Below are 288,358 nucleotides of genomic sequence, written 5' to 3' on the forward strand. Positions count from 1 at the left end.
CAATAACTTTACCTCTTCTATTTGTAGATGAAGATCCCCATAATGGACTCCAACCATTAAGATCTCCTAAAATCAAGTTGTTGTTTGCTGATACATTAACATTTTGTTTTTCAAAATTGAATTTGTAATTGTTTCAGATGGCGGTAGGTAAATATTTTGAATAAGTAGATTGAGACTTAAATTAATTTCGAGAGATCCCATTTGATAACTACCAGAATCGTTGGCGGATATATATCTATGTGGAATATTATTTTTTACAAAGAATGCTATACCCTGTTTATTTGAAAAGTATGTATTGTGAAAATATGAGATGTAGTGTTTTAAATGTTTTTCCTTTTTATTTGCTAATGTATGAGTTTCCTGCAATACCCAGCAGTTTGAAAAGTGCCAATTGGAAACCTTGCACTAGCTATATTACTACTTCTACAACTAACTAGTTCGATGTGGCTGCTAAAGTGGTAGTTAAATGGTTATCATTTCCACTACATTTCACCAGCATATTCAGTAATAAACAATAGTTAGATATGTGTCTTTAGTTTTTGAAAATAAATTCAAGAAAAATAAAATCTTCTAAAATATACCACTTCGATGGCCACATGTAATGCTGAATGTGGCCGTGTGTGTTTTCATTCTCAGTGATGATGTAGAAAATGCAAAAATAGAGAGTAGACTCATATGTTATTCTTAATAACAATTAGAGAGCAGTACAAATGAGAGCTCAGTGGTTTAGTGGTTAGAGCATTTGACTAGAAAACCAGAGGTTATGTGTTCAACCCCGCTCTCAGAAAAAATTATTTTTTCTTTTTTTCTCAAATGCTGGAGTATTTTCACTATTGAATTTAATAGTGAAGTGTTATGCAGAGTGTGCCAATCGGCCACTTGCAATGACATCCCCGTGTTAAATTCACCAGTCAATAACGTTGCGAGTGGGTTGAAAATTCACTAGTAGTAGTTCTTAGTGGCCAACGAATTCGACGTAGCGGAACTAGTGCAATGAACTGCAGGGTATTATTATGTCAAAGTTATATTTTTTATTTAATAGTTGTAAGTTGGAATAATTGTGATTATAACCATTAATATTCCACTGTAGTATTTTCATATAGAAGAAAAAAAATATTTTGTTTAATACAGGTGACTATAGGTATATTTTTTATTTTAAATTTATATATCCATTGGTAATTCATTGTTTTTTGCATTGAATGGAACTGCTTGCAGTTCTGTGTGCAAGTTATTAATATTAACATTTGAGCTTTGTTGAGAAGAGTTTAAATTAACATGAGAAGAGTCGAGTGTTAAGGTTACGGGACAGTCAGTTTTGTTTGTGCATTCTATTTTATTTTTGTTTTCTTTTTGGTTGTCTTTTGTTGTTTGTTCAATTATTGATTTAGTAGTTGTTGTTTGTGGGATATTTGTTTCAGTTGATATTTGTACATTATTTGTTGTTGGTAAATGTTCAATTGGAATGTTTTTTGTAAAGTGATAAGCAGAATAATTTGTGTTTATATATTTGGTTGATTCTGCTATCGATGTTCGGTGTATTGTTGAATGTTTTATGATTTCTTGTTTTTTTAAATAAGTAGGGCATTGTTTGTTTGTTGATTTGTGTTGATAGTTACAGTTAATACATTTAATTAATTGGCACGGTGTTACTTCGGTGTGGAGTGGCGTGGAACATGTACTACACATTGGGACTCCTTTGCATCTATTTTTTGTGTGTCTTACACGGTGACGTGATTTACATTGCATTGGTTTCGGGATGTAATGTTCAATTTTAACGATTTGGAATCCTATTTTAATTTCGGTCTGTAGGGTATATGCATCGAATGACAATATGTGTAAGGGGGAGTTTTCTGTAGTTCCATTGATATTTCTTTTTATTTTTTGTACTTCTATAACGTACTGATTGGAAAGGCCGCTAGTAATCTCAGCTTCTGATAAGTTTTTTTAATTCAGGGCAAAATACCACACCTTTTACTGTATTAAGCTTTTCATGATATGAACAAGATATATCGCAAATGTTGAAAAGTTTTTTTACTTTTATTAGTAATTCTGCTTGCCTTTTAGTGTTTGTTAAAATTAATAGATTTCCATAGAGAGCAAATTTTGTTATCATCCTTTGACTTTCGGATATCATTCCATTTAAAGCTTTACTTAGTAGGAATATTTTGATTGTATTTAAAGGCTTTTCTGCATTTGTAGATTTCATTATAACGAATTTTGGGGTGTCTTTATTATTTATAGGAGAAAATGTTAATTTTGGAAAATGACTTGCATTGATATTTTTCCCTTTGTTTACTTTTTTTCTCGGAGGTGAGGCATCAAAAACGGTGCCTCCACCCGGAGGTGGGACATTATTCATACTTGCAACTATTATTTTTTATTAGATTTGTTTAATTTTATTCAAATTAATTCACAAGTGTTATCAAAATTATAGATAGAGATTCTAAGAAAGTTAACGGTATCGATATTTTTTGTTTTCGATCGCGTTGATGTTCTGATAAACAACTGATTACACCGATAGCTGTCAAGAGACTGAACAAATGACATATTTGTCAGCAAACGATAGAAATTTGTTATAAAGTAAATATATGTTGTCTAAACGATATGCTAAATTTGTGAACATACGTTTGTTGGAATTGTTAACAAATGCCTATCATATGGGATTAAGCATACGTATGTTGACAACATTTTGTGTCTACACGATATGTTGGTACTGGTAGCAAATTTTTCAACATAAATATGTTGATTCAACATATCGAGCGCTTAGCGCCAAATTATCGTAAGCGTCAAAACACAAATTTTACAGGAGAAGGTTTTTTCGATTATTTTGAAATTTATACATAGAATTAAAAATTTTATGATGCGATATATTATAATTTCGTTCAAGCTATTTGTCTATTTTTCAAAAATATTTATAACTTTTGACAATTAAAAATTCATGAAATACTTTATTGAAAAATATGACAAAAAATATTTTTTATTGAATTTTTGCATAGATACAAATTGTTCGAATTGAAATAAAATATTTATTTATGAATAGTTTTTAATGAAATTTCACAGTTATGTAAAATTTTCTATTTAAAATCGAAAAATTTTAAAATTTGTTATTAGCAATCCCGCAATTCCCAAAAAAGTATTGAAAAATCCCAAAAATGGTTTTAGTTTTTTGGCTATAATATCCATACCAAGGTCGGAGTTATCGGAATCCTTTACAAAATAATTAAAAGCATATTGGGCCATCTAAAAACGATTATTATATTTTAATATCGAATATGCGATTTGAGAATTTTAGGCCTAAATATGTGTTTTTTGAATGGACCTACAAAAATTTTAATTTTTTTTTTTTCATTCAAAATATTTTATGAAAACTTAGCTTTCAGAAAGTATAAATTCCTTATACATCCTCTTAGAAATTTTTTGCGATAACTTAAAAAGAAAAAAAGTTATTTTTTCCCAAAAAATTAGCGAAAAATCGGCTTTTCAAACTATTTTAAATTCAAATGCATATAACTTTGGACATAGTCATTATTTTTAAACAGTTCTTTTATTATTTGACACATACGTATGTTGTTAGTCCAATGAAGGAAAACTGGAGAAAATCGGAAAATATTTAGATACGCTGTTATCAAAAAACTGGAGTAGGTTGGGTAAAAATGTTGAAAATTTAATTTTCAAATGCGAATATCTCCTAAGCTATAAGAGACAATTGATAGCTACGACTAGGTATTTTGTAACACTCGATGAAAAGATTTTATGTGTGTAATTGTTTTCAAATCGGATCAAAAACGAAGAAATAGGATCATTTTAAAAATGTAATATACCCGAGGTGTCCTACTTTGAGGACCCTTGGTCGCGGCCCTGGGGTCCACGTTCAGAAGTTAAACTCCAGAACACTTCTTCTTTGCGCATGTGAAATTTCATTCAAACCAATCTAACCATTTAGAAGTTACAGATTTATTTCCCTCTTTTTTTCTATACCACTATGTCGCTTACGATAAAATTCGTTCACTGTGAAATGTAAACTTTGACTTACGATAAAATCTTATTTTGAAGTTATTAACAATTTTGATATTCTGAGAACGCTAAAACATCAGTCGGTCCATAAAATTTTAATTTTTGCAATAAAAAAATTTTTTAAATGTCGCTTACGATAATTTGGCGCTAAGGGCTCGATATCGTGTAGACTTAGCTTAATATAAATTTACTAGAATCAAATACAGATTTTTTCTCTAAAATTTAGTTTTTATCTTCAAAAATGTATTATTACTAAAAAACAACGAAAAAACAGAATTAAGCAACACTAACAACGAAAAAGCGGAAATAGCTGAGAAGCATTGCCAGTACATTATTTATTATGCCTTTATCAAACGTTTATGAATATAATATTTTATTAAAGCTGTTTGTTAACAAATTTGAGCTTTAAATCTACAATAAGTTTTTATTATGAACTAGCTGACCCTACAGACGTTGTCCTGTCCAAATTAGAATGAATGTTTGTTTTCGATTTGAGAATTTGTATTTTTGAATAACACGGTGCTACGATGGAAAAAAACTTGGAAAACTACCTAGCGTGGGCTATAGGGCTTGCTGAGTACATTAGAAATTGTGTCAAAAAATTTCAGAAATACCCTCAAATTCAGAAGTTATTCTGAAAAAACCGTTTTCAGTGATATTCTTCAACTTATCGATCTATAACTCAGTCAGTCTTCGTACAACTTTAAATTTTTAAACAGGGTTGGAAAGAGAACTGATTACGCTTTAAAATGACGAACAGTGGTATGAGAATAAAAAAAGATATATTCGCATTTGAAAATTTAATTTTCAACATTTTTACCCACCCTACTCCAGTTTTTTGGTGACCGCGGTTCCAAATATTCTCCGATTTTATCCATTTTTATAGGATTAACAATAGATGTATATATCAAATAAAGAAAGATGTGTTTAAAAATCATGACTGAGTCCAAAGTTACATGCATTTGAATTTAAAAAAATTAAAAAGACGATTTTTCGCAATTTTTTGGGAAAAAAGTACTTTTATTCTTTTTAAGTTATCTAAAAAATTTCTAAGAGAATGTATAATGAATTTGTACTTTTTGCAAAGCTAACTTTACGTCAAATATTTGAAATGAAAAAAATGTATACTTTTTGATACCTAGGGGACCAGGTCCATTCAAAAAATGCCTATTTCAATGCAAAAATTCTCAAATCGCATACTCGATATAAAAATATAGTAACCTACTTTAGATGGCCAAATATGTTCTCTATAATTTTGTAAAGGGTTCCGACAACCCCGCCCCTGGTATGGGTATTATAGCCAAAAAACGAAAAAATACCATTTTTCAAAATACAAATTTCAAAATTTGTTTTTATTTTTCCATTTTGAATAAAAAAGTCTATATAAGTGTTAAATTTCGAATTTGTCCTAAAATACAAAGAGTCCTTAGGAAATCTTGGGATTTTGGTTCTCTCACAATAATTAATAATTACAGGAGAGTGGTCAGAAGATAGATCATAGGATATTTCTGTGGATATTGCATTTCGAATAATATTTCTACATATGGCGAAGTCTATTAGATCAGGAATTTTTCTAGGATCAGTTGGCCAATAAGTTGGGTGTCCAGGAGACACAAAATCTAAGCAATTTTTGCGATCAACTAGAGCTTTATACAGCTGTCTACCTCTGGAATTTACCAATCGTGAACCCCAATATGTGTTTGGCATTGTAGTCTCCACATGCCAGAAACCGATCTCCTAGTGTCATAAAGAATTCTTCAAATTTCACTGGTAACAACAGTTACTGAATATAGCAAGTAACAGGTACATTTAAGTCGTTCTTTCACATTTTTCAACATACTTTTAAATGTCGTTCGTTTACATTTTTCAACATTCACTGGTAACGTTTTTGAAAAATCTCTGGAACAACTGTAGTAAGACCCCTTTCACACTAGGCAATTTATTTGCGCTAGTCTCTTGTGTTTGTAGATGTCAGAGGTAATGTCGGGTTAAGGAGAAGAAAATGTTACATGCTTTTGTTGTTAGGCAAGAGACTTGCGCAACTAAATTGCCTAGTGTGAAAGGGGTCTAACTGGTACTATTAATATCACTCTTTCAACTGCTGGTAACAACAGTTACTGCATATTTTTAGGCTCATAATATTATTTACATATAAATGTATGAAATTCCACGCCATAGTTATATGAGTGTCTCTCCAACACAGTGTATAAAATAAAATTTTAAGTAACATATCAGTTAGTTCTCTTAAAATTTGTTTGGCATTTTTTTTAAAGTAGTGTTTTTATGTATTTATGATTATTCATTACTAAAAAATTATTATATTGTTACGAAATTGTACTTGAATTCAAATATAACGATTTTAAGGGCTGATTTAAAAGTAGCATAATGCTTTCAAATAACAGTGCTGTAATGGCAGACTGTAACATATCTGTGGGCATTGTTAAATAAAAGCTTTCAGTTGATTTGATCGTAAGTTGGCAACGCTGTATTCGAATGTTCAGTTAAAGAACATTGTAGAAAGTACACCACAGATGGCGTATGATCCAGAATATTCGAACTTTGACAGTTAAAGAACTTTCTAGATGGTAATGCAGTGTTATAAATAGTGGCAGAGGTTGCAGTCGTGAGTGAGTTTATCAGAGACGCTTTTCGAATAAACATCATCTGAGTGCCTTAAAGTGTGTTGTGTTTTTCAAGTAAATTCTTGTACATTATAAATTGTGTCTGTAATTCTGAGAATTTATAAACGTGTATAAAAAACATTGAGTGGCTATTTAATTCTGTTGTTGTTGTACATTTTAAAGAAATAAAGAGTTGTTACAATTTTCAAACTACAAAACGGCTTTTATTTGCAATCAAAAGTATCCGGATTATTTAAAGGAAATAAACCAGCGTTTTGAAAAGGTTAAAACGTAACAATTGGTGTCAGAAGTGGGATTGCAAATTAATAAGCATGAAGTTTGAGGAACTAAAAGTTGAACAACTCAAGAAAGAATTGAGTAAGTTGGAGCTACCAACAGCAGGTAACAAAGCAGAATTGCAGAAGAGGCTCATAGATGAATTCAAGCGGCGTCTACACGTTCAGCAACAAGCAGCATGGATTTAAGCACAATGTTTGCGGCTATGATGGAAAAGATGGAAGGAATGCAAATGAAACTTCAAGAAACTTCTAAAGTAAACAACGAGAAACTTCTTGCGGAAGTTAAAGAAGAAAATAAAATAATGGAAATGAAATTTCAAGAAACTTCTAGAGTCAACAACGAGAAACTTCTTGCCGACAATGAGAAACTTCGTGCTGAGGTTAATGCAGAAGTCAAAGAAACTATCAAACACTTAGCTGAAATGGAAGCGAAACTTCAAGAATCCTCTAGAGCTACAGATGAGAAAATTCAGGAAATGTCTGAAGCTTTTAACAGCAGAGTGGATGGTATTGACAAGAAGGTGTCAGATTTAGAAAATGGTGTTGATCAAAAACTGCATGACCTAGAAACAAAGGTTAATAATCTTCAATGCCAAGATGGACCGGTGCGAGTTATTTCAGAAGCATCTAGCAGAATAAAGGCCCCTAGTTTTGATGGCAGCACACCATTTAATGTTTTCAAGTTCCAGTTCGATACAGTTGCCATTAAAAACATGTGGAACAATGAAGAAAAAGCTATAGAATTGATATTGGCCTTAAAAGGGAATGCCGCAGTAGTTCTTGAAAGCGTGCCAGCAAGCAACAGAAATTGTTATGATGACATAATGGAGGCACTACAACGTAAGTACGGTGGCGAGCATAAGAAATAATTATACCGAATGGAATTGCGTGGTAGAGTGCAGAATGCCAATGAGACGCTACAAGATTTTGCGATGGAAATCGAGCGTTTGATACAGCTTATTTATCCTGGGGAGAACCATCCGATTTTGGAGCATTTGTGAATGGTATTCGCGGTCCAGAGATAAAATATGCGGTATGTGCCACACCAAAGTCATCATTCTTTGAAACCGTCTCATTCGCGCTGGTACAAGAAACAGCAAAGATAATTTCAAAACCCCAGGTGTGTAATGTGCGGAAAATCGAGGTTGTCGCTGAAAATGATAGAAGTATGGTCAACGAATTAAAGGAATTAATAGAGGCAGTTTTAGAGGCATTAAGTAAAAGACAAACTAAAGCCAAAGTTAAATGTTATAACTGTGGAAAAATGGGTCACATTCAGCGAAACTGCAGAGCACCAATAAAGCGAATCAGATATGTTTCGGCATCAAGAAATAACCAGCTGGCGAATCATCAAGTATTACAGGAGCCACCTTTAAAGCGAGCTTGCACTGAGGGACAGGATCTGACACCCACACCTGATGGCCCTACCATCTCCATATCAGTACTGCAGCAGGAAAATAACAATCTTACTGCTAGTGGGTACATCAACGGTCGGAAGCACATCCTTACTATGGACACGGGAGCGTCGCAGTCTATCATCAGAACAGATTTAGTAAAGAAATCGATGGAACCAATTTGCAATGTAAGTCTACGCACCGCTACTGGAGAGCCTGCCACTGTCCATGGTAAAGTTAATGTGAAACTAACTATTGGTGGTATTAGCGTAAATCATGTCTTTGTTGTTGCCGATATTGTGGACGAAGTAATCATTGGTGCAGACTTCATGATTAATCACAGCATTACTTTGGATATGGGACAAAAAGTCATGAATTGGCGAAATGTTAAAATACCCCTTGACGTCGGATATGAGAGCAAGTCTCAAGTAAGAAAGTTAGTTTTCGTTGAGCACAAAAGGTTGCCATCGCAGTCAGAGGATTTGGTGTGGGCCCGTGAGGAAGAGGAGGATTGTATAGACAATGGTTTGTTGGTGTTGGAACCAGCGGATGTGAGAAGTGGCCATGTAACAATGGAGTCCCTCGTTGAACAGTGCAACGACAGAATGGTTCCTGTTGGAGTGATAGATCTGTCCCGCAGAGAAAAGATCATCAGGCCGGGTTCCAAGATGGGTGAAGGTGCTTCAGCAGAAAAAGAAATGCATGAACTCGTTCGGAGACGAATTAAAATGACAAATGACCAAATGAAAACCAGATATAGCTCACAACGTAATAAGGGTTTGTCATCCAAATTAAGGAATCACTGCAAAGGACCATATAGGGTAGTTAAGAAATTGGACGACATGGTTTATAGAATACAGAAATGTGGAAGACCGATATCGGGAATTAAAGTTGAACATCTGAAACGTCTAGCCGCCTATGGGAGAAGTGAATCTATGCATATTCGGGACGAACAGGCTTAAGCGGGGGGCAGTGTTACGAAATTGTACTTGAATTCAAATATAACGATTTTAAGGGCTGATTTAAAAGTAGCATAATGCTTTCAAATAACAGTGCTGTAATGGCAGACTGTAACATATCTGTGGGCATTGTTAAATAAAAGCTTTCAGTTGATTTGATCGTAAGTTGGCAACGCTGTTTTCGAATGTTCAGTTAAAGAACATTGTAGAAAGTACACCACAGATGGCGTATGATCCAGAATATTCGAACTTTGACAGTTAAAGAACTTTCTAGATGGTAATGCAGTGTTATAAATAGTGGCAGAGGTTGCAGTCGTGAGTGAGTTTATCAGAGACGCTTTTCGAATAAACATCATCTGAGTGCCTTAAAGTGTGTTGTGTTTTTCAAGTAAATTCGTGTACATTATAAATTGTGTCTGTAATTCTGAGAATTTATAAACGTGTATAAAAAACATTGAGTGGCTATTTAATTCTGTTGTTGTTGTACATTTTAAAGAAATAAAGAGTTGTTACAATTTTCAAACTACAAAACGGCTTTTATTTGCAATCAAAAGTATCCGGATTATTTAAAGGAAATAAACCAGCGTTTTGAAAAGGTTAAAACGTAACAAAGGTTAAAAAGTCACAAATTTTTTGAAAAAATTTATACATTTATAAAATTTTGCGAAAAACAAAAATTAGACTTTAAATTTAATGTGTGTGAAGATAAATATGCCCAGTTAAATATGTTTCGACGTAACAGCATACGTTATTACATATTAAACTACAAAATTAAATATGTTATGACGTAACGACATATTTAACTATTGCACACATATTTAAATATGTGAAATAATTTTTCGCAACATTTGGCAAAAATAATATTATTATATCTGTGGTCACAAGCAATAACCGCCTAATTCAAAAAACATGTTTTTGAGAAAAAGCTATTTATATTTATAAAAGCGTTTCTGAAAAAAATAAAAGAGTGCATTAGAAAAAGTATAATGCAGAATCAAAGATTCTTGCCCCCACAATGCTAAAAGGAAAAATTATAACAAAAGCTTTATTTATTAGAGAAATATTTAATAAAAACAAATATCATCGCTTAATGCAACTCAGAAATACTAAATTGAAAATGCTAATGTCTGATTAGGCGTTTGTTGAAAATAAGTATTTTGTTTGTTTCTTGGCATATGTTGAGTTAAGCTGTTACATATACATTACATATTTAAAAATTGACATGTCAAGTAATTAAGCCAATTTGCAATAATCGCTTATCTTTAGTTTGGCTCTTATATCAGCACTCTTATTTATGAAAATTTATTTCGTGAAAAATAACAATAACAACTAAAGTCATTATAAGCTATTTAAACAAAATAAAATATAATTGAATGTTTTCTTAAGTATATTTTGGCGCTTATTGTAAGTGCAATAGTCTTCCTTAGAACTTAAGCCAATATGTTTCTAATTAATAACTTTTTAAATAAGAAAGTTAGGAAGGTAGGGATTTCACGTGTACATAGAGTTCTATGAACAGAATAATGTAGCATATATAACTCAAATCTTTTTTAAGTCGACTTAGGTGGTTATTGCTTATGACCACAGATATATAAAATAATGATAGAATTATTTGAAATTTCAAGATTTTAATGAAAATAATGTAATATTGAGGAAATTTCTTAATTTAATTACAAGTGAAATATTTTTTGGGTATTTGGACAAATGGTTCTTTGTCACTCATATGGTCCACATGGAAAACGAAGGCAATGGACCATTCTATCAGACCCTATCATCCATTAGTCTGAATTGTATTTGTGAGATTTTTAAAAAATATTTGAAAATTTTACTTTGAGAAATTCATCGATTCTCTGAGGGATTTTGAGCATATTTGGACAAATGCTTCTTTGTCACTCATATAAACCATATGGAAAAAGAGGCCAATGGACCACCCTATCAGACCCTATAATCCATTAGTCTGAATTGTATTTGTGAGATTTTGAAAAAATATTTGAAAATTTCACTTTATGAAATTCATCGATTCTCTGAGGGATTTTGAGCATATTTGGACATATGCTTCTTTGTCATTCATATAGACCATATGGAAAATGAAGCCAATGGACCTGAGGACTCTGAGGGATTTTGAGCATATTTTTACATATGCTTCTTTGTCATTCATATAGACCATATGGTAAATGAAGCCAATGGACCACCCTACCAGACCCTATAATCCATTAGTCTGAATTATATTTGTGAGATTTTCAAAAAATATTTGAAAATTTCACTTTATGAAATTCATCGATTCTCTGAGGGATTTTGAGCATATTTGGACAAATGCTTCTTTGTCACTCATATAGACCATATGGAAAATGAAGCCAATGGACCACCCTATCAGACCCTATAATCCATTAGTCTGAATTGTATTTGTGGGATTTTTTAAAAATATTTGAAAATTTCTCTTTATGAAATTCATCGATTCTCTGAGGGATTTTGAGCATATTTGGACAAATGCTTCTTTGTCACTCATATAGACCATATGGAAAATGAAGCCAATTGACCACCCTATCAGACCCTATAATCCATTAGTCTGAATTGTATTTGTGAGATTTTTTAAAAATATTTGAAACTTTATGAAATTCTCTGAGAGATTTTGAGCATATTTGGACAAATGCTTCTTTGTCACTTATATAGACCATGAGGACAATGAAGCCAATGGACCACCCTATCAGACCCCATGATCCATTAGTCTGAATTGTTTGATTTTTAAAAAATATTTGAAAATTTCACTTTATGAAATTCATCGATTCTCGATTTGTGTCTGGTTCCTTTGTGTCATTTGGTGAGTCGAAATAATTTACATTTTCGTTGACACAATAATTTTCATTTTTTGTCAACAGAAGAATAGTTACATTTTTAAACCAAGTCCAGAAATCGTCAATATAGCAAATATTTATGGCTTTTATCATAATTTTTTTGTAAAAATTTGATTGATCAATGTTTTCTGTGCACAACAAATTTGTACAACTACAAAGTTTGGTTTCAACTTTTCATTATTTTGTAGAATTGTGTCACATTTATTAAGATAATTGGAAACTGAATCCATATTGTTGAAAGTTTTTATCAAAGAATTTATTAACGCCCAACTCCAATCAACGCATACCCGTTTTGACAAGGGCATTTTATTTTGTTAATAACACAAAATACTTTTACATCCATTAAAAACTTCTTTATGTCTTCTTCATAGTGCCTAGCTAATAAAGCCTCAGCTATTGGAATGACAACACCTTTTTTGTCTAGCTCTGCAACATGCATTATCATACTATAAAGGAAGACCCTCTTGGAATTCTTATCAAATTTTTTTACTATTCCACCTGTCGCATCCATAAACAGAGTTTGCCTAGTTTTATGCATTAACATACCATTGTATTTCCTTGGCAACCGCAACTGTTCTTCAGAAAACAAATAAATTTCCTGTGGCATTGAAACCCTTTGAATAAAATGACTCCAATGTTTGTCTATCTGAATCAACAATATGTCGTAAACAATATCCTTATTTCTATTTGCTTTCTGCAATATTTCGCTTCTGATTTTTCGAACGCTATCTTTCGATGGCAATGACTGCATATTTCCCTTTCCGCACAAGTGCCTTGACTGTGAAATAAGCTGGTCGTTCCGATAATTTGATGGAAGCTGATGTCTCATTTTATTTTTTGCTATGACTCTATTCACTGCTCGAATTTGTTGCACTTTTGTTTGCGTTGGGTGGGAAATGTTTGACAAATTTGTATAAACTTTGACAGTAAATGGACATATATCCAGATCAACACAAAATTTGTAGCGTAGCAATTTATGTTTATTGGACAAATATTATTTATTCCTTTAAAATTTTCACGGATTAAATCTTCAGCATATTTTGTAAATTCGGGTTTATTTTTAATTTGACCATCTGCCATAAAATATTCATTCAAAAAGCCTATTTGCTGGTCTTTAAATCTGAATGTTCCTTCATCATACGGATACCCCTTTACATTAATGTCCGGTTTTTCATAATTTTGTAGTGTAAAATTTTGGTTCGGGAAAGGTTCGACAGATATTTTCTTTCTAATTACAGCGTACTCTTCAACTTTTATATCGCTTTCATTTGAGTCATTAATACCCGACAAATTTATTATTGTTGATGAAAATGGCGCCTGAAATTCCATACTACAACTATTTGTATGCAAACATTATGTTGCTATTGTATCTACAACCGACTCAACCGAATCTAATTCAGAATTTAGTACCTGAGATATGATTTCTTCAAGGGTTTCATCACTGAGGCTATTTTCTACTAAAAATAAAAGTTTTGTGAAAAAGAAGAACATACAAATATGACATGAAAGTTACCTATGTTAAAATTTTCTTGAGAAATATTTATATGTGGTTTTTTAATTGATGGATGACTATTTGTCACAGATATTTGTTTGTCCAAAAGTTGGTTTTCCGTACATACTTCAGAACCTAATATTGACATTTATGAATTACATATACAAAAATCAAAATTCGACATAAATATTGTTGACTTTAAGTGTAACATCTCACGTGAGACAGACGTGTTTTGAATCCGCTCCGTTCTGATTTGTGAATAATTACATTTAGTTTACTCAAAAAAAAAAACAAATTTACTTGCGCATGGACGCCTTTAATTAAAAAGAATAAGTTTTTATTTGTGTATAAAACATAAAAAATGTATAAAACAATAACCATAAAACATTTAAAATAAAAAGATCAAAAATTGCAACAAAGAAATTAACAAGTGTTTTTGTTTGTGTTACTATTGTTCTGTTATATATTATAACAGTTTGAATTAAAAGAGCATATGAGTTCTCAAGATGAGACAAGGCTCAGTTTGAATGGTAGAAATGCCTATATATTTCTCAGCGGGGAGAGTATGAAAACAAATATAAGTGACATAAATTATAACAAAAACTATTTAACCGCTAAACCTAGTGAGAGAGCTCGCTCTTGTTCCCCCACTCTACCATCAAATGATACTAACAATATACAACTAACATCACCAATCAATATTTGTGTAGAAAATAGCATAAAAGAAAACACAAATAAAATCACAGCTCAAGCAACAACAATGCCCATACCTAAAACAACAACAACTAACAAGCATACACAAGCTTTAAATAAACCACAAGAAATAAATTCTAGTGAGAGCTCTACAGTGTTTAACCCTCTGGGAAGCGTGAGTAGCAACAATGGTACATCAAAGGGTGCTATACCAAAAATTGTAGGCGAAAAGGTTAAATCAAAATCACCAGGTATGCTTAGATATTTAAGTATAAATAAAAGAAATTTAAGCCCTCAAAAGGTGGAAAGTTCATTAAAGAAACAAAAGACCAACGACAATCCCTTGTTAAAAAATCGTTATGCGCTCTTAAGTGAAGATGGAAATAACGATCAGGTCTGTAATGATGGTTCTAGCCAAAAATCATTTAAACCACCTCCAATATTCCTTCGCGAACCCAGTTCGAATGAATTAGTGAGAACACTCATTGAACTTATTGGTAAAAATAATTTCCATATTGTTCCCATACGAAGAGGTGTGCAAGAAACAAAAATCGATATATACACTGAGGACGATTACAGATAAGTCTCTCAATACCTTAGAGTAACTTCGGGTATTGTGGACTATGCGTCTAATGTGGACCAGTGTCTTTTTTCAGAAACTATTGAAGGTATGATAAAACTGATTTGTCGTACATTTTACAATTTGTTTGAAACGACAATTGCACATCTGCTTTCATGAGTAATTGATATATTGGCTTTTTATTCTTGTATTGAAATTAATGCGCGTGCTCAACATTTTTTTCGGCTCAAGTAAGAAACAAAATTTGGTGCAGTTACTTGGCAGAATTTAATGTTTGGTTGTTTTATATAGTTAAAGTGGACACGTAGTTTTGCATATATTTGGTAAGAATTTAAGCACATTTAGATTATTAGGTAAAAATAATTGTTTACCACTGTAGCCCAAGTTCGTGTAATGTGGTCCACTTAAATTACTTGATTATGTACTACTGGTCCACATTACCCGACAATAACTATGTACTTTGTATGCCATCTATCTAAGCCAAGAACGCGACTTTTTAGTTTGTATTAATAATAATATATTAAAATTAAATTTTTTAATCATTCATGATCAGCTGATTCATGAATTTTATGTATCAAATACTAGTCCACATTACCCTCATATAGTGGTCCATATTACCCTCCAATTTTTTTAATGCTGGTTTTTGGGTTCCTTTCAATATTTTCACATAAATTTTTTATCCTTTGACGTAAAAAATTTTCAACTGCAAAAACAATTAGAGAATACATTAGCTAATTTATTGCTTCACAACTTTTTTAATATCCATATATATTGTGGCCAAAATTTAGAAAAAACAAAACGGTAGTCCACATTACCCGAAGTTACTCTAATAATAACAAGAAAAATTGTTACAACTATCAGCTGAAAAGCAGTAAAGGCTTGATAGTGGTAATTAAGGGTAGAGCCAAACGAAATCAAGGAGGCCTTGGATGAATTAGGCTATAGTATACGAATTGTGGTCAATATCTTCAATAGAGATAAAATTCCCCACCCCCTATTTAGAGTTGAGTTGGAGCCTGATGACAGAAAATTAAAAGGTATTGAAGTAAATCCAATATACTCCCTACGGTATTTGTTAAATCGCAGGTAACAGAAGAACCTATCAAACGTAATAATCCTGTACAATGCGGAAATTGTCAGGAATTTGGACACACGAAGAACTACTGCACTTTACGAACTGTATGTGTTGCATGCGGAGACCTGCATTCTTCAACTGAATGTGATATTATAAAGAAAGGTCTCATTAGAAAATGCGGAAACTGTGGCGGCGATCATTCTGCTAACTATCGCGGGTGCCCAGTTTACAAAGTATTGTTGAAAAGATTAAGAGATAGAAAAAAGGGGTTAAGAAGCGAAATAGTTGAACCAGTAAATCTGAACTGCAGTTCCTATCCGCCAGTTTCTGGAGTTCCTACTCCAAATAAAAATAATAAAGAGGTTCCAGTTCAGTCTGGAACCGTCTCATATGCAAGTATTTTAAAATCTGATATTAAAGAACCTAGTTTCCCCCAAAATTCGGGAGGGTTAGAAAATTTATTAAATACTCTTGCAAGTAACATAACCTCACTTAACCAAAACATGTCTAATTTCATGACATCCATGCAAAATACCATACAAGAGCTTTTGAGAGCCCAGAACCAAATGATACAAATACTCTTAACAAGAAAATGAGTTTTTAAAAATTTGTTTCTGGAACGCAAATGGCTTGAACCAGCACAAAGCTGAGGTGTCACACTTTATCAACGAAAACAATATAGATGTATTGTTAATCTCGGAGACTCATTTAACAAATAAATATAATTTTCATATTCCAGGTTTTATATTTCAGCCCACGAATCATCCTGATGGTAAGGCACACGTTGGTACTGGTATTTTAATTAGAAATAGGATAAAACATTATACCCTAGAAAAATTTTCCAAAAACTATTTGCAAGCAACATCCATTTGCTTAGAATGTGGAGTTGGAGATTTGACTCTAAGCTCAATATATTGCCCCCCACGATTTTCTGTGATTAAGGAACATTTTGAAGAATTTTTTAATGCACTAGGAGATCGTTTCCTGGCTTGTGGTGACTACAACGCTAAGCATACATATTGGGGTTCCAGATTAATGAATCCCAAAGGCAGACAGCTGTACAGGACTCTAGTTGATCGAAAAAATTGCTTAGATTTTATATCACCGGGTCAGCCCACTTATTGGCCTTCTGATCCTAGAAAAATACCTGATCTAATAGATTTTGCCATATCAAGGAATATAAACAGAAACTCTATTACTGCAGAAATATCATATGAACTATCTTCTGATCATTCTCCCGTTATACTACACTATTACGGCCAATATCAATCGTCTCATACGGAAGCTTCATTATTCAAGACTGATTGGTTGAAATATAGAAAATACATTAGCAGCCACATCCACACTGAATGTAACATACAGTGTGAGGAAGATATCAATGATTGTATCAGAGACTTCAAGTCTCTAATCTTTTCGGCCTTGGATCACTCTAAGTGCCAAATTCCTCCTAATCCTAAAATGTGTATTTCTAATGCAGAAATTAATAGACTCCTCCTCGAAAAGAGGAGATGTAGAAGAGATTGGCAACACAACAGATCCCCTGCTGTTAAGCAGAGGCTGTCCATTGCAAGCAAGAAATTAAAAAGAGCCCTTCAGTCTGAAGAGGATCGCAGAAATCGAAACTATATTGAAAGTTAAACAGTACTAAGCACACAAACTTCTCCCTTTGGAAGGCAGCTAAGAATATTAAGCCACCGGTAGAGGGTCAAAGTGCGATAAGAAAATCTGATGGTTCCTGGGCACGTAGTGCAAAGGATAAAGCCGTAGTTTTCGCTGAACACTTAAGTAATGTGTTCCAACCAAACCCCCCATCAAATAATTTTGTATTGGGGGATTTACCTGTTCGGATAGGAACAGACTCCGAACTAATCATTTTTAGTATAGAAGATGTTCAGAGGATCATAAAGGACAATCTTAAACTAAGAAAGTCTCCAGGTTATGATTTAATTACACCTTCCATGATTGGAAACCTACCTGATGTGGCAATTATTGTGCTCACAGTATTATTCAATGCGATCTTGTCTCTAGGAGTATTTCCGAATGATTGGAAAATCTCCTAAATTATAATGATACCCAAGCCAGGAAAGGATTTGACATTGGCATCATCCTACAGACCTATTAGCTTATTGCCTTGCTTGTCTAAACTATTTGAGAGAATAATCCAAGGGAAAATTTTAACATTCTTAAATAGTCAAAACATTATCCCAGATCATCAATTCGGATTCCGTAAACATCACGGAACAATTGAGCAAGTTAACCGCCTAACTGGAGAGATACGAAAATCTTTCGAACTAAAAAAGTACTGTTCGGCAATATTTCTAGATGTTGACAAGGTTTGGCATAAAGGTCTAATACACAAGATTAAATGCCTACTGCCTTCTAGTACTCACAAAATACTAGAGTCTTACCTATCGGATCGCTTGTTTAGGATAAAATGCGGCGATTATGTGACAAGCGACTATGCGATCAATGCTGGTGTACCTCAGGGAAGTGTTCTAGGACCAACCCTGTACTTATTATACACCTCAGACTTGCCCGAGTCCGAAGAATTAACCATTTCCACCTTTGCAGATGACACTGCAATTCTTAGTTCTCATGTGGACTTAAATGTAGCATCTAGAAACATTGACAATTATCTCAGGCACGTGGAGACGTGGTTAAAAAATTGGAGAATACAAGTGAACGAAATTAAAAGCAAGCACGTAACGTTTTCACTTAGGAGAGGAAGTTGTCCACCAGTGACACTAAAATTTTCAAATATGATTCTCAATTGAGAGAACAATAATTGTTTAGTTTTAAGATTTAATTACATATTATAAGGCCTAGAAATTAAAGGCAGGAATAATATTATAATAAAAGTTTAAAAAAAATCGTAAACTTGCTGTGTGTAAAAGCAGACTTATACATTTTATAAAAAAATGAGATTTGTTATTTTCAACTCAAAATTTAGACGTCTCCATTTTCAGAATATATGAATGCACCAAAAATACTCTATCACAAAACACTAGTTTTCAGGAGATAAATAAAATTGCTAACTTCACTTATTTTATATTCAAAAATCTTTTCTCATATCGATGCCTTATTATAAAAAGGCTCTAACTCGTGTTTTTTTAGTCGCGATCGGACCATTTATCGAAATAAACGAAAATCTGGACTTCCAAAAAAAAAGAGTTAGGGAAAGAGTTTTATATTAAGCCAACGATATATAAGACATGGGCATGTTTGCATATTTGATTATATTTTAATAAAATGTTCATAAAATTTTATTAATTTATTTTAAAAAAATAAATATTAAAAAGAATTAATATACATAGTAAGTAAGATGACGATTTAAAATTTAATAAAGTCTTTATGGATTGACTGGTCTTAGAAAATTACATTCAATGTTCGTTAAATTACATTCCACAGTGGTTTAGAAACGTTTTTTACATTCGTTCAGCTTACTAGTGCTAATAGGGGACAGTCTAGAGTTTTCAGAAATACCACATACTTATAAAAAAAAATTTTATTTTCTCCACAGAAGATCCCCAAACCTTGCCAACTATGGATGAGTGTAACTTTTTATAGAAACGAGATAACAGTTAATAAGTTTCTTTTATTTTATATAGAATTTTATCGCCAATATTAGTGATATTTAAAAATAATTTTGGACCCTCGGTAGACCTGCCATATCTAAAAAACCAGAAAAAGATCGAGCAAAATTAAAATAAAATTAACCTAAATATCTCTTCAACTTATAGAGATAACCTACACATGTAAACGTATTTTTTGTAATCTTCTCGAGGACTATATATTAAATTTCAGCTCATTCGGATCATAAATGATTTTTTGCGATTTTTTTTATAAATTTTGAGACCCGAGGTGACCAACTTTGCGGGGCCACGCACTGGCCCCCAATAGCGATAGAAAGCTGAAAAAACGTAAATCAACTCAAAACCACCTCAGCTCCAATCAATTTCGTAACAATATCTCCAATAATTTCCGAGATACCGAATTATTAAAAAAAAAAAAACGTTTCTAAGCCAATGTGCCTTCACTTTTTTATAATTAAAATAGAAACTGGACCAGAATATATGAGTTTTGGTTCAATCATTTACTTTATATGATAAGAAAAAACGCCACTGTGATATCCAATATGTCGAATTTTAATTTCCCTAAACAACACGAATCAATACATACCTTTTGGTAGGATTCATATTATCGCTCTCCAACATGATTATCGCTCTCCATAAATGGAAAAATCAGTTACAAAATAAAATTTGTTTTGCAATAATGAAAAGCTTAAAAAGTAAGTATAACACCTATCCAACCTTTTGAAATACAAAAATCAGTTACAAAACAATAAGTTTGAGTTTACATTGCATTTGCACACAAACGAATTTGAAGATCGCAATAGAACAAGTATGATTAACAAATTAAACATTTCAAACCACTGTTTCTGTTAAACCATATCATTCTGAAGCTGAGACGTTTGGATACTATCAGCGAAATTTAATTAGACGCATCTGGTATCACAGAGAATCGATGAATTTCATAAAGTGAAATTTTCAAATATTTTTTAAAAATCTCGCAAATGCAATTCAGACTAATGGATCATGGGGTCTGATAGGGTGGTCCATTGGCTTCATTGTCCTCATGGTCTATATAAGTGACAAAGAAGCATTTGTCCAAATATGCTCAAAATCTCTCAGAGAATCGATGAATTTCATAAAGTGAAATTTTCAAATATTTTTCAAAATCTCACAAATACAATTCAGACTAATGGATTATAGGGTCTGGTAGGGTGGTCCATTGGCTTCATTTTCCATATGGTCTATATGAATGACAAAGAAGCATATGTCCAAATATGCTCAAAATCCCTCAGAGAATCGATGAATTTCATAAAGTGAAATTTTCAAATATTTTTTCAAAATCTCACAAATACAATTCAGACTAATGGATTATAGGGTCTGATAGGGTGGTCCATTGGCTTCATTTTCCATATGGTCTATATGAGTGACAAAGAAGCATTTGTCCAAATATGCCCAAAATCCCTCAGAGAATCGATGAATTTCATAAAGTGAAATTTTCAAATATTTTTTAAAAATCTCACAAATACAATTCAGACTAGTGAGTTATAGGGTCTGATATGGTGGTCCATTGGCTTCATTTTCCATATGGTCTATATGAGTGACAAAGAAGCATTTGTCCAAATATGCTCAAAATCCCTCAGAGAATCGATGAATTTCTCAAAGTAAAATTTTCAAATATTTTTAAAAATCTCACAAATACAATTCAGACTAATGGATTATAGGGTCTGATAGGGTGGTCCATTGGCTTCATTTTCCATATGGTCTATATGAGTGACAAAGAAGCATTTATCCAAATATGCCCAAAATCCCTCAGAGAATCGCTGAATTTCTCAAATTTAAATTTTCAAATATTTTTTAAAAATCTCATAAATACAATTCAGACTAATGGGTGATAGGTTCTGATAGAATGGTCCATTGCCTTCTTTTTCATGTGGACCATATGAATGACAAAGAAGCATTTGTCCAAATACCCAAAAAATCTTTCACTTGTAATTAAATTAAGAAATTTCCTCAATATTACATTATTTTCATTAAAATCTTGAAATTTAAAATAATTCTTTCATTATTTTATCCTCTACGATGGGTAGTCATCTTGACGCGATGTAGAGGCTTAAATGCGATGATCTGTGTTGGTCATGCTGGAGGGGACAGTTTAACTTGAGTTGGCTGTCTCCGGTAGGGTCTCCCATTCCAGAAGGGCACGCGGTGAGCATGATACTAAGAACTACCCTCCCCCTCTGTCTGATAGCGTCTGTTCTCCTTTGGGGCGGCTATCAGATGTTCCAACAAGCCATGTTCCCCTCACTGAGAGGGGTGGCTTTGTTGGTTATTGTCCGGCTGGTCCGAAAGGACTCTTAAATTGTCCGTCCGAAATCCATCAGCGTCTGTTTCCCATATTGGGCGGCTGATGGTCTGCGTCTGTTATCCCCAATGGGGCGGCAGCTAATCAACACCTGGCAGCAGGTATAAAATGCAACCTTTACCTGTCCGTAAGGACGCCATGGACAAAAAGGAATCATGCCCCATGTACCCGGTCGGGGGCTTCATAATCTCCGGGGACCCTACTCCCACAGCGATGGTAACGGGCTGTGGCGGGTCGAATGCTACTGTGACCCAGGCTAGTCAGGTGATAACACCGGGCCAGACTAGTCTACATGCTACTGGTGTCGCAGGAGGTCAATCTGGTATACCCAGATTGGCTGAATGTAAAAAACAAAAAGCAATTGGTGGTAGTGTCATAAGCGGCGAGGTACCTCTGGACTTCTCTCTAAGTACCTCCAAAGCTGCTAAAGCCCTAACCGTCAAGGCGGTTAAAACCCTTGCCTCGGGTGCCTCTGGGGGGGAAGCGACTAAGTCGCTCCTCTCAGTCGTTTCCCAAATGCCAACTGTGCGATCAGGGTCTGTGATGGAATCCTCCTGCCCTGAAGCCGCACCACCCCCTGCCAACTCCGGCTCTGATAGCAGTCTAAGGCATAAAAATCCTGCCAGAAGGGCTGCTACCACCAGGCGTTCCGCCATTCGCTTCATTGAGGCTCTTGGCTCTAAAAAAGCCGAGGAACTCACAAAGGAGCAACAGGCTTCTCTCTTGGGCGAAAGCTCACATTGCTGGTCTCAAGACCGCCCCTCCTTCTGCTGAGTCATCAGCGGTGCCTAAACGGCAACGTTCAGAGGAGGACGCGACAATTAAGAGCCAGCAACCGGGTCCGAAAAGGCCTAAAGCGGCACAACGATCTCTAGCTAAGTCCTTTAGCGAGATTGTCAAAGACAACCTCGTTAGGGCGGTTATAGATCGAAGTGTCAATGACGAATCCATATCTCAATCAAATTGGGATATGGTGAAGCAAAAACTGGTAGGGGTGTTTTGGAAAGTTCTCAAAGAGAACCCAGGCACTCCTCCTCAATGCGATGACGCTGGTTGGTACCAGGGTCACGTTAAACTCATGTCTTGTGTGGATGAACGCTCAGCGTTGCTACTCAAGACTGCCGTCGCATCGTTGGGCGAAGTATGGCCGGGATCTAGGCTTGAGGTGGTATCGGTGAGTGAGATACCCCGAAAGCCTAGGTCCATAGCTAAAATACCAGCTGAGCCATCTAGCCCGGAGGAGATCTTGGAGATCCTCCAGTGCTGTAACCCACAGCTTCCAACTAACGACTGGAAAGTTGTCAAGGTTACTGATGCTGAGGGATCTTCCAGAAAGGCGATCGTCGTCCTGAATAAGGACTCCTTGGGGCCGCTAAGGAAGACACAAGGGAAGGTGTACTATGGATTTGGTACGATCATCCTGCGTGTCTACCGTAGCGACAACAAGGACGATACCTCCTCAGAGGATGTAAAACCCATGCCCTCGGAAGAGGACATGGAATGCAATGACGCCGCTGGTCCAATCGACATTGAAGATACCAACTCTGTCTCCGAACTGGTTGGTACCTTCTTTGAACGGATGGACGAGGCGGTGGACGAGGACACCCTCCTGAATTATGACCAGGAGGACGCCGACGTCACCGTTGTACAAATTGAGCATGGTGAAGGTGACGCAAATAAACCTTCACCACTCTAAGGCAGCATCTGCTGCACTGCTCCTCCGAATTGCTAAGAACGGGGAGGAGCTAGTCATGGTCCAGGAACCTTGGATCCACCAGGATCGTATCTGTGGACTATGTCTGAAGGGCTATAAGCTCTACTACGCTAAAAGCGCAGGTAAAATTAGATCCTGTATACTGGCTAAAAGCTCTTTGAATACCTTCATTCTGTCTGATTACAGCAATGAAGATACAGTAGCAGTCTCATGGGAAACCAATGAAGGCAGTTTGTTGTGGCTGATTTCCAGCTATATGGCGCACGATCATGGGGAGCATCCGCCAAATGATGCTGTCCGCAGTGCTGTTAAAATGGCGAATAGGTCTAAGATACCTTTAGTTATCTGTGCTGACGCTAACTCGCACCACATCATATGGGGTAGCAGTGACACCAATACAAGAGGTGAGAGTCTTTTCAACTTCATTCTTAATAGTAGTTTGGAAGTAGTAAATAGAGGTTCAGAACCTACCTTCATTATCGCTAACAGAAGTGAGGTTCTAGACTTAACACTTGTAAGTGCTGAACATCACAGCATGATTACTAATTGGGCCGTCTCTAGCGACTGCTCCTTCTCCGATCACCAATATATTGACTTTAATATTAGTGTAACTATTAGGAGTGTTAACAACATTCTAAATAGGAGGAAGACCAATTGGGAGTTGCAACGTGACGCTCTGTCTCGGTCTTTGCCAAACCCACCCTCTATTGACAATAGGGAAGATATTGAGGTAGCAGTGGAGACACTCACAGAAGCGTTTCAATCGGCTACTAACTTGGCCTGTAGGCCGACCATCCGCAGAGGTAAGAACAAGCCTCCATGGTGGAATCCTGAAATAGCACACGCCAGAATGACGTGTCGTAAATTGTTCAACGAGGCTAAGAGGTCGGGTAACTGGCCGGCATACAAGTCTTCATTGAATCACTTCAAGAACTTTACGAGGAATGCGAAAAGGAAAGCCTGGAGGGACTTCTGTAGCGGCGTGGAAGGATCCTCTGAGACTAACCGATTACGTAAAATCTTATCAACCTCCCCGGTTGTACCAAGCTATATTCAGAAACCCTGCGGTAGATGGACTCTGAATTGTAAGGAAACACTTGAGGTCCTTCTGGACACTCATTTCCCGGGCTGCCTCCCAGTTGATGTTGAAACTGTGAATGGGGCTGCTGATTCTGTTGCTCCGTGTGAAAACTCTGTTCCGGTGAACAGAGAAAGAATTCAATGGGCAATTAAGAGCTTCGACCCATTTAAATCCCCTGGGCCGGATGGCATTATTCCTGCTGATCTTCAGAAGAACGAAGAAATAGTTGTACCATGGCTCATTAACATATACACAGCGTGTATCAAATGGACCTATATTCCCACGTGGTGGACGAGGTGTAGAGTAGTCTTCATTCCTAAAGGAGGCAAGGCGACTCATACTAAACCAAAGGACTACAGGCCAATTAGTCTCGCATCCTTTTTGCTGAAAACCCTAGAAAGGGTGATTGATGTATACCTGAGAATGACCATTCCGACTGAACTCATCTCTAAATCCCAACATGCCTATACTAAGGGCAGATCTGTGGAAACAGCTCTACACTCGCTAGTTGGCTCCATTGAAGAGTCGCTATCACATAAGGAGTATTCACTTGTTGCCTTCCTTGATATTGAAGGAGCTTTTAATAATGTCAGACCCGACGCCATCCTATCTGCGATGGAGGAACTTGGGATTGATATTTGTATACGCCGGTTAGTCGGAAAGATACTCGGCTATAGAGTCATATGTGCTACCCTTTGTGGTACAAGTGTTTCAAAAGTGGCCAATCGTGGAACCCCACAGGGTGGTGTATTATCTCCACTTCTGTGGAACCTGGCTATGAATACCCTGTTGGTCAGGATGGACAACAGAAGGATTAAAACAGTCGCGTACGCTGACGATGTAGCAGTTTTTATATCTGGTAAATTTCTGGATACAATATCTAGTTGTATGGAATCAGCATTAAGTACACTGAGTGAGTGGAGTATATCGAGTGGACTTAGTGTGAACCCCCAAAAAACGGAACTGGTTCTCTTCACTAGGAGGTATAAGATCGATGACTTTAGACCACCTAGACTGAATGGAATCAGTCTTGAAATTAGGGATAATGCAAAATATCTTGGCATCATTCTAGGTAAGAGATTGTCCTGGAATATGAATATTCAGAACAGGATTAACAAGGCCTACGTGGCCATCTACTCCTGCAAAAAGGCAATTGGTACTAACTGGGGCATTATGCCGAAAGGTATCAATTGGATCTTCAAAGCAGTCGTCAAACCCATCTTGTTCTATGGAGTATTGGTGTGGTGGCAGGCATTGGATAATGCTACTCACCGGAAAGCCGTTGAACGAGTTCTAAGGACTATTGCGATACTGATTACAGGCGCTATAAGGTCTACTTCCTCTAAGGCACTTTTTACTATTCTAAACTGGCTACCAGTGGATTTGATGGTGATACAAATGGCTCTCAACTCTGCTGTGAGTTGAGGTTCGTGGTCTGGTAAGGATCTTGGACACTCTAGGATACTGAATTACTATGGGTTTATACATAGTAATGTCGATTACTGCATCGCAAAACCTTTTTTCGATAGGCATTTCCATATTATGATCCCGAATAGGGATTTATGGCAGCGCGGACTCTTCTCTCCTGCTGATGTCATACGGATATATGCGGATGGCTCTAATAGGGGTAATAGGGTCGGTGGAGGTTTCTATATTGAAAACTTTGGGATAAAATCCTACTTTAGGCTACCTAACTTCTGTACTGCTCTTCAGGCGGAAATTATTGCCATTAAACGCGCATCCAACTGGCTGAGGTATTATCGAATATCTGGTGATATATGTATATTTACTGACAGCAAGGCTGCCGTTAACGGAATAGCGGGTGTCTTTACGACATCTAGGTTAACCGAGGAATGCCGGGTATCTCTAAATGAGATAGCAAGACATTCTAGGATAACGCTTATATGGGTCCCTGGACACGATGGAAATCAGGGTAATTGTATAGCAGATGATCTGGCCAAAAGGGGTGCGATGTTGAGTGAGGAGGCGATCGACCCCTTTTCTGGTATTTCCCTTGTTAAATGCAAGATGGCTGTTCAGCAGAAACTGTATGAGACTGCACAAAACAGGTGGACTAATGAACCTTCCTGTGCTACAGCGAGGTCGACTTGGCCCGTATATGATGCCAACAGGACGAATCTACTTGTAGAATACCGTCGTGAGCAAATAAGGCTAATTGTCTCCTTTATTACAGGGCCTACGGTACAATGATTACTGTAGAAGCTGTCATAATGAAGAAGAGGAGGAGACTGTATATCACCTTTTCTGCCAATGCCCGGCTCTTACAAACCTGAGGGAACGCATCCTTGGATTTCCATTCCTATCATGCTTGGACGAGCTATCGAGGATGAATCTTAGACGAATCTACTCCTTCATCCGGGAATCTGGCTGGTTTAATTTGGAGGCAACGGAGGTATTATAAATACCCTGTTGTCTACACCTTGGGTATCACAATGGGATCAGATTTAAATGGACCCAAGTGAGCTGCTTGAGGAGCAGCAGCCCATGGAACCTAACCTAACCTTCATTATTTTATAATATTGTTTTTTAATTTTTGCCAAATGTTGCTAAAAATTATTTCACATATTTAAATAGTTAAATATGTCGTTACGTCATAACATATTTAACTTTGTAGTTAAATATGTAATAACATAAGCTGTTACGTCGAAACATATTTAACTCGGCATATTTATCTTCACACATATTTAAATTTATACATTTATAAAATTTTGCGAAAAAACAAAAATTAGACTTTAAATTTAATTTATACTTATGTAAATACATATCGTTAGCTTAGTACGCAAATGTAACAAGTCCACTTTTGATTGAAATTAATATTTTGATGCAGAAAGATAGTAAAACATAAATTACATATTTTGCAATAAAAAAAATTTCGTTATTTTGTTTCTAACTGATGATTTTTCAGTGATACGCAAAAGTGCTAAGTCCACAAAAAAATAATAATAATAAGAAAACTTTTTCAATACTATTTGCTATAATACTTTGAAGATTAACATTTTTCGATGTAATCACTATAGTGTGTTTACACAATTCACTGTAAAATAAAAAAATTAAATTTTGAAGAAATAATAATAAAAAACTAATTTATTTAAATTTTAATTTTGATGAAATAATAATAAAAAGCTAATTCATTTAAATTAATTTAAAACACAAGAGATTATACATTATATATTTGGTAATCGGTATTATAATATAATCTGTTAACAGATAATATAGAAATTATGGACTGTGCTTATAATAATTTTACTCATAACGACGATTATGAAAATACATCTGATGACGGTGTAGTACGCCTTGGATCTTATGGGTTCCATTCTGATTCCGAGTTACCTTCTATCACCACGAAACGAAAAAATAGGACTCGGTTTAAAGACATTTCATGGTTTGAAATTAATAACAAATGGAATTATAAGAAGTTAAAAGATCCGCGGTCCATAAAGCAAAGGTGTAAATGTAAAAAGGGCATCGTTTTGTAATGTAAGTGTATTACAGATGACGACAGAAAAAAAAATATTCCAACGAATAATTTATTTTTTATGTTTAATATTACAAAAATATAAGATTTAGAGTTATTTTTCTTTACATCAATGAAATAAGACTGATTTTTGTTATGTATTTAAATAATATAAAATAATAAAACTAATTTGTAAAATAATAAAACGAGAAATTAAAATTTATTATAAGAAAATGTGCTAAGTCCAGCCAAAAAATACAAAATCATAAAAATCAAAAGAGCTAAGTCCATAAAAATGGCTTCAGTTTCTAAAGTCATTTCAATTATTTTATTTTTTTCAACTGATACTTAAAGCCGAAAGGAGAGAACTGCGTTTACAGATCTAAAGAATATTGAAAGCAAAAAAAGATTGAACGTTTTTTGTCTCTCCTGTAAAATTCAAAAAATGGGACTTGGCACGTTTGCGTACTAAGCTAACGATATAATAAATTTATTATTTGAATTTTTTAATAGCACATTAACCCTTAATAGCCTGATTTTTTTTTTTGAGCTGAAAAAAATTAATGTTATAAAACTAGCGTTTCTGAACAACTTTTATTCTACGACTTTGTTCATAGGTGTTTTTTACCTGAGCTAGGTAAGAAAAACCTGGTTTGTTCTTTGCGGAACCTCTAGGAGATAACAAATTTTAAAGGTGTATTTTCTATCTGAGAAATTTTTTTTAACAAAAATAAACATATTTTATTCAGGTAATTCAAAAAAAGTTACAAAAAAAATAAAGAATTAATAACATTAAGATATCAGCAATGGCATTTAGTTTTGGTAAAACTCATCAAAACGTCGAAAAACACAAATGTTTACCACATTTTTGGTATCGAACTTTTGTTCAGATTGTACATTTCGGATTTTTGCATCGCGGTTACCCTTTCTTGACATATTCTGGTAAATGATCAACGTTATCAAGGCGAATGTCACGCGGCGGCATCGGAGCAGATATTGGGCGATGACGTTTCGCAACAATTTCCACTTCGAGACCTTTCGTCGTGACTTTATGCGGATATGACTACCTCCGAATCTAAAAGGTCAACACCTCCCATTTATTTGTTATATTCCTGAACTATGTTTGGACATGGAATGCATTCCATTATCTTTTTCTTTTTATTATATCGCTCAATGGTTGGTACATTCTCAGGCGTTTGACTATCGTCCAAAATATATGGCTTCATTCCATTCCAGCTTCATTCCAATTTCAAACGAATAGCAATATACAGTCGCCGAAATAATAATAATATAATAAATAATAGGGTCACCAAATTTTTCTCATTTTTTTTCTAGGTGTTACAGAGTTTTATCACAGTTTTTGTGTCAGTGTATTTATATGTCAAATTTTTACAAATCCTATTAAAATTTTTCATTTGTTTTTTTTTTTGCTACAATAAAGAAACAAAAAATTTACCGTTTTCAAAGCAAAATTAGAGCGAAATAAATATAAGTTCACAGTTTTCTTTGTTGGAGTACGGATAAAATTTAATTTTTTTGCGAGTGTTTGATGTTTTTGAAGCTTTAACACAAATTTTAATAGATTCCAAGTGTAAAAAACTTAATATTTTTATGTTTTAACGTTTTTTTGGAAATGGGTCGTGCAAAGTCTTTATTTGCGGAAAAACGTGGACAAATATTGGCTTTTAAAGAAGAAAAGCTTTCAAATCGCAAAATTGCAAAAAAAAATTGGAAGATCTCTTAATGTTGTAAACTATTTTTTAAAATTAAAGGACATTTTTGGCACATTTGCGACTTTTATTAAAAAATTTGTACTTTTATAAAATTTTTTGTAAAACAAAAATTGGATTTTAAATTAAATTTTTACTAATATAAATACATATAATAAATTTATTATTTGAATTTTTTAATAGCTCTTAAATATGCTTTAATTAGCAAATTTATTCATTAATTTATCGCTTTCCATTCACTACGGCATAAATTGTGAACTTAGGTATTTCTTTCCATAAAACAATAATGCGCTTAACGGGTTAAAAAAAATGAACTTTTTTTTCTAAAATGCTTTAATAACTCATCAAAAATATAATATTTTAAAACTACGGCTTCTATGAATTAATCGCCACTTTAGGTACCATTGAACCCACAGTGAGACTTAAGTTGCGGAGAAGCATTATCGGTGATCCAACCTTCAATGTTAATACATCTGTAGGAATTCCGGCAGGTTCCAATGAATTCAAAAATTCAGTAGGACAGTGTCAATCGATTTGTATTTCATTGTTTCGCCAGGCAGTTTCAATCGAATTTGCTCATTGAGCTTGTTGACGGGAGCAACTGAAAGAAGAGCTGAAAAAGTTTGTTCATTGCGCCAATCAGTACGTCCTTGTGATTACTGTTACTTGTGATTTTGTAAATTTTCAGTCCAAAAAAATTCCAAAACTCTTGTTACTTACTAATTTGATTTAACTTATGAATGAAAACAATTTTTTTTGTTAAGAATTAGTGTGCTGAATTACCAATTATTGATAAATTCACTGAAATTTATTGTTGGGGATAAGCTAGTTCCTATGCGTATTTCACTGGTTACTTAGGCCAGATCATCAGGAAACCTTTTCCCAAAATGCTTTAGAAAAACTAAAGATATTATACAAATAAAACTATAGAGTGAATGAGAATTACATACACTCAAGCTTTATTTGTAAAAATATCAAAGCTTAAACAAAACACCAACAATAAACAGTGTTGGTGTTTATTGTTGGTGTTTTTACAAATTCACACTCAATAAAACATAGAAAGTATATAAAATAGCGCCAGTTACTTCCTAGCTGAGAATTACAAATACATACAAACAAACAATAAATATTACATCAACAAATAAGTACATATATATATTTGGTGCTACAAAATGCCGGCTATAAATGACGTCTATTTATGTCCAAAATGCAACAAAAATGTTAAAGATAACCAAAATAGTCTTGGATGTTGTATATGTGGAAAATTTTATCAAAACAACAAAAGGACAACATTTATTTTTATACAACCACAAAATGTTTAAATATACTTGTTTAAGTTGTAATAATGTTAATAAAACATCAACAAATACCCAAATTTCACAAACTGCTAATTTAAATAAGTCTACTATTGACACGAATGACATATGTATGTGATGAATTGCGTAAATGTTTCGTAGAACTATCATCTTCGTTGGAGAAGCAACAAGATTCTTATAAAATGGAGCTTGAAAAACAACTTCAGAATGGGATACAAGTGTTTCAAAACAAAGTTGATGATATACTAAATGCTGTGCGTTCAGAATACTCAGATAAAATTAGTCAGCTAGACGAAGAAGTGAAAAGCTGTGTTCATATTGTAAATGGAGTACACAAATCATTAAATGATAAAATTTGTGACCTTGAAAAACAAAACGATATACCTCAAAGAAGATTAAACAGAGCTAATATCGTAATACATGGTTTTAGCAAAGGGAATAAAAGACCTTCGATTTCCCATTGCCCGGATTGCAGCAATTTGTAATGTTGAAATCTGGCCAATTGATATTCAACACTGCTGTTATATGATGGGTGGCAATTTAGTTTTGGTAAAATTTAACTCTGTGTATACTAGAGACTGCATTATTTCTAACTTCTCTAAATCTAATCCAATATTACTTAAAGATGTTATTGGTGGTTGAGTTGCAAATCCCATTAAACTATTTGATCATTTAAATGAATCTTAATATTAAAAATTATAAATTAATATACATATCCCGGAATATGTGGGAGGAAAATAAAATTAAAAAATTTAAGCTTATGAATGTGCTGACTTGAAGGATGGTGCTACTGTTAATGGTGTAACTTTATCTAGTTCGTGACTTATTGCAACTACTAATTTATTTAATTTATTATATTTTAAATTTATGAATTAAGTAGTCATATTTAATATTTATTATTTGATTTATTAAATAGTATTTAATTTATTAAATATTATTTAATTGATTAAATATTATTTAATTGATTAAATATTATTTATATCGTAAAAATATTTTTTTTAGTTATGACCTTATTCATATTCAATTTTTGATTTGTCAATGTGTTGTAAGCAAATTTCGTATTGAAATTTTCTTTTACAAACTATTGAAAGAATAGAAAATTTATTATGAATATGTTTAATTTTCTGGATATTCAGATCAAATTAATTCAGTCTTTATAATTTATTTAATCTATTTATATCTTTAATATTTTATTAATTTTAATATGAATGTTAATTTAAATTTAGGTTCAGTTGTCCATGACAACTCTTATTTGCGTTCAAATTTAGGAAATTTAGTTAATGGATTAAACTTTGGTCATTTTAACTGCCAAAGTTTTAAAATAATAGCTTCTTGAACAAAGTTGGATCAACTCAGGGGTAATTAAAGGACTCCATTGTGATCATGGTAAGCTCATTTACAATTCAAATGCGTTGAGGCCCAAAGCGGCACTTTTTGTCAGGAATAATCTAATATATTTACCTATTTCAGAATTCCTACTTGGGAATTCTGAAATAGGGCAACTATCCCATCGATAGCGGGTGAGCACGAAGTAATTATTGCCTCTGCCTACCTGCCAGGTGATGAGGTAGAGGTTTCTAAACTGGTAGAATATTGCCAAAACAGAAACCTTGGATGGATTATCTGCTGTGATGCCAACGCTCATCATACGGTTTGGGGAAGTAGTGACATCAACAAACGGGGTGAGTTTTTACTTGAATTCATTTGCAAGAACAATATATTTATAGCAAATAAGGGTGATGAACCAACCTTTAGGAATATTATTAGGCAGGAGGTTTTATATCTCACATTATTTAACAATAACCTATCAAATGCTGTAGAAAAACACTTTGATGTTTTTTTATTTAATTAGAATATAAAATTCACTGTTTATTTAATGAACTTATCTTTTACAAAGTTTAAACCGGAAGAAGGAAGTTTAAAAGAATGCAAGATTACATGAGGTGAAATATCAAGCTAAAGAAATAAATCAAAAACATATGTTCTATAGTATAACAATTTTGAATGTCAATATATGTAAATATTTCAATACCCCTTATCATTCTAAATTGTCTAAAATCTTCAATTTTGCTCTGATGTCTTTTACTCTATTCGATGGAAGCAGTTTTGTCAGCAAATCCCCCTGCATCTCGGTTGTGGGACAATATTGGCATTTGATAACATTTTTTGCAACATAATCTTTGACAAAGTGGTATTTTATGTCGATGTGCTTGGTCCTGTTGTTTAATTTAAATTGTTCGACAATTTTGATGCAACTCTGGTTGTCTTTATTTATGACAATAGGTTCGTTGATCTGCTCTCCAAAATCTGCCAACAGCTATTTTAACCATAATGCTTCCTTTGATGATTCAGCAAGTGCAATAAATTCCACACATGTTTGTTTGCGACAAGCCCATGATACAACACCGCCGTAAATTTAAGTACCCACTATTAGATTTTCTGTTGAATTTGTCTTCACCCCAATTAGCATCAGAATAACCTAGTAGAGTTTGATCGGTGTCTAATAACATATAAAGTTTCATATTAATGGTGCCTTTTAAGTATCTTGCTACCCGTTTTAGCTCTGTCCAGTCTTCTTCATTGGTGTTGCTAGTTTTTTGACTAAGGATGTTAACAGCTGCACAAATATCTGGCCTGGAGTTTAATGAAATATACAATAAGCATCCTATTAGTTTCTGATAGCTCTTATTATTATTTAAAACGTTAAGTTCTATACCAGATTTGCCATAAGAGATTTCTATGGGCATTGACGATGGTTTCGAATCTTGAAGTCCATTATCTTTCAATACCTTTTCAATATATTTCGATTGAGAAATTGAATAAAATCCGTCTTTTGACCGGTATATTTGTAGACCAAGATAAAGTTTAATTGGTCCTAAATCACAAATCTTAAATACATTTTGAAAAATATATTTTACTTTATTAATCTTCATTTCCTCAACACGAATGTCAATTCTACCCCTTCTGAATGTATATACAGACATGGATCCAAATTACTTTGATGAAAATTTTACCTTATCAAAACATTGTGAATTGTTTGGTTCCATGATCTAGCGGACTGTTTAAGTCCATATAAGGATTTTTTAAGTAGACATACCTTATTTCCACCACAGTCCACTGTAAATCCCTTTGGTTGCTCCATACAAATTTCTTCATACAGGTCACTGTTAAGAAAAGCAGTTTTGCAATCTATATGATGTATTTAGAGATTTCGTTTGCCGCCAATTGCGAAAAGTGTTCTTAATGTTGTGTGCGAAACGACTGGAGCGAAAATTTCGTCATAATCTATGCCATACTGTTGCGAAAACCCTCTTGCTACTAGCCTTGCTTTATACTGCATACCTTTATCGCCCAGCTTTTTCTTGAAAATCCATCTACATCCAATAATGTTACGGTCTTTTGGTTTAGGTTCAAGTTCCCAGGTGTTATTAACTTTCATAGAATCAATTTCGTCTTTCATAGCTGCGATCCAATTTTCACGTTCATCACATGTTACTGCTTCTTCACACGTTATAGGGACGTCGCACTTAATATTGTTTAAAAATCGTTCTGGAACTTTACCTTTTGTTGAGCGTTGTGACCTTCTTAAGTCTGAATCAATCTGTTGATTATCTTCAATGTCATTGCTGGATTCAAATGAACTTGATGTTTCATTAGAATTTAGAGTGTCGTGGAACTTATCATCGCTGTTATTAATTTCCTTTAAAGGGCTCTATCTGTTAGTGATTATTTCAATTTTATTATGCCAATCTGGATTATTTTTATAATTCACAAGACCATCTACTTTACCGGTAAACTTTACATCTCTTGATACTTGCACTTTAAAATCCTCATCCATCATACGATATGCTTTAGAATTTTGATCATATCCAACGAAAATCAGTTTTGTAGATTTTTCACATAATTTATGTGTTTTTACTTTAGGAATATGAACAAAACCTGTTTCACCAAAAATTCTTAAATGCTTTAAATCCGGAATTTTACTATAAACTCTTTCATATGGTGTAAACCCTGTTGTTCTAGTCACAATTCTATTTTGCAGGTAATTAGCGGTAGACACAGCTTCACCCCATAGTTCTTTTGGTAACTTAGCTTCAACGAGCATGCATCTAACCATTTCAAAAAGTGAACGATTTTTGCGTTCTGCGACGCCGTTTTGTTTGGGACTGTAACCAGCAGTGTACTGTATTTGAATGCCTTCGTGTTCTAAAAACACTATTATTTCTTTATTTACGTATTCTTTACCACGATCTGACCGGATTGTTTTTAGGTTTCTTTCCAAAATTGTTTATTATTAATGCAATATAATTTTTTAATTTCTCAGCCACTTCCGATTTGTTTTTAATTAGGTAAATATTGCAAAACCTACTGTAGTCATCTATAAACGTTAGTATATATCGGTTACCACTGGGTGTACACGTTTCAATGGGTCCACATAAATCTGTGTGAATTAATTCGAATGTACCTTTTGAACTTACCCCAGTTTTGTTGGGAAATGGTGTTCGAGAAGATTTTGCAGCTGGGCAAACTTCACAACAGTCAATATTACCACATGGCTTTACGTTAAACCCTGTCGCCATTTGCTTTGAGTTCATAATTCTTATGGCGTATGTATGTCTATGGTCCAAAACTTTATGCCAATAGTGAATACAGTTATTTGTACACACATTCAGGATATTCAACCGCTCTCAATTTTACGCACATATAAACCTGATTCAGTATTAGCAAGGAAAACCATTTCGCCGTCTTTACGTACGACGCATTTACCTTTATCAAAATCAACTTGGTATCCTTTTTCAGGTAGCCGTTTTACAGATATTATATTTGAGCTTACTGTAGGTGCATATAAAACATTTTCGAAAGTTATGCGGTTGTATTCATTGCCATTAGTTTTAAGTTTGACTTGTATTGTTCCTTCTCCACTAGATACCACTGTGTCATCATTTGCAAGATATATTGGTTTTCTTATATTTGTGTCAAGGTTTGTAAATTACTTTTTATTATTGCAAATGTGGCATGACGCTCCGGAATCAATTATCCATTTTCCAAAACCATCTGCTGCTACGAAACAAGAATCGCCTTCTACAGCTACTAAACAAAAATTACCATCAGCGGCTGTGTTGACATGCTGTTGTTGTTTCTTTTTCCACTCAATATAGCGTGTACAATTTTTCTTTAAATGTCCCTTTTTGTGACAAAAATAACACTCAACGCTGGTTCTATCTATGTTTTTAATAACTATTGCCTTTTGTGTATCAACTTTACACCTCGCGTAATCTTCTATTAATTTTGATTCTACATATGGAATTGTTAATTCTTCATCTGTACGAGACACAAACGCTGTAATCAAATTATTATAACTGGTTGGTAAACTGCTCAAAAGCATTGCGATGTTCCATTTTTCATCAAAAAGCATTTTCGCCTAGATTGTGTAGTTTTAAGAATAGATCTCGCATTAAACCAATGCACAGTGGTTCCGCCCATAGGCCAAAAATAAATAAAACGATCACAAAATATTTAGACAAAATGCAAAAAAATTTTCTCTTAAATATCCAATCTTTTTAATGGTAAACCGGTTTTTACTGGAAATCTAACGGGACTTTTTAAAAATAAAATTGAAAGCATGAGCAAATATTCATTTGCAAAGCGCAGCTGAACGCTGGAAGAATAATTCAAAGCAAAAGTGCACTTCAAAACGGTCTTGCAATTGCTGTAGTCTACAAAATTAAACTATTTTCAATGGATTTTGAAGTTAAATGTATTTATCTTTAGAAAATAATAAAAACTAACTTGTGTTGTAATTCTTGTGAAATTAATGTTTTAGTTAACCTATATGTTTGTTACTTTTTGTAAAACTTCATTATGTTTACCTAAAGTTTTAGTTGTGTTCCCCCAAGATTCCCCCATAGGTTTCTTTTTCATTGTATTAATCTGATTCTGAAGATAATAAAAGTGATGAAGTTAGTTGCGGAAATTTGCGGATGGGCGTGTAATCTGTAATATACTAACCCGCCCCACAGAGGGATGGCTTCATACATTTATTTGCAATAATTATAAGGAGTGGTTGTAGAGCGCTGAAATTTGGCACAGATAATTATATGGACCAAACTAAGAAACAACTAAAATTTTATCAAAATCTACCACGCCCATACAATCCAAATAGATTTGTTCGCATAAAATTTTTCCTATTCAAGTAAAAGTCTAGAAATTTTCTGAAACAAAAGAAGAACGTATGCTAAGTTTTATTAAAATTGTAATAAAGTGGTTTTTATTTATACAAAAGTTGTTAAAAAGTAAAATTTTAAAGTGCCATCTGACAACAATATAAAAGTTTATTTCATACATTGTTTGTTTGCTAAATACAAGTAAACATCCTATAAGCCGTACTCTGTGGCCGAAATCATACTGGCTGCTTATAATATTGGGGTTGCTATTTTATACCAATTATTGTTGGCGTTGAGAATACAAATTTAATTTGTTCTCCAAGATTTGCTGTTCTTGTTCTTCCAATTTGGAGTAATTTGGAGAACTCTTGTTTATATATTGGTGCTGCGGCTGCCTGAACTACATTTGTTTATTTACATCAGAGCTGGGACTTATGAATTTATTGCTATTTTAATCATGTCTAAAGTTCCATTTAAATGCCCTATTTGTGATAAAAATATAACGAAGACAAACAGAAGTATTGATTGCTCTTATTGTGAAAAATATTTTCACATATCCTGTAGCAATGTATCAGTAGAGCAACATGTTTTTCTTACGAAGAATAGAAATTTAAAATATGTTTGTGAACACTGCTCAAGACTACCAAAATACTGCAACATTCAAGAAGAACTAAGAAATGGATTTTCGGAAGAAAAGTTGGAACAAAAATTCCTTGAAGATAAACGTAAACTTGAGGAGCAACTCGAATGCAATCTTAAGTTACTGGAGGAGAAATCTAAGTCTGCTAACAAAAATATCTTGAATTGTGATAGTAGTGAGCAAATTAAATCGGATATAAAAAATTGTTTTGACGTCATTAAGGTTGTCGATAATGCAGCAAACGATAGAATATTATATTTAGAAAATCAAAACAACATTCTACAGAGGCGCTTAAACCGGTCAAATATTATTATTTCGGGACTGCCAAAGAAAATTAAAGATTTAAGAAAACCTATTTTAAAAATTTGTACATTATACAATGTTCTATTATCGTATTTTGCTGGTGGGAAAAAAGTCCTTGTGAAGTTCAACTCTGTCCAAACTCGTGATGCGATAATGATAAATTATCATAGGAATCGAAACCTTAAGCTGAATGATGTGATTGGTGGAACCTTACAATCAAATGTGTACCTTAATGATCACTTTACTGAAGTTGCTAAGAAGCTGATTACTGTTTGCCGAAAGTTAAAAGAGAAAAGTAAAATTATGAAATATACATTTTTGAATTATGTCGTTCCCAAAGTTATAATTAAAAACACGGAAAATGCGGAAGAAACTCTCACATATGATCAATGTTTAAATTTACTTGAGGGAGACGAATTGAATGACTGCTCATTATCTTCTGCAAATAATCTTTAATCTGGAGATAGCACAAGTATATACCTATTTATTTACATACATTATATTCATCATGAAATTTTTATCTTGTCGAAGCTTTGTAAAATGATTTTTTTCTCTCTTTTTTATGAAAATATTGCTTTATAAAACTTTGATAATATATGAATTTCATTTTGAATAAATGATTCAATCCATATATTTCATTGTTTTATATAATAGTAGAATGTTATGTTCTCTCTATTGAACTTTGTATATCAGCTTTTATTTGCAATTTATATATATTTTTCTTATTTATTAATTTATATTAATATCTCAGAAGTTACATTTTTTTTTAACGTCAGATTATTATATTATTAATTTGCATATAATTATCAGCTTTTTTCTTATATATATTTATTATGGATTCCTTTGTTAATTTGGGTCCAGTATGTAGCAACAACTCTGTGCTTCGTACTAATCTTTTAAACTTTGTGGGACATTTAAAGATCGGTCATTATAATATTCAAAGTTTTAGTACATCCTCATCTTCATTTAAATTAAATGAGATAAGAAACATTCTTAGTGGTAATGTTCTTGACATTGTGGGTCTGAGCGAAACATGGCTTAAGCCGGAAACTTTGACTGAAACTGTCAATATTTCTGGTTATGATATGTGTAGAAGTGATAGACCTAGACCTGTAAGGGCTGGGGGAGTAGCTTTGCTTATATCTAAGAATATTAAATATAAGGTGGTTTTTAAATCTGATAGGTATGGTGTATTTGAATCAATATTTATTGAAATAATCTTATGTGGAATAAAGATTCTAATAGGTGTGGTTTATTTACCTAAGGGTGATTTTAATATTATGGATGAAATTGTTGATGATATAATTGTTAGGTATACTAATGTTTGTATTATGGGAGATTTTAATATAAATATGTTTTGTTCTAGAAATTCTAATATAGTTAGACAGATATGTCATGGTATGGGTTTGATTTGTCATCATAATTCGGCTCCTACTCATTATGATGTTAATAATAATTCTACTTCTCTTATCGATTACTTTCTGTTGAGCCCCTCTCTTGTTGTTGGTACATCTGGTCAAATGCAATGTCCAGGTATTTCTCATCACTCTTTTATTTATATTTCTCATGATATTCCTACTCAATCATTCACAAAATATGTCTCATATCCCGATTATAATGCACTAAATATGGAAGCATTGGAACATACTGTGGATTCGTTAGATTTTTGTGGTATGTACTCGACTGCGGACGTATCAATTATCAGTTTTTATGTCGAATGTTGATATTTTGCACTCCTTGGTACCAATTGTGCGGCGTAAGATTTGTTTTAAAACTGATAATTGGTTTAAGTCGCCTAATATATTATATCATATCTCGTTACGGGATATAGCCTATAAATATTATCTCCGAAATAGGAATCATAGAAATTGGACAATATATTGTGAATATAGAAATCGAGCTAAGAGAGTAATTAAAGTAGCTAAGGAGCGTGCCTATTCAACTATGTTTCAGAACTTTGGTCCGAAGAAAATGTGGAATTTCTTAAGGAATAATGGTTGTTTAGAGACTCGAGATGATCTCATTACTGTAAATCCTAGTGAAGTTAATGAATATTTTGTTTCATGTCAAAATGAAGATGTACCTTTCTCACTTGACTCTCCAAATGATAACACTGTAGGAGCTTTCTCATTCCATTGTGTGGATCTTGAGGATCTGTATATAGCTTTTGGAAAAATTAAGTCGAATGCATCAGGTCATGATAGGTTGTCGTTGAAATTCTTAAAAATTATTTTTCCATTTCTTTCTTCCCATATACTTCATTTAGTTAACACAATCATTACTACATCAGTATTTCCCGTAGAATGGAAAATGGCTAGAGTAGTTCCTATAAGGAAAGATGGTGATTCTGTTTCTTTTAATAATTTGCGTCCGATATCTGTCCTTCCGATTCTGTCTAAAGTTGTTGAACATATTTTTATGAAACAAATGTTGCTTCATCTTGATGGTAACTCATTGTTACATTCAGCCCAATCTGGGTTTCGATGTGGCTATAGTTCCAGTGCACTTATTGTTGGTTTAACGGATTCAATACGAAATTTTGTAGATAAAGGCAAGAATGTTGTTCTTATCTCTCTTGATTTATCGAAAGCATTTGAGAGGGTTATACATTCAAGACTTGTGGTAAAATTATTGCGGCATTTTGATTTTTCGTTTTTGGCTTGTAAGCTTATATATTCTTATTTATGTGGTAGAAGCCAGTATGTCTCGATTGGAGACTCCAACTCCCCAATACTTCGTGTAGTAAGTGGTGTACCCCAAAGCTCTGTTATTGGGCCATTACTATTTATGTTGTACTTGAATGACCTTCTGAATATAGGAAATGGTCTGCCTTGTAGGCCTTTTGTCTATGCAGATGACGTTCAGTTTCTTTACTATGCAGACTCACAGTTTCCTGATGTCTTAAAGGAAGGAGTTAATTACATTATTAGTAGAGTTTTAACTTGGTCTTCTGAAAATGGATTTAAACTTAATTCAAGAAAGACTAAATTAATGGGATTTGGTTTCCGAACTGATGATATGGATATTACACTTGATGGCACATGTATTGAATTTCTAAATAGGATGAAATGTCTCGGTGTCTTGATTGATGATCACTTAAATTTAAAGCTCATATTAACAGCATTTCTTCCAGAATATCATTTTTATTGAGAAGGTTATATTCACTTGATATATATCTTCCATTTTCTATTAGAATGCGTGTCGCTAATGCTTTATTGATGCCACATATTTTGTATTGTATAGAAGTATTTTCTGGTACTACGGGTCGTGAATTTGCTACATTTAAAATAATTTTCAATAGAATCGTGAGATTTGTTTTTCATTTGGGAATACGTCACCATGTAACTCCCTTTGTGGACAGATTCCTTCGATGTTCATTTCATAATTATGTAGCTATAAGGTTATTAATATTTTTTTACAAGATTTTTGTAAACGGTTTCCCTGATTATATAGTAGACAACTTTCATTTGATAAACTCTGATAGGAACCCTCAATTTTTATATCCACTTTTTCATTCCGCAATATTTGAAAGATCATTCCAGATAAGATTATCAAGAATATGGAATACACTACCTAGGGATCTAAGATCTTTCTCATCTTCGCCTTATGCCCTTCGAAGAAAACTAATGAATTATGTAATTACACATGATTTATAATTTTTTCTCCTTCTCTTTAACTATTCATCAAAATTTAAAAGATAAGCACTTTCATGCATTATAATTTTTTTGTTTTATTATTATATAATGATTTAAAAAAAGGGTCTGATAACTATATTTTTTATTTTTTTTATTAAATTATATATACATTTATATTTATTTAAATGTTTGCATAAAAGAAAAAAAAAATTTAATAATTTTGTAATTACTTGTTTTTAACTATTTTTATTTATACTATTTTTGTTAAAAGTTAATATATTTAATTATTTTATTTAGTATCTTTTATTAGCCATTAATGGCCCCTAAGGCTTGGTTATATAAATTGAAGAAAAATAAATAAAATATTTATTATACAAAAAAAAAAAAAAATCGGCCATGCTTACCGCATGCAATACATTTTTGAGCAAAAATTATAAGGGGTGGTCGTAGAGCATTGAAATTTGGCACCGAGAATTATATGGACTAAATTAAAAAAAAAAGTGAAATTTTATCAAAAAAAGTCCACGCCCACTGCCCATACAATCCAAATTGATTTTTTCGCATAAAATTGTTTATATCCAAGCAAAAGTCTAGAAATTTGGTACATACATTTATTGAAACCAAAAAGGAACGCATGTCGAGTTTCAATAAAATCGGTCACGACCACCGCCCACGAAACCCATATATAGATAAGAATTTTTTGGATATTTCGTTTATTATTCGACAAAAAATGTTAAGATTTCATCCTGTTCCGAAAACTATTCTTTTTTTTAATCCTTTCACCTTTCATTTTATTAACAAAGAGCTTGTGGGAAAGTGTGTAGCCCCACTTTTTTTTCATGGAAAATCAAAAATACAATAACAATTAGAGTCTTATAGATTTGACGGTTTATGGTTTCCCCATAATTTTTTTTATTAATGCTGAAATGTTATATTTTCCAAATATGTTAAAGGTAAATGGTATTATTAGGAAAATTATACCACTGAATTGCGTGAAAATATAAGTAAATTTTTGCTTAACACCCTTGCATGGACTTTAGTTCAATTTTCTAAAAATAAAATAAATTTTTTTTAAAACTATAAGTATACATTTCATCTATAAACATTTCTCTATATTGTTGTTGAAATTAAGTGTTTGAAAAATTGACTTTTTGACACCAAAATCCCTCTGTGCACCGTCTTATTTTTGCATCGGTACATAAAAATCTGATCCACGGAGCTGAGGTAAGCAAGCATGTAGTAGTGTCAATAGGTGAATTATCGGAGGAAGCAGCTGAAGCGAAAAATAAGCATATAAAACAGTTTAGATTGCAACATACCCGAAAAATTTCGTGCAGAACTTTTAAATAGCCTGTTTTAAGTTCAGATCCCTTTATTTCTGGAGGACAAATTTACCAACAAAGAAAACAAGTAGTTTAAGTCAAGGAGTTTTAAATTTGATTAATATTTGATATATGTATATTAATGTCTTATTTTACCTTACTACCTTATATTACTTAGTAATACCTCATATTGCATTATATAACTTTTTAATTTATTTTTTTTTTTCAGTGTATAATTCAACTGAATTAAAATGGAATAAAAATTTACTAAAATTGTTTAAAACAAACGAATTTTCATATTGAAATATTTTATTTCAAAAATTCATAAAACAAATCTAAAAGCCAATTAACCCTGTGGTTACAGTTGTTAATATTTTTTCTTAAAAATTTGCAAACTTTAAGTTCTTCGGGTATGCTATGAGGTGAAAAATTTTGAAGATCCTAGCTTTTTTAGTTTTGGAGATATTGATTATTGACCTCTTGTTCATATAAGGGAAACCACTGTGCAATGTGAGTCTTGACATCGTCGTTTTCATCCAGCTTCATATTGCAAATTTGCCTCATCACGCTTACTTTGTTGCTTAAAGTTTTCCGTTGATATTGGTGCTCTGGCGATGTTATCACTTTTTATCCAATTATCTGCGTTATCTTCTGGATTTTCTTTATTTAAAACATCCCAGGCGCCTTCCTTTATCAGAAACATCTCTACTTTAAACTTCCAGTTGAAGTAATTTTCGCCATTTAATTTAGCCACTGATGTTTTTATTTCTGTCGTCATTCTCCGCAAATTTTATTTATTTAATTAGAATATAAAATTCACTGTTTATTTAATGAACTTATCTTTTACAAAGTTTAAACCGGAAGAAAGAAGTTTAAAAAGAATGCAAGATTACATGAGGTGAAATGTCAAGCTAAAGAAATAAATCAAAAACATATGTTCTATAGCAGGGAAGCGCAAAAAGAGAAATTGCAGTTTGTGTGCATGTATAGGTTAAAAATAAAAAATCCGCAACAACATCAAGCAACAGAATGAAATATTTGTATTTTTACGCTCAATTGTTTGCAACTAAATGAGTTATTTGTATTTTTACGCTCTTGCTGTGTGTTTTATTTACTTTCGGGTTGTGTACGTGTAAATTCACGAAAATGTTCGTAATCTCAACAATATGAACGCCTACCAATGTTCTATAGTATAACAATTTTGAATGTCAAATATGTGCATATGTAAATATATGTAAATATTTCAATAAATGCCATAACGAACTGGCACGTCTCTGATGATGTTTATATGTCCGATCATCAATATATCATATTTGATATCGAACGTTCTTTGACGTACGAAGCGAAATTTCGTAATCCCAAGAATACGAACTGGGAACTTTTTCGCTTTCACTTAGGTAATAATGAAAATCTCAATAGTAACATAATATTTGACACAAATTGTATTGATATTGAGGCCAATGAATTAAGTTCTAACATTCGTAATGCCTTCGAATCAAGTTATCAACTAAAGTCGAGGAGTCTTGAGAGACTAAGAGTAGAGGCAAGACGATTATTCAACAGGGCCAAACAAACAGGTGACTGGATAACCTACAAAACGGCTCTTACCGAATACAATAGGGAAATCAGGAGATCAAAGAGATCAACGTGGCGAAGCTACTGCGAGAACATTGATTATCTCCCGGAAATTATTCGGCTACAAAAGACCTTATCTATGGATTATACCAATGGTCTCTGTATGCTGAAACGTCCAGATGGTACGTACACTAAGTCACCGGAGGAGACCTGCAAACTTCTCAATATCCAAAAGTAATCGCCGGTTGGTAGGTAGAATCTTTGGTATAGAACGGGTAAAGTGGGCGTTATCTAAATTTAGCCCATTTAAATCCCCAGGAACAGATGGAATTTATCCATGCTTTCTACAAAAAGGAGGTGACATTATTGTACCTCAATTATCGAGAATCTTCAAATCAAGTCTACTGGCTTGTCATGTGCCAACGACTTGGCGTGAGGTAATTGTGGTCTTCATACCTAAGGCTGGGGGCAATTCTGAACAATTGCCTAAGTCGTATAGACCAATTCGTCTCAGCTTGAAAACGATGGAGAAACTACTCGATAGTTATATAAGGGAAACATATCTGTTGAGGAATCCAATACACCGATTCCAGTTTGCTTATCAACCTGATAAATCTACGGTGACTGCCATTCACCATGTGACGACGCTAATAGAGAAGGCCATAAGTGCCAATTACATATCGCTTTGTGCGTTTATTGACATTCAGGGGGCCTTCGACAACACGTCATACAGTGCTATTGATCTAGCACTGCATAGAAAAGGGGTTCCTTATAGTATGAGATGGATTTTGGAAATGCTGTCATCCAGGGTTATTAAGTTGGACTTAGGAGGATCATCGAGGACCATTAGGGCAACCAGGGGATGTCCACAAGGTGGCGTACTATCGCCTCTATTGTGGACTCTTGTCATCGATGAACTTCTGGAAAAACTTAACAACTTAGGTTTCCGCACATATGGTTACGCCGACGACTTAGTAATCTCTGTTACTGGGTGGGATGACGTAACCATATCGTAAAGGATGCAGACTGCTCTGAATATAACCACCAAGTGGTGCTTAGAAAGGGGGCTGGCCATTAACCCAGCCAAGACAGTTCTTGTACCATTTACGAAACGGAGAATTATAAGACTCATAGAGCCTACATTGAATGGCTCATCTATAGGGTTTTCTAAGGAAGTTAAATATCTTGGGGTTACACTCGATAGGACTCTCACTTGGAATTCTCATTTTTCCAACACTATCAAAAAGGACACTAGGGTAATATATGCCTGCCAGCGTATTTTTGGTGGAACGTGGGGGTTAAAACCGAAGATGATTTACTGGTCTTTTATTACGTTAATTAGGCCAATAATTACTTATGCTGCATTGGCATGGTGGAAAAATGTAGAACAGGTGACTGCAAGAGCTTTACTTGATAAGGTATATCGCCTCATCTGTGTCTCTATTACCGGGTCCATGAGGACCTGTCCCACTCATACTCTGGGTGCAATCCTACACATCCCACCCTTACATTTATTGGTAATGGAGGAGGCCTATAGGAGTGCATCCAGATTACCGGGAATATCCCATGTAATGCCGGGAGATCTGGTTGGGCATATGAGCATTCTAAGCATCTTTGAAAATTATCCTAGTATTGCAATATACATATGTCACCAACTCTGGTGTTAAATAGGAAGTTTAGGGTCCTTATACCTGAAAGGGACGAGTGGTTAAACCAAACATGGTGGCAAAATAATGCCGATCAATTATGGTTTACTGATGGTTCCAAACAGGCTAATGGTGACACTGGGGCTGGTATCTATGGTCCGAATTTTCAAAGGGGTATCCCAATGGGAACATTCCCATCAATATTTCAGGCGGAGATTTACGCCATCCTTTTATGCTCCAACGAGTGCTTAAGAAGGAGACTAAGGGATAATATAATATTTGTTATGTCTGATAGCCAGGCTGCTCTTAGAGCATTATCATCATATGAAGTGAGGTCTGGTGTGGTCATGGACTGCTTGACATCCTTGAATGAACTCGGCGCACACAATGAACTTATACTGTGCTGGGTACCTGGCCATGAAGGTCACGCTTGCAATGAACGTGCTGATTGTCTTGCCAACAGAGGCGCTTGACGCTCGTTTATTGGTTCTGAACCATTCTTTGGCATCCGAAGTGGATACACTATGGAACGTATTCGTTCTTGGGTTGAATCGGAATTTGCCCGTTTTTGGGGTAATCTACCAGGTCTAAGATAATCCAAACGATTCATCACCCTATCCAGACGTAGATCCCAGTCGTTGCTTTCGCTCGGAAAGGGTGACTTGAGGATACTTACTGGATTATTCACCGGACACTGTGGTTTAAGGTATCACCAATTTATGTTAGGTAACGTTGAGAATGAAACCTCTGAACATGTTCTATGTGACTGCCCAATGCTGGCTATATGCAGAACAAAATGGCTCGGAAGGGCCTTAATGGTCCCGGGGGACGTAATTGATCTCTCACCTAATAGAATACTTGGCTTTATACGTAGCCTAAATCTATTAGGATGAAATAAATCTAGGTTGCACAAAAGATCCTTTGGGTCGCAGTGCGTAGAGCCTCACTAATAATAATAATTAGGTCTAACAGATTCTATTAGAAAGATTGTTGATAGGAATGATTTGGCTGTATTAGTATCGCTTGATTTGTCTAAGGCGTTTGATCGTATAGTCATTCAATGTTAATACGGAGACTTTGTGATTTTTTTAAATTCTCTTTTGCTGCTTGTAGGTTGATATTTTCCTACCTTTCAAACAGAAGTCAGTTTGTTCAGTGTGGTGAGCGTCGTTCTATAAACTCCTTGGTCACAAGTGGTGTACCGCAAGGTTCTGTGATTGGTCCGTTATTATTTTTATTGTATATGAATGATCTTATGCTTGTTGTTGAGGGATTTTCTTGTCAGTTGTTTGTTTTTGCTGATGATATTCAGTTATTACTTCCTGGGGAATATCAGTTTACGGATGTCCTAGAATGTGTTGTTAATACGGTATTATCTTACATTTCTGACTGGATGTCGAATTGTGGACTTTGTGTTAATCCTGATAAAACCAAGGCGATGATTTTTAAGTCACAGATGTGAATCTGTCTATTATGATTGACAATGTAGGTATTGAGTTTGTGGAGTGTATAAAATGTCTTGGTGTGTATATTGATTGTCATCTTAGTTTTGAAAATCATGTTGATTGGTTATGTAACAGAATAAATTATAAACTTCGGAGGTTATATTCTTTGAATCTTTACTTACCTTTATATGTTAGAAAGAATGTTGCTCATGCATTATTGATATCTAACATGTTGTATTGTGCTGAAGTTTTTACTGGGTTTTGTGGTGTTTTGATGCGTAGGTATATTCAATAGAATTATACGATTTGTTTATAATCTTAGAATTAGATCACATGTTTCTGATTATGTAATTAAGTTTTTGGGGTGTAAATTTCGTAGATTTATAGAGATTAGGCTACTTTTGCAGTTTTATAAGATTATTGTAGCGGATACCCCTGAGTACTTGGTAAGACTTTTTGAATTTTCGAAATCTTTAAGGAATCCAAAAAGAATTTATCCTCGAATTAACAGTTCAATTTATGCGAGATCATTTCAGATTCGAACTACAAGGATTTGGAACATTCTACCCAAATCCTTAAGAAGATTTAATTTATCAGATAATAACTATAGAAACAAGCTTGTAGAATATTTTTACGTTAAGGATCATGAAATTGAAGATAACTGAATTTATAAATATTCCTATTTTGAACGTAATTTATATCATATCATATCTTATTTAATTTATTATTTTTTTTAATTTTCATGTTTATTTTAATATCTAGTTTAGTGTTTAATATCCAAATTATTTTAAGCGATTGCAAATTTATGTAGTAGCATTTGTTAGTGAGTAGTTTGTAAGCCATATTTGGCCCAATGGGCTTGGTTAATAAATTGTATAGTTATTAAAAAAAAAAAACAGTGGCCCATAATCATAGTCAAAAATAAAGTACATTTTAAGAGAATTAAACTCGACTTTACTTAAGAATGTACTTTAGGTCTATCATAGACAAGTTAAAGTATACTTCTGACGCTGAAGTCGACTCTAAATATAAAACTAGCTGATGTTGTTTTTAACTCGTTTAACAACAGCATCAGCTGTTCTTCGCCGAGTAAAAAAGTTCGTCACAAGGTAAAAAATGTTTAAGTTACAAGATATTGGTATAGATTTTGCAATTATTGAACATTTATCAATAAAATTAGTACCAAAATATCGTAATTATTATTAATTAATCTTATCTTTTCCACAACAAACAACTTTCTTTCTTTAGATGTCCCGGTTACTTTTATTGTTTTTTTTTTAATTTTGTATGTCCGCTGTTCAGCATTGGCACTTGTCTGTTTTTTGTTGTATATTGTATGAAAACATTTTCTACATTTGCGGTGGCACCCAGTTAAAGTCGGTTCAATTGAAAACATACTTTAATTTTGACTATGGTTGCAAATTAATAAAAAGCAGGTTTTTATTTTAAAGTTGTTTTTAAAATGAACCGACTTTAGTGTTTGACTATGATTATGGGCCAGTAAGTCTATCTTTTCTTACATTCCCTACTGAATAAACCGTTATTTTTTATGAATTCACTGTTATTATACCCTTCACCTTCGTGACCCTATAAAGTATATATATTCTGGATCCTTATAGATAGCGGAGTCGATTAAGCCATGTCCGTCTGTCTGTTGAAATCTATTTTCTGAAGACCCCAGATATCTTCGGGATCCAAATCTTCAATAATTCTGTCAGACATGCTTTCGAGAAGTTTGCTATTTAAAATCAGCAAAATCGGTCCATAAATAACGGAGATATGAGCAAAAAACCGGGAGAACCTCGATTTTTGATCTATATCTGGATTACTAAGTCATTAATATAGACAATATGGATATCTAATGATAGATATTTCAAAGTCCATTGCAACGATGTAGATAAGGCTATAGTAAGTTGGACCTACAATGGGTCAAAATCAGGAAAAATATTTTTTAACCCTAATTTTTTTTTCATCAAAAATTTTTTTTTTCATTTTGAAAAACAATTAAAAAAAATTAAATTTTATTTACCTAAAAATATTTAAAAAAATTTATTTTAAAGTATAATTTGCTGAAGGGTATATAAGATTCGGCACAGCCGATTATAGCTCTCTTACTTGTTTTTTATTAAAAGTGGATTGCGACGAGTTATTCAAAATATTTTTGTTATATAGATTTTTCATGGAAATTTCATGAAAACTGTTTATCATCGATTAAAAATATTATAGAAATTTTATAGTACAATGCTACACCTTATTAACTGCGGCTACTTGTACAAATCTTTCGATTCGGAGTACAACATTGTGAATTAAAATTTTAAAATCAGGACTTGAAATCCTTGTATGGGAAAATAAATTTTCTATATAATTTTTTTTTCGTGGATATCGTGTCATCATCGAAATCGGTCCAGACGTTCTTGAGTTATAAGCGTAGTAACTAACATAACTTTCTTTTATATATGTATATAGGCAGTGATGTTAACTTTTTAATTTCGATTACCGTCCTAAAAAAATTACCGTTTTTTAAGTAAAATTACCGTATCCAACGTTTTGTCAAAAATAATAATATTTTCTTATTGAAACAGGTTTATTTTTATAATTCAATATATCGAGGGCCTTTATTCAAAACTCTCTATCTTAAAAACACAACTTTTCAGGAAAGCCAAAAAACTGTTTTATTTTCGCGTATTACTTGAGTTATTAAAATTCGGTTTGCAACAATTATTATTTTAAAACAACTACTGAATCTCGCATATAATTGGTTTTTAAAATTTTGCATTATTGGGGACTTTATGATATTTAGAGGGGGTTTCTTCTCAAAATATTCAATGTGTATGTATAAAAATGATAAGATAGAGGATTTTGCATTTTAATAGAATTAAATTATTTTGATTTCATTTATGCCATCTGTCAGTTTTTAACGTGATTTAATTAAGATAACGGCTAATAATACAACATAAGATAAAAAACACTTTAAAAGTAGACACTTTTTTAAGCAAACTCCAACTTTAACCATTAATTTTTATGCCATGGAAATTATATTTTCCAAAAACAAAAAGGTAAAATATTTTCATGCTAATTAATTTTTTTAAATGATTGAAAAAGAAAATATGAATTGCAAGAAGAAATTATTCCAAAAAATATTTGAAAATTAGTTATTTGAAAAGATAGAGGCTTTTGCATTCGGAAAAAATTAATTGTATAACATAGTGAAATAAAACAGCAAAAAACAATATGTTTGTAAGAAATTCACACCATAGCTATGCACAGATGAGGGCTGTTTTACTAAACATTTTACCATCAAAAAGTAATTTTCGTGAATATCAAAGATAGAGGCGGTAGTTGGTTACAATCATCCTCAAAATTTTATGATTACTAGGATCGCTTTTTACCACTTTTATTGAAAAAATTGTTAACGAATTTTCTACAATAAACCAATTTTTTTTTTCTCTGAAAAATTATATAAATAATTTACTTCCCTTCTTAATACTTCCCTTATTTAAAAATTATCTTTTGAAGTATGTCCGCAGTTTTTATTATAATATATTTCTTTTGTTTTCAAAAAAAAAATTGATGAAAAACTTTATTGCGTTTGGTACGTAAACTTTTTTAACGACCGCGAAAAAATAATACCGTGGTTTTTCATAATTTTTTAATGCTCTATTCGACTATGCTATGCCAATTTGCATATTTGCAAAAAATGTCAAAAGTTATATCCCTATTGTGCATATCTAGAGTAAATAATAACCTTTAAAACCATGTATGTTTCATCAATATTGGTGAACAATAACATACTTAAAAGTGTACCACAAAAAAACGTGTGGCCTATTTATATATAAGATTTTAATGAGAAATATGTATATCATATGTAGACACATTACACAGAAAAAAGAAATTCATAATTGGAATGAATTTTGTAATAAATATTATTAATCGAACTTGACTTTTTTTCCCAAACTTATTTCATTCAAAATAAGAACATGTTCATAAATATTATAAAATTTTACATGACGTAAATTTTTGCTTTTTTACTTAATTTTTTTAATAAATTGCATTATAATTGTATTATATAATGAATTAGTGCAAGAATATTTGCATAATAGCCATATATTGGCCAATTATGCAAATAGGAGAATATCTGAAACTTAAAAATTATCATTAAACATAATAAAACATTCATAAATATAAAAGCATTTCATCCTCTTAAATCAATTTAATCATTTTCGAGCTTTTTATATCATTTTGTAGCTGAAAATCATAAAAAAACTAAAAATTTTCCATGAAAAATTTCAAACATTTTTGAACAACATAAAAATAAAAATGAAATTGAAATTATATTTTTCAAGCCTTCTAGATTTTATTTCAAAACATAAAATATTAAAAAAATCATACTATTTAAGAAATTATTTATAAATGTTATGAATTGAAATCAATGAATTCGAATCATAATATTTATGTTGAAACTTTTTTCTGTGTATGGAAATATAGCTTTTGGATATAATTCTTAAAAATTTAAACTTTTTAAAATTACCGTAGAAATTACCTGTCTACCGTACGGAGGACTTTATTACCGTACAATACGGCAATTACCGTACGGTTAACTTCACTGTATATAGGTTTGATTTATATTTCTTATACATAAATAAAAGTAAGCAAAAGCCGCTGATTCATCAAATGTACAATAAATTCAAGTTTGCTAGTCTAAATTGTCGCGCAAACACATATCAGAGTTGTGCAAACGAATTTCGATACAATTTTTGACAGTTCATTTGTCAGAGTATAAAAATGCACAGATTGCACAGTTTGCGAGGCATTTAAGCGTTTACATGAGGACCCTTACTAAATAAATTATCACAAAAAACCGGGAGAACCTCGATTTTTGATCTATATCTGGATTACTAAGTCATTAATATAGACAATATGGATATCTAATGATAGATATTTCAAAGTCCATTGCAACGATGTAGATAAGGCTATAGTAAGTTGGACCTACAATGGGTCAAAATCAGGAAAAATATTTTTTAACCCTAATTTTTTTTTCATCAAAAATTTTTTTTTTTCATTTTGAAAAACAATTAAAAAAAATTAAATTTTATTTACCTAAAAATATTTAAAAAAATTTATTTTAAAGTATAATTTGCTGAAGGGTATATAAGATTCGGCACAGCCGATTATAGCTCTCTTACTTGTTTTTTATTAAAAGTGGATTGCGGCGAGTTATTCAAAATATTTTTGTTATATAGATTTTTCATGGAAATTTCATGAAAACTGTTTATCATCGATTAAAAATATTATAGAAATTTTATAGTACAATGCTACACCTTATTAACTGCGGCTACTTGTACAAATCTTTCGATTCGGAGTACAACATTGTGAATTAAAATTTTAAAATCAGACCTTGAAATCCTTGTATGGGAAAATAAATTTTCTATATAATTTTTTTTTCGTGGATATCGTGTCATCATCGAAATCGGTCCAGACGTTCTTGAGTTATAAGCGTAGTAACTAACATAACTTTCTTTTATATATGTATATAGGCAGTGATGTTAACTTTTTAATTCCGATTACCGTCCTAAAAAAATTACCGTTTTTTAAGTAAAATTACCGTATCCAAAGTTTTGTCAAAAATAATAATATTTTCTTATTGAAACAGGTTTATTTTTATAATTCAATATATCGAGGGCCTTTATTCAAAACTCTCTATCTTAAAAACACAACTTTTCAGGAAAGCCAAAAAACTGTTTTATTTTCGCGTATTACTTGAGTTATTAAAATTCGGTTTGCAACAATTATTATTTTAAAACAACTACTGAATCTCGCATATAATTGGTTTTTAAAATTTTGCATTATTGGGGACTTTATGATATTTAGAGGGGGTTTCTTATCAAAATATTCAATGTGTATGTATAAAAATGATAAGATAGAGGATTTTGCATTTTAATAGAATTAAATTATTTTGATTTCATTTATGCCATCTGTCAGTTTTTAACGTGATTTAATTAAGATAACGGCTAATAATACAACATAAGATAAAAAACACTTTAAAAGTAGACACTTTTTTAAGCAAACTCCAACTTTAACCATTAATTTTTATGCCATGGAAATTATATTTTCCAAAAACAAAAAGGTAAAATATTTTCATGCTAATTAATTTTTTTAAATGATTGAAAAAGAAAATATGAATTGCAAGAAGAAATTATTCCAAAAAATATTTGAAAATTAGTTATTTGAAAAGATAGAGGCTTTTGCATTCGGAAAAAATTAATTGTATAACATAGTGAAATAAAACAGCAAAAAACAATATGTTTGTAAGAAATTCACACCATAGCTATGCACAGATGAGGGCTGTTTTACTAAACATTTTACCATCAAAAAGTAATTTTCGTGAATATCAAAGATAGAGGCGGTAGTTGGTTACAATCATCCTCAAAATTTTATGATTACTAGGATCGCTTTTTACCACTTTTATTGAAAAAATTGTTAACGAATTTTGTACAATAAACCAATTTTTTTTTTCTCTGAAAAATTATATAAATAATTTACTTCCCTTCTTAATACTTCCCTTATTTAAAAATTATCTTTTGAAGTATGTCCGCAGTTTTTATTATAATATATTTTTTTTGTTTTCAAAAAAAATTTAATGAAAAACTTTATTGCGTTTGGTACGTAAACTTTTTTAACGACCGCGAAAAAATAATACCGTGGTTTTTCATAATTTTTTAATGCTCTATTCGACTATGCTATGCCAATTTGCATATTTGCAAAAAATGTCAAAAGTTATATCCCTATTGTGCATATCTAGAGTAAATAATAACCTTTAAAACCATGTATGTTTCATCAATATTGGTGAACAATAACATACTTAAAAGTGTACCACAAAAAAACGTGTGGCCTATTTATATATAAGATTTTAATAAGAAATATGTATATCATATGTAGACACATTACACAGAAAAAAGAAATTCATAATTGGAATGAATTTTGTAATAAATATTATTAATCGAACTTGACTTTTTTTCCCAAACTTATTTCATTCAAAATAAGAACATGTTCATAAATATTATAAAATTTTACATGACGTAAATTTTTGCTTTTTTACTTAATTTTTTTAATAAATTGCATTATAATTGTATTATAGGTATAATGAATTAGTGCAAGAATATTTGCATAATAGCCATATATTGGCCAATTATGCAAATAGGAGAATATCTGAAACTTAAAAATTATCATTAAACATAATAAAACATTCAAAAAAATATAAAAGCATTTCATCCTCTTAAATCAATTTAATCATTTTCGAGCTTTTTATATCATTTTGTAGCTGAAAATCATAAAAAAACTAAAAATTTTCCATGAAAAATTTCAAACATTTTTGAACAACATAAAAATAAAAATGAAATTGAAATTATATTTTTCAAGCCTTCTAGATTTTATTTCAAAACATAAAATATTAAAAAAATCATACTATTTAAGAAATTATTTATAAATGTTATGAATTGAAATCAATGAATTCGAATCATAATATTTATGTTGAAACTTTTTTCTGTGTATGGAAATATAGCTTTTGGATATAATTCTTAAAAATTTAAACTTTTTAAAATTACCGTAGAAATTACCTGTCTACCGTACGGAGGACTTTATTACCGTACAATACGGCAATTACCGTACGGTTAACTTCACTGTATATAGGTTTGATTTATATTTCTTATACATAAATAAAAGTAAGCAAAAGCCGCTGATTCATCAAATGTACAATAAATTCAAGTTTGCTAGTCTAAATTGTCGCGCAAACACATATCAGAGTTGTGCAAACGAATTTCGATACAATTTTTGACAGTTCATTTGTCAGAGTATAAAAATGCACAGATTGCACAGTTTGCGAGGCATTTAAGCGTTTACATGAGGACCCTTACTAAATAAATTATCACTTTGAAACTACTCGGTAATGGTACTTATTGTAATTATGTACATCATTTGTTGGTACAAATGTGTACATATGTACAGTGACCGACAAAAGTCTACATACGACCATTATTTTCGTAACTCGCGGACTTCTAAACCATAATAAGTAAAAGTAATGATGCTGTTTTATTTCAAATGCATTTTTAGTAATATAACAAAAAAATATCGCTAAATTTATAATTAATTTAACATTTATTCACAAAAAATTAATAAAATATGTTGACAAAAGTCTATATACGATCTGTACACTAAATAAACATTTTTCAGAGAATACAAATTTTTATCAAATTCAATATTTCGTTGGGCCACCACGTGCATCTACAAGCGTTCTGCGGACGTTATATTTTTCCATTCTTCAGGAAGGTTCTCCTTTAACATTGGTGCACAAGTAATAAGATGTTTTCGGATCTTCCGTTGTAGAATTTCCCACACGTGCTCAATAACATTTAAGTCCGGGCTTTGAGGTGGTGTGTACAACTGTCATGGGGCATGGTAGAGTAGCCAATCTTTGACAATTTGAGACCAATGTTTCGGATCGTTGTCTTGCTTAAATATCCAAATTTAACCAAGAGTTAAAATATCAACGAATGCTCTCAAATTTTGTTAAAAAAAGAATTTGTACTGATAACGATCCATATTATCCTCAATAATCACTAACTTTCCCACTCCAGAAGTAGCGACAGTACCCCAAACCATCACACTGCCAACACCATGCTTAACTGTAGCGAGTAAGTTTTTCGGATCCATTGCTGTATTCGTTTTGCGCCATACTTTATCTCTCCCATCACTTCCAAATATGTTATACTTCAACTCATCAGTGAACAAAACTCGCTTCCAGAAATCCATGTCCTTTTCAAAGTGCTTTTGGGCGAATTCCAAACGAAGTTTGCGATCCGTTCGCTAATTTACGAGGAGTTCTGGATGAAGAAGTTATTGTTCGTGGATGAACAATAACTTCTGATCTTGTTGCGAGTTCTTTGAGTATGTAGACTTTTGTCAATGTTTTTTTATTGTTTTTATGAATAATTTTGCAAGTTTACATTGCAACAACAATTTTTTGGTGCATAGCAATAAAAATAGATTTCAAACAAAACTGCATTGTTATTTTTTTATTTACCGGGTTTTTTTCTCTAATAAAGTGGCAAAAATTGTGGTCGTACGTAGACTTATGTCGACCAATGTATGTATGTGTATTGTTTCTTGTTATCAAAGTGGTGAAAAAATTGCAGAAGTTATGTGGAGAAATGTTAAATTTTTGTCTATTAATATAAATATTATGCATATACCGGATATATTTAAGTTAATATTAATATTATTTATAAAGTTGAGTAAACTTACTAATACAAAAGGAAACTAATTAATAAGTACGTTTGACACTGCACTGTTTAGTCTGCCGTCCTTTCTTTCCAACAGCAGTACGTACTCAAAACATTGTTCAGCATTACACAAATTCTATGATTCTTATGTTTTATTTCTGTTAATATAGAGATTCTTATCACTATACACTAATTAATGATCTTAATAAAAACAAATTTTTAGAATGTGTCTTTTTAGTTTACGAAAGTCCTTTATCAAAAATATGCGTCAAATCACAAAAAAAAAATATATCAACCAGTGTTGCCGTTCATAACATTTGTTAAATTTTTAACCCTTTAAGTAACATGTGTAATAATTTGCATAATGTGTTTCAAGGCGTATTTAACAAGGTGACAGCCAAGGTGCATTTAATAAGGTTCCATCAGCAGGACAGCTGATTATAGAAATAGCACGCATAAATGTCAAACTCCATATATAAAAAATATTCGCCCGTACGCATTTATGTCAATCTCCATATATTAAAAATAAGTGAATTATACTAAATGAAATACATTTATTTTTTATATATGGAGTTTGACATAAATGAGTACGGGCGAATATTTTTTATATATGTAGTTTGACATTTATGCGTACTATTTCTATAATCAGCAGTGCTGCTGATGGCACCTTATTAAATGCACCTTGCCCAAAATAAAAGAGATTCAAGTTGATTTTTTTGATATAGAAAAAATTTAACAGTTCTAACATTTCTACGACGACGATCTTGATTTATGTATACCTATTCAAAGTAAAATCACCCCTATCGGCAATAACATATCGACCCCTTTGCGCGAAATTATCGTATGTTACAAAAACCAAATTTTACAGGAGAGCGTCATTATTATTGAATTTCTTTGTTTTGGCTGGTATCATCAATACCAAATTTTAAATCCGATACAATAACCGATTTATTAAATTAAATTTCACATACGGTAAAAATAACTTAGTAATATTTCCATAAATATAGCGAATATCGATATAATATTTTACTATGTAACATACGATAATTTCGCGCAAAGGGGTCGATATGAAATTTTGTTCCCATGAAATATCCATTTCCTTCGAAGGGAAAATTGCTATCGTGATATTCCCATGAACTTTTCTTCACAATTGTAAACATAAAGCTGTTTATTGTTTACAAAATTCCATCTAAAAAATTCACAACATGGGGAATTTTTTCACGTGAACAAAATTGATGAACGAAAAAAGGAACATATTTCATGTGAAATGTTGATTGGCAATAGGAGTGAATATTTGCGTTCTAGTAGTTTTTTATTTTATTAAAATGAAGAGACGAATTCATAGGCACTGCTACACGTTCAATATAAATTGTGATATTTGGATCGCGATCCATTGTAATGGATCACGCAGAATTAGGTTCTTCTGCGATTTGGTTCGCAATCCATCAACACTGCATGCTGATGGAACGTGTAGCAGTGCCTATTAGGTAACCGTAGGTATCAAAGTGCATTTAATAAGGTTTCATCGGGAGCACAGCTGATTATAGAAATAGCACGCGATTATGTCAAACTACACATATAAAAAATATTCGCCGGTACGCATTTATGTCAAAATCCATATAAACAATAATTTGTGAATTCGCCTTATTTATTTCAATTCGCCACAGCTGTCACCTTGTTAAATACGCCTTGGTAGGTATTCTTTCAAACTTTGTTTATGTTTACATTTGTTATTAATATTTGCTTGAAATTTCTTCTACATTTGAACAAAAATAAAATGCCTATTGTTTTAGCCAAGGCGAATTTATATACAAGGTGGTGTCGGTGGCGAATTCAGGAAAACACGAGCGAATTAATTAATTTTTTATATATGGAGTATGACATTCAAAACCACTCTCTCATTGTTTCAAATGTCAAACTCCATATATAAAAAATGCATGAATTCGCTCGTATTTGCCTGAATTCGCCACCGACACCACCTCGTATATGAATTCACCTTGGTTTTAGCATTGTATTCAAGGCAAGGCGTATTTAACAAGGTGACAGCAGTGGCGAATTGAAATAAATACAGGCGAATTCACTTATTTTTTATATATAGAGTTTGACATACGGACGCACGGGCGAATATTATTTATATATGTAGTTTGACATTTGTGCGTGCTATTTCTATAATCAGCTGTGCTGCCGATGGCACCTTATTAAATGCACCTTGATTCAAGGCGTATTTAACAAGGTGACAGCAGTGGCGAATTGAAATAAATAAAGGCGAATTCACTTATTTTTTATATATAGAGTTTGACATACGGGCGTACGGGTGAATATTTTTATATATGTAGATTGACATTTGTGCGTGCTATTTCTATAATCAGCTGTGCTGCCGATGGCACCTTATTAAATGCACCTTGATTTTATTGTTGCCGCCACGCACTCACCCTATTAATTCGCCCTGTACGACACTATATTTTGTGTTTTTTTCTCGTAATTTCTTGGAATTCTATGAATTTTGCGCTTATCATTTTAATTTGTATTATTTTATATTACAAGCAACCCTGGCAACACCAATATAAACCAACCAAGACCACGGTTGGAAAATTCAGTATTGTTTATTTTACAGTACTTTCTTATGCTGGGTATATACGATACTAATTTTCGTACTAATCGTAGTATGAGTTGAAGTACGATTTTGTGATAGACGTTACTACAAATCGTACTATTTCCTTTGAAAAAAATGACAAGTAATAAAAATATCACAAAAATCAAAAATTTTTGATTTTCATACTTCGTTAGTACGACAATATGATACACGTTACTAATTTCATACTTATACGATTTATCGTACGACTTATAGTAACGTGTATACCTAGCATTACATGGAAAAACACATCAGTAACAGAGACCTGCGCCGAGCAATTTCATCGGCGGCAGAGCCTTACGCAAAAATCAGGCGGCGGCTGAAAATCGGCCGCCAGCTGGTTGAAAATACCCAGTAGTCCGTTTCTATATTTCTCGAATCGAAAAACTTTCCGCATGAAACGATTGAGTTGCAACAAAAACAGTGTAAAATTAAACAAAATATGTTTTTTGTTTCATTTTCCAATCGTGTGATTGGTTCCTGAGAAAAATGGGTTCCTCCAAAAAGGCCAAAAAAATCGTTGCTGATTTATTACGGGAAACGTGGGAAGTGGCTCGGTACAAGCCATATATATTATGAAAGTAGACAGTTTTTGGAACATAATGAGACAATCGTGCTAAAAATCGTGTGAGTGATTCCATAGAAAAATGGGTTCCTCCAAAATGGCCATAAAAATCGTTGCTGATTTATTACGGGACACATGGGAAGTGGCTCAGTACAAGCCGTATATAACATGAAAGTAGACAGTTTTTGGAACAAAATGAGCCAATCGTGCTAAAAATCGTGTGATTGGTTCCAGAGAAAAATGACTTCCGCCAAAATGGTCAAAAAAAATAGTTGCTGATTTATTACGGCAAATATGGAAAGTGGCTCGGTACAAGCCGTATATATTATGTAAGTAGACAGTTTTTGGAACAAAATGAGCCAATCGTGTGATTGGTTCCTGAGAAAAATGGGTTCCTCCAAAATGGCCAAAAAAATCGTTGCTGGTTTATTACGGGATACATGGGAAGTGGCTCGCAACAAGCCATATATATTATGAAAGTAGACAGTTTTTGGAACATAATGAGACAATCGTGCTAATAATCGTGTGAGTGGTTCCATAGAGAAATGGGTTCCTCCAAAATGGCCAAAAAAATCGTTGCTGATTTATTACGGGAAACGTGGGTAGTGGCTCGGTACAAGCTATATATATTATGAAAGAAGACAGTTTTTGGAACAAAATGAGCCAATCGTGATAAAAATCGTGTGATTGGTTCCTGAGAAAAATGGGTTCCTCCAAAATGGCCAAAAAAATCGTTGCTGATTTATTACGGGAAACGTGGGATGTGGCTCGGTACAAACCATATATATTGTGAAAGTAGGCAGTTTTTGGAACATAATGAGACAATCGTGCTAAAAATCGTGTGAGTGGTTCCATAGAAAAAAGGGTTCCTCCAAAATGGCCAAAGAAAATCGTTGCTGATTTATTACGGGAAACGTGGGAAGTGGATCGGTACAAGCCATATATATTATGAAAGAAGCCAGTTTTTGGAACAAAATGAGCCAATCGTGTGATTGGTTCCTGAGAAAAATGGGTTCCTCCAAAATGGCAAAAAAAATCGATGCTGATTTATAACGGGACATGTGGGAAGTGGCTCGGTACAAGCCATATATATTTAGTGCTTTTGATTTTACCTAGCGTTTACACATGCAAGTAACAATTGCAAAAACTCAACACATTCATACTTTTGCACTAACACAATTGTGTAAATTTTACACATGCATAGTGATTGTGTTAGTGCAAATGTATAAATGTGTTAAATTACTTGCATGTGTAAACGTCAGGTTAGACAACTTTGTCTTGACAATAATTGCAATTTAATGTTATGATGAATATCTGTCAAGTATAGACAGTAGCTAACATAACATCGACGCTCCACACGATAAAAATTTATGTTGACTCGTCAACACAAATTTATAATAATTACTATATACTACGTTTATACGCAAGACTTCTTCGCAAATAAATATATTGCATTTAGAAAAATTTGTGGACCTTTACCTCCAATTTCTCAATATCTGGTTATGGTTTTTCGTAACGATAAACCTCCAATTAATATTTTTTTTGTATAAGAACTGTCAGTTTATCGTCACGATAAAAAATAACCAGAGATTGATGACAGAACTGTCAGTATATCGTCACGATAAAAAATAACCAGATATTGAGAAAGTGGGGGTTAGACTTTTTCTGTTTTTTAAAAAGTCGACTTTTCGACTTTTGGCAATTAATGAAAAGTCGACTTTTCGTACTTTTGATTTTTTTTGGCCATTTTGGAGGAACCCAATTTTCTATGAAACCACTCACACGATTTTTAGCACGATTACCACATTATGTTGCAAAAACTGTGTACTTTGATAATATATACGGCTTGTACCGAGCCACTTCCCACGTTTCCCTTAATAAATCAGCAACGATTTTTTTTGGCCATTTTGGAGGAACCCATTTTTCTATGGAACCACTCACACGATTTTTAGCACGATTGTCTCATTATGTTCCAAAAACTGCCTACTTTCACAATATATATGGTTTGTACCGAGCCACATCCCACGTTTCCCGTAATAAATCAGCAACGATTTTCTTTGGCCATTTTGGAAGAACCCATTTTTCTATGGAACCACTCACACGATTTTTAGCACGATTGTCTCATTATGTTCCAAAAACTGCCTACTTTCACAATATATATGGTTTGTACCGAGCCACTTCCTACGTTTCCCGTAATAAATCAGCAACGATTTTTTTGGGCCATTTTGGAGGAAGTCATTTTTCACTGGAACCAATCACACGATTTTTAGCACGATTGGCTCATTGTCTCATTATGTTCCAAAAACTGTCTTCTTTCATAATATATATGGCTTGTACCGAGCCACTTCCCATGTGTCCCGTAATAAATCAGCAACGATTTTTTTTGGCCATTTTGAAGGAAGTCATTTTTCTCTGGAACCATTCACACGATTTTTAGCACGATTGTCTCATTATGTTCCAAAAACTGTCTTCTTTCATAATATATATGGCTTGTACCGAGCCACTTCCCATGTGTCCCGTAATAAATCAGCAACGATTTTTTTTGGCCATTTTGGAGGAAGTCATTTTTCTATGGAACCACTCACACGATTTTTAGCACGATTGTCTCATTATGTTCCAAAAACTGTCTACTTTCATAATATATATGGATTGTATCGAGCCACTTCCCATATTTCCCGTGGTAGATCAGCAACGATTTTTTTTGCCATTTTTGATTAACCTTCTTATACCTAAATTCCAACTAGTAATTTTTGTTAAAATTAAATTATAGTTTTCTAGTATTTCTTAGGTTTTATGTTTTTTGCTTTTATTTCCATTTGCATTAATATTACTATATAATTGGGTATTTTTACTTCCCGATTTTCTTAATTCCCATAAATTGGGTATTTCGACTTCCCGGTTTTTTAAATTCCCAAAATCGACGCTATCTCGTCGACGCTATCTTGGCTCATGTAGCATTTTTGTGTGTATATGATATCAGTTGTTTTAGCTGTCACTTAACGTTGCGGACAAAATTCAGTTTTCAACAGATTCATCCGCAACAGAACGGCAACGTTACAGAAAACTAACGACATACACAAATTTACCTATGCTAAAAACAAAACAGCTGATTCGGAACGGAACGTACAAACTAATTAGGCCTTAACTGTAACGTCTGAACCTGTTAAAAACGGAATTTCTTTACGTTTCTACGTGACATTTACTAACGGTGTTGTCAACTTGTTGATTTTAAAAGTCTTGTATAAAAAATACTTGTGCTCAGAACGCTTAACAATATTTTCAATGTTCTAAAAATGTTTTAAATATTTCAATAATATAAATACATAAATAAAAAACAAAATGTAAGAAAAGATAAACTCACTGTTTATTGTTGATGTTTTGTTTAAGCTTTGATATTTTTACAAATAAAGCTTGAGTGTCTGTAATTCTCATTCACTCTATAGTTTGATTTGTATAATATCTTTAGTTTTTCTAAAGCCTTTTGGGAAAAGGTTTCCTGATGATCTGGCCTAAAAAACCAGTGAAATGCGCATAGTCCACTTTTACAATGCAGAAATTGAAAGGCAGACATACGAAGTTTGATGGCGAGGGTTTGAAGAGGTACAGTGTGTATTACACAGGTTTAGGTTAGTTCAAAAGAGAATGAGAAAAATGTGTGCCTTTCAATTTCTGCATTGTAAAAGGGAACAAAGCAACTAGCATATCCCACAACAATAAATGTCAGTGAATTTATCAATAATTGGGAAATTTAGCACAATTTTTACTAAAAAAAACTTTTTATTGTTATGGTAATATTTACTTATTATACAAATTAGTTCATACAAGCATTTATAAAATGTATACTAATAATAGTCGAAAGTAATAAGTTTGAAAATATTAAATTAATATTTTGTATACATAAATTAAATTAACAAATTAGGGCCATTATTACAACTTGCCTTTATGTGAAACTTTAAGCAAGTAAGTAAGTAAGTAAAGCGTTTTATTGAGTCTTTTTTTTCTTTACATATAAGAGTGAGATACAAAATCGACATTTTGATGTATAAAATCTTAAAACTATATATTTGTCTTGTTTTAATACACATTAAAAGATGAAAAGAACTTGCTAAATAAAAATCATATGTTGTTAACATTGAACTGTTAAAATGATACGCAAACAATGCTTGCTCCCGGCATTTACTATAACTAACAGAGAAGACTGTTAAACAAAATAAATACATAAAACTAAATAACACTTAAAACTAAATAAAACAAAACCGTAAATCACATTGGTCAATAGTGAAAACCGATATCACAGATAAATTAAATGACTAACAATAATTACATGTAACATACATTGTATGTGAATATAAATTAAATAACAGAAATGGAATTCCCAGAATTCAAAAATCACGTTAATAAAACAGTTACATTGATGAACAATAAGTACATACATAATTCGAGAGTACCATTTAAGTACAAAAAAAATAATAAATTGTCATATAAATAAATAATAAGTAAATAAAATGGATGAAAAAGTGGTGAATTCATCCTCTATGGGCACCAGGAATTGCCTTGCAATAAAAATCCGGCAGCTTGAATGGATCCATGTCAGCATCCAAAGACTCCATAACAATACCAATAGGCGATAGGTATCCAAATCTCGACCAGTCCGTGTATCTCTCCTCCTCATAAATGTCGTTCATAAGGGAGTTATCATGGTGACCAAGATTTCCAACAAATTTCCTTTGGAGGTCGAAGGCATACGCACACAAAGGTTTGACACCAGACTGGGTATATATATATGAGTTGGAGTATCGTTTGGTATGGCTTTGAAAATTTCTTCCAATACATTTTCGTAGAACTTTTCTTTCATGTATTTCCAATTCTTTTGCAACTATCGGTGAAATAGAAAACCAGATTGGAAATGCATAAATGAGAGCTGATCTGATAGCAACCTTGTACAGAAGAAGTTTCGTGTTCTGGTGAAGGTGTGAACTATTAAATAAACTGGAAAACATGCCAGTAATACGTTTAGCTTTGGTAAGTAAAATTCTTCCGTGATTATTAAATTTCATTAACTTATCAAAGTTTACTCCAAGGTACTTAATACTGGATTTAAATGGAATTTCAACGCCACGAATTTAGCGCATTTACCTGATGCATTTCTTATACAAATAGCCTGAGATTTTGCAGCGTTTATCTTAATGCCCCACTTTCTATAATAATTATCGATTGTGTTCAGGTGAAGAGTAGCATTACACAATGCCTGTGCTGGTGATTCATGGTGAGCGTAGATTAGACAGTCATCCGCATATAAAATGGCTTTAGTGAGGAAAATCATATAGAAATAGGTTAAATAAGTAAAGTGCCAGTACACTTCCTTGGGGCACACCGCTGTTTACTAAATCAAAACTAGACATAGACTCGTTGATCTGCACGTTGAACCTACGGTCCGTGAAATAGCTCTCAAACATCTTTACAAGAAAAGGATCAACCTCAAGCTCAATTAGCTTATATAAAATTCCCTTTTGCCAGGCCGAATCAAAGGCCCTTTCAATGTCTAGAGAAATGGCAACGGTACAAATCTTTTGCCTCAGATTATGAATGACGTCATTGTGCAGTTTTAAAAGAGCATGTTGTGTGGAGTGGTATTTTTTAAATTCAAATTGGAACAGTGACACTGGGTTAACCAAGAAATCATTTTCAAGTTTATTTTTAATAATGTGCTCAAATACCTTTCCGATATTTGATAGTAACGATATGGGGCGAAAATCTGCAAGATTGTTACTGCTCTCCTTCTTCTTTATTGGAATAATTTTAGCAGATTTCCATGCTGCAGGAAAGTAATAGTTGTTGAGGCAATTGTTAAATAATATGGTCAGAAATTTCCACGATATGTCCGGGAGCTTTTTCAGAATAAAATTTGAGACCCCGTCTATACCATACGATTTTTTATTGTTTACTTTTTTAACAATTTGCTTAACGTCATCAAGATTAGTAAAATGATAATTATCAGGATTTTCCAAGGAATTTGAAGTTGTGTCAAAAGAATATATGTGTTGTGGCATAACTTCCATTAAAGTGGATATACGGGAATTAATATTGTCTAACGGCCGCTCAGGTGTGTTTTCGCTGTAGACTCTACTGTAGTAACTACGGAAATGTTCTGCAATGATATCATCATCGGAGATGGAAATGTTGTTGACAACAATTTCATTACAGAATGACGACTTCTTATAGCCTATTGCCTGGTAAATTTGCTTAAAGGCAGTTGGGCCTGGCCTTATTTTTTGCAGTTTGCTATTAAATATATTGCATTGTTCTATGTTTACAAGCTCCTTTATAATTGTTTTTAAAAGTTGAATTTGCGTTGAAATCGTTTTATACTCTTGAGACATTCTATTTCCTGTGCGATGGAAAATTTTTTTTAGATCACTTTGCCACCTGTGCTTTATTTTAAAAAACTTCTTAATATTTTCGGAAATTGGAGCTTTGTTATGGCTAATCTCAATCTTTTCAGAGTTGCGGTCATGTATAGATGTAAGAACAGAGTTGAACGTCGATATCAAGGGATCTATTTCATTATTCTGAAGATTTCTATATTCAGAAGGCACATTCAGAAGGCAGACTCCAAATCGTGGCGAAAACGATTCCAGTTTGTATTCTTATAGGATGTAAAAAAACGTGGATTACGTAAAAGTAAGTCGCTGCGTCTGAAAATTAATTTAAGTTTGATTGGAAAATGGTCTGAGAATGAGGGTAATGTTGAAACTCTTAAATTTTGGGAACTGGAGTCCAAGAGGTGCGGGCTTACCAGGAAATGATCCAGAAAGGAAGATCCGTTTGGGTATGAGGGTTTGTCTGCGCAAATACGAACCACCTCGAGTGAATGGTCTAAAAGCCAATTATATAAGATTTTACCGTTTGCATTGTCCAATAGATCTCCCCACGAGGGATTTTTAGCATTCAGGTCTCCTCCAAGCACGAAACCGTCAAACTCACTAGCCACTTGTAGAATTTTTGATAGGCCATTACTTAAGGCAGTGACAGGAAAGTTTCCAGGAATATAAACTGAGCCAATTAAATATTTTTTGAGTATATTATTCGTATTGAATTTTATTTGAATAAAATTACAATTGAAACCTGTATCTTTAATATTAATACGACTATAAGATATATTGTCCTTTAAAACAATTGCTACTCCAATGTGTGAGTGGTCATATACAAAATTATAGCCTTTAAGGTATATTTTTTTGTTTCGATTTAGGCGACATTCTTGTATGAAGCCGATGTCAATTTTGTTGTAATACAGGGTGTTGTAGAGATCAATTTGACGACTTGTATCCACAAGTGATCTTACATTAAAAGTCAAAAAGTTAAGAAATCTATGGCCCATAAATACTTTTAACTTTAGAGAGTAGGCTTAAAAAAACATTTTTTGGCTCATACTTTGACATATTTTTGTGCTCTGTAAGAAATTTATTTATCTCCTGCTCAAGCGTTAATTCCTCTGGTTCCAAAAAGAGATTAGCAAGTTTTAGAATTCATCTACAATGGGTGATTTTTGTTTGTATGACGTTTCAGCTTGAGATGATTGCGTCCTCAACAGACTTGCAAATGTCTTACCAGGCGAAACTAGAGATGTGTTGATGACTCTATTAACGTTAGTTTTTGCAGTATTCCTGACTTCCTTTGCTTTTATAATACGCTCTTTCTTGCCAGACAGATATTTTTTATATGCTGGACATCCCTTCCAGTTTGCCGGGTGGCCGGAATTGCCACAATTTACGCACCAAGGATCTGAATCCGTAGAATCATTGCGAGGACAAGAGCCTGGTAAGTGAGAATCATTGCACTTAACGCATTTAAAATCTGAATTGCAGTTCCTAGAAATATGTCCCCAGTGTTGACATCTGTGGCATTGGATATCATGATCCTTTCTTTTAGGCTTTTCCCACACAATGGATTGATTCAAATATTTAATGTTGGATATGTCTCCCAATTTTTTTCCTGGAATCAAAGTTATGAGAAATAAACCAGTTTCCATGTTGTTTTTTTTTTAAAATGATGTTGAAAATTTTGATACCTTAGATACTGTACTAGGGACCTGAATGTCTAAAGTTGCTTTAATTTCTTCAACCTCTGTTTTGTAATACATACCGCGAAGAACTAGGGATAATTGTTTATATTCCTTTGGCGTAAATGAGTATGAACTTATTTTCTTCTCTCTTAGAAGTGACATCATTTCCGCATGAACCGAAGCATCAGACAAGTACAACTTACTTTTGTGTTTGTTTACATTCTTTATTTTAAAAATAATTTTAGGTGACTTGGCCTCCAGTTGGTCACAAAGGTGCTTTACGTTTACATTGTAAAGAAATATTGGCGGGCAAAAAGATTTACCAGTCGGCTTTAAATTAGAAGTCCCATCATTCGCCGCATTCTTAATGTTCTTATTATAACCAACAGAATCATCACAGTTATTCTGTATCTCCAAGTTAGCAAGACATGAAAATTTATGTTGATGATTTGGATCAAAGCTTGCAGAAACATTTCCGTTTAAACGTGAGACGTCTACAGTAGCGGATGAAGTACCAGCACCGTCCAATCGTGGTATTTTATCATTGTCGCCGGGGGACTGTATACAACAGTGACCGGCGTCGTCAACATCAGTGTCCATCCTAGAGTTTACACTCTATTCTCCACAAAATCACAATAGCCAGTATACTCAACTGTTTGTACACAGTTTTCCAGATTACTCTCCAAAAAAATAAGCAAAAGCTCGCAAAAAATAAAATAAATGCAAATTGAAATAATATTTCAGCCTCCGTACAATTTGAGTGCCAAACGTACAATCAAACTTTAAGCAATAGAAAAAGTTTAATAATTTTTTTTTTAAAATCGCAGAAAAAAATTATAAAACCGCTTGAACAGTATTTAAAACAATTGTGTTGATAACACTTTCAAACAGCTGTTTAAATTTGTTTATGTCAAAAACATATGACACGTTTTTAATGTTCTATAACACTGCAGCCACACGATCAAGTTTTTCTTGATAGTCTTTTACATATACTGTTTGTCAAAATTTATAAAAATTGAAAGCGGTGACGTAGGCAGCACGCAACTTGAAAACAATTTTAGTACAAATTGGACATAAAAATGTAATCAGCTGTTTTCTTGAATGAAAAATTGAACACCAACTTGAATGTGAAATTGAATGCAAGTTCGTTTCAATTCTTAAAAGTGTGAGTGTATTAGTAAAAAAGTGTGAGTGTATTAAAACTTGAAAGGCAAAACTTGATCGTGTAACCCCCAAGTAATTTCACTAAAGTGTTACGTTAAGTCAACATTAAGGCTGGGTTAGCCGACCGTTGATGTAATGTAACCGTAATGTTGACTTAACGTAACACTTTAGTGCAATTATAGAACATTAAAAATATTAACATAATTTAAAATCATGAGAAAAATCTAAAACTTATTTAAATTATTTCGAAAACCTAACATTTATAAAAATTTTAACGTAATTTAAAATATGATAAAAACCTAAATTTATTAAAATATTTCTAAAAACTTAAAATTTATTAAAAATATTTACCTAAATTTAAAACAGCAATGAATTTAAAAACATAAATATCCCACAACTATATGCAACCAAATTCTTACAATGTACAGAGGGGCCAAACATTACTAATTTTGCGGATTAATTGAAAAACAAATTTCAAGTATCGTGAAAACTGAAAGTGCAAGCTTAAAGAGCACAAAATTCTACATCAGCAGGCAAAAAATTAATGTGATATATTAAAAGGTATTTTTATAGTCACGTGTTGAAATTACATATTGTGAGAAAAAAACCTAAAAAATTTTTAAAAAAAAATAAAAAATTTCGCAAATAAATACTATTTGTGATAGGTAATTTAAAAAAATTAGCAAATCTAATTATGCAACCATCAAGTTCAGGTATTTATTGATATGTTTTGGTTAAATTTAAATTTGAATTATTTGTGGAAATGGCTTTGATATTAGTTTTTATATTGGAAGTGCAAAAAAAATTGATTTTGTCAGTTCAAATTGACATAAAGTTATTAGCTGGGCTCAGCTGGGCAGAGAATTTAATATAATTTAAAAGCCTGGATAGTTAGGCGTTGTTTCAGAAAAAATTAGGTTGCGCATCGCTGCGCCTCATAAGTTATATGTAAATTAGTAAAGCTTCACCCTTTAAGTCTACCAACAAAAAGCACTTTGCGATTCTGATAAACGTTTTATTGCTGTCGTTGTTGTTATTGTCATTGTATTATAATGAAATAAACAATAATAAACTTTTACCAATTACTTTTCTTTATTTCAGTTTAGTTTTCGATCCGTTGATTTTCTAATCGTGAATGAATAGCACGCGGAATTTTAACAATTTAACTATCATGCACTCACGCTTGTATATGCTTGTTTAAAAGTTTTTTTTTTGTGATTAATTCGAAGTTTTTTCTTGTGGTTAATACGAAGTCATCCGATAGCAGGCAATTTAGATTAATAATAAAATCATGTTAGTGAGCGCGATCGCGAGAATTTTAAAGTTTTATATCGGGAGCCAGTTATCACTCACGTTCAGATCTGTAGTTTTTATATTGTCTCATTTCAAATATATTGCGAATATTTTGGCCGAACGTAGTTTCCAACAGGGACCTCTGGTAAATAGCAGACGAAACACCAATCCGCATAGAAATTGCAAGGAGGAAATGGAGCTAGGTTGGCCATATTTTGAGAAGACCTCATGATGATATATCAAAGATGGCAATTGACTGGAACCTTTAAGGCAGCAGAAGAAAAGGAAGACCCGCTAACACTTGGAGAAGGCAATTAGAATCCGAAAATAGCATATCAGGAAAAACTTGGTCTGAGATTAAACTAATGGCACAGGACAGATCCCGATGGAAGAATTTCGTTACGGACCTTTGTTCCAACTTGGAACCATAGGGATAAATATATATATATATCAAATATTGTGTTGTATAAATTTCAAAGCAGTGCATTTAAACTTTGGAAGTCTTTTAGTTGCAGGAGTTGGGAAAGATCTCTATTATTCAACCTCCCATTACTACTTAATATAATGATATCATCTTAAAACAATATGGTAGTTTTTTTTTATCAATAACATGCATAAATTTAGTGTGTCTCACTGATGTAGTTCTATAGATATAGGATAATTAATAATTCATTTGTATGGGGGGAACCCGATTACAGCCTCGTATACCCTTCCGATTTTGGCGGAACGTGTAGTTTGTTTTTAGAGTTATTCGCAGCAAATTTAGTGTGCATAACTATTGTAGTTCTATAGATATAGCACAGTTAATAATTATTTTATATGGTGGGTAATTGACTTCCCCCTCCTATATCCCTAAAATTTTGTTAAAATATGCGGATTGGTCTAAGGGCTACCCACGTAACATTTTGTGAGCGTCGCTATTATTGTTGTTGAGATATTAATAAATCCGTAAAAAAGGGGCATTTGACCCCACTGTGCGCTGTGCAAAAACGATTATTGAAAATTAAAGTAACTATTGTTGAATTTGATTTTTTTATAAAAACTTACTAATTTCTTTGAATATATTTTATGAAAGCTTGTCTTTGGCTAAAATTGCACTGAACACTTCTAATAGATCAGAAGTTATAAAGATATAAGAAAAGATACACTAACTTGGGGTTTTCTCCCACTGTGCATCGGTGTAAAAGTTGAGATAAATGTGCAAAACATGAACAATGGGCATATAATAGAAAATTTATATTTTGAAGATTATTTATATATGTATTTATATTTAACTTATTTAATGAAGAAATGTTTGCTAAAACGGAAAAAATTCAAAAAGCCATTGCGGCACCGGGTAACTTTATATTTTTTAGAACATGTTTTTGCAATCCCAAGAACAATTCGGGGGCCGGTCGAAATTCGCAAATTATTTTTTTTGCTCACTTCAATGTAAATTTAAGAGATTTTTTTATTCCACCATACTGGTATCCATGTACTAAATATGAAAATGATATTTAAGTTTTTAATGAAAATAAATTTTATATTTTTATTATTGACCAATGATCACTTACTTTATGATTTTTGGAATATATTTCCTAAATGATACATTATATATATGCTATCATTTTCCATTTGTAAAAGTAAAACCACATTTAATAAAATGAGATTTATTAAATGTGGTTTTACTTTTACAAATGGAAAATGATAGCATATATATAATGTATCATTTAGGAAATATATTCCAAAAATCATAAAGTAAGTGATCATTGGTCAATAATAAAAATATAAAATTTTTTATTCTAAATTTATTAATTAATAATTTTATTAAATTTATTTTTTGATAAGAATTATTTTTAATTAAGATATAATAAATATAAGAATTTCCTATTTATTTCTGTTAACAATAATAACATTTAAATTTCCTCTGTAATATGTAAACACAAAATCCAAAAATTCATACGATTCAACCTTACCTTCATAAAGTGTATACAACAACACATTCTAACCAACCAGACAAACTAGCCAGTCGGACTATTCAGTCGTGCTAGCAGTTTTTGTTACGCTGCGTAGTACGAAAAACAAAACTCAAAACTGACAATGCGTAAGCAGCACACACAGAAATGTTCTTGCTGCTGAAGTCGTGTAAACAGTTCGGTAAAGTTGAAAACTGAAACATGGCTGCAGGAAAAAAACATAATCGATTACTGCTTGCTGTTGTAATGTGTGTGCACAGTCAACTGTTTTCAGTAAGCAAATTGTTGAAATTGAAGACTTAAACTTTTTTCAGTTCAGTCGTTACATGAGACTATTTATTTTGGTGCTGAATATTAAACCCAGCTTTTTATTTAAAGAAATAAAATTTTTATAAAAAAAATTAATTGAATGAATACACCGTGATTTTAAGTCTTGACGATTTTTTTTAATTTTTGTGACGAATTTGACGATTTTTTTTTCATAATTTTGACAATTTTTCCCAAAAAAAACTAACAGCACTGATAGCACTGAAAAACTTAACCTGTATTTAAATACCACTTAATTTTAAGTAGAAATTAACTAAGACCCCTTTTCATACTAGGCAATTTAGTTGCGCAAGTCTCTTGCCCAACAACAAAACAGCATGCAAAATTTTCTTCTCCTCAACCCGACATTACCTCTGGTATCAACAAACACAAGAGACTTGCACAACTAAATTGCCTAGTGTGAAAGGGGTAGAAATAAGAATTTAAATAGGAAGTCAAAAACTGGCCATTGTTATAGTATCTAAAAAGTAAGACCGTATCAACGTTTCCATCCCTGTATCACATAATAAAGCTCAATGGGAATTTATTGACGGTGAAGACAGAACTACACGTACACGTTTTCGTTAAAGATAATGGAACTATCAAAGTTGCCTGTTGTTGTTATTGCTTTTGGGTTTGTTGTATTTTACGCCACAACAAAGACAAGTCAATTGACAGGTCAAACATCTAAACAAGAGAATAAAGTAAACAGCTATTCTTCTGAGGTCATCTTCTATAAATGCGCCTTGAAAAAGCACAAATAACCATCTACAAAGTAACTGTGTTATTTATTATCATTACTTCAACTTAGTAAGTATATACATATTTAAGGTTTATATTTTAAAGGTTTTACATTTCGGTAGGAAATTTTACGAAATATTTATATTTTTTATGTAATTTCCTAATAAATTGTAGAAACGGTGATTTTCTCACTTTTTTTATTTTATTATTAGTGAGTTATTTATCCAAGATTGTTGCATGTGTCGCTTTTGACTTTTACACAGTTTAAATACACAGTATGACATACATATATTTATATCGATATACTTACAAATGATTCTATAATGTCACACAACATACTATACATGTGTGTAGATCGTTATATGTACATATGTATGTGTATAAAGCTTTTATAAAAATAAACAGTGGTTCTTAATAGGGTCCTATAAATGAATAGTTCGCATATTCGACTTTTTGCGGAAATGTCGAAAACGACATTTTACGTAAACATAAATTTAAATCTAATTATTAAAATAAAATTGATAATATTTAATAATTATAGCCTGGATACTTCAATGTTTATTTATAAAAATTGCAAAAGACGCATCAATAAAGCATTTAACAAGACGTCGACCTTTCGACGTTTTTGAAAAGTTCTGACTTAGACTTTGGAAGTTTATGAAACGTCGACTTTTCGAACTTTCGACTTTTTAACAAATCTTGTAAAAAATACATGGACGCATATTCATAAATCATAACTAAAGTTTGAACTAGTACAACAGAAACAAAAAATTGGTCAAAGATAGTTGTAGATCTTACACTGCAGCCACACGATCCAGTTTTTCTTGATAGTATTTTACATATACTGTTTGTCAAAATTTATAAAAATTGAAAGCTGTGACGTAGGCAGCACGCAACTTGAAAACAATTTTAGTACAAATTGGGCAAAAAAATGTAATCAGCTGTTTTCTTGAATGAAAAATTTAATACAACTTAAATGAGAAATTGAATGCAAGTTCGTTTCAATTGTTAAAAGTGTGAGTGTATTAGTAAAAAAGTGTGAGTATATTAAAACTTGAAAGGCAAAACTTGATCGTGAACCCCCAAGTCAAGGCGTATTTAACAAGGTGACAGCAGTGGCGAATTGAAATAAATACAGGCGAATTCACTTATTTTTTTTATATATAGAGTTTGACATACCGGCGTACGGGCGGATATTTTTTATATATGTAGTTTGACATTTGTGCGTGCTATTTCTATAATCAGCTGTGCTGTCGATGGCACCTTATTAAATGCACCTTGCCCCAAGTTATTCACAATTCATAACATGTAGAGAAAACAAAATCACAAAGTATACAGAGGCGTCAAATTTGACAGTTAAAAAACACTAAAATCAGCTTTTTTTGAAATTGTTTCGATAGAAAGAGAAAAAAAATTTGCGTTTTAATACAGATAGTGCGTTAAAACAAACAACTATATAAATAAGCACAAAACCAAACTAGTTGAAATTGTTTCGAGCGAAAGAGACAAATATATCTTTTTACCGTGTCGCCTCTGTATACTTTGTGACAAAATGTAGATAATATTTTGATCGATATATACTGTAATTAATTAAAAGGCTTATAAAGCTATTAAAAAACTATTTTTGTACATACAAAATTTATAGTTATAGTTTGTATGTAAATCAATTAAAATAAGGGCATGTACAATTACATTTTTCAATAGAATGTTGTTGACAAAAAAAAACACATCTCTAGATTACTTTCTTTTTGCATGATGTATTAAAATGAAATCAATTAGCTGTTTTTTTTTAATGTATTAGTTAGTTGGCATTAAATTACAACTTTACCCATGATTAGGTTCTAACTAATTTATACCCGTGAAAATAACAAATTTTTTGAACAAACTTTTTTGTTTTCACTCATTTTGAAGAGAGTAAATAAAAAATACTCTGAGAATAATTTTCAGCATAGAAAATTGATTGTTTTCTGCAAGGCGAATGTTTTTGTAAAAAGATAAGTGAACTGTCAAATTTGCCTGTGGTTGTTTTTGTTTTTGCTTTTGGGTTTGTTGTATTTTCCGCCACAACAAACACAAGTGAATTGACAGTTCACTTGTCTAAACTGAATAAAAAAAATAATCAGCTGTTCTTCTGTCGTCACCTTCTATAGATTCGCCTTGGTTTTCTGCTTCACAGAACGAATTTTCAGTGCTGCCAAGTTTAAATACAAACATTATTACTGAATTAATATGAAAGTATCAATTAACAGTGAATGCCTGTTCTTCTTCATTTTTTATTTTCTAACAAACCAAGGTGCATTTAATAAGGTGCCATCGGCAGCACAGCTGATTATAGAAATAGCACGCACAAATGTCGAACTACATATATAAAAAATATTCGCCCGTACGTCAAACTCTATATATAAAAAATAAGTGAATTCGCCTGTATTTATTTCAATTCGCCACTGCTGTCACCTTGTTAAATACGCCTTGTAACAAACTTTACAGCAGCGAAATGCAAACTCACACCACTACAGTTTTTAGATATTGTAGTTGTATGAGTTGAGAATTATTCTCTAGCAAAAACAAATAGCTGAAATAATGAAATAAACAAACATAAAAGCGTAACACAATCTGCTTCTATCAATGCTCATGCGAGACTGACTGTTTTTATACAATGTGTGTGCTTGCGTACATGTGAAAATAAAAACAAGAGAGCTCATTTGAGAGCTCACTGCAGCTCGCTGCTTTACAGTCACTTTAACTAAATTTTTAATTTATTTAAAAATTTATTTAAAAATTTATTTAAAATTATAAAAAATGAAATAAATTACATTTTTAATTTATATATTAAAAAAATTTTATGTTAAAAGACACTCATGTTATGTATGCTTCAAAAGCATACATAAAAAAATCACTTAAACCACTTTTTAGCCTGTTGTTTAAAAATGGGGCCGTATGCCAAAATTTGGAAAACGGGGCGTGTTAGGAGAAGGTCTTGGCTACATTCCCCCATACCAGGTTTTTTCCTGTATGGATAGGTGTTCGAACAAATTTTTCAAAAAACAGTTTTTTTTGAAAAATCACTCAAACTATTTGGGGACATATAGGGCAAAAATGGTTGTTTGTGCCAAAATTTGGAAAACGGGGCGTGATAGAGGAAGGTCTTGGCTACATTCCCCATACCAGGTTTTTTCCTGTACGGATAGGCGTTCGAACAAATTTTTCAAAAAACAATTTTTTGAAAAATCACTCAAACTATTTAGGGACATATAGGGCAAAAATGGTTATTTGTGCCAAAATTTGGAAAACGGGGTGTGATAGGGGATGGTCTTTTCTACATTCCCCGTTACTTGGTTTTTTCCTGTACGGATAGCTGTTCGAACAACTTTTTCTAAAAACAGTTGGGTATGGTTACGTATTATGCTCGTTTTATTCCAGATATGGCAACATTGACATTCCCATTACGAAAATTATTGGAAAAAGGAGGCAAATTTGTGTGGTCTAGAAAATGTGAAGAAGCCTTTAAAAAGCTGAAGGAAGAAATTTTAAACGACCGTTTTAGTACCTTACAACGCAAGCCTACCATTAACATTGACCTGTGATGCAAGTCCAACAGGGGTAGCGGCAGTGCTTTCCCATGTCATCGATAATGCAGAACGTCCTATTGCCTTTATTTCGAGAGCTTTGACAAAAGCTAAACAATATTATAGTCAGCTCTACAGGGAAGCACTTGCAATTATATTTGCTGTAGAAAAATTATTTATGTATTTGTACGGAAGAGAATTTACTCTTGTTACCGACAATCGTCCCCTGTCGAGAATTTTACACCAGAACGCCAAAACACCAGCCATGACGCACAGTGGTTCAGAAACGTATTTTTTGGCAATAATTCGGTATCTCGGGAACCATTAGAGATATTATTACGAAATTGCACATGATTGGAGCTGAGGTGTTTTCGAGTTGATTTGCAGTTGTTCAGCTTCCTAGGGGTAATGGGGGCCAGTACGTGGTCACCTCGGGTCTTAAATTTTTAAAAAAATCGGCAAAAACCCATTTATGATCCGAATGATCTGAAATTTAAAATATAGTCCTTGAGAAGATCTACTAAAAATACGCTTACACGTGTAGGTTATCTCTATCAGTTGAAGAGATATTTAGGTTTATTGATTTATTTTTTTAATTTTGCTCGATCTTTTTTTATTTTTTTAGTTATGGCGGGCCAATGGAGGGTCGAAATTTTTTTTACAAAATCAGTTATATTGGCGATAAAATTCTAAATAAAATACAAACAATTTGCTAAGAGTCATGTTGTCCCTATAAAAGCTTACACTCATCCAAATTTGGAACATGTAAAAAGTCCGTATTTTTTACGTTTTTTATCAAAAAAATGCCTATATTTTTTCTTTTGTAGAAAAAAATTTTCTTCGGAACTATATACAATTTCTATACGATCCGGAAAGAGAACTTAATGGAAAAGCATGTAAACTAAAATTTGGCTCACATAAGCGGACATAACACTCCCTAGATCTATCCAAACTTGGCCAATTAAAAAAAAAAATTTGGTTTGAGTAAAAATTTTTGAAAAGGCAAAGCATCGATCCTCGAAATAGCCTATTTGTATAGCCCTATATGTTTCTTAAATTCTTGCAAAGTTTTTTTACTATCACACGGTAAATAACGTCACAGTAGGCAGTTTTCTAAAAAAAAACTGAGTTTTTCCCCGTTTCAGGAATTTCGATATTTGAAAATAAAAAATGTCAAAAATTATATTGCCATTGATTTAAGGACATTTGAGTCTATATCAGTTCTAAATTTTGTTATGATATCTTTAACCGTTAAAATTTTACATTAATTCAAATTTTATATTTTTCTTCATGGAAAATCACCATATTATAATTTTTTTGTAGTTTTTACATTTTCTAACTTTGGATACATGTAACTTTTTATAGGGACGACATAACTGTCTCCAAGTTGTTCTTATTATATTTAGAATTTTATCGCCAATATAGCTGACGTTGTTAAAAAAAATTTCGACCCTCCGTTGGCCCGCCATATTTAAAAAACCAAAACAAGATCGAGCAAAATTAAAAAAAATAAATCAATAAACCTAAATATCTCTTCAACTAATATAGATAATCTACAAATCTAAGCGTATTTTTAGTAGACCTTCTCAAGTACTATTTATATTTGAAATTGCAGATTATTCGGACCATAAATGGGTTTTTGCCGATTTTTTTAAAAATTTGAGACCCGAGGTGACCAAATTTGAGGGACCACGTACTGGCCCCCATTACCCGTAGGAAGCTGAACAACTACGAATCAACTCGAAAACACCTCAGCTCCAATCATGTGAAATTTCGTAATATCTCCAATAGTTCCCGAGATACCAAATTATTTTTTTTTAAAAAAGCTGTTATTGCATGCTCAATAACATGCTTGTGAAGCAAATTTTTCCTAACTTTTTTTTTGTTTTTTGTACCGGAATTGCTTAGGGGCAAAAACGGGCAGCTGATTTTTAATAAATCGTTAGCAGAGACTTCAGGCTTTAGTTCGATATAAGTCTCGGGCTAGAGGTCGTTGGAGATCAATAGGTACAATCCATAGAATTTGGAGAAAATAAATTTTTTTGGACAATTTATAGCAGTAAATTTTTTTTTTTTTAATTTTAAAATTTTTTTTATTTGCATATATATCATTTACAACATCCAATTCTATAAAAAAAAATCATTATAGTGTCATTACAAGAATATTTTAACAGCATGAAGCGATACAAGGTAGCATATATAATACGGTCATTTCAAACGCATTCACTTAGGTCACCTTTGATGTCTCTGGACAAAAAAGTAATAAAGATATAAGCCTAATATTTTTGGTGCATGATAATTGGATTGTTTGTTACAAACTGTGAAAAAATCAGGTAGATCAGAAGACATGAAAAAATTAATTAATGCCGCCCTTGAACCAGTGTGTGACGTCAGCAAGATTACTTCGGTACGCATCTTTCCTACAAGGATTTAATTACAAAATTATACATAAACAAGTAAGAGTGCTATATTCGGCTGTGCCGAATCTTATATACCCTTCACCAAATTATACATCAAAATTTTAAATATTTTTAGGTAAACAAAATTTAATTTTTTTTTAGTAATTTTTTTCATTTTTTGGAAAAAAAATTTTCGATTGTTATTTTAAATTTTTTTTTTTTAAATTTAAAAATTTTTTTTTTTAAATTTTAAAAATTTTTTTTTGGTTTTTTAAATTTTTTTTTTTTGAAAAAAAAAATCGGGTTACAAATTTGTTTCCCGATTTTGACCCATTGTAGGTCCAACTTACTATGGTCTTATATACGTCGTTGCAAATGTCTATGAAATATCTATCATTAGATATCCATATTGTCTATATTAATGATTTAGTAATCCAGATATGGGTCAAAAATCGAGGTTGTCCTGGTTTTTTCCTTATATCTCAGCCATTTGTGGACCGATTTTCTCGATTTTAAATATCAAAATTCTCGAAAGCATGTCTGACAGAATTATTGAAGATTTGGATCCCGAAGATATCTGGGGTCTTCAGAAAACTGATTTCAACAGACAGACAGACGGACATGGCTTAATCGACTCCGCTATCTATAAGGATCCAGAATATATATACTTTATAGAGTCGGAAATGAAAAATGTAGAAATTACAAACGGAATGACAAACTTATATATACCCTTCTCACGAAGGTGAAGGGTATAAAAAGCTGAAAATATAGCACATGTCTATTGTTTGTCTAGGGCTCCATTAAGAAATACCTAAAAATTTAATCATTTTCTCGATTCAGAAACACAAATTATTCAAGACCAAACCATAAATGAAATTTCAACGTTTTCAATTACAGCCATAACGATTGTCAAAGAAACTGAACGTGATCAAGAATATTTCAATTTGAAAAAATCATTATTAAATGGACACAATTGTGACCCTGAGTACTCAATACAAAGTGGAATTTTGTTCAAAGGAAATCGTGTAATGATTCCTTCAAGCTTGAGAGAACAAATTCTTAGAGAATTACACCATACACATGTTGGTATTGAGAGGATGAAACAGCTAGCCAGAAAATATTGTTATTGGAAAAATATTGATACTGACATAGAACGCCTTGTAAGATTTTGCCAAAATTGTGCCATGGTAAGGAAAAATTCACCAAAGGTTGAAACACACCAATGGAATGAGCCGACCCAGAATTTTCAAAGAGTACACATTGATTATGCGGGACCTTTCCAAAATCAACACTTTTTCGTTTTGGTCGATGCAAAATCCAAATGGCCGGAAATCCGCGTAATAAAGGAAGCTCCAACGTCTGAAAAAATGATATATTTGCTACAAAACATTTTCGCAACACATGGCCTTCCCGAAATTATCGTGTCGGACAATGCCACAATATTTCAAAGCGCTATGTTCAGATCGTTCTTTACAGATCACGGCATTATTCAAAAATTTATTGCACCGGGGCATCCCGCCACAAATGGTCTTGCTGAAAGACACTTCCAGACTCTGAAAAGAAAATTAAAATCAATGGAAGATGAAAATATCCCACTGCACATAAAAATTCAAGAAATTGTTTCGATATATAGAGCCACGCCAATGGGAAACGGGAAAAGTCCGGCCCAACTTTATCTGGGTCGTGATCTACGTATTAAATTGGATGCTATTCGCCCAATGCAACACGCTAAAAACAATGCAAATAATTTTACAGTACGCGAAATTAGTGTGGGAGAAAGGGTCCAAGTACGTTGGTTTGAGAAAAACGTTCCCACTTGGATTTTTGGTACCGTCCTAAAAAAACTCGGAAACCTTCATTATCAAATTCGACTAAATAACGATTATATTTTGAAACGACATATTAATCAATTATATAAGTCAACGGTACAAATCCAAAATCAACCAGCTGTACTTCAAAATTCTTCGGAAAAAAAGAAACCTCAAATAGAAGAAATCATTATTCATCGAAGCCACACACAGCGCTTACCACAAGTCGCTGCGGAACCACAACAGCCACGGACGCCTAGGCCTAGACGATTACCAGCTCTTTTTGGAGACCATGTCATCTATTAGTGTGGGAGATTGTGATATCCTTAATTAATGTTATCTGTATGTTAACATAGATTACAAATAAATGGCATCATTCTTTTCTATGTTTTAATATTTAAATGTTGTCATACCATCTTATAAATATATTCCGCCATATCTCATTACTTTACATTTTTATCTGTTGTATATGTAACAAGCGTAATATCTGTTCTTTTTAAATGTTTGATTAATACTTTTTTGAATAAAATGTAATTTCCAACTATTTCAAAACGCGCTTATCAATTATTAAGAATACAAAGTTCTGTAACGTTCTGTACCGTTTTGTAGGTTGTTATTTTGTAGTTAGTTTTTCCGTAAGAACGTATCAGCCGTTTTTGAAATAAGAACAAAAAAACTAACTTGGTGATTTTTCAATAAACTGTTTTTAGAAAAAGTTGTTCAAACACCTATCCGTACAGGAAAAAACCAAGTAAGGGGGAATGTAGAAAAGACCATCCCCTATCACACCCCGTTTTCGAAATTTTGGCACAAATAACCATTTTTTCCCTATATGTCCCTAAATAGTTTGAGTGATTTTTCAAAAAATTGTTTTGTGATTTTTCAAAAAATTGTTTTTTGAAAAATCACTCAAACTATTTAGGGACATATAGGGCAAAAATGGTTATTTGTGCCAAAATTTCGAAAACGGGGTGTGACAGGGGATGGTCTTTTCTACATTCCCCGTTACTTGGTTTTTTCCTGTACGGATAGGTGTTCGAACAACTTTTTCTAAAAACAGTTTATTGAAAAATCACTCAAAATCACCAAGTTAGTTTTTTTGTTCTTATTTCAAAAACGGCTGATACGTTCTTACGGAAAAACTAACTACAAAATAACAACCTACAAAACGGTACAGAACGTTACAGAACTGTTGTATTCTTAATAATTGATAAACGCGTTTTGAAATAGTTGGAAATTACATTTTATTCAAAAAAGTATTAATCAAACATTTAAAAAGAACAGATATTACGCTTGTTACATATACAACAGATAAAAATGTAAAGTAATGAGATATGGCGGAATATATTTATAAGATGGTATGACAACATTTAAATATTAAAACATAGAAAAGAATGATGCCATTTATTTGTAATCTATGTTAACATACAGATAACATTAATTAAGGATATCACAATCTCCCACACTAATAGATGACATGGTCTCCAAAACGAGCTGGTAATCGTCTAGGCCTAGGCGTCCGTGGCTGTTGTGGTTCCGCAGCGACTTGTGGTAAGCGCTGTGTGTGGCTTCGATGAATAATGATTTCTTCTATTTGAGGTTTCTTTTTTTCCGAAGAATTTTGAAGTACAGCTGGTTGATTTTGGATTTGTACCGTTGACTTATATAATTGATTAATATGTCGTTTCAAAATATAATCGTTATTTAGTCGAATTTGATAATGAAGGTTTCCGAGTTTTTTTAGGACGGTACCAAAAATCCAAGTGGGAACGTTTTTCTCAAACCAACGTACTTGGACCCTTTCTCCCACACTAATTTCGCGTACTGTAAAATTATTTGCATTGTTTTTAGCGTGTTGCATTGGGCGAATAGCATCCAATTTAATACGTAGATCACGACCCAGATAAAGTTGGGCCGGACTTTTCCCGTTTCCCATTGGCGTGGCTCTATATATCGAAACAATTTCTTGAATTTTTATGTGCAGTGGCATATTTTCATCTTCCATTGATTTCAATTTTCTTTTCAGAGTCTGGACGTGTCTTTCAGCAAGACCATTTGTGGCGGGATGCCCCGGTGCAATAAATTTTTGAATAATGCCGTGATCTGTACAGAACGATCTGAACATAGCGCTTTGAAATATTGTGGCATTGTCCGACACGATAATTTCGGGAAGGCCATGTGTTGCGAAAATGTTTTGTAGCAAATATATCGTTTTTTCAGACGTTGGAGCTTCCTTTATTATGCGGATTTCCGGCCATTTGGATTTTGCATCGACCAAAACGAAAAAGTGGTGATTTTGGAAAGGTCCCGCATAATCAATGTGTACTCTTTGAAAATTCTGGGTCGGCTCATCCCATTGGTGTGTTTCAACCTTTGGTGAATTTTTCCTTACCATGGCACAATTTTGGCAAAATCTTACAAGGCGTTCTATGTCAGTATCAATATTTTTCCAATAACAATATTTTCTGGCTAGCTGTTTCATCCTCTCAATACCAACATGTGTATGGTGTAATTCTCTAAGAATTTGTTCTCTCAAGCTTGAAGGAATCATTACACGATTTCCTTTGAACAAAATTCCACTTTGTATTGAGTACTCAGGGTCACAATTGTGTCCATTTAATAATGATTTTTTCAAATTGAAATATTCTTGATCACGTTCAGTTTCTTTGGCAATCGTTATGGCTGTAATTGAAAACGTTGAAATTTCATTTATGGTTTGGTCTTGAATAATTTGTGTTTCTGAATCGAGAAAATGATTAAATTTTTAGGTATTTCTTAATGGAGCCCTAGACAAACAATAGACATGTGCTATATTTTCAGCTTTTTATACCCTTCACCTTCGTGAGATGGGTATATATAAGTTTGTCATTCCGTTTGTAATTTCTACATTTTTCATTTCCGACTCTATAAAGTATATATATTCTGGATCCTTATAGATAGCGGAGTCGATTAAGCCATGTCCGTCTGTCTGTTTGTTGAAATCAGTTTTCTGTAGACCCCAGATATCTTCGGGATCCAAATCTTCAATAATTCTGTCAGACATGCTTTCGAGAATTTTGCTATTTAAAATCGAGAAAATCGGTCCACAAATGGCTGAGATATAAGGAAAAAACCAGGACAACCTCGATTTTTGACCCATATCTGGATTACTAAATCATTAATATAGACAATATGGATATCTAATGATAGATATTTCAAAGACATTTGCAGCGACGTATATAAGACCATAGTAAGTTGGACCTACAATGGGTCAAAATCGGGAAAAAAATTTTTAACCCGAATTTTTTAAAAAAAAAAAATTAAAAAAACCAAAAAAAAATTTTTTAAAATTTAAAAAAAAAATTTTTAAATTTAAAAAAAAAAATTTAAAATAACAATCGAAAAAATTTTTTCCAAAAAATGAAAAAAACTACTAAAAAAAAATTAAATTTTGTTTACCTAAAAATATTTATAATTTTGAAGTATAATTTGGTGAATTTTATAATTTGAAGTATAATCTGGATTACTAAATCATTAATATAGACAATATGGATATCTAATGATAGATATTTCAAAGACATTTGCAGCGACGTATATGAGACCATAGTAAGTTGACCTACAATGGGTCAAAATCGGGAAAAAAATTTGTAACCCGAATTTTTTTTAAAAAAAAAAAAATTTAAAAAACCAAAAAAAATTTTTTAAAATTTAAAAAAAAAATTTTTAAATTAAAAAAAAAAATTTAAAATAACAATCGAAAAATTTTTTTCCATATATAAGTTTGTCATTCCGTTTGTAATTTCTACATTTTTCATTTCCGACTCTATAAAGTATATATATTCTGGATCCTTATAGATAGCGGAGTCGATTAAGCCATGTCCGTCTGTCTGTTTGTTGAAATCAGTTTTCTGTAGACCCCAGATATCTTCGGGATCCAAATCTTCAATAATTCTGTCAGACATGCTTTCGAGAATTTTGCTATTTAAAATCGAGAAAATCGGTCCACAAATGGCTGAGATATAAGGAAAAAACCAGGACAACCTCGATTTTTGACCCATATCTGGATTACTAAATCATTAATATAGACAATATGGATATCTAATGATAGATATTTCAAAGACATTTGCAGCGACGTATATGAGACCATAGTAAGTTGGACCTACAATGGGTCAAAATCGGGAAAAAAATTTGTAACCCGAATTTTTTTTAAAAAAAAAAAAATTTAAAAAACCAAAAAAAATTTTTTAAAATTTAAAAAAAAAAATTTTAAATTTAAAAAAAAAAATTTTAAATAACAATCGAAAAAATTTTTTCCAAAAAATGAAAAAAAACTACTAAAAAAAAATTAAATTTTGTTTACCTAAAAATATTTATAATTTTGAAGTATAATTTGGTGAAGGGTATAATTTTGTAATCAAATCCTTGTAGGAAAGATGCGTACTGAAGTAATCTTGCACACACTGGTTCAAGGGCGGCATTAATTAATTGTTTTCATGTCTTCTGATCTACCTGATTTTTTCACAGTTTGTAACAAACAATCCAATTATCATGCACCAAAAATATTAGGCTTATATCTTTATTACTTTTTTGTCCAGAGACATTCAATGGTGACCTAAGTGAATGCGTTTGAAATGACCGTATTATATATGCTACCTTGTATCGCTTCATGCTGTTAAAATATTCTTGTAATGACACTATAATGATTTTTTTTATAGAATTGGATGTTGTAAATGATATATATGCAAATAAAAAAAATTTTAAAAATTTAAAAAAAAAAATTTACTACTATAAATTGTCCAAAAAAATTTATTTTCTCCAAATTCTATGGATTGTACCTATTGATCTCCAACGACCTCTAGCCCGAGACTTATATCGAACTAAAGCCTGAAGTCTCAGCTAACGATTTATTAAAAATTCAGCTGCCCGTTTTTGCCCCTAAGCAATTCCGGTACAAAAAACAAAAAAAAAGTTAGGAAAAATTTGCTTCACAAGCATGTTATTGCGCATGCAATAACAGCTTTTTAAAAAAAAAATAATTCGGTATCTCGGGAACTATTGGAGATATTACGAAATTTCACATGATTGGAGCTGAGGTGTTTTCGAGTTGATTCGTAGTTGTTCAGCTTCCTACGGGTAATGGGGGCCTGTACGTGGCCCCTCAAATTTGGTCACCTCGGGTCTCAAATTATTAAAAAAATCTGCAAAAACCCATTTATGGTCCGAATGATCTGAAATTTAAAATATAAATAGTACTTGAGAAGGTCTACTAAAAATACGCTTAGATTTGTAGATTATCTATATTAGTTGAAGAGATATTTAGGTTTATTGATTTATTTTTTTTAATTTTGCTCGATCTTGTTTTGGTTTTTTAAATATGGCGGGCCAACGGAGGGTCGAAATTTTTTTTAACAACGTCAGCTATATTGGCGATAAAATTCTAAATATAATAAGAACAACTTGGAGACAGTTATGTCGTCCCTATAAAAAGTTACATGCATCCAAAGTTAGAAAATGTAAAAACTAAAAAAAATTATAATATGGTGATTTTCCATGAAGAAAAATATAAAATTTGAATTAATGTAAAATTTTAACGGTTAAAGATATCATAACAAAATTTGGAACTGATATAGACTCAAATGTCCTTAAATCAATGGCAATATAATTTTTGACATTTTTATACCCTTCACCATGAGTGGCAAGGGTATATATAAGTTTGTCATTCCGTTTGTAATTTCCACATTTTTCATTTGCGACCCCATAAAGTATATATATTCTGGATCGTTATAGATAGCGGAATCGATATAGCCATGTCCGTCTGTCCATCTGTCCGTCTGTGTGTTGAAATCAACTTTCCGAAGCCCCCAAATAACATACATACATGATTCATATATCAATATCTCCGGAATTCTTCCGGCTCGGTTGCTATTTAAAATCGAGAAAATCGGTCCACAAATGGCTGAGATATAAGGAAAAAACCAGGACAACCTCGATTTTTTACCTATTTTTGACCTATATCTGGATTACTAAGTCATTAATATAGACAATATGGATATCTAATGATAGATATTTCAAAGACCTTTGCATCGACGTATATACGACTATAGTAAGTTGGACCTGGGCTGAGATATAACCAAAAAAACCAAAACACAATGTAATTTGTTATTGTTTTCCATGACGTCATGCAAATATATGTATAATAACAAACAAATCTTTATTTGTATGTATGTATGTATGTGTTTTTTTTGTCAATCTTCAGCAATGCGAATTTATATACCAGGTGGTGTCGATTCTACAACAAGTACAACATTTACAAAAACCACTTGCAATTTGTTTTTGTTTATGTGGTTTAAGCTGTCAAAGTTTGCCTGTTGTTTTTGTTACTTTTACGTATGTTGTAGCATTCGCCGCAACAATCACAGGATAATTGACAGCACAAACATCCAAACAACATTAATCAGCTGTGCTATCAACACCACCTAGTATATAAATTCGCCTTGAGAGAGAGCTTTTTATAATGTGTTCTCAAAAGAGCAACTCTCTCACGCGTACACAGAACCAGTGTTGCTATATGTTTTTTGAAGAAAACTTTTTATTTCTAAGTACATACTAAAATTACAAGACCCAATTCGTACATATATGTAATCAAACTGAGATAATTTATGTGAATTTAGTGCTGGAGACACTTTCAATATATTCAAATCAATCTCCCCATTTAGTGAATGAATTTGGGGACTATCATTTAGAAATCATCGGTTCAACTTATTGATATCAATTTTCCAAAAAAACTTTTTTTTTAAAAATAAAACTTTTTGCGTCTCAAAAACCTTGCTAAAAAGGGAAAACTTGACATATGGTAACACTGCACAGAACACATATTGTACAAAAACAACAACCACGTTGTTTGAGCACGTTGCGTTTGCGCTTATTTCATTTTTGTTGTTGTTTGTTGCTATTGTCAACAAATAATTGAGCAACGCAACCACTCCCAGCAAGGAGAATCTATAGAAGGTGACGACAGAACTACAACATGTACAAAAACAACAGGTACTTTGTTTTTTGTTAAAAGATAGTCGAACTGTCAAAGTTGCCTGTTGTTGTTTTTGCTTTTGGGTTTGTTGTATTTTTCGCCACAGCAATCACAAGTGAATTGACAGTTCACTTGTCTAAACAATTCGCCTTGACTCCCATATTGTTATTCTATTTTTTTAGCCGTTTTTAAACATGAAAGTAATTAACAAACATTTCAGAAAAAGCTTTTTGTTCGATTGTTGTGTTTAATTCTTTTAATACCCTTCATCATATGTATATGTAAGTTTGTCATTCCGTTTGCAATTTCTATAAAATTTTATGAAATTTCAACAGATTATGTAAACGATTCTATATTGGATTTGCTGTTACGGTTCCATATGTGTTCTCCTATTTTAAGATTTAATTTTAATCTTATATACAGGGATGGAAAATTATATTTTTGTTCCGTATTAAAATAGTATTAGAAAATTACTTTCTTCATCACCAGAGTACTTAACATTTTAATATTACTGTAGCTTTATGTTGTAAACAGTCATCTGTTATCACAAAATTGTCTCTAGAAAGTGCTGTTGAATACGAGATTTTCTATAGAAAATGCTATTATAATAGACAAGATTTTTAAAGAAAATGCTGTTTTTCATACGACTTTCTATAGAAAAAATACTCTTATATACAACATGTCCAAAAAATATAGTTGTAGACAAGATTTTCTATAGAAAATTATTTTATTTTCTATAGAAAAATGTTACACTCAAGATTTTCAACAGAAAATATAGTTATACTTAAGATTTTCTACAGCAAATATTGTTATACACAAGATTGTTTATAGAAAATATTGTTCTACGCAAGATTTTCTATAGAAAATATTGTTCTACACAAGATTTTCTATAGAAAATATTGTTCTACACAAGATTTTCTATAGAAAATATTGTTCTATACCAGATTTTCTATAGAAAATATCGTCATACACAAGATTTTCTATAGAAAATATTGTTATACTCAAAATTTTCTACAGAAAATGTTGTCCTACACAATATTTTCTATAGAAAAAATCGTCATACACAAGATTTTCTATAGAAAATATTGTTATACTCAAGATTTTCTATAGCAAATATTGTTATACTCAAGATTTTCTACAGAAAATATTGTTCTACACAAGATTTTCTATAGAAAATATTGTTCTACACAAGATTTTCTATAGAAAATATTGTTCTATACCAGATTTTCTATAGAAAATATCGTCATACACAAGATTTTCTATAGAAAATATTGTTATACTCAAGATTTTCTACAGAAAATGTTGTCCTACACAAGATTTTCTATAGAAAAAATCGTCATACACAAGATTTTCTATAGAAAATATTGTTATACTCAAGATTTTCTATAGCAAATATTGTTATACTCAAGATTTTCTATAGAAAATATTGTTCTACACAAGACTTTCTATAGAAAATATCGTCATACACAAGATCTTCTATAGAAAATATTGTTATACTCAAGATTTTCTACAGAAAATATTTTCTATAGAAAATATTGTTCTACACAAGATTTTCTATAGAAAATGTTGTTCTACACAAGATTTTCTATAGCAAATATTGTATTAGACAAGATTTTCTATAGAAAATATTGTTCTACATAAGATATTCTATAGAAAATATTGTTCTACACAAGATTTTCTATAGAAAATATTGTTCTACACAAGATTTTCTATAGAAAATATTGTTCTACACAAGATTTTCTATAGAAAATATTGTTCTACACAAGATTTTCTATAGAAAATATTGTTCTACACAAGATTTTCTATAGAAAATATTGTTCTACACAAGATTTTCTATAGAAAATATTGTTCTACACAAGATTTTCTATAGAAAATATTGTTCTACACAAGATTTTCTATAGAAAATATTGTTCTACACAAGATTTTCTATAGAAAATATTGTTCTACACAAGATTTTCTATAGAAAATATTGTTCTACACAAGATTTTCTATAGAAAATATTGTTCTACACACGATTTTCTATAGAAAATATTGTTCTACACAAGATTTTCTATAGAAAATATTGTTCTACACAAGATTTTCTATAGAAAATATTGTTCTACACAAGATTTTCTATAGAAAATATTGTTCTACACAAGATTTTCTATAGAAAATATTGTTCTACACAAGATTTTCTATAGAAAATATTGTTCTACACAAGATTTTCTATAGAAAATATTGTTCTACACAAGATTTTCTATAGAAAATATTGTTCTACACACGATTTTCTATAGAAAATATTGTTCTACACAAGATTTTCTATAGAAAATATTGTTCTACACAAGATTTTCTATAGAAAATATTGTTCTACACAAGATTTTCTATAGAAAATATTGTTCTACACAAGATTTTCTATAGAAAATATTGTTCTACACAAGATTTTCTATAGAAAATATTGTTCTACACAAGATTTTCTATAGAAAATATTGTTATACTCAAGATTTTCTACAGAAAATGTTGTTCTACACAACATTTTCTATAGAAAATGTTGTTCTACACAACATTTTCTATAGAAAATATTGTATTAGACAAGATTTTCTATAGAAAATATTGTATTAGACAAGATTTTCTATAGAAAATATTGTATTAGACAAGATTTTCTATAGAAAATATTGTTCTACACAAGATTTTCTATAGAAAATATTGTTCTATACCCGATTTTCTATAGAAAATATCGTCATACACAAGATTTTCTATAGAAAATATTGTTATACTCAAGATTTTCTACAGAAAGTGTTGTCCTACACAAGATTTTCTATAGAAAAAATCGTCATACACAAGATTTGCTATAGAAAAAATCGTCATACACAAGATTTTCTATAGAAAATATTGTTATACTCAAGATTTTCTATAGCAAATATTGTTATACTCAAGATTTTCTATAGAAAATATTGTTCTACACAAGATTTTCTATAGAATATATTGTTCTACACAAGATTTTCTATAGAAAATATCGTCATACACAAGATCTTCTATAGAAAATATTGTTATACTCAAGATTTTCTACAGAAAATATTTTCTATAGAAAATATTGTTCTACACAAGATTTTCTATAGAAAATGTTGTTCTACACAAGATTTTCTATAGAAAATATTGTATTAGACAAGATTTTCTATAGAAAATATTGTTCTACATAAGATATTCTATAGAAAATATTGTTCTACACAAGATTTTCTATAGAAAATATTGTTCTACACAAGATTTTCTATAGAAAATATTGTTCTACACAAGATTTTCTATAGAAAATATTGTTCTACACAAGATTGTCTATAGAAAATATTGTTCTACACAAGAATTTCTATAGAAAATATTGTTCTACACAAGATTTTCTATAGAAAATATTGTTCTACACAAGTTTTTCTATAGAAAATATTGTTCTACACAAGATTTTCTATAGAAAATATTGTTCTACACAAGATTTTCTATAGAAAATATTGTTCTACACAAGATTTTCTATAGAAAATATTGTTCTACACAAGATTTTCTATAGAAAATATTGTTCTACACAAGATTTTCTATAGAAAATATCGTCATACACAAGATCTTCTATAGAAAATATCGTCATACACAAGATCTTCTATAGAAAATATTGTTATACTCAAGATTTTCTACAGAAAATGTTGTTCTACACAAGATTTTCTATAGAAAATGTTGTTCTACACAAGATTTTCTATAGAAAATGTTGTTCTACACAAGATTTTCTATAGAAAATGTTGTTCTACACAAGATTTTCTATAGAAAATGTTGTTCTACACAAGATTTTCTATAGAAAATGTTGTTCTACACAAGATTTTCTATAGAAAATGTTGTTCTACACAAGATTTTCTATAGAAAATGTTGTTCTACACAAGATTTTCTATAGAAAATGTTGTTCTACACAAGATTTTCTATAGAAAATGTTGTTCTACACAAGATTTTCTATAGAAAATGTTGTTCTACACAAGATTTTCTATAGAAAATGTTGTTCTACACAAGATTTTCTATAGAAAATGTTGTTCTACACAAGATTTTCTATAGAAAATGTTGTTCTACACAAGATTTTCTATAGAAAATGTTGTTCTACACAAGATTTTCTATAGAAAATGTTGTTCTACACAAGATTTTCTATAGAAAATGTTGTTCTACACAAGATTTTCTATAGAAAATGTTGTTCTACACAAGATTTTCTATAGAAAATGTTGTTCTACACAAGATTTTCTATAGAAAATGTTCTACACAAGATTTTCTATAGAAAATGTTGTTCTACACAAGATTTTCTATAGAAAATGTTGTTCTACACAAGATTTTCTATAGAAAATGTTGTTCTACACAAGATTTTCTATAGAAAATGTTGTTCTACACAAGATTTTCTATAGAAAATGTTGTTCTACACAAGATTTTCTATAGAAAATGTTGTTCTACACAAGATTTTCTATAGAAAATGTTGTTCTACACAAGATTTTCTATAGAAAATGTTGTTCTACACAAGATTTTCTATAGAAAATATTGTATTAGACAAGATTTTCTATAGAAAATATTGTATTAGACAAGATTTTCTATAGAAAATATTGTATTAGACAAGATTTTCTATAGAAAATATTGTATTAGACAAGATTTTCTATAGAAAATATTGTTCTACATAAGATATTCTATAGAAAATATTGTTCTACACAAGATTTTCTATAGAAAATGTTGTTCTACAAAGATTTTCTATAGAAAATGTTGTTCTACACAAGATTTTCTATAGAAAATGTTGTTCTGCACAAGATTTTCTATAGAAAATGTTGTTCTGCACAAGATTTTCTATAGAAAATGTTGTTCTGCACAAGATTTTCTATAGAAAATGTTGTTCTGCACAAGATTTTCTATAGAAAATGTTGTTCTGCACAAGATTTTCTATAGAAAATGTTGTTCTGCACAAGATTTTCTATAGAAAATGTTGTTCCACACAAGATTTTCTATAGAAAATGTTGTTCCACACAAGATTTTCTATAGAAAATGTTGTTCCACACAAGATTTTCTATAGAAAATGTTGTTCCACACAAGATTTTCTATAGAAAATGTTGTTCCACACAAGATATTCTATAGAAAATGTTGTTCTACACAAGATTTTCTATAGAAAATGTTGTTCTACACAAGATTTTCTACAGAAAATGTTGTTCTACACAAGATTTTCTATAGAAAATGTTGTTCTACACAAGATTTTCTATAGAAAATGTTGTTCTACACAAGATTTTCTACAGAAAATGTTGTTCTACACAAGATTTTCTACAGAAAATGTTGTTATAGACAAGATTTTCTACAGAAAATGTTGTTATAGACAAGATTTTCTACAGAAAATGTTGTTATAGACAAGATTTTCTACAGAAAATGTTGTTATAGACAAGATTTTCTACAGAAAATGTTGTTATAGACAAGATTTTCTACAGAAAATGTTGTTATAGACAAGATTTTCTACAGAAAATGTTGTTATAGACAAGATTTTCTACAGAAAATGTTGTTATAGACAAGATTTTCTACAGAAAATGTTGTTATAGACAAGATTTTCTACAGAAAATGTTGTTCTACACAAGATTTTGACCTATATCTGTATTATGGATATCTAATGATAGATATTTCAAAGACCTTTGCAACGACGTATATAAGACCATAGTAAGTTGGACCTACAATGGGTCAAAAATCGAAAACCTATTTTTTAACCCAAATTTTTTTTTTTTCACTAAATTTAAAAAAAAAATAAAAAATAATTTAGAGAAAAAATTCCAAAAAATTGGAAAAATAAAATTGATTTTGTGTTTACCTAAAAATATTTAAAATTTTTATTTTAGAGTATAATTTGGTGAAGGGTATTTAAGATTCGGCACAGCCGAATTAGCTCTCTTACTTGTTTTTTTTAATTTTTCTGAAATTGGGCTCATGCCAAAAACTATAGAAAAATCGATGGCACAATATCGATTGCTAAATCGAAAGAATTAAAAGCAATAAATTAAATACTAAAAACCCTGCCACTTTATTTCGTTTTTTAGCTTACGGATTTGCCCAATTCCAAACCTTTAGAGATTTGTAAACAATTTTGAAAATCTGTCCAAGATTCCTCTAAATTTGTTCGTATCAATATTTCAGCTCTAACCAGGTCCAATGATATTCGGTTTCTTTCTTTAGTATAGAGATTGTTTAAAATAGGAAAAACTCACAAAAAGCGTTGCTTACTGGTATTTAAATTATGAAACATACAACTTTTCTAAAATTCTCGAATTCATTTTTTTCACATTTGGTAAAAAAAATAGAACCATATCATTTGACAAATCTCTTGGTATTTGTTTATAAGCTTCACGAATCTCTATCAGATATTTGCTTTTTGTAAATCTTCGCAAGAAATAGGGCATTTTATAAATTTAAAAATGCTACTTTTTAAAAAATAGGAGTCATCACCAAAGTCGTAACGATTTTCTTAATAGCTAACTGCTGTTTTTAAAACGTCTTCTAATTGCTGTTAACTTTGGTGCCAAAAAATGTGTTATGTATTCCACATTTGATGCTATTCGTAAGTACGGCCATCATATCGTGGAATTCTAAAACTGTACAAGAGTCATTCTTAAGAGTTTTAAAGTCCTGCATTATGTTTTGCATAAAATATAAAAATGCTTCTGATAATCCTTCATGTTTACATTCTTCTTCTTTACATTCTTATTCCCATAAAACTTTTTGGCATTTATTTTGTTCCTTTCTCCAAAAAATACATACACGTTTTTGCATATGTTAATACTGTGTACTAATTAGTAGTAAGTAAATTTTCATTTATGGATATTATTGTCCAAAATTTCTATTTAGCTGGACAAATTAAATTTTAGCTTGAAACTGGACAGGCATTAAAAAAGCTGGACAATCCAGCCAAGTCCAGCCCGGCTGGCAACCCTAAGTGGTGTAGTGAGTACAATAGCAGACTAGCAAACGGATAATTCTTGGTTCGACTCTGCGACTTATTTTTTGTACCCTATATAATGCGTTTGTGCAGATGTGTGTAACGCCCAAAAATATTGGTCTAACACCCACCTTAAGGTATACCGATCGACTTAGAATCACTTTCTGAGTCGATTAAACGATGTCCCACAGTGCTTTGTTCAATGGACAAAAATCAAAAACAAGATCATGTCTTTGATGTTAATGAAATTTATATTTTTCAATAGACAACTAAATAACTCATTCGTGTAAAAAAGACTTTTTTATAAATATCTCTTTTTGTCGTCACTAGAGGTCGCTAAAGTTAGTACATTTTCAACATAAATTTTATGGAGAAAAATATATTTTTTTTATGGTTAACTAAAATCATTGTTAAAAGTTCGTTTTAAAAGATATAAACTCGCGATTGGCTGCAAATGAAAGAATATGAATGTGGAATTATGGAAAATTACTGTTTTTGTCAAAAAAGGTTTAACAGTTTAATCTGCGCAATTTTTAATAATTAACATTTTTTTTATTGTAAGCCTGAAATTCTAAAACTTTGTTGGAATATTAGTAAAATACGTGTTAATTTATTTTGATTATGTTTTACTATAGAATAGCCATAAGTATTATCTATAAGAAAATGTAATCATTAGTTGTCCTTTCGTATGAAAACTATTAAAATTTTGTTTTTGTTTAAATGTATAAATTACCATTTCGTAAATTTTCAATTTGATGGTTTGGGGAAATAGCTCCAGATTTTTGGTTTTTTATAAAATAATACCGTTTTTTCTTTTAAATAACTAAGAAATATTGCGTTATTTAACAAAAGTAGTTTAATGGCATAAAGTGTATTTATAGGCCTTTATTTGGTTCTTGATGTTGTATGTTTTTTTGGTGAAATCGAAAAAAAATTCCAAAGTTTGATTTAATTTTGAAAAAAACATGTTAATCAGTAATTTTTTTAAAGAAGGATATATGGCAGTTATGTAAATCCTTGCTAGAATTGAAATGTTAATAGCTAAATTAATCTGATATTATAAGAGAACAATAATTTCTGAAAATTAATAATTTTATTCAGGTTCATAGGTTTTTTAACGAAAAGGATGTTGGCAGCCACCCGAATCCTTGCTGCGATTGTAATAAAAATTTTCACAAACAACAATAACTTTATTAAAATGATTATAACCAAATTGGTTCCAAAATAAGAAACGATTTTTACGAATTTTTTAAAAAAAAATTAGATGTAATACAGGATATTGAAATCTTGATGTCTTGGAATTATGAATATCCTTCCGATAAAATTTGCATTACTTTGCATCTAATATTATAAGAGAACAATAATTTCTGAAAATTAATAATTTTATACAGGTTTATAGGTTTTTTAAGGAAAAGGATGTATGGCAGCCACCCGAAGCCGTGCTGCGATTGTAATAAAAATTTTCACAAACAACAATAACTTTATTGAAATGCCTATAACCCAATTTTAAAATGTTAGGAGTATAACTGTGAATTTTATTCAAAATTATATGTTCAGGATATATGGGAGGTACCCGTGTCCTTTCACGGATTTTTTCAAGAATTATATTTTTTCTTAATCTTACCAAAAGATAATATTCCACTAATTTTTATTCGTCTGCAATAACTATTTTTGTCCATTGCCTATATGAAAACAAAGCACTGTGTGTCCGCCCGTCCGTCTGGCTGGCTGTTCATGTAAACCTTGTGCGCAGAGTACAGGTCGCAATTTTGAATAATTTTTTCGGCCCAAGGACGAAGCCTATTGAAACTGGCTGAAATCGGTCCATTATTTCACCTAGCCCCCATACAAATGTCCTCTCGAAATTGGACTTTATCGGTCATAAATGTTTAATTTATATATGTATCTACACAAATTTTGCTACAAATAAGTTTTATATATACAAAATTCATGTCACCAAATTTTGTTACGATCGGTCCATAATTAGTCATAGCTCCCATATAGACCCGCTTCCGAAAATCACTTTAACGTGTTTAAATCACTTAAAAATTTTGGTATATACACAACATTCAACATAAATAACTTGCATATAGACATAAATCACACAACCTAATTTTATGATGATCGGTCCATAATTGGTCATAGCTCCCATATAGGGCCCACTTCCGAAAATCACTCACGAATATAAATTATTGATATTTTAAAAGAAAAATATTTTTACTCATTTACTTGGTGTAGGGTATTATATGGTCGGGCTTGACCGATGTTTTCCGAAGATAACACCACGGTTTTATTGGCTGATTGTTGTTCATGGTTATTACATGACTTCTCGCATTACAAGGGTCTGGGATGTCATTGATCGCAGTTTTCGTACTAGTGAGCAATGACTCCAACTCTTTTTCATGGTTTTCGGATAAAAAACTGAGATTTACTACGGAGTAAAGTGGGGGAGGGGATATATTTTTAGTACCCAGATCCGAAACATCCAACCGAACACTGTCGATATGTAGCTCTACTTGTCGCCTTCGTAGAAATTCCATTCCCAAGATAACTGGCTCGGCTAAGTTGGGTAGGGCCGATGCTAACAAATGAGTAGTTTTTACGTTAAAACTTACGCTTAACGGGTATATGTTTACTTTCTCGATACAAGTTCCGTCAGCTAACTGTACCGATCTGTGCTGCATTCGGGGACGAATATGACTTTGTTTCCAGCTGGGGTATGCTTAGTCTATCCAGGTTCTTCAAAGGTCTGCTTCCTTTGAAATCTTTACCACAGAGCTGTCTTGGATGCAATCCGAGGAGATAAATTCTCCAATTCTCGTCGGCTAACTACAACTTATGGGCTATGACTAACTAATGAGTACAATTCGACGAGATAAATGCTTTGGCTCTCGGTCGGCTAACGACTAATTATTCGTAATCACGGCGTATGGATGCAATCCGAGGAGATAAGTTCTTCAGCTCTCGACGGCTAACTACTAGTTATTGGCTATGAATAGCTAATGACTACAATCCGACGAGATAAATGCTTCGGCTCTCGGTCGGCTAACTACTAATTATTCGTAAATAAGGCTTTTGGATGCAATCCCAGGAGATAAATTCTTCAGCTCTCGACGGCTAACTACTAGTTATTGGCTATGAATAGCTAATGACTACAATCCGGCGAGATAAATGCTTCGGCTCTCGGTCGGCTAACTACTAATTATTCGTAAATACGGCTTATGGATGCAATCCGAGGAGATAAATTCTTCAGCTCTAGACGTCTAACTACTGGTTATTGGCTATGAATAGATAATGACTAGAATCCGACGAGATAAATGCTTCGGCTCTCGGTCAGCTAACTACTAATTATTCGTAAATACGGCTTATGGATGCAATCCGAGGAGATAAATTCTTCAGCTCTCGACGGCTAACCTACTAGTTATTGGCTATGAATAGCTAATGACTACAATCCGACGAGATAAATGCTTCAGATTTTAACTACAGTATTAATACGAAATCAGAACTTAGGCCTTGTCTAATTATGCTTTGTTACCCGGGCGCAAAGTATAAGTAGATCGGGACTTCGATTCTAGCTCTCCTGTTCATGTTTTTCTTTGATGTCTTATATCAGAATTCACATAAACAGTTTGGGAATTATTGACAACCAATTAGAATTCAGATTAACTGTTTGAGAATTATTGACAACAATATGCTAATATATACTGTATTAGTATTAATTATGTTATGTTGATGTATTGACTGTTGTAACTGCACGTTACACCATCTGCTATTTTTATATTCTTAGTCTCTTATTGTATGACTAAAAACCTATAATATTGTTACAATACAATAATTTACTGTTAATGCTAATAGATTGAAGGATATGAAATCTACAAAAGGTAACAGTCTTAACGAATGATGAATTTTCCGTTTTATATGGTGAATTGTTCGAAAACCAAGAATATGTTAAGAATTTTTATATACATATTTCTTTACAAATTTAAAATATTGCGGAAATATTGTGGAGGTGTGCCTAAAACTGAGTGCATAAGAGATCAAGATCAAAAGGATATGACTAGTTAATGTTAGAATTCTGCTAAAATTTAATGCTAAAATAATATTTACACAATCATGTGGTCTTTAAAATAATGAAATCATATTCACATATCCATTTATTTTGGTAAGTAAACCAATTCCAACACAGAGGAAGACAACAGTAAATAATATCAAATTTGACACTGTTCCTATGTCATAGAATCATATCTTTAGCTTACGTGATTACTTACAAAAGCATAGGCGCTTAATTTATTTTTGTAAATAATATATGGTTTATTGGATTGGTTTCCTCTTATTATATTTGCATCAATAAATTATCTTTTGGAGGTTGCTCTAATCATAAATGTCCACATGTGTTCGTTTAGGTACCATCAAATATATCATGTCACCTTCCATGAATCAGGTAACAGTTTATGCTTTTGAATTTTAATATTATTAAATTTTTTTGCATTAATAGTAGTGCAACATTGTTACAGTTTTTAGCAATTTTTTATAATTATTTTTTTAAAAATTTTAAAAATAAGTAAATTTTCTAGAGGGAGCTGCACAGTGGTGTATTAAAAAAAGAGGGAAATAAATCTGTAAATCTGTTCCCGATTTTCGCTATTTTTCTTTTATTGGACTAAAAACAAATGTATATCTCAAATAAAAAAGAATTGTTTAAAACTCATTACTGAGTCCAAAGTTATATGCATTTGAATTTGAAAAATAAAAAAAGGCAATTTTGTCGCAAGTTTTCTGGGATAAAATTACTTTTTATCTTTTCAATTTATCTAAAAAATTTCTTAGGGCACTGCTACACGTTCAATATATATTGACCGCGATCCAGTATCGCGATATTTATTGAAAGTGTAGCATGCAGTGTAACTTCACATCAAATGAAAAAAAAATTCAAAATACGCCTATTTTTTATGTAAAATTAAAATTTATGGCAAAAATTCTCAAATCGCATAGTCGGTATAAAATATAGTAATCCATTGTATTTGGCCCAATATGTTCTTAATTATTTTGTAAAAGGGTTTCGATGTCCCCACCCCTATTATGGATAATATAGACAAAAAACCTAAAAAATGGGATTTTTAGGTTTTTTGAAAAATATGACAAAAAATGCTTTATAATTAGTTTTTGCAAAGATAAAAAATTTTCAAATTGAAATTTAATTTTTAGTTATTTAGTTATTTTTTAAATAAATTTTACAATTATATATATTTTTCTACTGAAAATGGAAAAATAAAAACAGATTTTGAAATTTGTAATCAGGAATCCCACAATTCGCAAAAAAGTCTTGAAAAATCCCAAAAATAGGATTTTTTAGTGTTTTGTCTATATCATCCATAATCGAAACCCAGATTGAAACCCTTTTACAAAATAATTAAGAACATATTGGGCCATCTACAATGGATTACTATATTTTAATACCGACTATGCGATTTGAGAATTTTTGCCATAAATATGAATTTTACATAAAAAATAGGCGTATTTTGAATGAACCTGGTTCCCTCGGTATAGAAAATGTTCAATTTTTTTTTCATTTATGGTATTTGATGTTAAGTAAGCTTTACAAAAAGTATAAAGTTTTTATACATCTTCTAAAAGTACTGTTTTCCCAAAAAACTTGCGAAAAATTACCTTATTTTTATTTTTCAAATTAAAATTCAATAACTTTGGAGTGAGTAATGATTTTTAAATTTAGTCCAATAAAAGAAAAATCGCGAAAATCGGGAAATATTTGGACACGCTGTTGTCAATAAACTGGAGTAGGTTGGGTAAAAATGTTGAAAATTGAATTTTCAAATGCGAATATCTCCTAAGCTATAAGAGTTAATTGATAGCTAAGACATGTATTTTTCTTTTAAATCAGACAGCTAACGAAGAAATACTATTGTATTAAATATTTAACATACCGAGATGTCCTACTTTGGGAACAACTGCCCGGCCCTTGGTGGGCCCATGAGGTCCCAATTCAAAACTTTAACTCGACAACACTTCCTCTTTCGCATGTTAAATTTCATTAAAATGGATGTTACAGATTTATTTCCCTCTTTTTTGTTCTACACCACTGTGCAGCGCCCTCTAGTGTGTGTTTTAGGTAAAAATAAATATCAAAATTGGATTCCCCGACCCCAAAAATAGTAAGATACCTCAACTTTCCGGGATAATAAAAATAAATAGGCATCAAAAATCACTAACTTCAAATGAGTGTAAAAAATAATCTAGCGCTGAACTAAAAAAAAGCCTTGAGGATTTTGTTATGGAAAACGTAAGCTTTCATTTGCTTTTGTTTTTATCCCATTCCGATTCAAAAAGTTCGATTTTGTGTCAAAGTGTAATTGGCTATGATCTATAAGAATATAAAAACAGCAGATGGGAATAATTGGATTCAGTTATAAGAAAAATAATACCAGTTGAAAATCACATAGCAATACGTTGCACTTTTTATGCTCGCTACTGTATATATAAAAATACAAGGCCTGACACACTCACTCACTCACTGGCTAATCAACGCCCAGCCCAAACCACTAAGATCCATTTAGAAAGGAAATTTTGGAAATTTGAACACTAAGGGGAATTAAACGGGAAAAATCAGGGTAAAACTTGTACCTCTGTTAATCTTTATATCTCCGAAAATGATAAACATAGAGAAAAAATTTTTAATTCATCGGACCCGGAACCATCATGAGTAGAAATCGTTTTTGTACTTTTTTAAAATTCGAATTTTCAAGGTGGAAAATGGTACTTTTTTGGTACTTTTTTATTAAAATTTAGTTTTTTAAAAAAAGGACCAAGAAATATTATTTTGTAATTGCACTTTTTACTAATAATTAATATGAAAATTATTTCCACACGGGGGAAAAAAGGACCCAAAAATAGGGTAAAACCGGACATTTGATATTTATTCAAATTAAAAATTGAAAAAAGATAAAATATCATTCCAACAACACAAAAAAGATCCCACAAGGTGCTATTCGTAACTCAAGTACTAAGGGGTAAAAAGGATTAAACTTTTTTGAAAATCATTTCTGCTATTCTATTTTAAGCATCATTATTTTAATTTTTTTAATAAAATTGTTTTGCCTCTACTGAGACCCGAACACACGTTGTTCGGCTACAGTTCAGTAGTCAAAACCCTTTCCGCCATATTCATAAACAGTTTTTAAATTTATCAAAGGTTTATAAAACCAAATTTCCATACAAAATTTAAATATGTATATATATTAGAGTTAATTTAAAAAAATTGATTTGCGGGTATCATAATTTTTCTAAAGGTTTTTGCGGAAATAAAAATAATGGCGTCCTTTTTTTTGGAAAATTTTCACTCCTTGTGGTGGTTCAACGCACCTAAAGACGCGCATTTTGAGCACATTTTTCTGTAGAGCAAAAACGGTTGAATATATTGCAAATCTGATTTCACCAGTCGATTCTGAATCAAAAATTAATACAAATAATGTTTTTTGAATCCTTAAAAATAGTTCCAAAAACCCACAACAGAGGGCGCAAATCTCATAAAAAAAATAAAAAAGGCCTTTTAGTTTTTTTAAACATGCTCGATGAAAAGCCATTTTAAGCTTAGCAAAACGGCACCAATATTTCCTTTCTATCACTAACCATTAAAAAGTTATGTGGCTTCAAAGTTATTTATTTAACAAGAAAATAATAATTTGTAAAAAAAATTTAGACATTTTTTTATTAGCTTGCCTTAACAAAACAGTTTTAAAGCTACATAACTTTTTAACGGATTGTGATAGAAAGGAAATATTGGTACCATTTTGATAAGCTTAAAATGGCCTTTCATCGTGTATATTTAAAAAATCTAAAATACTTTTTTTTATTTTGTTTATGAAATTTGCGCCCCCTGTTGTGGGTTTTTGGAAATATTTTTAAGGATTCAAAAGACATCAATTGTATTAGTTTTTGATGCACAATCGACTGGTGAAATAGAATTTGCAATATATTCAACCGTTTTTGCTCTACAGAAAAATGTGCTCAAAATGCGCGTCTTTAGGTGCGTTGAACCACCACAAGGAGTGACAATTTTCCAAAAAAAGGACGCCATTATTTTTATTTGAGCAAAAACCTTCATAAAAATGATGATACCCGAAAATCAAATGAAGTGACCTGCTCAGAAACGAAATCTAATATATATATATATATATATTTTCATGTTTAAAATACTAATTTTATTTTCAAACATAATGTTTTTTCCCAATTCCACATTAGTGAAATTCAAAAGTTTTGAAAATAGCAATCTAACTATAGTTAATAAAAAATGTACAACCGTTATGTGCGAAAAATATAGTAAGGGCAAAATTAATAAATATAAGGCTTATGTCATCTTTTGTATTTTTTAAGGAGAAAAAATCGTTTCAGATTTTTCGATAATAATTTTGAATAATCGAGTGATTGTAGATGCCCACAGATTAAGTCAGCGAGTATGACCTAATCTGTGCTATTTATATTAAGCAATTTTACATATGGGGCATTTCATGTCAAGTGAACGAACTTTTGAAATCGATGTCTTCCTATCGGGATGAAATTTGCACCAAGGTTAGTTCTATTGGATAGTAACTCAGACACTATCAACAAGATCGGTCAAGAATTCTCTGAGTTAGAGGGAAACATTTGGACCAAGCAGGTGTTTTTTCTTATCCATGTATCTTATTACTTATTGTTCTTAGCAAAATGTTTCCGAAATAGCTCTTTCTTCAATCATTCAAAAAAAAACATTTTAAAAAAAACAAGTAAGAGAGCTATATTCGGCTGTGCCGAATCTTAAATACCCTACACCAAATTATACTTTAAAATAACAATTTTAAATATTTTTAGGTAAACAAAAATTAAATTTTATTTTTCCAATTTTTTGGAATTTTTTTTTTCGAAATTGTTTTTTATTTTTTTTTTTAAACTTAGTGAAAAAACCAATTCGGCTTAAAAAATATTTTTTCGATTTTGACCCATTGTAGGTCCAACTTACTATGGTCTTATATACGTCGTTGCAAAGGAATTTGAAATATCTATCGTTAGATATCCATATTGTCTATATTAATGACATAGTAATACAGATATAGGTCAAAAATATATCTCAGCCATTTGTGGACCGATTTCTTCGGAAAGTCGATTTCAACCCACAGACGGACATGGCTATATCGACTCCGCTATCTATAACGATCCAGAATATACTATATACTTTGTGGGGTCGCAAATGAAAAATGTAGAAAATACAAACGGAATGACAAACTTATATGTACCCTTGCCACTCATGATGAAGGGTATAATAATTTTCTTTAGAAAATCTTGTCTATAACTATATTTCCTGTGGAATAGGACATGTTGTGTATAACAATATTTTCTATAGAAAATCTTGTGTATAACTATATTTTCTGTTGAAAATCTTGAGTGTAACATTTTTCTCTAGGAAATAAAATAATTTTCTATAGAAAATCTTGTCTATAACTATATTTTCTGTAGAATACGACATCTTGTGTATAACAATATTTTCTGTAGAAAATCTCGTGTATAACAATATTTTCTGTAGAAAATCTTGTGTATAACAATATTTTCTGTAGAAAATCTTGTGTATAACAATATTTTCTGTAGAAAATCTTGTGTATAACAATATTTTCTGTAGAAAATCTTGTGTATAACAATATTTTCTGTAGAAAATCTTGTGTATAACAATATTTTCTGTAGAAAATCTTGTGTATAACAATATTTTCTGTAGAAAATCTTGTGTATAACAATATTTTCTGTAGAAAATCTTGTGTATAACAATATTTTCTGTAGAAAATCTTGTGTATAACAATATTTTCTATAGAAAATCTTGTGTATAACAATATTTTCTGTAGAAAATCTTGTGTATAACAATATTTTCTGTAGAAAATCTTGTGTATAATAATATTTTCTGTAGAAAATCTTGTGTATAATAATATTCTCTATAGAAAATCTTGTGTATAATAATATTCTCTATAGAAAATCTTGTGTATAACAATATTTTCTGTAGAAAATCTTGTGTATAACAATATTTTCTGTAGAAAATCTTGTGTATAACAATATTTTCTATAGAAAATCTTGTGTATAACAATATTTTCTGTAGAAAATCTTGTGTATAACAATATTTTCTGTAGAAAATCTTGTGTATAACAATATTTTCTGTAGAAAATCTTGTGTATAACAATATTTTCTGTAGAAAATCTTGAGTATAACAATATTTTCTGTAGAAAATCTTGAGTATAACAATATTTTCTGTAGAAAATCTTGAGTATAACAATATTTTCTGTAGAAAATCTTGAGTATAACAATATTTTCTGTAGAAAATCTTGAGTATAACAATATTTTCTGTAGAAAACCTTGAGTATAACAATATTTTCTGTAGAAAATCTTGAGTATAACAATATTTTCTGTAGAAAATCTTGAGTATAACAATATTTTCTATAGAAAATCTTGAGTATTAAAATATTTTCTGTAGGAAATCTTGTGTATAACAATATTTTCTATAGAAAATCTTGTGTATAACAATATTTTCTGTAGGAAATCTTGTGTATAACAATATTTTCTGTAGGAAATCTTGTGTATAACAACATTTTCTGTAGGAAATCTTGTGTATAACAATATTTTCTGTAGGAAATCTTGTGTATAACAATATTTTCTATAGAAAATCTTGTGTATAACAATATTTTGTATAGAAAATCTTGTGTATAACAATATTTTGTATAGAAAATCTTGTGTATAACAATATATTCTATAGAAAATCTTGTGTATAACAATATTTTGTATAGAAAATCTTGTGTATAACAATATTTTGTATAGAAAATCTTGTGTATAACAATATTTTCTATAGAAAATCTTGTGTATAACAATATTTTGTATAGAAAATCTTGTGTATAACAATATTTTCTATAGAAAATCTTGTGTATAACAATATTTTGTATAGAAAATCTTGTGTATAACAATATTTTCTATAGAAAATCTTGTGTATAACAATATTTTGTATAGAAAATCTTGTGTATAACAATATTTTCTATAGAAAATCTTGTGTATAACAATATTTTCTATAGAAAATCTTGTGTATAACAATATTTTCTATAGAAAATCTTGTGTATAACAATATTTTCTATAGAAAATCTTGTGTATAACAATATTTTCTATAGAAAATCTTGTGTATAACAATATTTTCTATAGAAAATCTTGTGTATAACAATATTTTCTATAGAAAATCTTGTGTATAACAATATTTTCTATAGAAAATCTTGTGTATAACAATATTTTCTATAGAAAATCTTGTGTATAACAATATTTTCTATAGAAAATCTTGTGTATAACAATATTTTCTATAGAAAATCTTGTGTATAACAATATTTTCTATAGAAAATCTTGTGTATAACAATATTTTCTATAGAAAATCTTGTGTATAACAATATTTTCTATAGAAAATCTTGTGTATAACAATATTTTCTATAGAAAATCTTGTGTATAACAATATTTTCTATAGAAAATCTTGTGTATAACAATATTTTCTATAGAAAATCTTGTGTATAACAATATTTTCTATAGAAAATCTTGTGTATAACAATATTTTCTATAGAAAATCTTGTGTATAACAATATTTTCTATAGAAAATCTTGTGTATAACAATATTTTCTATAGAAAAGCTTGTGTATAACAATATTTTCTATAGAAAATCTTGTGTATAACAATATTTTCTATAGAAAATCTTGTGTATAACAATATTTTCTATAGAAAATCTTGTGTATAACAATATTTTCTATAGAAAATCTTGTGTATAACAATATTTTCTATAGACAATCTTGTGTATAACAATATTTTCTATAGAAAATCTTGTGTATAACAATATTTTCTATAGACAATCTTGTGTATAACAATATTTTCTATAGAAAATCTTGTGTATAACAATATTTTCTATAGACAATCTTGTGTATAACAATATTTTCTATAGAAAATCTTGTGTATAACAATATTTTCTATAGACAATCTTGTGTATAACAATATTTTCTATAGAAAATCTTGTGTATAACAATATTTTCTATAGAAAATCTTGTGTATAACAATATTTTCTATAGAAAATCTTGTGTATAACAATATTTTCTATAGAAAATCTTGTGTATAACAATATTTTCTATAGAAAATCTTGTGTATAACAATATTTTCTATAGAAAATCTTGTGTATAACAATATTTTCTATAGAAAATCTTGTGTATAACAATATTTTCTATAGAAAATCTTGTGTATAACAATATTTTCTATAGAAAATCTTGTGTATAACAATATTTTCTATAGAAAATCTTGTGTATAACAATATTTTCTATAGAAAATCTTGTGTATAACAATATTTTCTATAGAAAATCTTGTGTATAACAATATTTTCTATAGAAAATCTTGTGTATAACAATATTTTCTATAGAAAATCTTGTGTATAACAATATTTTCTATAGAAAATCTTGTGTATAACAATATTTTCTATAGAAAATCTTGTGTATAACAATATTTTCTATAGAAAATCTTGTGTATAACAATATTTTCTATAGAAAATCTTGTGTATAACAATATTTTCTATAGAAAATCTTGTGTATAACAATATTTTCTATAGAAAATCTTGTGTATAACAATATTTTCTATAGAAAATCTTGTGTATAACAATATTTTCTATAGAAAATCTTGTGTATAACAATATTTTCTATAGAAAATCTTGTGTATAACAATATTTTCTATTGAAAATCTTGTGTATAACAATATTTTCTATAGAAAATCTTGTGTATAACAATATTTTCTATAGAAAATCTTGTGTATAACAATATTTTCTATAGAAAATCTTGTGTATAACAATATTTTCTATAGAAAATCTTGTGTATAACAATATTTTCTATAGAAAATCTTGTGTATAACAATATTTTCTATAGAAAATCTTGTGTATAACAATATTTTCTATAGAAAATCTTGTGTATAACAATATTTTCTATAGAAAATCTTGTGTATAACAATATTTTCTATAGAAAATCTTGTGTATAACAATATTTTCTATAGAAAATCTTGTGTATAACAATATTTTCTATAGAAAATCTTGTGTATAACAATATTTTCTATAGAAAATCTTGTGTATAACAATATTTTCTATAGAAAATCTTGTGTATAACAATATTTTCTATAGAAAATCTTGTGTATAACAATATTTTCTATAGAAAATCTTGTGTATAACAATATTTTCTATAGAAAATCTTGTGTATAACAATATTTTCTATAGAAAATCTTGTGTATAACAATATTTTCTATAGAAAATCTTGTGTATAACAATATTTTCTATAGAAAATCTTGTGTATAACAATATTTTCTATAGAAAATCTTGTGTATAACAATATTTTCTATAGAAAATCTTGTGTATAACAATATTTTCTATAGAAAATCTTGTGTATAACAATATTTTCTATAGAAAATCTTGTGTATAACAATATTTTCTATAGAAAATCTTGTGTATAACAATATTTTCTATAGAAAATCTTGTGTATAACAATATTTTCTATAGAAAATCTTGTGTATAACAATATTTTCTATAGAAAATCTTGTGTATAACAATATTTTCTATAGAAAATCTTGTGTATAACAATATTTTCTATAGAAAATCTTGTGTATAACAATATTTTCTATAGAAAATCTTGTGTATAACAATATTTTCTATAGAAAATCTTGTGTATAACAATATTTTCTATAGAAAATCTTGTGTATAACAATATTTTCTATAGAAAATCTTGTGTATAACAATATTTTCTATAGAAAATCTTGTGTATAACAATATTTTCTATAGAAAATCTTGTGTATAACAATATTTTCTATAGAAAATCTTGTGTATAACAATATTTTCTATAGAAAATCTTGTGTATAACAATATTTTCTATAGAAAATCTTGTGTATAACAATATTTTCTATAGAAAATCTTGTGTATAACAATATTTTCTATAGAAAATCTTGTGTATAACAATATTTTCTATAGAAAATCTTGTGTATAACAATATTTTCTATAGAAAATCTTGTGTATAACAATATTTTCTATAGAAAATCTTGTGTATAACAATATTTTCTATAGAAAATCTTGTGTATAACAATATTTTCTATAGCAAATCTTGTGTATAACAATATTTTCTATAGCAAATCTTGTGTATAACAATATTTTCTATAGCAAATCTTGTGTATAACAATATTTTCTATAGAAAATCTTGTGTATAACACTATTTTCTATAGAAAATCTTGTGTATAACAATATTTTCTATAGAAAATCTTGTGTATAACAATATTTTCTATAGAAAATCTTGTGTATAACAATATTTTGTTATTGTTTTGTTAAATATTGTTATACACAAGATTTTCTATAGAAAATCTTGTGTATAACAATATTTTCTATAGAAAATCTTGTGTATAACAATATTTTCTATAGAAAATCTTGTGTATAACAATATTTTCTATAGAAAATCTTGTGTATAACAATATTTTCTATAGAAAATCTTGTGTATAACAATATTTTCTATAGAAAATCTTGTGTATAACAATATTTTCTATAGAAAATCTTGTGTATAACAATATTTTCTATAGAAAATCTTGTGTATAACAATATTTTCTATAGAAAATCTTGTGTATAACAATATTTTCTATAGAAAATCTTGTGTATAACAATATTTTCTATAGAAAATCTTGTGTATAACAATATTTTCTATAGAAAATCTTGTGTATAACAATATTTTCTATAGAAAATCTTGTGTATAACAATATTTTCTATAGAAAATCTTGTGTATAACAATATTTTCTATAGAAAATCTTGTGTATAACAATATTTTCTATAGAAAATCTTGTGTATAACAATATTTTCTATAGAAAATCTTGTGTATAACAATATTTTCTATAGAAAATCTTGTGTATAACAATATTTTCTATAGAAAATCTTGTGTATAACAATATTTTCTATAGAAAATCTTGTGTATAACAATATTTTCTATAGAAAATCTTGTGTATAACAATATTTTCTATAGAAAATCTTGTGTATAACAATATTTTCTATAGAAAATCTTGTGTATAACAATATTTTCTATAGAAAATCTTGTGTATAACAATATTTTCTATAGAAAATCTTGTGTATAACAATATTTTCTATAGAAAATCTTGTGTATAACAATATTTTCTATAGAAAATCTTGTGTATAACAATATTTTCTATAGAAAATCTTGTGTATAACAATATTTTCTATAGAAAATCTTGTGTATAACAATATTTTCTATAGAAAATCTTGTGTATAACAATATTTTCTATAGAAAATCTTGTGTATAACAATATTTTCTATAGAAAATCTTGTGTATAACAATATTTTCTATAGAAAATCTTGTGTATAACAATATTTTCTATAGAAAATCTTGTGTATAACAATATTTTCTATAGAAAATCTTGTGTATAACAATATTTTCTATAGAAAATCTTGTGTATAACAATATTTTCTATAGCAAATCTTGTGTATAACAATATTTTCTATAGCAAATCTTGTGTATAACAATATTTTCTATAGCAAATCTTGTGTATAACAATATTTTCTATAGAAAATCTTGTGTATAACACTATTTTCTATAGAAAATCTTGTGTATAACAATATTTTCTATAGAAAATCTTGTGTATAACAATATTTTCTATAGAAAATCTTGTGTATAACAATATTTTCTATAGAAAATCTTGTGTATAACAATATTTTCTATAGAAAATCTTGTGTATAACAATATTTTCTATAGCAAATCTTGTGTATAACAATATTTTCTATAGAAAATCTTGTGTATAACACTATTTTCTATAGAAAATCTTGTGTATAACAATATTTTCTATAGAAAATCTTGTGTATAACAATATTTTCTATAGAAAATCTTGTGTATAACAATATATTCTATAGAAAATCTTGTGTATAACAATATTTTCTATAGAAAATCTTGTGTATAACAATATTTTCTATAGAAAATCTTGTGTATAACAATATTTTCTATAGAAAATCTTGTGTATAACAATATTTTCTATAGAAAATCTTGTGTATAACAATATTTTCTATAGAAAATCTTGTGTATAACAATATTTTCTATAGAAAATCTTGTGTATAACAATATTTTCTATAGAAAATCTTGTGTATAACAATATTTTCTATAGAAAATCTTGTGTATAACAATATTTTCTATAGAAAATCTTGTGTATAACAATATTTTCTATAGAAAATCTTGTGTATAACAATATTTTCTATAGAAAATCTTGTGTATAACAATATTTTCTATAGAAAATCTTGTGTATAACAATATTTTCTATAGAAAATCTTGTGTATAACAATATTTTCTATAGAAAATAGATTTTCTATAGAAAATATTGTTATACACAAGATTTTCTATAGAAAATATTGTTATACACAAGATTTTCTATAGAAAATATTGTTATACACAAGATTTTCTATAGAAAATATTGTTATACACAAGATTTTCTATAGAAAATATTGTTATACACAAGATTTTCTATAGAAAATATTGTTATACACAAGATTTTCTATAGAAAATATTGTTATACACAAGATTTTCTATAGAAAATATTGTTATACACAAGATTTTCTATAGAAAATATTGTTATACACAAGATTTTCTATAGAAAATATTGTTATACACAAGATTTTCTATAGAAAATATTGTTATACACAAGATTTTCTATAGAAAATATTGTTATACACAAGATTTTCTATAGAAAATATTGTTATACACAAGATTTTCTACAGAAAATATTGTTATACACAAGATTTTCTACAGAAAATATTGTTATACACAAGATTTTCTACAGAAAATATTGTTATACTCAAGATTTTCTACAGAAAATATTGTTATACTCAAGATTTTCTACAGAAAATATTGTTATACACAAGATTTTCTATAGAAAATATTGTTATACACAAGATTTTCTATTGAAAATATTGTTATACACAAGATTTTCTATAGAAAATATTTTTTTTTTTTTTTTTTTTTTTTTTTTTTTTTTTGTATAACCAACACTCAGGGGATACCCCTATATATGCAGTGCATTGTGTTGATGTTAGGAAATAAAGTTGTGAGAAGGAGGAAAGAGGGAGTAGTGTTTGTTGACGTTTGACTTGAATTGATAAATATTATATTCCGCCGGAAATACGTTGGCAGGCAGTAGATTCCACATACGTATGGTACGACCAAAAAAAGAGTTTTCCCTATAATGTGTCGTGCGATCGGTACTCAAATTAATAGCAAATGGGTGCGATCTGTGTGATAGTCGTGTGTTCCGAATGAAAGTGCGCGTATTGGGTATAAGATTACTTATGTCTACTGAACAACACCCGTGATAATATCTGTAAAATAAGGATAAGCTATACACAAGATTTTCTATAGAAAATATTGTTATACACAAGATTTCCTGCAGAAAATATTGTTATACACAAGATTTTCTATAGAAAATATTGTTATACACAAGATTTCCTTCAGAAAATATTGTTATACACAAGATTTCCTACAGAAAATATTGTTATACACAAGATTTCCTACAGAAAATATTGTTTTCTATAGAAAATCTTGTGTATAACAATATTTTCTATAGAAAATCTTGTGTATAACAATATTTTCTATAGAAAATCTTGTGTATAACAATATTTTCTATAGAAAATCTTGTGTATAACAATATTTATGTGTATAACAATATTTTCTATAGAAAATCTTGTGTATAACAATATTTTCTATAGAAAATCTTGTGTATAACAATATTTTCTATAGAAAATCTTGTGTATAACAATATTTTCTATAGAAAATCTTGTGTATAACAATATTTTCTATAGAAAATCTTGTGTATAACAATATTTTCTATAGAAAATCTTGTGTATAACAATATTTTCTATAGAAAATCTTGTGTATAACAATATTTTCTATAGAAAATCTTGTGTATAACAATATTTATGTGTATAACAATATTTCCTGTAGAAAATCTTGTGTATAACAATATTTTCTGTAGAAAATCTTGTGTATAACAATATTTTCTATAGAAAATCTTGTGTATAACAATATTTTCTATAGAAAATCTTGTGTATAACAATAGATTCTATAGAAAATCTTGTGTATAACAATATTTTCTATAGAAAATCTTGTGTATAACAATATTTTCTATAGAAAATCTTGTGTATAACAATATTTTCTATAGAAAATCTTGTGTATAACAATATTTTCTATAGAAAATCTTGTGTATAACAATATTTGCTATAGAAAATCTTGTGTATAACAATATTTTCTGTAGAAAATCTTGTGTATAACAATATTTTCTGTAGAAAATCTTGTGCATAACAATATTTTCTGTAGAAAATCTTGTGTATAACAATATTTTCTGTAGAAAATCTTGTGTATAACAATATTTTATAGAAAATCTTGTGTATAACAATATTTTCTGTAGGAAATCTTGTGTAATATTTTTTATAGAAAATCTTGTGTAATATTTTTTATAGAAAATCTTGTGTAATATTTTCTATAGAAAATCTTGTGTAATATTTTCTATAGAAAATCTTGTGTAATATTTTCTATAGAAAATCTTGTGTAATATTTTCTATAGAAAATCTTGTGTAATATTTTCTATAGAAAATCTTGTGTAATATTTTCTATAGAAAATCTTGTGTAATATTTTCTATAGAAAATCTTGTGTAATATTTTCTATAGAAAATCTTGTGTAATATTTTCTATAGAAAATCTTGTGTAATATTTTCTATAGAAAATCTTGTGTAATATTTTCAACAGAAAATCTTGTGTATAACAATATTTTCTATAGAAAATCTTGTGTATAACAATATTTTCTATAGAAAATCTTGTGTATAACAATATTTTCTATAGAAAACCTTGTGTATAACAATATTTTCTGTAGAAAATCTTGTGTATAACAATATTTTCTGTAGAAAATCTTGTGTATAACAATATTTTCTGTAGAAAATCTTGTGTATAACAATATTTTCTGTAGAAAATCTTGTGCATAACAATATTTTCTGTAGAAAATCTTGTGTATAACAATATTTTCTGTAGAAAATCTTGTGTATAACAATATTTTCTGTAGAAAATCTTGTGTATAACAATATTTTCTGTAGAAAATCTTGTGTATAACAATATTTTCTGTAGAAAATCTTGTGTATAACAATATTTTCTGTAGAAAATCTTGTGTATAACAATATTTTCTGTAGAAAATCTTGTGTATAATAATATTTTCTGTAGAAAATCTTGTGTATAACAATATTTTCTGTAGAAAATCTTGTGTATAACAATATTTTCTGTAGAAAATCATGTGTATAACAATATTTTTTGTAGAAAATCTTGTGTATAACAATACTTTCTGTAGAAAATCTTGTGTATAACAATATTTTCTGTAGAAAATCTTGTGTATAACAATATTTTCTGTAGAAAATCTTGTGTATAACAATATTTTCTATAGAAAATCTTGTGTATAATAATATTTTCTATAGAAAACAATATTTTCTATAGAAAATCTTGTGTATAACAATATTTGCTATAGGAAATCTTGTGTATAACAATATTTTCTATAGAAAATCTTGTGTATAACAATATTTTCTATAGAAAATCTTGTGTATAACAATATTTTCTATAGAAAATCTTGTGTATAACAATATTTTCTGTAGAAAATCTTGTGTATAACAATATTTTCTATAGAAAATCTTGTGTATAACAATATTTTCTGTAGAAAATCTTGTGTATAACAATATTTTCTGTAGAAAATCTTGTGTATAACAATATTTTCTGTAGAAAATCTTGTGCATAACAATATTTTCTGTAGAAAATCTTGTGTATAACAATATTTTCTGTAGAAAATCTTGTGTATAACAATATTTTCTGTAGAAAATCTTGTGTATAACAATATTTTCTGTAGAAAATCTTGTGTATAACAATATTTTCTGTAGAAAATCTTGTGTATAACAATATTTTCTGTAGAAAATCTTGTGTATAACAATATTTTCTGTAGAAAATCTTGTGTATAACAATATTTTCTGTAGAAAATCTTGTGTATAACAATATTTTCTGTAGAAAATCTTGTGTATAACAATATTTTCTGTAGAAAATCTTGTGTATAACAATATTTTTTGTAGAAAATCTTGTGTATAACAATATTTTCTGTAGAAAATCTTGTGTATAACAATATTTTCTGTAGAAAATCTTGTGTATAACAATATTTTCTGTAGAAAATCTTGTGTATAACAATATTTTCTATAGAAAATCTTGTGTATAATAATATTTTCTATAGAAAATCTTGTGTATAACAATATTTTCTATAGAAAATCTTGTGTATAACAATATTTGCTATAGGAAATCTTGTGTATAACAATATTTTCTATAGAAAATCTTGTGTATAATAATATTTTCTATAGAAAATCTTGTGTATAATAATATTTTCTATAGAAAATCTTGTGTATAACAATATTTTGTATAGAAAATATTGTGTATAACAATATTCTCTTTAGAAAATCTTGTGTATAACAATATTCTCTATAGAAAATCTTGTGTATAACAATATTCTCTATAGAAAATCTTGTGTATAACAATATTCTCTATAGAAAATCTTGTGTATAACAATATTCTCTATAGAAAATCTTGTGTATAACAATATTCTCTATAGAAAATCTTGTGTATAACAATATTTTCTGTAGAAAATCTTGTGTATAACAATATTTTCTGTAGAAAATCTTGTGTATAACAATATTTTCTGTAGGAAATCTTGTGTATAACAATATTTTCTGTAGAAAATCATGTGTATAACAATATTTGCTGTAGAAAATCTTGTGTATAACAATATTTTCTGTAGAAAATCTTGAGTATAACAATATTTTCTGTAGAAAATCTTGTGTATAACAATATTTTCTGTAGAAAATCTTGTGTATAACAATATTTTCTGTAGAAAACCTTGTGTATAACAATATTTTCTGTAGAAAATCTTGTGTATAACAATAGTTTCTGTAGAAAATCTTGTGTATAACAATATTTTCTGTAGAAAATCTTGTGTATAACAATTTTTTCTGTAGAAAATCTTAAGTAGGTATAACTATATTTTCTGTTGAAAATCTTGAGTGTAACATTTTTCTATAGGAAATAAAATATTTTTCTGTAGAAAATCTTGTCTATAACTATATTTTTTGGTCATGTTGTGTATAACAGTATTTTCTATAGAAAATCGTATGAAAAACAGCTTTTTCTTTAAAAATCTTTTCTATTATAACAGCATTTTCTATAGAAAATCTCGTATTCAACAGCACTTTGTACAGACAATTTTGTGATAACAGACGACTGTTTACAACATAAAGCTACTGTAATATGAAAATATTAAAATTTTAAGTACTCTGGTGATGAAGAAAGTATTTTTTTAATACGGAACAAAAATATAATTTTCCATCCACGTATAAAAGATTTAAAGCAGGGCACACTCAGAAAGGTGACTGCATCACTACAACAATACAAAAACAACAGGTACTTTGTTTTTGTTAAAAAGTAGGTGAACTGTCAAAGTTGCCTGTTGTTGTTTTTGCTTTTGGGTTTGTTGTATTTTTCGCCACAACAACCACAAGTGAATTGACAATTCAAACTGAATAAAAAAAATAGTCAGCTGTTTCATCGCAGTCACCTTTCTAGGTGTGCCCTGATTTAAAGAAAAGAAAATCTTAAAATAGGAGAACACATATGGAACCGTAACAGCAAATCCAATTTCGAATTGAAATAAATACAGGCGAATTCACAATTTTTTTTTATATGGAGTTTGACATAAATGCGTACTGGCGAATATTTTTTATATGTGTAGTTTGACATTATCGCGTGCTATTTCTATAATCAGCTGTGCTCCCGATGACACCTTATTAAATGCACCTTGAGCAAATCCAAAATAGAATCGTTTACATAATCTGTTTAAATTTCATACAATTTTATAGAAATTGCAAACGGAATGACAAACTTACATATATGTATGTATATAGCCTTGCCACTTATGGTTAAAGGTATTAAAAGAATTAAACACAACAATCGAACAAAAAGCTTTTTCTAAAATGTTTATTTACTTTCATGGTTAAAAACGGCTAAACAAAATAGAATAACAATATGGGAGTCAAGGCGAATTGTTTAGACAAGTGAACTGTCAATTCACTTGTGGTTGTTGTGGCGAAAAATACAACAAACCCAAAAGCAAAAACAACAAGAGGCAACTTTGACAGTTCAATTATCTTTTAACCAAAACAAAGTACCTGTTGTTTTTGTACATGTTTTATGTCTCGCGTCACCTTATTTAGATTCGCCTTGATGGGAGTGGTTGCGTTGCTCAATTATTTGTTGACATAGCAACAAACCAGGGCACTCTTCTAAGTGTGCCCTGCAACAAGGCGTATTAACAAGGTGAGTGCATAAAATCAGCTGTTTCTTAATTCGCTGGCAACACTGGTTCTGTGTACGCGTGAGAGAGTTGCTCTTTTGAGAACACATTATAAAATGCTCTCTCTATTTTCTTAGTGAACAGTGTTACCACAACGTCAAAATATTTGTAACCAAGTTTGTTTAAAAAAATAACCAAAATGCTAAAAAAAATAACCAAATTTATTGGAAACGTCATGTTTTTAACTTTTGTATATCACGTAAATAAAAAACTCAAATTTCTATTGCTGCAGTTAGATTTAAATTACCTAAAGAATTAATTTATAATAAAAATGTTTTTTAGGATGTAAAATTTCGGGGTATTATCCAAATATTTCATTACATTTTTAATTAATTTTTAATTTTAATTAAAAACAATGTTCACTTGAATGTGAAGTGTTAAATTTTTATTTTTTTATCGTTTTCGGAATATATCATTTTAGTGAGAATAAAGCTAAAAGAGTCAAATTTCAACATTCTTGAAATATCAGACAAATATTCCAAAACATACACCAGAATTATTATACTCAAAAGAAACATATGTTTACATAGACCAGTTTAATGCTAAAAAAAAATTTCATATTCTAAGCTGCATTACCCAAAATTTATAAGAAAAATGCCAAAAAAATAGGGTATGTATTGTGAATATAAAAACCGCGATATTTCGAAAACGCGAGCTGACTGGAAAAAACATGTTTAACATTGTACTGAGGGTTCATCAACTAATACAAAACGTAGTTGAAATTTCCGCCACCAAAATTTCTTTTCCCCTGTGTAATTAAACCATTATTGTGAACTCATTTACATCCCTAAATCACAAAAATCGTAAATATCTTTTAAAATAATTATTCGTTCTCACCTACAACAAGGATTAACACAAACCAATGAAAACACTTTTTTTTGGAGTTCACCTTATATTGGTGTATATACATATGTATACGATATCGTTATAATATAAAAATAACCAAAATGAAAAATAAATACACATCTACACATCAGGAAAAAAAATAACCAATTTTGGTTATAAATAACCAAAACGGCAACACTGTTAGTGAATAAGATTCAAGGCGAATTTATATACCAGGTGGTGTTGATAGCACAACTGATTAATGTTGTTTGGATGTTTGAGCTGTCAATTATACTGGTGTGTTGCTGGACAGCTTAAACCACATAAACAAAAACAAATTGCAAGTGATTTTTGTAAATGTTGTACTTGTTGTAGAATCGACACCACCTGGTATATAAATTCGCCTTTAGATTTACAAAAAACAAACATACATATAAAGCTTTGTTTGTTATTATACATACATATATTTGCATGACGTCATTGAAAACAATGACAAATTACATTATTTTTTGGTTTTTTGCTTATATCTCAGCACATTGTAGGTCCATACGAAACATAAAATTTTTGACTTTTTTTGCAAAATCGAACTTTTTTTTTCCAAAATTTTTCTTTGCACAAAAGAAAGCTTAGGTTCATTATAGTGGGAGTGGGATATCTCTCAAAATAAATATTTTGTAACTCAAGAAATACAATTTTTGAAATTTTTATGTAAAATCGAAATTATTTTCCAAAATGGGCCCTTTTTTGCTCAAAACAATGCTTAGGTCCATTCCTTTAAGATAACTTTGGTCCCTTAGTGGGATGCGAGTGGGATATCTATCAAAATAAATATTTTGTAACGCAAAACATACAATTTTTTAATTTTTTCCAATATGGGCCCTTTTTTAATTTTTTTTGCTCAAAGGAAAGCTTAGGTCTTTTCCTTTAAGACCTATTTGGTCTTGATTTCGGAAAAAAAATATTAAATTTTTTTTATTTTTTTTTTAAATATTTTTTTTCGAAAGATTAAAGAAAGAGCTATCTACACTATTTGGGACACATTTTGCTAAGAACAATAGGTAACACACGAAAAAAAATATGACAAATCAATTGTCATATTAATAGGGGGGTCAAACGGCATGTATTGCTTGTGTATTGGGACATGTATTCGATACATATGGAATTCCATGTGTATGTCAAAATTCACGTTATACATGTGATTCATAATTTCCACGTTCAAACGTACATATGTAATTGCATGTGACATAACCTCTATTAGTTTATATGTTTGTTGTTTTTAACAATATATTTATTTAAAACATTTTTAAATCACAATATATATATATTTAATGCAATGAAATTTATTTTGTTATGATTTTTCTTTACTCTTTTTTGTTTTGTTTTTTTTTTATTTTGCACTCACACAGTGTTGTATTTCAAAATACAACTCTGTTATACACACGAAAATAGAACATGCTCTAATTGCCAAAAACGTCACGAGTAATACACATGTATTTTACATACACAAAGTTTCATATGGATCACACGGCATGTATATGTTTACATATGGAAAAATGTCCCAATACATGGCACAAAACACAAGCAATACATGCCGTCTGACCCCCCTTTAAGTACCATTTCGTCTATACAATTATTTTTTTAATTATAAAGGCACCAACAAGCGATTTTGTAGATACAACAAATATGTTTGTTACTTAAAATTGTTAATTCTCAACAAAATGTTTTAACAACGTGTTTGTGAAATTAAACAATAAATTTGATAATAGTCAACAGTAAAATTTTAACAATAGATTGTTAACATTGAATAATTATATTGTTACTTGTTAATTATATACATATATCTGCAATAGAATTTTCTTATATTAATTGAAAATGCAATTTGATGGTTATAATTGTTTTTTATATTATTATAAACAAATTTACAATCTATTATAATAACATATACATATAAATTTAAAATATAAAGTTAAAGCATGCATATATCCATTTTCTCACCTTTAGAACCATTACTATGATCAATATCCCCATCCACATATACAGATTGTTCCTTTAGTATTGTTCTCCAATGAGTTCCTTCCATACTTGATGCATTTGATGATGAAAAAAGAGTCCACTGAAATCCTGTTGAAAAAAAGTTTTGTATATGAAATCGATGTAAATTTTTTGCCTATTACTATATTATAGTTACAGATTCAACTTACCATATAGAATACTCCTATTTCTTTATCATTCTTTGAACTTTGTGCATTAACTATTAAATATAGATCAAGAGTGTTAACTAAAGTATTTACAACTACTCTTTAATGAGTCTCTTTAACCTTCGCTTTACCAAAGTTTTTTTATGTACATGGTTTACCAATACCCACCCGGGTGACACTACACTTCTATAAATATATGCGACGAACGAAATTTTAAAAAATTTAAAAAAACTTATAAAAAGTTTAAAATGTTTCTATTAAAGTCTATATAACTCTAAAATTTGTTCAGTGAGTATAAATTTCATTTAAATCGAAAGAAAATTAAAAAAATATTAAACCAATAAAAACGATGTGGTCACCCGGGTGGGTATTGGTAAAGCGAAGGTTAACGAAAACAGTGAGCGAAGGTTAAGTGAAAACCACAGAAATGCATACGTTACAGTTAATGCAGATGAAAAAAATGTAAACAAAATAAACAGAAGAATTGTTTTTAACCGCCAAGCCTGTTAACCGTGCTCGTTCTTGTTCCCCCGCATTGTCAACAACTAATGATTGTCAAACGAAATCAGAAAATACAAATATTTATGCTAACTAACACCGACTACAAATAAAATTAACCCATTAAGCGGCGCTATACCCAAGATTAGTCCACCATTAAATAAAGATAATAAATCCCAAATACAGGTTGGAATGGACCGGTATGTTACAGTATTAAAACGGGCACGAAGTCCCAAGTCTTCGAAAGCGGTACCCTTGGCTAAATTATATAAGGATAATGAACCTGCTAGATTAAACAATGAAAATCGTTTTTCTATTCTGAAACAGATGAAAATTAACTCTACAAAATCACCCCCTATTTACTTGAGAGAAAATAATTCAAATTCACTGGTTCAGAGCCTGATCTTATTAATAGGAGAGAACTCTTTTTACGTTGTCCCAATCAAGAAAGGCACGATTCATGAAACTAAAATACAGGTCAATAGTGAAAACGATTATAGAAAGGTTGTAACAGATTTTGAAACTCAAAAGAAAAGTTTTTACATTTATCAGCTGTGAGGAAGCAAGGGTCTACAAGTTGTAATAAAGGGTATTAACTAGGGTTTGGGGTTTCCCGGATAATTTTATTTTCCGGGAAACGGGAATGAAAAATTTCATTTGGCATTTTATTAAAAACAAAAAAAAACAATACATTACAATTCGGTAGTAAGTATTAACATAAAACAAACAAATTGGTTAGAATATTTGGAGATAATTTTATTTAATATTATTTCATACAAATAATGTTATGTACATATATGTTCTTCATAGAACTATTTTTTTAAAAAATGAGTTTTCAAAATAACTGAGGCATTCAATCTGACATCTGACATCCGATTTCTTATTTTAGTGGCAAAGTTTCCAGCCACCGAGGAAACTCTTTCGCTTTCCACAGATGTTGGCTTTATCGCAGGAAAAGCATTATAAAGGCAATCTAAATTTTTTACATATTCTAATTTGTTTTTAAAATTTTGCTCCATTTGTATTTCGGAAACATGATCATTTACTCTTACAAGTGTGTGTAAGATCAAACAGTATCAAATAAAATAAAACTAAAATATTTGTTTTGAATCATCGGTAAAATAATTTTTTTAGAAAAAACTACGTTCCCTACGACCCCAAACCCTAGTATTGACTGTAATGTTGAACCACTCGAAATAAAGCAAAGCTTAGAAGATAAAGGTTTTAAGACAAAAAATGTGAAACATATGCAAATGTAATAAGAAACAACCAAACTCCGACGCAAGTCCGTCAACCACAAAACCAAAATATGAACCCAGAGGTAAGAGAGCAAATGCCAATTTTCAATTTTACCCGACTAGAATCTACAATAGAAACTCTTGTGCAATCGGTAAATAACTTTACACACTCAATCAGTAACATGATCAGCGTTGCCGCTTTGGTCCAATTGGACCAAAATTGGTAGTTTCAAGTTAACAAATTGACTTTTGGTAGTTTGGTTGGTTTGTTCCGATATTTGTCGTATTTTGGTAGGCTACGATATTGCTGAATACTAGGGTATTCGAATTATTCGATTTTTCTCTTGTTCGAATAAAACGAATAATTCGAATAAGAGATTTTAACTTGTTCGAATAATTCGATCACACGTTTAAAATTAATCGAATTATTCGAATAATTTAAAGAATGAAGTTTTGATGTCGGTTTTTTAATATTTTATTGTTAAAGAAAAACAAAAAATAACGTTAATGTTAACAACTCAAGTATTGATAATGTTAAAAACATTCAAAAACAAAGGCTATCATTAAATTTTCAACAGAAATATTCTGATCAGATTAACTCCCGAACAATCTACAAAACAATAGCTCCGTTTTGGAGCTATGCTTTAAAAATTTTTAGCTAGTTGGACATGATCCTGAATTCAAATCTATATATATAAAAGAGTAACGTGACTGACTGACTGATTCATTCATCATCGTACAGCCCAAACCGCTAAAGCTAGAAACTTGAAATTCGGGTAATGGGTTCCTTTTACAATATGTAGATCCACTAAGAAGGGATTTTTGGAAATTCGGTCGTTAAGGGGGACAAATGGGGCAAAAACGGGTAAAACCTGTACCTCTATATCTCCAAAACAAATAAACTTAGAAATAATATTTTAAATGCGTCCGCCTGTAATCAAAAAAAGAGCCGACAGGTGTTTGGTACTTTTTTGAAATTCAAAATTCAAGTGGCCATATGGGGTAAAAATAGTCCCCGTAGAACCCTCTGTTAACATGTATATCTCCTACATAATCTACAGAATCCTACAGAAATCTTTTTGGTACTTTTTTGAAATTCGAATTCCTAAGGCCTCAAAATTGTTTTCTTTTTTGGTACTTTTTTATCAAAATGTATTTTCTCACTAACAATTCCATGAACTATTATTTTCAAATAGTACGTATTACTAGGTACTTTTTTGAAAATTATTTCTTCACGGATGACAAAAAGGGGACAAAAAACGGGATAAAAACGGAGATTTGATATTATTTATTCAATTTAAAAATAAAAAAAAGATAAAATATTCTTCCAACCACACAAAAAAGAATCCACAACATGCTATTCGGAAGTCAAATACAAATGGGTAAAAAGGGCCAAATTTCAGTACACTTATATTGGTACTTTTTTGAAATTCATTTCTACTATTCTATTCAAGTAGTTTTATTTTTTTTTTCAATAAAATTCTTTTGCCTTCACTGAGATTCGAACCGATGTAGTTCGGCTACAGTTCAGTAGTCTAAACCCTTAGCCTACACCAGAATGTTTATTTTCATGTTTAGAATACTAATTTTATTTTAAAATATATAGTTTTTCACCCTATTCACCATTAGTTGAATTCTAATGGTGTTGAAAATTCCAATAGTACAGACACAAACCTTAACCTTTTTTGTAAAAATTATTATTTTAACCTTATTCAATAAATTTAAAATTTATTCAACATACAGTTATATGAAATGTATATGGGAATTTATGAGGGAAAATATTAATAACAGTGTTGTAAATATAGTTGGTTTAATGCTATTTGAAATGTTATAGTTTTATTTGATAAAAAACTACAAAACAAATTATTTTGTTGAAATGTGAAACAAAACAAAAAATATTCATAAAAATATATTCATTAAAGCATTTCTCAAAAAAAAATCACGTGTTTATTCCTATTCGCTAAAATAAGAATTTTGTTCTCGCAAAATTTAATAACAATTTCAGTAAATTAAGGTCCTCATTTTATAAAACAAAACGTTTGGAAGCGTAAGCAATTTGTATGAAGAATACTGGGAAAAAAGTTTAAAAATTATTTCCATAGAATTTTATTTTAACGTTTGTCGTTTCGTTTTATAAAATTAGACCCTAAAAAAATTAAAATGTAAAGCACTATGTGTATCTATGAGTAAATCATTATTTATACTCTATTTATCAAGTTTATAAAATCAACTTATATCTCACTCAAATGTAGTATTAGAAACTTTTTATAAATTTAAAAAACAAAATTTACGCAATATGTGTCTCTATGATTAAAACCTTATTCATATTCAATTTATCAAAAGATTATAAAACAAATTTAGGGCCTCATTTTATAAAACGCAACGACAAACGTTAAAATAAAATTCTATGGAAATAAGTTTTAAACTTTTTTCCCAGTATTCTTCATACAAATTGCTTACGCTTCCAAACGTTAAACAAATTGTGTATGAAAAAATTCAAGTTTAAAACCTTATTACCAGTATTCTTCATACAAATTGCACGCTTTATAAAAAAAAACATTTTTTTAGATAATAACAAATAAATTTTCGCTTAAATAAAATCGTTTACACAAACATTTATTTAAATATTTTTATTTCGATGAATAGACAACACTATTTACATATAACCGTCAACTCATTTGAAAAAAAATAGTTGTGTAATAATAAGTGCTCAAATTTTATAAATTCAATTAAAAGAAAAAATTCTACGTTACTTAGAAATGTAAGTTTTTTAATTTCATATTCCATATATATATATTAATCTTCATTAATTATTACGTTTTTATCGTGTAAATAAAATGTATATGTACATACCACAATTCACACCACAATTTTTAAAATTTTAAAAAATGATATGCTATTAGGTCATATTGTCATAATGTCCTTATTGTCATAATGTCCTAATATATTATGATAGTTTAAACAATTTTTGTTGTGTTTCAAACAATAATGTTCTAAACTAATAAGACTTTTTGAACTATGTTCATTGTTTTGTCATAAAATAACACTTTTTTTGAAGCACAACAACAATTTGTTTAAACTATCATAATATATTAGGACAATCAGACCGTTTGAATACCCCAAATATGTTGAAAGTGTGTTTAAAAAAATATTTTTACTGAAATTTGATTTCAACTATTGGGTATATGACTTAAAAATGTGGGATTTGCTATAGGTGGCGTATCTTTTGAACCCCTTTTTTAATTTTTAATAACTTTTATATCACTCTAAAGGGTATATATCTGTCATTCATCCTCGCTTAGTTATTGAACATTAAGTGTAAACAACAAAGTTTTTTTTGTCGAATTTTGTGCCAACAAAGCGTCATATGTGGAAAGTTTTGCTTTACTTCTTTCATTTGAAAAACGTGCCGCAGAAGTACACATAGATCACCAAAGCTTATGGTGAACGTGTTCCATCGGTTTCAACGTGCAAGAGATGGTGCATGTTCAGAAGTGATGATTTTGAAACGGAAGGCCCAGGACAACCAAACAATTTGAAGACCAAGATTTGGAGGCATTAATCCGTGAATGTTGTTGTCAAACTCAACATGAGCTTGCAATATCATAGGGATATACTCAAGAAGCAAAACGTTTGCAAGCAGCAGGATTTGTCAAAAAAAAAGGCAAATTGGGTACCATACGAATCGAAGACGAGATACCTTGAAAAGCGATTTAGCATTTCCGAAATGACGTTTGAACTAACAGTTATTTAATAGTATTTTTGATTTTCATAAACATAGAAAATTCTAAAAGTTAGAATGTGAGTTTCTATGAGACTTAAAAACCGCCCATCTTTTCCCGTTTTCCTAGAATTCGGATTCAGCCTCCCAAGTATATTAAATTTTGATTTTGGTCAAAATTAAAAAATTATTATCAAAACTCGCTCTGTTAAATATTATGACCACAGATTATCATAGTGGGACAGTTTATCTATAAATTCCAACAAGTTCATTCCACCTATCTTCTCCCATTTCCAAGAAATTTAGATTCATCCTCCAAAAACATTTTAATTTTCGAAAAATTTAATTTTCCCATCTTCTCCCGTTATACAGGATTTTAGATTCATCCTCCAAAAAATTTAAATTTTCGAAACATTTAAATTTCTCTATCAGAACTCGCACTGTTAAAAATTTAAATTTCGAAATTTAAATTTTCGAAAAATTTAAATTTCTCTAGCAGAACTCGCACTGTTAAAGGTTATGACCACGGACCATGATAGACCAACACCCTACCTAAATATTCCAGCAAGATTCATCCGCCCATCTTCTCCCATTTCCAAGAAATTTAGATCATCCTCCCAAGAAATTTAAATTTCCGAAAAATTTTAATTTCTCTATCAAAACTCGCACTGTTAAGGGTTATGACCATGGGTTATGATAGAAAAACACCTTGGCTATAAATTCCAGCAAGTTCCATCTGCCCATCTTCTCCCGTTTTCCATGAATTTAGATTCGTCCATCCATAATAATTAAATTTTAAAAATTCCGCAAAAGTATAAAACTATATTTGACATTTATGATTTGACTTAGTTTTTGGAAAAAACGGGAGATTAGTTCCCGTTTCAATCATTAGTGGTACATTAGGTTCAACCGTGTGGTTATTATTCCATTTTGAATACACTTTCCTTGATTTACAATGTTTAACGGTATCATGTAAACTTTTAAACATAACTCTGTTAACTCAACTGGTTTGTGTCTAGGGTTATAAATTTCGAAATTTAACTTCACACACATTATTAAATTAGTATATCTTTATCTATCTACTATTAATATTTGCAATTATTATTATGAATTTTCAATTACGCAAGCAGTTTTGAGATGCTTTAATACTTCAAAATATCATGAACTACAAACAATTGTAAGGTGTATTTACTTTACGCAATAATTAAAATTTCTATAATAAACATTTTAAAATAATTTACGTAGTTGTTTTGTTATTTCCACATTTTTTCGCTAACGAAGTAGCGGGTTGCATGCTAGTACAATATAAACGTATTAAGAACTTTTTTATGTCGTTCATTAATTCGGGTTTTAAATTGAGTAACTAATTCTTTAGTAAATTAATTATTCACTATTTCTAAATTATTTATAACAAATTGTATTATACATGAAGCTCTATCAACGTTGCCGAATTTTTGCTTAATAAAGTGGTCTTGGGGAATTACACAATAAAGGGAATCTGTCCAAAGTTTGATATCATTGTCAGTGAACGTGGCTAATTTGAAGTCAGGCAGTGCATGATTGACGCATTTACAAATACGCAAAAAGTTTATTTCCATGTTAGACAAATATATTCAAAATCATGTATAAAACGAACTTCATGCTTTTCTTGCAACATTTGCAATATTTGTGTTTATCATTCGATTTATTAAAAATTTTGCAAAACTTGCGTACGCTGTTAATAACATCACATATATACATCATGGCCTTCATCTATTTCAATGTAATCATTATAAATATCATCCTCAATATCACTTTCGACGACCGTTTCAAAATCACATTCTCCATCACATTCATCTCCACTTTAATCTAAGTTAAAATTTTGATTATTAATTGCGATTATTCTAATATTTCGTGCGCGAAATAACAAATATTTTATTCCGTATCTTTTATTTTCATTGGTTCAAGTCCTAAGTTAACATTTTTTAAAGATTTGTGTTTAGAATTGTAACTTCTTGCAGTAATATTTATATATTTATAGAAGGAGATATCGGAACACTCATCTACAGTGATCATAAGTCTCTTTGTCTTTAGTTATTTGTCGAATTTCAGAAACAGTACAATTTTTGTGAGTCATTATTAATTATTTAAATTTGAAATTATGAAAAATTTTAAGCAATTTAATAAATTTAAATATATATGAACATTTATTCGTTTTAATCGATTATTCTACATAAAATTGTTCGAATTATTCGTTATTCGAAAATGGCCATTTCTAAATTGTTCGAATAATTATTCGTAAGAAATTATTCGATTAATCGAACGATCATCAGTCGAATGAATACCCTACTGAATACATAAGTATTTTTAAGAACAAAATAATTAAAATAATAACGAAAAACTACTTATGTTATGCCAAAATAATAAAACTACATATTTGCAAAATATAAATATGTATTTATTTAGTAGTGTTGAGTTCAAAAAATGCCAAAGGGCTCTCAAAACTTTTATTTTCTAATAATATGTGTTAAACTCTGCTTCAATATTTCAGTTTCATCTGACACTTTAAATATCCAAATATGGAAATTAGGACGCGTACTTTTTTTCTATATGAAACTTATTTGTGTAGAATTTTTTCGGGATACCAACACTTTTAGGTGTTTTATGCTCGTTTAAGTGATTTTCGGAAGGGGGCCTTATATGGGAATTATGGTCAATTATGAATTGAATTTTTAGGTGTAATTTATTTGTAAAAATGTTATTTAATATCTATATAAATCAAGCATTTATGACGGATAATGTCTTATTTCTGGAGGACATTTATATGGGGGCTATGTGAAATACATGGACAACCAGCCAGACAGACGTACGGAAGGACATCGTTAAATCGACTCAAAAATTAAATCTCGAAAACTGAACGATTTTAACATATTTATGATTGTAGTGTAATTAAATAACTTTCTTCCTCTGGGTAATTTTATAGCAGCAATAATATAATTTTAAGTTAACTATTAATTTTGAAACGAATCCATATAGCATTTCTCAAATATTTTAAATTTGGTAGGATTTGGTAGGTTTTGGTAGTTTTTAATTAGAAATTTGGTAGGAAAAATATTTTATGAGTGGCAACGCTGAACATGATGCAAGAAATGCTTAAGATGCAATCAATGTTATAGCAGGCTGTGCTTAACCAGTGTTGCCAATTCATGGTGAACAAAAAGGGCTAAATATTTAGAAAAAAAGGCTAAAAAAGGGCTAACATTTTTAATTAAAAAAATACATTCATTTGACACAAAAAACAACTTAGAATGTTGCATTTGGCTATGCCGAATAGACAAACAAAAATGTATGAATATAACACACGTTCAAATGCAGAAAATAAGAATATTTATTCCTGTATGTTGATCCTTAACTTTAAAATAGCGTAATATGTGGCCACACGTATATCATATGCCGATGTTTTTGAAGCCTCGTATTTATCACCTGGCCTGCAAAATTATTTTTATATGAAAGACAAATTATGTATAAAGTAATCCTTTGTGATAACTTCGATGGAGAATATTTTGATAAGTGAATATATGGCAAATATGCCTCTCATGTAATGCAGAAAAAATAACAAAAATGTGTTTTCAATTACGAAAATTATCTATTCAATAATTTTTGTATTTAAAATTCAATTGTCAAAATTATCAAATTCAAAATTCCACAGAAAATATCAGAAAATTTTGTTTTTGAGCACATGAATACTTGATTCAATTATGAAATAATTGAAACCAGTTCAATATGTGATACATATTTGAATTGAAACGGTTAAAAAAATAGTTTTTTCTGTGTATCGATAATGAACTGAATTTTTCTTTCTAAATTGGTTGGAATTTAGTCTTTGAAAACGGTATACTAAATGGCATGTGTTATAAAATATTTGTTAAAGTACTATATTTACGTCAATATATCGTCCAGATAAAGTTACAAGTATTCTCTTTAACCCTATATATGATTTTATAAACGCCCGGACCAGCGCGTAAAACATTAACTTATTTATTAACAATTTTTATTCAAATAACGTCCATTTTCTCGATATTAGTTATGGCATGATTTTAATGTATGGAAGGTCCAACAATTTGTATGTGCTTAAATTGTTTACTGGTTCAACATTTTTAGTTAATTTTTGTCATAATATCCCTACCAATTTTTTTGAACTGATTTTACTAATTTTCAACAGTAAAAATTTCAGATCATTAGAGTAAATATATAATTTTCATTATAGTAAATATATATGACTAAATGAAAATAAAAAAGGCTAAAAAAATGGCTAAAGGCTAAATTCATTTTTTTGTGGCTAAACAAGATTGAAAAGGGCTTAATTTAGCCCAAAAAGGGCTAAATTGGCAACACTGTGCTTAACAGACCATGAACTGCCTAATAGTATGTTTTTGGAACGCTAACGGCATTCGCCAACATAAAAATGAACTCGAGTATTTTCTTAAAAGTCATGAAGTTGATATAATGTTAGTTTCGGAAACCCATTTGACGTCTAGAAGTTTATTTAAGATAAATGGATATGTTTTTTATAGTACAAATGATCCAAGAGATAGAGCATGTGGAGGCTCTGGAATTTTAATTAAAACCCGTATCAAACACCATTCAATGTGTGATATTTGTGAAGATTATTTTCAAGCTACGACAATGATTGCTACAGAAACCTATTAATTTCGTCGATATATTCACCTCCAAGGTTTTCGATTACTGAAAACAAATATGAATATTTTTACGTATCACTAGGACCCCGATTCCTGGCAGCTGGCGATTATAATGCTAAGCATACTTACTAGGGATCAAGACTTGTAACCCCGAAAGGTCGCGCTTTGCTTAATACAATTTCTAAATTGAATTTGAATGTGCTGTCGAGCGGAGAACCAACATACTGGCCTACTGACCCAAGCAAAATACCCGATGTCATTGATTTTGCAGTTACAAACAATTTACCAATGGAACTAATGCAGGTTAAATCTTCATTAGAATTATCCTCGGATCACTCACCCACCTTCGTTACTCTATTGAACCCCCTAGAAATAGTATCCCCGACTGGTCACTCTGCAATATCAAGCACGAAAATAAATTGGTTGAAATATAGAAAATATATTAGCACACACAGTACAGAAAATATATCGCTAAGAACACCAGAAGATATCGATATCTCACTCAAAAATTTTGAACAAAACTTAAAACTTGCTGTTGAACCCTGTTCAACCTTTCTATATATTAATTATTTTTGTTTTCTAAATGGTTATCTTTATAATTATCTCTTATAATCTTAAGTCACTCAAGGAGAGTAATAATTTGTATTTTTGTAGTTCTACTTGGATAATGAAACAATGCCTTATGGAAATAATAATTTCATTATTTTTTTGTTAACGTAGTCAGTTATATTTGAACCGCCAAAGAAAAGGCTAATAAAACTTTTTTATTCCACAAAAGAACATCATCAGCCTTTTTTATAAATCAAAGCTCAAGGAGCTACACTATTCTTTAGTGAAGGAGTGTATATGACTCAACATTTTGGTCCTTCGAAAAGTCCTAGAAAGGCTAGGACTGGATTAAATTAGTGACATTTCGGTCCACTAATAGCCTACAAATTGAAAGTGGTTTTCCCTAAACAACTTCAACATATTAAAACAACCAACAAATTGCTCTGGCGTGCAGCAGTTATACAAAATTTTCAATAAAGAAATTGAGAACGAAGACAAGGAGTCTCACTACATAGAAGTACATCAGCCCTAGATGAAAATTTGCAGCAAAAATTCAACAAAGAATAAAAGGTATGTACTATGTTAATTAGCTTTTTTGTGCAACTTTCTCTTAAAGCAAACAAAATCATTAATATCAACTACAAAAATTAAAAATAAAAAAAACCCATATAAGACATTCACCATAACCAACAACTAATAAAAGAAACAACAAGAGTTTCTACATGGTAACTAAACAAATCATAAGAACATAAGTCAAACGAAACAAAACTCCAAAATTGTTCAACAAATTGCAAAAAAAATATAACGGAATATTCAACGAACAACAATATATTCTAACTGCCCATCAATATTTGCTCTCAAAACAAGTTTTGTTCCAATTCCATAAGTTCCCACAACTCAACATCAAATGACTTCGAACAAAAAGCAAATAGAAAACTTCATTTCTAGTAAGTGACCGCGGTGTACACATCGAAGAAGAAAAAGTACAACAAAAAAAAAAAATCAAATAAATAATTATAAAAGGAGAAAAAACAAAGTGGTAATTTAACAAAGTGAAATAAAACATTATAAAATAAAAAAAACTAAAGAAAATACTAAAAAACCAACTTCTTGTGTGGAAAAAGAAGGAAACTAATTTAGTGAACAAAAGAAGAAAAAAAACCCTCACCCCTTGTGTGTAAAGACAAAAAAAAAAACAACAACAACAATAGTAGTCAACGTTTTGTGCAGTTTCTGTGTGCTGTTTATGAAAAAAAAAACAACAATAGCTGTCAAAGTTTAGTACATTATAGCAAAAAGAAACAGAAGGTGTTCGAATAACAAGTGACGGCACAAGTATTATACATACCATACCAAAAGCAAGGGTTTCCAGTACAAAAATAATAATTTCAACGGGGAAAATTGTTCAACAATTGGTGAGTGGCAAATAAATTATTGGTTCATTTTGTTATTTTTATATTTAAAAGGGGTGAATATCTAAAGACAAATTAAAGGAGTTTTAATAATTTATTGGAACATAAATTCTTCATAAAATTTATTGAGTTTTTTTTTATTGATTTTCATCTTGAAATTTAATTTGGGAAATACGAAGAAAGAAAATTACAAAAATATTTAATTCATTAAAAATAATAAAATAAACTTACAAAATTACTACTAAACGGAAATGCATATTCGATATACATCAGTTATCCAAATTTTGTAAAAATTTTAAGAAAATTCCTTCAAATGAATACACAAATTCTCTTCTTAAAGTCAATCAAGATGAATTGAATAGAAGGTGGAATAATGTAGTTCAGTCTTATGAAAACTACGTTATAGGAGATGATAAACTTCAAGAAGAAGATAGTAAAGATGATATTCATATACGATTTGAAGAAGTTTGCAGCTTATATCATACAATAACGGCAACTATAATAGATTGTATTGCAAATACGTCTGAACCTACCGGGACTGTAAATCGACGATCTGCTTTAAGACTACCTCCAGTAGAAATCCAAAACTTTGAAGGGGGTTACTCCAAGTGGCCAGTCTTCAGAGACATGTTTCATGCTGTCGTTGGAAAAGAATCTTCAGTGGATCCAGCAGAAAAATTGTATTATTTACGTAGCAAACTTGAAGGAGAAGCTTTTAAAGTTATTAAAGATTTCGAGTTGGTTGGTGACAATTTTGAATTGGCATGGGAGGCGTTAAAAAATAGATTTGAAAACAAAAGATTGTTAGTAAATGATCAAATGAAAAAAATATATGGAGTTCAAGCATCTCAAACGGAAACACTTAAGTTGATAAGAACAATTCAAAATGAAGTTAATGACTGTTTATCAATTTTAAAAATTTATGAAGTGGATGTATCAGACGACAATCCATTTTTAATGCATCTTTTGACATTGAAACTTCCAGAAGAAACCCTAAGAGCTTGGGAAATTACCATAAATAATCATCGAGAGCTACCATCATGGAATCAATTAAGTGATTTTCTTTCTTCAAGAATTTAAATTTTAGAAACAATGACAGACTTGAAAAAATCTTCTGGTAAAGATAATAATGTCTACAAATCTCAGTCTTTCCATTCCCAAACTGAATACAAGAAAAAAAATTATTGTAAAAAATGTAAACAAAGCCATCCCTTAAAATGGTGCAAATATTTCAAATCATTATCCCCAAATGATAGAATTAAATATGTCTTTGAAAATAAATTTTGTTTAAATTGTTTATCAAATACACATTAGACCAAAACAATGAAAACCAAAATTTAAATAACGAAGTTAATAATCCATCAACTTCAAGACATCAAGAGGATGTTCAAGCTCTTTTTATACAGCACCGCTCTTATACACATTCAACACGAGGGAAAATTATTTACCATCAGAGGTCTCCTTGACGCTGGATCAGAAAAAACTTTTATTACATCCCGTATTCAACAAATTCTATCATTGCCGTTAGAAGCACACAATTTTCAAATAGCAGGTTTTGCGGGAACTATAGTTGGAAGCTCAAAAGGAAAATGTAGCATTACGTTGAAATCGAGATTATCAGATTTTACAATAACAATGAAAGCGATAGTGGTTCCAAAATTATCTAAACTTTTACCATCACAAAGTTTTAAAATTCGAAATTTTAATGAGCTACAAGGCTTAAATCTTGCAGATCCCCAATTCTTTAAACCGTCAACAATAGACATGATCATTGGAAGTGACTATTTACCCTTTATCAGGTATAAAGTAAAATTTAGTTAAAAATTTTGAGGCCAGAGAGTATCATTTTGGGTGGTACATCTCAGGTCCTGTGTCCGTAAACCAAATAAATACATTTAAAACAACCGTATCAACATCGGAAAACTTTATTCTACATGAACAAATAAAAAAGTTTTGGGATATTGAAGAAGTTGAAAGAGATATTTCAATATCAGAAGCTGATAAATACTGCGAGGACTTTTACAAAAAGTCAACGACGCGACAATCAGATGGTCGTTATGTAGTACGTCTTCCATTCAATGAAGAATTTCCGAATGATATTTTTTTGGGTCATTCAAGGAACATCGCTCTAGCCCAATACCACAGATTGGAAAAATCTCTCGACAAAATTCTAAATTTAAAAGAACAGTATCAACTAGTTCTTCAAGAATATATTGAACTAAATCATATGGAACCTATAGTTCACAACGAATCGCGCAATGAAAAACAATTTTCTCTTTATTTACCGCACCATTTTGTTTATAGACCAGAGAGCAAAACAACAAAAATGCGTGTGGTATTTAATGCATCAAAAAAGACTAAAAGTGGATTCTCCTTGAATGACGTACTTCATCAGGGTCCTACTCTACAAACCGATTTAATGCAAATTGTACTACGTTGGCGAAATTACAAATATGTATTCACAGGGGACATTCAAAAAATGTACCGCCAGATATTGGTGCATGAAGAAGATCGTAAATACCAACGAATTTTATATTGCAGCAAAGATGATAAACTTGTTAAGCCGTATCAATTAAAAACTGTTACGTTTGGAATGAACTGTGCTCCATTTTTAGCAATTCGGACTATATTGCAACTAAGCGAAGATTGCAAAAATATATTTCCTAAAGCGTCAACTATTTTGAAAGAAGAAGTCTACGTCGACGATATTCTGTCAGGAGGACATACGATAGAAGAAGCAAAACTAAAACAAAACCAAATAAAAGAGGCATTAAATTCAGCTGGTTTCCCCTTGAAAAATTAACTGCAAATCATAGTATTCTACTTGAAAACTTGCCCCGGGAGGATCTTCTGGATGAAGATTTTTTAAAAGTTGATAACTCTAGCAATATTAAAACCTTGGGGATTTCCTGGAATGCGCTATCGGACTCATTTTACTATAACGTAGAGCAGATGGAAATATTACCATCTTATACTAAACGACAGATTTTATCTGTTATAGCTAAATTATTTGATCCACTAGGATGGATAAGTCCAATTATTGGACTTAATGCAACAGCTGTGGCAATGTAAATCTGATAAATCTGATCAAATCTGTCAGAAAAATGGAATTTATTCATTAAAAACTTACCTCAGATATCGAACTTGAGGATTCCGAGGTGGATAGAATTTGCACCGAAGTACCATATTCAAGTACATGGATTTTGTGATTCATCAGATATGGCCTATTGCTGTACTATTTACATGAGAACTATGTCTCCAACGGGAGAAATCTTCTGGAATTTGCTAGCAGCAAAAACCAAAGTAGCACCTATCAAAAAGATAACTATTCCTAAGCTTGAATTATGTGGAGCTTTATTACTTGCAAGATTGGTTAAAAACTTTAGAACAAACGCTAAGTTCTCCCATGAACTATTTTTGTGGACAGATTCTATTGTCCTCGGCTGGATTCAAAAATCGCCTAATATTTTAAAAACATTTGTTGCAAATAGAATTGCGAAAATCATCAATATTATCAACAATAATCATTGGAAACATGTGAAAAGTGAAAACAACCCCGCTGACATTGGCACTCGTGGATGCTCCCCGCAAAACCTCATTGAAAGCAATTTATGGTGGCATGGGCCCTCTTGGCTTACTCAACCAGTAGAGACCTGGCCAGAGCCGCGCATATTTGATCCAATTGATTTGGAAACAAAAGGGACAACAAACTTTCACCTCAAAACTACATTAGAAGATAAAGGGTCACTAGAAGAGTCTAAAACAGTCGATATTTTAAATGATTTCTCGTCATTTGCCCGAGCACTAAGAGTAATTAGTTATATATTTCGATTTTTTAAACGAGTTGGCAAACGTTCATTTGTACATGAATCATTTATTACATCTGATGAAATACGATATACAAAAACACGTTTAATTTTAATTTCTCAGCAGATCTACTTTCCGAAAGAAATTGAATGTCTACAACATAAAGTTCCTCTGAGCCGTAAAAGCAGACTTTTGACATTAACCCCCTTTCCTCGACAAGGATAATGTACTTCGTGTAGGAGGTAGGCTGAATTACTCCGGTTTGAGATACGAGGAACGTCATCCTACAATAATACATGAAAAATCTCGATTAGCAATTCTTCTTGTGAATTATACTCATGAAATTCTACTTCATGGCGAGCACCATATTATGCTTCGATCTCTAAGGCAATGCTTCGATCTCTAAAAGCGATTAAGAAGTCTCATCAGAAAATGTATTCGAGCTTGCAAACCTGGTATTATGCTTCGATCTCTAAGGCAATACTTCGATCTCTAAAAGCGATTAAGAAGTCTCATCAGAAAATGTATTCGAGCTTGCAAACCTTGTACTATATATAAACACAAATTCCAGAACCAAATAATGTCTGCGCTTCCTCCAGAACGAGTAACATTCTCTCTTCCGTTCACTTATACCGGTGTCGATTTCGCTGGATCATTTTCGTTAAAGTCCTCAAACTTACGAAATGCAAAGGTAGTAAAAGGCTATGTGGCAGTATTTGTATGCTTCTCCACAAAGGCAGTACACCTAGAAGTATGTACTAATCTGTCTGCCTAAGACTATGTTTTCAGACAATGGTCGAAATTTTCTGGGTGCAAGTTTAAAACTTCTTGAAAATCATAACGCCTTCCTCAAATCTTGCGAAAAATCCCTAAATGAAAAGTATAGCACTCATGGCTTCGCATGGTCATTTATTCCTCCATATGCGCGCCACATGGGCGGGCTTTGGGAAGCGGCAGTGAAAAGCATGAAATCTCACTTTTAAAAGGTCACCAATAACCTGAACTTTACTTTTGAAGAATTTAACAGACTCATCATTCGAATAGAAACCGTTCTGAATTCAAGGCCTTTGTCGCCTCTAGCGGAAAATCCTAATGAACTCCTACCGTTGAATCCTGGTCATTTGCTGAGAGGAGCTGCCTTAATCGCTCCCCCAGAGAACTTAGAAGAACCTAAACTTCAACAATTAAGTTTTATAAAACGCTGGGAACGCTTAAAGGCCACACAACAAATATTTGCACGACGTTGGAAGAACGAATACATAACAGAACTCCAGCGCAGATACAAATGGAAAAGGGAAAGAAATAAAATAAAAGAAAACGATTTTGTTATTATTAAAGACGATTTACTACCACCTACCGAATGGCGTCTGGGGCGCGTGATTAAAGTCATACATGGAAAAGATGGTCAAGCTCGAGTTGCTGAAATTAAAACACAAAATGGCATTATTACGCGATCGATTGTTAAATTAAGCATTTTGCCACCATCAGTTATCGCTCCAAAATCTTGTTAAAACTCCTCATTATAATCCATCAGATATATTACTATCATAAAAGAGAAATTTGTTGCCTAACAAAAATGCTAATTACATAGTATATAAATATTTATTCTTTTCTTTTTAGCCGCAGAATGCTAAACAAACCTCGCTGTCATCTATGTTTACGCAACCACCCACTAAAATACTGCCGTTCGTTCCAAAGTTTGAGCCTCGAAAACAGACTAGCCTTTGTGAAGAAAATGGGCTACTGCCTTAATTGTTTGGCTACCACGCACAGACGGTTTTGGTGTGAGTCTCCAACACGCTGCAATATATGTGGTGCCAAACATAATACCATGATTCATCAACACTTTAGTGATGCAAACTCGTCATCATACAGTTTAGATACTGAAATGGAAGCCCCATTGGCTGTAGAGTTGGCTTTATCGCCCAACATTGGGTCAAACATCCCTCCTCCATGACATTTTTATTGGACCAGCATTCCGAGAAATCGATTTTGTTACGAGATATGGCTGACAAATTTCTGTATTTCCGATCATCAAATAGCCAAGAGGGCACTTTTGATTTTATTCCTCTACATACCGAGGCAGATGAGATGAAACCCATAAACATCCAGTTATTAATAAGAGAAACAGTAAAGGTAGCTTTACCAGAGGCAGTTCGCGACCCGCTGGTAAAAGAACATTTTAAGAAATATATGCCTTTAGCTCATCCGGAATTCTCTATATGTCGCAAAATTGATGGGATTCTGGGTAATAATATGCTTAAATTCATATTAAAAAGGAAGACCATTAAACCACACCCTGAATTACCACGAGCTCAGGATAGTGTATTCGGATGGGTGATATCTGGAAAGTGGAATGGCTGCCTATGCAAATTTCTATATATTAATTATTTTTGTTTTTGTTTTCTAAATGATTATCTTTATAATTATCTCTTATAATCTTAAGTAACTCAAGGAGAGTAATAATTTGTATTTTTGTAGTTCTACTTGGATAATGAAACAATGCCTTATGGAAATAATAATTTCATTTTTTTTGTTAACATAGTCAGTTATATTTGAACCGCCAAAGAAAAGGCTAATAAAACTTTTCTATTCCACAAAAGAACATCATCAGCCTTTTTTATAAATCAAAGCTCAAGGAGCTACACTATTCTTTAGTGAAGGACTGTATATGACTCAACACTTGCTGTTGAACACGCCACTCAAATAACCCAACAAACAAGATACAATAGACTCTATTCTGCAGACATTGAACAGTTATTAGCTGAAAAAAGAAGAGTTCGTCGAGAGTGGCAACTCTACAGATCCCCTCAACTTTAAACGGAGCTTAGAAAATGTCGCAAACGCCTCAGTATGCTTCTTCACAAACGCAAAACTGACTCAATTAATAAATATCTGGAGAACTTAGATACCACCCAGTACCCAAATTACTCTCTATGGCGAGCTACAAAAAAAATAAAAAGACCTGTTATGAGCAGACCTCCTCTACGTAATTCTAGTGGAGGCTGGGCGAGAAACGATACTGAAAAAGGAAACCTGTTTGTTAGTCATCTAAAAAATGTTTTTTCCCCAAACGAGTCAAACGACATAATAGAGCTACCACCTACTTTACCCCATATTACTGCAGCTGAACCACTTCGTTTTGAGATTTCAGAGATTGACAAGGCTATTGTTGATTTAAACTCCAAAAAATCACCTGGTATTTATTTTTAATGCTATATTACGCCTTGAATATTATCCACCAGAATGGAAGGTTTCTTTAGTTACAATGATACCTAAGCCGGGAAAAGATCACAGTAAAGTAGAATCATATAGAGCCATTAGCCTATTGTCAAATATATCAAAGCTATTCGAAAAACTGTTAATGCACAAGTTAAAGCCGATAGTGAATCATTTTGATTATATGCCAACTCATCAATTCGGATTTCGAGAAAAACATAACACCATAGAACAAACTCACAGGTTGGTAGAAATCATATCCAAGACATTTGAAAAAAAAAATATTGTTCTGCACTCTTCATCGACGTTTCGCAAGCCTTCGACAAAGTATGGCATGAAGGTATATCGATAAAAATAAAACAATATTTACCAGTGAACACACACAAGCTTCTAGAAAGTTATTTAAGTCATCGAAAGTTCGTTCTTAAAGAGGGAGACTTCATAAGTTCACCACAGCCTATTGAAGCAGGAGTACCCCAAGGAAGTATACTGGCTCCCTTCCTATATTTGCTATATACTTCTGATATGCCTACAAACAGTCGAACCCACAGATCAACTTTTACTGATGACACAGCCATACTAGCCATTCATGAAAACCCCTAAGAAGCATCTGTACTAAAACAATGGAGAATAAAAGTAAACGAGCAAAAATGTATACATCTCACTTTCACATTGCGTAGAGAATCGTGCCCTCCAATCCTAATAAAATAATCGTATAATACCTCAACAAACATAAGTTAAATATCTAGGTCTGCATCTAGACCGATGTCTTACCTGGAAAAGGCATATAGATACGAAATTGACTCAAATGAAGTTAAAATTACTACAAATTTATTGGCTAATTGGTAAAAACTCGAGATTGAGTTTAGATTGCAAACTTTAGCTGTACATCTCAATAATAAAACCCATATGTGGCTATGGAATTCAATTATAGGGCACGGCCTCAGCTTCTAATATTGAACAAATTCAAAGATTCCAAAATAAAATAATAATGATAACAGCAGCGCCTTGGTATGTGAGAAATATTAACATTCATAAGGACCTAGTGAAAAATGAAATAAAAAAACAAGCGGAGTCATATTTGAAAATGTTAGAAGTTCACCCTAACCCACTTGCACGAACATTAATGAGAAGTAATTGATACATCCGACTAAGAAGAAGGAATCCAACAGACCTGCGCTGATGATAGGTGGGACGTAAATAAAAATTAATATTTAGATTTAAGATTTGAACAAATTATTAATAGTTCACATTATTTTGTGAAGATACAATAAATAAAATATATAAAAAAAAATTTATAAAAGAAAACATATTTTTTATGAATGAAAAAAATTTGAATATTTTTCTTAAATTTTTATTTTGTTGACACATTTATTTTTCAATATAATATTCCTATTGAATTTTAACAACTGAAATTGTTAATACATATCTAAAAGAAATTGATGATATGAGTATTAAAAAAATATATTTAATTAAAAAAATTATTGAAAATTAAAATCATATTTAAAAAAAAAATTTTCAATTACTTAATAACTGTTACCATTTTTTTCTGTGTAATAAGATACATGGATAAGAAAAAACATCTGCATGACTGTTTTTGCTATCCACCTAACCTTGGTGCAAATTTCATCCCGATCGGAAGATATCGATTTCAAAAGTTGGTTCACTTGACATGAAATGCCCCATATATGTGTTTGACATTTTAGGGAAATTAGAATTGAGAACATACGTTCTAATAATTGTACCTTGTTTTGCCATTACCCAGCATAGGGTTTTTTTTTGAGATAGTAGACCTTCTAGTCATATTTCCTGGCTGGGGATTTAAAATTTGCAAAAATATTCTCTGTTGATCAGAAATGTTTGGTGTTGAAAATGGACAAAATCGGTTGATTATGTCTTGGTGATATAAAAACTATAAAGCCAAAAAAATAATAAATTAAAATGTTTTCGATGCAATATACGTATATTTTTTTATAATATTTATATTATTTTTTTTACAGATTTGATGATTCACTGAACTGAAAAAAACTCTTAAGTCTTTAAAATAATGTCGGAGTATTTGGAAATCGCGATAAACAAATCTATGAACAAAAGCTGCCATAATAATTTGAAATATTTTCCAAATCATGATAATATCAAAAAGAAACTTGAGGGAAATCATCAACAAATTTTAGAAATATTTAGAAGTATGATTGAATCGAGCATTAATTTAGCATTAAAAGATAAATCAATTTGTTTTGATGATAGTTTTCTTTATCGTTTTTTATATGCAAAAAAATTTGATTGTAATGCAGCTATGGATTTGATTATTAATTATTTAGTCAATAAGAGAAATACCATGATTTGGCAAAATATAAATATATTTGATGAAAAAATACAACATGCTTTGGTGGATGGGAATCCAGGAATACTAAATGAAAGAGATAGACGAGGCAGACAAGTGATTACTTTTACTGCTGCTAATTGGAATACCAGCAAATATTCTCTAGAAGATATTTATCGAGCACTATTATTAACCCTCGACACATTGTTGGAAGATATACAAAATCAAGCCTTAGGATTTGTAATAATTGTTGACTGGACTAATTTTACGTATAAACAATCAAAGTATTTAACCCCGAAAATAATGAAACATATTATTGAAGGATTGCAGGTATTTATATTTATACATATCGCATACAACCGAAGTGCAAAATCATGGAACTACAGTTTTTTTTTTAACTTTAAACTAGAAGAAAACATTAATAAACTACAGACAAATCTGTCTCTCTCTTGATCGAATAAGTTTTTGTATGTTTATTTCGATAGCTGTCGAATCGTAATAATGTGTACAAAACCAATTTTCCTATTTGGGGTTTGAATACCATTCTGTAATAAAAACTTTGAGGTTTATCTTGGATGAGTATGAGTTAATTCGAATGCATCTTCCTGAACGGAGTTGAGCAAAAATCATTCTTGTTTTTCGATGAAGATTTTCTTCTTTATTTGCAATGGGCGTCGGACTTTTTTTGCCATAGACTTCTACATTCAGTTCCAGACTTCTATCGTCCATGTGGTGAAATGTGTTGCTGTTGATTTCGTAGTTGGAGACATTTTTGAAGAGTTAATAAAAAGCACACTTTTTTTCGATTTGTTCATTCGCGCTCCTCTTTGGGTCTAATATCGTAGTGTCAGCGAGTTATATAGCGACCCCATCATCCTCATTGTTGGAAAGATATTTGATGAACCAAACGGTGCATGAACATTACACGGATTACTAACACGAACGCCAACAAAACTCTCAACATAGAGTAATTACATTTTATGATGATTTACTAATATTTTGTTTCTGTGATAAGACTAATAATTATATATACCACCTTACTATTGTAGGGTACCTATGTTTCTATTACTGGGTTCATGAGAACCTGCCCTACTTATGCTTTAGGTGCTATCCTTGCATTTACATCCCAAGCGTAACTAGACTACCGGGTATAATACTGGCGAAGCTTACTGATCTGCGTACATGCGGATTCTAGGAATCTTTTGGAACGACCTTGTATTGCAGTATCTGACTACATGTTGGCCCCTGGGGATGTATTTGATCTTTCATAAAACAGGATAATTGCCTTGAATTTTATATGTTTACCTTTAGGGTTTCCCAAAAAAACGGAAGGGTGTTTGAGGCCTCACTAATAATAATTCATTTTTATATTTACAAGTATTGTACCATGGTCATCGATTTGGATAAAATTTGGTGATTAGGTGGACGACAACACAATGGCATGTGTTTTTGAAAAAAGATATAAATGATATAAAAACTCTAAATCCGCGACTTAGTTGGAATGCGGAATATAACACTGATATTAAACAGAGTTTGGCATATTCAAAGAAATATCTGGCACCCTTAATTCGGTTATTTGTTGGACGCTGAAGTTACCAGACGATTTAGGTGCAAAAATGTCAAAATGTAAGAAACCCTATTCTATCTATATATATAAAAATGGATGTTTGTATGTGTGTATGTATGCATGTTCCGAATGAACTCAAAAACGGCTCCACCGATTTTGATGAAATTTTCAGGGAATCTTCAGAATAGCCTGGCGGGTAACACTGTATAGTCAAAATTTTGATTTTCGGTCTGTGGGCGGAGGCGCGTGGCATTATCAAATTTTTACATTATACCGCTAATACCATCTATTTATATAAAAAACTTCTGGACCGATTTTGATGAAATTTTCAGGGAATCTTCAGAATAACCCAGCGGGTAACACTGTAAATTCAGATTTTTGATATTCGTTCTGTGGGCGGAGAGGTGTGTAAAAATCTAATTTTTACATTATACCGTTAATGCCATCTATATATATAAAAAACTTCTGGACCGATTTTGATGAAATTTTCAGGGAATCTTCAGAATAGCCCAGCGAGTAACACTGCATACTAAGATTTTTGATATTCGGTCTATGGGCGGAGGGGCATGTAAAAATCCAATTTTTACATTACACTTCTGATGCACTATCTATATCAGTGTTGCCAATTCATGGTGAACAAAAAGGGCTAAATACTTAGAAAAAAAGGCTAAAAAAGGGCTAAAATTTTTAATTTAAAAAATACATACATTTGACACAAAAAACAACTTAGAATGTTACATTTGGCTATGCCGAATAGACAAACAAAAATGTATGAATATAACACACGTTCAAATGCAAGAAAATAATAATATTTATTCCTGTATATTGATCCTTAACTTTAAAATAAGTTAATATGGAGCCACACGTATATCATATGCCGATATTTTTAAAGCCTCGTATTTATCACCTGGCCTGCAAAATGCTCCTATGCTAATTTATTAATATGACATTATGTATAAAGTAATCCTTTGTGATAACTTCGATGGAGAATATTTTGATAAGTGAATATATGGCAAATATGCCTCTCATGTAATGCAGAAAAAAAATATTCTAAAAATTATACACGTCGCCGGACAGAATTGATTTTCATTTTCAAAAACATAAATTTTGCCATTAGTTAGTAAACATATCAAAACTAAGGTAGCCAAAATATGTAAACATAAATATTTAATTTAAATTTGGAAAAAGTTAATTTTCTATATTTGATCAGATAAAAATGATCATACCTAAATTATTATCGATAATGAACTGAATTTTTCTTTTTAAATTGGTTGGATTGTAGTCTTTGAAAACGGTATACTACATGTCATGTGTTATAAAATATTTGTTAAAGTACTATATTTACGTCAATACATCGCCCCAGATAAAGTTAAAAGTATTCTCTTTAACCCTATATATGATTTTATAAACGCCCGGACTCGCGCGTAAAACATTAACATATTTATTAACAATTTTTATTTAAATAACGTACATTTTCTCTATATTAGTTATGACATGTTTTTAATGTATGGAAGGTCCAACCATTTGTATGTGCTTAAATTGTTTACTGGTTCAACATTTTTAGTTAATTTTTGACATAATATCCCTGCCAATTTTTTTGAACTGATTTTACTAATTTTCAACAGCAAAAATTTCAGATCATTAGAGTAAATATATAATTTTCATTAGAGTAAATATATATGGCTAAATGAAAATAAAAAAGGCTAGAAAAAAGGCTAAAGGCTAAATTAATTTTTTTGTGGCTAAACAAGATTGAAAAGGGCTAAATTTAGCCCAAAAAGGGCTAAATTGGCAACACTGATCTATATATATAAAAATGGATGTTTGTATGTGTGCGGACCGGGTTCAGCTAGTTATTTATAAATGTTATGAATTGAAATCAATGAAAACAAATCATAATATCTATGTTGAAACTTGTTTCTGTGTGGTTCAACGTCACTTTCATCACTAGATGATATAATCAAATTGTCATCATATGGTAAAATATCATTTTCATCACTATTGTTTCTTTTCTTGCCAAATAATTTGTCATTAAACTTTGCGATTTTGAATTTTTAAGTTGCTTATGCAACTCTTGATAACCGGAAAACAGATCAGTCAGTTCGCAATGAATCTTTAATGCTATTTCCGTATCTGGATCCATATTAAGAATATGATTTTGTAAAAAACAAACTATAACTATTATATCAGTGATGTATACTTGGTTTATTTTAAAAACGATAAAAAGCTTTAAAAAACATCTTAAATTTCAAAATCTTTTAAAATTCTAAAAAAAAATTAATTTTAAAAATCGCATAAATTTGAATCCGCATACAAAAAATCCGCATAAAAAGAGACCTGAGTGTACTATATTTTAATATCGAATATGCGATTTGAGAATTTTTGCACTAAAGTTGAATTTTACATAAAAAATATGCGTTTTTTGAATGGACCTTGTCTCCTCGATATTAATAATTTTAATTTTTTTTTCATTTAAAACATTCGATGCAAAGCTTTTAGAAATTTTTTAGATAACTTAAAAAGAATAATAGTACTTTTATACCAAAAAAATAGCGAAAAATAGCCTTGTTAAATTTTTTTAAATTCAAATGCATGTAACTTTGTACCAAGTCATGATTTTTAAACAATTCTTTCTATATTTGATATATAAATTTATTATTAGTCCAATAAAAGCAAAATGGAGAAAATCGGACCCGCTGTTATCAAAAAACTGGAGTAGGGTGGGCAAAAATTATGAAAATTTAATTTTCAAATGCGAATATCTCCTAAGTTATTAGAGATAATTGATAGCTACGACGAGGTTTTTTGTAGTGCTCGACGAGGAGATTCTACATATGTGATCGTTTTGAAATTGGAACACAGCCGAAGAAATAGGATCGTTTTAAAAATTTAACATACTCGAGGTGTCCTACTTTTAAATTCGAAACTTAAACTCGACAACACTTCTTATGTGTGCATGTCAAATTTCATTCAAATCGGACTAATGGTTTAGAGGTTACAGATTTATTTCCCTCTTTTTTTTCTCATACCACTGTGCAGCGTTTGAATGTCAAGAGAAGACTCAAAGAGTCTAAGCTAGTTCATAGCCGTTACACTTGCCACATAGTTTTCAATTGGTAGTAAGTTTATTATTATTATTATATCCAAAGCCGCCTGAGGTGTGCTACCGATGGCTCCAGTTATAATAATTGAAGCACATCTTTGAGTTTTATTGAGTAGCTTCCTATATTTAATCGTTGCCACCCACCTAGAGTATCCAAAACCGAAAACCAGTCAACCGGTTTTTTCATCTTTGTAACCTCGGCCGGTTTTGGTTTTCTTTAACTTTTCGGTTTTTTGAGAAAGACGGTTAACCGGTTTTAATGAAATATATTTTCTAAAGCTCATTTAAACATATTTTTTAAAAACTTTGATACCATTTTTAAAAATATTGTTTTATTTTATAGAAAATTATATCATTTGATAATATTTCGTAAAAATATAAAATAATTGCATAAAGAATATTTATTAAAAAATATAAAATAATTGCATAAGATAGAGCCTTAAGAATCAAAAATATTAAATTTCCGACAATTTAGTACACAATTCCTAAAATATTACTTATAAAAAAAAAGTCAAAAAATATGTCTTGAGTTAAAAAATATTTATTTTGATAGATATCCCATTCGCATCCCACTAAGGGACCACATAGGTCTTAAAGGAAAAGACCTAAGATTTCTTTTGAGAAAAAACTAAAAATTTAAAAAACGGATCCATTTTGAAAAAAAAGTCAACAAAGTTTTTGATTTTACAAAAAAAAGTCAAAAATTGCATGTTTTGAGTTACAAAACATTTTTTTTGATAGATATCGAACACGCATCCCACTAAGCGACTAAATAGGTAGTCAAGAAAAATATCTAAGCTTTATGTTAAAAAAAAGGTGCCCATTTTGAAAAAAAAAAGTAAATAGTTTTTGATTTCGGAGAAAAATTATTAAAATTTGTTTGTTTTTTTTAATATTTTTCTTCGAAAGATTGAAGAAAAAACTATCTAAACTATTTGGGACACATTTTGCTAAGAACCGATTTTGGACCGATCTTGTTGAAAAATTGTGTCTGAATTACTATCCAATTGAAGTAACCTTGGTGCAAGTTCCATCCCGAACGGAAGTCATCGATTTCAAAAGTTGGTTCACTTGACATGAAATGCCCAATATATATATTGTATAACTTTTTAACCGCTTTTAAAATTTTTATAATATTGATCATAGTAATGACAATGTTTTGACATACATATTTTCCTAAAACTCATTTTCAGTTTAACACAGCACATTGAACCAAAATATTTTCCTTGAACGGACTATATTTCAATATCATTTATATTCCATTGGATGGTTTAAAACACAGATTATTACAGATATGAATCAGCTGTTTTTACAAATATGGCAACCAAAAAATAAGTGTCAAAATGGTGTGATTTCAAGAGAGGGGCAAATGTATATTCAAAATACGTTACTATTAATATATGTATGTACTAGCTATTAACCCGCTACTTCGTTAGCGAAGCTAATCAACCAAAGTATAACGCAAGTGAGAATATTCATGTTTAATTTGTTAAAGCACGGATATGAGAATTAGCTTGTTATTACAAAAAATACTATAAGTACAAATGAGGAGTCGCAGGACATTTTCGAATTTTTTTAAAATTATTTTTTGGTATTTTTATAATATTTGGGTTGAAATCTTCTAGAAAAAATCAATTTTCCAAAATTTTTAAATTTTCAAAACAGTACCTTTTGTTCTGCAGCTCCTCAAATGTTTCTAGAACAATCAATTTTGAAAATTTGGAATTACAGCCATTCTTGTTTCACTTCCATTAGTGGACATATTTTAAAAAAATTTTTGTAGTGCTCGACGAGGAGATTCTACATATGTGATCGTTTTGAAATTGGAACACAGCCGAAGAAATAGGATCGTTTTAAAAATTTAACATACTCGAGGTGTCCTACTTTTAAATTCGAAACTTAAACTCGACAACACTTCTTCTGTGTGCATGTCAAATTTCATTCAAATCGGACTAATGGTTTAGAGGTTACAGATTTATTTCCCTCTTTTTTTTCTCATACCACTGTGCAGCGTTTGAATGTCAAGAGAAGACTCAAAGAGTCTAAGCTAGTTCATAGCCGTTACACTTGCCACATAGTTTTCAATTGGTAGTAAGTTTATTATTATTATTATATCCAAAGCCGCCTGAGGTGTGCTACCGATGGCTCCAGTTATAATAATTGAAGCACATCTTTGAGTTTTATTGAGTATCTTCCTATATTTAATCGTTGCCACCCACCTAGAGTATCCAAAACCGAAAACCAGTCAACCGGTTTTTTCATCTTTGTAACCTCGGCCGGTTTTGGTTTTCTTTAACTTTTCGGTTTTTTGAGAAAGACGGTTAACCGGTTTTAATGAAATATATTTTCTAACCCTAGGTCTCCACATAGCAATATTTATTGCTGCAATTGTCAAATTTGATTGCGTCAATGAAATTTGCGAGTGTAGACGGCAAATTGCCATATGTAGCAATCCATTGCGCAATGATTGCTCTGCTGATTGTCTGAGCAATTATTGCTAAGCAATAAGCTGTCAGTTCAGTTGTCATTAATGTAAAATTTCTTCTTTCTATGATTCGATGCGATTAATTCATCCATATTTAATTTAGTGAAAAAATCATTTAACGTAAAATAAACCACAGTTTTTCATAGAACTTCTCGCTTTGAAAATTTTGTATTTGTGACGAACGTTTTCTCCACCTTAAGCAATCAGCAATCACTCTGCTGTTGCTCTGCCGACGTTATTGCTTGAGCTTAGCAATAAAAATTGCTACGTGGAGACCTAGGGTAAAGCTCATTTAAACATATTTTTTAAAAACTTTGATACCATTTTTAAAAATATTGTTTTATTTTATAGAAAATTATAGCATTTGATAATATTTCGTAAAAATATAAAATAATTGCATAAAGAATATTTATTAAAAAATATAAAATAATTGCATAAGATAGAGCCTTAAGAATCAAAAATATTAAATTTCCGACAATTTAGTACACAATTCCTAAAATATTACTTATAAAAAAAAAGTCAAAAAATATGTCTTGAGTTAAAAAATATTTATTTTGATAGATATCCCATTCGCATCCCACTAAGGGACCACATAGGTCTTAAAGGAAAAGACCTAAGCTTTCTTTTGAGAAAAAACTAAAAATTTAAAAAACGGATCCATTTTGAAAAAAAGTCAACAAAGTTTTTGATTTTGCAAAAAAAGTCAAAAATTGCATGTTTTGAGTTACAAAACATTTTTTTTGATAGATATCGAACACGCATCCCACCAAGCGACTAAATAGATCGTCAAGAAAAATATCTAAGCTTTATGTTAAGAAAAAAAGGGGCCCATTTTGAAAAAAAAAAGTAAATAGTTTTTGATTTCGGAGAAAAATTATTAAAATTTGTTTGTTTTTTTTAATATTTTTCTTCGAAAGATTGAAGAAAAAACTATCTAAACTATTTGGGACACATTTTGCTAAGAACCGATTTTGGACCGATCTTGTTGAAAAATTGTGTCTGAATTACTATCCAATTGAACTAACCTTGGTGCAAGTTTCATCCCGAAAGGAAGTCATCGATTTCAAAAGTTGGTTCACTTGACATGAAATGCCCAATATATATATCAAGGCGAATTCATATAAGGTGACCTCATTAGCCCAGCTGATCATCAGCTGTTTTGCCCAAACTGTCAAAATTGTTGGCTTGTTGTTTACTTTCTAGTGCGCGCCAAAAAATTTAAAAAGTGAGAAAAAGCATAAAGTTTAAAAAGTGATATTAATAATAATAAAATCAATTTTAAAATATGCGTGTGTGCACTTATTGTAAATTTAAATATCCAAAGGGAAGTGGAACTTTGTTCCGCGTACCTAAAGATGAACTAAGTCGGAAGAAGTGGAGTGAAATTTGCCGAGTAAATCTCTCGCCACACTCCCGTATTTGTTCCAAACACTTTTTGGCTTCCAGTATGGTGAAGGTTGGAGGCGGAATTAACCTCTTACCAAATGCGGAACCTTATATGGGAGAAATTCAAGAGTAAGTTAGACACCCACTTTAAAGTATACATATATGTTCATGATAACTTTGCTGCTTTGTTGTTGGGCCACTGCTGAAGTTGAAGGTCTATCAACAACGTGAACAGCACTTTTACTTCATTCAATACCCGATGATTCTATACATTTGTCACTAGAAACTCCAAAATCTCGTCCACCACTCTGACCACTGACATATTTTTGACTTTGTTCTTTCATATTTCCGAGTAACATTTGGCGAAATGCTAAGAAATCATAGATTTTAAATTCGGTGTTTTTAATGTTTCCAATTTGTTTCCGCTGTTTAATATTAAATTTCTTTTGTTCACCACGCGTTTGAACTCTTCATCGATAATATTACCATTCTCCACAAGAAATAAAACAATAAATTAAAATAAATATAAATCTTTCACTGGTTTGTTGTTAAATTCCAGTTTATTATTAAATTCGCCTTGCTTTATACACAGCTGTTTTTTTTGACAGATTGGGCAAGAAAGCAAAAACAAAATGTATGTTGTTTTTGTATTGTTGTACTTGTTGTAGGGATGAGGTCACCTTATATGAATTCGCCTTGATATATATTGTATAACTTTTTAACCGCTTTTAAAATTTTTATAATATTGATCATAGTAATGACAATGTTTTGACATACATATTTTCCTAAAACTCATTTTCAGTTTAACACAGCACATTGAACCAAAATATTTTCCTTGAACGGACTATATTTCAATATCATTTATATTCCATTGGATGGTTAAAAACACAGATTATTACAGATATGAATCAGCTGTTTTTACAAATATGGCAACCAAAAAATAAGTGTCAAAATGGTGTGATTTCAAGAGAGGGGCAAATGTATATTCAAAATACGTTACTATTAATATATGTATGTACTAGCTATTAACCCGCTACTTCGTTAGCGAAGCTAATCAACCAAAGTATAACGCAAGTGAGAATATTCATGTTTAATTTGTTAAAGCACGGATATGAGAATTAGTCTGCTTTTACACAGGGCAAGTTTACTTGAAGCAAGTCTCGTCGATTCCCTTTTAAACTTGCTCGTCTGTTTACACACAGCAAGTCTGTGAGCAATTGTGTATGTCAAAACCTAATAGACGCCATATTGAAAATGAGAAAACAAAAGAGAATTGAAGAGACTTGCCAGTACAAGCAAGTGTGTACCCCTCTTCTTTCTTCTTGCTTCTCTCTCCTATAAACTCCAGACTTGCGCAAGAAAACTTGCCCTGTGTAAAAGCAGACTTAGCTTGTTATTACAAAAAATACTATAAGTACAAATGAGGAGTCGCAGAACATTTTCGAATTTTTTTAAAATTATTTTTTGGTATTTTTATAATATTTGGGTTGAAATCTTCTAGAAAAAATCAATTTTCCAAAATTTTTAAATTTTCAAAACAGTACCTTTTGTTCTGCAGCTCCTCAAATGTTTCTAGAACAATCAATTTTGAAAATTTGGAATTACAGCCATTCTTGTTTCACTTCCATTAGTGGACATATTTTAAAAAATTTAGGTTTTCATGGGTTTAGGAAATGTAAGTCCTTTTTCTAATTCATTCCTACACTTAGGGAAAAATGCAACTTAAAAACAAGAACGCGTCATATTAATTCAATAATGTACATTATAATAGAAAATCCATATAAAACCATATCGAAATACGATAAATCAATAATTTTCAACTTAAAATTAATAAAAAATTTCAACATTACTAGACTTTCGTTAATGTTTTATATTGATTTAATGTGATTTTTATTGATTATAATTTGTTTTTTCTCTGGGTGTATGTACACTGATTTGAAGAATTTAAAAGTTCTATCAAAGAAAAAGTATTAATAAGTAGTTTCTTGTAAATTCCAACTTCTTTCAGATATATTTAATGTTTTCAGGCTGGTTAATTAAGAAAAAAAAAACGTAGATCCCTAATCATCCTCTGGAATATAGATGTGCACTTTAATTCTGATAAGTTTATTAATATAATATGATTTAGAGTGACGTAACTCACGCAGTTGAGAAAGCGGGGCTGTGTTAAATTATGTAGTACTGTGTATCAATAAATTAAAGCCTATTCTTATTTTTACTATTTATATATTTAATATTGACTTTAGTTTTAGTGGTTAGGATGACAAAGTACAGCCAAAAGAAAGAAAATGTACCCAATGAGAAAGTATATTACTTTGTTTTGCCGCCATTTTGGTAAACATTATTATTGACAGTTCATATTTGGCAGTCGTGAAGTAGAAATTAAACTTTTATGTGTTAATCCAGTAAAAATTGAGCTTCTATCAAAGCACTTAAAAAATAGCATTTTTAATGAACTTCGATAAAGGCGCTTCTTAGGAGAATTATCAAATTTAAGCGAGAAAAGAAAAAATATAATGAACCTGATTCCAAGTGGTAAGCAATTAAAAATTGCGGTATGTTGAATTCCACTTGTATTTATTTTATTCGGTTTTAATCATAGTTTTGTCGTTTGTCTCTATTTCTTCGATCCTTGACTACCCATATACTATGCACAAACTCTATGTTGTTAGTTAGGTTCAATAATTATAATGAAAATTAACATGATGTCCCATTCTTCTAATTCAAATCCACTTTTTATTTGTTTGTGTTTAATGATTTAGAATAAAAAGGACCTACAAAATAATACTAATACTTTAATATTTATTTGTTTAGCTAATCTGGTTCACATAGCTTTTCCAGAAGCACTCTCATTAACTATAAGCAGCTTTATCCATTTTACAGATCCTCAATACACTTAGGATAAATATTTCTAAATTCATTAATTTAAAAAGTTTACAAAAATTACCAATTACAAACTGTTTAGCCGACTTTTTCCCTTTAGGGTTACTGTATTGTTTCTATTTTCAACACCAATAGAATTCGACTAATATAACTCACCATTGGTGAACAAACAATTTTTTAAATATCAAAAAGAAACGAAGTGATGTAGTCAAAGGATTTAGATTCCTGCTTTGTAATCGAACAACATGGGTTCGAAACTCTATGGCAGCGCAACAATTTTTATTAAAAAAAAAATAAAAGTACACAACATAAAATAGGGGAAAAATACTTTTGAAAAAAGCACCAAATTATGTGTATTGAAGTTTTTCCCCTTTTTACACGTTTGTAATCGAATTTCAAATAGTGTGCTAGTTTTTGAAGGATTTTAGGATTGTCAGTTTTATTTTATAATTTTGTTAATGTTAGATAATAAATGTCCTGTTTTACCTATTTTTTGGGCCCCTTTTTGTCTCCCGTGGTGACATAATTTTGAAAAAAATACCTATTAATTATCAGTAATACGTACTATTTGAAAATAATAGTTCATGGAATTTTTATTGAGAAAATACATTTTGATAAAAAAAGTACCAAAAAAAAAATAAAATTTTTAGGTAAATTGTGGGAAATGTAAATATATAAATATATAGAGATGCTCTGTTTTTCATCCAATATATGTTTGGTTTTTTTTTTGGCGCTTTAGTCCTCATGATCTAGTCAATCGCAAACCGCCGATATCACAGCTTATATGTTACTGGTTGCGGTATGCCTTCGAGTTTGTTCATGTGCATTTTGAAGTCGGCACTAGAACAAATCGTTTTAACCGCAAATGTTACAGATTTTAATGAACACAAGTTTTAAATTATTAACACTTACAATTTGACGCATTTCTTGCAGGGAAACTTTTTTTCCTTTTCAAACAACAAACTTCCGGACAACTTCATTAGCCCGATGTTACCGAATTACGTCCTACATTCAGCATATTTCAAGTGATCTGGATTTAAGTGACAATGAGGGAACAAGATTTTTTCCTTCTATAGGAAGTTGGTTGTATTATTATAATTACATTGTCTTTGAGTTTTTTCACAATATTTTTCTAAATTTGATTGATAATTTTATTTACACAAATTATTTTAATATTTAAATTTCAATGTCTATTTTTGTTTTTTACATTCCTAAAGATGGTCTCTCACACTCATTACTTGTATAAAAAATTCTATGTTTTTTCTCGCTCTATAGATCACGACCATAATAAAATTGTTTTAAACGTTAAAATAACCATACGGTTCGATATTACTTATTTGACACCTATCATTGGTTGCATATCTGTATAATCTGTGGTTAAAAACATATAAAATTTCAGTGTGAGACAATGATGGGATCTCGAGATAAGGTAAAAGGATAATAAATTTAAACTATATCTTTTAATCAAGTACATTTTAAAATACATTAAAATGCATTGAAAAATTGAAAACTCATATGTTTCAAAAACGAAGGGCAGTTTTGTGTAAGGTTACAATAAAAAAATTTGAGAAATGTTTAAGCTCGATCGGTTAAAAATGAGTGTGCCGGATGAGCGTTAAAGTTCGTGAAAACGAAATTGGTGGAAAATTACACAGAAAAAAATAAAAATCATATTTGTCTACAAAATACGCAGATCTGAATCCAAAATTATTCAATTTCCAGCCTATAAAGATTTTTGTCTTATTGACTACAAAATATTTAACTTTTTTTTTGTCATTTTAAAGTCGATAAAAAAATGAATCAAGTCAACAAAAAAATGAATCGGACAATTTTTTAATCTCCAACAAATTTTTTTGTGAAACTGATAAATATTTCTGTTGAATTTTTGACTTATTAGTTGATAAAATAATTTGTTGGTTTGTTATATAATTAAAAAAAATGATATTAAAAATTTTATTAAACCAACATTTATTTTGTCGGATTTTACGTTAATTTTAATAAAAAATTTCATTGATTTTACAAATTTGTTTTATCAAAAATGTTTTTTTCCACCCAAAATATTAAAAAAACACAAAATTTTGATACAAAAAAATTTATTTTTTAAAAATTATTTAAAGCTAATAAAAATATTTTACAATTTTAATTTTAGGAACATAAAGATTAATTTTTTAATATATTTGAATTGTACTTAAAATAACATATTATTTGAGAAATAATTTTTAAGTTTTTAATAATTTGAAATAGTTTTACATTATTCTTTTAAATTTAAAATTTCATTAATTAGAGTGTAGACTTTTGAATATTTCTTTTCTGAATTAATTTCATAAAAAAATTGTTGCATAAAATTATAAAATAAATCAGATTCTATAGGCAACTATAAGTTAAAAACGAAAAAAGTTTTAAATAGAATATCTACAGCAGTGATTATTTGTACCATTGAATATTTTATTTCATCAAAATAAACATACATTTCTTTAATATTAGCTATTTCACCAAGAATTAACAACCTTGGTTGAATGTTACATTTTTGAAGTTTTAGGAGTTTTAATTTCATATCCATTTCTTCTTTGGTTTCTGCAACTATGGTAAACGAATCTTGGGAATCTATTACGGTAAATTTTTACTGATTTTGGCCCCGGCATTGTCAGTAACTACTTTCTGCTGTGATGGAAACAAATAGGAAATATAAAATTGAAAAAATCTTGGATTCTGAAATAAATAAATATGTAATTAAAAGTTGAATGAATTAATAAGTAATAAAATAATAACTTACCATCATCGCACTATTTTAAGTTGTTCAGCATTTTTGAAATCGAAACGTTGGCTACTTTAGTCCGAAGCATATGTAACAATTTATTTTCTGTAAAAACCCACTTGGTTTTCATATCTTTAGCTTCTGGATACTTAGGACCAAAATCTATGTCAATCTGTAAATATTAAGTTCAGTTAAAAATAATCTAATTTATCGTGTAAATATTTATAAAAAGAGTTAGCTTTGATATATTCAGGCCACAATTTTAAGATCTCGGATGTAGACTTTGATTCCCTGATTTGCTGAAATCTATATTTATAATATTTTCTCCAATATAAATCCATTTCATCATTACTGTAGCTTCCACTTCGAAGAATTTGGATTGCAAAACTAGAATCTTTTTCTGGAACTTAAAAATAAACATATAACAGTATTTTACACACATCGAATTTTTGGAAAAATTAATCTTACCTATTTCCTCTCGTAAGTCAGTGTCAGATTCATCTTTGGACTTGAAATTTTTTTTTTCATACTTTTATTTATTAAGGGTCCTCATGTAAACGCTTTTATACTCTCGCAAATGAACTGTCATAAAATGTATGGAAATTCGTTTGCACAACTCGGATAAGTTTGCGCGACAATTTAGACTCGCAAACTTGAATTTATTGTGCATTTGATGAATCAGCTGCTTTTGTTTACTTTTATTAATAAGAAATAAAAATCAAATAAAATATAAAAATTTTGAGCATGTGAAAATTGTGTAACTTTAGAACAGAATGATTGTATTAAATGACATTGTATATGAAAGCATTAACCAACAGCTAGAACATAAATAAAATCTTACAAACTATGTATATCACCGTTTGTTCCAAAGATTTAACTTTCATTCAACATTTTTAAAATTAAAATTTATACAATTTGAAAATTATTTTTTTAAGGCTTTTGTTGAATTTATTTTTATTTGACATTTGTATCAAATAGAGAGAAATTTAATGTATAAACTTGCACAAAATTGAAAAGGTTGGTTCATGAAACACGTCGCGCAAATTTGCACAATTGAACAAATGGGAAACTTAAGCGTTTAAATGAGTACCCTTATTGTATCTTCACAAAATAATGTGAACTAATAATGAGACACCTAGGTCCTTATGAATGTTAATATTTCTCACATACCAAGGCGCTGCTGTTATCATTCGTAATATTTTATTATGGAATCTTTGAATTTTTCAATATTAGAAGCTGAGGCCGTGCCCCATAATTGAATTCCATAGCACCATATGGGTTTTATTATTGAGCTGTACAGCAAAATTTTGCAATCTAAACTCAATCTCGAGTTTTTACTAATTAGCCAGTAAATTTGTAGTAATTTTAACTTCATTTGAGTCAATTTCGTATCTATATGCTTTTTCCAGGTAAGACGTCGGTCTAGATGCAGACCTAGATATTTAACTTCAGTTTGTTGAGGTATTATATGATTATTTATTAGGATTGGAGGGCACGATTCTCTACGCAATGTGAATGTAAGATGTATATATTTTTGCTCGTTTACTTTTAATCTCCATTGTTTTAACCACCTTTCTATGTCGAGTCTTGTAAAAGTGCAGATGCTTCTTGGGGGTTTTCATGAATGGCTAGTATAGCTGTTTTATTTTTATCGACAATCATTCATGCCACACTTTATCAAAGGCTTGCGAAACGTCGATGAAGAGTGCAGAACAATATTTTTTTTCTTCACATGTCTTGGATATGATTTCTACCAACCTGTGAGTTTGTTCTATGGTGTTATGTTTTTTTCGAAATCCGAATTGATGAGTTGGAATATAATCAAAATGATTCACTATCGGCTTTAACTTGTGCATTAACAGTTTTTCGATATATTTGACAATAGGCTAATGGGTCTATATGATTCTACTTTACTGTGAACTTTTCCCGGCTTAGGTATCATTGTAACTAAAGAAACCTTCCATTCTGGTGGATAATATTCAAGGCGTAATATAGCATTACAAATAAATTGGATTATTCTGGTGGTAACTCTATTATGTCGTTTGACTCGTTTGGGGAAAATACATTCTTTAGATGACTAACAAACAGGTTTCCTTTTTCAGTATCGTTTCTCGCCCAGCCTCCACTAGAATTACGTAGAGGAGGTCTGCTCATAACAGGTATTTTTAATTTTTTTGTAACTCGCCATAGAGAGTAATTTGAGTACTGGGTGGCATCTAAGTTCTCCAGATATTTATTAATTGAGTTAGCTTTATGTTTGTGAAGAAGCATACTGTGGCGTTTGCGACCTTTTCTAAGCTCCGTTTTAAGTTGAGGGGATCTGTAGAGTTGCCACTCTCGACGAACTCTTCTTTTTTCAGCTAATAACTGGTCAATGTCTGCAGAATAGAGTCTATTGTAACTTATTTGTTGGGTTATTTGAGTGGCGTGTTTAACAGCAAGTTTTAAGTTTTGTTCAAAATGTTTGAGTGAGATATCGATATCTTCTGGTGTTCTTAACGATATATTTTCTGTACTGTGTGTGCTAATATATTTTCTATATTTCAACCAATTTATTTTCGTGCTTGATATTGCAGAGTGACCAGTCGGAGATATTATTTCTCGGGGGTTCAATAGAGTAACGAAGGTGGGTGAGTGATCCGAGGATAATTCTAATGAAGATTTAACCTGCATTAGTTCCATTGGTAAATTTGTTGTAACTGCAAAATCAATGACATCGGGTATTTTGCTTGGGTCAGTAGGCCAGTATGTTGGCCTGTATTAAATGTATTAAACAAAGCGCGACCTTTCGGGGTTACAAGTCTTGATCCCCAGTGAGTATGCTTGGCATTATAATCGCCAGCTGCCAGGAATCGGGGTCCTAGCGATTCGTAAAAATGTTCATATTTGTTTTCAGTAATCGAAAACCTTGGAGGTGAATATATCGACGAAATTAATAGGTTTCTGTAGCAATCATCCAAACAGATTGTCGTTGCTTGAAGATAATCTTCACAAATATCACACATTGAATGGTGTTTGATACGGGTTTTAATTAAAATTCCAGAGCCTCCACATGCTCCATCTCTTGGATCATTTGTGCCATAAAAAACATATCCATTTATCTTAAATAAACTTCTAGACGTCAAATGGGTTTCCGAAACTAACATGATATCAACTTCATGACTTTTAAGAAAATACTCGAGCTCGTTTTTATGTTGGCGAATGATGTTAGCGTTCTAAAAACATATTTTTAGGCAGTTCATGGTCTGTTAAGCACAGCGTGCAATAACATTGATTGCATCTTAATAGGGTTTTTACACTTACGTACATTTTGGCGAAACGTATGGAAGATGTTGAAAACTTGAAAGATTTGTTCACACTTGCAACATCTAACATCTACCATCAGTAAAATTGCAAAAATATTAAAAATCATATTGTTTTTATGAAAACAAAATGAATTGAGACTGGTTTTCTTTTTTATACTATCAAATTAAATAAGAAAATAATTTCACAGGCAAATTTCAAACAAATAAAATGTCCCCTCATTATTATATTATATTTGTTTACATTTTTTCTTAATATAAATGCCATTTTATTAGTGGTGACACTAAAATAATCGAAAGATGTTAGGTGGAACGAAATGAGATAGGAACATTTTTTAAAGATGTAGAAAGATGTTGGCACTCAGCGCTGTGCAATTCTTATGGGAAGATGTTAACATCTTTGCAAATTGATGGTAGATGTTAGATGTGCGCTAGTGTAAAAACCCTATAAGCATTTCTAGCATCATGTTACTCATTGAGTTTGTAAAGTTATTTACCGATTGCACAAGAGTTTCTATTGTAGATTCTAGTCTGGTAAAATTGAAAATTGCTGTTTGCTCTTACCTCTGGGTTCATATTTTGGTTTTGTGGGACGGACTTGAATCTGAGTTTGGTTGTTTCTTAGTACATTTGCATATGTTTCTTTGTTGTCGTATGTCTGTTGCAACGGGGGGTAGTTAAAATTTATGTTATTTAATGGCTGAGCGGGGAAAATTTTCGATTTATGGCTTTGTGATTTTTTAACAATTGAGTAGACAGGACAACCCCTGTAGTTCGCTGTGTGGTTACCTCCGCAATTGCTGCATTTTTTCATTTTAGGATCATCCTTGGATTTGTTACATTGGGATGTGTTATGCAACTCTCCACAAATAACACATACGGGTGGCAATTTTCAATATGCCGTTGTATGTCCATATTCTTTTCAATTCATACATCGTTTATGTGGATCTTCTACCGTAATTTTACGATGCAATAAATACTTCAGGTTATATATGGGATGTGTTTCCTTTTTTTTTTAGATTTATGACACAGGGTTCAAGTTCAACACGGAAGAGTGGTTGGGGTTTTTTTTCGCGATTTCTAATGTTTATCACATTTTTTGTCTTAAAACCTTTATCTTCTAAGCTTTGCTTTATTTCGAGTGGTTCAACATTACAGTCAATACCCTTTATTACAACTTGTAGATCTCTCCTATTAATGAGATCAGGCTCTGAACCAGTGATTTTGAATTATTTTCTCTCAAGTAAATAGGAGGTTTTTTTGTAGAGTTAATTTTATTTACTGGTTCATTTGTTTCACATTCCAGAATAGAAAAACGATTTTCATTGTTTAGTCTAGCAGGTTCACTATCCTTATATAATTTAGCCACGGGTACCGCTTTCGAAGACTTGGGACTTCGTGCCCGTTTTAATACTGTAACATACCGGACCATTCCAACCTGTATTTGGGATTTATTATCTTTATTTAATGGTTGACTAATCTTGGGCATAGCGCCGCTTAATGGGTTAATTTTAATTGTAGTCGGTGTGGTGGAGTTCGTTTCTGAAGCTGATATTGCTAGCATACTTTCAGGTGTAAATAAAGTATTTGTATTTTTTGGTAACTCTAGATTAACAGCTGTTGGGTTTTCTTTTGTTTGACAATCATTAGTTGTTGACAATGCCGGGGAACAAGAACGAGCACGGTTAACAGGCTTGGCGGTTATATATATGGGGCATTTCACGTCAAGTGAACCAACTTTTGAAATCGATGTCTTCCGATCGCGATGAAATTTGCACCAATGTTAGTTCTATTGGATAGTAATTTTTCAACAAGATCGGTCAAGAACTCTCTGAGTTATAGGAGGTCAAAATTTGACATTTTGGCCAAACAGGTGTTTTTTTTATCCATATAACTTATTACCTATTGTTCTTAGCAAAATGTGTCCCAAATAGTTTAGATAGCTATTTATGCAATCTTTCGAAAAAATATTTTTGATTTTTTTTTTTTAAATCAAACTTTTTTTTTCAAAATGGGCCCTTTTTATTTTTTTTTTTTATTTTTTTTAAGAAAGCTTAGGTCTTTTCCTAAGCGACCTATATGGTCGCTTAGTGGGATGCGAGTGGGATATCTATCAAAAAAAATATTTTGTAACTCAAGATTTAATTTTTGAATTTTTTTGCAAAATCAAAAACTTTGTTGACTTTTTTTAAAAAAATGGACCCATTTTTTAATTTTTTTTTTTTTGCTCAGAAGAAAGCTTATATGTTTTCCTTTAACACCCTTTTTGTCGCTTAGTGGGATGCGAGTGGGATATCTATAAAAAAAATGTTTTGTAATTCAAGACATACTATTTTTTACTTTTTTTTAAAAAATCAAAAACCTTTTTGACTTTTTTTTTTCCAAAATGGACTCTTTTTTTATTAATTTTTTTTCTCAAAAGAAAGCTTAGGTCTTTTCCTTTAAAACCTTTTTGGTCGCTTAGTGGGATGCGAGTGGGATATCTATCAAAATAAATGTTTTGTAACTCAAGACAAAGGTTTTTAAATTTGCACTATTTTAATTTTTTTCATATTTGTGTGTAAACCTTAAAAATTAAACTTACGCAGAGAAACTAGACACATTAGCCTTTCCGATGGTATGTAACATACCCAACTAAAATTTCATAGCCTCGATACTGTAATACCCATAATATGTTAACCTCAGGAATAAAAATCACTTTTTTTCTATGGAAATGTTGAATAATTTAATTTTGTTATTTATTTGTAATAATAATTGTATGTCTTGAGTTACAAAACATTTTTTTATAGATATCCCACTCGCATCCCACTAAGCGACAAAAAGGGTGTTAAAGGAAAAAACATAAGCTTTCTTCTGAGCAAAAAAAAAAATTAAAAAATGGGTCCATTTTTTTAAAAAAAGTCAACAAAGTTTTTGATTTTGCAAAAAAATTCAAAAATTTTAAATCTTGAGTTACAAAATATTTTTTTGATAGATATCTCATTCGCATCCCAGACCTAAGCTTTCTTAAAAAAAATAAAAAGGGCCCATTTTGAAAAAAAAAGTCAAAAATATTTTATTAAATTTTTTTATTTTTTTTTTCGAAAGATTGCATAAATAGCTATCTAAACTATTTGGGACACATTTTGCTAAGAACAATAGGTAATAAGTTATATGGATAAAAAAAACACCTGTTTGGCCAAAATGTCAAATTTTGACCTCCTATAACTCAGAGAGTTCTTGACCGATCTTGTTGAAAAATGGTGTCCGAATTACTATCCAATAGAACTAACATTGGTGCAAATTTCATCGCGATCGGAAGACATCGATTTCAAAAGTTGGTTCACTTGACGTGAAATGCCCCATATATATTTTTCATCTGCATTAACTGTTACGTATGCATTTCTGCCGTTTGCACTTAACCTTCGCTCACTGTTTTCGTTAAAGAGACTCATTAAAGAGTGATTGTAAATACTTTAGTTAACACTCTTGATCTAATAGTTAATGCAAAAAGTTCAAAGAAAAAAATTATAGAATTTTCACTTGTTTGTCTTTTAGCTTTTATTTTTTTTTATTTAATAATATTATTAAAATAAAAGCGTCCTTTCTCGTAATTAATAGACGGGTGTAATTTATATTTATTTTCCGAAAGAATCATTAAAATAACAAAATTAACTCGGAGTAAAAATAAAACACGTCCAATTTCAATCACAGTGTGATGAGCACAACTTGAAAATGGCTTTTGATAGTCGTCTTAAATTAAATATCTTGTTGTAAAGTTTACCTCTTTTGCCAGTATTATAATATTCCTGAAATTGTATAATTAGTATTCAGAGTTTTTTCAGCCAAAAATTAAATCTTACCAATTCTTCTGAAGGGAAAATTTCACAGATTTCTTTTTCCAAATCAGCACATTGTGAAATTGATAGCTAATAGCCCTTTGCTTCTATATATTTGGAAATTGTGTCAATTAGCAAATTGCGATGACCCTCATGAAGAATTTTGTTCTTTTCATAAAATTTGTTTTCCGTTTTCACTATCTTCGAGGATAGTATTAACGGAAACGATTTGTTGCTTCTTGGAACAAGTTTGTTTTTTAAAACTAGAACATTCTTCAATTTGCGGCTTTTTCCATTTTTCAAATTCAAACGTTAAAAGTCGATATTTCGAAGGTGGTTACGGTTATATTGACTGCTAACTTTTTTGCAACATAAAGCCATATCTTTATTTCTAATTTGTATTATATAAAACTACAATGTAAATGCTGAAATCATTTCTGAATGTTCCAATATAAGATTTATTGTCGTATTTAACGCCAAAGAAAAATGCTTCGGAAAATATAGTTATGTCATTACATTGTAAAATGTTTGATATTTGCTCCTTTATAGCATCATCTTTATATATTTTATTAAACACATTTTGTTCGACCTCTTCCCTGGTTAACATTAAATTTGCAAATTTTATTTGGTGTTTTATACAAAAGGATTTGGTTATATTTCTTCTGGAAGTTATTATATGAGAATATATTTTAAATTCTTCATGTTTAGCTTCGAACTTAAAATTCAAGAAATTTTGTAGCGGTCCTGACTTTTGCATTAGTATTTGTTTTTATTTTAGAAATAAGTGAATCTGATACTTCATAACATAAAAAATCTTCAATTAAATCAAAGAATGTTAATAGAAACTCCCACACTTCATCATTGTAAGGTATGTATTCTAAGAATAAAATTGGAAAATAATAGTAAAATGACATCAGCTTCATTTTCAGTTACGACATTTTGTGAATCTTTTTTCTCCAAAATCTGCAAAAATATTTGGTTGAAAATGACTGAGAAGCCAGAGTACAGTTTAGTCCTAGGTTATCAACTAACATAAGACCCATTATAAAATGAATCTTTTTCGGTCCACTTTCAGTATTTCAATTTATTTCAATACCAGTGATTTCAAGGTCCTTCATTGACACAATTTTTTTATCTTTTTTCTTTATTGAATCTTTCTTATTAGAAATTTACAAATAAGTATTCAAATCTTAACCTAAACTAAAACTAAAGTTGTTATTGCCGCTGCAATATCCAACATGAGTGCTCGTTAAATGATTATCTGGCCAGATCCAGTGTTTCCAATCGCCTCAGTCGTCTATGACCCTCAAATAACAGCAACTCCCTGGCGAGGGGGTTTGGATGATCCATTAGTTTTGAAATTTTAGACTGGAGAGTTTGATCTCCTCGCGTAGTATGGGGACATTGAGATCCCTATGGATATTACTATTGCGAATGTACCATGGGGCACCTGTTATTGTCCTTAACAGAAAGCTGACTGCTTTCTTTGCAATTTTTCAACGTTAAATGAGGAGGCTGTTCCCCATAGCTGAATGCCGTATAGCCATATCGGTTTTATAATTGTTTTGTACAAAAGCATTGTGTATTCCAAGTCTAGAGCAGACCGTGGGCCAATTAACCAGTACAGTTGGACTGACTTTAATTTTATTTGCGTAACATGTTAAACGGCGATCAAGATGGATACCGAGATATCGCACATGGCTCTGTTCAGGGATTTTGATATTATTTTACTGTATGGAAGGGCAACTTTCTCGTCTTAAAGTAAATGTAACGTGAATACATTTTGTTGCATTGACCTTAATTTTCCATTTGTCCAGCCATTTTTCCAAATCGCCGATGTGAGACTGGAGTTGATCAGAAGCTATTACGGGGTTTTCATGTGTACTTAAAAAAGCTGTATCATCCGCAAATGTAGATGTGTGAGTCAGTGCGCTCGTGGGCATATCTGCAGTATATAAAATATATAGGCCCTAGAATACTTCCCTGTGGTACACCAGCGGATATTTTTCGACGTGTTGAAATCACATCCTTTGATCTGATTTGGAAAGATCTTTCTTGTATGTAATTTTTAAGCAGTTTATGTACGTTCGCAGGTAGTAATCTAGTAATTTTGTGTATTAGTTAGGGTATTCAATCGATTAATCGTTAATCGGTTAACCGATTAATTTTGGACGGTTAGCTGTTCGAATAATTTGAAATTGCCGATTTTCAAATAACAAATAAACCGATTAATTTGTGTCGATTAACCGATTAACCGAAATTCTTTTTTTTTTTGCACTTTAATAAATTTTTTTGTATTTATTTTTCCGTTTCAATTCAAATACAAATTTCAAATTAAAATTAGATATTTTTGAACATCCAATAAACATGATTAGTGAGTATGTATAATAATTGACATATTTAATTTACATCTATTTGAAACTTTGTATTTCCATGTATAGACGAAACTTTTTTTGAAATGAGTGTTTTATCATAACTAAACGAAACTATTAAATTAATCAAAATCTAAAACAATCCAAAAAGGAATTTTCTTTATTATGCTTTTGATTTCTCCAACATATACAATCAGCGAGAGAGTTCTTTTTCAAGAAAAGTTTTATTAAATCTAAAGAAAAAATCGTTTAAATTATATTCTTTTTATAAAAGACTAGCTGACCCGGTGCGCTTCGCCACCCCAATTAGAAGAAAGAAATAGTACTATCAAGTCTCACTTTGTGAATCTAATTGTAAATGTCTAATTTCATATTTCTGGGTCCATTATTATAGAAAATGCAAAATGTGTTCCTAATTTTAAATTTTTAGGTTTATTATTATAAAATATTCAAAAAGTACCATTGCAATAAGGAAATAGTACCATTGATTATCACTTTTAAATTCGCATTCACTAAACCATAACCCGTCAAGTTTGAATTTTAGATTTGTATATCATTTCCTATATTATCAACTAATTTTGTTTCTATAATACTTAAAATCTAATAAATTATCACAAAACCGAAACCGATCAGTTTTTAATTTTTTAAAACCGAAACCGCGGTTTTGAAATTCTTCGATTTTTTAGAAACTCTAGGTCCATTATTATAGGAAATTCAAAAAAATACCATTAGAATATATAAAAAGTACCAAAAACCCCCCACTTGTGGTTTCCCACTCACTCGGGTCCATATAAGCTTAATTTCATGGCTTTAGGTTCATTGGTGTAGAAATTACAAAAAGTACCATTCGAATATAGAAAAAGTACCAAAAAGCACCCACTTGTAGTTGCTCACCCACTCGGGTCCGTATAACCTTTTTTTAATGTTTCTAGGTTCATTGGTGAAGAAATTACAAAAAGTACCATTTGAATAAAGAATAAGTATCAACAAGTCTCCCCCTAGACTTCTCAGTCACTTAGGACCATATATGTTTAATTTCGTGTTTCTAAGTCCATTGTTATAGAAAATTCAAAAAGTACCATTAGAATATAGAAAAAGTACCAAAAAGCAGCCACTTGCGGATTCCCACTCACTCTGGTCCATACAACCTTTATTTCATATTTCAAGGTTCATTGGTGAAGAAATTACAAAAAGTACCATTCGAATAAAGAAAAAGTACCAAAAAGTCTCCCCTAGAATTCTAACTCACTTAGGACCATGTATGCTTAATTTCATGTTTTTAAGTCCATTGCTATAGAAAATTAAAAAAAGTATCATTAGAATAAACAAAAAGTACCATGAAGTATCCGCTTGAATTTTCAATCACTTAGGACCATATACGCTTAATTTCATATTTCTAGGTCCATTATATTATAGAAAATTCAAAAAGTACCATTAGAATATAGAAAAAGTACCAAAAAGCACCCACTTGTAGTTTCCCACTCACTCGGTTCCATATAAGCTTTATTTCATGTTTCTAGGTTCATTGGTGAAGAAATTACAAAAAGTACCAATCGAATAAAGAAAAAGTACCACAAAGTCTCCCCATAGAATTCTCACTTACTTAGGACCATATATGCTTAATTTCATGTTTCTAAGTTCATTGTTATAGAAAATTCAAAAAAGTACTATTAGAATAAACAAAAAGTACCAAAAAGTCTCCCCCTAGAATTCTCACTCACTTAGGACCATATATGCTTAACATCATATTTCTATGTCCATTATTACAGAAAATTCAAAAAGTACCATTCGAATATAGAAAAAGTACCAAAAAGCAGTCACTTGTAGATTCCCACTCACTCCGGTCTTAATTTCATGTTTTTAGGTTCATTGGTGAAGAAATTACAAAAAGTACCATTCGAATAAAGAAAAAGTACCAAAAAGTCTCCCCCCAGAATTCTCACTCACTTAGGACCATATATGCTTAATTTCATGACTCTAAGTCCATTGTTAAAGAAAATTCAAAAAAGTACCATTAGAATATAGAAAAAGGACCAAAAAACCCACACTTGTGGTTTCCCACTCACTCGGTTTATATATAAGCTTTATTTCATGTTTCTAGGTTCATTGGTGAAGAAATTACAAAAAGTACCATTCCAATAAAGAAAAAGTACCAAAAAGTCTCCCCCTATAATTCTCACTCACTTAGGACCATATATGTTTAATTTCATGTTTCTAAGTCCATTATTATAGAAATTTCAAAAAAGTACCATTAGATGAACAAAAAAGTACCTATAGTACAGTTCACACATTTTGGTACCTAAATATGATCCCCTATTCCTAACACTAACTTCACTCAATTACATATCAGCTAACTTTAATGTCGATAACTGAAATAATTTAAATTTTAAAAAAGTACCATTAGGAGAAAAGTACCAATTTCCCTTTTCTTACTTGAACACCCCTCAAGTTTGAAATTTAAAAATATTCCATTTTGCCAAAATTGTTTATGCTACAGGCCTGTATCAAAATATTAAAAACTGTGTTAATGTGCCCAAGAATAAATATGTTTTAAAAAAAGTACCAAACTGTTTACCCGGATTTGGCCCAATATACACCTTGGCACTCGAGTTCCAAATAACACCCTGTTAGTTAATTTTTGTATGAATCCAGGAACCAACGTTAAAAAAAATTATCAAAATTGGCTTAATAATTTCAAATATAATGTATTTTCCCGATTTTATCCCCTTTTTGGTACCTTTTTTATCCCCATTGAGGTGGTACAATTTCATTCAAATAAATTTCTGTAACGTGGTGGGAGCTCATAATAAAATATTCGTATGTCTATGTAAAATTATAGAAAAACATATTTTATGAAAAAGTACCAAAAATTAACACAATTTTTATCCCTTAAAGGTTCGAATTTCCAAAAAGTACCAAACTTATATTTTTTATTTTTTGTTAGTTAAAGAATACGATTTAAAATTTGTTTCTATGTTTATTGGTTTAAAAGATACATAGGGTGCAAAAAAAGTACCAAAATACAGTTTTTACCCGTTTTCTCCCCTAAAAGTTTCGAATTTCCAAAAAGTACGAAACACCTGTCAGCTTATTTTTTAAATGGAGTAACATGCTATTTTAAGTTTTTTTGTATCTTTATTAGTTTTGAAGATATAAGGTTACCGAATTTACCCGTTTTTACCCTTTTTTACCCCCTAAACGTTCGAATTTCCAAAAATCCCTTCTTATCGGATCGTTTTGGGGAGGGAGGAACCCGCAGTTAAAATTTCGTGATTCTAGCTTCAGCCGTTTGGGCTGTGCGATGATGAATCAGTCAGTCAGTCAGTCAGTCAGTCAGTAACGTTACTCTTTTATATATATAGATTATTTCAGAAGATCTCACTAAAACCCTAAACAACTCACACATCGCTCATTTGCTGCAACAACGGCATAATTCAAAAAATAGTCGTTTCGAGAAAAACATCTTTGAATATTTTAGGACATTTTACTATTTCTTAAATAAATTTTCAACAAATCATGTTATTTCAGAAATATAAATAGTAGATGTTAATATCTTTCTAATCTGTATTTAACCCAAATTTTTACTTATCAAATATACGAGAAAACATGAATTTTAATTTTGATGTTTACAACAAAAAACACTCACACAAAAAATAATTCACTTTTTTGAAAACAGATGAAACTATATGAAAGATTATAGAACAGCGCATATTTTGTATTACTCAGTTCATAAAACACGGATTTTGAGTTATGACGTTGTTGCAGCAAATAGGCGATTGTTTACAAAAATGATCTCAAATACCCTATTTGCTGTTTTTTATGTTTTTGTACACAAAATTCGTTGTTGTTCGTTTTCAATTTAAAATGAAAATAGAAATTATTCGGTTAACCGAATAATTTTAAATTAACCGAATAAATCTAAACCTCGATTAATTATTTGCTCGATTAACCGATTAAATCAGAAACCCGATTAATTGAATACCCTAGTATTAGTCCATCGTGCCAGACTTTATCGAAGGCTTGAGATATGTCAATAAATAATGCGGAACAATACTGCTTGCTCTCGAAGGTTTTCCGAATAAGTGTAGTTATCCGATGTACCTGTTCGATAGTACTATGTTTCCTTCTGAAACCAAATTGATGGTCAGGAATAATGCAATTTTCGTCAATGTGCACTATAAGTCTCTCAAGTAACAACTTTTCAAAAAGTTTTGAGGATATTGACAATAGGCTAATGCGACGGTATGATGTCACTTGAGTGACATCTTTTCCCGGTTTCGGTATCATAACTATATCAGATATTTTCCATGAGGATGGGAAATATCCAATACGTAGTATTGAGTTAAATATGAACAAAATAATTCTCAGTGCTGAGTTGGGCAGATTACTTATCATTGTGGTAGTCATTTTATCTATACCAGGTGATTTTCCAGCCTTAAGACCTTTGACCGTCGTCCTCACGGCAGAGAACCGGAATTTTAGTGGGGCTGGCACCACATTATTTATGACATTATCTCTAATATATGAATTTGTATCATTTGGGGTAAATATATTCTCCAAGTGATTGGCAAATGCTTCGATTTTTTCTGAAGTATTTTTTGTCCATTCTCCGTTCTGAAGGCGTATGGGTGACTCATATACAATATGGTATTGCATATTTTTCACAGCTTTCCAGAGACTATATTCTGTGTTCTTAGTAGGGTCTAAGTTTCTGAGATAATTTCTCAGGTTAGATTCTTTATTAATCTTTAAGGCGACGTGAAGCTTCTTTGGCACTGATTAAGTTTAGCCTTTACGTTCGGAGATCGCGATTGTTGCCATTGACGTCTGAGTGTTCTCTTTTCTTTGATAAGAGACTCAATGTTTTTAGGACATTTTGAATGTCTGTAATTCTCCAGGGTGACTGGGGCGTGGACACTTTAACGTCGTTTGTTAAAATGTCTGTAAATATATCGACAGCGGATTGTATCTCATATTCATTTTTCACTGAGATGTTTTGTGGCAAGTGTGAGCTAACATACATTTTATACTTTAACCAGTTGTTAGGGAAACAAGAGTAAGAGTTTTCCAATTTACTTGGAACTGCTAATAACGTTAAAGCTGTAGGTGAGTGGTCTGACGAGAGGTCCAGCGAAGGGATCTCTGAAATAAATTCTCGTTTTATATTCTTGATTACAGCGAAGTCAATTAGATCGGGAATCTTATTGAGGTCTGTAGGCCAATAAGTAGGTTGGCCACTAGATATGGCATCTAGTCTGTTAGACGATATTGCTTCTAACAGTTGCCTCCCTCTAGGAGTAATAAGGCGAGAGCCCCAAAATGTATTTTTTGCATTGTAGTCACCAGCTGCTATAAATCTTGGACCTAGAGTCCTAAAATATTCGAGAAACTGCTCTCGATTAATATTATACCTAGGAGGACAATATATTGAAGATATTGTAACTCTACCATCAGGTATATTTATAGATGTGGCCTGGATGTGATCCGTTTCACATTCTGGCATTGGGAAATGCCTAATATCCTTTCTCACTAATATAGCTGTTCCACCACAAGCTCTACCACTTCGATGTTTTGTATCATAAGTATAGTATCCGTTAATTCAGAAACAGTTCTTTATGGTAAAGTGTGTTTCAGAAACGAGTAGTACATCAATTTCCTGAAGGTGGAGAAATTGTTGTACTTCATTCTTATGTTGGCTAAGGCCGTTAGCATTCCAAAAACAAATTCTTAGAGAATTAATTTTTTATTTAGCAGGATCTGCATGAGCATGCTTTGATTCTGCATCAATTGTTGCATGTTCATGGTTTGAACCAGATTCTCAATAGAGCCCTGAGAGTTAGTGTCTTTTAATGCATGTGCATATGAAAATAATGGGGTATTATTTCCATTGCTTCTTTTCATTTGGATAAATGAACCCTCATTTGTCGTATTGGCATACGATTTGTTTTGATAATTATCATTTATGATGCCTCTATATTGAGCACTAGAATCACCAGTGTTTGTTTTCATTTGGGTAACTGAACCCTCATTTGTCGTATGGGCATACGATTTGTTTTGATTATTGTTTTTTATGATACTTCTATATTGAGCACTAGAAGCATCAGGAAGGCTTGGAAAGTTAGAAGCCGTATATTGAGCATATAAAGGTCTTCTTGCCTTCGTTGATTCCTGTATGCGTAGGAATACTGGGCATCCACGGTAGTTTGTGGTGTGATTTTGACCACAGTTACTACATTTTCTTATATTATCTGTTTTTGAGTGGGGGCATTCTTGACTTTTATGAATATCTCCACATCTTACACATACAGAAGGTAATTTGCGAATGTTCGGGTGTGACCGAACTCTTGGCAATTAAGGCACTGAGGTGGACCTTTGCGCTTAATTGGTTCTTCTACAATTATTTTACGATTAAGAAGATATCTTAAACCGTATATTTGATGAGTGTCACCCTTTTTCTTTAATTGAGAAGAGTTGAAAGTGATTTTAACTCTAAAAATTGGTTGAGGAATTTTATTCTTATTTATTATGTTGTGAATGGACTTCACTTCGAAGCCTTCAGACTCTAGCGCCTTTTTAATATCATCAGTTGGCTCAGAACTATCTATACCTTTGATGACTACTGTCAAACCTTTTGCACTTTTCAGTTGATATGTATAATAGTTTCTTTTCTCGGAATCGAAATTATCAACTATCATTCTGAATTTTTTTTCCGAATAAGTTTGTACCTTTGTCTCTTGAATATTACCTTTACGTAGAGAGACCACGTGGAAATTCTCCTTACCTACAAGTTGGGACAATTTGTTCACCAAAACATTTGTAGTAGGTTCGCGCAAATATAGAGGAGGTGGCTTATAGTCTTTTACAGGCTTTGCGGGTTTTTCTTTACTTTCTTGATTGTCAAGAATTGCAAAACGATTTTGACTTACCGGATTTTTCATCGCCTGTTTTGGATTTGGTTCCAATTTTGATGTCCTAGGACTGGACTTGCGTTTAGTTATAGTGATGTAACGGTCCATTCCTGTTCGGATTTTTCCCGTAATTTTCACTATACTTCGAGTATTTTTTGGTATGGCACCAGTATTTTTTAATGTAAAACTCGATTGATTTTGCTTATCATCACCGGTTTTTATAGAGTTAATATTTTCATTACTACTATTTGTGACATTGATCACAGTAGCATTACAATTGTTTTGTTTTGGCGCACTAGAGAGTGGAGATCTCTCGTTTGTTGTTGTTCTTACACTTAGATAATTTTTGTGATCTTTTGGATCATATGTATTATTATTGTTGTATGGAGAGCTCACAACAATGTATGCCATTGGTAGGCAAAAAGAGGCATTTAATTTGTGTGCTATTTTGGGTAAAAAATAAAATATCCACAACAACATCAAGAAACTGAATGAATTGTGTGTATTTCTACGCTCTTTTGTTCACATTCGGGTTGTTTGACGAAAATCATAGTAACCTGAACAATATGAACGCCTACCATGGATGTATGCATTATTTCCATTGCTGCTGAGCCTCCTTTCCAGTGTTGCCAAAACTTTAAGACCATATCCCACCAGATTGCACTTAAAATAAATCCAGAAACCACTAAATCTTAAAATAAAACCACTGAATAAAACCGCTAAATTTTTATTTAACGATTTATGAAGCTAAACTGCTTTAAAAACAAAAATAATTCAATTTTAAATTAAAATGTGTGCCAAAAACGTTATATGCTAAAATTAATTAAGATCAATACATTAGAAATTATCATTTTGAGTATTAAATTTAAAAACTTTCTTGAGATTTCATAATCGTAGCAGCACTTTTCATGATGACAAAGGCAATTTTTAATAAAAATTAATTTGATTAAATTAAAATACATATATTTTGCAAACAAGTTCTTAAGTTTGATTTTACAATAGTAAGCTGACTAAAAACTCGCTCCACTTCCGCATTTGACCATGACATACAAATAATTTGCAAAGTAAAATCAGCTAGTTCTTTGAAAATATTATTTTCTGCGGAATCCTGATACTGCAAAAGCTTAAACCAAAACTATGTAATATTTGAATGATTTGTCTAACTAATAATGTAGATATTACTGAAAATTGTTCCAAATATGAAATAACATCATTTTTTATTAAAATGCATTATTTATTGAAAAACTATCTATTTTTGACAAAATGTCTCGGTTTTTAGAAGCAAAAAGTAAAAAAAATTAACTTCAAATCAATTACTTCAACAGCGATATACAAAAATGTACAATACATCGTTTTCTTATTTCTGATTTTTTTTCCATTGCATTAGTATTTTCGTATTTCAGTTTCAAACTGATAACCTAAGTAACTATTAGGCTTAATGTAATTTTAAAAACATTCGATTTGGAACTGTCTTTTTGTTAAGTCATTAATACCATGTTCACACGGCGGCATTATTCGTCATTCACGCTCTCATTCGTCATTCAACCCCCAATTACGAACTGAATTACATGACTCGCCATACAAAATTTCAAGTGCGAATTACCTTGTTCGTACGTTATTCAGTTTGAATTACCTTATGAATTACGAACGAATGACTGTCATCTCTAATTTTTATCGATTATTTATGTATCAAAATCAGCTGTCCAAACAAAAATGTCAAAACAAAACAAAATAAAGAAAAATATTTTTGTATTAAATAAATAAATTAAAAGAAATAAAAAGTCTGATTAAAGTTAAATTCATTTGTTGAAGCAGCTCTGCCATTCTTTCAGCCCACACCTCTAATAAAGCCCGCTCGCTGCCCTGGTCCCACTTGCTTGCACTTTTTCCTTTTTCTAATAATGAAAATAATAATTAAATTATATTTGTTTAATTAATAATGCTACAATTTTATGTTTTTACTTACCTTTTTTATCCATTGCCAAATTACAAATTTAAAATTCGCACCAAACAAACAAAATAAACAAAAAAACAAAACATGTAAACAGAAGAAAAAAAACAAGAAGAAGAAATAAATAAATGTCAAACTGAATTACGAATGTTGTCGTGTAAACAGGTTGATTCGCAATCGTAATTCAAAACGCGAATTAAGTAATTCAGACTGTCGTGGAAACATGGCATAAGTCGCTTAAAACACCATTTATCGATAAAAAAAATATTATAAAATTTTTAGTTTCGTTTAAGTAAATACAAGATATAAAAAGAGCTAAAAACCGCCAACTGAAAATATTTTGCAGCTAGAAAAACCACTTAACGGTTTTTTCAGAAAAATACCCGCTAACGATGAAAAAACACCTCCAGATCTAGCTGAAAAATAACCGTTTTGGCAACACTGCTCCTTTCACTTGTTGGAGAGTAAGAGAAACTCATACACAAACACACAAACACTACACTCTTTATTTAGGGTTTTATTTATGTTGTTGTTTTTATACCCTTCACCTTCGTGAGAAGGGTATATATAAGTTTGTCATTCCGTTTGTAATTTCTACATTTTTCATTTCCGACCCTATAAAGTATATATATTCTGGATCCTTATAGATTGCGGAGTCGATTAAGCCATGTCCGTCTGGTCCACAAATGGCTGAGATATGAGGAAAAAACCAAGACAACCTCGATTTTTGACCTATATCTGGATTACTAAGACATTAATATAGACCATATGGATATCTAATGATAGATATTTCAAAGACATTTGCAACGACGTATATAAGTTGGAACTACAATGGGTCAAAATCGGGAAACAATTTTTAACCCGAATTTTTTTTCCAAAAAAAAAAAATTTTTTAAAATTTAAAAAAAAAATTTTTAAATCTAAAAAAAAAAATTTTAATAATTGAAAATTTTTCTTTCTAAAAAATGAAAAAAAACAACTGGAAAAAAAATTAAATTTTGTTTACTTAAAAATATTTAAAATTTTGAAGTATAATTTGGTGAAGGGTATATAAGATTCGGCACAGCCGAATATAGCACTCTTACTTGTTTTTTATTACTTTTGCTTTGTTTTTTTTTTCTGATTGTTAATATTTGCATTAACAAACTGTATTTTTATTTTTTTTTGGCTGCTAAATCAATATTTAAATATATTTAATAAGCGTCCATTCGCTGTTACTTATCTTTGTATATATTTTTTTTTGTATTTATCTTCACAATTATTTTATTTATTTATTTGTGAGAGATGTAAAACACGTCTATCCACTGTAAACGGCAGAGATGTATATGTTAATGCATCATAACATTTATTTCCATGTTTTTTAATGTCAGCTGAAAGTATGGATGAAAAACACTATTCAATTTGGAGGAGTTCTGTGGCATGCACGAGAAACTATAATAGAAATAACATACTGCCTAATTTTTTGCTTTTGAACCCAATGCATTATTAATGACAAAATCGTCATTGTATAAATAATATGGAATCAGAATCTTATTAGGATATAGAGATTTATTTTGTTTCATAAGTCTGACTGTATGAAATTAATTTTTCTATCGTTTTTTCAGTTGTTTCCATATGGGCACAAAGTATACAGAGATGTCAAATTTGACGTTTCAAATTATCTCTCTTAAAAAGAGATAGCAAATATTTTGTACTATAATATCAGTGATGTGTTAAAGCAAAACGCTATACACAACGCGAATACGGTAGACAAAGTAATGTAATCAAAACACAAATAAACAAAACAAAACGATGAAAATGGCAGTTTATAAAGAGAGAGATCAATAGAAAACGAGTTTATTTTCTGTCTCGTGACGCCTCTGTATACTTTGTGATATGGGTAAGAACTTTGTCAATGAAACCTTGTTTTGTAAACATCTGTTCAAACTGAAAACGTAAAGGCATTTAAGTGCCTTAATAGTGCATTTACACCGAAATGAAATCTTGTTCAAAATCTATACCGTTTACACCGCTGTTTTCTGACATTTAGCAAGATTTCATTTAATAACAAAAACAGCTGACTAACAAAACCCGCAGTAAATAAGTAAATTTTTAGTATTATAATTTATAAATTTAACTTTTATTCATATTTGCATCCATTGAAAATATTTATCAAACGCTAAAATTGTTCCGCACTTTTTATATTATTTTTTTATTTGTATCTGTCAAATTTTACTTGTACAGTGCTGTATTTTTTAGTCCGTTATGAAGAAATTCACGGTTGCATCACTTGGTACTGAGTAGATTTGAGGAGATTTCCCCAAAATCTAGTCACGAAGTAGATTTCATTTTGTATGGGAAATCTCGTCAAAATAACTAGATTTGGCTCGAAATCTCATATGTACTAGATTTCGCTTCGGTGTAAATGCACTATTAGCATTTAAGGATTTGTCAATTGAAAATACCTGTAATTTCCCTATAAGTCTTTTTTCTGTCAGATATATAGTCTGTACTTACATTATTAAATAAACTTTTTAAGTCGTTTACTATTGTTGTTGGAGTTATTTCTTGGAAAGATTTATTTTCAACACAGCTTTCTAGAAAATTGCAAATGGGTTATATTATGAAGGATTGAATTGATTTTTGTAAAGAAGTTATGTCTGAACGACTGTAATTATTATTGGAATGTAATTGTATTACAAATTTTGTGGCGAATTCCACAACAGTTTCAAAACATTTAGCATAACAAAAAAGGTGGGATCGAAGATGGCTCATTACAAAAAAAACTATTCACGTTTAAATTCTCAGAATCAATATAATGATTACATGTTTCTTCTTATAACGTGTTATTTAAATTTTTAGACAATTTAATTTTTTTTAAATGATTCAAAACATGTCTCTTAAAACTGTATTTAGATGAAAAACTTTGGTAACATTCCCCAAAATTACAAACAAAATTTATTCCAAAAGGTTTATGTTTTTTTTAAATGCACAAAATATATTTCAGCGTTGTCAAATGCCTCACCACCAAAAGAACTTACCATCTTTATCCGGCTTCCGAAGAACAATAATAGATGTAATTAATAAATATATTCAAGAATTGTGTATATTTGTTTAAAACCACTTTTCACTTTCTGTAATATATATTTAATTGTTTGTTAATAAATCACTCTTTACAAAATACATCCGTCCACATTGAAATGCAAAATAAAACTAAACACAAAAACAAAAACAAAACAAGACGTTGATATTTTTACAAGTGTCTTGTTTAGACATCATCTTTCATACAGACGTTAAACAACAACAATCTTAAGCTAAAATATGATTTACCACTTTTCAAACTTTTCAAAGCATAGTAACAGCAAACTGCTTGGCAACAACAACGAAAAGTACAAGAAAATACATTCAATGACAAAATTTAACGTTGATTAATCAAATTGACTAACTTTTTTATTCAAACAGATTAATTATTTTATTAAATGCATTTATCGGTTGCTATTTTCCCTAAGTCAACTTTTGACTAATTATTTTATCAACTTTACAAAATTTTTAATCAATAAATTTTTTATTTAATACAAATAAAATTGTTGGCAATTTTAGAGCTCCAGTTTTTCCTGTATACAATTTTTCAGTTTTTGTAAAAATGTTGCCATTACTATTTACTTTTGCAATTTAATATAAAAGAATCGAAATGTGTACGAAATGTTATTGTAATGAGATATAAAAGACAAAAATTGGTTAAAAAATGTTAATGTTATTAAAAATTCCCCAGGTCATAAACGTGTCTGAGGACACTAGAACAAGAAATTTGAGAAATATTAAAACAAAAGCTAATCCATGTATATAAGTTTTTGTCTTCGTAGGATACGGTTAACCTATTCGCAGGTATGACCATATATTTTAAAATTTTGTTAAACAAATTTCAGAATTTTTTAATCCTCACATTGGAATTTATTGATATATCAATACCTGCGACATTAAATTTACAATAACAGTGCAATAATGGAAATTAAACCATAAGAACATTTTAGGTCCAACCCAGCAAAAACTTCACTTAAAAACTTCACCGCAAAATAAGGGGAATTTGACGATTAGACTACTACCAAAAGTAATACTATATATTTTGGCTGGAATTAAGTTGTGTTGTTAGTAGAGTTATTTATATCCAACTAGCTATTAACCCGCTACTTCGTTAGCGAAGCTAATCAACCAAAGTATAACGCAAGTGAGAAAATTCATGTTAAATTTGTTAAAGCACGGATTTGGGAATTAGCTTGTTATTACAAAAAATACTATAAGTACAAATGAGAAGTCGCAGAACTTTTTCGAATTTTTTTAAAATTATTTTTTGGCATTTTTAAAATATTTGGGTTGAAATCTTCTAGAAAAAATCAATTTGCCAAAATTTTTAAATTTTCAAAACAGTACATTTTGTTCTTCGGCTCCTCAAATGTTTCTAGACCAATCAATTTTGAAAATTTAGAAATACAGCCATTCTTGTTTCACTTCCATTAGTGGACATATTTTAAAAAATTTAGGTTTTTATGGGTTTAGGAAATGTAAGCCCTTTTTCTAATTCATTCCTATGTACACCGATTTGAAGAATTTAAAAGTTCTATCAAAGAAAATGTATAAATAAGTAGTTTCTTGTAAATTTCAACTTCTTTCAGATATATTTAATGTTTTCAGGCTGGTTAATTAAGAAAAAACAAAAGCAGATCCCTAATCATCCTCTGGAATATAGATGTGCACTTTAATTCTGATAAGTTTATTAATATAATATGATTTAGAGTGACGTAACTCACGCAGTTGAGAAAGCGGGGCTGTGTTAAATTATGAAGTACTGTGTATCAATAAATTAAAGAGTATTCACATAAGATTTTTGACAACAGACCTAGGTTTTAGGCTCTCATAAGAAATATTGTAAAAAATACTTTCAATTTAAATAATTGAAACAAATTTTCAATAAAAATAAATAATAATAAAATTTAAAACAAATACTGTTTGAAATTAGTTTTATGGTACGAAATTTAGGATAATCGTAAAATTTATATATTTAATATTGACTTTTCGGCTTTAGTGGTTAGGGTGACAAAGTACTGCCACAAGAAAGAATGAGAATGTACTTTATTTAGCCGCCATTTTCGTAAAGATTATTATTGACAGTTCATATTTGGCAGTCGTGAAGTAGAAATTAAACTTTTATGTGTTAATCCAGTAAAAATTGAGCTTCTATCAAAGCACTTAAAAAATAGCATTTTTAATGAACTTCGATAAAGGCGCTTCTTAGGAGAATTATCAAATTTAAGCGAGAAAAGAAAAAATATAATGAACCTGATTCCAAGTGGTAAGCAATTAAAAATTGCGGTATGTTGAATTCCACTTGTATTTATTTTATTCGGTTTTAATCATAGTTTTGTCGTTTGTCTCTATTTCTTCGATCCTTGACTACCCATATACTATGCACAAACACTATGTTGTTAGTTAGGTTCAATAATTATAATGAAAATTAACATGATGTCCCATTCATCTAATTCAAATTCACTTCTTATTTGTTTGTGTTTAATGATTTAGAATAAAAAGGACCTACAAAATAATACTGATATACTTTAATATTTATTTGTTTAGCTAATCTGGTTCACATAGCTTTTTCAGAAGCACACTCATTAACTATAAGAAGCTTTATCCATTTTAGAGATCCTCAATACACTTAGGATAAATATTTCTAAATTCATTAATTTAAAAAGTTTACAAAAATTACCAAGTACAATTTTCTAAATTTTAAAAGAAAACATTAAAAAGTGATATTGGTTTGGAAAAATAAATTGAAAAAACTGTTTAGCCGACTTTTTCCCTTTAGGGCTAAGGTTTTCAATAGAATTCAACTAATATAATTCACCATTGGTGGACACAATTTTGAAAATACAATAATTTTTTAAATATGAAAGAGAAACGAAGTGATGTAGTCAAAGGGTTCGAAACTCTATGGCAGCGCAACAATTTTTATTAAAAAAAAATAAATAAAAGTACACAATATAAAATAGGGAAAAAATACTTTTGAAAAAAGTACCAAATTATGTTTATTGAAGTTTTTCCCCCTTTTACACGTTTGTAATCGAATTTCAAATAGTGTGTTAGTTTTTGAAGGATTTTAGGATTGTCTGTATTATTTTATAATTTCGTTAATGTTAGATAATAAATGTCCTGTTTTACCTATTTTTGGGCCCTTTTTTCAAAAAAGTACCTATTAATTATCAGTAATACGTACTATTTGAAAATAATAGTTCATAGAATTTTTATTGAGAAAATACATTTTGATAAAAAAAAGTACCAAAAAAGAATACAATTTTTAGGCATTAGGAATTCGAATTTCAAAAAAGTACCAAAATGATTTCTAGTCTTTATTGATCTGAGCCAGATGTATTTAATATAGTATTTCTATGTTTATTTATGTAGGAGATATACATGTTAACAGAGGGTTCTTGAATTTCGAATTTCAAAAATGTATCAAACACCTGTCGGCTCTTTCCAAAACTATGTTTATTTGTTTTGGAGATATAGAGGTACTGGTTTTACCCTTTTTTGCCCCATTTGTCCCCCTTAACGACCGAATTTCCAAAAATCCCTTCTTAGTGGATCCGAATGTTGTAAAAGTAACCCATTTCCCGAATTTCAAGTTTCTAGCTTTAGCCGTTTGGGCTGTGCGATGATGAATGAATCAGTCAGTCAGTCACGTTACTCTTTTATATATATAAATTGCTAGTAACTGTTGTACTCACTATACCACAGCTTAAGGTACGGTTAGACACAGCTAATATTTGACGTTTATCGTCAAATCGTTATTGGTTGAATTTTAAATACAAAAATTATTGAATAGATAATTTTCGTAATTGAAACACAAAAAATAACAAAAATGTGTTTTTAATTACGAAAATTATCTATTCAATAATTTTTGTATTTGAAATTGAACCAGTAACGAAAATTGTTCAATAGACAAAGTAATCAAATTCAAAATTCAATAGAAAATATCAAGAAATTTTGTTTTTGAGCAAATGAATACTTGATTTAATTATGAAATAATTGAAACCAGTTCAATACGTGACAAATATTTGAATTGAAACGGTTTAAGAAATAGTTTTTTCTGTGTACTGTAGTAAATTTAATTTTTCACTTTTTGTTTGACCAAACTGCTGCGAAAAAGAATAAGTAAATATATTTGCCGTGTGGTCACACTATATCAAATACTTTAATGAAATAAATGTTTGATTAAAAAAACAGAAAATTGTTAGCTCAGCATGCCGGAAAAATGAAGGGAGATTATTTAAATATTTTTATTTTTAAAATAAAGACACAATTTCACTATTTTTTTTAAACATAAATACATATTCAATATTTCTTGAACATTTGTTATTTTAATTATTTTCACTAAAAAATTGCATCAATAAATAAAGTCTTCTTCTTCACATAAAAGCCATTCAGCCTAGAATGACATACTGGGAGAAAAAATAATTGAAGATATGAAGTCTATGTTGGGATTTTTGTATTTTTATCCGATTTATATTTTTATACGTTTAACATAATCCGATTATTTTTTATACATGGAGTTTGTCTATTCACAAAATTTAAAATTGCTCAAATGTATTGAATATTTATTGAAATTTCGTACAGATTGAATTTAAAATCAAAGAAAATAGTTTAGAAATACTACATAAATAGTATTGTTACTGTTCTGTATTCTTTATTTTATTTTAAATGTGTTCAACTCTACTGCTCAAATACAAATCCGTTCATATATGTATATAACAAAATGTGAGCTTAACCTACAACAGTGTTCATTTGTTATTGTTGTTGTAAATCTAAATAATTGGTACATACTTAAAGAGAGTATATTATTATATATGTATAATAAATATTATAAGAGTAAAGAAATAACGGTTTATAACAAAATACTTGTGAACTTCAAATTACAGGGTATTTGAGAAAAAGTGTACTAAAATAAACCGTCGACTTTTGTACAATATTACATTTCTTCCTCTTTTTAAAATAGTATCTATGTGGTTTTACAAAAGTTAATCCAAAAAAAAAATTCATTTTAATATTTCTGTGGTCACAAGCAATAACCGCCTAATTCAAAAAACGTGTTTTTGAGAAAAAGCAATTTATAGTTATAAAAGCGTTTCTGCGAAAAATAAAAGAATGCATTAGAAAAAGTAGAGTGCAGAATCAAAGCTTCTTACCCTCACAATGCTAAAATGAAAAATTATAACAAAAGCTTTATTTATTAGAGACAAATTTAATAAAAACAAATATCATCGCTTAATGCAACTCAGAAATACTTAATTGAAAGTGCTAATGTCTGATTAGGCGTTTGTTGAAAACAAGTGTTTTGATTGTTGCTTGGCATATGTTGAGTTAAGCTGTTATTACATATTTAAATATTGACATGTCAAGTAATTAAGCCAATTTGCAATAATCGCTTATCTTTAGTTTGGCTATTATAATAGCACTGTTATTTATGAAAATTTATTTTGTGAAAAATAACAATAACAACTAAAGTCTTTATAAGCTATTTAAACAAAATAAAATATAATTGAATGTTTTCTTAAGTATATTTTGGCGTTTATTGTAAATGCAATAGTCTTCCTTAAAGGGGGGTCAGACGGCATGTATTGCTTGTGTTTTGTGCCATGTATTGGGACATTTTTCCATATGTAAACATATACATACCGTGTGATCCATATGAAACTTTGTGTATGTAAAATACATGTGTATTACTCGTGACATTTTTGGCAATTAGAGCATGTTCTATTTTTGTGTGTATAACAGAGTTGTATTTTGAAATACAACACTGTGTGAGTGCAAAATAAAAAAAACAAAACAAAAAAGAGTAAAGAAAAATCATAACAAAATTAATTTCATTGCATTAAATATATATATTGTGATTTAAAAATGTTTTAAATAAATATATTGTTAAAAACAACAAACATATAAACTAATAGAGGTTATGTCACATGCAATTACATATGTACGTTTGAACGTGGAAATTATGAATCATATGTATAACGTGAATTTTGACATACACATGGAATTCCATATGTATCGAATACATGTCCCAATACACAAGCAATACATGCCGTCTGACCCCCCTATTAGGACTTAAGCCAATATGTTTCTAATTAATAACTTTTTAAATAAGAAAGTTAGGAAGGTAGGGATTTCTCGTATACATACAGTTCTATGAACAGTATAATGTAGCATATATAACTTAAATCTTTCTTAAGTCGACTTAGGTGGTTATTGCTTATGACCACAGATTTATGAACATAATTGTATATGTGAATATTAAGTATAAATAAGTACATATGTACATACTTATATTTTTAGCTACATATAAATTGTATTTAAAATATACATAAGTTATCAAATAATTTTAATCTTTAATTATGTTTTATAATTAACAATAGGTTTTTTCCTCAACCGATCTTTAAGTGGGGTTTCTTCTTTTTCTGAATTTCCTTCAGCATCAAAATATTCTTCATCTTCACTGTGAAGTTGATTTTGGTCATCTCCTATAAATGGTAAACTTGAGTCCCTAGAAACTCTTTTCAACTGATTTCTGTGTGCAACTCTACGTCTTCTATTTACTTCTATCAAATAAAGACTATTTGAAATAATTTTGCAAATCGATACTGTAGGATCAATGATTCAAATATGTAGGATCAAAGATTGAAATAATTTATTTATTTTAGAATTGTTATACAATTATTTATTTTATAATTAAGGATATTTTCGTATCAAGAAAATTTTTATAATGAACAAATAATATCAAATATTTTTAACTCATATAAAACAATATCAGAAACTAATTTGATCAAAAAAATAAAAAGTAAAAATTTACAAGTATTTTATAAACAAGTCCCTACATCTACTCCCCGGTCTTCTAGAAAAATGATACAAAAGAGATATTTTTGGCCCCTTATGAATAAAGACATTAAATTATGGGTAAAAGAATGTATTTGTTGTCAGAAATCAAAAGTAACTATTCATACAAAATCTCCTACCATAGAAATTGAGATACCAAAATGTAGATTTGAGCACATACACATGGATATTGTAGGTCCACTACCTGTTTCAAGAGGATATAAATATTTATTAACTATTATAGATAGAACGACGAGATGGCCAGAAGTTTTTCCATTACGAAACATAGCATCTGAAACTATTGTAAAGGCATTTATTCAGAACTATATTCCTCGTTTTGGTATTCCACTGAAAATCACGGTAGATAGAGGTTCACAATTTATTTCCAGTTTATTTTCAGAACTATCAGAAATACTTGGAATACAGAAATTCATACTTATTATTTACAGGTGGTTTTTGTAAAATATCCAAAATCTTTGTTATAACTTCTTGAGGAAGAGCGACAACAACATGCTGATATTTGTCTGTATCATCATTTATATGTTTTATATTAAATTGCATTTCCGTTTGAATGAACCAAGCTTCTGGACATGAAGTCCAAAACAAAGGTAGTTTTATAGAAATATTATTATTAGAATGATTATTGTTAGTTGGAAATTCAAAAACCTGGTTATTCATATTGAAAGAAGTTTGAATTTGATTGGTAGATGTTTGTTGGTCTCTATTTTCTAAAGTGATGCTAGGAGAGCTTTGATATAATGGTATAGTTATTGATGAATTTAATTCTGTTGCTAAGTCTGGTTGTAGAGGGTCTAAAAGTGCATTGTTTCTAGTAAACGATCTAGTAAGAACCATAATTAATATTGCTAAAGGGGTTGTAGTTACAAAAATTATTTAACTAAACACAAACATTAACATAACAAGAATTATTACAACAATATAAAACAAATTTTAACAAAATGAAATGTAAGTTTGATTATTTCGTATATGTATATCAATGTGAGTTTTTATTTGCAATATTTGGTATTCACGCCAAACAAACTATTAAGGTACTTATCTTAATATGTATATTATTTTGCAATCCAAGTCCAAAATTTTTTAAAAAATCGCTTACAAATTCTGATCAAAATTCAATTTGACGCTTGCATTTTTATTTTCTTCTGTATAAGTGGAATGTTTCTTGAAATTCCGTAAAACGTATTGAATGTTGTGAAACTTCTTATGATTCGATTAATATCTTTCATTTATTCCGTATTTTGTAAATGGATTTGATAAATTGCAAAATTCAATTATTTCTCTCCTGGTAGGATCGCCAATTTATGTAGGATCAATGATTCAAATATGTAGGATCAAAGATTGAAATAATTTATTTATTTTAGAATTGTTATACAATTATTTATTTTATAATTAAGGATATTTTCGTATCAAGAAAATTTTTATAATGAACAAATAATATCAAATATTTTTAACTCATATAAAACAATATCAGAAACTAATTTGATCAAAAAAATAAAAAGTAAAAATTTACAAGTATTTTATAAACAAGTCCCTACAGATACTTTTATCCATTTTGCATCACTATTTATGTCGGGATTCAAATATAGTATTTGCTCACCAATTTGCAATTTAAATTTTTTTGCTTTTGGACTATTTTGAAAATTTACTTTTTCTGTATTTTTCTTAATTTTATAGTTTGTAGGTGTGGATACTATATTTGAAACCTGCGTGGTACTGCAATACGATAAAGGGGTTCTTGGCTTATATGCTAAAACTAGCTCACTTGGACAAATACCGGTGACGGTTGTTGGTGTATTACGATACTTAAATAAAAAATTTAAAGTTATGCTTTGCATGGTTAATTTTTTCACTTGGTCGGACAGAAAATAAGACTTCAGACACCGCTTAACTGTTTGTACACCTCGTTCTGTCAATCCATTACTTGGTGGATGATATGCTGGGCTAAACATTTGGTTTATTCCATTACATCTTAAAAATAATTTAAATTCCTCACTACGAAATTGAGGTCCGTTATCGCTGACCAAAACGTTACAAAATCCAAAATTTGAAAATGTTATTTTCAACTTCTCTATTATCATAAGAGTTGTTGTTTTTGACAAAATTTGTACATCAATCCATTTTGAGAAATCATCCAATATTATTAAAAAATCGGTATTCTGAAATTGAAACAGATCTATGTGAAGACGCTCAAACGGGTATGACGTAGATGGCCAAGTAAAATTTGGACAATCTTTTGATTTGTTTTGTGATTTTTGACATATCGAACGATGTGAAACAAAATTTTTTACACAACCGTCAATTGAAAGCAACCAAACACAAGTTCGAGCCATAAGCTTCATACGAACGATACCAATATGTGTGTCATGTAATAATGACAAAAACTTTCCTCTTAAAATTGTTGGTATTACTATACGATCCGCATAAACTAGACATTTATTTTTTACCTCTAGAGAAAGTTTGACATTTCTATATGGTATTAAGAAAGAGTCTAATTTTTAAGATTGTGGCCAGCGGTTATTTTCTACAAAATACATCACTTTTGTTATATGCTCATCCTTTTCCGTAAATTTTATAATATCGCTAATCGAAATTGGAATATTATTTTCATCAAAATTGAAAAAAATGTATATTAAAGTTATTAACGTTCGTTGAACCCTCTAAAGGCAAACGCGAAAGAGCATCAACATTTTTATGATTGGACCCTGGGCGATATTTTATTTTGCAATTATAATTTGAAAGAAAAAGAATCCACTGTGGAACCGCACAGACACAATGCTTTTTGGTCCCCCAAAAGTTTTTCCAACGGTTGGTGATCAGTATACACTGTAAAGTTATAGCCATATATGAATTTATGAAACTTTTTGATACCGTATATTACGGCCAAAGCTTCCCTATGAATTTGAGAATAATTTTTCTCAGATTTAGTCAATGTAGTTGAAGACATAAAACATGGTCTCTCGTGTCCATCTACAATGATACTAAGAATAGCGCCAACGCCGTACGGTGATGCATCACAAGCAATTGTAATCGGCTTTGTTGGATCAAAATTGACAAGAAGATAATTTTCGTAAAGTAATTTTTTACATTTAGAAAAGGCTACGGAACACTCTCCGTCCCAGTGCCACTTTGTTTCCTTACGAAGTAAATTATGTAGTGGTACCAAAACAGTAGAACTATTTGGTAAGAATTTCGAATAATAATTTAATAAGCCCAGAAAACTTTGAAGCTGGTCTACATTCACCGGATTCGGGGCTAACATTATAGCTTCAATATTTTTTCTTGAAGGTTTTATTCCTTCAGAAGTCAGAACATATCCTAAATATTCAAGGGTATTCTCCAAAAGTTTACACTTATCCCAATTAATGCGAACATTAAATTCCTGCAGTCTACTCAAAACATTAAATAATTTTTCGCGACAATCTTCCCTATTTTTCCCGGCCACCAAAATATCATCCAAATAAACTGCCACACCCTCAAGGCCCTGCATTATTTGATCCATGACACGCTGAAAAATCTCCCCAAACGGTAATCTACAAAATTCAAACAATCCCATATGGGTATTAATAGTCAAGAATGACCTTGAGGGAGTGTTTCCTAACAACTGCAAATATGCCTTACTAAGGTCCAAGATACAAAAATGGGTTTTTCCTGTTATACCATTAAGAATGTCGTCTATTAGAGGAAGTGGATATACATTCCTTTCAATTACCGGGTTTATAGTAATTTTAAAATTGCCACAGATTCTAAGACTTGAATCTTTTTTTAGCACACACATTATTGGTGCAGCCCATTTACTATTATGAACCTGTTGTATAAAACCTTCCTCGCACATATTTTTCAACTCAGCCTCTACCTTTGTCCTCAAACTCATAGGTACAGAATAGGGCTTGTAAAATTTTGGTTGAGAGTTGGGCTGCACAAAAACGTCAGCAGAAAATTTTTTTATGGGATTTTTGTTTTTTACAAACAATGAAGGAAATTTATATTTTAACTCCTCCTTAATATTAGTTTGATAGATATTTTGTACATAAAACCTCTTACCGTCATGACCTGTAAAAAAATTGCGCCATGTAGGGTATAATACATCCAGCCAATTTCTTCCCATCAAAGGGGTAAACGTATGACTTGATTCCACAACTAACAATCTCAACACTTTATCTTGAACCAACACCGATATTTCACCCAACAACTCAACCTTCGAACCTGTCAATACCTGTAGTGGTGGATAATTTACAATATTTAATTTTACGTTTTTAAAATATAAATTATAGTCTACTCTAGATAATACAGACACAACAGCTCCCGTATCCAGCTCCATCACTATTTGTTGGTCGTTGATTAATAAATTTCTCAACAATGGTTCGTTTTCACGATTTACCCAGTTAATAGACGCCAATTGGTAGTCCAACTCATTAATATTTTGGTTGTTTGATGAAAACTGTTGACTTCTACGATTTGACATAGAAAAACAGGCTTTTGCTGAATGTCCTTTCTTCCCACAACTAAAACAGTTCCAATTCTTTGCTGGACATTTTCCAACGGCATGTTTTGTTGTACACTTAGAACATTTTTCAAAATTTTTTTCTTGGCTGTAATTTTGATTTGTTTTTATTGCATTTATATCATAAGATGGTGGTTGCATATTTTTTTGTTCAATATTCACAAGCTCATATGACTGTGCTATTTTATACGCCTCTTCCCAAGATAAATTTGGAGTTGACAGCAACTTAGTCTGTAACTGACTACAGCTCATGCTGCAAACCATGCGGTCTCGCAAAGCTTCCTTCAAAAAGGTGCCGAAATTGCATTGGGCAGCAAGTAGTTTTAAGTTTATTATAAATTCGCCAACAGATTCATTTTGTTTTTGCGAACAATTATAAAATTTAATTCGATTAATTCTTTAAAAGATTTATTTGTTGATTTTTCTGGAAGAATAGTGCTTTTGATTTGTTTATACGTTTCTGGTCCCACTAGAGTCAAAAATAAAGGGACTTTGTTTGCTTCTTCAACAGCATTTATTTTAAATAGTTGTTCAATCCTCTCCAAATATTCTTCAAAATTGTCACCAAAAACAAATTGTTCAATTGTACCAATCAATGCCATTATTTGTTGAAAATTTATTTCAAAAACCAAATTCTTTTTTCACTTCTGTAATAGTTTTGTTGTTTTTTTCTTTTAAACGGGTTCTTTTCCTCGTCGCCAAGATATGTTCTGTATTCTTTATTTTATTTTAAATGTGTTCAACTCTACTGCTCAAATACAAATCCGTTCATATATGTATATAACAAAATGTGAGCTTAACCTAAAACAGTGTTCATTTGTTATTGTTGTTGTAAATCTAAATAATTGGTACATACTTAAAGAGAGTATATTATTATTTATGTATAATAAATATTATAAGAGCAAAGAAATAACGGTTTATAAAAAAATACTTATGAACTTCAAATTACAGGGTATTTGAGAAAAAGTGTACTAAAATAAACCGTCGACTTTTGTACAATATTACAGTTACGTTTTAACCTTTTTAAAACGCTGGTTTATTTCCTTTAAATAAAACGGATACTTTTGATTGCAAATAAAAGTCGTTTAGTAGATTCAAAATTTTAACTACTTTTTATTTTTTTAAAAATAGTTGACCGCCCCGGCTTCGCCCGATGGCATTTACTAATGTAAGTTCTTCAAGTTTCTCCAACCCACATACACCTGCCTGTTCTTATTTATTTGCAAATAAAATATATAAATTTGTACTGCATATTTTAGGGAGCTTTTTTATTACAGTCGACTGAACTCAACAAAAAACAAGTAACAGAGCTATATTCGACTGTGCCCAATCTTATATACCCTTCACCAAAGTATACCTTAATATAAATACTAAATACAAGAGGGAAATAAATCTGTAACTTCTAAACCCTTACGCCGATTTTAATGAAATTTCACATGCGCAAAGAGGAAGTGCAGTCGAGTTTAAGTTTTGAATTTGGACCTCATGACCCCACCAGGAGCGGGACCAGGGGTTCCCAAAGTAGGACACCTCGGGTATGTTCAATTTTTAAAATGATCCTATTTCTTAGTATCTCCTCGTCGAGCACTTCATAAAACCTCGTCGTAGCTATCAATTATCTCTTATAGCTTAGGAGAATTCGCATTTGAAAATTTAATTTTCAACATTTTTACCCACCCTACACAAGTTTTTTGGTGACCGCGGTTCCAAATATTCTCCATTTTTCTTTTATAGGATTAACAATAGATCTATATATCAAATAAAGAAAGAAGTGCTTAAAAATCATGACTGAGTTCAAATGTATTTGAATATAAAAAAATTAAAGAAGTCGATTTTTCGCAAATTTTTTTGGGAAATAAGTACTTTTATTCTTTTTAAGTTATCTAAAAATTTTCTAAGAGGATGTATAATGAATTTGTACTTTTTGAAAAGCGGTCACCAAAAAACTGGTGTAGGGTGGGTAAAAATTAAATTTTCAAATGCGAATATCTCCTAAGCTATAAGAGAGCTACGACAAGGTTTTATGTAGTGCTCGACGAGGAGATTCTGTATGTGTAGCTTTTTTTTAAATCGGATCACAAACGTACAAAATAATTAATTCCTAAAAAATATGATTATAAAAATTGTAATTTTGATGCATTAAACTATGTTTTGCTTAATGTTGATTGGACAAATTTGTTCTATAAAAAATCTACTAATATATCTTATGATATTTTTTTATATACTTTTTTGAATATTTGTGATCAATATATTCCTTATAAAACTTATTTCTCATCTAATCGTCCTTGGTACACAAAAGGTTTACGAATATTAAAAAATAAAAGAAATAAATTGCATAAACGCTATATATCGTCGGGTTCGAATGAAATTCTGAAAATAATATAAAGTCTAATCCTAATTATTTTTGGTCATTTATACGCACTAAAAAGAGATCAACGGATATTCCTTCTTCTATGATTTATGAAAATGATTCTTCAGATAACCCTCAAACTATTGTTAACTTTTTTGCTAAATTTTTCAAGTCAAATTTCGATTCTTCTGTTCCTAATACATTCTTTAATGAAAATATAACAACTGATTATTTAAATTTGGGTCATATTATATTTTGTGAGACTGATATTTTAGATGCAATCTCTCGTTTAAAAAACTCATTAAAATCTAATACTGATGGTTTTAGCAGGCTTGCCAGTATTGGGGATTTGTCCCCAAAGATGGGGATTTTGTAATGATTTTGGGGACAGAAAATTTCGTTTGGGGACTGGGGATTTTATTGGGGATATATTAAAATATTTCGGGGATTTTATGGTGATAAATTATTTAGGATAGGTTTGTTTTTATTAACGGTAATAGCAATAAGTTACCAATAATTGAACTTTATTTCATGTTCTTTAAATTCAAAATGGAGATGTTTAATACTAACAAATGTATGTACGTATCATAACACTTAATATGACACAATCTTTAAATCAGTATCTCCAAAAAGTTTTCTAATTGTCGAATTTTATGTACAGATCACAACAAATTTAGATGGTAAAGTTAAATTGAATTTACAATCGGTTATTATACCCTTCACCATGAGTGGCAAGGGTATATATAAGTCTGTCATTCCGTTTGTAGTTTCTACATTATTCATTTCCGACCGTATTAAGTATATATATTCTGGATCGTTATATATAGCGGAATCGATTAATCCATGTCCGTCTGTGTGTTGAAATCAACTTTACGAAGCCCCCAAATAATTTACATACACGATTGTTCCGGCTCGGTTGCTATTTAAAATCCAGAAAATCGGTCCACAAGTGGCTGAGATATATGGAAAAAACCAGCACATCCTCGATTTTTGACCTATATCTGGATTACTAAGTCATTAATATACACAATATGGATATGTAATGATAGATGTTTCAGAAACCTTTGCAAGTTGGACCTGGAATTGGTCAAAATCGGAAAAAAATATTTTTTAACCCGAATTTTTTTTAAAAAATAAAAAAATTAAAATTAAAAAAAAAATTTAAAAAACAATTTCGAAAAAAAAATCAAAAAACAACTGAAAAAAAATAAATTTTTGTTTACCTAAAAATATTTAAAATTTTTATTTTAAAGTATATTTTGGTGAATGGTATATAAGATTCGGCACTGCCGAATATAGCTCTTTTACCTATTGTCAACTCGGTTTATGTAAAATCTTTGGTTAAACAAATATACCACTACTAATTTTCTACAAAATTTGAAACAGAGAAAAAAAATGTTCAACCAATTGGAATGATTATTTTCAAAAGAAACTTTGACTAATTTATAAGAATTTTGGTTTGAAGGAACCTTCATAATATTTTAACAACTAATTTGATCGGGTATTGGCCAATTAATTTAATATGAAGTTTAGTTTTTGTGAAAATTTCAAGAAAAACAATATTTGGGGATATTTTTAATTTTGGTTGGGGACAGGCATCAAAAGTACCTGGCATCCCTGGGTTTGAGTGCCTTTTTAGTTAAGAAATGTTCTCAATCGTTAGTATATCCAATTTTGCAAATTTTTAATAAATCCTTATCTGAGGGTGTGTTTGCAGACCGATGGAAATTAACGTTAATAACTCCTATACATAAATCTGGAAATAAAGCTGACGTTTCCAATTATAGATCTACAGGTAAGCCTCCATTTACGCGGTACTTTATTTACACGAATTCGATATAACGCGAACTCAAATTAGCAACCATTTTTTTAAATACACGACTTTTTTTACACGATTTTTATATAACGCGGCAACAATGATGAGTCTACCGAAGATGAAAGCACAAAAGCCACAACCAATACTTCTGATTCTATTAAATTAAGGCAACTTTTCAAATGGCTCAAGAGTTGGTTGAATTGTCTGCTAAAAATGATCCTTAAGGATCAAATCAATAATAGTTCAAATTCATTTGAATATGCTGTTAAAAAATTCATTGCATTGTATGAAGAGCTTTTCAAACAACAAGAAGCGAAAAAAAACAGAAACGAATAATAGATTTATTTTCTGAAAACTAAATGCACTCTTTTATTATTTTTAATTTACTTTGTTAATTTTCATGAATTTTTTGTTAAGTTTTGATCTTTTTTATGTATTGGAATAATATTTTGTTTTTTTTTAATAGACATTTTTTCTCAATTTTTGATAAGAAATAATTTTTTAGTTGAGTTTTTTTCTTTACTATTGTTTTAAGTTTTTAAAAGTTCAAATAAAATAAATTTACTTATTTACTAACTTACGATTTAACGCGATATTTAGGTCCCAATTTCTTTTTTGTTATGTGACTGATATATTGTTTTACGCGAAATAAAAAATTATTGGCCCCACAGAAGCATTTCGTTCTAAATTAGAATCTCGCTTTACGCGAATTTGATTTACACGCAACTTTTGTCATTTAGTTATGCAGAAGTTGAATGTGTATTTAGTGGAATGAATATTTTAAAAAATAAAATAAGAAATATAATGATATTAAATACAATAAATTCACTCCTCTATATAAGATGTGGATTGAAAAGATTGAATAAATGCTGCCAAAGTTTTCAAATAACTAAAGAATTAATCCAAAAATGTGATACAAATTATATAATATTATAACTGAGCCCTCAGAAAGTGAAGAATACACTTTTGATGAAGTATTTAATATGTAGCCAAAAGTTGTTATTTTTGTTTAAACTAATTTATTTATTTAGCAAATAGTTTTTTTTTGTTTTATGACATTTTAGAACGTATAAAATACATACAATTTTACATGAATTAATGGTCGCTTTTGTCCAAAATTGTTTTATGTATTTATATACATATGTATAAAGACTGAAAATATATATTTTTAATTTTTGTTTTATAATTTTAATTTACGATTCTTGAAGAGAATAAATATATAGAATAAATATAAAACAAATTATAATTTGTTTTGTTTTTGAGTTCGATGTGGTTTTATTTATATAATTTATAAAATAGTGAAGAATTTCTTCATAATATTATTAAAAAATTTTTTAACATTTTTTTGGCATTTAAAAATCCATTTAGCATTTGTTTTAGCATTATTTCGGATAGGATTTAGCTGCAAAAATGTTCGAGACTTGGTCACACTGTCCAGGACAGCATTTCTCTTTAGGATAGACCAAATCCCACTACTGTCCTTATCCACAAAAAGTGAACCATGTGCCTTTCTCTTAATTTTTCTCATAACAGACTTCACTCGATTTCTACATCGACAAAACACTCTCCAATTGCCATCACTTCCATCACGTAAATATTCTCCATATGCTAGATCCCTAATAGAAACATGGTACTGAATCCTAGGGTCACTGACCCAAGATTCACTATTATTACCAAAAAACGCTTTCTCAATGGAACAAAAGAATGAAACTACTCAAAACTACCATTCAAAATCTGTAATTGCTTAGACCCCTTTTACAATGCAGAAATTGAAAGGCAGACATTTTTCTTATTCTCTTTTGAACTAACCTAAACCTGTGTACTACACACTCTACCTCTTCATCCGCTCGCCAACAAACTTCGTCTGTCTGCCTTTCAATTTCCGCGTTGTAAAAGGGGACTTATCAACATTATATGTCAAAAACACGTCATCAAGATTGTATTCAAGTACTGCAGACTAGAGATGAGCGATATTTTCATACCTGTGATACAATCACTGTGATTGAAAAATCACTGGTAACAACAGTTACTGAATATAGCAAGTAACAGAAACATTAAGTCGTTCTTTCATACTGTTAAATTTCGTTCCTTAATATTTTTCAACATTCACTGGTAACGTTTTTGAAAAATCACTGGAACAACTGTAGTAACAGGTACTTTTAATATCGTTCTTTTACGTTTTTCAACATACTGTTAAATGTTCTTTTATATTATTCAACATTCACTGGTAACGTTTTTAAGAAATCACTGGTAACAAATCGAGAATGTAACAGGTACTTTTAATGTCGTTCTTTTACGTATTTCAACAAACTGTTAAATGTCGTTCTTTTATACATATATTTCAACATTCAGTGGTTACATCAGTTACTGCATATTTTTAGGCGCATTATTTTATTTATACTGATTTAAGTCTTAACCCTTTAATGCATATTCTTGCCAATTGTCTACATTCCAGTTCCACTTAATTTTAGACGAATATAAGCTTGATACTAATTCAGAAAAATCAAATGGAGTACGAAAAGTTTCAGCTAACGAAATTCTAAATCAAACTAAAGCTAAAGGAAATATAATAAATAAAAATCAACTAAATATTTGATACTTTATAGAAAAATAAAAGTAAAAATCATGCATTTAAGGTTTAAATCAGTGGTGTTATGAATAATTTCATGGTGATAATGGACCGATCACCATGAAATTAGGTCGTGTGATTTATGTCTATATGAAAGTTTACTATGTTGAGCGATTTATCCACGTTAAAGTGATTTTCGGAAGCGGGTCTATATGGGAGCTATGACTAATTATGGACCGATCGTAACAAAATTTGGTGACATGAATTTTGTATATATAAAACTTATTTGGAGCGCAATTTGTGGAGATACATTTATAAATTAAACATTTATGACCGATAAAGTCCAATTTCGGAAGGACATTTGTATGGTGAGTGATTCTAAGTCGATCGCTATACTTTAAGGTGGGTGTTAGACTAATATTTTTGGGCGTTAACCGCATTGTAGTCGTAATATTCATAAAATCGTTTAACCAATGGTCAAAAAATCTCAATGGACATAAAAATAAAAGAATGTCGAGTTATACCAGGACACTGAAACTGACCGGACAACTTAACAAATTCGGAGGAAGATACCAAAAAATAGTCCAGCAATGTAGTGGAATCACGAGCAATGTGCGTAGGCATTGAATTAAGAAGTAGGGAAATATTCAACCTACCACAAATATCTCTCACTCTAACGCTCGTGTCAAGTTCAAAGAGATTATTGTTGAAGTCACCCATAATCACAATATTCGAATATCGAACGAGTAACTCGGATATCTGCCCTTCCAAATAGGAAAAATCACCATGCGGAAGATAAACAACTCCCACTAAAATTCTAACTTCCCTGTAAACAAACCCAACAAACAAGCATTCTGCAACCCCATAACCATCACCAACAAATATAACTTTATGTTCAATAGTCTTGGAAACATAAAGAACCACACCACCACCACTACCATTTTGTCTATCATTCCTGTGACATACAAATCCAGAAATATCTATAATATTAGTAGATATTTCCTTTTTCAACCATGTTTCAGTGAAACCAACTACATTTAATAATTCACCTTCCAATATTCTCTTAATTTCACTAAATTTAGAAGAATTTGGCCTCAAATTGAAGCTTGTAAATTGATTCAAATGGGATTGGAGAAAACTATTATCACTTACAACGTTCCCTAAATTTTGCCTAATATCCATTTCAATTGACTTAAAAATTAAAAAATAGTTAATAAAGTTATTAAGAAAAGTAATTAAAAATGTTATATAAAATAAAAAAAAAACAAAATAAAATAAAACAAATTGAAAAGTCATACATAATTCACTAATAGTTTGTTTTACATAAAAAAAATATCCACTAAAACTTGTACTCCATTATTAAACCTCGGTTTAATATTATGATGTATATTAAACCGAGGTTGAATAAACAATGTAAAACAAAATAACAATACAGTCAAACGAGTAATATGAGAAACAATAGTAATCATTAAAATGTCTATAAAATAAATTATAAATATGGAAAATACATTTATTAGAAAATACAAGATTCATTTACGACTTTTTTATAAAAAAAATCGTTCTTTTCATATACAAATATATTTTCTCAAAGAACCGATATACTCAAAAACAATTTTTTATAAAATAAAAACTGGTATTGCCATCGGTTCTTAACACCAGGTCTATTCGTGATAAAAAGATAAAATTCAAAAACATATTAAGAGATAAATGCAAAAACAATTAAATTATACAATTATATAGATATTTGACACGTATAGACACTAGGGTGGCCCGAAAGTTGGATTTTGGCCATTCTCACCCCCCCAGTTTGGTGAACATTAGTAAAAAAATTATCCTGAAAAAATTTTAGGTAAATCGGTTGGAGTTAAGACGTGCCGCAAGGCCTCTGAAGTTTTGAGATGCATCTACAAGGGAAAAAATTAATTTTTTTCAGTTTTTGTAACAATTTTGCCATTAAAAAATTACTTTTGCAATTTAATTTAAAAGAATAGAAATGTGTACGTAATTGTCGTTCTAATGAGACATAAAAAACCGAAATTGGTCAAAAAATGTTAAAGTTATTAAAAATTCGCCAGACCATTAAGGTGTCTCAGGCAACTAGAACCAGAAATGTAGGAACAAAATTAACATATTTTGATAAATATTAAAATAAAAGCTAATTTTTACTTAAAATATGTCCATATTTACTTGTATATGAGTTTTTGTCTTCGTAGGATACCGTTAACCTACTCGCAATATGACCAAAAAAATAAAAAAATTTTAACGGCAGTTTAAAAACACCATTTTCAAAAGTGAAGGTCAAAGGTAAAATTTTTCAATATTTGGAATTTCTAATGGAAAGATAGCGAAATATGGTATATTTTCGGGCCGATTTTGATGAAACATAAGAAAAGTATAACATGAAGTCTAGTATTTATAATAATAGAACAAAAATGTAAATTAACCCTTAGATGGCACTTGGGGTTAAAATTACCCCAAACTTTTAAAATCATAAAAAACCTTGTCAATTACAATAGTGGGGTTATTTTAACCACAACTGCCATTAAGGGTTAATTTCCATTTTTGTTCTGTTATTACAAATACTAGACTTCATGTTATAATTCTCTTAAGTTTCATCAAAATCGGCCCAAAAATAAATAACATTCCACTATCTTTAAATTAGAAATTCCAAATATTGAAAGATTTGACCTTCACGATTTAAGGTTTAACGTTTTCCAATTTTAATAGAACTTTCAGAGTCTATTTAGAATTATTTGGGCTATAATATTCTGGGAAAAATTCAAGTCAATATCTCAATTAGATTCAAAAATATGCCACTTTAAAACTCCGTCCTTCAAAAAAAATTGCACTTTTTCATACTAAAAAAAGTAAAAATCAAGCATTTAAATTACATTCTTTTTTAAAAGATTATTTTAGATCTCCTTAAAATCTAAAAAAGGAACTCACATGTGTATATTTTTATTTATTGTTTTGTTGAATTATTATGTTTTGTTTATTTTTTATGTTTTTTTTTCTTTTTAGTAAGAAAATGCTTATATAAAATAGAAATTATTCGGTTAATCGAATAATTTAATATTAACCGATTATTAACCGATTAAATCTAAACCCCGATTAATTATTTGCTCGATTAACCGATTAATCCAGAAACCCGATTAATTGAATACCCTAGTGTATACCAACATTTTTAAGCGATTTATGCACGTTAAAGTGATTTTCGGAAGCGGGTCTATATGGGAGCTATGACTAATTATGGACCGATCATAACAAAATTTGGTGACATGAATTTTGTGTATATAAAACTTATTTGGAGCGAATTTTGTGTAGATACATAGATAAATTAAACATTTATGACTGATAAAGTTCAATTTCGAGAGGACATTTGTATGGGGGCTAGGTGAAATAATGGACCGATTTCAGCCAGTTTCAATAGGCTTGGTCCTTGGGTCCCCACTATGGTGGTGTAGGGTATAAAAATATAGCTCGGAATGAATGTGGATCAAATTGTTCCTAATATTTGCAATTCTATTAAAATTTTGATACAAATTTTAGTTTTAGAAACTCAATGAATATGTAATACATAATATATAATAAAATATTTATTTATTAACGCTTGTCATCAGTTTGTCATTCTAAATTACAAGGTGTATAAAAACTTGTCAAAAGGTCAAAGGGAATCCCGAAATTCCTAAAAACTGAAGCAAAAATCCCAAAAATGACATTTTTTACAATTTTGCATATAGGGTCCACATTTCCTTCGGGGCTGGGAAAATTATTTAAGGATAAATAGGGAACACATCAGGGTTTCCAAAGCTGCTTTCAGTTTTCTGATCCCTGCTTTGGGAGTTTAGAACATGTGGCCCAAATTGAAATTTTGATAAAAAATAATGCGTATAGCCGACATGTTCGAAAAATAGGACATGTTTTTTATACCAAAATGTTCTCCGTAAAGAAACTTTATAGAAAATCATAAAATTGTTATATGTTCTTAAAGAAAGTTGTTTTTTAATTAAAAAAAAGAGTTAGTCACCTTTTTGTACAAAAAACAGCAAAAATATACTATTTTTTGAATTTTTAAATTGAAAATCGGTTATTTTTGCATTCGTAATTGATATTGCTCTGAAATCTTTTGTATGTTATTGGTAATTTAGTTGTCTAACAAACAAAAAAATTCGAGTCCATTCGGTCCAAAAGTGGCCCTATATTTTTAAAAAAGCGGACAAGGTATGGTAAAATTTTAAAATTTCACTTTTGAAATGCCTATAACTAGGAATTTATAAGAAATAAATAGCACACGCAAGCATGTTTTTTAAAGACCTATCCAAAAAAATATCGCTTTCCAAAAATATCAATTTCTTTGAAATCGGATGGGAATCAAAAAAATGGCACGTTTTTAAAAATTTTTGATGTCGAAGGTACCCTACTTTGAGCCCCCATAGCGCCGCCCCTGGAGCATTTGTAGGGCCCATTTTAATAACTCGAATACTCCTTGGCTACGCCCAATTCAAATTTTATCCCGCTCGGACCAGCCGTTTAGATTTATTTCCAAAAAATTTCGATTCTACCCATTGTGCACTGTTATTTACATTCATAAATATTCTGTTATGTAGACAACATACTTTTTTATGAATTTCTATGTTAGGTAATTTCTCTGCGAGTTGTTAAGTTTTCCACGTAAAAAACATTAGGTAGACATGTTATATATCAGTGGATAGGGGATTTTGTCTATTTTTCAAAAATATATATAACTTTTGACAATTAAAAAATTCATGGAATACTTTTTTGAAAAATATGACAAAAAATGCTTTTTATTGAGTTTTTGCAAAGATACAAATTTTTCAATTGAAATAAAATTTTTATTTATGAATAGTTTTTAATAAAGTTTTACAGTTATATAGATTTTACCATTGAAAATTGAAAACTAGAAACAAATTTTGAAATTTGTAATCAGGAATCCCGCAATTCCCAAAAAAGTGTTGAAAAAGTGTTGAGGGTGTGTTTGCAGACCGATGGAAATTAACGTTAATAACTCCTATACATAAATCTGGAAATAAAGCTGACGTTTCCAATTATAGATCTACAGGTAAGCCTCCATTTACGCGGTACTTTATTTACACGAATTCGATATAACGCGAACTCAAATTAGCAACCATTTTTTTAAATACACGACTTTTTTTACACGATTTTTATATAACGCGGCAACAATGATGAGTCTACCGAAGATGAAAGCACAAAAGCCACAACCAATACTTCTGATTCTATTAAATTAAGGCAACTTTTCAAATGGCTCAAGAGTTGGTTGAATTGTCTGCTAAAAATGATCCTTAAGGATCAAATCAATAATCGTTCAAATTCATTTGAATATGCTGTTAAAAAATTCATTGCATTGTATGAAGAGCTTTTCAAACAACAAGAAGCGAAAAAAAACAGAAACGAATAATAGATTTATTTTCTGAAAACTAAATGCACTCTTTTATTATTTTTAATTTACTTTGTTAATTTTCATGAATTTTTTGTTAAGTTTTGATCTTTTTTATGTATTGGAATAATATTTTGTTTTTTTTTTAATAGACATTTTTTCTCAATTTTTGATAAGAAATAATTTTTTAGTTAAGTTTTTTTCTTTACTATTGTTTTAAGTTTTTAAAAGTTCAAATAAAATAAATTTACTTATTTACTAACTTACGATTTAACGCGATATTTAGGTCCCAATTTCTTTTTTGTTATGTGACTGATATATTGTTTTACGCGAAATAAAAAATTATTGGCCCCACAGAAGCATTTCGTTCTAAATTAGAATCTCGCTTTACGCGAATTTGATTTACACGCAACTTTTGTCATTTAGTTATGCAGAAGTTGAATGTGTATTTAGTGGAATGAATATTTTAAAAAATAAAATAAGAAATATAATGATATTAAATACAATAAATTCACTCCTCTATATAAGATGTGGATTGAAAAGATTGAATAAATGCTGCCAAAGTTTTCAAATAACTAAAGAATTAATCCAAAAATGTGATACAAATTATATAATATTATAACTGAGCCCTCAGAAAGTGAAGAATACACTTTTGATGAAGTATTTAATATGTAGCCAAAAGTTGTTATTTTTGTTTAAACTAATTTATTTGTGAAGTACAAATGCTATTATATAGCAAATAGTTTTTTTTGTTTTATGACATTTTAGAACGTATAAAATACATAAAATGTTACATGAATTAATGGTCGCTTTTGTCCAAAATTGTTTTATGTATTTATATACATATGTATAAAGACTGAAAATATATATTTTTAATTTTTGTTTTATAATTTTAATTTACGATTCTTGAAGAGAATAAATATATAGAATAAATATAAAACAAATTATAATTTGTTTTGTTTTTGAGTTCGATGTGGTTTTATTTATATAATTTATAAAATAGTGAAGAATTTCTTCATAATATTATTAAAAATTTTTTTAACATTTTTTTTTTGGCATTTAAAAATCCATTTAGCATTTGTTTTAGCATTATTTCGGATAGGATTTAGCTTCAAAAATGTTCGAGACTTGGTCACACTGTCCAGGACAGCATTTCTCTTTAGGATAGACCAAATCCCACTACTGTCCTTATCCACAAAAAGTGAACCATGTGCCTTTCTCTTAATTTTTCTCATAACAGACTTCACTCGATTTCTACATCGACAAAACACTCTCCAATTGCCATCACTTCCATCACGTAAATATTCTCCATATGCTAGATCCCTAATAGAAACATGGTACTGAATCCTAGGATCACTGACCCAAGATTCACTATTATTACCAAAAAACGCTTTCTCAATGGAACAAAAGAATGAAACTACTCAAAACTACCATTCAAAATCTGTAATTGCTTAGACCCCTTTTACAATGCAGAAATTGAAAGGCAGACATTTTTCTTATTCTCTTTTGAACTAACCTAAACCTGTGTACTACACACTCTACCTCTTCATCCGCTCGCCAACAAACTTCGTCTGTCTGCCTTTCAATTTCCGCGTTGTAAAAGGGGACTTATCAACATTATATGTCAAAAACACGTCATCAAGATTGTATTCAAGTACTGCAGACTAGAGATGAGCGATATTTTCATACCTGTGATACAATCACTGTGATTGAAAAATCACTGGTAACAACAGTTACTGAATATAGCAAGTAACAGAAACATTAAGTCGTTCTTTCATACTGTTAAATTTCGTTCCTTAATATTTTTCAACATTCACTGGTAACGTTTTTGAAAAATCACTGGAACAACTGTAGTAACAGGTACTTTTAATATCGTTCTTTTACGTTTTTCAACATACTGTTAAATGTTCTTTTATATTATTCAACATTCACTGGTAACGTTTTTAAGAAATCACTGGTAACAAATCGAGAATGTAACAGGTACTTTTAATGTCGTTCTTTTACGTATTTCAACAAACTGTTAAATGTCGTTCTTTTATACATATATTTCAACATTCAGTGGTTACATCAGTTACTGCATATTTTTAGGCGCATTATTTTATTTATACTGATTTAAGTCTTAACCCTTTAATGCATATTCTTGCCAATTGTCTACATTCCAGTTCCACTTAATTTTAGACGAATATAAGCTTGATACTAATTCAGAAAAATCAAATGGAGTACGAAAAGTTTCAGCTAACGAAATTCTAAATCAAATTAAAGCTAAAGGAAATATAATAAATAAAAATCAACTAAATATTTGATACTTTATAGAAAAATAAAAGTAAAAATCATGCATTTAAGGTTTAAATCAGTGGTGTTATGAATAATTTCATGGTGATAATGGACCGATCACCATGAAATTAGGTCGTGTGATTTATGTCTATATGAAAGTTTACTATGTTGAGCGATTTATCCACGTTAAAGTGATTTTCGGAAGCGGGTCTATATGGGAGCTATGACTAATTATGGACCGATCGTAACAAAATTTGGTGACATGAATTTTGTATATATAAAACTTATTTGGAGCGCAATTTGTGGAGATACATTTATAAATTAAACATTTATGACCGATAAAGTCCAATTTCGGAAGGACATTTGTATGGTGAGTGATTCTAAGTCGATCGCTATACTTTAAGGTGGGTGTTAGACTAATATTTTTGGGCGTTACAAACATCTGCACAAAGGCATAATACCCTCCGCACTATGGTGGTGTAGGGTATAATGAAGATGTATTGGTGAGAGAGCTACCCAGCAAGCATAATGTCAAACACTTAAAATAATAACAAAATGAAGAAAGTTAAGATTTAGAATTTTTGTCAAATAAAACCAATTTATTAAATGAATATAATTTAAATTTTAAATGAAAGAATATACATTATACGGCCGAAATACTCTCAATTTTTTTATTTATTTTTAACTTTTTATTTTATCTGCAACAACCCAATATTAACCGCATTGTAGTCGTAATATTCATAAAATCGTTTAACCAATGGTCAAAAAATCTCAATGGACATAAAAATAAAAGAATGTCGAGTTATACCAGGACACTGAAACTGACCGGACAACTTAACAAATTCGGAGGAAGATACCAAAAAATAGTCCAGCAATGTAGTGGAATCACGAGCAATGTGCGTAGGCATTGAATTAAGAAGTAGGGAAATATTCAACCTACCACAAATATCTCTCACTCTAACGCTCGTGTCAAGTTCAAAGAGATTATTGTTGAAGTCACCCATAATCACAATATTCGAATATCGAACGAGTAACTCGGATATCTGCCCTTCCAAATAGGAAAAATCACCATGCGGAAGATAAACAACTCCCACTAAAATTCTAACTTCCCTGTAAACAAACCCAACAAACAAGCATTCTGCAACCCCATAACCATCACCAACAAATATAACTTTATGTTCAATAGTCTTGGAAACATAAAGAACCACACCACCACCACTACCATTTTGTCTATCATTCCTGTGACATACAAATCCAGAAATATCTATAATATTAGTAGATATTTCCTTTTTCAACCATGTTTCAGTGAAACCAACTACATTTAATAATTCACCTTCCAATATTCTCTTAATTTCACTAAATTTAGAAGAATTTGGCCTCAAATTGAAGCTTGTAAATTGATTCAAATGGGATTGGAGAAAACTATTATCACTTACAACGTTCCCTAAATTTTGCCTAATATCCATTTCAATTGACTTAAAAATTAAAAAATAGTTAATAAAGTTATTAAGAAAAGTAATTAAAAATGTTATATAAAATAAAAAAAAAAACAAAATAAAATAAAACAAATTGAAAAGTCATACATAATTCACTAATAGTTTGTTTTACATAAAAAAAATATCCACTAAAACTTGTACTCCATTATTCAACCTCGGTTTAATATTATGATGTATATTAAACCGAGGTTGAATAAACAATGTAAAACAAAATAACAATACAGTCAAACGAGTAATATGAGAAACAATAGTAATCATTAAAATGTCTATAAAATAAATTATAAATATGGAAAATACATTTATTAGAAAATACAAGATTCATTTACGACTTTTTTATAAAAAAAATCGTTCTTTTCATATACAAATATATTTTCTCAAAGAACCGATATACTCAAAAACAATTTTTTATAAAATAAAAACTGGTATTGCCATCGGTTCTTAACACCAGGTCTATTCGTGATAAAAAGATAAAATTCAAAAACATAAATAAATAAAAACATAAATGCAAAAACAATTAAATTATACAATTATATAGATATTTGACACGTATAGACACTAGGGTGGCCCGAAAGTTGGATTTTGGCCATTCTCACCCCCCCAGTTTGGTGAACATTAGTAAAAAAATTATCCTGAAAAAATTTTAGGTAAATCGGTTGGAGTTAAGACGTGCCGCAAGGCCTCTGAAGTTTTGAGATGCATCTACAAGGGAAAAAATTAATTTTTTTCAGTTTTTGTAACAATTTTGCCATTAAAAAATTACTTTTGCAATTTAATTTAAAAGAATAGAAATGTGTACGTAATTGTCGTTCTAATGAGACATAAAAAACCGAAATTGGTCAAAAAATGTTAAAGTTATTAAAAATTCGCCAGACCATTAAGGTGTCTCAGGCAACTAGAACCAGAAATGTAGGAACAAAATTAACATATTTTGATAAATATTAAAATAAAAGCTAATTTTTACTTAAAATATGTCCATATTTACTTGTATATGAGTTTTTGTCTTCGTAGGATACCGTTAACCTACTCGCAATATGACCAAAAAAATAAAAAAATTTTAACGGCAGTTTAAAAACACCATTTTCAAAAGTGAAGGTCAAAGGTAAAATTTTTCAATATTTGGAATTTCTAATGGAAAGATAGCGAAATATGGTATATTTTCGGGCCGATTTTGATGAAACATAAGAAAAGTATAACATGAAGTCTAGTATTTATAATAATAGAACAAAAATGTAAATTAACCCTTAGATGGCACTTGGGGTTAAAATTACCCCAAACTTTTAAAATCATAAAAAACCTTGTCAATTACAATAGTGGGGTTATTTTAACCACAACTGCCATTAAGGGTTAATTTCCATTTTTGTTCTGTTATTACAAATACTAGACTTCATGTTATAATTCTCTTAAGTTTCATCAAAATCGGCCCAAAAATAAATAACATTCCACTATCTTTAAATTAGAAATTCCAAATATTGAAAGATTTGACCTTCACGATTTAAGGTTTAACGTTTTCCAATTTTAATAGAACTTTCAGAGTCTATTTAGAATTATTTGGGCTATAATATTCTGGGAAAAATTCAAGTCAATATCTCAATTAGATTCAAAAATATGCCACTTTAAAACTCCGTCCTTCAAAAAAAATTGCACTTTTTCATACTAAAAAAAGTAAAAATCAAGCATTTAAATTACATTCTTTTTTAAAAGATTATTTTAGATCTCCTTAAAATCTAAAAAAGGAACTCACATGTGTATATTTTTATTTATTGTTTTGTTGAATTATTATGTTTTGTTTATTTTTTATGTTTTTTTTTCTTTTTAGTAAGAAAATGCTTATATAAAATAGAAATTATTCGGTTAATCGAATAATTTAATATTAACCGATTATTAACCGATTAAATCTAAACCCCGATTAATTATTTGCTCGATTAACCGATTAATCCAGAAACCCGATTAATTGAATACCCTAGTGTATACCAACATTTTTAAGCGATTTATGCACGTTAAAGTGATTTTCGGAAGCGGGTCTATATGGGAGCTATGACTAATTATGGACCGATCATAACAAAATTTGGTGACATGAATTTTGTGTATATAAAACTTATTTGGAGCGAATTTTGTGTAGATACATAGATAAATTAAACATTTATGACTGATAAAGTTCAATTTCGAGAGGACATTTGTATGGGGGCTAGGTGAAATAATGGACCGATTTCAGCCAGTTTCAATAGGCTTGGTCCTTGGGTCCCCACTATGGTGGTGTAGGGTATAAAAATATAGCTCGGAATGAATGTGGATCAAATTGTTCCTAATATTTGCAATTCTATTAAAATTTTGATACAAATTTTAGTTTTAGAAACTCAATGAATATGTAATACATAATATATAATAAAATATTTATTTATTAACGCTTGTCATCAGTTTGTCATTCTAAATTACAAGGTGTATAAAAACTTGTCAAAAGGTCAAAGGGAATCCCGAAATTCCTAAAAACTGAAGCAAAAATCCCAAAAATGACATTTTTTACAATTTTGCATATAGGGTCCACATTTCCTTCGGGGCTGGGAAAATTATTTAAGGATAAATAGGGAACACATCAGGGTTTCCAAAGCTGCTTTCAGTTTTCTGATCCCTGCTTTGGGAGTTTAGAACATGTGGCCCAAATTGAAATTTTGATAAAAAATAATGCGTATAGCCGACATGTTCGAAAAATAGGACATGTTTTTTATACCAAAATGTTCTCCGTAAAGAAACTTTATAGAAAATCATAAAATTGTTATATGTTCTTAAAGAAAGTTGTTTTTTAATTAAAAAAAAGAGTTAGTCACCTTTTTGTACAAAAAACAGCAAAAATATACTATTTTTTGAATTTTTAAATTGAAAATCGGTTATTTTTGCATTCGTAATTGATATTGCTCTGAAATCTTTTGTATGTTATTGGTAATTTAGTTGTCTAACAAACAAAAAAATTCGAGTCCATTCGGTCCAAAAGTGGCCCTATATTTTTAAAAAAGCGGACAAGGTATGGTAAAATTTTAAAATTTCACTTTTGAAATGCCTATAACTAGGAATTTATAAGAAATAAATAGCACACGCAAGCATGTTTTTTAAAGACCTATCCAAAAAAATATCGCTTTCCAAAAATATCAATTTCTTTGAAATCGGATGGGAAACAAAAAAATGGCACGTTTTTAAAAATTTTTGATGTCGAAGGTACCCTACTTTGAGCCCCCATAGCGCCGCCCCTGGAGCATTTGTAGGGCCCATTTTAATAACTCGAATACTCCTTGGCTACGCCCAATTCAAATTTTATCCCGCTCGGACCAGCCGTTTAGAAATGCCAGATTTATTTCCAAAAAATTTCGATTCTACCCATTGTGCACTGTTATTTACATTCATAAATATTCTGTTATGTAGACAACATACTTTTTTATGAATTTCTATGTTAGGTAATTTCTCTGCGAGTTGTTAAGTTTTCCACGTAAAAAACATTAGGTAGACATGTTATATATCAGTGGATAGGGGATTTTGTCTATTTTTCAAAAATATATATAACTTTTGACAATTAAAAAATTCATGGAATACTTTTTTGAAAAATATGACAAAAAATGCTTTTTATTGAGTTTTTGCAAAGATACAAATTTTTCAATTGAAATAAAATTTTTATTTATGAATAGTTTTTAATAAAGTTTTACAGTTATATAGATTTTACCATTGAAAATTTAAAACTAGAAACAAATTTTGAAATTTGTAATCAGGAATCCCGCAATTCCCAAAAAAGTGTTGAAAAAGATACAAATTTTTCAATTGAAATAAAATTTTTATTTATGAATAGTTTTTAATAAAGTTTTACAGTTATATAGATTTTACCATTGAAAATTGAAAACTAGAAACAAATTTTGAAATTTGTAATCAGGAATCCCGCAATTCCCAAAAAAGTGTTGAAAAAGTGTTGAGGGTGTGTTTACAGACCGATGGAAATTAACGTTAATAACTCCTATACATAAATCTGGAAATAAAGCTGACGTTTCCAATTATAGATCTACAGGTAAGCCTCCATTTACGCGGTACTTTATTTACACGAATTCGATATAACGCGAACTCAAATTAGCAACCATTTTTTTAAATACACGACTTTTTTTACACGATTTTTATATAACGCGGCAACAATGATGAGTCTACCGAAGATGAAAGCACAAAAGCCACAACCAATACTTCTGATTCTATTAAATTAAGGCAACTTTTCAAATGGCTCAAGAGTTGGTTGAATTGTCTGCTAAAAATGATCCTTAAGGATCAAATCAATAATCGTTCAAATTCTTTTGAATATGCTGTTAAAAAATTCATTGCATTGTATGAAGAGCTTTTCAAACAACAAGAAGCGAAAAAAAACAGAAACGAATAATAGATTTATTTTCTGAAAACTAAATGCACTCTTTTATTATTTTTAATTTACTTTGTTAATTTTCATGAATTTTTTGTTAAGTTTTGATCTTTTTTATGTATTGGAATAATATTTTGTTTTTTTTTTAATAGACATTTTTTCTCAATTTTTGATAAGAAATAATTTTTTAGTTAAGTTTTTTTCTTTACTATTGTTTTAAGTTTTTAAAAGTTCAAATAAAATAAATTTACTTATTTACTAACTTACGATTTAACGCGATATTTAGGTCCCAATTTCTTTTTTGTTATGTGACTGATATATTGTTTTACGCGAAATAAAAAATTATTGGCCCCACAGAAGCATTTCGTTCTAAATTAGAATCTCGCTTTACGCGAATTTGATTTACACGCAACTTTTGTCATTTAGTTATGCAGAAGTTGAATGTGTATTTAGTGGAATGAATATTTTAAAAAATAAAATAAGAAATATAATGATATTAAATACAATAAATTCACTTCTCTATATAAGATGTGGATTGAAAAGATTGAATAAATGCTGCCAAAGTTTTCAAATAACTAAAGAATTAATCCAAAAATGTGATACAAATTATATAATATTATAACTGAGCCCTCAGAAAGTGAAGAATACACTTTTGATGAAGTATTTAATATGTAGCCAAAAGTTGTTATTTTTGTTTAAACTAATTTATTTGTGAAGTACAAATGCTATTATATAGCAAATAGTTTTTTTTGTTTTATGACATTTTAGAACGTATAAAATACATAAAATGTTACATGAATTAATGGTCGCTTTTGTCCAAAATTGTTTTATGTATTTATATACATATGTATAAAGACTGAAAATATATATTTTTAATTTTTGTTTTATAATTTTAATTTACGATTCTTGAAGAGAATAAATATATAGAATAAATATAAAACAAATTATAATTTGTTTTGTTTTTGAGTTCGATGTGGTTTTATTTATATAATTTATAAAATAGTGAAGAATTTCTTCATAATATTATTAAAAATTTTTTTAACATTTTTTTTTTGGCATTTAAAAATCCATTTAGCATTTGTTTTAGCATTATTTCGGATAGGATTTAGCTGCAAAAATGTTCGAGACTTGGTCACACTGTCCAGGACAGCATTTCTCTTTAGGATAGACCAAATCCCACTACTGTCCTTATCCACAAAAAGTGAACCATGTGCCTTTCTCTTAATTTTTCTCATAACAGACTTCACTCGATTTCTACATCGACAAAACACTCTCCAATTGCCATCACTTCCATCACGTAAATATTCTCCATATGCTAGATCCCTAATAGAAACATGGTACTGAATCCTAGGATCACTGACCCAAGATTCACTATTATTACCAAAAAACGCTTTCTCAATGGAACAAAAGAATGAAACTACTCAAAACTACCATTCAAAATCTGTAATTGCTTAGACCCCTTTTACAATGCAGAAATTGAAAGGCAGACATTTTTCTTATTCTCTTTTGAACTAACCTAAACCTGTGTACTACACACTCTACCTCTTCATCCGCTCGCCAACAAACTTCGTCTGTCTGCCTTTCAATTTCCGCGTTGTAAAAGGGGACTTATCAACATTATATGTCAAAAACACGTCATCAAGATTGTATTCAAGTACTGCAGACTAGAGATGAGCGATATTTTCATACCTGTGATACAATCACTGTGATTGAAAAATCACTGGTAACAACAGTTACTGAATATAGCAAGTAACAGAAACATTAAGTCGTTCTTTCATACTGTTAAATTTCGTTCCTTAATATTTTTCAACATTCACTGGTAACGTTTTTGAAAAATCACTGGAACAACTGTAGTAACAGGTACTTTTAATATCGTTCTTTTACGTTTTTCAACATACTGTTAAATGTTCTTTTATATTATTCAACATTCACTGGTAACGTTTTTAAGAAATCACTGGTAACAAATCGAGAATGTAACAGGTACTTTTAATGTCGTTCTTTTACGTATTTCAACAAACTGTTAAATGTCGTTCTTTTATACATATATTTCAACATTCAGTGGTTACATCAGTTACTGCATATTTTTAGGCGCATTATTTTATTTATACTGATTTAAGTCTTAACCCTTTAATGCATATTCTTGCCAATTGTCTACATTCCAGTTCCACTTAATTTTAGACGAATATAAGTTTGATACTAATTCAGAAAAATCAAATGGAGTACGAAAAGTTTCAGCTAACGAAATTCTAAATCAAACTAAAGCTAAAGGAAATATAATAAATAAAAATCAACTAAATATTTGATACTTTATAGAAAAATAAAAGTAAAAATCATGCATTTAAGGTTTAAATCAGTGGTGTTATGAATAATTTCATGGTGATAATGGACCGATCACCATGAAATTAGGTCGTGTGATTTATGTCTATATGAAAGTTTACTATGTTGAGCGATTTATCCACGTTAAAGTGATTTTCGGAAGCGGGTCTATATGGGAGCTATGACTAATTATGGACCGATCGTAACAAAATTTGGTGACATGAATTTTGTATATATAAAACTTATTTGGAGCGCAATTTGTGGAGATACATTTATAAATTAAACATTTATGACCGATAAAGTCCAATTTCGGAAGGACATTTGTATGGTGAGTGATTCTAAGTCGATCGCTATACTTTAAGGTGGGTGTTAGACTAATATTTTTGGGCGTTACAAACATCTGCACAAAGGCATAATACCCTCCGCACTATGGTGGTGTAGGGTATAATGAAGATGTATTGGTGAGAGAGCTACCCAGCAAGCATAATGTCAAACACTTAAAATAATAACAAAATGAAGAAAGTTAAGATTTAGAATTTTTGTCAAATAAAACCAATTTATTAAATGAATATAATTTAAATTTTAAATGAAAGAATATACATTATACGGCCGAAATACTCTCAATTTTTTTATTTATTTTTAACTTTTTATTTTATCTGCAACAACCCAATATTAACCGCATTGTAGTCGTAATATTCATAAAATCGTTTAACCAATGGTCAAAAAATCTCAATGGACATAAAAATAAAAGAATGTCGAGTTATACCAGGACACTGAAACTGACCGGACAACTTAACAAATTCGGAGGAAGATACCAAAAATAGTCCAGCAATGTAGTGGAATCACGAGCAATGTGCGTAGGCATTGAATTAAGAAGTAGGGAAATATTCAACCTACCACAAATATCTCTCACTCTAACGCTCGTGTCAAGTTCAAAGAGATTATTGTTGAAGTCACCCATAATCACAATATTCGAATATCGAACGAGTAACTCGGATATCTGCCCTTCCAAATAGGAAAAATCACCATGCGGAAGATAAACAACTCCCACTAAAATTCTAACTTCCCTGTAAACAAACCCAACAAACAAGCATTCTGCAACCCCATAACCATCACCAACAAATATAACTTTATGTTCAATAGTCTTGGAAACATAAAGAACCACACCACCACCACTACCATTTTGTCTATCATTCCTGTGACATACAAATCCAGAAATATCTATAATATTAGTAGATATTTCCTTTTTCAACCATGTTTCAGTGAAACCAACTACATTTAATAATTCACCTTCCAATATTCTCTTAATTTCACTAAATTTAGAAGAATTTGGCCTCAAATTGAAGCTTGTAAATTGATTCAAATGGGATTGGAGAAAACTATTATCACTTACAACGTTCCCTAAATTTTGCCTAATATCCATTTCAATTGACTTAAAAATTAAAAAATAGTTAATAAAGTTATTAAGAAAAGTAATTAAAAATGTTATATAAAATAAAAAAAAAACAAAATAAAATAAAACAAATTGAAAAGTCATACATAATTCACTAATAGTTTGTTTTACATAAAAAAAATATCCACTAAAACTTGTACTCCATTATTCAACCTCGGTTTAATATTATGATGTATATTAAACCGAGGTTGAATAAACAATGTAAAACAAAATAACAATACAGTCAAACGAGTAATATGAGAAACAATAGTAATCATTAAAATGTCTATAAAATAAATTATAAATATGGAAAATACATTTATTAGAAAATACAAGATTCATTTACGACTTTTTTATAAAAAAAATCGTTCTTTTCATATACAAATATATTTTCTCAAAGAACCGATATACTCAAAAACAATTTTTTATAAAATAAAAACTGGTATTGCCATCGGTTCTTAACACCAGGTCTATTCGTGATAAAAAGATAAAATTCAAAAACATATTAAGAGATAAATGCAAAAACAATTAAATTATACAATTATATAGATATTTGACACGTATAGACACTAGGGTGGCCCGAAAGTTGGATTTTGGCCATTCTCACCCCCCCAGTTTGGTGAACATTAGTAAAAAAATTATCCTGAAAAAATTTTAGGTAAATCGGTTGGAGTTAAGACGTGCCGCAAGGCCTCTGAAGTTTTGAGATGCATCTACAAGGGAAAAAATTAATTTTTTTCAGTTTTTGTAACAATTTTGCCATTAAAAAATTACTTTTGCAATTTAATTTAAAAGAATAGAAATGTGTACGTAATTGTCGTTCTAATGAGACATAAAAAACCGAAATTGGTCAAAAAATGTTAAAGTTATTAAAAATTCGCCAGACCATTAAGGTGTCTCAGGCAACTAGAACCAGAAATGTAGGAACAAAATTAACATATTTTGATAAATATTAAAATAAAAGCTAATTTTTACTTAAAATATGTCCATATTTACTTGTATATGAGTTTTTGTCTTCGTAGGATACCGTTAACCTACTCGCAATATGACCAAAAAAATAAAAAAATTTTAACGGCAGTTTAAAAACACCATTTTCAAAAGTGAAGGTCAAAGGTAAAATTTTTCAATATTTGGAATTTCTAATGGAAAGATAGCGAAATATGGTATATTTTCGGGCCGATTTTGATGAAACATAAGAAAAGTATAACATGAAGTCTAGTATTTATAATAATAGAACAAAAATGTAAATTAACCCTTAGATGGCACTTGGGGTTAAAATTACCCCAAACTTTTAAAATCATAAAAAACCTTGTCAATTACAATAGTGGGGTTATTTTAACCACAACTGCCATTAAGGGTTAATTTCCATTTTTGTTCTGTTATTACAAATACTAGACTTCATGTTATAATTCTCTTAAGTTTCATCAAAATCGGCCCAAAAATAAATAACATTCCACTATCTTTAAATTAGAAATTCCAAATATTGAAAGATTTGACCTTCACGATTTAAGGTTTAACGTTTTCCAATTTTAATAGAACTTTCAGAGTCTATTTAGAATTATTTGGGCTATAATATTCTGGGAAAAATTCAAGTCAATATCTCAATTAGATTCAAAAATATGCCACTTTAAAACTCCGTCCTTCAAAAAAAATTGCACTTTTTCATACTAAAAAAAGTAAAAATCAAGCATTTAAATTACATTCTTTTTTAAAAGATTATTTTAGATCTCCTTAAAATCTAAAAAAGGAACTCACATGTGTATATTTTTATTTATTGTTTTGTTGAATTATTATGTTTTGTTTATTTTTTATGTTTTTTTTCTTTTTAGTAAGAAAATGCTTATATAAAATAGAAATTATTCGGTTAATCGAATAATTTAATATTAACCGATTATTAACCGATTAAATCTAAACCCCGATTAATTATTTGCTCGATTAACCGATTAATCCAGAAACCCGATTAATTGAATACCCTAGTGTATACCAACATTTTTAAGCGATTTATGCACGTTAAAGTGATTTTCGGAAGCGGGTCTATATGGGAGCTATGACTAATTATGGACCGATCATAACAAAATTTGGTGACATGAATTTTGTGTATATAAAACTTATTTGGAGCGAATTTTGTGTAGATACATAGATAAATTAAACATTTATGACTGATAAAGTTCAATTTCGAGAGGACATTTGTATGGGGGCTAGGTGAAATAATGGACCGATTTCAGCCAGTTTCAATAGGCTTGGTCCTTGGGTCCCCACTATGGTGGTGTAGGGTATAAAAATATAGCTCGGAATGAATGTGGATCAAATTGTTCCTAATATTTGCAATTCTATTAAAATTTTGATACAAATTTTAGTTTTAGAAACTCAATGAATATGTAATACATAATATATAATAAAATCTTTATTTATTAACGTTTGTCATCAGTTTGTCATTCTAAATTACAAGGTGTATAAAAACTTGTCAAAAGGTCAAAGGGAATCCCGAAATTCCTAAAAACTGAAGCAAAAATCCCAAAAATGACATTTTTTACAATTTTGCATATAGGGTCCACATTTCCTTCGGGGCTGGGAAAATTATTAAAGGATAAATAGGGAACACATCAGGGTTTCCAAAGCTGCTTTCAGTTTTCTGATCCCTGCTTTGGGAGTTTAGAACATGTGGCCCAAATTGAAATTTTGATAAAAAATAATGCGTATAGCCGACATGTTCGAAAAATAGGACATGTTTTTTATACCAAAATGTTCTCCGTAAAGAAACTTTATAGAAAATCATAAAATTGTTATATGTTCTTAAAGAAAGTTGTTTTTTAATTAAAAAAAAGAGTTAGTCACCTTTTTGTACAAAAAACAGCAAAAATATACTATTTTTTGAATTTTTAAATTGAAAATCGGTTATTTTTGCATTCGTAATTGATATTGCTCTGAAATCTTTTGTATGTTATTGGTAATTTAGTTGTCTAACAAACAAAAAAATTCGAGTCCATTCGGTCCAAAAGTGGCCCTATATTTTTAAAAAAGCGGACAAGGTATGGTAAAATTTTAAAATTTCACTTTTGAAATGCCTATAACTAGGAATTTATAAGAAATAAATAGCACACGCAAGCATGTTTTTTAAAGACCTATCCAAAAAAATATCGCTTTCCAAAAATATCAATTTCTTTGAAATCGGATGGGAAACAAAAAAATGGCACGTTTTTAAAAATTTTTGATGTCGAAGGTACCCTACTTTGAGCCCCCATAGCGCCGCCCCTGGAGCATTTGTAGGGCCCATTTTAATAACTCGAATACTCCTTGGCTACGCCCAATTCAAATTTTATCCCGCTCGGACCAGCCGTTTAGAAATGCCAGATTTATTTCCAAAAAATTTCGATTCTACCCATTGTGCACTGTTATTTACATTCATAAATATTCTGTTATGTAGACAACATACTTTTTTATGAATTTCTATGTTAGGTAATTTCTCTGCGAGTTGTTAAGTTTTCCACGTAAAAAACATTAGGTAGACATGTTATATATCAGTGGATAGGGGATTTTGTCTATTTTTCAAAAATATATATAACTTTTGACAATTAAAAAATTCATGGAATACTTTTTTGAAAAATATGACAAAAAATGCTTTTTATTGAGTTTTTGCAAAGATACAAATTTTTCAATTGAAATAAAATTTTTATTTATGAATAGTTTTTAATAAAGTTTTACAGTTATATAGATTTTACCATTGAAAATTTAAAACTAGAAACAAATTTTGAAATTTGTAATCAGGAATCCCGCAATTCCCAAAAAAGTGTTGAAAAAGATACAAATTTTTCAATTGAAATAAAATTTTTATTTATGAATAGTTTTTAATAAAGTTTTACAGTTATATAGATTTTACCATTGAAAATTGAAAACTAGAAACAAATTTTGAAATTTGTAATCAGGAATCCCGCAATTCCCAAAAAAGTGTTGAAAAATCCCAAAAATGGTATTTTTTAGTTTTTAGGTCCTTTACAAAATAATTAAGAACATATTGGGCCATCTAAAATGGGTTACTGTATTTTGATATCGACTATGCGATTTGAGAATTTTTGCCCTAAAGTTGAATTTTACAGAATTTTGAATGGACCCTTTGGTATCAAAAATTATAAATTTTTTTTCATTTAAAATATTTGATGTAAAGTTAGCTTTTCAAAAAGTACAAATTCATTATACATCCTTTTAGAAATTTTTTAGATAACTTAAAAAGAATAAAAGTACTCTTTTCCTCAAAAATAGCGAAAAATCGCTTTATTTTTTTTTAATTCAAATGCATTTATTTCTTTCTTTATTTGATATAAACATCTGTTGTTAATCCTATAAAAAGTGGAGAAAATCGGGAAATATTTGGAACCGCGGTCATCAAAAAACTGGAGTAGGGTGGGTAAAAATTTTGAAAATTTAATTTTCAAATGCGAATATCTCCTAAGCTATAAAAGATAATTAATAGCTACGGAGGTTTTATATAGTGCTCGATGAGAAGATTCTATATATGTAAGTTTTTTGAAATCAGAACACAAACGAAGAAATATGATCATTTTTAAAATTGAATACCCGAGGTGTCCTACTTTAGGGACCCCTGGTCCCGCTCGTGGTGTGGTCATGAGGTCCGAATTCAAAACTTAAACTTGAAAACACTTCCTCTTTGCGCATGTGAAATTTCGTTTAAATTGCACTAAGGGTTTAGAAGTTACAGATTTATTTCCTTCTTTTTTTTCTCATACCACTGTGCACTGAGAAATACTATACGATTTATATACTAATTAAAGATTTGCATGCAAAACAGTAATGTTTTTTCTTTTGGTTATTTTGAATTGTTCAATTAATAAATATTTAGCATTAAAAAATATTTCCATATTTTTTTTGGTTTCATGGTTTTGCATTTAAACAAGCGATATACATAGATATAATTCAATCAAAATTGTGTTAATAATTGTAATTTTTCAGGAATTTATGCCAGTTAAATTTAAGGGAATTCATTTTATCTCTCAACCGTGGTATGTGGACTTTACTTTAACAGCTATAAAACCATTTTTTAAAGATAAAATAAGGAAACGAATTTACGTGCATGGATCTAACCTGAGTTCAATGCATAATCTTATTTGTAAAGACATCTTGCCTCCTGAATTAGGTGGTGAAGCACCCAACGTGAACCATTTCGACTGGTTTCATTTCTTAGTCAAATGTAGTCAATCGTCAGATATTCCAAAAGAATATAGAATTATTAAAACAATTGTATATACTAAATCTCCTATGAGTATGAAATAAAATAAAATTATAAAATTCAAAACAATAATTCTGTATTTCGAACTCAACATTCATCTAGAAAATTTTAAATATTAAAAAACAATATTTGTTTCACAGAGTGCTCCAGGATTGTATGGAGGTACAGGCCGTCGTCCCTCTAGAATTGTTCTATGTATTGTAGAAACACGTTGTGTAAAATATTAGGATGATCGTATAACGTTAACTGGTGCCGCAACGACGCTGAAGTTTTGAGGTGCATTTACAAGGGAAAAAATGCAATTTTTTCAGTTTTTGTAAAAATTTGTACATTAAGTAATTACTTTTGCAATTTAATTAAAATTGTTAAAAAATCTTAAAGTTATAAAAAATTCGCCAGGCCATTAACGTGTTTCAGGCCACTAGAACACGAAATGTATGAACAAAATCATAGGATACCGTTAACCTATTCGCAGGTATGAACAAAAAAATTAAAATTTTGTTAATTTAAAATTTTTAAAAATTTTGTTAAACAAATTTCAGAATTTTTTGATCATCATATTGGGATTTATTAAGAACATAATAGAGAATAAAAATATGAAATAAGTATGACAATACCTCCTATAGTTTTTCCGAGAAAAACTAATTTTTTGGCCATGTTTTGGCGAATGAGCTGAATTTCCTTACTGTTATAAATTTTAAGTAAAATCTATTCAGAATATTATAGTCCAGGTAATTTTGAATATAGTCCGAAAGTTTTACTGAAATCGGTAAACGTCAACCCTTATCGTGAAGGTCAATCTTTTCAATATTTGGAATTTCTCATGGAAAGATAGCGAAATGTTATTTATTTTTGCGCCGATTTTGATGAAACTTAAGAAAAATATAAGACAAAGTCTAGTATTTACAAAAGCAGCAGAAATTATTTTGAATTGTTCAATTAATAAATATTTAGCATTAAAAAATATTTCCATATTTTTTTGGTTTCATGGTTTTGCATTTAAACAAGCGATATACATAGATATAATTCAATCAAAATTGTGTTAATAATTGTAATTTTTCAGGAATTTATGCCAGTTAAATTTAAGGGAATTCATTTTATCTCTCAACCGTGGTATGTGGACTTTACTTTAACAGCTATAAAACCATTTTTTAAAGATAAAATAAGGAAACGAATTTACGTGCATGGATCTAACCTGAGTTCAATGCATAATCTTATTTGTAAAGACATCTTGCCTCCTGAATTAGGTGGTGAAGCACCCAACGTGAACCATTTCGACTGGTTTCATTTCTTAGTCAAATGTAGTCAATCGTCAGATATTCCAAAAGAATATAGAATTATTAAAACAATTGTATATACTAAATCTCCTATGAGTATGAAATAAAATAAAATTATAAAATTCAAAACAATAATTCTGTATTTCGAACTCAACATTCATCTAGAAAATTTGAAATATTAAAAAAACAATATTTGTTTCACAGAGTGCTCCAGGATTGTATGGAGGTACAGGCCGTCGCCCCTCTAGAATTGTTCTATGTATTGTAGAAACACGTTGTGTAAAATATTAGGATGATCGTATAACGTTAACTGGTGCCGCAACGACGCTGAAGTTTTGAGGTGCATTTACAAGGGAAAAAATGCAATTTTTTCAGTTTTTGTAAATATTTGTACATTAAGTAATTACTTTTGCAATTTAATTAAAATTGTTAAAAAATCTTAAAGTTATAAAAAATTCGCCAGGCCATTAACGTGTTTCAGGCCACTAGAACATGAAATGTATGAACAAAATCATAGGATTTTGAAAATTTAATTTTCAAATGCGAATATCTCCTAAGCTATAAAAGATAATTAATAGCTACGGAGGTTTTATATAGTGCTCGATGAGAAGATTCTATATATGTAAGTTTTTTGAAATCAGAACACAAACGAAGAAATATGATCATTTTTAAAATTGAATACCCGAGGTGTCCTACTTTAGGGACCCCTGGTCCCGCTCGTGGTGTGGTCATGAGGTCCGAATTCAAAACTTAAACTTGAAAACACTTCCTCTTTGCGCATGTGAAATTTCGTTTAAATTGCACTAAGGGTTTAGAAGTTACAGATTTATTTCCTTCTTTTTTTTTCTCATACCACTGTGCACAGAGAAATACTATACGATTTATATACTAATTAAAGATTTGCATGCAAAACAGTAATGTTTTTTCTTTTGGTTATTTTGAATTGTTCAATTAATAAATATTTAGCATTAAAAAATATTTCCATATTTTTTTTGGTTTCATGGTTTTGCATTTAAACAAGCGATATACATAGATATAATTCAATCAAAATTGTGTTAATAATTGTAATTTTTCAGGAATTTATGCCAATTAAATTTAAGGGAATTCATTTTATCTCTCAACCGTGGTATGTGGACTTTACTTTAACAGCTATAAAACCATTTTTTAAAGATAAAATAAGGAAACGAATTTACGTGCATGGATCTAACCTGAGTTCAATGCATAATCTTATTTGTAAAGACATCTTGCCTCCTGAATTAGGTGGTGAAGCACCCAACGTGAACCATTTCGACTGGTTTCATTTCTTAGTCAAATGTAGTCAATCGTCAGATATTCCAAAAGAATATAGAATTATTAAAACAATTGTATATACTAAATCTCCTATGAGTATGAAATAAAATAAAATTATAAAATTCAAAACAATAATTCTGTATTTCGAACTCAACATTCATCTAGAAAATTTTAAATATTAAAAAACAATATTTGTTTCACAGAGTGCTCCAGGATTGTATGGAGGTACAGGCCGTCGTCCCTCTAGAATTGTTCTATGTATTGTAGAAACACGTTGTGTAAAATATTAGGATGATCGTATAACGTTAACTGGTGCCGCAACGACGCTGAAGTTTTGAGGTGCATTTACAAGGGAAAAAATGCAATTTTTTCAGTTTTTGTAAAAATTTGTACATTAAGTAATTACTTTTGCAATTTAATTAAAATTGTTAAAAAATCTTAAAGTTATAAAAAATTCGCCAGGCCATTAACGTGTTTCAGGCCACTAGAACACGAAATGTATGAACAAAATCATAGGATACCGTTAACCTATTCGCAGTTAAATTTAAGGGAATTCATTTTATCTCTCAACCGTGGTATGTGGACTTTACTTTAACAGCTATAAAACCATTTTTTAAAGATAAAATAAGGAAACGAATTTACGTGCATGGATCTAACCTGAGTTCAATGCATAATCTTATTTGTAAAGACATCTTGCCTCCTGAATTAGGTGGTGAAGCACCCAACGTGAACCATTTCGACTGGTTTCATTTCTTAGTCAAATGTAGTCAATCGTCAGATATTCCAAAAGAATATAGAATTATTAAAACAATTGTATATACTAAATCTCCTATGAGTATGAAATAAAATAAAATTATAAAATTCAAAACAATAATTCTGTATTTCGAACTCAACATTCATCTAGAAAATTTTAAATATTAAAAAACAATATTTGTTTCACAGAGTGCTCCAGGATTGTATGGAGGTACAGGCCGTCGTCCCTCTAGAATTGTTCTATGTATTGTAGAAACACGTTGTGTAAAATATTAGGATGATCGTATAACGTTAACTGGTGCCGCAACGACGCTGAAGTTTTGAGGTGCATTTACAAGGGAAAAAATGCAATTTTTTCAGTTTTTGTAAAAATTTGTACATTAAGTAATTACTTTTGCAATTTAATTAAAATTGTTAAAAAATCTTAAAGTTATAAAAAATTCGCCAGGCCATTAACGTGTTTCAGGCCACTAGAACACGAAATGTATGAACAAAATCATAGGATACCGTTAACCTATTCGCAGGTATGAACAAAAAAATTAAAATTTTGTTAATTTAAAATTTTTAAAAATTTTGTTAAACAAATTTCAGAATTTTTTGATCATCATATTGGGATTTATTAAGAACATAATAGAGAATAAAAATATGAAATAAGTATGACAATACCTCCTATAGTTTTTCCGAGAAAAACTAATTTTTTGGCCATGTTTTGGCGAATGAGCTGAATTTCCTTACTGTTATAAATTTTAAGTAAAATCTATTCAGAATATTATAGTCCAGGTAATTTTGAATATAGTCCGAAAGTTTTACTGAAATCGGTAAACGTCAACCCTTATCGTGAAGGTCAATCTTTTCAATATTTGGAATTTCTCATGGAAAGATAGCGAAATGTTATTTATTTTTGCGCCGATTTTGATGAAACTTAAGAAAAATATAAGACAAAGTCTAGTATTTACAAAAGCAGCAGAAATTATTTTGAATTGTTCAATTAATAAATATTTAGCATTAAAAAATATTTCCATATTTTTTTGGTTTCATGGTTTTGCATTTAAACAAGCGATATACATAGATATAATTCAATCAAAATTGTGTTAATAATTGTAATTTTTCAGGAATTTATGCCAGTTAAATTTAAGGGAATTCATTTTATCTCTCAACCGTGGTATGTGGACTTTACTTTAACAGCTATAAAACCATTTTTTAAAGATAAAATAAGGAAACGAATTTACGTGCATGGATCTAACCTGAGTTCAATGCATAATCTTATTTGTAAAGACATCTTGCCTCCTGAATTAGGTGGTGAAGCACCCAACGTGAACCATTTCGACTGGTTTCATTTCTTAGTCAAATGTAGTCAATCGTCAGATATTCCAAAAGAATATAGAATTATTAAAACAATTGTATATACTAAATCTCCTATGAGTATGAAATAAAATAAAATTATAAAATTCAAAACAATAATTCTGTATTTCGAACTCAACATTCATCTAGAAAATTTGAAATATTAAAAAAACAATATTTGTTTCACAGAGTGCTCCAGGATTGTATGGAGGTACAGGCCGTCGCCCCTCTAGAATTGTTCTATGTATTGTAGAAACACGTTGTGTAAAATATTAGGATGATCGTATAACGTTAACTGGTGCCGCAACGACGCTGAAGTTTTGAGGTGCATTTACAAGGGAAAAAATGCAATTTTTTCAGTTTTTGTAAATATTTGTACATTAAGTAATTACTTTTGCAATTTAATTAAAATTGTTAAAAAATCTTAAAGTTATAAAAAATTCGCCAGGCCATTAACGTGTTTCAGGCCACTAGAACATGAAATGTATGAACAAAATCATAGGATACCGTTAACCTATTCGCAGGTATGAACAAAAAAATTAAAATTTTGTTAACAATTTAAAATTTTTAAAAATTTTGTTAAACAAATTTCAGAATTTTTTGATCATCATATTGGGATTTATTAAGAACATAATAGAGAATAAAAATATGAAATAAGTATGACAATACCTCCTATAGTTTTTCCGAGAAAAACTAATTTTTTTGGCCATGTTTTGGCGAATGAGCTGAATTTCCTTACTGTTATAAATTTTAAGTAAAATCTATTCAGAATATTATAGTCCAGGTAATTTTGAATATAGTCCGAAAGTTTTACTGAAATCGTTTGGTCATACCTGCGAATAGTTTAACGGCATCCTACGAAGACATAAACTCATATATAAGTAAATATGGATATATTTAAAGTAAAAAAATAAGCTTTTACTTTAATATTTCTCAAAATATGTTCACTTTGTTCCTACATTTCTTGTTCTAGTGGTCTGATTAATGGCCTGGCGAATTTTTTATAACTTTAACATTTTTTAACCAATTTTTGTCTTTTATATCTTAATAGAACGAAAAGTAATTATTTAATGGCAAAATTTTTACAATACCTCAAAACTTCAGCGTCATTGCGGAACTAGTTAACGTTATCCTATCATAATAATATTTTACAAAACGTGTTTCTACAATACATAGAACAATTCTAAAATTTTATTTTTTTGGAGCACTCTAGTGTTCACTGTAAGTAGGCAAACGAGGAAGAATGAAGAAAAGTTGCCAACGCCAAAATAAAATTCAGGTTTGACAGCTGGAAAGAAAAAAAAGGTAAACAAATACGAAAGGCAGCTAAAAAATGGCCAGTTAACAATATTTAGCGTCGGTGAGGTTTCTTGACGTGAAAAATTTAATATTTCGGTCCTTTTTACCTTTTTCATCAGACTGGTGAGTCAAATAGCATAATAACCCGGCACCACAAGAAGTTCTGATAAAAGAAAAACAATAATATACAACAATTATAGTTTAGGAAAAATCATGTTTAATGAAATGCCTTTAAACAAAACACAAAAAGCTAAATTACAAAAGAAGCACTATTTAACTCAAATAAAATCTGACGAACCAAACGATTTAAAAGAAACATTTTTTTTTAAAACTGAAGAAAACAAAACTAAAAAAGCTATGTATAATTCACACAGCTAAAAGCCCCAACTATAATATGCATAAGCTAGCTTAAGGTAATGTCAAAACAGAACGAAAAGTCTGTCAAATGCTTGAGGAAATTCAAAGAAACTTTTAGGTGGCTATAATGTACTTACGTGCATTCAAAACTATTTAGCCCCATTTGAACATTTATGTGCAACTTGCAATTAAAAACATACGTATTTCTTATTATTTTATCAAAATATATAAATTTTCTTCATCCTTTTCATTTATTTCTTTATTTTCTTTGTATAAAATAAAAAAACAGCTGATTCCGTACGGAATGTGCGACCAGCTTCGCATTTTGCTTAAGCAAATAAAATTCGACGAAACTTGACGAAACTCTCTTAAGTACATTATAGTTTGTCACATACGTTTTATATGTATTCGCACATTTGCTTAAGCTGACTTAAGCTAGTGTATGCATATTATAGTTGGGCCTAAAGCCACCTTTGACACCCACCGATTGACAACGCAGAACAGCACTGCCACTCCTGGGGTGCACAGGTACATCCGTTTAAGGTTTTTGACTTGTAAGAATTTACTACTCACTCGAACGACAAGGCGGAAAACGACAAAGAAAAAGGAGTTATATTAAAGAATAAGGAAATTATATAATCAGCGTTACCGTTGTGCGACTAAAATCACATTTCAATCCTTTTTCAGTTACCGGGACACTTTTTGTGTACCTTTCCCAAAATGAACTAAATCTGCCACCTTTTCAGATTTTTGACCCTTTTTGGTTAGTCCACAATTACAAAAATTTATTTAAATTTTTTTAGTATATATGTAGGGTATCACCCTAATGTTCACTAGTATTTACAGACAGAATAACGGACACTATGTACAAATCATGTACGCACATTGAATAGACAGAAATAAATATTATTTGCAATTAACTAACTCACTGTTTATATGTCACATTAGTTACGGAAAATTCTGGTTTTTATGAGATGTCGGATGGTAAAATGTAATTATTTGGTAGCTCTTTTATTTTTAAATGTAAAAATTATAGAATCAAAAATTCTTGTCCGTCTTGCAATCCAATTAATTCAAAAACGCAATGAAATATTTAAAAAACGTCTTAATAAACTAAAAGCTTTAAAACATATGGCAATGCTTAATTTCATATTTGCAAATAGTGTCGTTAATCAGGAAGTGCTTTCGTGAGTTAGCTATTCGCAAATAAAAAATTAATTCACTGTTTATGCGGCATTTATTTCTAATTGCAATATTTTTATTTGGGAATAAGCCGTGCATATAAACGTAGTAAGAGACGCTTTTCGAATAAACATCAACTGAGTGCCTTAAAGTGCGTTGTGTTTTTCAAGTAAATTCGTGTACATTATAAATTGTGTCTTTATTTCTGAGAATTTATAAATGTGTATAAAAAAACATTGAGTGGCTATTTAATTCTGTGGTTATTGTACATTTTGAATAAATAAAGAGTTGTTATAATTTTTAAACTACTAAACGGCTTTTATTTGCAATCAAAAGTATCCGGTTTATTTAAAGGAAATAAACCAAACGTTTTGAAAAGGTTAAAACGTAACAATATTATAGTACAGATAATTCTAAATATACTCTGAAACTTCTACTAAAATCGGAAGACGTTAACCCTTAAATCGTGAAGGTCAAAGGTAAAATTTTTCAATATTTGGGATTTCTCTTGGAAAGATTTCGAAATGTTCGAAATGTTGTATATTTTTGGGCCGATTTAGATGAAATTTAACAAAAATATAACATAAACTCTAGGGTTTATAATAACAGCACAAGAATGGAAATTAACGTTTAATGGCACTTCGGGTTAAAACTTTTAAAATCATTATTTTTTTATGGTTTTTGAAGTTTGGTGTCATTTTAACACCAAGTGCTATATAGGGTTAATTTTAATTATTCTGCTGTTTTTGTAAATACTAGGCTTTGTGTTATATTTTTGTAAAATTTCATCAAATTCGGCCCAAAAATATACAACATTTCGAAATCTTTCCAAGAGAAATTCCAAATATTGAAAAATTTTACCTTTGACCTTCACGATTTAAGGGTTAACGTCTTCCGATTTTAGTAGAAGTTTCAGAGTATATTTAGAATTATCTGTACTATAATATTCTCAATAGATTTTACTAAAAATTGCCAAATAATTGGTTTTTCTCGAAAATTTCAAAATTTAAATCGCAGATACGAAAAAACTATAAGAGATATTTTCATAATTTTTTCACATTTTTATTCCCAATTATATTCTTAATAAATCCCAATGAGATGATCAAAAAATTCTGAAATTTGTTTAACAAAATTTTTAAAAATTTGAAAATGGAGTTTTGAAACTGCCGTTAAAAAATTTTATTTTTTTCTTCATACCTAAGAATAGGTTAACGGTATCCTACGAAGACAAAAACTCATATACAAGTAAATATGGACATATTTTAAGTAAAAATGAGCTTTTATTTTAATATTTCTCAAAATATGTTAATTTTGTTCCTACATTTCTTGTTCTAGTGGCCTGAGACACGTTAATGGCCTGGCGAATTTTTAATAACTTTAACATTTTTTGACCAATTTCTGTTTTTTATATCTCATTAGAACGACAATTACGTACACATTTCGATTCTTTTAAATTGAATTACAAAAGTAATTTTTTAATGGCAAAATTTTTACAAAAACTGAAAAAAATGCATTTTTCCCCTTGTAAATGCATCTCAAAACTTCAGAGGGCTTGCGGCACGTCTTAACCCCAACCGATTTACCTAAAATTTGTTCAGGATGATTTTTTTGTGAGAATGGTGAGAATGGCCAAAATCCAACTTTCGTTTATTAAGGGCCACCCTAATGTAGATGCCCTAACCCGAATGGCTTGTTTAGTGCTAGAAGGCAGCTTTACTCACCGAATCCGGAACGCGCAAGAAAGTGACGAGTGTACTAAAGCCATCAGAGCAGTATTGGAATACGGGAATTATGAAGACTATTATATGCAAAACGGAGTGTTGTACAAAGATCCAGTGAATGAACTTTTAGTAGTACCGGTCCAGTTGGAGGAAGAAGTTATACGTTTGGCACATAACCAGGGTCACTTTAGTATTTCTAAAACGCTCGAATTGATAGTGAAACAGTATTATATCACAAGGTTAGCATCCAAAGTACCTAAAGTCGTAAGAAGCTGCGTCGAGTGCATCATCACCGAGGCAAAAGCGGGCAAGAAAGAAGGCAACCTTAACCTTATTGATAATGACGATCGACCTCTGGATACATATCACGTTGACCACGTAGGTCCAATAGAGACCAATAAGAAGGCTTATAACCATCTTCTCGTTGTAGTAGACGCCTTTACTAAATTCGTTTGGCTATATCCAACGAAGTCGACCGACGCTAAGACAGTAATCAAATGTTTAGGAAGGCAGTCCTCTATTTTTGGTAATCCCCGAAGAATCATTACTGATCGTGGAGCGGCGTTTACCTCACAAGGATTCAAAGATTATTGCATTAAAGAGAACATTCAGCACTTGTTGATAACGACGGGTGTTCCGCGGGGCAACGGTCAGGTGGAACGAGTCCACAAGATAATTATACCGATGTTAACCAAACTGTGTGCGGAAACACCTCAGAACTGGTACAAGCATGTACTCGCGTTCAAATCCTGATCAACTCCACACCCCCTAGAAGTACCCGACGGTCGCCGTTTAAGTTGCTAACTAGGGTGGAGATGATACTACCAGATTATCCAGACCTACAATAATTGCATTCGAAGATGAAAGAGACGATCTTAGAGCCGAAGCCAAAGTGAATTTAACTAAAATACAGAAAGAGAATTGCAGCACCTACAATAAAAAACAAAAGCCAGAAACCGACTACGCCATTAACGAGCTGGTAGCCATCAAGCATATGCAATTTGGGAGTGGACTAAAGTTGAAGCCGAAGTTCTTTGGCCACTACAAGGTTGTAAACAAATCATCCCATGGAAGATACGACGTTGAACGAGTTGGCCATCATGATGGTCCCAACAGAACAACTACCGTGGCCGAATTTATGAAACGTTGGAAATCCGAGCCGAATTGCCGTCAGGCGGGCCGAATGTAGGGTACCACCCTAATGTTCACTAGTAGTTACAGACAGAATAACGGACACTATGTACAAATCATGAACGCACATTGAATAGAAAGGCATATAAACACAAAGAACAGAAAAGACAAGGACAGTATTGAAGAGACAGTCGCGAAGTTAAGAAGTGCGCGCAGCAACCGAAAGTGATAGAAGTATACGTATAATATAAAGCAAATAATTGTTATGATTTTGTAAATAATATGATCAATATTAAATATATCACAATTCCGAAAATTAAATATTTTAATAAAATATATAATACCTAAAATTGAAATGTAAAATACATTTCTTTTAAATATTTAAATTTTTGGGTAATATTTTATTCGTTTTTTAAATGAACTTTTTATGTTTATTATAAAATTATTCCAAATATGTACTGTACTTATTATTGTCATACCGTAACATATGTCATTTGAAATGTACATTATTTTTTACGTTATTATACACTTCACCTCCGTGAGAAGGGTAGGTGGGCACGTTTGAACACGGGGGCACGTTTGAATACGGGGCACCTTTGAACAATGTTAATAAAATCTCAGTTAAACATTTTTTCCGACCCTTAACCGAGTTTTTCAAATGTCAAGCTTGTTTTCTAGCAACGTCAACAACTTTCGCTTTCGCTTGTTAGAGTCTTGATTTGATATATAGATCTATATATCTTTATTTGATATATAGATCTATTGTTAATCCTATAAAAGAAAAATTGAGAATATTTGGAACCGCGGTCACCAAAAAACTGGTGTAGGGTGGGTAAAAATGTTGAAAATTAAATTTTCAAATGCGAATATCTCCTAAGCTATAAGAGATAATTGTGCTCGACGAGGAGATTCTGTATGTGTAGCTTTTTTAAAATCGGATCACAAACGAAGAAATAAGATCATTTTAAAAATTGAACATACCCGAGGTGTCCTACTTTGGGAACCCCTGGTCCCGCTCCTGGTGGGGTCATGAGGTCCAAATTCAAAACTTAAACTCGACTACACTTCCTCTTTGCGCATGTGAAATTTCATTAAAATCGGCGTAAGGGGTTAGAAGTTACAGATTTATTTTCCTCTTTTTTATTCTCATACCACTATGCGTTGTAGAATGTTGTTGTTGAGTGTTTGTGCTGTTTACGTATGATAGAGTTGCTCATATGAGAACTCATAAACAACTCTCTGTATTTTGTTAGAGAATAAGATTTACAAAGAAACAAAATAGAATTGGTGAATATACTCAATGTGTATTAAAGTACGGTCAGACACAGCTAATATTTGACGTTTATCGTCAAATATTTCATTGCCTGAATCTGACCACAAATACAATTTAGAGCAAACAACAAACTGATGATTTTAGTCAAACAAAATTATTTGTCGGCACACAAAATATTTTCTTAATGTGAACAAAGTGTGACCACTAGCTATATAAATACATAAAAAAAATATATTTTGATCTTGCAAATATTTTTAAGGTTAAAGCACTTATTTCGAATTGTAAAGTAATCATTTTATTAGAGATTTATTGAATTTTGTTATCATATATTGAATTTAATTTTTCACTTTTTGTTTGACCAAACTGCTGCGAAAAAGAATCAGTAAATATATTTGCCGTGTGGTCACACTATATCAAACACTTTCATAAAATAATTGTTTGATCAAATAGAAAAAAAAACAGAAAATTATTTGCTCAGCATGGCGGAAAAATAAGAGGAGATTATTTAAATATTTTTCGTACTAAATTAAAGACACAAATTCACTATTTTTTTTTAAACATAAATACATATTCAATATTTCTTGAATATTTGTTATTTAAATTATTTTCACTAAATAATTGCATCAATAAATGAAGTCTTCTTCTACACATAAAAGTCATTCAGCCTAGGATGACATACTGGGAGAAAAACTAATTGAAGACATGAAGTATATGTAGCGGTTTTTGCATTCTTATGCGATTTATATTTTTTACGTTTAACATAGCCTGATGTTTGATTATTTTGTATTTATACATGGAGTTTGTCTATTTACAAATGGAATATTAATTGAAATTTTGTACAGATTGAATTTAAAATCAAAGAAAATAGTTTATACATACATAAATAGTATGATTTGATTGTAATTAAATAATAATTCTTAAACAGTATAATCTGTTTAATTTTTCTTACTGCAGAAGAAGAAGAAGAAAATTTTTAGATAATGGAATTAACTGAAAAATTATGTAAAAAAGATAAACATTTCCGTAAAATAGTTCAATTCACGTTAATTCTTTAACATACAGAATTTTATAATTTTATTTTACACTTCTATCACATTTTCATTTCCAAACCACTTCCAATTTGCACAAAGTAAAAAAACATTTTTTTTTTTATTAATTTTTGAAATTTTATTGTGTTTGTGGTAGAATTTAAACTACTAAACAGAGTTTAAATTTTCCGTATTGAAAATCGTATAAAATTCAAACGAGTTATAATTTAAAACATTTCTATGAAGCTTGTTACTTACACAACGTAGGGTACTGCTGTCAAAGAGTCGGACTACTTGTATATACTTTGGTTTCAACATTTTAAAAATATATTTTTTTCTTTTTAACAATTCAATATTTGATTATTGTTAATTTTATCATAGTAATATTCGTTTTGTTTGAAAAAAGTTATTTTAAGTTCAAAATCCAAACAAATACAATAAAATTCCAAAATTGTTTATTATATTAGGGATATTTTGTATCCTTTAAGTTCAATTATACCTACAAATTTGAATACGTTTATAGTAATATAATTTAATAAATAAACATTTAATCTTTTCGCGATTTGTTTTCATTATTTAGCGATTTTTAATTTAAGATATAGCAACACTACTTTTGCGATAACACATGATGCAACAGCTGTTATTTGACCCTGTTTTATCTTGCAAATGAATTGCGAGATCAAATAAAAAATTTGCCAAAATGCAGGAAAATATTTGCTGTTTAGTGGTCACATATTGGTCACATTACAAGAATGTTTTCTTATTGGCAAATAAATTTGTTTGACCAAATTCAGCTGATTTCTTGTTTGCCGTGCAAAAATATTTTCTGTTCAAACTAGAAACATAAAATATTTGACGTTTAAATAAAAGTACGGAAATTTCACAATACTTTCAAATGTAAAGCAAAATCTGGTAAAAAGAAATTTAAGTTTTTTGCAGCTTTATTTAATAATTATTTAGACAAAATATTTCCATAAATGTGAGCACAAGACAAATATATTTTCCTCTTCGTGTGTTTGATAGTATTTCGGTGTAGTTTGATTAAACAAATATGGCAAATAAAAAATGTGTACAGTGTGACCACAAAATCAACCCATGAATTATTTGATGTAGTTTTGATCAAACACATGAAACATCTTGTGTCAAATAATTTGCGTAGTCTGACCCTACCTTTAGAGTATTCAGTGATCGTTTTATTTCGAGAATGAAATTTATTTGCAGTCATAAATTAATTTTAAACAAAATTAAGGTAAGGTCTTTGATATTAAGGTAAAAAAAAAGTTTATTTTACGTGAACATGGAACATGTGGGGTACCTTTGAACATATTTTTTTCTAACTCCTTTCGTAGATGTAGCTGCATGAATCACATGATTCCTACATCAAACGTCCAAGACATGTTAAGAAACCAGCCATAAGATCTTTCAATAAATGTCCCAATATAAATGAAAATGAAAAACGTCCAATAAAAGCTAAAAAGCCTGAGGATTCTAATTCGAACTCTAATGAAAGCTTGTTTTCGGTGAATGATGATACAGATCTCGATTTCAACTTTGCGGATGATTCATATGAAGCTGAAATTGCTGTAGAGTGCCATGAAGAAGAATACATCGATTTGAACTACCACCAATTAAATCCAGGAGACTTTATATTAGAGGAAATGCTCCAATAAAACAATGTAAAAACGTTGGGATTTGTTGGCAAAATAACTGAGAAAGAAGGTAACAACTATAACCTCAGTTTTTTAAAGAAAAAGCCAGGTTCTTTTAAGTTTTTTATCTTGATATAGAAGACAATCTGTCTAAAAATGGCATAAAAATAAAAGCTAAGGTTCCACCACCAGTAATCCAACCTGTAACATCGGGAACTGCTGCGATGATGAATTTTGACTTCGATTTTTATAAATTTAAAATGGGTTAATAATTGTGGTATTTTTGTCGTAAACGCTATAAGAAAAAATTGCCGTTCCAAACTGCCCCAGCCTAGTTCAAAGCTGCCCCGTAGGGGGGGGGCACACTTGAACACAATGACTTCATACATTAAAAGATAAAAAATGGAAATAGAACTTGAAATAAGTTACTTGTAGACTTAAACTAAAATTTATTTCCATACATAATAGTTAAATTATGTAAAAAGTCAATAATTCAAAAATATAAATTTGTATGAGGCTTGAAAGCAAAAAGTGTTCAAAGGTGCCCCTCTCCCCTATATATAAGTTTGTCATTCCGTTTGTAATTTCCACAATATAATTTTCCGACCCTATAAAGTATGAATATTCTGGATCCTTACAGATAGCTGAGTTGGTTAAGCCATGTCCATCTGTCTGTTGAAATCAATTTTCTGAAGACCCCAGATATCTTCGAGATCCAAATCTTCAGTAATTCTGTCAGACATGCTTTCGAGAAGTTTACTATTTAAAATCAGCAAAATCGGTCCCCAAATGGCTGAGATATGAAGAAAAAACCAGGGCAACCTCAATCATTAATATAGACCATTGGTAGGCGAATACATTAAATTTGTGTGCTTGTATGGGTAAAAAACAAAATCTCCGCAACAACATCAAGCAACTGTATGAAATATTTGTATTTTTACGCTCTTGTTGTGTGTTTTGTTTACATTAGTGTTGTGCACAGAAAAAAATTATGACAAAAATATTTTGAAACATATGCATGTTTGTATTTTATTACTAGCTATTAACCCGCTACTTCGTTAGCGAAGCTAATCAACCAAAGTATAACGCAAGTGAGAAAATTAATGTTTAATTTGTTAATTCACGGATTTGGGAATTAGCTTGTTATTACAAAAAATACTATAAGTACAAATGAGGAGTTGCAGAACATTTTCGAATTTTTTTAAAATTATTTTTTGGTATTTTTATAATATTTGGGTTGAAATCTTCTAGAAAAAATCAATTTTCCAAAATTTTTAAATTTTCAAAACAGTACTTTTTGTTCTGCAGCTCCTCAAATGTTTCTAGACCAATCAATTTTGAAAATTTAGAAATATAGCCATTCTTGTTTCACTTCCATTAGTGAACATATTTTAAAGAAATTAGGTTTTTATGGGTTTATCAAATATAGGGCTTTCTAATTCATTCCTTTGTACACTGATTTGAAGAATTTAAAAAAGTTCTATTGTAGTGTTAGAGGTTGTTTTTAAGTATTGTCTGAGCACTTCTGCTGATTCTGCCGAGCATTAAAATGCCCTTTGATTTGATTCTGAATAAATGAAACACCAGTGTTGGCTTTTCTAAAATTCTGAATGAATTCTTTTATTTTTCTTCAGCTTATATACTAATTATTAAAATAAATCTTAACCCTTTTAACTTATTCTAACTTATTTAATTATATAATTATCTCTTTCGATTCCATGGATAATAGTTTAATGTGCTGTTTTTCTATAGCGAATGAGCGTTTTGAGTGGACGTTTTACATGTATTTTGTTTTTGTTACAATAACAAAACACATGTTAAATTTCCACTCAAAGTACTCGTTCGCTATAGAAAAACAGCACATAAGTTTCTCTTACTTCATTTCATTTGGCCAATCAGAATGTATCGGGATCATTTAACTTCACTCAAATATAAGTCACTCAGAATTGAGTGCATTTTTATCAGTGTTGCCACCAAGACAATTATAAACTACACATGCCTCATGCCAAAATTACACATACGAGAAAAACTTACACATGTAAATAAATTTTCGTGATTTCAATAGGAGAAATTGTCTAAAATTGTCATGAATATAAAAGGTTTGTCACAGTGAACTCTGGGATGTTTGGACCAAATACGATCACTTTATTGTCAATGGACAATTTTCACTTGCGGTGATTTTAATTTATCCAGGAATTGGATTTTTTAGTGAACTTTTCTAATTTAATGAATTCTTGAGATCAGTCAAATATGTCAATCCCAAATACGCCTTTAACAATTATTAATCAATGTCCATTTTAATTTATTTCTAATTTATATTAAGTGCTTTGAAATCAGTTTTGTTTTCAGTTTCAAAGATAAATATTTTTTACTATTTGTTTAAAAATTATAGCTCTGATCATTTTCCTTCCCAGTAAATACTTTACCATAAAATGTTGTAACGTTTATATTTTTAAAATTTGTAGTTATAAATTTGAAATAAAGCTTCCAAAAAGTAAGTCAATTTTATTGTTTATTATTTAAAACACAAACCAGAAACCACACAGACAATAGCATAAACTTAAAACGGTTCTTGCGGGTATAAAAAATAACTGGAAACAATTTGTAAATAAATTTTTCTCACTCAAATTCCTACGTTCTTGTTTTTTTTCTTAAGATTGGCTAACGTTACCCCGAAATAACTGCAATTACCGTTACCGATATAATAGTTTATACCGTTATCTGTAAATGCCGTTACCCTTATTCTATAAACAATTTAAAATTATAAAAATACAAATTTTCGATTTTTGTTATTACAAATTGTTATTGGAAAAACGTTAATTTCCAAGATAACGAAAATTAACGTTTTTCCAATAACAATTTGTAATAACTTATAAAAAATGTACAGTTATTGAATAGTATTTGTTGTTTTATATTTTTTTCATGTTAAAAGTCTTATATGTATATAAACTAAAATTTAGTTTCTGTTACCAATATTACGCAAACAAAACTATCACAAACGCCGAAATATCCATCTGAAAAACCAAATATAGCAATCTCCAAATTACTTATCGTATTTTTCTGCAAACCTTAATGTTAATTTAGTTCAAACTTGATTCATATCTTCATCTTATATATAAATAGACCAAACGTTTTTTTGTGGTACACTTTTAAGTATGTTATTGTCCACCAATATTAATAAAACTTATTGTTTTCGAATTTCGGCCACCGGGATTTCCTAGTACATATAATTCCATTATAGTGAGTAACAAGCGAGTACAATATAATAAATATGAATACATTTAGAGATACTGGATTTGTATTTATCAACTAAAATAGAGGATATAGCTACTTTCCCTCATATAAATGTACATATTTATTTCAGTCGGGTTTGAAATCTTAACAATCCATAATTCATTCAATCAATTAAAATCCAAAATATAGATAAAAGACATACATTGACAATATATTTTTGGAATTTAAAATTACACATGAATTACACATTCACTCAATTACACATGGGCTACACATCCAAGTTAAAATTACACACAATATGTGTAATTACACATGAAGTGGCAACACTGATTTTTATATGTGTCATACAGTGTCAAGTATGCATTGTATATAGTTGCATTCATTTATGATTGCCCAAATATATGTGCATAGTGCACATGTGAGGTACACTACTATGTGTGTGTATGATAGACATGTGTGGTACACTACACCCTCACCCTTAAGAGAAAAATTATGGAAGTAATTTTTCTACCTCCATAGAACCGTTACATATGTTTGTTTTTATTAATATATATTTTTTGTTTGTGTATTAGTTATAATTTATAAAATTATGTTAAAATGTATAATATAAATTTATTTTATAATTTTTTAAAATTATTGTTGTAATAGCTTATTTTATAAAATTTTATAAGGTTTTAAATTATTGTTGTGGTAAGTTTTTTCTGTACCATTATAGTCTACTGTGGTGTTTACACCATCTCTATTAATTATTTAGTATGGTCCTTTGTATGGACTTTGATTCTTTTTCCTATTCTCTACTTTTACTAAAACTAGGTCACCTACTTCTAAATTAAATTTGTTTTGATATCTGTCATTCAATGTTCGTTTTACTTTTGTTTTTATTATTATGTCTTTGGCTCTGTTTAAAGCAAATTGTAATTTAACTCGTAATTCTTGCACGTAGTCGTCATAATTATAAATTTTTGTTGTGTTGTTCATAAGAGTGTTAGATGGCAAGCATGGTAATTTACCATATATTAATTCATACGGTGAATAACCTGTGTCTATATGTGGAGCTGTATTGTAGGCAAAAGTAAAATACGGAATCCACTTGTCCCATACATAATCATTTGTAGTCGTCAGCAGAAATTCGTTAAGAACTCTGTGATTTCTTTCAACTGAACCAAGCGTTAATGGTGATAAGACGTTGAAAATATTTGTTTAATTTGAAGTAATGAGCATACGTTGCGCATTGTTTTATTAATAAATTCTGTTCCTCTATCTGATTTAAGTATCTTAAATTGTCCATATTTTAAAATGAATTGTTCTACTAATGTTTTGGCAGTCGTAAGTGCATCTTTTGTCGGCATGGGGTGTGCCACTACAAATTTCAACTCACATTGCATTGTTAAAATGTATCGATAATCATTTGAAATACGAAGAAGACCTACAGTGTCGATTGATATCACTTCAAAACTGTTGCTTGGTGTGTTGGTTTGTGTAAGTGGTTCTTTTGTGTGTTTTGTTTGTTTATTTTTGTTACATTTGTCACAATATGAAACGAATTTCTTAACCATACTAATCATGTTTTTCCATATGTACCGTTGTTTAAGTTTTATAATTGTTTTTCTTATTCCTAAGTAGTCTGAGTATGTCGTATTATGGAATTCGTCAATTAGTTTGTACTTTAATACGTCATCTGTTATTTTTGTCTGTGCATTGTATAATAACATGTTTAGTTGAGGACTTACATTTTTAATATTTATTCTTGTATACGCGTTTTTAAATTCTTCTTTTGTATATATACTAAATATTTTATCATCATTGGCTGGCGCTAGTTCTTTAATATTTTCCTTCTTCATTTTAGATATCGGTTTCCGCAGAATCGAATCTAGTTTCACTGAGTTATCGCTGAATCTTGCATGCATATCATTATTTTTATTATTTTCAATATTTTGGGTACGAGATTTCTTCATATTCGAAACTGGTTTCGTTGAATTATCATCACGACCTATGTGCACAATATTAGAGTAACTTCGGGTATTGTGGACTATGCGTCTAATGTGGACCAGTGTCTTTTTTCAGAAACTATTGAAGGTATGATAAAACTGATTTGTCGTACATTTTACAATTTGTTTGAAACAACAATTACACATTTGCTTTCATGAGTTATTGATATGTTGACTTTTTATTCTTGTATTGAAATTAATGCGACAGCTCAACATTTTTTTCGGCTCAAGTAAGAAAAAAAATTTGGTACAGTTACTTGGTAGAATTTAATGTTTGGTTGTTTTATATAGTTAAAGTGGACACGTAGTTTTGCATATATTTGGTAAGAATTTAAGCACATTTAGATTATTAGGTAAAAATAACTTTTTACCACTGTAACCCAAGTTCGTGTAATGTGGACCACTTAAATTACTTGATTATGTACTACTGGTCCATATTACCCGACAATAACTATGTACTTTGTAAGCAATCTATCTAAGCCACGAACGCGACTTTTTAGTTTGTATTAATAAAAATATATTGAAATTAAATTTTTTAATCATTCATGATTAGCTGGTTCATGAATTTTATGTATTAAATACTAGTCCACATTAGCCTCATATAGTGGTCCATATTACCCTCCAATTTTTTTAATGCTGATTTTTGGGTTCCTTACAATATTTTCACATAAATTTTTTATCCTTTAACGGAAAAAATATTCAACTGCAAAAACCATTAGAGAATACATTAGCTAATTTATTGCTTCACAACTCTTTTAATATCCATATATATTGTGGCCAAAATTTAGAAAAAACAAAACGGTAGTCCACATTACCCGAAGTTACTCTATTTTCTATATGTATATTCAAATCTTCTATATTATTAAATTTCAATTTATTTATATTTTTGACGTCATTATTGGAGGTGCATTCCCATATGTGAAGTTGATCAGACTTCTGAGAGTTGCATTTCTCCAATTTATCCCTACCACACGTGTCTTTATTATTTAATTCATTATTTATTTATTTATTATCGTTTTATTTATTTTTCATAGCCCTTGTTGTTATCAGTATTTTCTTTTGTTTTTCGTCATATTCGTCATTATTTATGTTATTGTAATTTAATATGTCATAGTTTTGTGGGTCAGTGTGGAGTTGAATGTTACTGGCCCATAATCATAGTCAGCAATAAAGAATATTTTAAGAGAAATAAAGTCGTCTTTACCTAAGAGTGGACTTTAGGTCTACCATAGACAAGATAAAATATACTTTTGACGTTAAAGTCGACTGTAAATATAAAACTAGCTGAAGCTGTTTTTAACTCATTTAACAACAGCATCAGTTGTTCTTCACTGTTGCAAGATATTAGCAGAGATTTTGCAATTATTGAACAGTTATCAATAAAGTTAGAACCAAAATATCCTAATTATGATATTAATCTTATTTTTTCCACTTTTCCACCTCAATTTGAGTTTTTTCTTTAGATTTCGCTGTTACTTTTATTGTTTACCTTTTTTGTTGTTTTTTTTTTAATTTTGTATGTCAGCTGTTCCAGCGTTGCCACTTGTCTATATTTTTTTGTATGTATATTGTATGAAAACATTTTCTACATTTGAGGTGGCACCCAGTTAAAGTCGGTTCAATTTAAAACACACTTTAATTTTGACTATAGTTGCAAAATAATTAAAAACAGGTATTTATTTTAAAGTTGTTTCTAAAAAGAACCGACTTTAGTGTTTGACTATGATTATGGGCCACTGTATTTAAAATTTTTAAGTGTGATATTCCACTTTTGGGTGCTGTTGAATTACTTAGAAAAATTAAGCTTTCCAATTCATTATTAAATATGACGCAATCTTCAGTAATGTTCAGTTTTATTGGTTGCATAATTTAAGTTATTGTCTGTATTGTTATTGTTAATTCATTGTATGTTTTTGTCAATTTGTAAATTCTCAATGGTTTTGAGCCTCTGAAGTATCGCTAAGATGTATTTAATATTTGCAATTTTCACAAGAAAAGATTTGAAAAATAGTTTGCATATTAAGAATTGTAGCTTATAATTAAGATAAAGTATGTTATATTTTTATATTTTGTTTTAATAAAATTTAAGCTAAATTATTACAATTATTAAGAAAATCATTCATTTTTTTAGACAATAATTATTTGTACGTTTAATATATTTATATATGTTTTTTTTTATAATAATAGTAATCGCGTTGTTATTATATAGATATTAGAGAAATTATAAAATTGTTGATATATTTTACGTTATTTGTGAATTTTGTTTGGTTGTTATAAGTTTATAAAGTTATTAAATATTAAAGTGTATAATCATTATTTCTAATATAATATGGAGTAGAAGATTAAATTGTGTGTATTTAAACTATATTTTTAATATTTTGTGGGATGTTGTGTTTTAAGGTTTGATTTAATATTAAATTCATCTTCAAGTTCAATAAGCTGGTTTTTAAAAACTTCTCTAACATTTCTTTCAAAATGCCATTTGGTGTATAACGAGACGAATCGAATTTGGTGCCTTTATACGAGGTACCAGTATAGTGGACAGTAATGACTTGTACATTCTTAGGATATGTGCTACCATCACCAGGAGCACTTGGCACAATTTGTACACCCATTTTCAAGTTGTTTGATTTGGTTTTATTGGTAATTATGTTCGGTAAGGCAGAATCAGTATGTAAGGATTTCAAGTCCGGTCATGCAGGATCAAGTTCAGTCAGGCAGGATTCAAGTTCAGTAGGGCAGGATCGCCATGTAGTGTTAGAGGTTGTTTTTAAGTATTGTCTGAGCACTTCTGCCGAGCATTAAAATGTCCTTTGATTTGATTCTGAATAAATGAAACACCAGTGTTGGCTTTTCTAAAATTCTGAATGAATTCTTTTATTTTTTTTAGCTTATATATTAATTATTAAAATAAATCTTAACCCTTCTAACTTATTTAATTATAAATTTATTTCTTTAGGTTCCATGGATAACAGGGATGTTAAATGAAGTTTTAAATTTTTTTTTTTTTAAATTTTAAGTAAAATTTTGATTTTTTCAGACGTTTCTCCACATAAGTAATGATAACTCAAAAACGGTTACTCCGATATTATTAATATAAACTTAGAAAAATTTAAATATACATAACCTATATTCCGTTTAATCGGCTCAGTAGTTTCGGATTTATAATAACAAATTGAAGCAAAAAATATATTTTTTACGTGAAAGTAGTAACAAAACACATGTAAAATTTCCACTCAAAGTTTCGATTTCTCATGAGTTTTTTAAAACAAAAAATTTGCTATTTTCACGTAAAAAATATATTGTTTGCTTCAATTTGTCATTATAACTCCGAATATACTGAGCCGATTAAAACGCAATATATAAACGGATTAAAGGTTATGTAAATCTCAAATTTTCTAATTTTATTTTAATAATACCGAACTAACCGTTTTTGAGTTATCATAAATTATCTGAAGAAACGGCGAACCAAATTTTGTAATTTTACTTAAAAATTTAAAAATAAAAAATCTCTCCGTTGAATTGAAAAATTTTACCATTTTTGTACTTAGGTAGCCATGCTGCATCAAATCTATATAGTGGTTATTCACGTCTCTTTTTGCTGTTGAATTGTGCTATTTATTGAATCAAAATTTGCAATTCCCATTCGGGAACATTTTTACTAGTTGAGGTACAATACTACTTGAAATAACATTTCCAGGAGTAAATTTATGGAACCAATTAACACTTCGTTATTAAGGTTGACTTTAGTTCTCAAAACTCAAAATTTTATATAAAATTGTTTGGCATTTTCTTTAATATCTTTAACAATATCTATATTAATATTTGTCTAATTCACAACGTAGTTATATGTTGTACATTGTATGATACAACTAATAGGGGGGTCAGACGGCATGTATTGCTTGTGTATTGGGACATGTATTCGATACATATGGAATTCCATGTGTATGTCATAATTCACATTATACATACGATTCATAATTTCCACGTTCAAACGTACATATGTAATTGCATGTGACATAACCTCTATAAGTTTATATGTTTATTTTTTTTAACAATATATTTATTTAAAACATTTTTAAATCACAATAAATATATTTAATGCAATGAAACTTATTTTATTATGATTTTTCTTTACTCGCTTTTGTTTTTTTTATTTTGCACTCACACAGTGTTGTATTTGAAAATACAACACTGTTATACACACGAAAATAGAACATGCTCTAATTGCCAAAAATGTCACGAGTAATACACATGTATTTTACATACACAAAGTTTCATGTGGATCACACGGTATGTATATGTTTACATATGGAAAAATGTCCCAATACATGGCACAAAACACAAGCAATACATGCCGTCTGACCCCCCTTTAATGTGGATGTGAACACAAATTTCGCCAAGTCGTAAGTTTACCTTGTCAAGCGTTGAAAATTCCAAAAGAAGAAGATCGAAAACAAATATTCAAAAGTCAATTAATGTGTAAAATTAATAATGCAAGCGAATAATAGCAAACTAATGTCTGCATTGTGTAAAAATGCAAACAATTGACAAATATTTAAAACAAATTATCGTTTTTCATAAATTAAATAATTCAACTGATTTCAGTGTTACCGTTTGGTTCATATTTTACACTAAAATTACCTATTTTTTTGTTTATGTATAAATATGAACTTTTGGTAACACTTAAACTTTCATACAACAGTCGAAAAGCATATGTAAAAATGTTGTAGATGTTGTACAAAATATTTATATAGAAATTATCAATAACTATTGTAAATTCAGACGACTTATAACTCATACGACTGTACAACGTCAGTTGTGAATTGAACAATTATGTTTACAAATTGCTTGTGGTTTTTGTAAAAGTTGTTTATATAAAACATTTTTAAATTGTACCAAATGAGTCGCGGAAGTACCACGGTACTTTAGAAGGTCAAAATGTACCAAAAAAAGTACAATTGTACCAACTTTAACATCCCTGATGGATAATAGTTTAAGTTTCTCTTACTTCATTTCATTTGGCCAATCAGAATGTATCGGGATCATTTAACTTCACTCAAATATAAGTCACTCAGAATTGAGTGCATTTTTATGTGTCATACAGTGTCAAGTATGCATTGTATATTTGACACCACTCAATTGTGTTCGATATATAGAGAAACATAGAGCGGAAACTAGAAAAAAACTCAAACAAAAAATTTACTCAAAATAATCACATATACGAGTGTTGTTTTTGTTTTCACATAGTTTTTTCTACTAATACATTCTCACCAGTTAGGTTTCTGACAACTGAGTTAGGTCTTTGACAGGAGAGTTTCCGCTCTATGTCTATTCTCTATGGTTCGATACTTGCATTCATTTATGACTGCCCAAATGTATGTGCATAGTGCACATGTGAGGTACACTACTATGTGTCTACTATCAAAGAAAAAGTATAAATAAGTAGTTTCTTGTAAATTCACACTTCTTTCAGATATATTTAATGTTTTCAGGTTGGTTAATTAAGAAAAACAAAAGGTACCATTGTGACGACCAAAGTCTGCAGGCATCGTTTTGTTCTCAACAGTCCTTATTTTTATATTTGTTATTTGTGATTTTATTCTATATTATATTTTGATATTGTTTCTTATATTGTTTTATTATGACGTACCGTTGATTTAGTGCTAGACTGAAATGTTGAGCTTTGTTTTATTATTAGTTTAAGTCCTTGTATTCTACTATTTCATATTTTTCTTTTATATTATTGTATGGTTTGATTATAACGTATATTTTGTGAATAGTAACGCCACCTATTGCTAACTGGACAAGTATGATTTACATCAAAACCATCTAGTGGTGCCCTGTGCAAAACAGATGTTTGTAACAACACATGGCTGTAAGCAATTGTGGTGACGTATACAAAACACATGCTTGTAACAAGTTGTGAGTACAACACATGTATAAATGTGTGTATATTAAATGCATGCATGATCATGATTATATGTAAATCACATGTGCGTATATGGTTGTACACACAACACAAAAGATATAAAAGGCGAGCTTTTAGTCGACAGCGGGCAGTTGGTTCGTAGCGGCCAGTAAGGTAAGATCTACTAAAGACAGTGGCTTCACATCTTTAGTATATTTTAAATTACTGGTTACTAAGTACTAGTGTGGGGGAATTGGGAGTAGGCTTCTCTGCTGATACTGACAATTCTTGGCGATTCCCGGAGATTGTGGTCAGTGCGCGTGGTTTCCGCGTGCTGCTCCAACGCTCCTCAGTCGCGAGACTGTTGAGAGGACGGTGGTTTCCCGCTCTTTCAGGAGCACTGGTTGTGAGTCTACTACACAATTACGTGGCGTATTTTCGAACCTGTTTAAATAGTATCTGTAGTTAGTGTAGAGTATAAATAAAAAGTTTGTAACGTTTTCTAAAGACACGTGTTTTTATTAACCGACCCTGGACACCGCTGAGCATACCCCAGCTTACAGCGGAAACGTGTCGTGACAATTGGCGCCCGAGCAGGGACATTCGTGTCCAACAACAACAGACGACTACAATTATGTCCAACGTATTGCGAACCACGTGGGTCTACTCCCTAAAGAAGGACGAGCTAGCTGGTTACCTACAACACTTTCAACAAAAGTCTACAGGTACTGTCGAAGAGTTGCTGAAGAGGTTCGCTAAATTTGTGACCTCCGATCATGATGAAGAACGCCGGGAGTCTAACGCCCCGATGTCCCCGGATGTCCGGCTGGAAGTCCCCGGGATAGTTAGCAATTGGACCCCGACAAACAGCGAAACGACGGCCAGGCCAATGTTTCATAGTGCATCCGTCAAAGCCGAGACAACTAAGCGGTCCCATGAGCAGTGCTACATGCCCACGCCAGCGACAGCATCTCGAGTAATGGTCATAGATGTCATCCGTAAATGGGGAATCACCTACCATGGCGGAAATAACCCGTTGGAGTTCCTGGAGAGAGTTGAAGAGTTAGCTGCCATGTATGATATTGCCTTGTGTGATGTCCTCCCTGTCATGAGCGAGTTCTTCCAGGATAAGGCGTTGGTGTGGCTGCGAAATAACAACAAGCCATGGCCACATTGGACAACTTTTAAAGATGACTTCTGTAATTTTTTCCTACCCCCACGCTATTTTGATAAGCTGGAAGACGAAATTCCGAAGCGAGTCCAGCGCCCACGTGAGCCGTTTAAGGACTACGTTCTGGCCCTTCAGGACCTAATGCGTTATACCCACCTTACGGCCGAACAAAAACTCGAAAGGATTTTCCGAAACTCACAAACGGATTACAAGTGGTATATTCGGCCGCCGACTTCGAGTCCATTCCCAACACCCAACATCCTTCACGAGGTGAACACCCTCATTTGATGCAGGAGGTTGCCGCCTCAGCAACAAGTGAACATCCACCACTACCTGATATTGACATACATCGCGATAAAACGTACCTAGTAGGGTATTCAATTAATCGGGTTTCTGGTTTAATCGGTTAATCGAGCAAATAATTAATCGAGGTTTAGATTTATTCGGTTAATAATCGGTTAATTTAAAATTATTCGATTAACCGAATAATTTCTATTTTCATTTTATATTGAAAATACAACAACGAATTTTGTGTACAAAAACATAAAAAACAGCAAATAAGGTATTTGAGATAATTTTTGTAAACATATCACCTATTTGCTGCAATAACGTCATAACTCAAAATCCGTGTTTTATGAACTGAGTAATGCAAAATATGCGCTGTTCTATAATCTTTCATATAGTTTCATCAGTTTTCAAAAAAGTCAATTATTTTTTGTGCGATAGTGTTTTTTTGTTGTAAACATCAAAATTTAAATTCATGTTTTCTCGTATATTTGATAAGTAAAAATTTAAGGTAAATACAGATTAGAAAGATATTAACATCTACATTTTATATTTCTGAAATCGCATGATTTGTTGAAAATTTATTTAAGAAATAGTAAAATGTCTTAAAATATTCAAAGATGTTTTTCTCGAAACGACTTTTGAATTATGACGTTGTTGCAGCAAATGAGCGATGTGTGAGTTTTTTTAGGGTTTTAGTGAGATCTTCTGAAATAATCTTGTATAAAAAGAATATAATTTAAAATTTTTTTCTTTAGATTTAATAAAACTTTTCTTGGAAAAAATCACTCTCGCTGATTGTATATGTTGGAGAAATCAAAAGCATGATAAAGAATATTCCTTTTTGGATTAGGTTGGATGGTTTTAGATTTTGATTAGTTTAATAGTTTCGTTTAGTTATTATAAAAGACTCATTTAAAAAAGTTTCGTCTATACATGTAAATACAAACAAAGTTTCAAATCCATGTAAATTAAATCATGTTTATTGCATGTTCAAAAATATCTAATTTTAATTTGAAATTTGTATTTGAATTGAAACGGAAAAATAAATACAAAAAATAGTTTAAAGTGCAAAAAAAAGGAATTTCGGTTAATCGGTTAATCGACACAAATTAATCGGTTTATTTGTTATTTGAAAATCTGCAATTTCAAATTATTCGAACAGTTAACCGTCCAAAATTAATCGGTTAACCGATTAACGGTTAATCGATTGAATACCCTAGTACCTAGCCTGGGAATCTGATCGATTAACAGCCGCTATCATGATAGAAGGAAACCGCTTCTCAGTCCTCATTGATACCGATGCCACCAGGAGTTTTTCACGCCAGCAATAGTACGGAAGGTGCCGTCCAATGCTCCAGCTACCCCGGTCAACATCGAGGTACTTCTGGCTGACGGGACAAGTAAGTACATCACTCACGCAATCAGTTACAATGTAATATTAGGAAAACAAGCAGTTGTCAAAGAGTTCTTGATTATGGATGATGCGACGGAGAACATTGTGCTTGGGATGGATTTTCTGCGGACTTTCGACACTACTTTCAGTTGTGGTGCCCTACTCGTATCCGCCATACCAAATTCCACCCTCAACAATACCAGCATGTATCCAAGCGAACGCGTAAACAGCAATGACAACATCACGACTAAAGTGGCATGCAATTTCGCGTTGCGGACTACTAAGGGAAATCATAAGGTGGTAACCGATGCGCTTTCCCGACAGCCGGTTCATGCCACTCCAACCGAACCTCCCAACTGGCTGGAAAAGCGCGTTGCCGCAGTGCGTCGCTACCCAGCGATGTTCCCAGACTATGCGATCATGGGGACCAAGCTGTATCGACGTTTTCATCAAGGGGGTCACAACCAGGATTTAACCCCATGGAAACTGTGTGTCGGAAGATCTCAACAGCTACAAGTTATACGCGAAGTTCATGACCAAGCCGCTGGTGGTCACCTGGGCATCAGAAAAACGAGGTGTATGTTAGCCCACCGGTATTATTGGCCAAGTATGTCCAGAGATGTCTCTAAATATGTGCGCAGTTGCGAAATCTGCCAGCACTATAAGCTTTCCCAACATGTCCCAGACGTGAAAATGTTGTCACGCACATCCGAGGAGTGGGATAGGCATTTACAGACCATAACGGGTCGCAAAAACCACGGCAGAGGCGTGTACCGGACGTACAAAATTTCACCGCGAAGGAAGGTGAAAACCCCAGCGTCATCATCGTTACAAACATCCTCGTCATCAGCACTCATATCGGAGTCATCATCGGTCGTATCAACATTATCCGCGGACGCATCCAGAGCATCATCGTCACCAGCAGTCATACTGGTGAAAGTGACCGCATCGCCAGGAAGAGCGAGACCAATACCCAGCAACACACCCCTCATCCCACCGAATTATAATCTAGCGAGGCGAACCTATGAGAACAGTGTGGCTGACTCCCTAGGCTGTCCCGGGAGGGGGAAGGCAGTGTGACGACCAAAGTCTGCAGGCATCGTTTTGTTCTCAACAGTCCTTATTTTTATATTTGTTATTTGTGATTTTATTCTATATTATATTTTGATATTGTTTCTTATATTGTTTTATTATGACGTACCGTTGATTTAGTGCTAGACTGAAATGTTGAGCTTTGTTTTATTATTAGTTTAAGTCCTTGTATTCTACTATTTCATATTTTTCTTTTATATTATTGTATGGTTTGATTATAACGTATATTTTGTGAATAGTAACGCCACCTATTGCTAACTGGACAAGTATGATTTATATCAAAACCATCTAGTGGTGTCCTGTGCAAAACAGATGTTTGTAACAACACATGGTTGTAAGCAATGGTGGTGACGTATACAAAACACATGCTTGTAACAAGTTGTGAGTACAACACATGTATAAATGTGTGTATATTAAATGCATGCATGATCATGATTATATGTAAAACACATGTGCGTATATGGTTGTACACACAACACAAAAGGTATAAAAGGCGAGCTTTTAGTCGACAGCGGGCAGTTGGTTCGTAGCGGCCAGTAATGTAAGATCTACTAAAGACAGTGGCTTCACATCTTTAGTATATTTTAAATTACTGGTTACTAAGTACTAGTGTGGGGGAATTGGGAGTAGGCTTCTCTGCTGATACTGACAATTCTTGGCGATTCCCGGAGATTGTGGTCAATGCGCGTGGTTTCCGCGTGCTGCTCCTCAGTCGCGAGACTAGTGGAGGAACGAGTGCTGTTGAGAGGACGGTGGTTTCCCGCTCTTTCAGGAGCACTGGTTGTGAGTCTACTACACAATTACGTGGCGTATTTTCGAACCTGTTTAAATAGTATCTGTAGTTAGTGTAGAGTATAAATAAAAAGTTTGTAACGTTTTCTAAAGACACGTGTTTTTATTAACCGACCCTGGACACCGCTGAGCATACCCCAGCTTAAAGGGGGGTCAGACGGCATGTATTGCTTGTGTTTTGTGCCATGTATTGGGACATTTTTCCATATGTAAACATATACATACCGTGTGATCCACATGAAACTTTGTGTATGTAAAATACATGTGTATTACTCGTGACATTTTTGGCAATTAGAGCATGTTCTATTTTCGTGTGTATAACAGTGTTGTATTTTCAAATACAACACTGTGTGAGTGCAAAATAAAAAAAAACAAAACAAAAGCGAGTAAAGAAAAATCATAATAAAATAAGTTTCATTGCATTAAATATATTTATTGTGATTTAAAAATGTTTTAAATAAATATATTGTTTTTACATATTACATATGTACGTTTGAACGTGGAAATTATGAATCGTATGTATAATGTGAATTATGACATACACATGGAATTCCATATGTATCGAATACATGTCCCAATACACAAGCAATACATGCCGTCTGACCCCCCTATTACAGCGGAAACGTGTCGTTACACCATAAGTAGATTCCTAATCATCCTCTGGAATACAGATGTGCACTTTAATTCTGATAAGTTTATTAATACAATAAATCAGGCTCAGATAAAAATATTAAGTCCCTTTTAGCTATAACCATACTAAACTTAGGTAGATAAGTATAATGCAAATAAAGAAGATATATAATCAGAAGAAAGAACACACTTTTGAAATACCTAGAAATTTGTATGTTACTAAGTTCATAAATCAGGGAAATCAATAAGTAAGATCAAAAAAATACAATTATGTACATATTTGTGGGTACATATCAGTGTTGCCAATTTAGCCCTTTTTGGGCTAAATTTAGCTCTTTTCAATCTTGTTTAGCCACAAAAAAAATAATTTAATAATTTTTAGCCTTTTTTATTTTCATTTAGCCATATATATTTACTCTAATGAAAATTATATATTTCCTCTAATGATTTGAAATTTTTGCTGTTGAAAATTAGTAAAATCAGTTCAAAAAAATTGGCAGGGATATTATGACAAAAATGAACTAAAATTGTTGAACCAGTAAACAATTTAAGCACATTGTTGGACCTTCCATACATTAAAAAAATGCCATAACTAATATAGAGAAAATGGACGTTATTTGTTAATAAATATGTTAATGTTTTACGCGCGGGTCCGGGCGTTTATAAAATCATATATAGGGTTAAAGAGAATACTTTTAACTGTATCTGGGCGATGTATTGACGTAAATATAGTACTTTAACAAATATTTTATAACACATGTAGTATACCGTTTTCAAAGACTACAATCCAACCAATTTAGAAAGAAAAATTCAGTTCATTATCGATAATAAAAAAGCTATGATCATTTTTATCTGATCAAATATAAAAAATTAACTTTTTCCAAATTTAAATTAAATATTTATGTTTACATATTTTGGCTACCTTAGTTTTGGTATGTTTACTAACTAATGGCAAAATTTATGTTTTTGCCAACGAAAATCAATTCTGTCCGGCGACGTGTATAATTTTTAGAATATTTTTTTTCTGCATTACATGAGAGGCATATTTGCCATATATTACTTATCAAAATATTCTCCATCGAAGTTATCACAAAGGATTACTTTATACATAATTTGTCTTTCATATAAAAAAATTTGCAGGCCAGGTGATAAATACGAGGCTGTATCGGCATATGATATACGTGTGGCCCCATATTACGTTATTTTAAAGTTAAGGATCAACATACAGGAATAAATATTCTTATTTTCTTGGATTTGAACGTGTGTTATATTCATACATTTTTGTTTGTCTATTCTGCATAGCCAAATGTAACATTCTAAGTTGATTTTTGTGTCAAATTTATGTATTTTTATATCCTACACCACCATAGTGGGGAGGCTGTCCATGTAAACCTTGTGCGCAGAGTACAAGTCGCAATTTTGAAGATGTTTCGATCAAATTTGGTACATTTACTTTTTCGGCCCAAGGACCAAGCCTATTGAAACTGGCTGAAATCGGTCCATTATTTCACCTAGCCCCCATACAAATGTCCCCTCGAAATTGGACTTTATCGGTCATAAATGTTTAATTTATCTATGTATCTACACAAATTTCGCTCCAAATAAGTTTTATATATACAAAATTCATGTCACCAAATTTTGTTACGATCCGTCCATAATTAGTCATAGCTCCCATATAGACCCGCTTCCGAAAATCACTTTAACCTGCATAAATCGCTTAAAAATGTTGGTATACACACAAAATTCAACATAGTTAACTTTAATATAGACATAAATCACACGACCTAATTTTATGGTGATCGGTCCATAATTGGTCATAGCTCCCATATAAGGCCCACTTCCGAAAATCACTCAAAACTATAAATTATTGATATTTTAAAAGAAAAATATTTTTACTCATTTACTTGGTGTAGGGTATTATATGGTCGGGCTTGACCTACCATACTTTCTTACTTGTTTTAATTAAAAATGTTAGCCCTTTTTTAGCCTTTTTTTCTAAGTATTTAGGGTATTCAATTAATCGGGTTTCTGGTTTAATCGGTTAATCGAGCAAATAATTAATCGAGGTTTAGATTTATTCGGTTAATAATCGGTTAATTTAAAATTATTCGATTAACCGAATAATTTCTATTTTCATTTTATATTGAAAATACAACAACGAATTTTGTGTACAAAAACATAAAAAACAGCAAATAAGGTATTTGAGATAATTTTTGTAAACATATCACCTATTTGCTGCAATAACGTCATAACTCAAAATCCGTGTTTTATGAACTGAGTAATGCAAAATATGCGCTGTTCTATAATCTTTCATATAGTTTCATCAGTTTTCAAAAAAGTCAATTATTTTTTGTGCGATAGTGTTTTTTTGTTGTAAACATCAAAATTTAAATTCATGTTTTCTCGTATATTTGATAAGTAAAAATTTAAGGTAAATACAGATTAGAAAGATATTAACATCTACATTTTATATTTCTGAAATCGCATGATTTGTTGAAAATTTATTTAAGAAATAGTAAAATGTCTTAAAATATTCAAAGATGTTTTTCTCGAAACGACTTTTGAATCTTTAGATTTAATAAAACTTTTCTTGGAAAAAATCACTCTCGCTGATTGTATATGTTGGAGAAATCAAAAGCATGATAAAGAATATTCCTTTTTGGATTTGGTTGGATGGTTTTAGATTTTGATTAGTTTAATAGTTTCGTTTAGTTATTATAAAAGACTCATTTAAAAAAAGTTTCGTCTATACATGTAAATACAAACAAAGTTTCAAATCCATGTAAATTAAATATGTTATACTACTCACTAATCATGTTTATTGCATGTTCAAAAATATCTAATTTTAATTTGAAATTTGTATTTGAATTGAAACGGAAAAATAAATACAAAAAATAGTTTAAAGTGCAAAAAAAGGAATTTCGGTTAATCGGTTAATCGACACAAATTAATCGGTTTATTTGTTATTTGAAAATCTGCAATTTCAAATTATTCGAACAGTTAACCGTCCAAAATTAATCGGTTAACCGATTAACGGTTAATCGATTGAATACCCTAGTATTTAGCCCTTTTTGTTCACCATGAATTGGCAACACTGGTACATATAAAAACGTATGTAATCACATTTACGTTGATATGAACGTTAATTTCGAAAAATCAAAAATTGCATATCATTATAATTAAGAAAGAGCATTCTTTAAACCACATACATCAAATTTGTTCCTGATATATGAACATGTTTAGATTGTAACTTTATGTGCTGTTTTTCTATGGCGAATGAGCGTTTTGAGTGGACGTTTTACATGTATTTTGTTTTTGTGACAATAACAAAACACATGTTAAATTTGCACTCAAAGTACTCGTTCGCTATAGAAAAACGGCACATTAATGTTTCTAATATCATTTACTGAGAATAAATCATATAGAATCTAGTAAAAAATTTCAATAAGTTACGACTCACTTATTAAAGAAATATACTATTTGTCATAAAATATACCAAATAAGGGTTAAGGTTTTTGTCTATAGTGTAGCAAACTTTTTTCACCACCAATTCAAGTAATGGTGAATTGTTCAAAAACTCATTTTGAAAATAAAAATACTTTTTTAAACATGGTATCCAAACAAACCGGGTTCAATACTAAAGCTACGTTTTCGCATGCACCGTAATCGGAACAGAAAATGAAATTCCATACATTTTCAGAAATCGGCAATGAAAATTGGGAACGAAACGGCACCGATCAATATCGAAAAATCTGTCATTTGGGGCCGGAACAAAATAACTTCAAGTAGGTTGTTTTCGGTACTGTAGGAACGAAATTATTTTAATAATTTTTTTATTTAAAATTTAAAGAAAATCAAAATGAATAAAAAAATTTATTTTCTTTATTGGAAGAGGAAAAAATAATGGATTTTGTCAAAAATCTATTATTTTTCTATTTAATGTGTGACATCCAATATTAAAAAATAATTTCGTTTCTGTTTTATGCCGCAACGCACCCAACTGAAAGTTTTTTAGTTTCAGTTTTCGTTATCGGCGCCGATTACGGTGTATGCGGAAACCCAGCTTAATGTGCTGTTTTTCTATAGCGAACGAGTACTTTGAGTGGAAATTTAACATGTGTTTTGTTAGTGTAACAAAAACAAAATACATGTAAAACGTCCACTCAAAGCACTCTTTCGCTATAGAAAAACAACACATAAGAGGAGACACGTAAAATTCTTAAAATAAAATCTCACTTTGATACATTTTTTTGTATAAATTGTTCTTGTTTTTCATGAATTTTTATGGTAATATTTACAAAGTGATGTGATTTTTGTAAATAATAATTGACAAAATTAAATTTCCAACAAATAAGCCTTATTTAAATACATATATACTTTTTAAGCTCCAAAAATCAAAAATAAACAGTAATTAGTGACACTCTATTGAACATTCTTAGATTCTACAGAACGAAATGTATGATTTACAGTGACGAAACTCACGCAGTTGAGAAAGCGGGGCTGTGTTAAATTATGTAGTACTGTGTATCAATAAATTAAAGCCTATTCACATAAGATTTTTGACAACAGACCAATTTTTCAGGCTCTCATAAGAAATATTGTAAAAAAACTTTCAATTTAAATAATTGAAACAAATTTTCAATAAAAGTATATAATAACAAGTAAGAGTACTATATTCGGCCGTGCCGAATCTTAAATACCCTCCACCTAAATATGATGGTATAAAAACTGAAATAATATAACAATTGTTAGAAAGACTAGTTTACGCAGAAGATATTTTATTTCAAATGTACAAAAAATTGTATCTAATTCAGCAATTTGTAACTGAAATTCAAAATATTTGGTTGTGGGACTTATATGGGAGCTATGACCTATTATGATTTGATTGTCATAAAATATTTTAACGTGGTTTTTGTGAACTTATATGGGTGCTGTGGCCAATTATGTACCGATATTCACAAAATTAAGTATTAAGATTTTTGAATACAAATTACTGATCTGTGTAATATTTTGGTTCAATATATGAAGCTATGACCTATTATAGTCCTAAGTATTTGAGGGCTATTTTTGTAGAATTTCATATAAACAACGCTATTAACAAAAGTGGACCTTATATGGGAGCTATGCCGAATTATGGACCAATATTTATAAAATCTTGTAGCTCGATTCTTGGATACAAATTACTGATCGGAGTAAAGTTTTGGTTCAGTACAGATTTTTTTGGCTATAGTTTACGCAGAAGATATTTTATTTCAAATGTACAAAAAATTGTATCTAATTCAGCAATTTGTAACTGAAATTCCTATTAGAACGTATGAAATTTAATAATTTATATACTTAATAATCAGTTAATACGTTTGGATCAACATTTTTCCCTTTTAACATCAAGTGAAGAAACAGAGTATAAACAAGTAAGAGTGCTATATTCGGCTATGCCGAATCTTATATACCCTTCACCTTTGTTGTGGATGCATTATTATTTTTTATACTTAGTATATATGTATGTACATTGCCCACTTTCAGCGTACAGCATCCTAAATTTATCAAGAACACAAAAAACAACAACAACGCCAAACGAAACAAAACACCAAAAGAAAAACAAAAACAAAATACGCAAGGCAATGAAACCACACACATCCAAACATACGTTTAATTGTATAAAAAACAACAACAACGCCAAAAGAAACAAAATACGCAAAGCATGCACATTCAAACATACGATTTGTTGTTTTTTTGTCAAAAAAACCAACACACAACCAAACTAAACTTTAGTTGTATAAAAAACAACAACAACGCCAAAAGAAACAAAACACAAAAAAAAACAAAATACACAAAGCTTGCACATCCAAGCATACGTTTTGTTGTTTTTTTGTCAAAGCATGCAATACATTGTGTTTTTTGATGAAATTTTCAGAGGTTGTCTCGGATTTTTGCTCATATCTCCGTTATTTATGGACGGATTTTGCTGATTTTAAATAGCAAAATTCTCGAAAGTATGTCTGACAGAATTGTTGAAGATTTGGATCCCGGAGATATCTGGGGCCTTCAGAAAATTGATTTCAACAGACAGACAGACAGACAGACAGACGGACAGACAGACAGACAGACAGACAGACGGACATGGCTTAATCGACTCCGCTATCTATAAGGATCCAGAATATATATACAAAACGGAATTACAAACGGAATGACAAACTTATATATACCCTTCTCACGAAGCTGAAAGGGTATACAAAAACAAATTTCAAAATATTTGGTTGTGGGACTTATATGGGAGCTATGACCTATTATGATTTGATTGTCATAAAATATTTTAACGCGATTTTTATGAACTTATATGGGTGCTGTGGCCAATTATGTACCGATATTCACAAAATTCAGTATTATGATTTTTGAATACAAATTACTGATCTGTGTACTATTTTGGTTCAATATATGAAGCTATGACCTATTATAGTCCTAAGTATTTGAGGGCTATTTTTGTAGAATTTCATATAAACAAAGCTATTAACAAAAGTGGACCTTATATGGGAGCTATGCCGAATTATGGACCAATATTTAAAAAATCTTGTAGCTCGATTCTTGGATACAAATTACTGATCGGTGTAAAGTTTTGGTTCAGTACAGTTTTTTTTGGATATTTGTGCAGGTTAATGTGTTTTCCTGAAGTAGTTCTTATATGGAGGCTATGACCAATAATGGGCCTACCATCATAAAATTTGGTACATCGATTTTTGTATATATTGAATAAATTTGTTTCGAATTTTAACCTGATAACTATATTTGTAACAAATTTATGAGGATTTTAGTGATTTTCGGGAGTGGACCTTATATGGGAGCTATGGCTAAATATGGACCGATATTCAAAAAATTCAGAAGTATGATTACTGGATACAAATTACTGACCTGTGCGTTATTTCATTTTGATATCGATATGTTTTAAATATTTTTTAAGGTTCATATCTTTTTCGGAAATGGGCCTTATAGGGGAGCTATGACCAATTATCGGCCAATCTGCATACAATTTAGTACAGTGATTTCTATGTATATGAGTATTATTTTTGTCGAATTTTAGCATGATAAAGATATTTATAAGAGATTTATGAGTACTTAACTGATTTTCGGAAGTGAACCTTATATGGGAGCTATGGTCAAATATGGACCGATATTCACAAAATCCTGTAGTATGATTTCTAAGTATAAATTATGGATCTATGTAAAATTTTGTTTTGATATTGATATTTTTTAGATATTTATGTAGATTATTGTGTTTTTCGGAAGTGGTCCTTATATGGGAGCTATAACCAATTATCGGCCGATCTTCATAGAATTAGGTAAAGCGATTTTGGTATATATGGGGACTATTTATGACGAATTTCAACTTAATAGCGATATCTATAAGACATTTATGCTTATTTAAGTGATTTTCGGAAATGAACTTTATATGGGGGCGACGGTCAAATATGGGCCGATCCACAAAAAATTTGGGGTTGTAATTTTTTTAAGCACGAAACTTATTTCTCTTGAATTTTGTGTGGATACTGCAATTTTGTAGGCATTTACAGACCTAATAACCATATTTCGGGAAGATAATTGTATGGGGGCTAGGAGAAATCATGGACCGATTCTTATAATTTTCGCCAGAGTAAGTCCCTTTAACATAAAAATAACGTGTGTGCAATTTTATGGTATTATCTGCAATATATTTGCACAAATAAGGAAAACTATGTTAAAATTATCAAGTTTTTTTTTTAGGTTGTCTCACATTTGTCTCACCACTGAACCGATTTTGCTGATTTTCAATACCAAACTGCTTAGGAGAACATAAAAATTTTTTTTGCAAGTCTACCAATTTTGTTTGCCTATTTTGGACGTGAGCGTGTTTTACACAGACAGACAGACGGACATGGCTCAATCGACTTAGAATTTCATAAGGATCAATAATATATATACTTTGGTGGGTCTCAGATGAATATTTCTCAATGTTACACACGGAATGACAAACTTATATATACCCTCATTCACCACTGGTGGTGGAGGGTATAATAATAGTAATAAAATTTAAAACAAATGCTGTTTGAAATTAGTTTTAGGTACGAAATTTAAGATAATCGTAAAATTTATAGATTTAATATTGACTTTTCGGCTTTAGTGGTTAGGCTGACAAAGTACATCCAAAAGAAAGAAAATGTACCCAATGAGGATGTACAGGATGTCCGCCGGGAAGGTATACTACTTTGTTTTGCCGCCATTGTGGTATTGACAGTTGATATTTGGCCAACGTGTTTAAATCGTTAAAATATTTTATCAAAATCAATCATCGATTACTGTGACGATGAGAAAGTTACGTGAAATTTTGAAATGGTGATGTTGATTGGTCTCCATGGTCGCCTGATTTGACTGCTCCGGACTCCTTTTTGTGGAGATATATGAAAAGCAGGGTTTATGCAAACAAATGCAGTCAAATCAGGCGACCGTGGATGATTACCAAAATGGCGGCAAAACAAAGTAGTATATCTTCCCGACGGCCACCCTGTACTTATTTCCAGATTCTTATCGAACAGTGACACGATCTAACTTTTACTTTAAACGATCTAACTTGTGTTCTATCGTTCATTCGTTTATGATTAGATGAATAAACAATTATTTTTTTTTAGTATCTTTTTTCTTTATTGAATCTTTCCTTTCAGAAATTTACAAATAAGTATTCAAATCTTAACCTAAACTAAAACTAAAGTTGTTATTGCCGCTGCAATGTCCAACATGAGTGCTCGTTAAATAATTATCTGGCCAGATCCATTGTTTCCAATCGCCTGAGTCGTCTATGACCCTCAAATGACAGCAACTCCCTGGAAAAGGGGTTTGGATGATCCATTAGTTTTGAAATGTATTTTAGACTGGAGAGTTTGATCTCCTCGCGTATTATGGGGACATTGAGATCCCTATGGATATTACTATTGCGAATGTACCATGGGGCACCTTAACAGTGCTGACTGCTTTCTTTGCAATTTTTCAACGTTAGATGAGGAGGCTGTACAAAAGCACTTTGTATTCCAAGTCTAGAGCAGACCGTGGGCCAATTAACCAGTACAGTTGGATTGACTTTAATTTTATTTGCGTAACCTTGGCTTCAATATGGTGGGACCATGTTAAATGGCGATCAAGATGGATACCGAGATATCGCACATGGTTCTGTTCTGGGATTTTGATATTATTTATCTGTATGGAAGGGCAACTTTCTCGTCTTAAAGTAAATGTAACGTGAATACATTTTGTTGCATTGACCTTAATTTTCCATTTGTCCAGCCATTTTTCCAAATCGCCGATGTGAGATTGGAATTGTTCAGAAGCTATTGCGGGGTTTTCATGTGTACTTAAAAAAGCGGTATCATCCGCAAATGTAGATGTGTGGGTCAGTGCGCTCGTAGGCATATCTGCAGTATATAAAATATATAGAAACGGCCCTAGAATACTTCCCTGTGGTACACCAGCGGATATTTTTCGACGTGTTGAGATCACATCCTTTGATCTGATTTGGAAAGATCTTTCTTGTATGTAATTTTTAAGCAGTTTATGTACGTTCGCAGGTAGTAATCTAGTAATTTTGTGTATTAGTCCATCGTGCCAGACTTTATCGAAGGCTTGAGATATGTCAATAAATAATTGCTCTCGAAGGTTTTCCGAATAAGTGTAGTTATCCGATGTACCTGTTCGATAGTACTATGTTTCCTTCTGAAACCAAATTGGTGGTCAGGAATAATGCAATTTTCGTCAAGGTGCACTATAATTCTCTCAAGTAACAACTTTTCAAAAAGTTTTGAGAATATTGACAATAGGCTAATGGGACGGTATGATGTCACTTGAGTGACATCTTTTCCCGGTTTCGGTATCATAACTATATCAGATATTTTCCATGAGGATGGGAAATATCCAATACGTAGTATTGAGTTAAATATGAACAAAATAATTCTCAGTGCTGAGTTGGGCAGATTACTTATCATCGTGGTAGTAATTTTATCTATACCAGCTGATTTTCCAGCTTCAAGACCTTTGACCATCGTCCTCACGGCAGAAAACCGGAATTTTAGTAGCGCTGGCACCACATTGTTTATGACATTATCTCTAATATATGAATTTGTATCATTTGGGGTAAATACATTCTCCAAGTGATTGGCAAATGCTTCGATTTTTTCTGAAGTATTTTTTGTCCATTCTCCGTTCTGAAGGCGTATGGGCGACTCATATACAATAGGGCATTGCATATTTTTCACAGCTTTCCAGAGACTATATTCTGTGTTCTTAGTAGGGTCTAAGTTTTTAAGATAATTTCTCAGGTTAGAGAAACAAGAGTAAAAGTTTTCCAATTTACTTGGAACTGCTAATAACGTTAAAACTGTAGGCGAGTGGTCTGACGAGAGGTCCAGCGAAGGGATCACTGAAATAAATTCTCGTTTTATATTCTTGATTACAGCGAAGTCAATTAGATCGGGAATCTTATTGAGGTCTGTAGGCCAATAAGTAGGTTGGCCACTAGATATGGCATCTGGATTGACTTTAATTTTATTTGCGTAACCTTGGCTTCAATATGGTTACGCAAAATTAGATCGGGAATCTTATTGAGGTCTGTAGACCAATAAGTAGGTTGGCCACTAGATATGGCATCTAGTCTGTTAGACGATATTGCTTCTAACAGTTGCCTCTAGGGATGCCAGATTCAGATTCGCAAAAAGCTGGACATTGGGTTTTAAAAAGCTGGACAAATAAAAAAAATGGACATTAAAAATATGATCGAGAAAATGTTAATTTTGGTTTTGTGTAAATATTTTTTTAAAAATATATTGTTACATATATAGTGTTACAATAAAAAAAAACTAGGAAAATAAGCGAATTCACTTAATTGTGAATATATTCGAAAAGAATCCATCGATTTTTATGATTGATATCTCATTTTGTTTCTATTACATGTGGCTTTGCGATAAAGTAATCAATCTGAACAATTTTTCCCGTTTTCGATTTTTCATGATTTTTTTTTAAAACAAAAAAAAATTTATTTTCACATAAAAAATATTTTTTGTGCTTCAATTTGTTATTATAACTCCGAGACTACTGAGCCAATTGAAGCGCAAGATATATGTGAAAATATGTACATAGCATAGGGAAAATGTTTTCAAAATTCAATCAATCGAAAGAAGTACATTAACTACTCAATTTTATGTATATCACACAAAAAAGTAAATTTTTTTGAAAATGAACGAATATACTTAATTGTGAATAAATTCGAAAAGAATCAATCGATTTTTATGTTCGATATATTATTTTGTTGCTTTATATACGCTATTGCGACAAAGTAATAATCCTGAACAATTTCTGCCATTTTAGATTTTTCATGAGTTGTTTAAAACACAAAAATTTGCTAATTTCGCTTAAAAAATATATTTTTTGCTTCAATTTGTTATTATAATTTTGAAAATACTAAGCCGATTAAAACGCAATATATAACTTCAATAATATCGGACTAACCCTTTATGAGTTATCATAAATTATGTGGAGAAACATTTAAAAAAAATTCACAATTTTAGAAAAAAAACAAGTAAGAGTGCTATATTCGGCTATGCCGAATCTTATATACCCTTCACCTTTGTTGTGGATGCATTATTATTTTTTATAATTAGTATATATGTATGTACATTGCCCACTTTCAGCGTACAGCATCCTAAATTTATCAAGAACACAAAAAACAACAACAACGCCAAACGAAACAAAACACCAAAAGAAAAAACAAAATACGCAAGGCAATGAAACCAACACACATCCAAACATACGTTTAATTGTATAAAAAACAACAACAACGCCAAAAGAAACAAAATACGCAAAGCATGCACATTCAAACATACGATTTGTTGATTTTTTGTCAAAAAAACCAACACACAACCAAACAAACGTTTAGTTGTATAAAAAACAACAACAACGCCAAAAGAAACAAAACACAAAAAAAAACAAAATACGCAAAGCATGCACATCCAAAAACATACGTTTTGTTGCTTTTTTGTCAAAAAAACCAATACACAACCAAACAAACGTTTAGTTGTATAAAAAACAACAACAACGCCAAAAGAAACAAAAAACAAAAAAAAAACAAAATACACAAAGCTTGCACACCCAAGCATACGTTTTGTTGTTTTTTTGTCAAAGCATGCAATACATTGTGTTTTTTGATGAAATTTTCAGAGGTTGTCTCGGATTTTTGCTCATATCTCCGTTATTTATGGACGGATTTTGCTGATTTTAAATAGCAAAATTCTCGAAAGTATGTCTGACAGAATTGTTGAAGATTTGGATCCCGGAGATATCTGGGGCCTTCAGAAAATTGATTTCAACAGACGGACAGACAGACAGACAGACAGACGGACATGGCTTAATCGACTCCGCTATCTATAAGGATCCAGAATATATATGGGGCATTTCATGTCAAGTGAACCAACTTTTGAAATCGATGTCTTCCGATCGGGATGAAATTTGCACCAAGGTTAGCTCTATTGGATAGTAACTCAGACACAATTTTTCAACAACATTGGTCGAGAACTCTCTGAGTTATAGGGGGTAAAATTTTGACAATTTGGTCAAACAGGGGTTTTTTCTTATCCATGTAACTTATTACCTATTGTTCTTAGCAAAATGTGTCCCAAATAGTATAGATAGCTATTTCTTCGATCTTTCGAAAAAAAATATTTAAAAAAAAAAATAAAAAATTTTTAATATTTTTTTTCCGAAATCAAAAACTTTTTTGACTTTTTTTTAAAATGGGTCCTTTTTTTTTTTTTTTTTCTTAAAATAAAGTTTAGATATTTTCCTTGAACACCTACTTGGTCGCTTAGTGGGATGCGAGTGGGATATCTATCAAAATAAATATTTTGTAACTCAAAACATAAAATTTTTGACTTTTTTTGCAAAATCAAAAACTTTGTTGACTTTTTTTTTTCAAAATGGACCCTTTTTTAATCTTATTTTTTAGGTCAAACAAAAGCTTAGATATTATCCTTGAAGACCCTTTTGGTCGCTTAGTGGGATGCGAGTGGGATATCTATCAAAATAAATATTTTTTAACTCAAGACTTACAATTTTTGACTTTTTTTTTGCAAAAAAAAAAGTCAAAAATTGTAAGTCTTGAGTTAAAAAATATTTATTTTGATAGATATCCCACTCGCATCCCACTAAGCGACCAAAAGGGTCTTCAAGGATAATATCTAAGCTTTTGTTTGACCTAAAAAAAAAGATTAAAAAAGGGTCCATTTTGAAAAAAAAAGTCAACAAAGTTTTTGATTTTGCAAAAAAAGTCAAAAAATTTATGTTTTGAGTTACAAAATATTTATTTTGATAGATATCCCACTCGCATCCCACTAAGCGACCAAGTAGGTGTTCAAGGAAAATATCTAAACTTTATTTTAAGAAAAAAAAAAAAAAAAAGACCCATTTTAAAAAAAAGTCAAAAAAGTTTTTGATTTCGGAAAAAAAATATTAAAAATTTTTTATTTTTTTTTTTAAATATTTTTTTTCGAAAGATCGAAGAAATAGCTATCTATACTATTTGGGACACATTTTGCTAAGAACAATAGGTAATAAGTTACATGGATAAGAAAAAACCCCTGTTTGACCAAATTGTCAAAATTTTACCCCCTATAACTCAGAGAGTTCTCGACCGATGTTGTTGAAAAATTGTGTCTGAGTTACTATCCAATAGAGCTAACCTTGGTGCAAATTTCATCCCGATCGGAAGACATCGATTTCAAAAGTTGGTTCACTTGACATGAAATGCCCCATATACTTTATAGGGTCGGAAATGAAAAATGTAGAAATTACAAACGGAATGACAAACTTATATATACCCTTCTCACGAAGCTGAAGGGTATAACAAGTAAGAGTGCTATATTCGGCTGTGCCGAATCTTATATACCCTTCACCAAATTATACTTCAAAATTTTAAAATTTTTAGGTAAACAAAATTTAATTTTTTTTCCAGTTGTTTTTGAAATTTTTTGATTGTTATTTAAAATTTTTTTCAGTTTTCTTTTTTTTTTTAAATTTAAATTTTTTTTTTTCAATTTTTTTTTTGAAAAAAAAAATTCGGGTTAAAAATTTTGTAGGTCCAACTTACTATGGTCTTATATACGTCGTTGCAAATGTCTTTGAAATATCTGTCATTAGATATCCATATTGTCTATATTAATGGCTTAGTAATCCAGATATATGTAGGTCAAAAATCGAGGTTGTCTTGGTTTTTTCCTCATATCTCAGCCATTTGTGGACCGATTTTGCTGATTTTAAATAGCAAAATTCTTGAAAGCATGTCTGACAGAATTATTGAAGATTTGGATCCCGAAGATATCTGGGGTCTTCAGAAAATTGATTTCAACAGACAGACGGAAAGACAGACAAACGGACATGGCTCATTCGACTCCGCTATCTATAAGAATCCAGAATATATATACTTTATTGGGTCGGAAATGAAAAATGTAGAAATTACAAACGGAATGACAAACTTATATATACCCTTCTCACGAAGGTGAAGGTATAATAAATTATAAAAAAAATTATGCATCAAATCAATATAGTGATCAAATCAATATAGCCTTTTTTCCTGTTGACCTGTGTTAGAGTAAATTTTCATTTATGGATATTATTGCCGAAAATTTCTATTTAGCTGGACAAATTAAATTTTAGCTTGAAACTGGACAGGCGTCAAAAAAGCTGGACAATCCAGCCAAGTCCAGCCCGGCTGGCAACCCTAGTTGCCTCCCTCTAGGAGTAATAAGGCGAGAGCCCCAATGTATGTTTTGCATTGTAATCACCAGCTGCTATAAATCTTGGACCTAGAGTCCTTTAAATATTCGAGAAACTGCTCTCGATTAATATACCTAGGAGGACAATATATTGAAGATATTGTAACTCTACCATCAGGTATATTTATAGATGTGGCCTGGATGTGATCCGTTTTATATTCTGGCATTGGGAAATGCCTAATATCCTTTCTCACTAATATAGCTGTTCCACCACAAGCTCTACTACTTGGATGTTTTGTATCATAAGTATAGTATCCGTTAATTCTGAAACAGTTCTTTATGGTAAAGTGTGTTTCAGAAACGAGTAGTACATCAATTTCCTGAAGGTGGAGAAATTGTTGTACTTCATTTTTATGTTGGCTAAGGCCGTTAGCATTCCAAAAACAAATTCTTAGAGAATTCATTTTATATTTAGCAGGATCTGCATGAGCATGCTTTGATTCTGCATCAATTGTTGAAACATATGTTGCATGTTCGCCATGAAACTGTTCATGGTTTGAACCAGATTCTCAATAGAGCCCTGAGAGTTAGTGTCGGGTACTGGTACACCCTCTTTTAATGCATGTGCATTAGAGTGTCCCTTAGAATTAAATTTTTGGAAATGTTGAGACGGTACCCCTTGAAAACTTGTGTAATGACATAAAAGACCACCAAAAAATTGTTTAGCTTGTTCTAAGAAGGGCAACCCGTGCCGACTTAGCGATTTAGTTTTGAGGTGCATTTACAAGGGGAAAAAAATGCAGTTTTTTTCAGTTTTTGTAAAAATTTAGCCATTAAATAATTACTTTTGCAATTTAATTTAAAAGAATCGAAATGTGCACGTAATTGTCGTTCTAATAAGATATAAAAGGCAAAAATTGGTTAAAAAATGTTAAAGTTATTAAAAAATCGCTAGGCCATTAACGTATCTCAGGCCACTAGAACATGAAATGTAGGAACAAAATTAACATATTTTGAGAAATATTAAAATAAAAGTTTATTTTTACTTAGAATATATAAATATTTACGTGTATATGAGTTTTTGTCTTCGTAGGATACCGCTAACCTATTCCCAGGTATGACCAAACAAATTATTTTTTTTAACGGCAGTTTCAAAACTCCATTTTAAAATTTTTAAAAATTTTGTTAAACAAATTTCAGAGTTTTTTGATCATCACATGGGGATTTATTAACAACATAATAGGGAATAAAAATATGAAAAAAATATGTCAATACCTCCTATAGTTTTTCCGTACCTGCGATTTAAATTTTGAGATTTTCGAGAAAAACTATTTTTTTGGCCATATTTTGGCGAATGATCCGAATTTCTTTACTGTTATGATTTTTAAGCAAAAGCTATTCGGAATATTATATTCCCGGTAACTTTAAATATAATCTGAAAGTTTTACTAAAATCGGAAAACGTTAACCCTTAAATCGAGAAGGTTAAAGGTCAAATTTTTCAATGTTTGGAATTTCTCATGGAAAAATAGCAAAATGTTATATATTTTTGGGCCGATTTTGATGAAACTTAAGAAAAATATAACATGATGTCTAGTATTTATAATAATAGCACAAAAATTAAAATTAACCCTTTATATCACTTGGGGTTAAAAAGACACTCAACTTTTAAAGTCACGAAAAACACATTCAATATGAATGGTGATAACTTTAATGTTTTTCAGAGTTAAATAAATTCAATCATTCAAGTTATTTTTTAAATCTATTTAATCAAAAGTACACTAAAGGGTTAAAATCAATTTTATTATTCATAAATCCTCAATAAAATATTAATTACGTTATTAAAGCAAAAATCAGGTATAAATACAATATTTTGCCGTTTGAAAAATGTGTGGTCAAAATTGAAGAAAATTGTGAACATTTTTCAAAATGGCTTCTTTCTTAATACTATTTTCTAATACACAACACAATATTTTAAAGTTTGTTTCCTATAAAAATAAAATTTTCATCAGCTCTATTGAAATTGACTATTTTTTAATGGTTTTAGAAGTTTGGGGTCATTTTAATCCCAAGTGCTATTATAGGTTAATTTAAATTTTTCTGTTGTTTTTGTAAATACGGGACCTTGTGTTACATTTTTCTTAAGTTTCATCAAAATCGGCCCAAAAATATATAACATTTCCCTATCTTTCCATGAGAAATTTGAAATATTGAAAAATTTGAACTTTGACCTTCATGATTTAAGGGTTAAAGTTTTCCGATTTTAGTAAAACTTTCAGACTATATTTTAAATTACCTGGACTATACTATTCTGAATAGCTTTTACTTTAAAATCATAACAGTAAGGAAATTCGGCTCATTCTCCAAAATATTAGTTTTTCTCGAAAATCTCAAAATTTAACTCGCTGGTACGGAAAAACTATAGGAGGTATTGTCATATTTTTATTCCCTATTATGTTTTAATAAATCCCCATGTGATGATCAAAAAATTCTGAAATTTGTTTAACAAAATTTTTAAAAATTTTAAAATGGAGTTTGAAACTGCCGATAAAAAAAATAATTTTTTTGGTCATACCTGGGAATAGGTTAGCGGTATCCTACGAAGACAAAAACTCATATACAAGTAAATATTTATATATTCTAAGTAAAAATAAACTTTTATTTTAATATTTCTAATAATATTTCTAATAATATTTCTCAAAATATGTTAATTTTGTTCCTACATTTCATGTTCTTGTGGCCTGAGACACGTTATTGGCCTGGCGATTTTTTAATAACTTTAACATTTGCCTTTTATATCTTATTAGAACGACAATTACGTACACATTTCGATTATTTTAAATTAAATTGCTAAAGTAATTATTTAATGGCAAAATTTTTACAAAAACTGAAAAAACTGCATTTTTTCCCCTTGTAAATGCACCTCAAAACTAAATCGCTAAGTCGGCACGGGTTGCCCTTCTTAGAACAAGCTAAACATTTTTTTGGTGGTATTTTATGTCATTACACAAGTTTTCAGGGGGTACCGTCTCAACATTTCCAAAAATTTAATTCTAAGGGACACTCTAATGTGCATATGAAAATAATGGGGTATTATTTCCATTGCTTCTTTTCATTTGAGTAACTGAACCCTCCATTTGTCGTATTGGCATACGAGTTGTTCTGATAATTATCATTTATGATGCCTCTATATTGAGCACTAGAAGCACCAGTGTTTGTTTTCATTAGGGTTACTGAACCCTCATTTGTCGTATGGGCATACGATTTGTTTTGATTATTGTTTTTTATGATACTTCTATATTGAGCACTAGAAGCATCAGGAAGGCTTGGAAAGTTAGAAGCCGTATATTGAGCATATAAAGGTCTTCTTGCCTTCGTTGATTCCTGTATGAGTAGGAATACTGGGCATCCACGGTAGTTTGCGGTGTGATTTTGACTACAGTTACTACATTTTCTTATATTATCTGTTTTTGAGTGGGGATATTCTTGACTTTTATGAATATCTCCACATCTTACACATACAGAAGGTAATTTTCAGAATGTTCGGGTGTGACCGAACTCTTGGTAATTAAGGCACTGAATTGGACCTTTGTGCTTAATTGGTTCTTCTACAATTATTTTACGATTAAGAAGATATATTTAACCGTATATTGGATGAGTGTCACCCTTTTTCTTTAATTGAGAAGAGTTGAAAGTGATTTCAACTCCAAAAATTGGTTGAGGAATTTTATTCTTCAGACTCTAGCGCCTTTTTAATATCATCAGTTGGCTTTGATGACTACTGTCAAACCTTTTGCACTTTTCAGTTGATATGTATAATAGTTTCTTTTCTCGGAATCGAAATTATCAACAATCATTCTGAAATTTTTTTCCGAATAAGTTTGTACCTTTGTCTCTTGAATATTTCCTTTACGCAGAGAGACCACGTGGAAATTCTCCTTACCTACAAGTTGGGACAATTTCTTCACCAAAACATTTGTAGTAGGTTCGCGCAAATATAGGGGAGGTGGCTTATAGTCTTTAACAGGCTTTGCGGGTATTTTTTTACTTTCTTGATTGTCAAGAATTGCAAAACGATTTTGACTTACCGGATTTTTCTTCGCCTGTTTTGGATTTGGTTCCAATTTTGATGTCCTAGGACTGGACTTGCGTTTAGTTATAGTGATGTAACGGTCCATTTTCGTATTTTTCACTATACTTCGAGTATTTTTTGGTATGGCACCAGTATTTTTAATATAGAACTCGATTGATTTTGCTTATCATCACCGGTTTTTATAGAGTTAATATTTTCATTACTACTATTTGTGACATTGATCACAGTAGCATTACTATTTTCAGCAACCATTTGAGTTGTTGTTTGTTTTTCTATAATTTCTTTCATGTTGTCTTCTACACAATTGTTTTGTTTTGGCGCACTAGAGAGTGGAGATCTCTTGCTTGTTGTTGTTCTTACACTTAAATAATTTTTGTGATCTTTTGGATCATATGTATTATTATTGTTGTATGGAGAGCTCACAACAATGTATTGCTGCTGAGCCTCCTTTCACTTGTTGGAGAGTAAGAGAAACTCATACGCAAACACACAAACACGGCACTCTTTATTTAGGGTTTTATTTATGTTGTTGTTTTTTTTTATTACTTTTGCTTTGTTTTTTTTCTGATTGTTATTATTTGCATTAACAAACAGTTTTTTTTTATTTTTTTAGCTGTTTAAATCAATATTTAAATATATTTATAAGTATTTAATAAGCGTCCATTCGCTGTTACTTATCTTTGTATATATATTTTTTTTTTGTATTTATCTTCACAATTATTGTATTTATTTATTTGTGAGAGCGATGTAAAACACGTCTATCCACTGTAAACGGCAGATGTGAAAAAAGGTCTCATTTCATACTTACATCACTTCAGTTATATAAACAATAGAAAATTAAACTTTTATGTGTTAATCCAGTAAAAAATTGAGCTTCTATCAAAGCACTTAAGAAAAAAAAGCATTTTTATGTTCCTTGAAAAAGGCGCTTCTTAGGTGAATTATCAAATTTAAGTGAGAAAAGAAAAACTATAGTGACAACACTAACAAACCTGCTTCCAAGTGGTAAGCAATAAAAAAAGCGGAATGATGAATTCCACTTGTATTTATTTTATTCGGTTTTAATCATAGTTTTGTCGTTTGTCTCTATTTCTTCGATCCTTGACTCACCCATATACTATGCACAACCTCTATGTTGTTAGTTAGGTTCAATAATTATGTACAGTGAGTGTCACTCAAAATCGTACAACATACTTTTTTTTAAATATTATGAAATTATACAGGCAATAATAGGTGATTATATAAAAAATTAAAAGTCATTTTATTAATTGGAACAAAAAATATGTGTTTCAACAAACAAGTTATCAAAACCTCAATTCCTTAAAAAAATATTGATGAAAATTAAAGAACATCACAAAATTCATATTTCACTTAAATTCGTACATTTATATTAAATTATAATTAAAACTTTAAAAATTACAAAAAATGTTAATATTAAATAATCCTAATACTTTGTAGGGTATCATTTGCTATTTTTTAGTGCCTTTACGATTTTAAATGAAGCGTTGATATTCTGGTCACTGACAGTCTTACCCAATTTTTTTATTTGTGGATAAGGGCAATTAAAATTATACCCAATTTTCTGATAGGTAATATCACACACAATATAAAAATCGCATTTTAAAATATTTCCAAAACATCAACTTTCTAAAACTAATGAATAAAATTTGACTACGATGGTGTACGATTTTAAGTGGCATTCACTGTATAATGGAAATTAACATGATGTCCCATTCCTCTAATTCAAATCCACTTTTTATTTGTTTGCGTTTAATGATTTAGAATAAAAAGGACCTACAAAATAATACTGATATGCTTTAATCAGTGTTGCCAAAACTTTAAGACCATATCCCACCAGATTGCACTTAAAATAACTCCAGAAACCACTAAATCTTTAAATAAAACCACTCATTAAAACCGCTAAATTTTTATCTAACGAGTTATCAAGCAAAACTTTTTTAAAAACAAAAATAATTAAATTTTAAATTAAAATGTGTGCCAAAAACATATATATACTAAAATTAATTAAGATCAATCCATTAGAAATTATAATTTTTAGTTATTGTTTCAAAACGTTGGTTTATTTCCTTTAAATAAACCGGATACTTTTGATTGCAAATAGAAGCCGTGTAGTAGTTTAAAAATTGTAACAACTCTTTATTTAAAATGTACAACAACCACAGAATTAAATAGTCACTCAATGTTTTTTATACACGTTTATAAATTCTCAGAAATACAGACACACGAATTCACTTGAAAAACACAGCACTCAGTTGATGTTTGTTCGAAAAGCGTCTCTGTTAAACTCACTAACGACTGCAACCTCTGCCACTATTTATAACACTGCCATCTGCACTCTAGATTTCTCTATAACTGTCTAGAGCAGTGGTACGCAAAAAGAGGCATTTAATTTGTGTGCTCTTTTGGGTAAAAAATAAAATATCCACAAAAATAAAATATCACACAGTGTTGTATTTTGAAATACAACACTGTGTGAGTGCAAAATAAAAAAACAAAACAAAAAATAGTAAAGAAAAATCATAACAAAATAAATTTCATTGCATTAAATATATGTATTGTGATTAAAAATGTTTTAAATAAATATATTGTTAAAAACAACAAACATATAAACTAATAGAGGTTATGTCACATGCAATTACATATGTACGTTTGATCGTGGAAATTATGAATCGTATGTATAATGTGAATTATGACATACACATGGAATTCCATATGTATCGAATACATGTGCCAATACACAAGCAATACATGCCGTCTGACCCCCCTATTACCTAGCGTCACAGTTGCAAAAACTCTACACATTGTAGTGGTGTGTGGGTCATTTGTTTGAACAGAAATACAAACAGAACTAAAACAAAAACAAAGAGTGGCCAGATTGCCAGCGGCGCTGGTATGCCCGCGTAAGCTCGGTGATGCTCGCCGGATGGGGGTCGTTCTTGCCGGCAACCTAGACCATGGACACACACTAACACAAAAAATCATAGCAGCATTGTATGTTTTCATATAAAATAGGGACACAAAGTATTTGCTGCATCTCCCTACCGATCATACTTATACACAAATTGTTGTCCCTCCCACTCGAGGTTTGACCTTCGCCACGACGTTTCATTGACGTCCCAAACCATACCTGCAAACTAGATTTCCCCTATTTACCACCGCTTAATATTTTATTTAGCCAATCATTTTAAATGATAACACTCAAAATATTTCATTTACACATTATAAATATCATTTCTTTATTGACAATTTTTTTATCTTATTTTAATATTTAATTTAAATTCAATCCTATTATTATTTGGGTAAGTTATTACAGAAAAAAAATTTAATAAAACTTAGGCTATATATGTATTTTTTATTTTCTTTTTTAGGTGACGGGAGGTAAGTAAATATATTTTTATGTACAACGTAATTATCATATATAAAATTTTCTTTTCTTTTCAGGTTTTATTTTATGTTATTTTATCAGAGATCTAACTTTTTTTTGTACCTTTTGCGCACAATTTGTGGCATCTAAGCAACTAAAGGACCCTACAAAATGAGCTAACTTTTATGGCCCTAAGCATTCCCTCTAAATTTCCAAGGAATTATTTAATTAGGTGAACAAATATAAAAAAAACTAAATCTAACATTAACCATACAAAAAAAAAGGAAAATTTATATATAAATTTGTAATATCTATGTTTATTTATATATTTTCTTTAAGATACCTGGTGCTATTGTTTTATGCTGATTGAATGATAGTGATTGCTGAGATGATGGTGCTGATGAAAATGTGGATGATGTTAATGATGTTGAAGAGGATGCCAAGCGGATGATGTAAAATGTGATGGAGGATGACTATACGGATTACTGAAGATGACCAGACTAAAAAGATGGTGTGCTCAGGCGGGTGACAGGATGACTGATGAGGAGGCTGATGTACTATGGAGAAACTGATGACTAGGCTGATGGAAACGATTAGGCGGATGATGAGATGGATGAGGATGGCGAATATGCAATGTGGATGTAACTGATGTAAGGATGCGGATGGAATCAATAACGTGGCGGACGTGTTTGGCGATAAATTGGCGTTTTTATTTTATTTTTATATTTAATGTTTCTTTTTTTTTATTTTTAATTCAGTTTTTTTTTAGTAGTTTTAGATTTTATATTTTAGTTTAGCTTTAGTTTTTATTTTAGCTTCAGTTTTAGCTTTTTATGTTTTAGCTTTTTACTTTTTATTTTTAGTGTTTGCTTTTTATATTTTAGCTTTAGTTTTTGCTTTTTACTTTTTAATTTTAAAATTTTAACTTTTCAAACCTTTTTTTGTTGAATTTAAATAAAGTTGATAAAAATCTCAAACTTTTCTTTTTTATTTTATTTTTTATATCGTTGCGCCAACGTACGTATCACTTACCAATTCGATCCCACAGCAAAGAGATAGAGCTTGAACCAAACCTCTAGCTCGTCAACTCGGTTACCTGTCCTCTTTTCCAGGCAAAATAGATTGTCAGCAATCTACTTTACCTGTCGTATGCAATTTTGTTTGTTTTTATTTTTGTATCGTCTGTTTCCTATTTACCTTATGTCAAACCAACTCTGACATCTGTCATCATTTTTCGCATTGCCAACCTCTTCTCCAACATCAACAGGGTGCACACGACAACATTCATACTTTTGCACTAACACAATTGTGTAAATTTACACATGCATAGTGATTGTGTTAGTGCAAACGTATAAATGTGTTACTTCCCTGTCGGAAACTGAGTTAACTTTAAATTAACTTAAAACTAACTATTTCGCAACTAGTGCTGACTGACACTTGGATTACTTTTCAATTGAAACAACTAACTATTTTAACATTGCGATGTCCTAGGCAGTAGTCAGTTGTCCGACTCTGCACTACTTTTCAACTAACTTAAAGTTAACTTACTAAACGTTAGCTTTCAGTTAATTTTTTGAAGCTAGCTGTAACCTAACTGTTTTTAAGTTGGCTATAAGTAGGTTTTTTTAAATTAACTTCAAGTTAGTTAGATTTAAATCAACTAAAAGTTGATTGTTTACACGTTAGCTGAAAACTAACTTTTTATAGCTAGCTGCAAACTAACTATTATTCAGCTAGCTGTCACATTTTGAATAAATAATTTTAATTCGGAATACAAAAATGTTTTGTTGTAATTTTTGAAAAATTATAATTTATTAAAAACCACTATTACTTATTGTATTTACATAAATATACAATAAATATTTGATTATTTTTAGGTATATACATAAATAACTTTGCAAAAAGTTAAATGAACTCTTTTCAAGAATTATATAAAAAATCACTGATACATATATGTACATATTTACATAAATATACATACAAACAATTGGGATATTCAAACGGTCTGCTATTAGGTCATATTGTCATAATGTCCTAATATATTATTTTAGTTTAAACAAATTGTTGATGTACTGCAAACAAAATAAATATTATTTTATGACAAAACAATAAACATAGTTCAAAAAGTCTCATTAGTTTAGAACTTTTTTGTTTGAAACACAGCAAAAACTTTTTTAAACTAAAATAATATATTAGGACATTATGACAATATGACCTAATAGCAGACCGTTTGAATACCCCAAATATATTATTTTTTTGATTGTTTTAAAACACATAAATACATAAAAAAATTTAATATGTTTTGTTGTAATTTTAAAAAAAATAATTTTATAAAAACTTCACTATACATAAAAATAAAATTATATTATTGTTTTAAGGTAAATGCATACAATCTTTGGAAAAATTAAAGGAACGATTTTCAAAAACATTAAAAAAAAGATTACTCAAATTACTTAAATAAAAAATATTCGATTAAATGTTTTTTGTTACAATTAATTTTTTAATTGTTTCTTATTTTTAAGGCACTGCGCATGAATAACACGTTTTTTTATTATTTTTAAGGCGTTTCGTATGTCCTTTTCAACATCTTGAGACCCAAGTGTTCGACAGGCATCTGTTTAGAATATACCAAAGTACATATTTGCTTTTTGAGAATACATGCATACATATATAAATTTAAAAATTTTAAGTTACCTGTCAAGGTGTGAAAGAAAACCTCGAAGTCTTTTAACCTTCTTTTGCCATGAATTCCATCCAAATTTATGTCCATGCACAAATTTATTGATATTATTTCGGTTAATGTTTTCGGTAGGCGCAATCACAGATAATAAATTTTGTTTTTTATTATTAATTTATATAATTTTATTTACATATATTTTAATTTATATTTATATTTTATTTTACCACACTTAAAATCTTGTTAATTAAACAATTATATATATTTTTAAGAAAAACTTCGATATCACTCGCGAGAATGTTTACTAATCAAAAGTCGAAGCTGTTAACTGAACTCGACGGCGTCAACAGGTTAGCGTCGACAATGGCCGGTGCTGCATGAAACTGAATGAAGATGATATTTAATAAGAACATATTTAAAATAATTTAAATTTAAGAATTACATAAGTAGATTAAAATGAAATATGTATGTATATCTTAATTTCACAAAAATGTTTGACATACATACATATGTATATGCCCAGGACGGAATATAAACGAAAAACTTATTTAATTGCAGATTATTATTGATTATATAATATGTATTTAACATATATATTTAACTCCTAAAATAGTCGGAGTTCAACTTACTCATGAACAATTTTGACATATTTTTAGATTAACTGTTGTTGTAATCCTTTAATTGCATATGTATGTAGATATAAATATAAAAACCAAAATATGTATACGCAAATACATTTTATACTGACGGCTCAACCGACGTTACTTACTGAATAAAACTTTCTTGTAGGCGCTTTACTTCTAATCAACTTTGGTATCTTTCAAAATAATAATATGAAACTAAAAGGGGAAAACCCAAATAAAAAACAAACGCGAACAACTAACCAAAAGAAAAAAATTTACTGTAAAGAATATACACTTTGGTTAACGCAAATTTTGCATTGCGTAGTAGATAGCTTAAAATTAGTTCATAAAAGTTAACATAAAGTTAGTTATTTTTGTAGTCAGCTACACATTATCCGACAGGGTTGCACTGTTACTTGCATGCAGTGATGCCAGGAGATTTTTTCAGAAATCCCTACGCTTATGAAAAAAAATCCCTTTTTTTCCCTACACTCACTTTTGATTTTCCCTACACTACTTTTTTCTTTTTTGAACAGCTAAGTTGTGTTCAATCAAAAAAAAAAGGCTTAATTGGATTTTGAAATTGGCCACATCATTGGTTTTTCCAGGACTTTCTTGCCAAAAAGAGAATCCATTGTTCGGGTTTTTGTTTTTGAAAGTTTTTTGGTGCATTTGAGTATTAGCACACAAGCCTTGTATCTGTATTTAAAGTCGTCATCTTTGACCGGCTCCAGCCATCCCATTAGCTTCTCGTTTCCATCATTATCAGAAGACGAATCGGAAATTTTATCTAAAATTTGTTGTTTTAATTTATAATGACATTTATTTCTTAAAAACTTACTTATTAAAATCGATGAGACCTGCGAAGATGGAGTACGTATGTATGTTAAAAATGCACAAAACCAAACATGTGTTTACTTCAAAAGAAAATTTATTTGTAGAATCTACTCTTGTAGCTAGTTCTTTAAGGAAATGTCAAATACCGTAAAAAGGAGAATCCAAAGCGTATTAACAAGGTGAGTGCGTTAGTGAGTTAATACGCCTTGAGATAGTCACTATATATGTATGCAGTTTGAAAGCGGTGATGATATTACAGATGCCACATTATTACTTACTTCATATTATACCAGATTTACGAATTTCTAATGATATGCTTAAACAAATTTTATGTTTTTTTTTAATTTTATATTTGGAAAATACATAATATGTAGTTTTAAATTGCCATTGCAAAAAATCCCTACAAATCGACAAAAGTAAAAAATCTTTCCCTTTTTCCCTACATGTGAAATTTTGGGAAAAAATCCCTACAAAAAGGGAAAATTCCCTACACTTGGCATCACTGCTTGCATGTGTAAACGCCAGGTTAATGTAATTTTCAAAACATTCGATTTGGAACTGTCTTTCTGTTAAGTCATTAAGGCGCCTATATTTTTTTAGATCGATAACCATAAAAACAACACAAAGAAAAATCGGCATACACTTAAAAAATATTTGAAAAATGTTATTTAAGTTTCGCTTAAGTAAATACAATATATAAAAAATAGCTAAAAACCACCAACTGAAAATATTTTGCAGCTAGAAAAACCACTTAGCGGTTTTTTCCGAAAAATACCCGCTAACGAGGAAAAAATACCTCCAGATCAAGCTGAAAAACCGCCGTTTTGGCAACACTGACCTTATGGTACTTAATGCCACGTTTCCACGGCAGTCTGAATTACTTAATTCGCGTTTTGAATTACGGTTGCGAATCAACCTGTTTACACGACAACATTCGTAATTCAGTTTGACATTTATTTATTTCTTCTTCTTGTTTTTTTCTTCTGTTTACATGTTTTGTTTTTTTGTTTATTTTGTTTGTTTGGTGCGAATTTTAAATTTGTAATTTGGCAATGGATAAAAAAGGTAAGTAAAAACATAAAATTGTAGCATTATTAATTAAACAAATATAATTTAATTATTATTTTCATTATTAGAAAAAAAAAAGTGCAAGCAAGCAGGGCAGCGAGCGGGCTTTATTAGAGGTGTGGGCTGAAAGAATGGCAGAGCTGCGTGGCTTTAACTTTAATCAGGCTTTTTATTTCTTTTAATTTATTTATTTAATACAAAAATCTTTTTCTTTATTTTGTTTTGACATTTTTGTTAGGACAGCTGATTTTGATACATAAATAATCGATAAAAATTAGAGATGACAGTCATTCGTTCGTAATTCATAAGGTAATTCAAACTGAATTACGTACGAACAAGGTAATTCGCACTTGAAATTTTGTATGGCGAATCATGTAATTCAGTTCGTAATTGGGGGTTGAATGACGAATGAGAGCGTGAATGACGAATAATGCCGTCGTGTGAACATGGTATAACGTTGAGTTTCCAATATAATTATTGGATGATGACGTCACAGCTAAAAATATTTAATGTTGTTTCTCAACAACAGTGTGACACAATAGCAAATGTACAACAGAAATTATTATATAACAGCAAACATTTTTATTGAAATAATTGTATGATGATTTTTGTTTTTGTTAATTGTGTCCATAGGTTGCGAAAACCATGTCTTGGCATGTAAATTTTTAAAAAATCTTCTGGTAAAAAAAATTTAAAACTAGTATTGAAATATTTTACGGTTTGTGAATAATTCCACCATATCAAGGAGTTTTTCTTCTTATATATGCCAGAGATTATTGTACATAAGGTTTGCTGATGTTGAGATTATAATTCATAAGGTTTGCTGATGTTGAGGTTATAATTCACATAGTTGAAATGCACATTCGTCTTAATGATTATTACTTTCGGACCACATTTTGAGGCTGAAAATACCAAATTTTGCGGTTTTAAAAAATAAATGTTGTCCGACTAATTGTATAACAATTATTAAAACCCAGATTCTGGGTTTTTTCACAAATATGAACAAATAAATTAATGACAAGCAAATTTACTTAATTTATCCATTAATTATCAATCTCATTTAGTAAGAGATTATTGATTACAAAAAAAAGTTAGGTTACTTTCAAATTCTTATATCAAACTTTTTATATATTAATATGAAATCTTATCGATATGAGAGTCAGATGATAAAGAAAATCAGAAATTACACGCCATTAAAATTAAACATATTTTTATTAGTTATAAGTTATAAGGCAGTAAAGGATACGTAATTGAATGAAACATTCATAAAACGTAATTGAATAAAACAACTGTGTAATGCTGTAACTATCATACAGTCGTGGCAATATATTGTGTCTGTTTTGTCATAACATTAATGTCAATGACTGCTGACATTATATTTAAATATGATTTTTTTGACACTAATTTAATGTCATTTATGTTATTATTTCTAATTCCAACATTAATGTTTGGGAAAACTGGAAATATAGTAATTTTCTTCATGAATGAAATTTTGGTCAAATGATTTTTTCTATTTTTGGAAATATGAAAACGAAAAGTAGTTGTTGTATTTTCCATATTTGGGAATATTTTTCGCAAACGCCTAAATGTATCAACAAATAAAATAGATAAACAAACAACTTTTGAAAGTAAATTTCTAGGTACAGGCCGCCCCCCTTTAGAATGGTTCTATGTATTGTAGAAACTCGTTTTGTAAAATATTATAATGATAGGATTTGAGGTCACAAAGTATACAGAAGCGTCACGAGACAGAAAATAATATAGTTCTATATTTGTTTCATTTTTAGTAACTGCCCTTTTTATTTTGTTTTAGTCTTAATTTTCTGCCGCAATAATTCAATTTATTTCCGATTTAGTTTGATGCAATCATTTATTTTTGTAATATTTCACTTTTAATTGCCATTGTACATGTGGAGTTTTATTTTGCAAATGTAAAAAACAACCAAGAATTTTGTTTCATTTAAATTTACACGTAAACAATACACACATTTTTATAATTTTTCATTTTAAAAAATTTTGTGCAACAGACTACGAAAAAATTGTCTTACAAATTTATTTGTTTGTTTTGTTCACATTTCTTTGTCTACCAAATTCGTGTTGTATATAGCGTTTTGCTTTAACACATCACTGATATTGTAGTACAAAATATATTGCTATCTCTTTTTATGAGAACTGCCCTAACATCTGATTTGGCGTTTTTTAAACGTCAAATTTGACACTTCTGTATATTCTGTGTTTGAGGTGCATTTACAAGGGAAAAAATGCAATTTTTTCAGTTTTTGTAAAAATTTTGGCATTAAATAAAAAAAAAATTAATTATTTAATTTAAAAGAATCGAAATGTGCACGTAATTGTCGTTCTAATAAGATATAAAAGACAAAAATTGGTTAAAAAATGTTAAAGTTATTAAAAAATCGCTAGGCCATTAACGTATCTCAGGCCACTAGAACATGAAATGTAGGAACAAAATTAACATATTTTGAGAAATATTAAAATAAAAGTTTATTTTTACTTAGAATATATAAATATTTACGTGTATATGAGTTTTTGTCTTCGTAGGATACCGCTAACCTATTCCCAGGTATGAACAAAAAAATTTAATTTTTTAAAGGCAATTTCGAATCTCCATTTTCAAATTTTTAAAAATTTAAAAATTTTTTGATCATCACATTGGGATTTATTGAGAACATAATAGGGAATAAAAATATGAAAAAAGTATGAAAATACCTCCTATAGTTTTTCCGTACTTGCGATTTAAATTTTGAGATTTTCGAGAAAAACTATTTTTTTTGGCCATATTTTGACGAATGAGCCGAATTTCTATACTGTTATGATTTTTAAGCAAAATATATTCAGAATATCATATTCCAGGTAATTTTAAATATAGTCTGAAAGTTTTACTAAAATCGGAAAACGTTAACCCTTAAATCGTGAAGGTAAAATTTTTCAATATTTGGAATTTCTCATCAAAAGTAGTCACATTGATTTGGCTGATTCGTTTCTTCAATTAGAAGTGAATGAACAATCAAAACATCTATTGACTATAAACACACATGGGATTATACCGGTATAATCGGATGGTATTTGGTGTTAAAATATTTCCCACAATATTTCAACAGATCATGGACACAATGCTTGCAGGGTTACAGGGCACAGCTGCGTATATAGATGATATACAGTGGACGAAATTTTAATAGTCGCAATAACAGATTTAAAAATATTTTTAAGTAGTTGGTTTTCCTTGTTTCCAATTTACTAATATTTCCCAATACTTAGTAGTTGGTAACCAGGAAATTTTTTTTATATACATTGTTGTAATTTCCCCTCGATAAAATAATAATGGGATTTTTACTCATAAAAATAAAGAGCGAAATTTAAAAAGGTACAATTACTTTTACTTAATTTTTATATTTTTTCAGTATCAGTCCATATCGAGAATTCTTAGGCGCAATGGGTAGAGGAAAACACGTTACACAAGAGGATCGATCTTTAATAAGAATTTTAAATTATAGGAGTAGAAAAAACAAATAGTTAATTTTCTTACTACTTTGCTCGAGCTAAATTACAGCTCAGAATTGGTAATGCAAAGTGTGTCCATTTATTAAAATTTCATTGATTATATACTAAACTAGTTGATCGCACCGGCATTTACTAATGTTAGTTTTTCAAGTTTCTCCAACTCACGCACACCAGCCTGTTCTTATTTATTTGCAAATAAAATATCTAAATTTGTACTGCATACTTTTGGGAGTTTTTTATTACAGTTGACTGGACTCACAAAAAAAAGAATTTCCGAGTTTTACCCGGAATTTTTCAATTTTTTCTTCACAAACCATCTACTGAAAATTTCGAATGGAATAAAAAAAAAAATCAGGCAAATCGCTCGAGCCGTTCTAATGTGATGACATTACATACATGGACCATTTCATTTTTATATATATAGATTATTGCTTACATTGCATTTTAACCTAAAGTGGGGAATGTAGCAGTTGGACAGAACATTGAACGCAAGAATCACATAAAAATGAAGTGACGATCAATACAACACAAAAAGTGTTTACTGTTTTATCGTTTCTGTAATATGATATTATTTCTTTTGCATTTCAATATTCTGTCAGTATAATTGACATATGGTTTATGCTACACCTCCCTTTTACGGAAGAATGTTCATACAGTTTTTAAGTGTATGGACATCCTTCAACAAATGATTACAATAACCTTAATAATAAATTTTATTACAAAATATTGTTAAAAAGTCTATTGTTATGAACTATTTGCTCTTTGTTATTTTTCTTATCTATTATTGTTCCATTATTTCTTAAATCTATATTTTTAATTTCATAAGGTCCTTTATATTGTGGATCTAATTTATGACCTGCTTAACTTTTAACTAAAACTAAATCTCCTATTTTAAATGTATAATCTAACAATGTCTTATCATAATTTAATTTCTGTTTTAACTTATACCTATCAATTATTTCCCGGGCCCTCTTATGCGCTACTTCTAATCTATACCTAACTTCCATAGCATAATCTTCTACATTATATACAGGAGCTATTGATTGAACCTCATTAAATTGTTGAAACCCATTAGGAAGCTTACCAAAAACTAACTCATAAGGACAGTAGTCATGTACCGTAGATGGCGTAGTATTAAAGCAATAAGTAAAATACTTGAGCCATTCATCCCAATCGCTTTTGTCAACGGATATTCGTTGAAGGTTCTATGACTTCTTTCCACAGATCCTAGCGTCTGGTGATGATAAGCAGTCGATGTAATATTCTCTACACAATTCATTAAGTACTGAGTTTTTGTACTCTGTACCCATGTCCGTAATGAACGTCTTCTTCGGACCATAAGTAAGAATAAAATGTTCAAATATAGCTTTCGCAACTTATTTTGCGCTTTTATCTTGTATAGGTACCGTTACAAGATATTTTGTCATGTCACATATTATTGTGACAGCATAAGAATTTCCATTATATGATTTTGGTAGTGGACCTATAGTATCCACTATTACCGTATCAAATGGTTTAGTCGGTGTGTTTTTCAAAGTCAATGGCATTTTTGTGTGTTTTGTAATTTTAGCTGAATGGCATTTTTGACACGTTTTAACATATTTCGTAATATCACGAGTCATATTTTCCAGAAATAATATCTTTTTATTTTATTAAGAGTTCTTGAAACACCAGAATGTCCTCCTTCTGCTGGATCATCATGGAATCGTTTCATTATTTCTGTTATTAATTTGGCATTCGTTACGTGGATCACCTCATTAAGTAGCGCTACTTTTAATCATTTTAATAATTTATTGCCCATTTCTCTAAATTCATTAATAGAGATAAATTCGAAAATTTTCTCACTAGGTGCCACCTGTAATTTATTAATGTTTAGTTTATCGGCCACTTCTTCGAGCCTTGGGAAAAATTGTCCTAAGTCAAATTTCCCATTAATAAACAATTCATTCATTTGTTTAATATAAAACTTTAGCTTACAAAATTTTCTGACGTTAGAATTCATAATTGGTACAAATATATTGGGCTTCTCATTTTCATTTTCTACATGCCGTTTGTTTATTTTAACTGGAGACTTTTTAAGTGACTCTTTTGCTATTGATCGTGTGTTTATTTTGTATATATTGTTATTTTCATTGTTTATTTTTTGCAAGTCATTTATGGATATAAGTGATAATGCGTCAGCAACATAATTATTTTATCCCCTAAGATATTCAACTGTAAAATCATATTTCTCCAAATCAAGTCTCATTCTTGTTAACTATGAGCTTGGATTTTTCATTGAAAACAAATAAGATAATGGTCTGTGATCGGTGCGGACTAGGAAATGTTTGCCATAAATGTATGGTCTAAAATATGTTATATTGCCCAATGTATGGCAGTCAACTCCTGTTCAATGGTAGATTTGTTGCTCTCACCCTTTGTAAAAGTCTTGGACGCATATGATACAGGCAAATGTTATTGAAGTAATGATGGGCTCATTAACTCCCTCTTTAGGTATTCAAATGCATAATTGCAATCTTCTGTCCATTCGAACTTTTCTTGGATAATTTTGTTAAGTGTCTCGAATATTCTGAAAATTTTTTATAAATCTTCTATAATAGTTGCAAAAAGCGACAAATCTTTTCGCACTATCTGCATCCAATGGTGTTGGATAATTTTTTATTATGGAATATTTACTATCATCTGGAAGTATTCCTTTATCAGTACATTTATGACCAAGATAGGTTACTTCTCCCATAAAGAATGAACATTTTTCTGGATGCAATTTCAGATTGTGTTTTCTGCATCTCTGAACAACCTAATACAACCAAGTCATTCATATACAGGAAGGCTTGATCTGGTTTTAATCCACTAAAAGCAAGAGTCATCATTCTTTGAAAGGAGTTGGGAGCTACCTTCAGACCATAAGGTAATCTTGTAAATTGGTATGAACCATGATGTTAAATTTCTTGATCTTTTTCTAAACCAATCTGGTGAAATCCAGACATAAGGTCTAAACAAGAAAAATAGTTTGCTCTACCAAGCTGATCTAAAATATCTATTCTAGGCAAATTCAATTCTAGGCAAAGGGAATTTGTCCGCTATTAGTTTTTTTTTTATTTGCCTATAATCGATCACAAGTCTCCACCTCTTGTTTTCAGAATTTGGTAATGATTTCTTTGGCACCAATAAGATTGGACTATTATACTCAGATTAGAATGTTCAACTATTTTGTCATTTATAAGTTTTTTGCTTTGTTTATCTATTTCTTCCTTGTCTGTATGAGGTATTCTGTAATTTTTTATGTATACTGGAGTTGAATCTTTTATTCTTAACCTTTGTTCATAGAAATTATAAACAGTTATAGTTTCTGTTTCCAAACCAAAAATGTCACTATATTCAGAACAGATTTTTGTTAAAATTTTATCGAATTGTTGTGGAAAATTTTTCTGTAATTTTTGTAATATCAATGACTTCATATCTTCGCCATTGTCAGATTTCTCTGTTACTATATCATAATCTGCAATCTTCTCCGTCCTTAAATTTTCTTTATTTACTATTGAAATATTATCATTAGTATTTAGAATACGAATATATGCGTTGTCAGATTTTACTAGAGTATTTGCTATAAATACACCTGGCATTATTTCCTGATTTGGTATTAATAACTCTTTTTCGGAAGTGGGAAGATTTACTTTTCGTATTGTTTCTGATCTAGCTGGCAAGACAATGTCATTGTTTGTTAGTGGTATTTTTATAACTTGCGAAATGTTAGAAGGTCTAAAGATAAGTTAATCGTTATCGTCATTAAAATCCAATACACAATTAATTTTTTTAATGAAATCCATGACAATGATTCCATCGCATGGTATTGGGAAATCATCAGGTACCACATAAAAAACATGAGGTATCAGAAAATTTTGATATTTTAATTCGAAGAATTTGGTACCCAATGAGCTAATTTTTCCTTTTCCTATTCCACTTAGTGTTGTTATTTTATTTCATTTAGTTTAAACAATTTTATTTGAATTAAAGAAATATCTGCGCCTGTGTCTACAAGTAGAGGTGTTGTAGTTTCGGAAATGTGAACATTTATAAAGAAGCAAAAACTAAGGTTAAGTTTGTATACTTTTCTTTTTACTGAGTTGATCCTAGGGGAAGATTCGGGTTTTCCGAATCGCTTTCATTTTCAATTGCGTTAACGTAGTTTCTATTCCTACGGTTATTATTATTATTATAATTTTGTCTGTTTCTGTAGTTGTAATTATTTCTGTTATTATTGTTATTGTTTTGATTGCTATTCTTGTCATTGTTTCTTCCACGAAATCTATTATATCCTCCACGATAATTGTTGGAGTTTTGTCTATAATGAAGTATTGCATTCTGTTGTCCAGTTGCTTCTGTACAACTATTTACGAATATGCTTATTGCGTCATTCATAGTATTGAATTGACCTGCTTCCATGATAATTTTTACCTTATCTATGGTGCAGTTTTTAGTTAGTGCTTTTACAGCTACTTGAGTTGAGTATTTGCTTGCTAACTCTTTAAGCCGTCATTTATGTAAGCACTTTCTAGTGATTTTGTCAAATTTTCAATTTCGCTGCAATATGCGTTTGCAGTTTTATTGTTTTATTTAGTGTTCATGATTTTGGCAGTCAGTACCTGGACTGATTCGCCTTTAATGTTATTATTTAGCTTATTTATAATTGCAATTATTGTGTTTTCATTTTCAATATAATATCTTGCTGTTCCTTTTAATTTTGTTTTAATAATGGATACAGCAACTGCTTCGTGTTCGCCCTTAATTGAATCAACAAGTTGCAATGAGTCAATGAAAGAACGTAGGTTTTCAGACTTTCCATCAAAGTCATTAATAAGCTTTGAAGCTGTATTAAGAAACTCTACTACTGTTTGGGTCATTTTGGAATGTTTTTTGAAATCTTTATTTGAAAATATAGTTTCTATTTTTATCTTTCCATGCATAGTGTCTGGAAGTTCAATTTCAATTTTCTTTTTGGCTGCTAATGTTGTTATTCTATTCTTGATATCATGAAAAAATGCCTCTGCTGCAATTTTATGTGCAGCTGTTAATCGTTCATAATTTACGTTTAGTACTATTCTTATTTTCTCCAAACAATGCAAAAGAATGTTAAAATGTTTGTCTACTGTTTCTTCCTTAGTTGGTCTGTCAACATTTAGACACTTATATGAGCGGTCAAATTCTTCTCTAATTAATCTAACCTTGTTCACTATATCTTGCCACTCCATCTATACTCTGTCTAAATCATTTGCTCTACTCGTGTATTTATTTTTTAATCTTTTATTGTGTAATGCATAAACACGCAAGACCGAATTTAAACCTATCAAAAGTGTTATTATTATTATTAAGCAAAATTCAATTAATTCTAAATGTACGTTTCCCTGTACTACTTCTACCTTATTGACAACGTTGGCCGAAGGATTTTCTATTTTTGATTGAGGTTTTCCCATTTTAATTTTTTAATTTCCTGATTAATAAAATCTGCAATAATAATGTTTTTATACTTTCTACTCTATTTCAAAGGATCTTAAATTTGTTTTTCACTTAATTAGACTAATTAATTTCTATTTCATAAAAATTTTTTATTATATATTATAGTTTACATTTTTTTATATACAGTAGTTATGACTTACCTGCCTTTCACTTAAGAGCATTTTGCATATAAGTGCACAAAACTTGTGTTTTGTATATTTATTTATCAAACTCCATACAAATTCGTTAATTTAAGTGCATTGTTCATTCCTGCACATTTAAGATAAGTGCATAATACTTTTGGAAGCTATAACTGGTTTTCAAGAAAAAATGTCATTTAGCTGCTTAATATAAAATTAAATCAAAACAAAATAAGAACAAGTAAGAGTGCTATATTCGGCTATGCCGAATCTTATATACCCTTCACCTTTATGTGGATGCATTATTATTTTTTATAATTAGTATATATGTATGTACATTGCCCACTTTCAGCGTACAGTATCCTAAATTTATCAAGAACACAAAAAACAACAACAACGCCAAACGAAACAAAACACCATAAGAAAAAACAAAAACAAAATACGCAAGGCAATGAAACCAACACACATCCAAACATACGTTTAATTGTATAAAAAACAACAACAACGCCAAAAAAATACGCAAAGCATGTACATCCAAACATACGATTTGTTGCTTTTTTGTCAAAAAAACCAACACACAACCAAACAAACGTTTAGTTGTATAAAAAACAACAACAACGCCAAAAGAAACAAAACACAAGAAAAACAAAATACGCAAAGCATGCACATCCAAACATACGTTTTGTTGCTTTTTTGTCAAAGCATGCAATACATTGTGTTTTTTGATGAAATTTTCAGAGGTTGTCTCGGATTTTTGCTCTTTATAGGGTCGGAAATGAAAAATGTAGAAATTACAAACGGAATGACAAACTTATATATACCCTTCTCACGAAGGTGAAGGGTATAAAAATACGATTTTGAATAAAAAATTGTGTTGTAAACTTCTTAATAATTTTAAAAGTAGCTAAAATACCAAATTTGTCGTTATTTTTAAAGGGAAACATCACAAAACTTTATGTAAATTGTTTGCCATTAGCTGTTTTTTGGCCAGTAAACTTAAATGCACTTACCAGCATCAATGAGCAGGTAAGTTAACTGATGTTAACTGCACTTTTAACTTACCTGCACAAAATATCGTGCAAAGTTGGTTGTGCAGGTAAGTCAAAATTACTGTACATATATATATTTTTTATATTTTGTGGTTAAATTTTTGTCAAATGGCGGTTAACGCCTACTGACCCTATACATACGTGCAAATGGATGCACAGTAGTTTTTTTTTAAATTTATTATATACATACTTTTTTATATATTTCTTTTTATGTACATTTTATTTTGATGAGGCTTTTAGAAGGATATCGATCCGGTCGATTTTTAACCAGATGGCAGGATCTTCCTTTGGTTTAGGACTTCTTCTGTCTTTTTCTATAGTGATCGCCTTTGGGCCAGGGGATCTCATTCTGTACCTTGGCCGTACAGAACCTCTGGCGGAGACTTGGCTGTCCTCCAGGAACCACAAGATTCCTTTTGGGTGCTCTTTTTTTTTTGTTTGTTAAGCACTCCAAAAGACTGATGTAAATAAAAGATTACAATTTGTTTATAAACAATTTTTTTCCTTGGGTGCTCTAAAATTAAGCACTCCGAAGGACAGGCAGGATCACAAATATGCTTTTGGGTGCTTTTTATTTTCTAGCACTCCAAAAGACAGGCAGGATCGCCATATAGGAGTAGAAAAAACAAATAGTTAATTTTCTTACTACTTTGCTCGAGCTAAATTACAACTCAGAGTTGGTAATGCAAAGTGTGTCCATTTATTAAAATTTCATTGATTATATACTAAATTATTGCTTACATTGCATTTTAACCTAAAGTGGAGAATGTAGCAGTTGGACAGAACATTGAACGCAAGAATCACATAAAAATGAAGTGACGATAAACAAAGTGTTTACTGTTTTATCGTTTATGTAATATGATATTATTTCTTTTGCATTTCAATATTCTGTCGGTATAATTGACATATTAAATTTTTCATAAAATATGTTTTGTTGAGAAAAAGAATGATATGTAAATATGGACATATTTTAAGTAAAAATGAGCTTTTGTTTCAATATTTCTCAAA

At 30.4% G+C, this 288,358-nt stretch overlaps 3 protein-coding genes and 1 long non-coding RNA gene across 4 annotated transcripts in view; 2 read left to right on the plus strand and 2 right to left on the minus strand.

The window, feature by feature from the left end:
* ova (ovaries absent) overlaps positions 1 to 57,485 on the minus strand; it is a 391,912-nt gene extending 334,427 nt beyond the window's left edge. The window contains exon 1 of the mRNA XM_065501742.1: positions 57,257 to 57,485. The gene's annotated coding sequence lies outside the window, so the exon portion shown is untranslated. The remainder of the gene's footprint in view (positions 1 to 57,256) is intronic.
* LOC135950613 (uncharacterized) lies at positions 22,022 to 24,053 on the plus strand. The gene is made up of 3 exons (XM_065500145.1): positions 22,022 to 22,589; positions 22,648 to 23,749; positions 23,814 to 24,053. The coding sequence occupies exons 1-2, from the start codon at positions 22,022 to 22,024 to the stop codon at positions 23,607 to 23,609; spliced, it is 1,530 nt and encodes a 509-aa protein (XP_065356217.1). The 3' UTR covers positions 23,610 to 23,749; positions 23,814 to 24,053.
* A 16,395-nt stretch (positions 57,486 to 73,880) lies between the features above and the next one.
* LOC135951633 (clavesin-2-like) lies at positions 73,881 to 218,962 on the plus strand. The gene is made up of 3 exons (XM_065501317.1): positions 73,881 to 74,021; positions 142,330 to 142,982; positions 218,614 to 218,962. The coding sequence occupies exons 2-3, from the start codon at positions 142,377 to 142,379 to the stop codon at positions 218,932 to 218,934; spliced, it is 927 nt and encodes a 308-aa protein (XP_065357389.1). The 5' UTR covers positions 73,881 to 74,021; positions 142,330 to 142,376; the 3' UTR covers positions 218,935 to 218,962.
* A 55,461-nt stretch (positions 218,963 to 274,423) lies between these two features.
* On the minus strand, positions 274,424 to 274,825 carry LOC135951325 (uncharacterized). The gene is made up of 2 exons (XR_010575965.1): positions 274,639 to 274,825; positions 274,424 to 274,558 (listed from the first exon to the last, which is right to left on the minus strand). It is a non-coding gene; the product is annotated as an uncharacterized LOC135951325 (long non-coding RNA).
* Between the last annotated feature and the right edge of the window lie 13,533 nt (positions 274,826 to 288,358).

This window comes from Calliphora vicina, chromosome 2 (genome assembly GCF_958450345.1).
Source record: "Calliphora vicina chromosome 2, idCalVici1.1, whole genome shotgun sequence".
NCBI lineage: Eukaryota > Metazoa > Arthropoda > Insecta > Diptera > Calliphoridae > Calliphora > Calliphora vicina.

Excerpts from the sequence above, each read along its gene's own strand:
- LOC135950613 (XM_065500145.1), top strand. The coding sequence starts at position 22,022 with ATGCAACCTTTACCTGTCCGTAAGGACGCCATGGACAAAAAGGAATCA. Across the intron at positions 22,590-22,647 it reads TCGCTTCATTGAGGCTCTTG|CTCACATTGCTGGTCTCAAG; the intron begins GCTCTAAAAAAG and ends CTTGGGCGAAAG.
- LOC135951633 (XM_065501317.1), top strand. The coding sequence starts at position 142,377 with ATGTCGGAGTATTTGGAAATCGCGATAAACAAATCTATGAACAAAAGC. Across the intron at positions 142,983-218,613 it reads ATATTATTGAAGGATTGCAG|GAATTTATGCCAGTTAAATT; the intron begins GTATTTATATTT and ends GTAATTTTTCAG.